This window comes from Meleagris gallopavo, chromosome 28 (assembly GCF_905368555.1).
Source record: "Meleagris gallopavo chromosome 28, MGAL_WU_HG_1.1, whole genome shotgun sequence".
Taxonomy (NCBI): Eukaryota; Metazoa; Chordata; class Aves; order Galliformes; family Phasianidae; genus Meleagris; species Meleagris gallopavo.
Genome location: NC_139431.1, coordinates 4,510,918 through 4,787,483, shown reverse-complemented (window position 1 = coordinate 4,787,483; position 276,566 = coordinate 4,510,918). Strand labels below are relative to the sequence as shown.

Genomic DNA, 276,566 nt, shown 5'->3' with positions numbered 1-276,566 from the left:
GGGATCTGCATGACGCAGGCATGCAAGCATGGCCCAAGCACTATTCCCGTGTGGGCAGCGAGCACACGGCCCTGCAGCACATGCAGCGAGGCACAAGCTGCCTGCTGGACGGAACGTGCACCAGCCATGCTCTGCCATGTGTGTGCAGCGCGCTGCACGGATCCGCACTGCAACCAGCTGCGTTTTCAGAGCACAGATATCACGACCAACCTGGCATCCCCCCCTGCTTCTGCAGGATGTGGTGGCCAATGCACAGCAACAAAACACCACTGATGTCTCCTGGCCTGCAGGACCTGACTGCAGTAACTGGATAAAATGGCACGGAGCACAGCGGGGGCTGGAAGCGGGAGACTAGCGAGCCTAAATCCCCCTTTGTTTGGGTTGGGATCTGAGATAATGTCGCTGATTCTCAAACATGGAGCTTTTTACAGCCCGGGGAGTTTGAGGCCACCCCAAAAATAATAATCTCTCAAAGCTCAAGTGATTGCAGAACACTCACCCTGCAAGGCATGCGATGCTGCGCTGCCTGGCACCAGTTTGGAGATGGCCCACGGCCTCCTGATCCCAGATCTCAGAGCACGTGGCTGCTGTTCTGCTCCGGAAGGGACTAACGAAGAAACAAGAATATTTGTTAATGTACTTTTTTTCCACTGAAAAGCAGTTAAACCTCCTAAGACACTTTTTCCAGACATCTAAATCCTTTAAAAATATTCTCTAGACTCCATAAAACTTACATTTTCCCTGGGTTCTCCCGTGAGTTATTAAAAAACTGAAGTCTCTACCTTAAGAGCTTAGAGTCTGGTCATGATCAGAAAACCAACTACGTAGAATGGCACCTTCTTGTGCATTCAGAGACACGTCTACCAACTGAGCGGGGGATATCAGAGAGAACTGCAGACCCAGAAGAGCCAAAGGAGATCAGCCCAGACACTAAAACGAGATCCATGATTTCTGGGAGTCTGGGCTCTGCTCATCGTATGGGATGATGGCAATGGAAAACCAGTGTCCTTTTGTGGTTCCCCCCGATAGGCACCACAGTATTTGCAGCTATTGGAAAGCAGCATTATGTTATAGAATCATGGAATCGTTAAGGTTGGAAAAGACCTCTGAGATCACGAGGTCCAACCATCAACCCCTCTCAACCAACGACTGACAAAGTCAGCATTTTAATGCCATCATCTTCTGTTTCTTCCAAAGAGGCCCTTAAAAATGAAGATATTCTCAAGGAGCACTTGAAGAAGGAAACTTCTGTATCCAGGCAGCACCCCGGCACAGCCGTACGTCCCATGGAGCTGTGACGGGTGCACGGTGTCCCCTGTACTTCGGCTCCAAGGCCAGTCACAGAGGGGCTCTGGACACTCAGAAGAGCGCTGTCTTTTTTCCGCAGCTGCTTTCCTAGAGCAGAACTGCGCTGCAACGTCGCTGCAATCAAAGGGCTCGTAATACCTTCCCTGCTTCGCGTAACCATCAGTTTGTCTGGGGCACGAACTCTGCCAGCAGCAGCTCCTGCAAAGCGCTCGGCTCCTTCTTTCCCCTTCTCTCCCTTTTTGCAATGCTTTCTCGTTCCCCCGCTCCCTGTCTGCCTCCCCGCAGCCTCCCAGAAGCGCTGGCGTGTTTTTAACCCAGGCATGAAACAATCCCACAGCCACAGATTGTGATGTTTCAGATAACATACGGAGAATGTAAATCCTGTCAGCAAGTGCAACAGCCATAAAAGGCTAAAATGGATTCCTGCGGATTAGAAATAAAACACAGAAAAGGCCCTGTTCTCTCACTTTCCTCATCTCCCCACCTCCCTGAGCCCTCCCTCCCCTCTCCCCTTTAAAAATTGCCTGGAAATGCAAGGGGAGGGTTTTTTCTTTTTTTTTTTCACCAACTTAAAAAGAAAAATAAAATACATTCCAGGAAAAGGACTGCTGCTAAGAAAACTAAAACCAGAAAATGCTTAAAGATGTTTTAATGACTTAAACACAGGGCCGGGATTGTGTCTAAAAGTTTCCACATTAAAAAAAAAAAGAAAAAAGAAAAAAAAAAAAGCAAATTCAATATTAAATGTCCCCCTCCTCAGTGCTGTATTTCTTTCCCCAGCCCTCTGATTTAAGCAGTGTGTTATTAGCACGGCCAGCGCGGACAGACACCAGCCTGCAGCCAGGCACAGTTTACGCTTCTGTTCCAAACTAAAAAGGCACAACTGAAAACGCTCCTAAAAATAATGAAGTCCACGTGAGCGCGGGTCCGAGAGGCTGTTAACAAGCAGCTGACAAGTTTCTGCTCGAGGAATTAGACCCTCATTTAGAGGGAGATTAGCGGAAATCTTCCTTCTAATTGCAGAACAAGCCCGGCCATCGCCGCGCTTGGGATCCGCTGGAGGCGGGCGGTGGGCACGGAGCCCCCCGGCCCGAGGTGCAGCTCAGGGCTGCTGGGAGCGGGGTCAGCGCTCAGCCCCCCCTGAAGCCAGCCCATGTAATTTGTCACGACCGGTAGCTTGTGTTGTGCAGGGGCCTGGCTGCTGATCGGGCATGAAGGGCTGAATCAAATCCTTTCACGGAGCAGACAGCGCGGTTCTGCAGGTCACGGCAGAGGTTAGGGCAGGGCAGGGTGCTCCAGCTGCCTGCAGAGCGTTCGGCCTTCGGAGAGGTTCAAAGCGGGGAAAGCCCTGCTCTAAACTGCTGCCCTGAGAGCAGGAGCAGGAGATAAACCTGGCAACAGCGGCAGCCAAGGAGCTGACACTGAGATGCCTGCACTGGGAGCTTCACTGCAATGCATGTAGAGCATTCTGGGCTGAGCGTGAAAACCCCAGGGCTGAGTTGCTGCTCGGGGGCAACATCGAGGTAAGTGAATAGGTAGAGAGCAGACAGGCTGAGCATCACCTACAGTGCCACCCATCCTGTACACAGACAGGGAGCAGCACACACTGACAGATTACCCATGGAGACAGCGGCTCCCAGAACAGCCCAGTTCCTGCCAACACGGACTAAAGCACTGCAGACGAGCGCTGCCTGGGCAGGAACTGCAGCAGCACCAGAGCTCTGCATCCCCCCTCCTCCCCCTCCCACCTTCACTCTGTCACTCTGGCCTGTGGCAGAGCAGAACCGCCCTCAGGGCAGGTCAGGCAGATCCCAGACCAGGGACTGTGGCTGGAGAGCTGCCCAAAGGTGCACCTGTCCCATGGGACTGGAACCAAGGCTTCTTGTTGTTCATCCCAGCTCTCCGACCACATCCACAGGGCCCAACCCTCTGTTTCTTTCCAACATAACACTGCCTAAATCTCTTGGTGACAAACCACCCTCCCGCCTCCAGCAATCCGGTGGCTGTCTGGTGTCTGAGGTCACCTGGAGGTGTGATGGAGCCTCCAGCAGAGCCCCGCTCATCTGCTCCAGCTGACGACCCGGACCCTTCCTACCTGCAGCCCGGCCATGAAACTGGCTGCAATTGAGCTGCTGCGGAAAGGAAACAAGCAACGTTTAGCTTCTTTATCCCAAAGTCAGACCTGAAGGACTAAGGTTCTTCTATAAGCTTTGAGAGATGGAAAATCCTCCCCTGTGGGAAATAAGCCTGGATGGGAGCAGGGCATCTACCGAGCCAGCTGAGCACGAGCCTCCCCCCGCTGCAGCCCATCTCCCTTCCTACAAGGAGCTGCTGAGGCTTGAGCCCAAACCACGCAGCAGCCACTCCCCCACCCTCCTCCAAAAGCTCATTTCTCTTTCCAATTCAGCACTGGGGAGGGGTTGCTTGCTTGCTTGCTTGATTTTTGTTTTTTTATTGAGAACGTGCAAGCGTGTTTGAAACCCAGATTTCCATCCAAAAGAGTAGGAGGCCGAAGTCAGACTTCCCAGACCACAAAGACGCACGGCTCAATCTCATTCCAGCCAGAGTTTCCATTGTACTCTTCCCAGATGAACTTTAAAAATATATGTGTGTGAATAGGCGTGAGTGTGCACGGCTGCGTGTTTTTTCTTCTCTTAAAAAAAAAAAAAGAATAGAAAAAAAGGCAAGTGAGTGAGTGAGGCTTTTAGGAGGTTAATAAACCAACCTGTTGCCAAGTTGGATATGTGCATGGAAGGGGGGAGTTGAGGGTTTTAATCCCAGCTTTTGATAAATAGAAGACATTCTAGTCATAATAAAATGTGTTTTACACTTGAGGAGGGGAATAAGGGAGAGAAAAAAGGAAAGTTTTGGCCAGGCACTGCAAGCTCCTGAGCCCAAACAATGAGGTTAAGAAACATAACTGTAACGCATTAGTAAATTGACAATGAAATTGCAGTTACTTCACTGGCTCTTTATTAAATAAACACAGCCTGAAATGGACCTGTCTGCCCCGGAGGTATTTGTATAGGGTTCATATTACTAACTCAACACTGCTGCTAACGCACTTTCAGGCACTGCACACCCTGGAGTGCAAACACATTCCAGAGCAGACCCTGCAAGGTGGGGCCGACCTTGCTTTTCCCCTTGTCACTTTTTCCCTTTCGTTTAGACCCCGGATTTTATAGCCACTGGCTGCTGCTGTGACATTTTATCCCCACTCGCAGCTCCTTTCGGGACCAACTGTGTGAGCAGTGTGTGAATACACGTGCTCAGAGCACGCTCGTGGACCAGCGCTCTCCCACCCTGTGCTCCCCTTCCCCACTCTCCCCCTCAGAAAAGACCCCCCGCCCTCAGCTCGCGCCCGCTGCCTGCCCCCAGCTCAGCTCTGCTGCTCCTGACCACCAGCCAGCCCTTCCCACATAACATCACGTCGTGGGTCGGCCCCCACAAACACCACACACCCCCTGACGGCGTGCACAGCTCACGCTCACAGCCGCCGGCCCTTTGCAGCCACATTCCCAGCCAGCAGCTGCCCTGCCTGCTGTCGCAGCGCCGCGATGGGTCTGACACGGCTGCAGTCCTGTCCTCACACGCGCCCATCCAGCCCTGGGACTGCAGCCCTACCTGCAGCCGTCCCCCCGCGGTGACAAGTGGCAGCTGGAGTCCACGTGGAGCCTCTGCACTTGGAGGTGCAGCTGTGGGAAAGCCATCTGACAAACCCCTCGCCATCGATACCCGCGGGCCCAGCAAATCCCAGTCGCACTCACGCAGGCGAAGGGGTAATCCTGCACACACACATGTTGGAGACAGTGGGAACTTGAGCGTGTTCAGCACCTTGCAAGGCCTTGAACAGCTGCCAATGTCCTCTGGAGATGCGCCAAACCAGTTCATAAGATGTGAATGATAGAGATTCTCAGCAGCCCATGGGGTCTGTAGCAGGCTGTGCTACTGTTGGCTTGCACGGCCACGACACGCTTCTTCCCTTGTTCTGAGGCATGCCTCCTGTGGAGTCAGGTTTTCTGAGTGAGGATTCCTATTCCTGCCTGGAACTAGAGTGAAAGAGCTCTGCTCTTCTTTCGCATTTGACCAAAAAAAAAAAAAAAAGGAGAATTGAGAATTGGGTTAAGTGTTCTCATGCTCAGAATGCCATCAAAGGCTTTCAGGGAAAATATCAGACTCTCACAGAGGTAAAATAGAGAGGTAGAACCCCATGAAGCACAGAGACTCTACCTGTCACTGATCCCACCCAACTAGTCTCACCTACACTTGCATTTCCCCCTAGGCACTCAAAGCTTGTGTTTGCAAACCTTCTTGCAGAAGTGAAGTCCGATATGATGAGAAAGTGCACCAAAAATTCAGCTTTTCTGGAGCAATTTCTCCAACATCTTCCCAACAGCCTGGAAACAACCGCAAATGCTGGGCAGCCTTCACGTGTGCTCCAGCAGAGATGCAGCCATTGATGGGAAGTCATATGGAAGGGATGGGCTTTTTGGGAACATGGCTTACAGCTACAGAAGATGAAAAATTATAGTATAGCAACTGGTGACGTGGCTTTAGTAAATCTAAATGCTAACTAAAGACAAGGGCAGGGAAGCTTTGCAGTGCACTTACAGATGGGTACAGGGACCGTTGAATAGTGATGGTTTAAGCTCTTCCTTTTCTTCCCTTCTCCTCAGGTGCCAAATAGCATTAAAACCCATCAGGACTCAGCTCACACTGTTTTCTCAGTCATCCTGCTTTTCCATATGAACAAATGGTGTTGGCACATCTAGCCCTTGGAAGAGCTTACCGAGGTGGGGAGAGGCAGCAAATTCCCCGTTGCTGGGATGGCTCTCACTGAGAGGTGCTGCCCCAGCTCCACAGGGACAGCCTGGAGCTCGCTGCACAGCGGGTGGGAATCCCTGACCGGCCGCAGGCAGGAGGTCAGCCCAGCGCCGAGGGATTCCGTCTGGCCTTGAAGCTGAATGCGAAATCACAGAGGCATCTCCTATTTGCCAAAAGCAGTTTTAATTTTGCAAGGGAGTGAAAGGGAGAGCTTTCCACTTGGTTCTTTCATTCATATAGACCAGTGGATTTTTTTCTTTTTCTTTCCCTCCCCCCCCCCCAACCTGTTGAAGCCTCCAAGTTTCCCTTTGGAAATCTCATCCCGAGATGGTTTTCTCTTTGCCTTTTGCCTCCAGGGGCCAGGATTGAAAAGCTCTGCAAATTTGGTGACTGCAAATAGGATGATGCCTTGCTCATGCATCTGGACTGTATTTGACAGGATTCTCCTGGACCTGAGTCCAGTGTGGCTGGGCTGTGGATGGGAGGAGAGATGGCTCTGCCCTATGGTGATATTTGTTCACGGAGATACTGTTGAAATAAAAACTAAGAGTAAAGCGGTACTGTGGGTATCCAAACACATAAATACTGCCCAGGGGTCCTGAAAGCCTCACCCTCCCTCTCCTATTAACACAGGAACTGACAGAGCCAGGAAGCTGGGGCCAACAGCCCTAGTATTCTTCTCCAGAGGCACGGCCAACTCCAGCAAGTGTCAGCAATACAGCAGCATCAGTCTCAATCCTCTTGTTAGGCTACCTCAGCCAGAGCAACCTCCATCAGTGGCAGCCAACTGTGAGCCTCCAGCAAGACATGAGCAGAGACAGCTCAGGCCTTCTCTCGTCTCCCTTCTCCTCCCGCACACAGACTGCACCAGGGTCCATTGCTCACTTGTGCAGCCTGCAGTGCTGGCAACAGGCACAGCAGGTCCGCAGGGCACGGGGCTCACCTGCTCTTTGAAGGGCTCTAAACTTTTCCCAACTGGGGTAAGTGCAGAGCTCAGCTGTAAGGAGCTCGTAGCCTTTGTGGACTTACCCACAAAGGATAAGTGCTAAGAGAGAGCAGTACTAGTCTTCCCTCTTTCCACATCCATTCGGGTGTTTTTACACGTCCTCAGTGTTTTCTCCCTGCTTTCAGAAAGCCCCCACCTTCCCCTTTCCCATTTTCTAGCCATTCACTTGACATCTGGTACAGAGGGATATAAGCCGCTCTGCAATGAAATCTTACCCTGCCTCTTTTTCCAGCCTGCCTGACAGAGAACAAGTCAGCTGTGGGCCTCACCAACAATTTTAAACAAAAACCCACAATCCAGCAGGTCAGGCCATTTTAGCATATGTACCTTTTATTTGCAGCAGACTGTTAATAATTAAGTGATGCCTTTCATACAGACATTTACAATAATTTAACCTTGCCCTTGCTGTGTAATTTATTCTTTGCAGAAGCCAATAAAAATAAAGGCCCCATATTTCGTCCCTCTCTCTCTCTCATTCTCTGTACATATATATAAATATATATATACACATATATCCAGAATAGTGTAATAGGTTTCACATATTGTTCCATAGGTATCATTAGAGTAACAGAGCCAAGAGTCTCAGTTCATATGACTCTCTTTATAGGTGCCTTATAATCCACATAAAATTGAGTTTATGTTTCCTTTCCATCCACTGATTCTAAAACAAGATGAGGAAGGGTTGTCTCTCTCTTTCTAGTTTTTCCTTCACAATTCCAATCCTTGTTGCACCAAATTCAAAATTTGCCATTGGCAGCAAAGCCTTGTCTTTAAAGAACCCAACAAAACCAGGCACAACCTACGATCCATCTGCTGTAGTGTCCTACCTGTGACCATGGCAAGTATCAAAGCCTACAGGAAAAAGCTTTGAGTAATGCACACAGTAGACAAGAAAGGAATCGCCTGCCCGGAGAGGAAAATCCCTCCTAAGTTGGTGAGTGAGTCATTACTGCTGTTTCCAAAGCCACAGAAGAGAAAACCCAGCAGGTAAGTGGAATAGGAGCAAGAGAAGGGACTAAAAACAGAGATTTATTTCCTCTCCAAAAAAAGAGAGAGAAAAAAAAGCAGAGGACAGGCAAGAAAAGGAGCCAAACCTAGTGCTGTTGGCTTCACTTCCCCAGAAAGTCCTAAAGAGGTTACGCAGAGAAACAAAAGAAAAATATTTTCCCCTAAAGAAACATTAGCAAAAACACATTTATTAAAGCACAAAAAATTCCATAACACTTAAGAGAGCCGATGCTCTGGAAAGCACGGGGCTGACCGCTGTGTGTGAGCCAGCAAGGCTGAGGGGCCACGGCCGCGTGCCCAGCAGTGCTCTGCTCACAGGCTGACACAGGGAGAGCTGCCAGCACTGCCTGAACTGCCTCAGGTGCTGTGGAAAGGGGCCCGGACCTCAGCTGGGCTGCATGCAAGTGTGCCATGCTTAACCGAGACACTCAAGCTATACAGGAGAGGCTGAGATCCATCACTGGCACTATGGATCTCCCGTGACACGAGCTCTAGAACCTAGAGGTGCTATTGGAGACACGTTTCTCCCGTGCTCTATAGTCAGGGCAGTGCTGCAAGAATGTTCAATTCCGTTACAGCCACAGCTTTTGTTCCATCATCCTTCAGAGCAGCACCTGCTCAGGGACACGAAGGCACGTTCATATTGTTATTGTTATTATTGTTCACCAACGTGGCAGGGGGACAACGCAGCTACTGGTCCCCTGTGCATGTTCTGCTCTGCTTGGTCCATATGAGGTGATGGAAAACTTTCCTAGCATCAGGTGTTGCTGCTGAGTGTGAGCTGCTCCAGTTACACTCTCGGCAAGTGTTATAAACACACAGGCACAATCTAAATATTTATGGCACATGAAATCTCCCGTCTGCTGTTCTTCAGCAGAAAGAGAAGAGAAGAGAAGGAGGGGGGGGAGGGAGGGTGAATTAAGAGGTGATTATTGTGCAGGGCCTGTAAAATCAAAATATGAAATCAAGTTGTAGTCGGTCGCCAGGAATGGTCACCACAGAGAGGAGCCAGGTGCGGATCCCTGGCGCTGATGTAAGAGCTCTGCCCACGCTGGCTCAGCCAGCACATCCATGGGGCAGCACTCCGCCGTCCCAGCTGTGCCGCTGCTGGCTCACCCCAAACGTGGTACGGTGTTGTGGTCTCCCTTCTCCTATCAAGCACCTCCTGAGAGATTGTTTCAGCCCATAAAACCTTCCTGGGTTGCGAAGGAGCAGAGCAAGCTGGGAAATCATTTCTCTGCCCTTAACAGAAATTATGATTTAACTTTTGTTTTCTTATAATATTTTTTGCTCAAATCTCCAGGGGTTTTGTTAAATACTTAAAAAGAATAATAGTAACAAACCAGACTACAGAAGTTCAGTGTGTTTCTAGAAAAATGGCCATTTATCCAGCCTGAAAGCCAGTGAGTATTCGAGAGTGATAGCACCATCTCACCAGAAAGGAGAGGTGGAGCCGCTTTAGGAGAAATTATTCACCTAACAGAACTTGAGAAGTTGGTATTGACAGAAATCCTGTCTGCAATTGTCTCTGGTGTTATCTGGACAGCCCATGAAAATCTCTACCAGGTCATGATAGAGACCTGATGGGGAGAACATTGCAAATACACTTCGTGGACCAAAGCACACTGCAGTTCCCAAGGATATGTGTGCCAACAGATGAAGGATCTGAAGAGCAAGAGCCTCACCGTCTGCCAGTGTGGAAGTCTGCCTGCTTAGCAGGGAGATGAGCTCTCAAGCTGCCCAGACTCCTCGCTCAGATTTTGCACAACTATTGTAAGAAAAAGACAGGGCAGCTCTGGTTGTATGGCATGGACAGTGTTGGAACTACACTGGCAGCTCTTACTGAGGGACTGGGGACATAGAGCTGAGAATAAAGCCCTTCCTCTGCGTGTTGGAGTGCCACTTGCTGGTTTCCAACAAATCCACCGATTTCTACACAGAAGGGGACACCACAAAGGCTGATAGTTTCTCTAGGTTCTGATGACTTTTGTTTCTGGCTGCCAGAAATCTAGAAAGAAGGAGCACATGGGAATTTGCAAAGTGCTCTGTTTTCAAGGGAGTGCATTCACTGAAGGTGGGGCCCCCAGCATTATTTTTAGCTCAGCACAAATAACGGAGCAGAAGGCTTTGACGTTTTTCCTGAACAAGTCCCAGGACCAAATTAAAAAATCAAGGCATCCGAACAGGAATTCATACAACCTTTTGCCTCTACTGGTGCTGGTGCTGAGAGTTTGAGCACAGGCTGGTGACAGCTACAGGAGGATCAGCAGGAAGAAGCCCATGGACTACAGTTGAGATGAGTTAGGCCAACTGAGATCTCATTTTTCTGTCCAAAATGCAGGCTCTGCAAAGTTGCTGAGCTGCAAGACTTGATTTCAAGGAAATACTTCGGTGCCTCACAGGGCTGACAGCTTGCTGTTGCCAAATCTGTGTAAACAAACCAATTTCCACGTCCCCCGGAACTGCAAGCACGTCAATAATCACTCAGGAGAAAGTTGAAGTGGAGCTGGGCGCTAGGAATAACAAAGCCAGGGCACGTTCTGGTTGGCACACCCAGCTGGATGTTTACACTCACACCCACCGAGGCGCCAACCCCAATCTCCTTCCATTGCAGTGACAGGTCTGACTTCGCAGGCCTTCCAAAGGCTGAACACCTCCTGCCCTGAGGAGGAATTTTACTCTCAGAAGGCTGAGAACGTTTTCCACTGGAATCTGCTGTTGAGAAAGGCGCTGTTTTCCATGATACAAAACACAGAGTGAGACATCACCTACTGCTTATGTTCGTAGGCCACACACAAAGGTTGGAGCCAAAGAACGTGACTTCAGAAGGCTTCGTCTGGACTCACCAGAGTTGTTTGTCAGTGAGATAGTGGGGAGTTTTTGAACAGAATTCCTCTTACATACTCCCAGGGTGTCTCCTATGAGCCTCTCCTGTGGCTCCCTGCAATCAACCGAGGGAAACACAGTGCTTCCCTTGGGAGATGGCTCAGCTGACTGCACAAAGGCAAAGCTACTGTGGACAATAAGGAAGCCTCCATGCTGCCCAGTGACTGAGCTCAAATCTCAGAAAAGCCAAAAAGTCTTGAGCTCAAACTAATAGACACATCTGCCAACAACTTCTTCTAATTTTTTGGAACTTCTCTGTAGATTATTTCACTGCCAAGAAAAAGAAGAGATATTTATGAAATTCCAAGTCAGATCCTCAGTGGTGTAAACTGGAGCTGCTCCAGTGAGTCTGGGGGACACTGCCAATTTACACAGGTTGAACTGGCTCTGGTGATACCTGCCTGGCTCCCCAGCTCCCATGGACAATTAAAGATAGCTTACAGGGGAGTTCTATGAAAACCTGCCACTCCTGACTCACAGAATCACAGAATCTCAGGGGTTGGATGGGATCTCAAGAGATCACCAAGTCACCTGCTAAAGCAGGTTCTCTACAGCAGGCTGCACAGCTAGATGACCAGACGGGCCTTGAATATATAGAAGGAGATTCCACACCTCCGTGGGCAGCCTGTTCCAGTGCTCCATCACCCTTGCTAAAGTTCTCCCACCTGTTAGTACAGAACTCCCTGGGTTCAAGTTTTAGGCCATTACTCCTTGTTCTATCACTGCACAACACCAAGAAGAGCCTGTCTTCATCCATTTACCTCCCACCTCCCTTTAGGTATTCATAAACATTTATCATATCCCCTCTCAGTTTTCTCCAGGCTGAACAGACACAGGTTAGTCAGCCCTTCCTCATACGGGAGATCCTCTATGCCCTTTAATAATCTTTGCGGCCCTCTGCTGTGCTCCTTCTAGGAGATCCCTGTCTTTGAACTGGGGAGCCCAGAACTGGACACAGTAGTCTAAATGTGGCCTCACCAGGGCAGAGCAGAGGCGAAGGATCACCTCCCTCAGCCTGCTGGCCGTGCTCTTTTGAATGCACACCAGGATACCATTGGCCTTCTTGGCCACAAGGGCACACTGCTGGCTCATGGCCAACCTGTTGTCCTCCAGAACACCCAAGTCCTTCTCCATAGAGCTCCTCGCCTGCAGGTCATCCCCTAACCTGTACTGATGAAATGAAACACAAGGACACAAAGGCAGCAGAGACCAGACATTTGCTCCTACCTTGAATTCAGAGGCAGTTCATGTTGAGCTTTAGAGTGAATATGGGAATGAAAGCTGGATGGACAGAGCATCCTGCATGTATGGACCTAGGTAGTTTTCTTGAAGGCACTGGGTCTGTCCTGCAAATGAAGGGGAAAAACATCTTTAGTTTGTAATAGTGTTGCAAGAAGTAAAAACATGTAGGAGAGGAGAAGGAGGTGTTTCAATACCGAAGCAACAGGAGCATGGGGGAGTTCTAGAGATATAGAAAACATGTGCTTAACATTCAGCAGGTGCTTAGGTTTATATAAAGAGCAGCTCAATGAATTTCCTTATTTTCCTGTCCTGGGGTTCTTCACGAAGAAAGTTTCCCCAGATGGGTCTTACTTAGAATTGGGGCCTTATTTAACATCAGGGAGGTTCTTTTGATCTGTCAGTCTTCTGGTTTTCATTATGACCGAGACATCTTTTCTGGAAGGTTGAGGAAATGTGTATTAAATAATGGCCTGGCCTTTATTCTTAGTTTCTGGAATAAGAAACTGAGGCGTACAGTCAGTAGAAGACGCACATGCATTCTGACAGCACGCAACTGAGGATGTTCCTGCAGGTCTGCACAGAACGAATACCAGACCGTGGTGCTGGCAAACACAAGCACCTACAAATAACTCTGTTTGTGGCAACAGTCCCCACTGTCTTCAACTGGTCACACTGTGAAGTGTGTGACATGGGTGAGTGCAGCAGGACTGGTCCTGTGTACCCACAGAGCATTTGTAAAAATTCCAATGCATCAAAACCCTTAATAATGTAAACCAGTTGCGACCTCTTGGCATCCTGAGTTTAATGGGGAGTTCTGTCCGTGCAAAGAATAATCCTTTTGTTAGATTGCAACACGCTGAATTTAATCTCAGGATGAATTGTTATGGTCAGGAGTTAACCCTCCTCTGAAGGAGGGCTGATAATGGAAAGGCTGACACGGGCTGCATGGCAGCGCTCTCATCTTCGGTCACAACGCCCTGCTGCCAACAAAGGGCTGTGCCATCCGAAGGCGCTGCAGCAGCTGGAAGCATCCTCCCCTGACTTCAGAGCTCTGCAGATCGGGCCCAGATCGTTCATGTAGCTCCTTTATATTCATTTCAACCCCTGCTCAGCTCGAAACTCAAACACGTGCTGAGTGTTTATGGTTTGTGCAACCTGGAACCAATCCCCACCTTCAAATCGGGGTGTAAGGAATTATTGTGCTAATTGGTTCTCAAATGGGCTGGTTTGAGAGGCTCTTTCTTCAGTGTGGTACCATATTACTGACCTTCCTGGTGCTACCCGTTGCTCTGATGCAGTTGTTGCCTTTGGTGAAGCACATGTGAACAAAGCAGTGCAGTGATTTTAATGGCGTGGATTTTTTTGTTCACAAAACCTCTCAATTTATTTGGGGTCTCTTTTTTTTTTTTTTTTTCCCCTACTTCGAGGAAGAAGAAGAGACACACAAGCAAAAAAAAGAAGAGAGAGAAAATGGAAGGTTGAAAATTGTTGGGTTTCGGGAAGAAACATTTTTGGCAATGAAATCAGCAGAAGGGTTTTGAACAGCACGGCTCACCAACTAAGCCAGGGAATAAAACTGCACCAAGCTCTGGAACTTTACCTTCCTTTAATTACACAGGTGACATTTCAGACACTGAGTCTGATTCTTTTTTTTTTGCATCTGCATATTGAAAACACCCTTTTAAAAATACTTTAAAAAAATAGCTGCTACAGAACATTTATTTAGTGAAAAGTAAATCTTATAAAAATTCAATTGCAAAGTAGTTAAGGTATTTGAATTTTTTTTAAAGAAGAAGAATCCCAAGAAAGAAAGTATTTGATGGCTAATAATCTCATTTCAATATAATAGGACCTTTCTTTTGCAAAGAGCAAGACAGGTTAAAAGATATAATTATGACTTTGCAAACTCTCCCAAGTGCTACGAGATCATCTGACAGTTCTGATCCCGGGCTCAGCTCTCAAAGGGGAAAAGTCTTTGTCTAGTTAGAGAGTTAAAGAGACAGGATCCCTATTCCACCCTCTGCCTACATTGCAATTTAACTGTCAAAAAAATCCAAGCCGCAAAATTGTCTTATTCCAACACAGCACAAGAAAAGAGAGAGAGGTTTGAAACTGACCTGTCAAAAGCACCCTGTTTAAAAATGTATCATATATTTTAAATATTTTTTTTCCAGAGGTACTTAAAGGTTAAAGATGTGCCAAAGATGTAGGATGGGTTTTTTTTTTCCCCCCTTCACTGCAGCTTTTTAAAACAATTAAAAAAAAAAAAATCATTTCAAAATTAGGGATCATCAGTATAAAAAAAAATCCCCCGAAGATCAAAAGGAACACATTAGAATCACATTAATTCTGATTAAAAAGAAAGAGAGAGAGAATAAATCCCCTTTTTCAATGGGAAGAGAAACTTTGAGGACATTTAGATGTGTTTTCATTGTCAGAATTTACACGAAGGTGGAGCAGAAGTGCCTGCAAGAGAGGAGGACCAAGGCGAGCTGTGAGCCACGCGGGAGCCGCAGGCTGCTGCTGTCAGACTGTCCTTGATATCCCGGCTCCTTAAAGCTTTGCTTTTTCAGTGTTTCAAAATAGTGAAAGGAGGAGGGGAAAATATTTTTTTCCCAAGTAACCAAACAAAAGAAGCCATTTCTTAAGGGGGGTTTCCAAGGAGCCACAAACAAACAACTCGCAAGCATTTTTTTACCAAATATAGATGGCAGGCAGACAGCTGGACGGGACCGAAGGCTTCTGCACGGTGCCACCGCCTGGCACGAGCACCAGGTGCCACCCCGAGCCACAGCCCAGCACCGTGCTGCAGAGCATCTGCTCCCGAGCACCTGCAGTCAGACTGGGAGCTGCAGCCATGAGAGCCGCTCCCGTCTGAGCAGGGGCTGAATTTCCTGCTAGTCGTCTCGCTGCACGTCTGGAGCAAGTCCTTACAGACAGGAGATGGTTCCTTGCAGTTTCCCCACTGTGTGTTCAGGTCCGTGAACCCACCAGCAAACATCACCACAAACAGGAGCTGCTGAAGCCTTGATTTCCCACAGGGGTTTGTCCTCCGAGGAGCCAGGGGGGTTCCCTGCTCCCACCAGCGATGTGTTGTAACCTGCCCACATGCAGCCTGGCCAGCAGCCCTGCTGGGACACGTGGATACGAGTGCAGGCACCCGGCGTGAGCCCAGAGAAAGGCAGAGCCGGCCTGAATCTACAGCCAGAATCAGCGGGGGTTGTCCTCTAGGAGACCAAGACACAGCCTTCGGGGTGCCTGGCTGCTGGGAATTTCCCGTAGGGAGCAGCCACTTCCACTTGGGCAAAACAGAATGATTTCATTGACTTAAACAAGGAACTTCTGACCAAAAGAGCTCCATCGGGGACCTGCCTGGTTTCCTGCCTTGCAGTAGAGCCTGAGGGCGCAGGACTGCTGTGGTGGGTGAGAGCCTGGGTGAGGAGCACTGCACATCCAGGTTCCCTTTGCCAGGGTTTTGGAGCTGGGGAAGCTCAGAGCCTGAGCCATAGGGCTCTAATCTTTTCTTCATCTTTTGAGATGGAAATATCAAAAGCAGTATTTCCCTTTTCATTTTTTGTTTATTGAGAATTTTAGCATTTCCTACTTCTGTGGAAATTACAGCTCTCCAAGCTGCATTTGGGGTCTTCTCTGGTCATGATTTCATTGCTGCACTGCATCTCTGACACGGACCAGAAGACAGCAACAATGCTAAGAAAAATGTAGGGGGAAGTGCTTTATACAAAACTTTATACATGGTGGCTGCATGTTATGAATTATTTAATAAGATTTACACAAACAGCAGGCCATAGACTCTTGGCATCTGGCATAGCCAATAAATACACCCTAAGTGGTATCAATACAGTCATAACATAGAGCCTGCAAGACAGGTGGCAAAAGAAAGTCAGCCCACCTCCACTGCTCCCTCTGCCAATTTATTCTCCGTTCCATCCCTCTTCAACCTGTCATTTCCACATGGTTGGTGATACAGATGAGTCTTGCAACAGCGCTGAATACTGAAACAGACACAGGGAACCTTGGAATGGGGTAAAGTAGCAGTTGTGTATTGGTACTTATCTTCCATATTTTAATATATATGAAATTCCAGAGTATCATGGTATAATCCAACTAAAAAGAATGAGAGTGGGGAACCTTACTGAAGCATCCTTGCAAATTTTAAGACTTGTGTATCACCTGATGGAGTAGACTGCATTAGGAAATGTGTCAACACAGCCCTGTGTTTCCATAGGACCTGCGGGGTCACCAAGCTTTAAGTATTACTCACTGAAAATTAAGCCAAACTGGACTCCTGCCCTAGGAAACTCGCCAAATTTCTGCTCTTAAAGGAATGATAAGTCTTTGTGATGCTGCTCTTCTGACTGTGCAAAATCGGGGTCAAGTCTGGGATAAGAATGCCTCATTGAATAGCTCCAGTCCTACCTCCCTTAAATCTGGTGGGAGGTCTTCCTCTAAGAGGAGGACCAGGAGCCACCAGCAAGGTGGAGATGTCCTCCTGACAGCTCAAATGGACTATCTGAAGACAAAGGGCTTTTTCAGAGGGTGTTCCTTTCAAACTCGTTGCTCATAAGAAAATAAAGCCTTTCCAGTCCTTACCACCAAGCTGTGGTCCCAAATTCTCTGAAAATTTGCCTCAGCTGATAACGGGTGAGATGGTGATGGAGTGCCTCTGGTGTACCTGTGAGCAGGATCAGGATCTCCTCCTAAGTACTGTATGCAAAGCTGGCTTCCTCACGCCACTGGAAAGCTGCCACAATTCTGTCCACATATGAAGCAAAACTCATCTGCTTTGCACATTTTCCCCTTAACTCAACCTGTTCTCCAATTCATCTTCTCTTGTTTGTGCTCGTTTTTGGAACGATTTGTGACTTTGTGTCAGGCAAAGTCTGGTTGCTTGCTGATGACAGCACCCAGAGTGCCACAGGTGTCCAGAGGGAATTCCTGCAGTGAAAATCGTGGATGTTGTTCTGAGGAGATGCAGATAATGGAGAGGAAGACAGTGTGAGTGTCACCTGGTGAGAAAACAGGCATAAAGCCTCGGCACACACAGATTTGATGTGTGATGTGTAGCAGGAGCAGCAACGTAAGCACAAAAGAAGACAGAAAGTCACCAGGGATAACCAGATGAAATTGCACAGGACCCGTGCCATTTTCTCCACATCACTTTTCCTCCTTCCTATTGCTGCAGAAGCCATTCCCATCTGAACTTAGCCCACCTTCAGCTGTCACACCTCTTACAGGCCAACTGAAACCAAAGGCCATGGTGAGCAGCAAGAGCTTTGCTAGAATTCTTCCTAACACAGGGAAAAATTTGCAGGTGGTGTGAAGCCAGTAGTGCTGGCTTTACACAGCAGAGCACAGCTCCACGGAAGCACAGTGCGTGTCCTCAGAGCAATGGCTCACCATCAAACGAGACGATTTCAGCTGAGCTGCGAGCTGAGCTGCCTTCAGGCTGGGACAGGCTCAGGCGACGTCCCCACTCTGCAGTCGGTCCCCCTCAGTGCACAGCACGCGTTTTGGTTTGATTGATTTTGTAATTGCTCGTTTAATTGAACAGTTACAGCAACACTATCAGGAAAAGGTTTCAGGGCTGGGAAGGGGGGTTGGAGGGTGTGGGGGTGGAAGGGGAATTGGAGCTGGGGAAAGAGCAAAATGGGTTTTTCCTTTTCTCTCAAGATGAAAACAACAAGAGGCGAGGAGTCGAGTTCCCTTTAGCAGGCACTGAGGAGGAGGAGAGCTGAAAACAATAAATTCTGAAAAGAGAAGGAGAAAAATTAGAAGAGGATTGAAAAGTGTGGCAGGGCCAGAGGGTCCCAGGGACTGCTTAGCCTCTAACTGACATCCTCTTCCTGCTAGCTGTGAATGCTGGCATGAGGAAAATGGGCCATAGCAAAGGAAAGCTGGAAAGCTGTGTGGGAGAGCAAGCAGCAGAAGATGCCTGTCTGCCTAAACAAGGCACATGAGTAACATGAGATGGGGAAAGAGACCTGTGTTGGAGAAGGGAGGGTATCAAAGCAAAACAGATACGTACAGGAAGGTTTGCACTTCAAAGGTGCGCGAGGACAGAGGTGTATAAACCCACTGGACAAGGCATATAGAAAGGTATATGGAAAGGTGTCGTAGTGGTGGCATGTCCTTGTAAGAGCAAAACATCCAGGAAATGGGAGAATGCAGTCTATAGGAAAGCTGGGATGCATAAGAGTGAATGTAGAGTGCACATGTAGGAAAGATAAGTGGAAAAATAAGAAAATAGACAGACACCACCATACAAAGTGAGTGTGAAGAAATCAGGGCACATGCTTGCCAGTTTTATCAGCGTGCCTGCTATAGGATTTGCTTTGCAGTGTTTCTGGTTGTGACTTGAGGCTGCCATGTCATTGCACACCTGGTGTCACGCTGCTTTTCACATGTGGAGCTGTGGGGGCACCGCTTGCACATCTGTGCACTTTCCAGTGTCCTCCTGCCTCTGATCTGAGTTCAGTGCCTAGGTGGGTTTCCCAAGGCAATGAACAGCCTCTAGTTGTAGGCATAGCGAGTGTTTGCATCACTTTTAATAGTGTTTTTGCAAACCTATTTGAATGGATGTGTGGACTAGTGTGTAAATCAACCCCATGCCCATCTGTGCTGGGCACCGTGCACCTTTGCTGTGGCAGCGTCACTGTGTGCCCTTCAGTGATGTGTGTGTCTGAGCAAGGAGCATGTGCTTGTTGGGTGTGTGTCAGGAAAAGGACAGGAGAATCCAGACAGGGTCAGGGGGGAAGGTGCACACAGAGGCCATGGTGCAGCTCCAAAGCAAAGGAGATCAGGTTTCAGGAGAGCCTGGAGCTGGGGCTGGAGGGGGACAGGAGGTGGGCTTCGCTGCCTGCATTCCCTGGCAGGCAGCACAAGGCAGGTTTAAAGAATATCCTTCCATTTAGGAGTTTGTTTATTATTCTTAACTAAGCAGCTCAGACAGGCAAGCCAGCAGCACCATATCCACACTGACTTCCCAGGAAGGCAGGGAAGGGAGGGACAGGAAGGCAGATTTCCAGGCTAAGGGACAAAGGGATTTATGTACCGCTGGGCTAGGGAAGGGGGTAACTATTTAGAAAGAGGGTGGAAGACGGTCAGCTTTGGGATGCCGGAGTGGAAGCCAGGTGGTGTACAGCTCGGGTATGGCAAACTGGCTTGGAGCTGAAATGCTGTTCCAAAACCCAGCAGCAGTTCTCAGCTGCTCTTTTTACCTTCAGGAACTTGAGGCAAACTTCCTGAAAACCAGGAGCAGAGACTCAGGTGTATCTCCTAGGGAGAAGAGATCTCTTCTCCAGTTAAAATCCACCTCTTCAAGCAAAAGTCACAAGGCACCACAAATTGGTACTAATAGAAGTTCCCTCACCTTGCAAGCTTGTCCAGAACAGGTTGTTAATGCACATCTCTCAACTGTGTGTTTTGGGTTGTCTGGCCCATCTAGCAATTTTTCAGTTTCTGCAGCGATGACCAAGAACACAGCAACCTAGATAAAAAGGAGATTGGTGTGCATTTCTCACAGGGAGATGCCATATATATCTGAGGGCTCCCTTGACATGCAGATAATGGAAGAGAGAAAACTTCTGGTTGTCTGTACAGTGAGTGAAAATACACGGGAGTATTTTTCTGCATACTGCTTTTGCATGCACACCAGTTCAGCTAAACGTCCATATAAGCAAGGATAGGTAGAGCAGCGTTTTGCAGCTAGCACCTTCCATGTTTCTGGGCTTTAGTACACAAGACAGCACTGCAGATTCAGGCAATGGGCAGCGTGCCTGTGCAGCACACAGCACACAGCACACACCAAACCTACCCCATGTGCGACCTGCAGCACCAGTGTCCTTGCAGCTCAGAGGGCAGGACTGCAAGGGAGGGAGGATCGCTGCCGTTCGCCGGGCGCTGATGTGTGTGCTCACACTGTCATGAAAATGAGGTCAGCGAAGGTCATTCAGTTCAACAGTATAAATCAAGGAGGAAAGTGGAGTGGAAGCCAGTGAATTCTCGGGAGATCTCACTGGGAGGGGTGGTCAGGGGGAGTAGAGGAGCAGCTAATGAGGCCTCAAATGCCACACAGGGGCGAAGCAGAAAATAACGGAGGATGAAAGCAGCCAAATGGCAGCAGCCAGAACAGAAGGCAGGAAAGCCCAGCCTCAGGTCCTTTATCCTGCACTGTAACCAGTGCTTCGTGTTAACTTGCAGGATTACTCTGCCAGAGCAGGCAGAAAGCCTCCACACCCTCCACTCCCAACCCGCTGACAGGAAACCTTTCACTGGAAACTTGCTTGCGTTTGGTGCAAAATGTCTCACTTCTGTTAGCAATTTGTTCCCCATCACAGGCATTCCTGGGAGAAGTTTGGTGGGGGAAGGAAAAGGGCCAGGAGTGCAGGGGCTTTCACCTGGCGACCTGGTTAACAACACAACGGAGCAGACAGCCGGCCTGTCACCACCTCCCTCCTCCATGTCCCTCATCCCGCTTTTCACCACCTCCCCCCCCATCTCTCCTTTCTCCTCCCTTTTGCCAGCCTTCTCTTTCCTCCCCAATTTCTCTATATCCCTTCTCCCCTTCTCCTCTTCTTTCATCCTTTCCTTTTTCTCTCTCTTTCTGCACATTTGGACTTACCTCCTGCCCAAAGGTCTCCTAAACCCACTACCCATGCCCCGCTGCACTCTGAGGTTACAGTGGAGCTTTGCTTTCTCCTTGGGCCGGGTTGGAGGCTCCAAAGTGTTTTTGTGATCTGTTCCCCCCCAGAGCTCTGGACAGAACTCTCCCTCTTCCCTTCCCCCTCGCTTTCTCTCCCTCACATAATATTTTCCATATGAAGAAGCCTTCCTGAAGCCGCACACTGCCCTCTCAGTGAGTCTTAGGCGGGTTAGAGGAGACCCTGGGAGCCTTTAATCCTCTCTCTCTCGCTTGCTTTCATCCTCAGCCACAGCTGGACGCCCCATTGATGTGGAACAGACCAAACACCAGGCCTCTCGCTAAGCTGCTGCTGTGGGGCCTCTTCTCCTTCAGAGCTGCACTGAGCCCACGTCCTGCACACAGAGCGCCCGTCCTGCACCCTGCAGCCCCAGCACACACAGCCATCCTGGCTCTGCCTGGTTCTTCCCCAGCCAGGCTCTGGCTATCGCTGCGGCTTCTGTTTCCCTGGGTCACCCCTAGCAGCCTATCTTCTCCCTTATCCCAGCAGCCTCTTTTCCCAGAATTATTCAGCATCAATCCCTGCTGCCTTGCATCCCTGCAGAGAGTCAGGCTCAGACAAGGATCAAGGACGTGTTTGTGTTTCTCTGCTGGCGACATGTCTCCAGAAAGAGCCCGACAGGTCTCACAGAAATGGCCCTGGAAGAGGAGATTCCTTGGCTATCTTCTTGCAATCTCTTTGATCCTTGTGAGCCTCTTCTAACTACGATTCCATAGTTCTATGACTCCCCAAACTCTCTTTGTGCACAGGCACCTGCCCACTGCCAGCGTTGTGCCCGCCCGGCACAGACCTCTGGCTGAGCGGTGCCGTTCATTTCCATTCCGCTCCCGGCATCGCAGACCGGGTGCGGGCCGATAGCTCGGCTCGGGGCAGCCCGGAGCCCCGTGCCCCATTCCTAATCGCCCTCTGCCCTCTAGCGGCCCCACCGCCTCCGCTGCATCTTCGGGGCTGCCGTGGGTTTCGTCGCAACGGGAGCAAGAAGAGCAGGAAGGGAGTTTGTGCGGAAGGCAACAACTACAAGGCTGCGTCCTCGATCGGATGCAAAAGCTCTGGAGGAACTTCAGGGGGCCCCAGGGATGCCAGGCGGATTGGCAGAGAAGAGGCGGATTGATGGGATTGTTCAGAGAACAAAAATGATCCAAGCTGCCGGAAACACAGCTCAGGAGTGAAAATTAAAGGGACTGGGGATGGTTAGTGCAGAGTGACAGACTGAGGGGAGGCAAGGCAGGAGTCTTTGCACACAGAGCAAAAGAAAGGGAATCATCTGTTCCCTGTGTTCTCCGCAGATACAAAAGGGAGAGAGGCACTCGAATAGCAGGGAGCTTTAGGAAAAGCTTTCAAATCAGGACGGTGCAGCACTGCAATAAATCACCAGAAGAATGCTGCAACCTCAACTAGTTAAACTGATCTCCAGAAATGACACAGGAGGAGTTGATCCTACTGCGTGTGTCGCTGGGGTAGGCTAAGTGGTCTCCAGAGATTGCATTCATCTCATTTACTGCAGTGTTATAATTAAAATCCACATTGATCCTCTGACAGAGATGCAGTAAGGGGACCAACTTCATTACTTCCCAGCTGTTCCTGGAATCCACTAAGTCTTACACAGACACCTCTTCCTGACCTGTCCTGCTCCAGAGAGCTCCTCTGCTCCAGGACTCAGCCTGCAACAGGCACAGCAAACACAGATGTGATGCCTCCTCCTTTCCCGCAGCACTGCAGCACAGTTCTCTGCTCAGTTTGTTGGCAACCAGTTGCAGAAACTGAAGTAATTGCAGACACTTGGGATTTGTTCATAAGAGAGCCACTCCGTTCCCCCCTCTTGTTATTCAGCATCAAGTGCCTGATGAGAGAGGGATTTGGGGAAAAGACAACGTGAAGATATCTTAGCACAAAATGATTAGCTGGAATGTATTGTTAATAAGCTGCTTATTCATATAATTGGAAATTATTTGCAGCCGGGGTGTCAGAACAGTCTTTCTCACTGCTCTGATGGAGCAAAGCAGGTAGGCACTGGCCCAGGGGAGACTGCTGTGAGCACATCTGCTGGCAGCAGGAAGGCAGAGGAATTTACTGCCTCTTTGCTTCTTTATTGTCACTGTCTTGAAGGGCAGAGAAAGGCACAGCAGTTTCAAGGGGAGGTCCCTGGGTTCTGTCTAATGCCTCTGTGTCTTCTGAACTGGCCAAATTCTGTTGACATGGACGATTTAATCACTCGTGCATTAATTTGGTTGTTCAGCTGTAGAGAAGGATTTCTACACTAAGCCAAGCTGTAGCCACAAAGCTCAGCCACTTTCTCCAGCAGTGCCAGTGTGGGACAGAAGGGTGCAAACAGCTGTTCTGATCTTCCTTCTGCATACTTGCCTGTCCAGACAGTTTCACTTTGTTTCCTGTCACCAAAGAAGTTCAATTCTTACTGAATGTATTTTACTTGCAGGTGAATGGCAAACAACCTTCCATTCTCCTTTTCTAAAGACTCGCTTTAACTCCAATGAAACAACCGTCAGTAAGAAGCAGAAATAAAACAGGTGAGCCACCAGGTAAACAGGGCAGTGTGGGCCAGCCAGAGCAGCAAGGGTAGAAAACAGCAGGTCCTGCCAGGCACTGTCTGCTTCTTCCCCAAGGGACAAAAGAATCCCCTTTATTTATCAAGAAGGGAGGAAGAGGGAAACATTATCTGTTGTGAAACATGAGAAAATTCTTCACAAAAAAAGTGACTTCAAAGTTGTGACATTATGTCAAAAGAGAAAGTATTTCTTAAGACTAAGTGGTAAGCAGAGGGAAGGGAAGGGAAAGGAATCATTATTTGACACGTAGGAGGAGAAAGGCTTATAAGGCTGCACGCACAGTCCTGCCCTCACTGCTACCATGTCTTGGAGGGGACATTCTGGCCATGGCTGGGCCAAGGCCAAGGTCATGCTTCATCTCCTATGCCTTGGAACATTCAAAAGTGCTCCATTGCCACCAGTGTGAGAGCAGAGGGGGGACAACAGCACAACAAAGAGCCTCTCTTTTCAGTATGGGCTGAGCTCTGCCCACAGCCACTTCCCCAAACGAACCCTGAAATAATCTTGGTATCAGTTTCATTGCAAAATATGGTGAAAGATTTCTGAGGGAAGGCAAGACGTCAGGGACTTCCTCCAGCAGCGTCAGTGTGAGGACGGAAGGCTCACAAGGCAGACGCTTTGGAACGGGCAGGTGGGGCAGCCCCCAGCAATGCCCCTGCCCTGTGCCTGAGGACGGCATGGAGCTGAGAGTCCTCCTCCTGTTGCTGCTCTGCTGCCCAGGTAAGAGGAGGGCTGGGCACATTAGGGGCGTCCCATGGGACACCCTTCCCGATCCTGCAGTGCTGAGGAAGGGCAGGGGAGGGCAGTGCAGGGCAGGGGCAGCAGCTCCAGCTCTCACCATCCCACCCCAGCCTCCTCAATGCTCCCAGCTGAAGCCATTCTGTGGGTGCAGAGGTGTAACTCACCAGAGCCCATACTTGCAGGTCTCCCAGCCCGAACACCTGAAGCTGAGATGAGCCAACGGGAAGGAAGCACGTTCTCTATCGAGTGCCCTTATGCAACACAGCCTGGCGACAAGCAACCGAAAGCCTGGTGCCGTGTAAGAAATGCACGATGCGAGCTTGCAGTGTGGACACTTGCCTCAACGCAGTACAGATACTCAGACAAGGCCAGGCAGGGCCATATTACAATACAGGATGACAACAGAACCGTGTCCATCACCATGTCTCACCTCCAGGCAGAAGACTCAGGCATATATTCCTGTGTGTACAGCAGCAACTACGTTCCACTAAAGACCATCTCGCTGAATGTTTACAAGGGTGAGTACTATTTTTTCCCACACAAACTCACATCCTGTCAGAGGACAACACTGCTGCTGCCCCGCTCCATCCTCCTGCCTTCCCTCGACCCCCTCAGCCCCCAGCCTCCCACCCTCGCCCACCGCCTGCCCCGTTCAGCGCATGCTGTGAAGGAGCCCCACAAAGCCCACTGCCCTGGGGGCACCCAGCTCTGCCCTGCCCAAAGCCCCCCGCCCTGGCTGATGGCTGGTCCCAGCCCAGCTCGGGCCAGGAGCAGGATGCCCTCATGCCCACCACTGACGCTCACCACCAATATGCTCTTTGCAGAGTTACACAAGTGGGAGCTGGACAGTCTCTCCGTGCAGTGCCCATACGGGGCCCTGGGCTACAGCTGGGGAAGAAAAGCCTGGTGCCGACAACAAGGTCAGGCTGAGTGCTCACTAGTAGTGAGCACAGGTTCCTCTTACACGTGGGGCAGCAGCAGAGTCTGGAACAAAAGCAGCTCAATCCAGGATGATGCCCAGACTGAGACTGTCACCATCACCATGGACAGGCTGCAGGCACAGGACTCTGGTGTGTACTGGTGTGCACTCTACAACCCCTCTCAACGCCCTGCATTCACCCGGATAATGGAGGTCAGGCTCTCTGTGGACAAGAGTGAGTACCTGCTGGCAGGTTTTGACCTCACCTCCCTGGCTCAGTCTCCCTTCTCCCCTGTGCCCACCAAGAAGGAGCCCAGTGCTGCCCATGCACAGCACCTCCCACGACTCTCGGTGTGTCTGTCTGTTTGGTGGACATAGTGGTGGCTACTTTGGAGCACTGTCGAGCCAAAGCCATGGCCTCTCACACTGCAGGGGAGGCTCTCAGAAGCTCTCACAGTCAGGACAATCAGCACAGTTCTTCCAGCAGGGCTGACCCAGGTGCTCCAGAAGCAGCTTTCCCTGTTCCCCACTCGGTCACTCACACTGGGCTTCTGCTGCAGACTTCCCCTACTGCCAAACATTTTTCTTGCTCTGGTCTTGCACTGCATTTTGGTTGAATCCCATACTTACATCCATATCAAAATACATTCCTTCTAGATATTCTATCATTGTCATGTTTAATAAGTGACAATATCCAGGCACGCTGAGATGCTTCCACCTGTTCTTTTCCTAAGATCCAACGTCCTAGTGTACAAACCCCATGGGGAGCCAGGGCAGCCTGCACACAGCAGAGCCTCACATCTCAGAGCCACCAGATGTCCTTGGAGGATGTAGCTCACAGGAGCTGCAGGCTGCTGTGAAAAGCTGGGGGGCTGTTCCTCATTCCCCTGCAATAAGGGGCAGTAACAATGGGCTGTGCTCTGGGCATCTTCCAACACTGCCAAACACGGTTTCATTAGGGCTTGAAAAAAAAAAAAACAACTCCTCCAGCAACTGCACGTAGCAAATTTTAAGTCAAAGACACTAATTTTTATAGCACAGCCACGGCCACAGTTCAAATCTCAGCATTTCCCAACAGAACCCAAGTTTCACATTTCCAAGCACGTCAGTGTGGAAGGGAACTAATCTGTGATTCACGGAGTTCATGAAGCCACAAGCATCCAAGAGGGAAGGAAGCTCAGTGGTCATATGTCTGCATGTCTGGAGGAACCCTGCATCTGCTTCCCTGTAACTCACCAGAGCCCATACTTGCAGGTCTCCCAGCCCGAACACCTGAAGCTGAGATGAGCCAACGGGAAGGAAGCACGTTCTCTATCGATTGCCCTTATGCAACACAGCCTGACAACAAGCAGCTGAAAGCCTGGTGCCGTGTAAGAAATGCACGATGCGAACTTGTAGCGTGGACACTTGCCTCAATGCAGTACATATATTCAGACAGGGCCAGGCAGGGCCATATTACAATACAGGATGACAACAGAACCATGTCCATCACCATGTCTCACCTCCAGGCAGAAGATTCAGGCATATATTCCTGTATGTACAGCAGCAACTACGTTCCACTAAAGACCATCTCGCTGAATGTTTACAAGGGTGAGTACTATTTTTTCCCACACAAACTCACATCCTGTCAGAGGACAACACTGCTGCTGCCCCGCTCCATCCTCCTGCCTTCCCTCGACCCCCTCAGCCCCCAGCCTCCCACCCTCGCCCACCGCCTGCCCCGTTCAGCGCATGCTGTGAAGGAGCCCCACAAAGCCCACTGCCCTGGGGGCACCCAGCTCTGCCCTGCCCAAAGCCCCCCGCCCTGGCTGATGGCTGGTCCCAGCCCAGCTCGGGCCAGGAGCAGGATGCCCTCATGCCCACCACTGACGCTCACCACCAATATGCTCTTTGCAGAGTTACACAAGTGGGAGCTGGACAGTCTCTCCGTGCAGTGCCCATACGGGGCCCTGGGCTACAGCTCGGGAAGAAAAGCCTGGTGCCGACAACAAGGTCAGGCTGAGTGCTCACTAGTAGTGAGCACAGGTTCCTCTTACACGTGGGGCAGCAGAAGAGTCTGGAACAAAAGCAGCTCAATCCAGGATGATGCCCAGACTGAGACTGTCACCATCACCATGGACAGGCTGCAGGCACAGGACTCTGGTGTGTACTGGTGTGCACTCTACAACCCCTCTCAACGCCCTGCATTCACCCGGATAATGGAGGTCAGGCTCTCTGTGGACAAGAGTGAGTACCTGCTGGCAGGTTTTGACCTCACCTCCCTGGCTCAGTCTCCCTTCTCCCCTGTGCCCACCAAGAAGGAGCCCAGTGCTGTCCACGTGCAGCACAGACCCACATCACTCCCTGCAGAGTCAACACTGGGGCTCCCAAAACCACTGAGAACTACTGACCTGTATGAAAACATGGCTGGTTGTAGATTCCAGATTCTTTCTTATTCTCCCCTCTACTTTCTGTGCTGTCCAAATTAGTGCATCTTCCAGTGGGGTAGGTACATTAGGATGATTTTCTATGCCCAAGCCCTATATGATTTTACTTTCTCACAGACATTTTGTTATGGAACAGCAGCAGGAATCTGACCTTACACACACATCTACTGTATTGCTTCTCTCGCATTTTACAGAAGTTTCCGTCATATTCAGAGGTGTTCCTACCACCCATGCTCATGATACTACTTCTGTTCCTTTACAGCAACTCATCCCTTGGATTTCAAAGGCTATTAAGACCTTCACATTTGGTTGCAACACAGATTTAGACTCATATTTTACAGATGTTTTATCTCTTTCAGCATTCTCTTAATAAGTGATAATGTTTAGACACTTGATTCTGGCAAACCAACACCATGCTGTGCTCTGTCAGGAATCTGGCAGAGCATCACTGCAGGAATATAGCAACCCAGATGCCCAGAGGGGACAGCTCAGCACTTCTAACTGCACTTATAGTACTTCTGCTACATACTGTATTGACATGGAAAGCAGGGCTCCTCTTAAGCTCCTTCCCTCTCCCTTCTTCCTTTTCATCCTTACACACTGCTTTGCTTGCTCCCAGCAGGTCCTGATGACACAAGTTATACCCTGGGCACTTTTTATTGGTGCACACAGATTTATATCTGTCTATCTGTGGTAGCAATGGCAGGGAAGTTTAGATGGTAATGGCAAAACAGCCCAGTAATTATTCTCCTATTCATGTTTGTGATTGCAGTACCAGCTGCAACAACTCTGTCAGTTACTACAGGCTCAAGTCAGAAAAATTCTTCTGGCAACAGCACACAACCATGGTAAGGCTTAAAGAAACTTGCTGATTTTATGCACAGACAAGTTATTGATGTCCTGTTCGTGCCTGTCTCCCTGGCGTATACAGGATACTGATGAATAGTTAACAGCAAAATACTCTTTACCTGCTATTTCTTTCTTCTATTTACTGTTTTTTTGTTCTGTTTTTTAAATGTAAAGAATTTTCTTCCCCTTTGGACTTCCTGTCATGAACATTGCAGCAGCACTTAAGAGCACAATATACATCAACTCCCACTGCGTCAGGTGCAGGAAAACTCAGGAGGAAGAAGCAGTACCTGCTCCTGAGAGCCTGGAATTGTGCTCTGAACTTTGAATAGTGTTTTGTTTTAAAAGCATGAAGACTAGAATCATAGAATGGCTTAGGTTGGAAAGGACCTTAAAGATCAGCTAGTTCCACCCGCCTCCTTCCTAGTGTATAAAAGCTATTCCTGCCCCCTTTTTTGGTAATAGGCTCTGCTAGCTATTGGTAACTAGCATTGATAACATCCTTGCTCTTCCTGCAAAGGAACACCATCGTAATCTCTGTGGTTCTGTGCATCCTGCTCATCCTGGCACTGGCCATCACAACAACACTGGGCATCAGGCAGCGCAAGAAGCTGAAGACAGGAGGTATTGGTGATTTTTTTTCTGTGATTCCAGGTGGGTCCTTCTCTAACCATCATTTTTCCTCTTCAAGCAAGATTATTCCCAATTCACAGAACTCTGGGGAAGATAACATAGATTAGGCTGGGAAGCCTCAAAGGCAGGCTCCTTGCTGTGATCTCCCAGTAAATCAAACCCATGTTCCCCGAGACTCTGCACAAAACACCTCCTACCATTTTAGAGAAGTAAACTGGGAGAAGCACATTCACCAGACTCAGGGTGGATGGGTCCCATTGGCATCCATCACTTCCATCACTGGGCAATCCCAAAGCCTCCCCAAAACTCCTTGGAGCACAGCCAATGACCAGGCATTGTTATGGGCTTCTCTGCTTCTAAAAACTCTGACTCTGGCTCTTTCCAAAGGTAACAGACAACCAGAGGACACCTATGACAAACCAGAGAGCGCAGCGCAGGTAAGGAATATGACTGATTTCCATTTGGTACCTGAATCCATTACCTGTGAGGAGCTGGCTGACCCACATGATGAAGACCCATTTTTGGTTTTGAGTGTGAGGGGAAGTTCTATTTAATATCACCACAGAAAGGAACGTGGGGGCAGTGCAAGGAAAATTCCACTGGAAAAAATAAAAATGAACCCAAGGTGGAGAAAATTCTAGTAATCTCTGAGAAACGACTGAAAGACTAGAAAGCAAAGTTAGAAGATTAAACTGTAGCCTGTCTCAAGGAGAGGAGATTAAAGAAAGGGTTTTCTGTTTCTTCTTCCTCTGCCATGACCAGAGGTGACTTCACACAACTTCTCCTGGAAGAATCTTGTTCCCTTGATAACAGCTGTACCTTGGCACCGAATGATGCTGACTACTGTTTGCTCTTCCTTTTTATAGCTTGAGAGCACTGAAAGAATGGGAAGAACCACAGATGACAGCAGAGATCTAAATTACATTACCCTGGACTTTAAACCCCAGCTCAGCTCTGATGAACCTCTCTACTGTAATGTTGAACTGAGTCAGACTCCCAGGAAACCCATAGATGAAAATGTGGAATATGCTATCATTACACACAAGCAGTTACCTAAGAATGATAAAGGATGAAGCACAGAATCCTAAAGCAATCCAGAAATGGGAGAACTGCAATATAAAGCGGGAATGGAGAATAGTACATGAACACTGGGGAAAGAATTAAGGTTTTGCTGCCACATGTACATTGCCTATGCATTTTAAGATCTCTTTCCTTCTAGAAATTTGTCACAAGTGTGAAGATCCTCTTAGGTCAGAGAGGTGCTTGGTAACTCTCAGGATCGACTGCACATTTGCTTTTTTTGATTCTATTAAAATGCAGCCTCTCTGGGAGAGGCAGGTATGGAGGACTCTCACCTTGCTGCCACTGGGTTTGTTTGTGGTGGGTGGCGGATATGAGCACTGGGTTCTAGGAATAAGCAGAACCAGCATCAGCCTGAAGGCAGGTAGCCTGAGTGTACTGCAACAAGCTGAAACAGTGCTCTGCGAGTTGTGCAAGCTGAGGGTTTTGCTATAAGAATCTGAGCATCAGAAGGTCTTCTAAGAACAAAACAGTGGTGCACATCCACAATGCATACAGTTTTTGATACTTTATGCAAATCCCTACGTTTATCAGCCTGCCTCGGTAAGAAATAAGATGGAAAGAGGTTTCCAACTAAGCTAAATACTCACCCATCAATCAAGAAAAAGGGCATGTGTGCTGGATTTGGGTGTAGGACGGAAAGAAGGTGAGGTCACTACTGAGTGCAAGCACAGATGTACCTTAATGGAGCACAGAGTGCCCCATCCTTTAAGACCTCCTAATCAGAGACTTTCATTCTGTTCAAAAGCTTCTGGCTGGCTTGCTCTTACACCTGTTCTTCAAGAAGACAAACTGGCTGCTTGAACCAAAGCAGCATGGAACAGAGACAAACCGAGACAACAAAAAACGAGTGTTTCTGGAGAAAGGAAGGAAGGGAGCATGTGGCACCACACCCAAGGAATGGATAGGGCACTGGGTGTTTTTGAACAGAATTTGCCATCTGCCAACTGCACAAGTGAGCCCTGAGCCAGACATGAGGAAAGTCCATACAGACAGCAGCACAGAGCAAAAAACTGACAGAAGAAATTGACAGCAAGAAATTGGCAATCCTGCCCACGGTCGGGGGTTGGAATTAGATGATCCTTCAGGTCCCCTCCAACCCAAGTTGTTTTATGATTCTATGATAAGCTTAGCAAAGTTTCAGGAAGTATTGCAAAGGCAACAGAAGAAGAAGTATGAGCACAAGTAGGCTGTTTTCAACATCAGGTGATACAAGAGAAAGGAAATGCTGGTAATTCAAGAGCAGATCACTTACAGATATAAATGTCCCAAGTAAATTGGATACACAATATAAGTCCCGGGTGCAGCTGATGCAGGCTTCCAAGAGTTGCCAAAGAACACTGGACTGGGAGGGACCTGACCAGCTCCCTGCTACCTGAATAACCCCACCATAAACTAGGAAACATATTCCCAATGGACTTGCTCTCTAGGTTCCCATCAGACACCTCTGAATCAACTATTAGCCAGACTGAGACGTAGCTCTGTGTCCCTGCAGCTCTGTGCTCTACTCACCCTGGTACCAAATAAAAGCCCTGGCACTTACTCAGCTGCTCCAAGCTCTGCAGACAGGTGGCAGATTAAAGAAGCCTGGACCACCTGTTATTCACAGGCCTGTCACATCCAGCTTTCTGACAGGCCTCTCTTGCTATGGCTGCAGTAGAGATGCTGATTTGTTCTTTGAGACATCAGAGTTTAACTTGAAATGAAAGGAAGAAAAAGAAAATGGAAAAAACCTGGAAAGGATCACCCAGCCTATGACTCCCCTAACTATTCATACAGTCAGTTACACTGGGTCAAACAGTGGAATAGTAATGGTAAAAGATAATAAAATGCAAGAAATACATTTTCAGGATCACAGTTGCTTCTCATGAAAGAGAATCCAGACTTGAGCTTTTTGGTGCAAGAAATAAAAAAATGGAAGTTAGAAAAACCCACAGAGAATTTTTAGGTACCATTTTCTTAAACACTAATTAAAGAAAACAAGGCACATTTACTAACACACAGACCTGCAGATTTATCTGCCTGTTTCTGTAAGACAAGCAAGGTTTTATCAGCATTTGAATGGAACACCTCAAGTAAGCAAATCCAACAAATTAAAAAGGGCAGCCCATCAGTTTGCTAACGATACCAGGGGCCACCACATGACGCTCTCTTTCAGGCTGTCTAGACTAAATTGTGGCTGTGAGCGGGCAAAGCTGATGCCTGAATTTTCAGCCAGTGAGAGAAATGCCCATCCCTGGTGAATTGCTCAACATGCAGGACAAAAAAGATGCCAAGTTCCTGTGCTCATTCCTTCCGGCAGAGCTAGGAGAGGAGAAAAGCAAACTGCTCTTGGGCAACAGCCCTTCTCACTTCTGTCTGGACTCCTCTCTTGCCCCCTTCTCTGCTGGATAGACATGGAGAAACTCATGCACCTCATCTTGGTCTTCTTCTCAGGTAAGAAAGCATACATGGCCTGGGGTTATGATAACAGGTAGGGTAAAGAACTGATGCAAGAACTTAGTCTCTATCTTCAGAGTAATCACTTCTATGAGATAATGATTACAACAAACAAGACTGCACAGGCCTTGAGATGCAGCAGCTCCTTCTGGATGCAACGGTATCTTCATTGTAGCATGCAGATCTTTGGAAAAAACAATACAATCATTTACTATGGATAGCCTTAATGTCTGCACATTGCAAGGTGCAACACAGTACAAGCAGAGGGAACCTGGAGCTTTGCAGTGCATTCTGCACCCTGCTCTTCCTCCCTTGTTACACTGCAGGGATGTCAGGGATGTCAAACTTCTTCCAAGTTTGCTCTATACCTTTAATTTAACAAAGGGGCTGTAAGAAAACAGAGGGCAGACTCTGTAGCAGGGTCTGTGTGATAAGACAAGGGGAAATGGTTTCAAATTAAAAGAGGGAAGATTTAGGATTGGATATAAGAAAAACGTTGACTGTGATGAGGGCGGTGAGGCACTGCACAGGCTGCCCAGAGAGGCAGTGGTGTCCCTTCCTTGGAGACCCCCGCGGGCAGGGGATGGGGCTGTCAGCACTGATAGAGCTGTGGGTGTCCCTGTGCACTGCAGGGGAGTTGGAGTAGATGACTTCTAATGATTCTGAAATGATTCTGTGACCCAAGCACTGAGCTTTCCTCACAGGGATCCTTTTGAGTCAGAAGATGAAACAATGTTTACAGAAGTCCTGTGTGCTTTCTCAGAGTGAAACTGCAAAATTCTATTTGTTTGCATTCGTAGGAGGTTGAATGTAAATCGCAACAGCTGTGGTTCAACAGGAGGAAAATAAAACTCAGTGAAGTAGAGACATCCTTTGGGCATCACAAAGAAATACATAAGCTAGGGAGCACATCTCTGTGGAGAATAACACTCCCAGTCTTTGATTATTTTCAGCTTGGAGAGCAGTGGGAAACAAGGCACAGGATCCAGCTGGTATTCTCAGCTGATAGCCTTCTCTTTCCAGGTAAATTCTAGAGATGCCAGATTCCTGGAACACATGGAGGTGCACATACAGGCTTTGGGAACACAGAATCTCAATTCTGACTGAAGTCTGAATTTGGAAAAAAGTCCACACTGCTTTTTTCAGTAGCAAAAAAGGGAGGAGGAACACTAACAGTAAATGACCTGTCAGCAGAACCAGCCGAAAAGATAATGACACAAAGTTTTCCACTGGGGCATCAGCAAATCTTCAAATGCCATGACTATCAAGGCACTGCTTTGCAACAGTGTTTCTGGTCCGTAAAAGCAAAACCAGGGCCTGCTCCAGGAACTGAAAGCCTAGCTGAACACGGGAGGAAAAGGGTGTGCAGGAGAAATAAGAGGTGGAATTACAACATTTAGTTGGCTCTCCTGGGACTGGACGTGCAGAGAGGTAAAGCCTTCCCTGGGACCACTGAGTGGAACAAAACAGCAGGATGAAAGTTTGTAGGTGATGGATGACTGGAGAGCGTAGATCCATTTTTATGCCATCCTCTAGGAAAGCCTGAAAGACCTTCAGCTTCTTTTTTCTTCTAGCTTACAAAGCACTTAGAATGTTTAAAATTATTTTAAGATGTTTTACGATAAGGCTCTGCCAACACAAAGGCCTCACAACAACCCATTTTTTAATTTACTCCTGTTTTAGCATTATTTATCTTGCCACAGAATCTACATAGATTTCCAGAAATAATACTCTGTACTTCTCTTTCTAAGTATTAATAGACTTTCCCTTCTGCCTTTGCCCACTATAAGGAGGAAATGGAAATTAGAAATAAGGAACTAGAACAAAAAAAGCCAAGCAGCTGCAGACCAGTTATCAACAGGATTAAAATTAATAGGTTATGAAAAAGACAGGATGAAACAATCTGCAAAGACTCTGGAATCAGAAGTCAGGAATGCGAATAACAAGCAACCTGCTAAACAGCCAGCTGGTCACTTGTTTCTATCTCTCTTTGATTTCAGCACCTGCCAAGGCTGTTCTGCTTTCCTTTGGCTCTGTAAAGGGCCCTAAAATTGTGACCAACTTTATAGGCGTTTACTGCATGGGACCTTTTTCACAGCAGAGCAAGCATCAGAGCCAAATCTGCACCTCTGAACATATGTGGAAGGGTTGAGCTCAAGGCTAAAGCCTGAAGCAAGCTGCCTTGCTGCAGCTGTTTGCAAGTAGGCAGGCTGCATGCTTCAAAGAAGGGGTGTTACAGCAAGGAGAAACTAACTAAAGACTGCTGAGAAATGACGAGTTATTACTGGGCCAAGATGACCTGTCTGGATGCCTACCTGTGCAGCCTGCTGTAGGGAGCCTGCTTTGCAGGAGGGTTGGACTCAACGATCTCTAGAGGTCCCTTCCAACCCCTACAATTCTGTGATTCCGTGATGACCTGCCTCATAAAAACACCTTGTAAAACCAAGCCAGTTCACCTAGTGCCAAGTCAACCTGCTTGAATGCCCAGCTTTGTGCCCCTCCAGGTCAGAGGAAAACACAAGTTCCTATTTAAGTCCCCTAGTCATGCTGACAAAGTGTCTCCCCTTACTGGGCAGGAGCACAGTGACCACAAGTGTGACAAACTGAGCTCCAGACTGCAATCCAGAGCAGTCACTGCAGGGCCAGAAGGGGAAGATGCAGACCAAAATTTGCTGAGCTTCAGAAGATCTGCAAACTCCCACAGGAAAAGCTGCTCGGCAAGAGCCAAATGACACACCAGTCAGTAGGATCACTACAGGCCTATTTCAAGGAAGTCTGAACCAAGACTGAACCTGAGCAAACTGTATTTTTCTTGACAGGGCAGGCAGGTGAGCCAGCCCTGCAGTTGGCAGCAGCCATCAACACAGTTGTAGAAGAGGAAAATGACATTTGTTTAGCACAAGCATAGTAGTAAGGGATAGATATGAAAGTTGTGGCTCACCACAACTTTCTCCTCCTTTCCTAGCATCCTGCACTGCAGAGAACATCACTACGGTGTACGGAATGGAGGGGGGAACCATATCTGTGAACTGCACCTATAACCCCCGGCAGCAGCGGTGGAAAGAGAAGAGCTGGTGCAAACAGATCGATGGGAGTAAGTGCCAACACGTGGTGAGCGCCCGCCGCTTCTGGCTGCCATTCCTGAAGAACAGGAACGGCACCACTTCCATCAGCGACAACATCCAGGATGGGGTCCTGACAGTGACCATGAGGCGACTCAGGAAGCAGGACGCCGGGCTGTACCAGTGCAGAACTGACCATCTGGGGGAAACAAACACCTTGCGGAAGGTACAAGTGGATGTGCTGACAGGTAGGTCCTGGGGCTCTGAATTTCATGAGTTCCTGCTCAAATTTCACATCCCTGCAGATGCCAAGACTGTACTTTGGTAAACATTTACTTTTGTCTGTCTCTAAGGAAGTCCCAAGCCTGTTTTTATTTCCCAATTTACACCAACACAAACTCACTGCTACAGGACATCTAACACATGTCACCACCCAGACTAACCTCCTAGCATGCAGCCCAGTGCCCAGCCTCCCTTTGGTTACCTGTGCCTACCTGGAACACTGGTTTTGTGACACATTGAATATCACATGGAAACATTTGCAGACTGAACTGTTCTGTTTCTGTCACCAGCTGTCCTGGAGACCCAAATCCCAGAGGAGCCCAGTGCTGTGCAGAGCATCTCCAGGTAAACCATAATATTCCTTCTTCTAAGACTAAACTAGATTAGCACCTGTAATCCCATTTGAAGCTGAGAAGAATATCACCACAGGCACATTCTCTGCCCCTTCCTAATGCATGACAACTCTTGTAGCCGCTGCCTGGTTTCTGAACAGAAAGCAGTGCTCCAGGGCCAGGCAAGCCAAATCCTGCAGATCGCAATTTATCCATATGTGAGATCTTGCAGTTAAAACCTATTACAGTTGCTCTAACCTCGCAGGCTCTGTTGTGCCCAGGCAGGGAGTACCACTCACAGGAGTTGTTACCGCCTTTGCACTTTTATCCTATCAAAATACAAGAGTTTATTTAAAGGTTGACTCATCCTCTTCCTTGCTAAGCTCATTTTGTTGTGTTTATGTTTCCCCATAGCATCCCTCCTGAAGCTGATTTCACGGTCCTCTACATCATTGCTGGATTACTGGCTACTAAGTTTGTGGTGGCTGTGCTGATCTTTATCATTAGCAACAGCATGAAAAACAGAGAGACAGAGCAGAACAAGCCAAGCTTGAATAAACAGCAGGTCCTCCGTTTCCCTGGTGACCTCGTAGAGCATGCATATGGTGGAAACAGCCCCTCCTGGGAGAGCACTGCTTAGAGCCGAACCAAAGAGAATCAACAGGGAAATGAACATCAAGCTTTTTCTAGCAAAGCTTTGCCACCTGCTGTAAGAAAGAAGAGCACTGACTTCTAAATATAGGTATTGACAAACCTATCACACTGGAGAAGGAATGTCACCATCTACCACCTTCTCTCATTGCTGCTGACCAGCTTTCTCCAACACAACCAAATTGAAATGATGCTGCCAGTAACACCTGAAACTGATGGAAGAGGGTGGGACTGAGGGCTGGGAGGAGGGAGGAAGATGAAATTTTTTTGTCAAGAGATCCAACGCAACTCATGTGGCAGAGATGCTTCCCCAGACGCAGGAATGCACAGATAATGTCTTGTTGTAAGTAAAACCACAGATACAGCAGTAAACATAAACAAGAGTCCAGGTTAACACACCTCAACCACCTTGTGTTTTTGTGCACTCACACACATATCCGCAGTGCAAAAATGGTAAGACATTGTTTCATCTCAAACCCCCAAGGAAGTTTTGATTCGTTGAAGAACAGTGCTGAAGAGTTCTTGGCTTTTATTCAGAATGTCCTACACATGTCTACAGAACCCATGAATGCTTCTCCCAAAAGCACAAAGTATAAATGGACGTATGTGGTTCTACTGAAAGCTAGCATTGTTGTCTAGAAATCAGCTTTGTTAAGACTTGTTTGTAAGATTCCTGTCCGTAAAGACGGACGTTTTTGCCATGCTTATGGCAGTGCAGTGCTCTGCTGTCACCTCCAGTCACTGCCAGTAACTGCACCACGCTATCAGGCAGTTATTCCAAATACTTATCTCCTGCTCAGGTGAGATCTATCAGTGTTGTGCCATCTCACAGTACTGCTAGGTGACACAGTCTCTTTTTCCAAGACACCAAAGATCACTTTGCACAGAGTGGATCCTTAGCAGGCAGTCAGTGTGGAAAGGAATATAGAACTGCAGAACATAACAAAGGGATGTGAAATCTGCACACAGCTCTGAGCTTGTTTCCTCATTTCTCAAATCATTCCATGACCACAAAAATGATCTGTCTCTCTGTACTTACCTGCTCTTTTTCTCAAGGGGATCACTGTTCATCATACCCCAAAAGGAAGCTGCAATTACCTGTCCAAAGAAGAACCCAAACCCGATGCATTCACACTTCTTCCCGCATTGCCTACAAAGCTAAATAAAAACAAACTGGTTATCTTACATAGTGTGGATTCATGATAAAAGGCTGGAGCACACAATTCACAATAAATCACTCAGAACAAGCAGTACTGTTTTACAGTACTCCAAGCTGGCTGGGCAGGTGGGTGCATCCAGCCAGCTCCATTTAGCACATTGTAGTAACAGTAGCTGAGATCCCTAATCCAGACAAGGCAATGCACAGCTGTGCTCTAAACTAATTTCATTTAATTTTGGTATTCCCTCACGACTCTGAAGTGGCTAGCATAGGCACGGGCTATAAAGCAAGGGAACTGTAGCACTGACCAGGAGGCAACCCTGACACCTCATGCAGGGCCACTCACCACCTGTGATGTTGGACACTTCTGAACAAGAATATGGAAGTTGCACACAAGCACAAAACTGGCAGGAAGGATTAACTTATCCTACTGAAAGCTGCACTGCCAAGGTGGCACCAGAGTCTGAAATGCCTATTTCTTTTCCAGCCCCACAGTCTGATTGCTAAATATAGCTATCTACACAGCCAAATATTTAAAGCAAAAAAGCAGCCAGTAAACATGAAGCAGTCTTCCCACCCAAGACAGTTTGTGGTTAATAGATGTTCTTAGCGACTCCAAACTGTCATAATCACTCTAAGCAGCAGAAACTGTAAATGACAAAGCAAGTTTAGCTTCCTCTGTATCAGAGAATTCCTCTGTGGTAACGAAGCTCTAAGATACATTCTCCTCTCTATGCCATATATCACTTTCTACTGCAGGATGGGAAGTTTTCCAGCCCTGCTGCTCCTGCTGGTGCTACCAGGTAAGGCTTTGAATCACTCTGAGGAGCAGGGTGCTCTCAGTGCTGCTGTACACACTGCGCGCTGTTATTTGCTTGAACACTTTTTATTCAGGCAATTTATGGCCAGGCAAAGAATAGGATTGCCAGATGTCAACAAGAGGAGATGTTCAGCCTGAAATGTGTTTATTTTATTTACATAAGCTTAGGTTTTCTCAGTCTGAAATCACCCAGCATATGGGGAGGGAAATCTGTGTTTGTTATTTTCTCCTGAAACATGATGGATGAGGTATTGTGAGCAATGTGAGACAGGCTAGCTGCTGTTTGCTTTCTTACAGCCTGTGAATACTGAGTCCACAGAGAGGAACAATGTGAATAACAATGGAAAAAGGGTAGTGGCACCAAGGCTGGGTATGGATGTTTCTTTATGCAAACCTGCAGAGACAGATAACTCTTCTCACAGTCCCAGAGGTATCAGGAGTGTGATGCAAGAAAAAGTGGCACAGGAAGCTGTGATTACTTCTGGCATCAATTTTCTTCTTCCTTTCAAAGGATCACACATGGCAGGAGAGGACACACAAGTGTTTCTCCAAGTACAAGGAGAGTCCTTCAGAGCTAACTGCTCATATGACGTGCACAAGCACTCACATGAGAAGAAATTCTGGTGCAAGGAACAATCAGAAAAATACTGTCCAGACTTATCCTTGAGCTTCCCTTCAGAAGAAAGGATTGGTCCTAACCGTGCACTGTACCATCCAGCTGAGCTGAGAGACTCTGGAGGCGGCTGGTTTTCTGTAATCATGACAGCACTTCGAAAAGAGGATTCTGGCACATATCAGTGTGGAGTTTGGGTTGAAATGAAGCAAGTTTTGCTGCAAAGAATACAGATGGTGGTTTCACCTAAGGGTGAGCTATGTGGTCAACAGCACACTGGGTGGGAAACAACCAAAATAAATCAAGAATGTTGTGTCATTTCCATTTTTTTTTGTTTCATAGCTAAATGTAGTATACCTAGACATCATAATTTCCCCGGAAGGTTATCAAGGACAGGATAAAACTACATTCTAAAGTTCCATATAAAATCACAACATGCATCTGTAGGTATCTAGAAGCAGAAATGGCCAATAAATGATTTTTTTTTCCATATGAAGAAGTTCCAAAGGGAAAGAAAGCATTATTTTAAAAATCACCACGAAAAACCATAAATACAATTTCGTGGGATTGTACTAATCAAAACCAAATGGATTTGGGATGGAAATATTTCAGACAAGCTGATGAAAACTAAAAGAATACAACTTTCTTTTGCAGAAAATTTTCCATTTTGTTCCAAGTGTTTTCCAGTCATAGAAACCTTTCGTGCAGAAAGGCTCTGATAACTCAAGAAGACTCATGAGAGGGAGCACCACCCTCTTGAAGACAGATATTAGGCATTAGAAATATGCTGAGGTGGCTCCTTGTCACAGCACCTGGGCAATGTGACAGCACTGACAGCCCCAGAATGTGACACAGTACCTGATACAGGCTCCCACCTCTTCTGCAAGTTCTCTTTGTGCTGTTGTTGGCCTCTGCTCCTTTACTGGGTGATACACACACTACCACAGGGACTGTTCTTTCTTGTCTTTTATCCTTCTAATGAATCACCGCTTTATTTTCTTTAGAACCTGTAACAGTATTTGCCAAAAAAGGGAAATCTCTGTTCCTCCACTGCTCCTATTCTGTGACAATCAACATCGGAGAACTTCAGCATTTTATTTGGTGCAAAATGGTGTCCCAAATTACTTGTCAGCCTGTTATCAGAGGTAACGCTGATCAAAGTATTGTTAAAGCAGGGAGGACTGAAATGATGAATGACTTCTCATGGAAAATGATTAGAATGTGGCTGAAAAAGCTAGAACTTAATGACTCAGGAGAGTATCGTCTTGCGAGCCATGTCCAGGGGAGAAACAAACTACTGAGGAGGATTGTGCTGAAAGTTTTGGGTGAGTTAATCAAAGAATTAATGATGGTCTTCTAAAAGTCAGCAATTTCTTAATACTTGACAAGAAAGATTACAGGTCAGTGTTAAAGAGTTCTCTTCTGAGCCCTGAAATTTCCTGAGACACAGATAACTCCTGAATTTCCTTTTTAAAACAGATTTTCTGACACATACTAATGGTATAAATTGCTGCCAGTTCTTGGGAGGAGGGCAGTCTGACTTGGCTTCCTTGACTGATGACATTTCACATTTGCATCAGCAGATGGAACAGACTCCAAGAGATCTGAATGTTTCCATGAATTTCTACCTGAGTTCACCTCTTCATCACTGTCTGTTAATAAACTTTTGAATTTAATACTTCCCTTCTGCTTTCAGCCAGTGCAGAAAGCAGCAAAACAGAACACACTGAGTGGAAACAATCTGATCTTTCTGACCTGACTGAAAAACGCAGGAGGGGAGGCAAATAACGAGATCCCTTTTTTAAGAAAAAGATGTCAAGATTTGTCTTCTAAGAAACTTTCTTTCTAGCAGCGTTCAAATGCAACTCAGCTTTCAGGCTGCTCTCTAAAATGACATGGATTTTCGTGGCTTACCTATTTTGCAACAGTGAAAAAACACCAGAGGACTATAAACTGAAGGAAAGAAAATTAACCTGAAGGAAAGAAAACTGGAATCACAAGATGTCTGTTCCTGTCCCCATAGCTATTTGCTACTGGCTCTCTGGCTGACCCTATACCTGGTGCTTTCATGTACATACACTGCTGATAGTACACTAGTGCTACTAGCCAACAGCCTACACAAAATCCCAGCTCTTTCCTGAGAAAATGGATGATCCTGTAACTGGATGATTCCCACGACTCAGCTGCATTAATAAGCTTTCTTTTGCTGATGAATAGCACAGGATGGATATTCTTGTGCATTCCACAATTTCATGGTTAACAAACAAGCAGTATCTCTCGAGCATGTTAGCATGACAGAAAGTCATCAGGGATGCATCAGTGTGGGAAAATCATTCACTTCTGCTTTTTTTTCCAAGGGGAAAAATGGAATATGGATGCCAGCCCCACAGACAACAGCAGAAAGGACCAGAGGTAAAAAAAACAAAGACACCCAGGCTCTAATCATAGCATTCTGGCTGCACTGCAGGATTTGAACAGTGCTGTGATAAACAGCTGAAACGTGCACACACACACAGGCTTCTCCCTGCGGAGTTTGGGTCAACCTGCTCAAGCCCTATGAAAGCCACACAAGTCTCCTACCCGTTTCAGGAGCTCTAGGTGAGGACTCTACTGAAGATGCTCAGTTTCAGTGTTATTCCTTTCAACCTTTATAAAGGGACAACTATACAACCCGTGCAATGTTACAATGATTCTGCTCTTGTACAAGCACACCAGCCTCAGAGCAACCCATAATGATCCTGATCAAAGGCAGACCATGAGAAGGGCTCCTGCATCCCGATAAGGGATGCCTTTGAACTCTAAGCAGCACTGTAATTGAGTGCAGGAAGAGATTTCAAGCTCCTGAATGTGCCCCAGGCTTGTAAAGAACCAGAGAAAATACAGCTGGGATGGGTCCTCTGTGTACATCAGTACTGACCTCACAGAATCACATTTGTTGAGAGACAACAGGGTTAATAGTTGCTGAACTTAATTTCAGACACACAAAACCTCCTCCCAAACTGGCGTAGTCACCTGTGGTGCTGTAAATTGTGATGGAGACACCATGTTTTCCTTTACAGGACTCCTTATGCTGTCGTGGTGCTGATTTCCTTACTGACTACAGCTGCCCTGATCGCTACTGTTACACTCATCATCAGCTACATGGGGAAGAAAAGGGCAGGTAAAGCTCTCTAATCCTCTTGTCTTTTTCCTGCCCCTGCAGCCCGGTTTCCCAGCACCCTGAAGATAAGGATGGTTTATTCAGAGGTATCATTGTTCAGGAAGGAAGTGCAACTGAGCTGAGAGTGATACACAGCATGTGCTCTACACTTCAGGGAAGGGAGAGTGGAAGCAGTCTTTTTTTAATGAAAAAATAGGTGTGTGGTTTTACACTCAAGAGAGATTCTGTTCTTTGTGGCAGGAAAAGAGATGGACTTTGACAGACATCCTGCTTTCAGAAAGGGAGTGCTACAGGTAAGAGATCATCTGAAATCCCTCATTCTTGGTGCTCTGTTTGATCTCTGCTATGCAGCAATGCTGGCTCTGCGCTCACCACTCAGCCACTGCGCTCACACAAGGGGGTCACAAAGCACACACCGCCACTCATCCTACAGTGAGAATGTGTTCCATCCAGCCAAGCCAGCAGTCTGAAGTTGTCTGTGTTTGTGATCACATCTGGGTGCAAAGCAGACATGGCCCCAGTAACCTGAGCAAGTCATAATCCCTGTTTTTGTTTACAGTACTCAGAAAATAAATTCAATAACAAATAGGTAATTGTGAAAGTTCACTGTCCTTGGAGCTTCAGTAATATCACCAAAGCTTCTCATCAAAGGAAAACTTTGTAATCTCTCAAAATACTGAGTGTGTTATCTCTTGCTGAGCCTTTCTGCCCAGGATTCAGGATTGGAAAGGAGAGTTTTGTGTACAAGAATTTTCCCTTTTTCTCTGCATCCTCTCTCCTCCTCCTCAGTTTCATAATAAGTGGAGAAAGTGTTTGTAATCGTAATCGAACTGAGACTAATATTCAGAATCAAAAAAGTGCTGCATTTCTTTTTAACTTCTCGTTCTGTATGTTTTTAAAGGAAGGAAGAGAAAAATCAAGTAAAATGTCAGATGGGGACCACAATGAGAGTACAATATATGCTGCAATAAGGCACCAACCTCAACCCAAACCTGAAGATGTTATGTATGTCAACATACAGCCTTCACCAAAAGTTTTCTTCCTTCAGGAACCACCAGAGAGCTCACATCCCTCAGGGCCTGTGGAATATGCTACCCTTATCTTCAAGGACACAACTCCACAATCTGAAATTGAAGAGAGAATAACAGGTCCACTGAAAGAAAGCAGCACAAAGCCTTCAGCTTATTGATGGAACGCTGCTGAACTGAGCTCAGAAACAACCCGCTTGTAACCAATTGCTGGAGATGTGTACACACAGGATTGCTGAAAGGATGAGACACATGGATGCACAAATCTTCCCTGAAAAACAACCAAACTTTCCTAACAGCATAGCAGCACAACTCAGCTATCATGAACAAACACTGTGAAAGGCTGTGGCATGTGAGCAACTATAAGCCCAACTTCAGGAAACAGGCTGTCTGCGATAGCAGCAGATCCAGTGCCACAGCCAGCAATGGGAGAGAGATATGGGAGCACAGCACTTCCGTTTGGACTTCTAACTCACTTAAATATCTGCACGTGAAATGTTAATTACTGCCCACTGATTAGGACCAAAACAGCACAGTGGTAAAGTACCTGGTGAATTTTAGCACAGAGTTGTTTTGTGTAGTTCAGAGAGACAAGTAATGCTCTCAGTGTTTCACCAAACCAGGGCTTTGCTGAATAGTATTTGTCCACATAAAATGTCTTCAGTCTGAACATAAAGTTGCAGAATTCAGACTGTATGTATAACTTTGGGCTTCCTTGCCTTTCCTGCTTGTTTATTAGTGCCACACCCACGCTACAGTATAACTCTGTCTTGGCTCTGTTATAAATTTCACTCATTCTGATCAAACTACCGAATCCTGTTATCGTGGTGATAAACACAAACACTCCTAGGAATTACGGATAACTCCTAAAATAAAGCTGACTAAGATTCTCACCTTTACTCTCTGAGTTGGATCCACAGCTGCTGAACATGATACAGAAATGGGTTTTGTTTTTTTTTATACTACAACTAGAAGAAAAGGAACGTGAAAAGGCACAGTCATCAATTAATCATATCACCTGCACAGAAACTCCACTTCGCCTGCGGGTTCTTTTCCATTTCTGAGGAGACGTGGGGAGAGGAGAGGAGAGGGGAGAGAAGATGGAACTTCTCTTCCAGGTCTGATATGGCTACAGGATATCAGGGTCTATAATGTTAAAGCTGAGATGATTTTGTCTCTCTATTGCAAATTCTCTGAAAACAGAACCAGAAAAAAAAACATTAAAATAAGTGCTAACTATATTGGGGGGGAGGGGTTGATTCCTAAAGAGCTGCACTGGCTCACACTGGAAAGAATTAATGACTGAGGCTCATGTCACTTTTCAAACAACAAATGTATTTGCGTGCAGCCATGCCATTAAGGTCTGAAACTATGCACACCTGGAAAGATGAGTAATTGCCATAACAAGCATCAATACACAAATTCTACTTCTTATTTAACCGGTTTGATTCTCTGAAAGCAACTAAACTTTGTATGTCCAAATTTCTCATCTAGCTGCAGTGGCACACAGAGTAAAAGGTCTTAAAAGTAATGTAATGGAAATAACTAAGTCACAATAGAAAGGCTTTCTGGTACACGCTTCCTTTTCTCAACAAAGCTGAAGATAATCTACTATCACATGATGAAGCTGAGGGGGTTTGTAGGGCCAGTTTAGCACTTAGATTGCATCAGTCCTCTCACAAAATGCAGATAAATAACCGCCAGCCTCGGAGCAAAGGCACTCAGAGGGCTGTCTGCATCTCTAGCAGGCAGTACAAGTATATCCAAATGACCCATGGCTGAGCAGCCTGTCTGCTCACTGCAAAGCACTCTGGCCTTAAGTGGACTATAAGAACAGAACAATCACATAATAAACTGTGAATTACACTCCAGAGATTCTACCACAATCATCACAGTACTATGCCATCCTGGGAACTTCCAGCAGCAGCTTTGCAAATTGGGCATGCAAAAAAAGCCATTGAGATCTGAGCAAACGACAGAGATGAAAAGGATAATGTTTCATTAGCTACTATGCAAACCACCCAGTGCTGCTCCATGTCTTGAAAGACCCTCAAAAAAGAAAGCGGCAAAGTAAACTTAATTTTGGATGATACTGCTTGGGAGCAATACTAGATCAAGGAGTCTCCTGTTGGATGAAATACAGTTGGCTCATCCATACCTTCCCTTTTCCTCTGGAAATCACTGAGGCATGAGAATATTTTTGGAACAAATGTTTGTCTCTAGCTCCTTGAAATACAAAGAATCGGCAAGGTGTTACTGCATGAGGAACCAAGGAACAGAGAAAACTCAACACTTACCAACCGTGTCCACTTCACATTTTATCCATTCTGTTCACTTTAGAATATCTGTTCAATTGTCCTCAACTTCCTGCCTTACTTCTCTCATGTTCCCAGCAACTCAGAATATTGATTACCAGAACAGAAAGCTAAGCAATAAAGGACAAGATCCTGGCAACCGTGACTAGCCCAAGATTAGCAGACACAGGAACTTCTCTCCAAAGCGAGGGGTTACTTTAAATTAGTCTGGTCCTGCTCTCGTTAGGGAACTGAAAAGAATTTCAAATTAAGAATAAAGCAAAAAGCTGTGAAAATCAATATCTGAGTGGCTTTGTAATCAGATAACCTATTATGTGCTGTGGGCATTCCCTTCAGGCCTATGATGCCTGCTTATTCCCCTGGGCCACTGCCCTTCATGCTCTTCTGCATTCATGACTCCTCAGCTGTGATGTCCTTGAGGATTTATTCTGCTCTATTTGCCCACAATCACACTTGTAGCATTTCTGCATTTCATGACCATCTCAGAGCTGCCAGCAACACTGTGTCAAGGAGCAGGCCAGCATCTGTCAGGACCCACACTGACTGCCAGCCTGCGGGACTGCAGCACGTACCAGTGTCCAAGCTTGAAGCCTGGTGCAGAGAGAAAAATATTTTTTTCAGAAGATAACCCCCAACAGCAGTACCTAACTGGATGCTCAGAACTGCCTGCTGGAGGCACTCCTAGCCTACCTCATCTACACCGTCCCCCTAATTTGGGCACTGAACACAGGCAGCATGACTGTGCTCTATCAGGACTGGTAGTAGTAGAACTCATCTGTTTTCACTTAGAGCTTTCAGCCAGTATTTCCAAGCTTTTCTACAGATAGCATAAAAATGACACCCATAGGTTCACGTGGAAAGCACTTTAAGGTGTCCCGTGCAGGGGAAAGAAACACAACAGCGCTTGGAGTAAAGCTGCCCTTTTTGTTCTTGTTCTGTTTGTTGGCAGCAGGTGACACTCATGCAAGCTCAACACCTCTGCTAGCAAAGGAGCTGCTTTTGCACCAGCGAGGGCAGAACCAAGCCCCAAGAACTGTAGTGATTCCAGTTATTTCAAGAACTCATTGTGTGGCCACAAGTACCTGCAAAGTTTAGTGTATCCCTTCTAAAATAAAGCATATCCCAAGAACGCAGGAACAAATGAATAGGCTTAACACAGTATTTTGGTTTATATATTTTGGTATGTATATATATATATGGCAGCTATTAATCCAAGGAGCTTTGCAAACAATAAACATACACAAGAACGTAGAGCAATGCAGTAACATACAACTACTTGATACCATACAAAAAGACAGCCTAACAGCAGTCCTGATAAAAGTATTTATGTTATCATTGCTAAAGTTACAATACTGCTGAGAGATCCTGAGCAGCATGCGTGGAAGGAACAGCACACTTGAGAGGGATTAGCAGGCAGACATGGAAGCTGAGCATTTCTAAAACCTTTCAAAGCCTGCCCAATCCTCTTAAGAGGAAAACTTCCTTTTGTACCAAAACACAAAAATAAGCTCTAACAGTCTCCATTCTGTCATATTTGAGCAAATAAAGATAATGACATGATACTAGGGAGTTTGGGGACAAGAATATACCACCCTTCTGGAAGATAACCAGCAATACAAAGGAGGGAAGCACAGCAGTTGGGTAATGTGAAGGTAGTGTCCTATTTATGCTTACACACCCTCAGCAGATTCCAGCACCGCATTCATAGGGCACTCCCTGTGCTCCAGGGCTGTTTCTGTGTCATCATTTGACTCTCCTGGAAGACTTCTCAGGGATAATTACCCAAGGCGTGCAATGACTCCTGCAGCATGCACACAAGAGATGGCCCTCAGGCACGTGGAGCATTATGCCAATGGGTATCCAGGAGCTGGATTGGCAAGGGAAAAGAGACAGCGTGACTTCTGGGCATATTTCCCCAAATAATTATTGTCTGAAACAAAAACCTACCATGCTAATCACTATGCACCTCCTTTAACCACAGCCCAGAGATTCCCCCAACAGCTCCTCCACACTCAAAAGGACGCACAAAAGGAACACTGACCCGGTGAGAACAGCCTTCCTTCCCTCCTTCCCTCCCGCAGCTGAGGCCATTTCCAACTCCAGGGGGGCGACAGCACCTCCCTCAGCCTCTGAGCCGAGCTACGCCCTCCCCCCCCCAAAGCACCCTGCAGCCCCTCAGCCGCCATCTTAGGGCACTGCCCCCTGCCGGGCGGGAAACTAGCAGGCCACCACTAGCCAATTAGAGGCGTCCCACTCCAGCACCCACCAATAAGCACGCGTGGCCAGACGCCACAGCTTCTCTCAGCCAATCGGCTTCCAGCGCTCGCAAGCACCTGGCCTGCACCAGCGGTTCCCTCAGGCACAACAAGGGCAGATGGGGAAGAGGTTTTCTTCCTCTGACTGAAAGGAGGACTTAAAAGCAGAGCCAAAGCCGCTGCTTAGTTTATAAATTTTTATTAGCTGGATAGTGTACACAGTACTTACAATTGCATCTATTAAAGACCAAAATACACTTGAAAAAATGCATTATATAAAAAAAATTATAAACTTTTTAACTATATACAAACTTTGCCTTACATGATGCAAATTTCAGTACCCCCCCCACCCCACACATCCAGTCACAAAGAATTTTTTTTCTTCCCTCCCATTTTTAACATGCAAAGCCTTGAAGCACTCCAGCATCACTCCAGGACCATCCTCCACGTGTCACCTTCCACCAAGCAAATGCTGCTTTTAGAGGCCAACACAAATAACCCAATGCAGGTGAAAAACGTAACAGCTGCACTCAGGTTTTCACACTCTTATTTGAAGTAATAACAGTAAAGCTTCCTAAGTAACACGAATCCAAAGGCCTTAGTACACGTTCTACAACAATAGATCAGAGAACCTATATATGAAGGGCTCATTGGGGAAAAAAAGTTCTAGTCGTTCAGAAGAAGTTTACAACTTCTTTAAGAAAAACAAGAATTACTAGTTTAAAAGAAATAAACAAAAACCTATGTCAGAGCAACAGCCTCTGCTTCCATAACTTCCAACTGAGGGGGTTCTCTGAGACAGAGATTAGCTGTCAGTTGAAGAGCAGAAATGTTATGGAGGCAGTCTTACTCCAGCACAGAAATATTCCTCCAGCACGCGAATATCCTATTGACAAAATGTACAGATGCTTAAAAAAGTATTTACAATAGTGCGGCAAATTCAACTAAGGAAAAGGTTTTGTTATTCCTTCACTAAACAAGAGCTATGGGTTTCCTGAAATGGGTGACCTCACGAGAAATGCCAGGTGAGGATTTTATAGCTACTGACTGAAAAAAAAAAAAAAAAAAAAAAAAAAAAAAAGCAGCACCACGCTCTAACTGGCCAAGTATTTTAAGGCAGAAGCAACCAAAGGCACCAAAAATGCCATCAATGCCTTTTGAATAGCTAGAAAAAACCCTCATGTAAAATTTGTGAGCAGAATACTAGATTATTAATATAATTTCTGACAACTGAAATCCAAAGATCTATTTGGAACTTGGCTTTTACCTTTTTCTGTGGCTGCAGGCCTGCCTTGCAGAACTGTTTGTCAGCTTTGCTTCAGCTCACCGCGTCAGCTGTGTAAGGGTAAGAATACAGAGCTAGAAGTTCAGAAGAGAATAAACTGAACTTCATTCAGAAAATCCAGCTGCCTTACTGTGAATGCCAGATCTGCTCCTCCTCTTTGTACTTATACCGGCTATGTGTCTTTGCAGGTGGCTGATCTGAACACTTGTGTTAGTACCTAGGCAGGCACTCTGTTTCACAAGTTGCTTGTTTATGAATTACAGATTCCATCACATTTCACATCAGTAAAAATGGGACAAGCTTAAAAATCCGTAATGAACAACAAAAAGTTGTGTTGTTAAGGTATGCAGCCAGAAACCAGTTGTAGTAATGAAAAATCCACTACCTTGTTATTATCATTTTTTAAATGCAGCTACTTCTTGAGTGCCATATTTTAAAAACTCTTCTTTTTTAAGTGGATAGTCTGTAAGAAGCCTGAACAGTTAACCAGTACATGCCTTCATTTAACAGTCCTTCAAAAACATCAGTATGCACCTGGTTGAGTGGCCCTGTGCTTCCACCATCATAAAACAGTTCCTCACTCTATGTAGAATGAGAACCGTGGAACTGATTTACGACACACATCGAGAAATACTGTCAAAAAGATGGTCAAGTTATCACTCAGACATTGCAGATTGTATTTCTTTTGGAGAACTACACATCAGACTGGTTAGGTTAGAAATAAAGATTTTAAAAATAATCCTTTGGAAGAGACTCACTTGGAAGCTTCAATACTTTAATATTGGCATCCACTCTTCTTCCAAAGCATTAACTGCTGGCAATAAACATACCAAAAAACACCAACAAATTGTATTTACTAAATCCTTATCCTCACATCAATAACCCTCTCCACTCTTACTTCTTGGAAGAGATACGCAGTAAATCAAGTCCTGTAATAATCTTGAACTATTTTGATCACTTTGACTTGATGGCTGAACTTTTCCCAGAGAAGAGTTTGCTGTTTACATATTTTACAGAGTGGAGCTTAAGAGAACCCCCTTCAGTTTCTGTCAGTTTTGCAAGTGCAAATGCAACAGCAGAGAACAGTTCAGTAGACAGTAAATCCAAAGATGTAAATAGTGGATGTAACTAACAATTCTCTACTGGGAAAACGAAGTACTGTGGTATAGCCACATCAGTGCTGGTTGCTATAAACTGGATTATGTCGCTGCGCAGAAGGGTCGTAACTCCAAGAAGTCTTTCCTTTCCTGGCCCTCCTTCAGCATGCCAGTTATTGCTGGTCAGTCAGTGGTACACTCACCATGGCCAATCTTAATGCAAGAGATGTTAGAAAGGAGAGGGGAAAAAAAAAAAAAAAAAAAAAAAAACCATGAGCTGTCAGACTGAAATCCCTGCACTGAATCAGAAGAGTATACCAAGACAGTCATTAAGTTTCTATAAGTTGAGTCAACTGCAGTTAAAATCTTTACCACACACTGAAAAAGTGGTGTTTGTTTGTAGAAAAGGATAGGCTGTGATGTGGTGATTGTCCCATTGAAAGACTTGCTTGATACACTGGTAAGGTAAGACAGACTTGCAGAAGGGACAGGAATTCAGTTACATTTTTATGTTAGCAGTGATTAGGAGACTCTGATCATCTGTGTCATTGCTTCTTCATTGGTCTGAGATGGATCCTAGAGATGCAAAATAAATGTCATATTGTAATTTCAAAAATTTTCCATAACAGAGAGTCACTCACAACTGCCTTTATCAAGAGAAGATACTCCTGTTCCCCCCTCTGCCCACAATCTTCAAACATATCACATTTCTACTGGGTTTTACAAGCCACTGTAAGATAACTGTGATACACATATATTAATAATTCCTAGCAACATATTGTGTCTGGTATTTGGGAAGACCTATTAATGGAAGGTCTAGGTCTAGTATTTGAAAAGGATTCCACTTTAGAATGAGAAATATTATTCCACTAAAGTCATGGGACTACTTTAAAGTACTGGTCAACAACAGAATTTGCTACTTCTACCCTATGATATTCCCTTCTTTGAAACCTTTCTTGCATTTTATTTACATATCTAAGTAGACAACTAAGAATCAGACAAACATTTTTGAATTTTCCAACACGTGCGAGACAAAGCATGTCCCTTAATACACATCCTACTAAGGAAACTTCTGGTATGCAATCACAACAGCTGCACAGATTGTATTTTTTAGAACAATAAACACAGGCATTCTCTATTTGTAAAACAAACTGAATACATTTCTATCAACATTACTATTAATTAATTACTCAAGGTAAATAAGTGCTTGCTCTCTAAACAAAGTGAAGAGAGTAAAAGGGAGGATTTCTTTACAAAGCTTGAAACAAAAACCTAAAGGCAGGGAGAGACAAAGGTCAGTAGCCTACCCCAAAAAAACAGAAAACAGCAGCAACACTCTTCTACAATGTAACCTGGAGAACTCAAAGCGTGAGCTGCTCAAAGAATAGACAAAATTCTACTTACCTGCATATGGGGACTGTCTTTTTCCTTCGGTGAGAAGAAACGTCCACCTTCTCCTCGCTTCCTGGCCATGGCGTGACGATGCCGAGATTCATGCAAGTATTTCTGTCACAACACGGAAGAGAAGAGCAATGAGAGCAGCCTATTCCTCCTTAGCTCAGTACTTACAGTAATTGAGAACTCGGCAGAAAAACCCGATGCGGGCTCCGTTCTTTCCCCCACCCCTGAGATAAAATGTTTATGGTAAAGACCTGTTTGAAGGAGAGACATTAGATGAGCTATTGAACATATGGAAAGGAAGGACTTACTACCACCAAGGGACTTAGAGATTACTCAGAAGTAGTTTATGAACAAGAAAAAAAAAGGAAAAAATACTAAGACTCCAATCATCATTGTTCTTTCAGAGATGATTTTCTGTGCCTTTCTCATGCAGCAGCCCTGTATTGGATCGGTGTTACATTCTCACCCTTCTTTCTTTAGGAATTTTCCCCTCTGCTTCAAGCTTTGCACGTGCCTGCCTCCTCTTCAGGATTCGATGATACTGCTTAGCATTTACATAGAGGGGCTCTTCTTCAAGCATCTCTGCTCCAGGCAAAGGTATTCGCTGGATAGCTGGTACTGATCCCGCTCCAGGTACCATCTGTACAGAGAAGAATGGTTTCAGAACTGTTAGTTTAGAATGAAAAGGGAATGCAGAAATACACTTTTTGAAGTGTTTGCGATGGAATGGGCTTGTTTTTCCTTCAGTTAATGCACCAATTAAAATGAAAGGAGTAATAAAGTTGTTCTCAAACTGCAGGACAAATTTAAATAAATCAATGACACACCATTTGTACTTCCTTTCCTTGTGATAATGGTTAAAATTTCAATACAATACACAATTCTATGACTATGTTATTGCATCTTGTCTAATTTGCATGCAGGACATGACCATCACTTCCCCTTCTTTTAGGCTATGACTTACTTAATTTATATGATAATTTCAGAGCATTTCTTAAGCAATTATTACTCATAGAGCTGCTGACATCTAGTGGAGACGAACAATAAAGTTCAAGTTGAAAGGCATCAAACTACAAAGACATAAGAACTGGCAGAAAAAAATCCTAAGAATCAGAAAAGCAAATACTAAGGAATCCTCAAGAAATGCAGTAGTCGGTTCAATCTTTTAAAATGTCTGCTTATCAACTAACAGCTTATTTTGAATTTCAGCTCCTAGATTTTTAACTCAATCTGCTGTAGCTGAAAGCAAATAGAGAGTACACAGATCACAACAGGACAGTGGCCATTAAAATCGAAAGCTTTCATCCCTTGAACTTCCAACTCCTGTTAGCTGCTGAGAAGACTGACCACATTAAGCTGACACGGATCTCAGACAACAACTTCAGCACTGACACCTTACAGCTCTACCTTCAAGTTAAACAGAGTTAAACACGTACCATAACCATTCCACCTGAATTGACAACATTTCCAGCAACTGGCAGTGTCACTGTAACAGTCCCTTGTCCGCTGCTGGTGGTATTGGTGTTGGCTCCTGCTTGCACAATTTGTGCTCCAGCCAAACTGGCTGCTGGAATGGTGATCATGCCTGTAACAGGGACTGTAACTTTAAGAAAATAAAACACAAAAGAAAACAAAACAAACAAAAACACGCACACAGAAAGAAGGGAACACCATTAGTCCCACTTCTGCTTTTCACTCATTCACCCTTCCGTAAGATTTAGAAATGCATTACAAGGTATCAACTAAAACATACTTCGTATTTTTTGTGCCTGCACTGTAATCCCAGCCTCAGGTAAGAGAGCAGGTATTTGAAAGTGCAGAAGGAAACAAGCATTCCTATTCTAACAGTTCTTACCATAGAAAAAAAAAGCATTTTTCAGTTTTCCTGTGTAAGGATACAAACATCTCTTCTTCCATTTGCTGTGCCATCACATCACAACAGTCACAGCACTGCAACTCACAGTTTGCACTGACAGCCATTACAAGGCAATGAAAACCTATAAAATGGACTTTGTGAAGTCCCAATTTTTTGCTCATACCTTGTTGGAGAATGGTTCCATCAGCGTTAACGGGCTGATAGACTATGGTCTGCCCTTCAGCCGTTTGTGCTACTTGTTGTCCTTGAACTGCTATTTGTTGCTGAGTCTAAACAAAACAGAGAACAAAGGAACTTCAAAAACTGCTTCTTTCTCAAATTTCACAGCTCCTGAATTAATACACAGTGCTTACAGCATTTCAGGCATGTATTTCTTTTGCTTTATTACTAGCATAAAGAAATAGAATGGAGTACAAACCAACTGAACTGAAGGTAAAGCACCTGAAGCACGTATAATAAACTCTCTCTAATACTGTAGTATTTAACATTCAGAGAAACAAGTTCCAATTTCCTATCTCTATCAGTGCATTAAATTCTGGTCCTAACAACAACAACAAAAAAACAGCAGAAAACCCAGGTATGACTGGACTACTGCACGAAATGGCGCAAGGATGACATTAGCAGTACTTATGTTTTCAAATTGCAACAGATAGACAAAAACAGCCATGAACCAATATACAGAAACACGATGGATAAGAACATGCAGTCTATTTATGCTGTCCCAGGGTTACATATGAAACACTACAACGATATTAATTTTATTCTCAAGTTCTCCTCCACATTAATATTTTTTTCCCTTTTTACTTAACCGTATCTTAAGTCATTTGCCAAGTTTCTCTTCCTGTTCCTCTCAAGAAAACCCTTTCATGCTGGTGCAGTTACCTGTGTCTGGCCAGCAGTAACTGCAGTCTGTGGCTGCTGTATAATGATCTGCTGGGTCTGGCCCTGCTGCCCCTGTACCTGTACAGCCTGCCCACCTTGAATCTGAATCTGACCTGGCTGGACCAACTGAATCTGTGGAAGAAAGAGTCAGAAAGGAACATTAACTATGCCTCTTATTTCTCCCTCCTTGGCCTCAGCATTACCAGATCATCTGAGGATGATTCATTGCTGCAAAGAAAAAAACAAAAACAAAAAAAAACCCACTGATACTTCTCTTTTTCTATTTTATAGTGAAGAGTTTTAAATTACTCTTCCTCGTGACGCAGCAGTCACCGATAGAACAACAGTCAGGAACGTACAGAATAGAGGAAATGTAACATGGAACATGCCAGTGTCGTCATGTTCTACCAGATCTCCACTGCTTACACAGTAAAACAATCAGAAGAAATAAATTCACACAGAACTAGGAATACTACTCAGGTGAAAGAAATGAGGAGTAAGATTTAAGATATCTGCAGAGCATTAATCATCCAGCATACAGAAGTACTCAGGACACAAAAATGTCATCAGCTTTGTGAAATCTTTCCACCAATTCGGAACATTTTTTTGAGATTAAAAAAAGAAACTGGGATATGGTTTGCAGCTTCTGCTTTAGAACCCAGTTACAGACCTTCCTCAACAACCTCAGCATAAAGAACCTAAGACAAAAAATATTGTCTTTCAGCCAAGGAGTTTGAATTCAGTAACTAAATAAACCTCTCAAGACACCACCACCACCACATGCCTTCCTGGGCTGTGCAGAACTTCATTCCCAAATCTCATTCTCTAATCACTACACTTCCAACAGGCTGCTCTCAGCAGTTCTTCCCTTATTTCTGAGGAAAACGCTTTGAGCGCCTGCTGAAATTTAAAAACTGTCTTTTAAATAATTCAAAGCAATCGCTTCCAATAAAATCATCACATATCCTTCCACAATATTACTTTATTTGCAGCGGAGATGTTGAAATCCACCTTCTGCCATCACATGTAAGATGAACTCAAGCACAAGAATTATTTTCAAGATTTCTTTTTTTAAAGAATTCAAGTATATTCTATGAACTTGGAAGTTCACTACCCCTTAAAATACCACAGCCCGATGTGAAGTATATTTTAGATCCACACAGTTCACTGTGGCAGATCCACAGCCATCACTGCCCAGGCCGTTCTAACAGCGCTGAGGCGAAGACGCTCTATCTGACAAGGCAGGAACACAGCAGTTCATTCTCTGCAATTAATCTCTAATGAAATCAAGGTTATCTCACCTGCTGCAGTCCTTGTGTTCCAGAAACAGGCACTTGCATGATTGTCTGGCCCTGGCCCCCAGGCACAGCCTGCACCATGATGGGCTGGCCAGTCGATGTGATCAGCTGCCCTCCGCTCACCTGCACCATTAACGGCTGCCCCTGGACCTGAGGAACAGGAGGAAAAACAAACAGAACAATGAAAAAGTCTGGTGGTGTGAAACCAGGAACTGAAGTGGACACCACACGTGGCTAACTGCTTACCTATCTTAATGCAATGACCAGCCAGAGAACTGAGTCACTTCAGGTACAGCAAGAGTCACAGTGCTGGGCTCATAACCAGTATCAAATACCTTTAGTTTCTGCAACTCTCTCCATGCTGCTCAGCTGAATTTTGTAAATTATCTTTTCCTGCTGCACTCTAACCAATAAAGCATAAAAGCTGGATAAGTTTTCTAGGCACTATAACTATGTTCACGCACAGCCCAAGAGCAAAGTGTAGTAAAAGAAACTTCATTAACTACATCACTACTAATCTTTTACTGAGGCTTCTAATGAGAAAAAGCTCAAAGTAAGCCATTCTGGCAGAGAGATTCTGCAGCAGCTTCGCTCTCTCCAATTACATGCTTACAGCATTTCCATTTCCTAACCAATATACAGCATGTGATATTCTCAGAGAATTTTTTCACAGCTATTAAGTGAAGTTATTAATGTAACAGCACAAAATGCAGCTCAGTAAGGAGGAGTGACAGCAAATGAGCTGCAGACATTTCTTGGACAAAAACTTATAGCAGATTTCAAAATTGCACATAAAGGTCACTGCAATCCGTCACTAGGAAAAAGCCTGATGAAGAAAAAGCAAGGAGAGAAACTCCCCATTTAAACTTTATTACCTTCTAAGTCCCCAAACTCTCCCAAATGTGTCTTTGAGAAGACTACAGAAAGCCACACCTCCGCTGGAACGTGAGATGAGTCTTTTGAGCTGGGTAATTACTCCTAAGCATGCTCTCAGTTGTTTACAAACCAGATCAACGTGACAAAAAAAAAAAAAAATCAGTGTTCATGGGTTTTCTAGCAGTAAAATTCAAGACTACGCAGCACCAAACATTCACTCTTCAAGCACTTTCACTGTAGAACACCAGACTAAGCATCAGCACAGATTTTCATCACATTTCACTTAAAAAACCCAACAACTTCCCTTTACATAGTTCAAATACCCTAGCGAACTACATGTTAACACACAAACAGACTCAACCACAGTTGTATCCCAGGGATCAACACCTTAAATAGAACACAGTAGCTCTAGGGGTCACCTGATCCCCTTGCCACATTGATCCATTCATTCCTCAACCTTGTAGCTATCACACAGAAGTCACTGACAAAATGGGCAGTGTGTGTTTTGAGTTACCAGAGATAAAAGCATGCTCATGTCAGCCAGAGAAGCACAGGCAGCAGTACTACATCCAACAGGCAGAAAGTAAAATGTACATTCCAGGATTCTTGTTAATGCATTAAGGCAAGCAAAGGAAAAAAAAAAAAAAGAAAAGAAAAGAAAGTAGGGAGAAGTAGGAGGTCACAGTGATCCAAGCAATTCAAGTCAGCCAGCTTTTCATACTTGAACTCCAAACATAAAAAATGCTGTGTTCAACTTGACACCTGGCAAGACCATTCAGACCTGAAGCAAAACCAAACTACTAAGTGAGCAATGCACTGCTAAACTGCTACAGCTGCCCAGGGCTCATCAGCTCCTTCACAAATTTCCTACATGAGCTGATGAGATGACAAATGTATTTGCACGGCCCAGAGTACTTCACACTGAAGTAAATCAAGGCTTGAAATGACCACGTGTTTCTTTCCAATTTCTGTTGTGTGTGCTGTTAGGCAACACACATTTGAGCCTCCCTGCAATGTATATATACAGGCAAGAAATGAGCTATCTCAGTCCTGCAGGAGCTAATACTGTTCCCAGGTAGCTTTTCCAATTTCAGATAAAAAAAAAACTTTCTCTCTTCATGCTGGTGGGTCACCCCCTACCTCTGTGTCTCTCTTTCATGTAGGAAAAAAACCTGCAAAACTACTCACAGTGAGTATCAGAAATGTAATCTTGGAAGTACAGAAAATCTTTAAGCTTTGTTTCTTTTAAGTTGTGTGTCTTGACTTCATTATCTTGGTGTGCTTCTTCCCTTTTGACTCCCATTTCATCCACTACTTGCTTTCTGAATTACAACAGCTGGAGTTCATGAATACACCTGTGATCCAATGAAAAGCTATAACCTCTCTCTCTTCATGGGAACCTCACATAAAGCACACAGTGTCGGCCAACACTGCTCCTGTCCCTATTTCAAATCCTGTAAAAAACACAGCATTAGATATGTGGCGATGGGGAGAGTCATGCAGTGCTCACAAACACAATTAGAGAGGTCACCACTACCTGGAGGGTCTGGACTTGCTGGCCTGAGGCGGATGCCACCTGGGCCTCAGTCTGCAGCTGGACAGCAGTGACACCACCCTGCTGCTGGGAACAGGAACAGGAAGAGCTTGAAACACGGAAATGCACAGCTCACACAAGAGACAACCACACTTTGCTGAAGAGGATGAATTTTAAAATTCATATATGCTGCTCTTGGAACATATGGAACATGATTTAACAAATCTAAGAACAGAATACTGGCAAACCTGTGCATCATACTGGTAAGCTTCAACATTCCAAACAAGTCAGTTACAAAGAATGTGAGAGGTCATTTTACAGAAATTAAAATCTCTGCTTCGCTGCTTTAGGCTGCTGCCTATCTGCTAAATGTTTCCTTTCACTACTCAAACTTCTTGTGAAAGGCTTCCAAAATTATGATTTGTTAGCTACAATAAAGGCCATACATTCCTTTCTGCACAGAAGAGCAGCACAGCAGACTAAGAGTTCATCTGTGTCATCCCTGCATCAGCGTCTTCCCACCACTGACCTTGAAGGATGATCTCGAGATGTTGCAAGAGCAGTTAAATCTAAAAGCCTCATCTATCTTTAGCCTCCTTAGTAAGAGTCTCAAAATAATCAATGTTAACTGTGTTAGCATTTTGAGAGACGAAAGGACAGTCTCTCTCCTGAAAGCTGTACAACTGGCTTCTTCAAAAGAAAAAATCACTTAGAAGAACATTTCATGTGCAGCAAATCACTGTGTTTGAGAGCATGTACTAAAAATGGAAGAGGTCAGTGAATGTTTTTACCTCTATTACTTAGAAGATACCAATCAAATCAAATACACCTTTGGTTACCTGCTGGAATCAGGTATTTTTGATAATTCTTAATTTGTCATCTTCTAACTCCAATTCCAATCTTATTCTTACTGAAAAAAAAAATCAAACTCAACTCAATTCAGTGGAAGGAGCTGCTCCCAGCCATCAAGCACTCCAGCAGGCTGATGGCACAGCAGTGTCCCATTGAAAACATAATCCAGCATCTCAATCCTGCACATGACAAACTAAGACACACTTCTTGCCTTGAACAAAGACGCAACCAAAGTAGTTCAGCAGCAGCACAGCTCCCCTGTAAGTGCATTACTCAATGTGAGTGGCTGAAACTTAACACTGAAAACCTACAATCTTAAAACCAAATCAAAACCAGCCCAAGAGCCTGCATGTTCTAATCCATAAACTAGAATCTTTTTTCTGGAATGGATGAACTCAACCAAAGTTACATGGTTGCTTGGTTTGTTGTTTTTTTTTTTTTCCCCCCCACTCATTTTGATGCATCTGAGGTAAAAACCTAAAGGATTTCAATACATATTTCCTTTGTATTGTTTCCTCCATTTCAAGAGGATGTTAGTTTCCTCAAATCACCACCAGACTGTAAACTCCCTATTCCACTGGAATTAAAACTAGTATTCCATTAATAAAGGTATTTTTTATAAACCTATTTACTGTGATTTCAACAAGATGACACCACAGCTGTAGTAACAGAGCTCAGGTAAACTCAGGGGATCACAAAGCATCTCGCTGGTTCTGTGCAAGGTGAAGGTCTGTAAGCCACCAACACCAGCTCACCCACTGCAACTCCCCATACCTGCTGCTGAATCTGCCCCGCCTGCACAACGATCTGCTCCGTGGAACTGTTACTGTTGGCTGTGTACTGCTCCATGGCGCTTCAGTTCAACGCTGACCAAGGCACAGCACAGTCTGTATAACTGGCAAGACAAGAGAAAAAAAACGTGTGATTATTGTCCCAAAGTTTGAAGGTGGTTGTATCCTACAGCAGCTGAACAGCAAAGCACCCGCTAATATGGAGGTGGTGCCTTGTGCACACTCGGACTAACGGCCATGGTTTAACTGCAGACCTTCCTCTTTCATAATGTTACCTCCCTTTAGAACAGAAAACAAGGTTTGGGTGTAAAACTGAACTAGACATTGAGACTTAAAACCAGGTGAAACAGTCTCTCCTTCCCCAACTACACAACAGTCCCTCCTTATCTCTACTCCTTCCTTACATATATTTTGAAAAGACAGCAGATCTCATTTCTTGGACCCTTGCCTAGACATATGAAGAACATGCTATTCAAAGAAAATACTTTGTTCCATTACCTCCTCTTCCCTCACATCATCCACAAAGGAATTCTTACTCTTACTTTTAATGAGATATCCGATTTACCCCGTGAAAAGGCAGCACATAACTTTCATCTTCCAAGTCTAAAACAGCAACAAAAAGAAAAGCAACAATTTTCAAGAAAAAACATATACAGACTGTAGTCCCAATTTCCACTACCTGGAAGAGTTGCTGTGCTTACGGCTGTAACACTGCTCAAACTTCCTGCCCTTTCACTTTACAACATCCTTTCTGCTTCAGTGTCATTTATCCAACAGCTCTCCCTACATCACCTTATCCCTGTAAGCTAAGAAAACACACAATTATTTATCACATTTATCGCTAACTTCTTTTAGCATTAACATCACTGTGCACCAAGATGGACCACAAGCAAGTCTTATTACAAGAGACTTGATACCCAGCCATAATAATGTAAGGACTGGGACTTTGGTTCAGAATTTTGATGCAATGATACTAACCCTGGAGATCACAACGGTAACCTGAGTCACAGCAAAGGAAGGCCCTGCACTCTGATGCAATATAAGCTCCATCTGTGCCTCATTTAGCAGTAGCTCCTCACTGCCTTCCAGAAGAAAAGATGCTTTTTTTTTTTTCCTGCAGATGACGCTGCCTATCAAAGTTTCCATTTGAATTCTGCACAACGTATTTAATTTCTGCCCTCGCTGCCTGTGGGCCTACCAGGAAGCAGCTCATTCAGCAGGGAAGCTGCTCAGTAACAAGCACAGGACACCACTAAGTTCTATTTGCAAGAAGACTTCAGGCTTTCTTAACACCAAATCAGAAATTAAAGGATACTTGTATTTAAAATTGCTTTCTCTCAGCTCCCTTGTGTCAGCCCTGTCTCTGTAACATACGACAGCACTGCAGTCCAAATTCAGGTGCACAGGCTGTGGCTGTGAGCTGAAGTTCCACATGTGCAGGATCACAGCCCTCCAAGGGATTACTTCAGTTCCTTCATTGAAACAAAACAGCACCAGTGTTACTATATCAAAACTGAATTTTAAAGCTCAGCCTTCACCTTCAGTAGGTGCTCCTCCCACAGCTGATCTCACTTATCAGCTCCTGCTCAGCAACTGCCTGTACTGAAAATGATTTAAGAGCTCTGTGTTAACGTGCACTCATGTATAGAATCACTATAGGGCTGAGTTGAAAAGGACCACAATGATCATCAAGTTTCAACTCCCTGCTATGTGCAGGGTCACCAACCACCAGACCGCCCAGAGCCACATCCAGCCTGACCGTGAATGCCTCCAGGCACGTGTGCACACATATACGAGCATACTGAACCTACAGCAACTGTTCCCTCAGCCAATTACCTGCACCAAGAACCACTTAGCACCAAAGCACCATTTTAAAGCGCGCTGCACGCCGACGTTCAACCCGAGCCGGCAGCTCCCTGGGGCAGCCAGCCCTCGGGGCACAGGCAGAGCACGGAGCCCCAGGCGGGACGCACCGACATCACCCGGCCACGTGTCGGGGGAGCTCGGCGAGGAACGGCGCTCCAGCAGCGGCCTCAGCGGCGCTCAAAGTGCAGCACAGCGGCGCGAGGCCGCCGCCATTTGGCGTCCAGGTGCGTTGTGGCCCCGCTGCCCGAGGCCGGCGGGGGGGCGGCGGCGGAGGAGGGGGGGAGGAGGAGGAGCAGCAGCGCTGCCCGCGGCCCATCTGTCAGCGGGGCGGCGGGGAGGCGGCAAGAGGTTCGCTTGCTCGCTCGCTCGCCCGCCCCGCTCCCCCCGCTCGAGGGCGGGGCGCTGCCGGCCGCCGTCCTCGCAGCCCCGCACCGGCAGCGCCGCGTCCCCGCCGAGTTCGGGCCTGCGCAGCTTCCCGTCCATCGCTGCCGCCCTCGGCCTCGCGCTTCCCAGCGCCCCTCCGAAGCTTCTCTCCTCTCGCGGCCCGCTCGCCCCCGGCCCTCTCTCCGCTCGAGGCGGCGGCCACTGCCGCCGTCCCCCGGCCCTTCGGCTCCCCATCCCCTCAGCTCCCCGGGCTGCGGCCGGCCGGCCCCGGCCCTGCGATCGGCCTCCTGACTGGTCACTCGGCCCCGCCAATCCCGGCGCTGGGGCCGGCGCTCGGGGGCTCCATATTGGCTGCTCGCACTCACCGTGCCTCGCTCCCCCGGTTCGGGTCCCGCGCTGATTGGCTCCGCTACCGGCCCCCGAAACCCAATCAGCGCCTCCACTCAGCCGCCGCGCAAAATGGCGCCCAACCCCGAACAAAGACAGGAGAGTGGGCGGGCTCAGGCGGCGCGTGCGCACGGCGGCTCTCGCTCCGGAAGTCCCCGCCTGCCTCGTTGCGGCCCTCGGCGCCAGGCACCGCCCACCCGCGGCCTGCCCGGCTGAGGCGACTGCGCCTGCGCCTTAAGGAACGCGCGCGTCTAGCGGGGCCGCCGATGCCGGCGATGCGCACGCGCAGCCGCTGTTCCGCCCTCGTCCCGTCACGTGTTCTGTAGGTCCCGCCTCTGAGCGTCTCGCGCACGCGCTTTCGCGGCGGTAGGTCGGCCTTCGGAATGTTCTCGGTGGGTATCATAGAGGCGGCGTTCCTCCAGCCTGCCTAGAGGGGCTGGCCAGCGAGCGGGTGGCGGCGGCCATTTTCACGTGACGCTGGGAGTGCCGTAGTGGAGGTGACGGAGCGATGCGGGCTGTGCTGGGCAGGCTCGCCAGACTCGCAGCGGTGCCGGCCCAGGCCCGGCAGTCCGTTCTTCACGTCGTGCCCGCGGGTGGGCTCTGCTGAGGGGTGTCCTGAAGCGGGCAGGGGTGGCCTGGAGGAGAACACGAGGCCTGTGGGATCTGGCTCCCCTCGGGCTGGCCCAGTTCGTGGGCTCTTGCTGCGGACCGCCCCGCTCTGCTCAGGGGCACTGCTGCCCCTCATGGTTCTTTCCCCCGTAGCGGGTGCTTTGTCCTCCAGAAGCATGCTGGGTGAAGGCTCAGCCTTGCGCCCTCAGCCACGCTGCCCCGTTCCCTTCTGAGGTTCCTATTAACGCTGTTCTTCTTTCTGTCATCTTTCCAGCTACTGAAGCCTTCACTGCAGCCCGCCTTACCATGGCCACCCACGGCCCGGAGCTGGGCGAGCGAGTGCGTAGGAAATGGGTTCTATGGGCTGCTGCTGTGCAGTGTGCACTGGGAATTCCTGCCTGATAATAGCACCATACAGCTTGTGGGACTTTATTGGCTGATAATAAAGCTGCTTCTTGCTACTTCTTCTGTGCTGGTATCAGTGATGCAGTTATTTTGCATCAGCACAGAGTTCGGGTGTCTGGGAGTGTGGAGCTCTGGCACACGGTGTGCTCTAGATGTGCACTGGTCTGAAGGTGCTCTGTGTTACATATTTTACCTTTCTCAGTTTTGGTTGTGTAAAATGAACGGGTGAGCTGGTGTGTGTTTCTCATATCTGATCCTATAGAAAATATATTACTGTCATATTGACTTTATAATCTACATCTTAAACAAGCTACCATATAGGTACTGTTGTACAGACTTGTACAGAGTGTTCTGTTATCATGGCCAGCATTCCGAGATTTCACACTTGTGCTTGCTTTCTAGATCAAGTGTGTTAAGGGAGACCTGTTTTCCTGCCCCCCAACCGACGCTTTGGCTCATTGCATCAGTGAGGACTGTCGCATGGGTGCAGGGATAGCTGTTCTTTTTAAGAAAAAGTTTGGAGGCGTCCAAGAGCTGTTAGATCAACGTGAGTAATTTTGTATGGTCATGGGAATTTAAGGAGTAACAGATTCCATATTGAAGGTTGCTACTAGGGGTTCAGGGTCAATTGCATAGTAGACTGTAACTGTTCCTAAAATACCACCTTCTTCCCTTTAGAAAAGAAGACTGGGGAGGTGGCAGTTCTCCAACGAGATGACCGGTATATTTACTACCTGGTAAGAGTAGAGAATGACTCAAGTGTTCCCCTGTAACAAAGCTGTGTTAGATATTACAATGATAGCTTTAATAATTTTGAGTACTTTCTCCTAAGTGAGATGTATTACTCAAGTCTTCCTACTGAGGAGAAGCCAAGCTCTCTTGTGTGTTTATTTATACTTACAAGTTCACAGAACTAGCTGCCAAATTATACTATTTCAAGCTATGAAACACAGTTCTTTTTCCAAGTCTCTTTCCCTTCACAGTGGTGACTCTGAGTGTAGCGACTCGGGGTGTAAAGGAGTGTGTTTGAGGGAGGAGGGGGGGAGTTTACAGTGATAATGACAAAGTTATAATTGTTTTTTTTACTTTTATACTTAGATTACAAAGAAGAAAGTTTCTCACAAACCAACATACGAAGACATGCGGAAGAGTTTAGAAGCCATGAAAACTCACTGTCTAAACAATGGAGTTACTGATATTTCCATGCCTAAGTAAGAAAATTAGTGCTGTGTAAATAACTCAGTGTTACGTGGTTAGGAGGATGTTTTTGAGAGATGATTTCCTACTCTGAGAGTTCAACATCATCTTCTGATCTGTTGTATAAATGAAGCTTGTTCCCCTGTGGGTTTAAGTGATAAAAGTACATTCAGGTTTGGTTACTTCTGTATTTTAACTGTATTATATTGATTTATGATGAGTTGGGTTAGTGCCTGAAGGGCTTGTTATTCATTGCATACTCCAAAAGAGCTCATTATAGTTATTTTGATGTTTTATTTTCCAGAATTGGGTGTGGACTGGACCGTCTGGATTGGGATAAAGTTTCAGCAATACTTGGGGAAGTGTTTGAAGACACAGATATAAAGATCACTGTTTATACTCTCTGAGCAAAAGAGTCTCATTTCCCTGGCTTTCAACAGTGGCAACTTCTTTACTGATGAGGGGGAAAACTGCATGCTGAACACATTGTTCTGAGCATAGCTCACTCGTGTGTTGGTGGTGGCCATGGCTCTAAAAGAAAATACAAAGATCAAAAGTCTCAGAGCAGCTAATTTGGGATGTAGTATTCAGGGAACCTGTGTTGAAAGCAGGGATATTGTAACTCTCAGGGAGTTCCTAGTCTGTCCCAGCAAGCCACCAGATGTCACTAGTCCTCCACAGAGCACCTACCTGCACTGGAGCTTCTTACAGCTGGCAGTTCCTGTGCAGTGAAATTGGAGCTGTCTAATGCTTAGATATTTGTTGTTCTGGTTCATAATGATGACCTGTGGAGCCCTGTCTATTTTTATTTTCCAGGATTTGCAGTGTTCATATATAGCATACATATTCTCTGCAGGATTAAAAATTAGTTTTTGTATCGTTTGGACACAAGCACTTTTTAAAAATGGATTGTACACAAGAAGAATTGTGCTGTCAACATACAGTTAATAGTTCTTCAATACTCTGCTGTCAGATCAGAGTACAGTCCTTGCAAACAATGTCTGTATGTGTCGTGGCTGTAGACAGTAGGAGGAAAGCAGAGTCTTGGAAGGGAATGCTGGAGACTTACAAAGACACCTAGTGGGTGCGTTCTGTATGATGTGGTTGGTATCATATGCAGTCCTCAGTTTTCTGAGAAACCTCACATATGAATGACTGACATGGTGTTAAAAAAATACTATGGAAGCTAAGATTTTTTTGTGTGTTTGTTTTGCTTTACTGTGTTTGTAGGTTGGCTGGTACACGTTGTTTGATGTCACCAAATGTAAATGCTGTGACAGCTTGTTAGGCCATTGCTGAACACTTGATTTTGGGAAGTTTGGTTCCAGTACTGAACAACTAACACAGAGTATTTCCTTTATGTTTGATTTTTACCCTCTGCCCTGTAATACCAAATCTTTTTACTTCTGTCTCACTGAATGCTCACAGAAATGCCAGAAATACTGAATAAACTGAATAGATGGGACAACTGAGAAGTTGTTATTGTGAAATAAGGTTTTTAGTTACTCCTTGCTACTTATGAAATGTATGGAACCATTCCTGTTCTGAGCTTTATGGGTGAATCTGTATTGTGTGTTTTCTTTGCTGATGGAGATCTGCAAATTCTGTTTGTGTCTTTACGAACTGCGTGGTGTTTTCCCTCCCAGTTTGGCTATCCTCTGCTTCTTGGTTTTGGTGGATAATTGCTGTAGCCAAATACACAGCTGTGAGAAATAAACTGGAGTGAGACAAAGGAACTTGGAGTATTGAGCTAATCAAGAGTGAACATCAGGACTGTTCGTGGATTTAGCCCTTGGGCTTATATTTGTTTTCTAGATCTAGTGGCAAAGAAATGAAAGCCAAAGAAGCCACAGTGTCTACCCAAAGGTGTTCTTATTGCTGCTTGGGGTTTTTGTTGGTATGGTTTTTTTTTGCTTTGGAAGGTGATACCAGATTTTTTTTTTTGTGTATTTGTGCCTGTTCAGTGCCTTTCAAATCTGACAATGCAGCAACCAACATCCAGAAGTAGTTGGAAGAAGGAGCCCCTTCTGACAGATTCTTGGTGTGCTGCTCTGTAACCTCCGTTTGTTCTGTGCCTTGTTTTATACGGAAAGTATAACCCCATATTTTCTCTATATCTCTGCAATTGTGCATTCTCTTGAAACTCTCTGGTATCTGGTAACTCTCCCTTCTGATCGTGCCGTACTCCAGATATGAATTTCATATCTCACGTGTGGGTGTCTCACAGTGTCTCACCTGTCAGATTAATTTTAGGACCTCTTTGAAATAGAGAACAGATAACACTGCTTTACTCTTTTCAGTGGGCTCCAATTTTATTTCGTTTGCTTAGCCCAGGTTATCACAGACATACTGAACAAGGGGAAAATTGATGCATTTAAAATCAAGTATTAAGGCCTCCATCATAACTGTAGTATTAAGAAATTAACTGTAACTTAAATTGCAGTTACTATTATTGAGGAGGACAGAGGAATAGAACTTTATTTATCTTTTTAATATTGATGAAGCATACTTTTTGTGAGTAAGTTTATCAAATCAGCAGCTTTGTCCTACAGTCTTTTATGTTCAAGTAATCCTGGTATGTGGGGTCTACGCTCATTCCTGTTGCTCCATCCCATGCATTTCATTCAAGGCTTTAACCACACAGCTCAGTGCCTTCTCCTGTCAGCAGTTACAACACAGTTTTGTTTCGGGGGAGTGGGGTGAGTGGAGAGGAACAGCAACAAAAAGTACCATAAGATTCCAAACACTAAACATCTGTTGTCCATCAGGGCCTAAAATTCCAGAAGCTGGCACTGCATCTGCTGGATTCAAAGCTTTGGGAAGCAGGTGTGTCCCAGATGTCCAAGTCTGTTGTGTCTCTGTGTAGATCTTTCCTGAGGTTGGCCTGGAGGGAAGGGAGAGGAACATGTTAGAAGCTTCAAATGCTTTTGTGTTCTACTGCTTAAATAGGTGAGTTTTCAGTACCCCGTAGAAAGGATCACGCTGTCATAACTGGTTGCTTGTGGTGGTGGTGGTTTGTTTTTTTTCTGGGTGTGGGGGGAAACTCCATTTTCTTTATGTTCTTTGGTTCTTTCACATGTGTTCTAAATATCACACGTGCAGGGAATAGCGAGGTATTCTTGTTACATCTTGTGATCCTACCTTTTAATTCTTTTTCCCCTGGGAGGTGTTCACTGCGAGGAAAAAAAGATCTCTAAGTCCCTTCAGCATCTGCTGTGAAGGAGCCAACTGTATCATTACTGCCTTTGAAGGGGGAAGGTACTGTCTGGGATAATATTCAGGTACTGCCAGGTGCAGCTGGGTACACAGGGAGTAGTAGTAAATGAAAATGATGGCATGTTATGCCTGTAACAACAATCTGAAGAAAAAGAGAAGTCTAATACTAATACAGGGAACCAGGTGAGCAAATAGAAGTCCTCACTCACGTGAGCTTCACTGCAGAATCTCAGCCAACTTTTCCTCATAGTACTGGAAGTTCTCTTGAATGTCCTCCCATGGCACGAAAGCCTTTGCTTCCTCTCCTTCTTCCTGTTCCACAAAGTTCTGCCAGACGTACTCAAAGTCTTGAGGCTTCATAATCCTCAGCTTGCAGCCGGCAGACTTCATTTTTTTCAGGGCAGCCTGCATTTCTGGCTCTTCCCACATGAAGAGGCGTCCTACCATGATGGTCAGACGCAGGTTCTTGTTCTTCCTTAGGGTCTCACTGATCCGGTCGGCGCAGGTCACGCAGGGGCTGGAGGAGACGTACCAGGTGATGTTGTAGCGGAGGCTCGATTCACACTTGGGCAAAATGGTGTTAAAGAAAGCAATTTCTGCATGGGAGGCTGCATGCTCATCTTCCAAGTAACCCCGGGAAGTCGTCGACTCTTTGCCTTGGGTCTCCACAACATAACACAGGAAGGTTTTGTTCCTGCCTGAGCTGTATTCCACGTTCCTGAACTGGAACTTGAAAAATATGGCTGGGAGGCGTTCCCTGTGGAAAGTAGAGAGAAGCATCTCAGAAAGCAGATGGTAAAGGTTATAGCACTGGCTTCGGTCCTGTGTGATCGTGGACCAGTTGCACTATCCACCATGATTCTCTTTTGCTATCTATTAAAGGGAGATCCCTGCCAAAAAAGGCTAAAAATGCATTAAACATCACTGGATGTTCAATTACTTGTGGGGAGGCTTCCAGACCCATTTTCAACACTTAGTCTTTTTCACTTTGATACATGGCAGTACAGAGCTTTCCTGGTTGCTCCCTGTAGCACCTAACTGGAGCATGTAGTACAAGAATTAGTGCTTGAAGAGAGTTGAAAAGATGAAGGATACCGCTGACAACGTGCCCTGCGACCTGCTAAGTACCACTAAGGGTGGGAGTGATGGCTGCACAGAGCAGCCAAAGCAAAATAACAAAAAGCAGCACAACATGTTATTTCTTAGGTGCTACTAATCTTCCGGAGTCTTGTACTCCTCTCATCTGAGCTTTAAGTGGACCTATAACCTTGCTATTCCCACTGAAGCTATAATCAATCTTTGTAAAACACTAAGTGTCTTATTCATCTCTTGTCTACAGTTACGTTATAATGTCAGGTCTCTCCAGGGGGTGCAATGAGCAAAGGTCAGGACAGCTTCTCAAACTCCTAGAAATATTAATTGGGAAGAGCAGAGAGGCTGCAGGAGCAGGTGACAGAGTGTTGTTCTGCTGAGAGGAAAGAATTTGTGATGCAACGTGGCACGAGATATCTCCAGAGATGGTGGAAATAAATGGCGTGGAAAAGAATGAATGGACTCAAAATCAGTATGCTGTGCTCAGTTTGTAGAAAGCGAATCGCTGTCAGGTTGCTAGTGGGGAATCCTGGCCTGGGCCGTGCTGAGAATGTGGGATGGTTGCAAGCCAGGAATAAGGACTGTTCTGTGAAGGGATTGAATTTGATATATATATAATCAGCGGGTGTCTTCCTATAGACTGTAATGGAAAGGGCCTCACTTTGAGGGTAGGACTGCACGAAATGCCCGAAGTAGCATGGTCCTCTGCTTGTCAGATTGGAATGGGAACAGCTCAACAGAAAGTGCGGCGTAGCAAACAGTCCATCGTGTAATACCTGGATGCCAGAGCTGCAGCATGGGCTGCAGGACTTCTGCATGGACAAGGATTGCAATTGGTGTGCTGTCTAAATACATAACACAGTAAATTATAGCTGCAATCAAGCTTTAGCCACGTTACCCTTAGTGTTTAAATACGTTTTTCTGTCTCTGTTTAATTCCACTTAGAAACTTCTCATTGCTATGCACGTATCCACACTTGTCCTCACACAGCCAGAGGTTTCCCTGTGCCAAAGTCCTGTGGTGTTTCTGGCTTTTGAGAAAATGGGAACATAAAAGAACGCTGTCCCTGCAGAATGTCTGCTGGTACTCCAGCAGGATGAAGGGTCTGGTTGGTCCTGCAGTGCACATTTGCAGTGAAAGGCTGGAGTTGCAGCTCACACTTCTGGTTTGGGTTTCCCAACTGTGTGATTTTACAGATGAGCGACTTCTCTTGGAATCGCAGTGTGCTGCAGGAGCCAAATAGTGCGAGAGTTGATACGGGTAGGTTGGCACAGTTGTGCTTTGTGCTCGGAGAAGAAGATTGTTATTCTTCAGAATGCAGTGAGATGGATGAGTCGAAACAGCGTTGTGTATAGAACAGCTACACCAGGAATGTCTGTTGGTGCTGTCAGTCAAAGAGCACCCTAATTCTCTTTGCATGTCATTGATTTATATAACAATGCACGTTTAGAGTGCGAGTCTGGCTTCAGAAGTTTTATTAGAAGCAGATTTTCTGCTGCTTTCTAAACTATATTATTAAACGCTTACGCTATTCGGTCCTGTTTAGATGAGGTCTATCCAAGCTGGGATTTAATAGCAAAGCCTGTCTGGGGCCTTCTGTGTTAGCACTGTCTTAGCTGGAGGTGTGTTCATGAGGGATGGTCAGCAGTAGTGTGGATACAGGCTTTTGTTTTGGTTACTGAGCAAACAGATCATGCTGCTCTGGTGTGATTTGGTCTGTGGTTCTCTGGGTTGTGCACAAGTTCTAAACTACCCAGAAACGCTTCTGTGAGTCCTCTAAATTAAGGGAACAGAGGGAAAACATTAAGAAATGGAAGCTAAGGTTACCTGTTAGAGCTAGTCTCATTTTCTTTATGTTATAAGACCTCCTCTGGTGTCACTAAACAGCATCATCAGGCTATTTCAGCAAAGCACCGTTTATTGCACAAACTCCATTTGTTGTCTTTGAGCTAAGAAAAGTTTACATACTTCTGAGAACAGTACTTTTCCTGCTTTCTGTCCTAATAATAATAAATGACTCCTCAGATAATGGTTTAATGATTCCTTAACTCAGGATTTCTTTGAAAGCCCAGCCATGCTGAGCGCAGCGAGCTGCTGGCTGCCTTGTGTCAAAGGTTGTGTGGGTACAAGAAGTTGTTCTGAAGTAACGTCATGCGTTTAAATGTGTCAGATCAGAGCCGCAGGTGTTAGTTAATTCCTGATTTAACTCTCTTGACTGCAAAGTGGTGACATCAGAGATGAAATTAAGCACGTATGTTTTGATGAGCAGTTTAAACAGCAGTGATCTGTTCCAGGATGCGTTGACTCACTGCGTGTTTAATCAGACCTTCTAGACAGATCTCTGTGCTGATCATCCTGGCATCCATCTGAGATTATCTGGGATGTTCACCTCAATCTGTCCTAGCAGCATGGAATGTGCATTGGCTTAATGAATAGGTTTCCAATAAAGAATGTAAACAAAGCTAAGGGCTTTTTCCAAGTCTAAGTAATTGGCTGAGAGCTTGGAAAATTTGCTGATCATGGATTCGGAGGCAACCAGTAGAGTGTTTGCTAGTTAGCAAGAATCTCCTTAATCCCATGTAAACCATGGAACGAGGGCACTTCAGCCAAGTGTGAATTGTAAACAGCGGTCCTTAGGAGGCTCAGCTGCGTCCTTGCTGTGACTTCCCAGCAGCTGGGACTTGGGCAAGGTGTCTCTGGTCCCCTGAGTAACTGGGAAGTCCCACAGCAAGGGGTGCAGCAGAGAAAGAACAGGAAGAGCACCCACGTGTGCCATAGGATTGCAAGCATGCTTGGATGCTGTCTGCTGCCTTCCCTCCCCTCTGAGTTACAGCGTGTTTGGCAGATGACCCAAGATGAAGCAAGGTATCAGGATTGTGTTGTTTATTTGGGTAGGTTACAACACTCCACAAGTGACTGATAATCAAAATACATCCCTAAGAAAGCTCTGTCATCTGCTATGGAAACAAAGCCTACTTCCTTGGACACTGAGGTCTAGCTTTGTGTCTGTTCCTGAGTAAATCACCAAGTCCTGGCAAGCCTGTTTTCCCGTGATTAAATGGCAGGTGATGTACAAATGCTAACATTATCCCTATTGTGCCCTTTTTGGTTTTCTAAGATTAGGAAAACAGAATACCAGCAAAATGTACCAAGACGAGTTCCATTCTCTTATTTCTTACACCGGAACCTGTATTGCTGTAGGTGCTAAATACAAAAATTGTGGTCTCTTGCATATAACTGTGAATTAATTAAAATACACAAGAACCAACTATTTTGGTGACTAGGCTGACAGCTTTTCTGCTTTCTTTTGTTTTGCAAATGGAGAAGCCATTTTCTCACCATTTCCCTCTCCAATAAAGGCACAACCTTTAGGACTTGCATGTGAGCTTTGTGTGCATGGAAGGGGTGGGTATGGGGGGGCTTTGAGGTCTGAAGTTTTTGCTGCTTTTTGCCAACTATTCCCAAATAAACACTCGTGCTGTGCTCATTGATGATAGAAGGTCTGTAATGATCAGCTGTAACAGAAACCAAGGGTTTGTCACCTCCTGATAGAAGGAGCCTCATTTACACTCTAGGTAATGTGTAAATAAATATATCCACTTCAGTGTCTTGAAAAATACACGGCAGGAGCTTACATTTATCCAGGGCTGTATTGAGCCAAATGCTGACAAAAAGTGAGGGTGGGGGGAAGTTAATATTCTTAAACAGATTGATCAGTTTTGTGTATGCTGGGCTCTGTATGAGCCTCAGCTTGAAAACTTGGCTGTGTGTCAGAAGATGCCCCTAATCCAAGGGCTGAAACTGAAATTTTTGAATAGTAGGCAGTGTAATTGAATTTAAGTGCTTGCACTGTGGCAGTCGCTTTCTCGTAATTCGCATAGCTGGCTTTATTGGCTGAAAAACTGTAAGTAATTACAAAATCTGAGCAGTGATGAGAGCAGGTTGAGGCACAGCCTGCAGTGACAGGGTCCTTCCCAAAATGAGAGCAAAGATTGCTGGATGTTTTTGTACATCGTTCTGGGTCCTCTGGGATTTCTGCTTCGCTTCCTCATTCTCACCTTTAGCACCCAGTATATCAGTCATAAACTAATAATCAGGGATACCAGGCCATGAGCATGCAGGAATTCTCCAGATAGCTTTAAACAGTTTCCAAATAGCATCGTAATGAGCACGGTATAAATACCCATAGTGACAGCTCTGTGGTCCCTCACCAAGTAGCTGAGTACTTTCACGTCAGGGATTTCTGCTCTTGTCTTGCTTGGTATCAAGTACAGAAAGAAAATGGGCTGCTACCAGCTTTGTGTATGCAGATAGCAGAGCATGGATTTTAACTCATTCCCAAAAAAGGCTTTACCCAAGGTAATCCAATCTATGATTTTCAGAGCATATGCATTCATCTTAACCCAGTTGTGTGAGATGAAACCTCATACATGGCTTTCAGAAGTGCCAACCAAATTCAGTTTGCAGCATCTCTCTTACTGGTGGCCACGTCCCAGGCACAACCTTCCCAGTGGGGTTCTGCAGTCTGCTCTGAGGTTTGCATTGCAGCAGCTGGAAGAAATCACGGGTTTGGCTTTTGCACTGGGAACACTGCCTTGGTGACTTCAGGGGAGACCAGAGGGAAGAACTACACAGGGCATCTTTATACAGAGCTCTGACCATTTCTACGTGCTTAGAGAGCACAGGTTACACTTTTTTTAGCGGTTGTCAGCAATGTCTGATGTCCTAGATCTGTTGTATCTCCTCTTTCAAGGGCCAGGCTCCCTGCAACAAAAGGAGCTGCGTGCTGCTTTGCTGGCTTGAAAACCACCTCTTTTTTGGTGCCCATCCATGAGCACGGCTTCTCCGAGTGCCCAATTCCAGATGTGAGCATGGAGCTCTTGAAAGATCTGTCCCTTAGGTATGTAAAGCAAATCAGCCATAGCAGGGCTATTTTTCCTAACACACAGACAGAGAAACTTTCAGACAGGAGCCATTGATTAGCCAAGAAATCGATACTCTGTTCACCAAGGGCCGTGCCTCCCACGGGCAGCGATCCCAGTGCACTCAGCAGGACTCCTTGCAATGCAAAAGGACTGCTGAATTCTATGGAAACAGCCCTTCTTGTATAAAAACAAACGGATTTCACTGTCTGCCTGCCCGGGGTGAGTCTGTCTGCTCCAAAACACGTTGAAACTTAACAAAATCCCACAGCAATGAAAGCCATACTTAAACCCTTTCAGAGCACCGAGAAGTGCAGGACTTAAGATGCTGCCTTCAGTTTCCCAACATCAGAGCTGAGGCAGAAAGCTCTGAAGATGCCCATGTCAGTCTCCTGCACCCACTGTGTGGTGAACCCCCTTACCCTGTCACGATTTCAAACGGAGGCAGGTCTTCCCTCTTCACCTTCTTCTTCTTTTTCCCCTCGCCCTCCTCTGCGTTGTCGGGTTCACCATTCTGGGTGTTGCTGGGCTCCTCCTGCTTTTCTGCCATCTTCTCAGCTATGGGGGCAGTCAGTTACAGCCACTGGGAAAAAGAGCAGTTTCAGAAAGCTCGGGGAGTGCAGGGGGGAGGGAAAAAACAGAGCGGGGAGTTCCTGCGCTAGAGACAGTTGTCGGGGGCTAAATATGGAACAAAGCAGTGATAGAGGCTGGATGGGGTTGGGTGTCCCAGGCTCTCAGCTTTCCTTCCCAGCTTTTGCCACGTCTTTTTAACAATCCCCCGCGCTCCTTTTTAATTTAAAATTAAGTGACGACTTCGTGGTGGGCGGGTTAAGCAATGGGTGGAAAATCCTGGAAGCGTAAGGATCTGTTTATCCGTGACTGTGACAGATAGCTGGCAAGGTGCAGAGCTGGCAGGTTCTCCATTTACCTTCCATTTGCCAGTTTATAATTTTGCTGACCTTGAAGGACCACTGTTTTGGCTCAGAGGGGAGAGGGGCAATCCCCAGTTGGTGTGCTGGAAAATCCCCATTGCTGTGGGTTTGGCTTTGTGAGCTACCTGGAGTGCCCAGAGCAAGAAATTGCCTTTCCTTCCCCCCTGCTCTTCCAGGAGAATGAAATCCCAAATTTGAGCTTGTTGAAGTTAGTGTTACAGATGGTGTTGGTGGAAATTCGAGCCAGAAGTTTATTCCAGATGTTTTGAAGTCAGGCTGATAATTCACAGTGGGTATTTCGGGTGCAGGACAGTTCCAATCCCACGTGCTGAGCACACTGTTCTCTATTTCTTCTCTTCTTTGACTGAATATTTAAAAAACTCTTAGCACACCAGGAGTGATAACATTGCTAGATAAGAGTACGGATTTTAGAAATCTATTGCCTTAGAGATTCTTGCAGTGTTCCTTTGTTTCTTTCCCCTTTGCTTCTGCAGAGGATGCAGATGGCGGATGAGTGATTGCACAGGAGCCAAAGAATCAGACAGACTGTCTGTGGAGCTGTGATGATAAACGTGTGTGCAGACCTGGAGGTGAGGCAGCACTGAGTGGGACTGGTGTGAGCTGCGTGCCAAGGACAGAGCACTTGGAGGCATTCTGGAGAAGTACTTATTGTGATTGCACTGGACTATTGTGGGAGTGGAGTCTGTCCTTCATAAAAGAAATGAGAAGGACTATAAAGATTTTATTGACACAAGCTTAAGGTGTTTGCTTTGCTCAGCAGTACGTCAAGCAGATCTCTCAAAGAGGCTGTGGTGGCTTGGAAGGATACTCAGGGTTTGTCTGGGCTTCACATGAGCTCTAAAAAGGGGTTTGTATGTTCGGTTTGGGAGGATTCTCTCTTCAGAAGTGCAGAATGAGTAAAATTCTTCTCACAGTTTAATCAAAATTTGTATCAATCCCATATGAGCCAAGCCTGATGAAAACCCGAGCATGCCTTTCTCAGGGAAACTTTTCTGTGACATGAAGGTGAATGGGAGGTGTGTAGTGATGCAGAACTCAAGTTTTAGCCAAAGCACATTGGAAATCAAACCTCCAGTATCCTGGGTTCTGCGCCCAGGAGCCCACTGTCATGATTTAGATGAAGATGAAATGTTATGCTGTATCTGATCGAACTTTCAGGCTGTGTTAGTGGGAAACCACTTTGAGGAAGACAGGCTGTTCTGCGTTGGAATCAGAGATGTGTGAGTACCTGCTTTCAGGTCACACTCGTGGTACTCCGTAGCCAGCTCTGCTACAGCTTTAGAGGGCTGTGCACCACCACAAAGTGATAAACTTATGCTGCTAGGCAGATCATTTGCCTTCTGGCTGCTTTATCAAGCCCCTTGCTAGCTTGGCTTTCTGCACTGTGAGAATCACAATACCTTTTGTTGTTCCTCATTAATAGCATCACTGAAATGTGTTCTGGGGACAGGGCACACCACCCAACTCTTCACTCCTTCTCTGTTTGCTAGTGATGAGAAAGTTGTTTATGTGGTGGCGCAGTGAAGGATTTGAGACGTTCCAAGACATCCTATCCGTGGAACATATATTTTCCTGGTGCAAAATTTTATTTATTTTTAAGCTGGAAATACTTTCCTGGAGAGCAGGTGTAGTGTTTTTCCTCTTGCCTGGTAACTATGCTCAGATTCCAACTCCCCTGTCCAGTTACTCTCACCTCTGACATTTTGGGAGTGTTTTTGGGGATGGGGATCCTCTCTTAATGAGTGACAGCTTGTCTCTGTCTTCCCCCTGTATGTTAAACAGCTCCCTTCTTCACTCTGACCCACTTTTTTTTTTTATTTTTGGAAACTCTTGACTGTTAAGGTCCCATCTTTCCTGCAGCCTTAGCTTTCACTGGCCTGGGCCCTCCGCAGAGTTCAGGGCTGAGCTCCTATCTAATCTCTGGAATGTGGCACCGAGACTCTACCTCCATCCAGCCCTTCCCCAGCTGCTTCACAGCTCCATCTAGGGCAGTGCACTAAATAGTCATGATCCACCCCCCTGCAGTCTGCCTGTGCCAAAAATATAAAGGGACACCACCGAGTTGCTGTCAGGCTGACATTTTGCATTAGAGCCTTAGGAATGAAAGCTTTGATCGGTTGTGTTCAGTTGTTTTTAAATGACCCTAATTCCCCTGAAGTGTGTGCGTGTGTACAGGAGCATCCGTGCATGGGGCTAATGGCTGGAGCCAGTAATGGAATTCTTTCCCCATCAGGCAGTACGGAGTAGGAATGAGGGCACAGCGCTGGGGGCCCGGGATGCAGCCATCCTCGCGCCAGGACCTCCCAGCAGCACTTAGCCAAAATCACTGCACTTCCCACAGGCGTTGTTATTGAGGCTTCCTTCACCCTTCCCTCTCCTCACTGATTTCATGCTTTATTTAGTTGCCTGTGAAGTTCGTGCTGCTCTGAGAACCCTGCACAGAGGCTGGCTATTTGGCAGGAGATCTGCACGCACCTCAAAGCTCACGCAGCAGCATTGAGAGCAGAGGCAAAATCCTGCTCCCCTCCAGCAGAACCCTGTGGCCTCTCCCTGCTGGATGCAGCCGGTAGGTGAGGGCTGTCCCCACTTCAGTAGATCTTCAGCAGCTGCACTTCACTCGTGGGGAAACAACCTCCCACGGAGGGACTCGACCCTGCGCTGCAGAACTGGATGGGCCCTTCGGCTGCTTCCCTCTCAGCGGCACAACCCAACCCCAAGCTGTGGTTTGTGCCCAAGCCCATTCTCCATCCTGCCACAGATGTGTCCTGCAGCATCTGGCAGCCTGTCCCCCTGTGTTTTAAAAGGTCTGGCTTCACCACGTTGGGGCATCGAGACCAGAATGTCTGATCAGAGCTATGAATAAAGAGGAGGAATAGACCTCAAAGGCACCAACCCTGCAGCAGGACTTGAAGAGCTGGGAAAGCTGCTGGCAGGGGACAGCCTGCAAGGGAAGGCTGGGCTCTGTTCCGGAGGCTGCACTCTGGCTTGGCTCACGTCTCAGGTATTAAGATCTGATCGTGGGTCCCTCCAAATACAGAGCACTTTTTCCACTGATTTTGGAGACATGTGGGAACAATCTGATGGTTTTTTTTTTTCCTTTCTCATCTTGAATGAGTATCTGACAAGGAGAGCATTGTAATCCCTTGACCTGTCTGCCCAGCAGGTTATCTGCTTGTCCTCTAATTGCAGCCCGAGCTGCTTTACTGCTGTGCAAATGGCTGCTCTGTGCTGATCACAAAGGGGCAGTGGAAGAGACCTGGCACTGGAAGTCCTTGCCAGGAAAAGAGGGCTTTTATTGCATTCTTGGGCTGGAGGAACATTTCTGGATAGATGTGAGAGTGAAATAAGACACTGGCTGTGTGAGTCATGGCTGAGATGTGCTCTCTATTCCAAAGGGACAGCTGGTGGCAGTAACAAAACATCTCCCTAGATACATTGTCTGGCAGCCATCCCCCTCCTGCTTTTTCCGGCTGTAACTACCGTTACGTGATAAATAAATAAACACTCACTGACAGTGATGTGCGGAGGCAGCTTTCCTTCCTTCAGCCCCTGGAGGCCCCCACCTGTCCCTTTCATTGCACTGCAGGACTACACTGCCAAGTTTGAAGAGAAGGGGTAGGAAAACACAGGCGTCAGCTGCTGCAGAATCCCACAAGGTTCAACCTGGGCAGTGCCCCTCTGGGCAGGACATTAGTTTGCTGTGAAAACAGCAATACCTCAGCTGAAATGAGCCGTGGTGCAAGCAGAGAGGAGAGATGCTCTCACCTCCTTGCCCGCCTTATCTTCACATCTGAACCCCGGACATCCCTGGCCTGTGATCCCCAGCACACAACCCATTACTGCTCTCCTGTAGAGCTGAGAGCTGTTATTTGGCAGGCGCTGCTGGCTGCCCAATTAATTCCAAGTCCAACTGGAAGTTCATGCCAACTCCAGGCAGCACAACCTCCTGCTGCTGGGTGCAGTTTCCCTGAGAGCAGCCCCAGCTGTGGGGGCTCAGACCCTGGGAATTGATGCTCTGCTCCTCCCAGCGCTAACGAGAGGGCTCTGGGAGGGCTGCTGGCCTGTCATCAGCTCACTGAAGTTTATACACAGCAGCAAATTCTTTCTAACATTTCACCCTCTATTTTAACATAGCTCCAGACACCAGCAAGTCAATTTAAGTTCCTCACTGCTGAAGCCAGAGTGTTTTCTGGAAGAGCTAGTAAATTATTGAATGAGGAAGGGTTGGAGAAAGGGGCTGGATGGAAAGGAGCAGAAAGATTTTATTTATGGACAAATATTGCGTATCCAGCAGGCAGAGGATGTGCCCTTGGGGGTAAGATCAAGTGTACAATTGGTTTCGTATTGAATATGCCTTTCTGGACAGACTGTCTGAAGCTTGGAGAGAGGGATCATCCCTGGACATGGAGATCTGAGAGGTGGCTCTTCTCTAAATGCCACGACCCTATGAAAACTGCCACGAATGCATGGCCTTTGTCTGAGTCACTGCTTGAGCCATGTAGACCATGACATGTCCTGCGGTGTGTTATGAATGTTCCCTGACACTGGGCTGGGATATGGTATCCATTCCATAGGCTAATTTAAGGGGCTGGACGAGCACCTTGCATACCCACCAAGGCGATATGGATCCAGCCTGCCGGCTGCCTTTGTTTGTTTTGGCTCAAGCGAAATTCCTCCGTGCTCCTTGCAGATGGGCTGGGGAAAAAAAGCCCCTCGGACAGAATATGGCAGGGAGGAGGGCCCTGAGCTCACCCATGTGGCACCTCCAGTGAAATCCCCTCTTAGAGGCAAAATTTCACAAGTTTTGGCAGGCCAGGTTCCAAGGCATGGTTTGGATTTCTTGCATCTTTCTGGGTTCTCTGTCCTCTTCCCTTTGATTTGACTGTAGCCCAGGGAAAGGTCTGCAGGAGGATGCTGTGTTGCCACGTGCTTCTTCCAGCCGCCGTGTGGTTGGCAGCACGAGATCCACTGGGTAGCAATGATAGAAAACTAGACCATGAGGACAGGCTGGTTTTGCTCTGCACTGCACAGAAGAGATTTTCTGGATGGCTGACTTTGAAACATCATAAACATTATTCTAATGCAAAGGGTTTTAGCATAGTTGTTTAGATGGTAAATACACTAAACGATGCTTTAAATATTAATACAAGAGGGTGCTTTGCTGAATTTAAGTTTGTCAATTGATTTCTAGCAATTGTATGTATTACACATAGGAGCACTTGCTGGCTTTGCTGCCTGCAAGAAACTGCAAGCATGAGAGAAGCTATCGGTGCATGTAGAGGTGCACTGGAAGGGAGAACTGCGACAAAGAGAAGTCAGCTGCTCACACCAGCTGTGAGAATGGGGAAGGCAAATATGAAAAGTTCATAAAAGTCAATTAGATTTAATTCAAGATATTACTTTACCTTAGCAGGAAAAAAAAAATCGGGAGAAGGGAAAAGAGGAGTAATTCTGCAGAATGCTCAAATAGGTGTCCAGGTATTTAATTTGGATGTGTTCTTAAACATTGCGGTTTTGTACCAATTCAAGAGCAATTTACCAACTTACGTGTAATTTAAATAATATTCTTCCTCTTTTCAGAAGCACAGAGCACTGCGAGGACTTGCCTTACCCCCCCGGCTGCACTAGATGGCTCTGCTCTGCTCCTCGTGCGGCTCTGTGCTAACGAGGAGAGGATGGGCATCGTGGTGTTCAGATGCCCTAAATCATCCCTAACTCCACTGAATTGAATCTCCAGCCCAGATATTACTTTCTTTTGAGGGAGAAATAATTTATGTCCTCCTCTCCTTTGGCATGTGGAGGATGCATTGCTGTAAATAAGATGAGTAACGTGCAGTTACATAAAGCCCAGAAATACATAGTTGTTGTTGTTGTTGTTTTTGTTTTTAATTAGCTCATGATCTTTCTACTGCTGCTTGCACTGTTCGGTGCTTTATAGCCCTACTTTTGCTTACAATCACATCTGCTCAATGCCCTGCTCTCACGCAGCTTTTACTCAAGAGATTCTGAAAGCAGAGTGCTTGCAGCAGCAGTCCTGGATGAAGGAGTCCTTCAGCTATGATGGTAAAAATGGATGGGATCAAATTGACAGAACAAGATACACGGCCAGATTTTCAAAAAGTACCACAAATGTCTGTGCTCAGCTACTGCTGTTTGTTTCTCTTGGGCTTATCTTCCTGCCTTGCTGAGCACCCAGCTCTTCCATTTACAGATGCTGGGCACAAGAACATGCAGCCCATTTGCCCTTAAAACACACTCAGGAATGAGGCTGGCTTCAGCTCTGCTGCTGATCCCCTTCTTAACCTAATGCCAAACCAGTGAAACAAGAATAACTTGCATTTATTTATTCTCCATTTTATTGCAAGCAAACACAATTTATTTTACATTCCCAAACCTTTGCAAATAAACCCACACACCTTAATCTACAGTCAGCTGCCAGAAAGAAGATTCCCTTACACTTTCCTTCCCATAAATTACTTCTATTGATTTAAAAAAAAATATATATATATATTTTGTGTAGAATGCAACATTTTTAGGTTCAGATTGAAGAAGATCTATCAGTGCAAGAGCCAGAATAAAGGATGGACAAGGGCTTGTCCATTCTCCTTTCATGCCTGGCTCTGTGGCATGGCTTGGTGCTGCTTCTCTAGGGATGCTCTTATTTTAGCCTTTCCTGAGGAATAATATTCAGGGAATGGAAATACTGTGAGATGAGATACCTGTAATTACAACATTCAGAGCAGTGCCAGCAAGTTTTTACGTTTTAAAGAAAAATCTTGTGTTTCTGTACTTGAACAAACCAACATTTTAAGGGCTTTCTGTCTGTTTTCGTGTCCTCTCACCCACCCAAGGCATTGATGTCAGCCTTCTGGTAAGGAACAGCACACAAAGGTGGAATAGAGATATTTTCTCTTGGGACGAGCACTTGCATTCTAATCGTTGCTGCTTTATCTTGGAGCAACACACTCAGCAACGCAGTGCTCCACAAATAGAAGTCAAAGTGCCCAGTTTCTTTCTGCAGCAGAGCAAGACAGATTACTGCCTGCCCAAGAACTGAGATATAAGAAGTTAATGGTATAAAGCACAAACCAGGTGATACATGAAAATGAAGCAACAGCAAGAATAGCAAAAATACAAATTCTTAAAAGTGGGTGTGCATCAGTGGCGGGCATTTTTATTTGGTCCAAAAGAGATGGGATTTACCACGTGTGAACAGTTTTTGTTCTGAGGGAACGGTAGCAGGTCAGAAGGAGGCCCTGGGCTGCTACTCTGAACTTCACTGGTATCATGAGATCCTACTGTGGCTCGTGCAGTTTGACCTGATAGCAGTAAGATCACCGTACAGCTGTACCCCAAAACCTCAGCAGTGTTGGAAAGAAAGTTCCCAAAGATGCATGACTGCTGTACAAAAGCACACAGGTATCTGGTGGAAACCTCTCCCTTATACAACCACGATGAAGGTGCGAGGAGGAGGTGTGTTCTGTCTATCCAAAAATAAGCCCCAGAAATTATTAGATCTCGGCGTAGTTTAGTTTCACAAAATGCCTTCATTTCGCTCCTGCTCTTATTCGCTCTTCCCTGCCTTTTGCTCAGGGTTGTCCTTCCAGATGCGGATGGTCAGGCAGGTTGCCATGGCCAGCCAGCCCAGGTAGGGCAGCATCAGCAGCGCTGCCACCTTGTTGATGCGGTACCAGGAGCACACGGTGCCGATGGCCAGGCTGTCCAAGCACAGAATGTCAATCAGCGCCTGCAGAGCAGAGAGAAGAAAATTATTTTTGTTCTTCCTCTTGGGAACATACAGCAAGACTAAAAACCCTCCTGCTAAAGGTCATCATAGAATGGCCCGGGTTGGAAGGAACCTCAAGGATCACAAAGCTCCAACCCCCCGCCACAGGCAGGGCCACCAACCTCCACATTTCATAGCAGCTCAGGCTGCCCAGGGCCCCCATCCAACCTGGCCTTGAACACCTCCAGGGATGGACGGGGCATCCACAGCCGTGGAGGTTGTGAGAAGGAATAGAAATCAGGGAGAATTCACACTGAGGATTCAGCTAGGCTGATCCTGAGCCCTAAGACCTGAGCTCTGGACTCAAATGAGTGAACCAAACCAGGAGTGAAGAGCAGTGCTGTTGTTTTGTTTGTTATCAAGTTTCACAGATTAATACACTGCTCAATGGCCCCTCTACTGGTAATGCCAATGTAGGTGCATCAGAAACGTGCTCATCAGTACCAGTGGCTGCTATCACTTAAACTTTCTAAACATACATTTCACCAACAGGGTGACAAAGCTGAGATGGAAACATGCATCCCACTCTGTGCCTCTGATCTTCAGATAAATGCTTCTTGAGTACAGCACATGCCCAGCTCTGCCACGCTGTCATACCTTCGTGCATATCCTCCTAAAGGCTCTGCTGTGCGCATTGTGTTGTGTTGTACTGCTTGATAAGCACAGCTACTGTTCCTCCCCCCAGGAATGCAGCTTTGCTGTTTGCTTGGGCAGGGTGTGTCACTCAGAAGGACTTATCTGTCACCCCGGGTCCTTAACAGGGCTGGGCTGACTTTTGAATCTCCCGCCACGCTCTGGTAGGACTGGCTATCAGAGGGACAGGAGCCGGGTGAGGAGTGGAAGGGGCTGATACCGTTGTCTAGAGCCAGGTGCAGCATTAATTATATCAGAGCAAAAACTCTTCCTGCAGCTCTCTTTGCAGCTGCATGATGCTAGGTAGAAACTCTCCAAACAGGCCCAAAACACCCAGCAGGGTCTCCAGGATACGTTACCATCTTCAGGTTACGTGCACCAAAGAAGAAGGGAGGCCAAGCCCAGTTCAAGGCCAGCTGAGCCCCATAGAGGCCAAGCGGGATGATAGCTTTGCTGCTGCAGCCACCCAGGTCATTCCAAATCAGGTAGGAGGCATAGCTGTGAAGAGGGAAACTCGTTAGAGCTTTGCTGTCCCACAGTGAGTAAATCCATAACGTAGACAAACTCCTCACGTGGGAGATTGTCCTGCAGCAGAGGTTTGCATGACTGCTGTATCTGCACAGCTGCTGCACCTGTGCCCCTCGCTGCTCTCAGTTCTCTCATCTCCCACACCTGCGTGGCTCACAGGATTTCCCCAGAGCAGCAGTTGTTACTGGTGTCCTACCACAGTGCTGAGGGTGTGCTGTGCACAGCCAGAAGCACAGCCTGCAGCATAAAGCTGAGGAACTCAGCTCAGAAGGCAGCTCAGCTTCATAGAATCACAGAATGGCCTGGGTTGCAAAGGCCCACGGTGCTCATCAGCTCCAACCCCCTGCTGTGTGCAGGGTCACCAACCAGCAGACCAGGCTGCCCAGAGCCACATCCAGCCTGGCCTTGAATGCCTGCAGGGATGGGGCATCCACAGCCTGCTTGGGCAACCTGGTGCAGCCTGGGCTCACACAGACCCCAGCATGAGTGCAAGGCTGATAGCTGGGAATTCCCATAGCGGGGAATCAGCATTCCTGCCCTGCCCTGCCCTGCTGACCCAGGGAAAGGGAATATTAAGGCAAACTGAAGAGTTTGAAACGATTGCACCAGAAAAAGCATGATGAGATGGGGGGGCTGTGCAGAACTTACCCCATGCCGGTGTACAGGACGGTCCACGCAACGGGGAACATTTTGCGGGGTGGGCACCATGAGGGCTTTTTCAGCTTCTCGTACCAAACAGGAGTTTCTTTCCTATTGATGAACCAGCCGAGGAAACCCCCGACGTGAGGCAGGACAGTAAAACCTACGGTGTAAGCCCACATCCTTCCCTGGTGACGTGACGCGGTCTTTTGCCTATTGCAGCTTAAAAACAGCAATTGATCATCAGTTTGGAAATCATTTTTTCTTGCTTTGATCTTTTTCGCTTATTGCCTACATTCCGCTTTAGTGGGTAAGTGTTTAATTTGTATTCAGCACTGCTACTGACTTCCGTCTGCCCAGTCAATGAAGGAGGGGTAATTATTTCTGCCGTGGTTACATTTTCTCCTTGATCTACTAAGTAAAGTGGCTCCCGCATTATTTTCTAGGCTCTTACAAGCTGTGTGTAGCAGGGTTCACCTGAGGTGGTTATATTCTTAGCAGACAAGGCTTCAGTTACTTTTATCATTCCTGCTCTGAATGCTGAAGTCAGACAGCACACAACTGTCTGCTCGCAAAGCCTACGCGTCCCAGCAGAGCTGCTATCTCTCCTCTGCATGCTATTCTGAGTATGAACCCAGACAGATCGTGCCTAGAAAACCCCATCCATTCTGACTTCCTCTAATTTTTCGCCATGGATCTGTGTTTTAATTGAGGTCTGCAAAAGACAATGTCCTTACAGTAAATTAAATTATCAATGAACCTTGTTTAATCCTCCCTACAGTCCTAGCAGACAGGAGGCCTTGCCTCCATTCTTGCCTCCATTAACAGGTAAGCTGAGGCACAGGTTTCTTAGTTTGCTGGCAGTCTAACCACGACCAGGTTGCATGAAAGGAACACATATTTAACAATTACATTTCGAACACAAAACAGCTCTGGGAAGGATGGCATCCAGCATTTCATTCCCCTGCTGTTATCCTCAGGAGGGCTGTGAACCTGACAGCCTCGTGCCCTTCCTCCATCTGTCTGTGTTCGCCCTCACTTTGCTCCATTAAGGAATTAAAGCTGAATTAGCATTCGTTGGAGATACCAGGATTCTCCAGGAGCACAGCAGCTCGGTGCTGTCAGCAGAAGCACATAATGCACCTGAGCAGATGCACTTGGGGAGATTGCTTTTAGCAGTGCAAGGAGAGAGAAGGAGGCACACAGACATCCCTGCTGCTCAGAGCACAGGTTGGGATGCAGGGAGCAGAAGGGCAGGACCGATCTGCACGCTCATCTGTGCAGCATTCTAACTCACAATCAACGCTTTGCTATCGCCTGTGCTAATGGTTATTATCATCACCATCACGCTGCAGAGCTTTCCTCTTTAGAAGCTCACAGCAGCCAGTCTGTATGTCAATAAGGAACAAATGCCCCCGACGCCGTCTGTCACCAACAATTCCTTCACCAGACAATTTTCAGCACTATTAATGTGTCTGTGGAAGGAGAGAACCGAGCAGGCAGAAGCAAGCTGTTGCTCCTGCTTTTAAGGTGTGAACCAGCACCAGCCAGGCTGCCCCGAGACGCTGCAGAAGGGCTGTGGGCAGCACGGCGTTGTTTGGGTATCTCACTTTGCTTCCGTAGGGCTGGAGCCATAAAGCCATAAAGCCTTACCGTCTCTCACCGCCCGTCTGTGCCGTGCAGAGGAGAACGGGCGGACATCCGCGGCCAGCTTCTGCCTGTGCTGCTGCTGCTGCTCCCGTGCAGGGAGGGGAACGGCCGTTGAGTTTTGCCCAAACAGCAGAGAAAAGGGGTGTGTGCGCATGGCTGCGTGGGTCAGATTACACAGTGCCCATGTCGGGGCCCTGCGTGCACAGCCTGGCCCTGGGGCTGACACTGCAATGGTGCTCGGGGTGATGTGTGGGGCAGAGAACGGTGCCCGCGCCAAAGCATAGAGCGTGTTGTGCAAATGAGCTGCCAGAGAGGCATGGATGAGGATCAGGCCTGTGGCAGCACGAGGTCTGGGGCTGTTGCAGGGAGATGAGCGACAGCGGTGTATCCCAACTGGGGGTCTCAGGTTGGGCTCCTGTGGGCAGGAGGAGCTGCTGTGCCTGCAGGGAACCTCTGCCTTTGCTATTGCTGGGTGCTGCTGCACAGCTCGCTGGTCACCCTTGGGCTGAAAGTCACCGGGAAGCACTTGGATCTGAAATAAAGACGTGAGAGGAGTATGTTAAATGGAAAAGGAAAAAGCTAGAAATCAATTTCCATTAGTAAGCTGTCTGCTAGGGATGGGGAATTAAACACTAATTTACTTCAGTTATGGGTCATTACCTGAATTCCATGGCCAGGAGCAGCATTGCTGGTTCCTGGCAGAATGCAGTATTACTGCTGTAGCAAAACCACTGAGAGCTGCTGTTTTATTGGGCTCCAAAGAAAATTTTTCAGGGGGAGGGGAAGAGAAAAGAAAAAAAAACCAACAACCCACCCGGTAGGGGGATAGATAGATTTTCAGCCAGCATAAATCAACATGGTGCTATTGAGGCAGTGTTTGTACAGCATCATTACTGCTCTGAAATAGCAGACGCAACACGCGTTCATCAGGCAGCAGTCTGCTGCACATCCCAACTGGCTGCTGCTACTTGCATGGGGGAGCTCATGCCATGCTGCAAGGCAGGTATGCCACAGCACAGCACTGAGCAGCCCCAGTGCTCCCAGTGCTCCCAGCGCTGGTGTGGGGTGGTGACAGCACAGTCACAGCAAACACTGGAGCAGTTGGTAGCTGGAAGCATCTCCTTCCCTGGGCTGGAGCACAGATCTCCTTTCTGCTTGGCACAAGGCAGTGGAATCCACTGGCTATTTTGGAGTATATTATGCTGAAAGCATTATTAAAAGCTAGGTGTCAAATCATGAAGGTCTTGGTAATTCTGTGAGGTTGGGGATGATAGGTGATGACAGTAGAAGAGCAAATGCAAAGAGGGAAAAAATAGCCCTGTGAGTGATGTATCAGCCTTACCTGAGCTTCAGAGCAAAGAAGAGGGTAATAGTAATGAACAGATTTGCCCTGGATCACAGCAGACTGGCTCATGGCAGAGATGTTACAGCCTGGGGTGGGGGTACCCACTGCTCTGGGCTTCTAAAAGTCTGCTATGGAGTGAATCAGCTGATGATTAAGTCAGTGGTTTCAGATCATAGAATCCTAGAATGGCCTGGGTTGCAAAGGAGCACAGCGCTCATCCAGTTCCAACCCCTGCTGTGTGCAGGTCACCAACCAGCAGCCCAGGCTGCCCAGAGCCACATCCAGCCTGGCCCTGAATGCCTGCAGGGATGGGGCATCCACGGCCTCCTTGGGCAACCTGATGCAGCTTGGGCTCACACAGCACTGCAGGAGGAACAAGCCTGGCTGTGAACTGGGCAGCCTTCCTTCCTTTGGCACAGAAGTGTTTCTCCTTTCTTACCCAGATTTATGTCCCAGTAATTCTACTTGGAATCACATTACCTCATCCTGTATTACTGTAAAATTACCTCTTACTAAAATCACTGCTATATTACATCTCGCTATGCTTCTGTATATTAAAGTAATATTATTATTGGATTTTAGATCACTGTTTGTATCACTGCAATATGTTTTCATGAGAGAGGGGACATAGGAAAGCAGTTACACAACGATGTTTGTTTTCCTCTTCTTAGCAACCTTCTCACATTGTCCCAAGAGGTTTCCATTCTATGCAAGATTAATTGCTCAAATATAAAAGCCCCGTTAACCTGAATATATTATTGAAAAACAGCATATTTCAATCTGCTCTAGTTTTGAAAATAGAGATGCCAGGTCAGCTCCTGGCATAAATCTGCAATGCTCCACCAGGTCGGCAGAGCTCCTCTGATTTACACCAGCAATAAAGCTGGGCTGCTGTGTCTGCTGTGCTGAGACTGAGAGCTGCTGTGGGGATGGAGTGGCGGCCGGGGAGGGACATTTGTGACAACTGCCACACTGTGAGCAGCTCAGAGCTGCTGGCTTTGGCGCTGCAGAGTAAAACATGGGAGTTGGAACGTGATGATGCTCGAGGTCCCTTCCAACCCAAGCCATTCTCTGACTCCGTGCCCGTTTGGACATTGAAATGATATTCTATTAAAAATAGCAACGGTAATAATGATAATCCACTAGCTTTCTTTCTTAGCATTAAAGCATGGTTTTCAGTGTGCTATAAAGCACTGCGTGCCCACGGGCACTGCCTGCTCCTCCTACGGGTGCCTGCCCGTAGCTCATCCTGGGAGCAGCTTTGTGCAGTGTAAAATCCCAATGGCTCTCAGCTTGTGGGCCAGAAGGCCAGAGCAAGTTTCAGGGTAAGTTCTCCATGGTGGGGGGCTCAGCACTGCTCACCCATCAGCAGTGGTGGTAGTGAACCGCTGGTCGGGGCTGCATCACAGCGATAACCCCTGGGGAACGGCTCTGCCTTATCTGCGTGCAGAAGTTGCACCTGGCAGTCAAAAAAGCAAACACAGCTCAGCCCCCGTCTGTTTTACGAGGAGCTTAACGTGGGGATAGGCACAGGACTGCAAGCAATTAAGCTATGCAGCTTAACAAATTATCGCGCTCTAGCTGAGCCTTGTTAATTAACCACGTGGCACAGACGGAGCCCAGCACCAGTGCGACGTACAGCATTCTGCCTTCACCTCCCATGAGCTGCCATTCCTGCTTGGCAGAGCACTGAGACCTGCACAGCTCTGCCCCGGACCCCTGGTGCCACCCCAGTGAGTGGGGGTGGGGTGGGGTGCAGACCCCCAGGGCTCAGCCTCAAGAATAAAGCTGCAGGAGTGGCACAAAGTCACTGCAGGCTGTTGTGTGGTGCTGGGTTACAGTTCCCACAACTCAGCTGCTTCCTTCTGTCTCACTAAGCCATGATCTCAGCCCTGGGATTAGAATCAGATCGGGGATATCGGGTTTGAAGCCCATCCAGAGGGGTTTGTAACGCCCCAGGAGTGCACTTGGACACCCATCTCAAGGTCTTTCCTACACGTGGAGTCAATTGAGAAAACCTACTGCAGCTGGGAGCAATGCTCTCACTTAAATCAAATTCACCTCCACGTGCTGCCGTGCCCCACATTGCTGCCTGCCCTGAGAAGTATGGGGAGGGGGTTCCCTTGGGGGACCTTCCTGAGGGCTGGGAGCAGCAGCAGTGAGCTGGGGGAGGGCAGTGCCCTCTGGGAGCAGCACCAGCTCGGCTCACCCAGGGCCCAGAAACACCAACCCAGGGGCAGCGTCTGCTGAGCTGCTGGGGGCATTAATCAGCCTGCAGAGTTTTTATTGCTGGTGGTTAGGCATAAAGAGGAAGGGCAACAGCTGCCTGGAATTTTCAGTTGAAGCCATTTTCCATCCTGATTTATTAATTTGAGGCTTCCACATGACCTGGGAAGAAGCGCTGCCTCTAAATCTGCATTTATTGGCTTTGTGTTTTTTTTTTTCACTTAAGGCCAAGATCCAGCTGGCTGAGTCGTTGCATCCAAGCATCTCTTGTTTTAACAGAAGTGCCATTTCCAGCCAGAAAACTTCAGCAACTGCTTCTTCTTGATCAAAATGATTTGGCTGAGCATTATGAACCCGTCAAAATGCATCCAAACAGTGCTTTCAGAAGACTTTTGTTTGGGAGAACAACTGCTTTATTCTCTTTATTACTTCGGTCTTTTACGGAAATAGGAAGTGAAAAGGTGAAAGAACACAGAGACCCAAGGGAACTCATAGCAAAGGGAAAAGAGAGAGACGGATTCTGCAGCAAGTAAAGAAAGAGAAGACTTTGTTAAGAAAGAGAAATCAAAACATTTCGAAGATAGGAGGGATGGCAGCTGGAGAGTGGGAGAAAGGCAGAACCTCTCCTGAGTCGCTCCTCTGATGGCTGTTCAGTGGCTTTCTGAGCAGCTGGGGCATTTCTTCCTGGGGTTCCCCTTGCCACCATGGCTCCTCCTAACCTGCAGCATCAGCCATGGTTATCCCAGGCGGCAGTGGAGGTGCCGGCTGGGCTGAGATGGAGCACAGTGCTTTGGCTGGGGGCAACGCTCCGTGTGTGCCACATAACCACAGAATGGTAGGAGCAGCACGGAACCCCTGGAGATCACCAGGACCTGATCATCTCTGCAGGCTCCCTGCAGCAGCTCCATGTCTGCCCGTTGCTGGGGAGCCCAGGGCAGAGCAGAAGGGAGCAGCACCTCCTCGCCCTGCTGGCTGCCCCAGGGAAGCACCAGGGCAGGCTGATGGCTCGTGGTTACCCTGCTGGCTACCAGGACCCCCAGGTGCTTCTCTGCAGAGCTCAGCCCCGTACCTGCACTGATATGTGAGGCTGTTCCTCCCCAGTGTGTAATTCTTGCAAGATGATTGCAAAGAAGAGGGGTTTATCAGTTTCTTGTGCTACTCATGTGCTGCTGCACAGCTCAAAGGCCGTTATCTGGGCCAGCAGGCTCTGTTCTCTCTCAGCTTTCTGACTTCTGTCCCCCTCTGGCAATAACTAAGCCCACCAACCCCTCGGGTGTAAATCCCCCCAGCCAGGTGCAATCAGCACACAGTCCATGCCAGGGTCCTTCCCCTGACAATCTGGGAGGCCAAAATGATGCAGAGACATGGTTTGAGCACACGTAAGAGTGTTTGAGGGTAGAGAGAGCTCTGAATTTGGGAAGTGACCTGTATGAACACAGTGCTGTGGTATGCTCTCCTTCAATGACTGGAATAAGTAAAAACTGAAATCACTGCTCCCTTTGTGCTGAACAAAGGTTATTCTAACTTTTACAGAAGAGGTTCCTCCTTTTGCAGCAGATATCCATCCCAGAGAGCTGAGTTACTGGAGAATCCCCATGACGACAAGGGTAAGTCTCGGTGGTATATCACAGATGTGAGTCACCGTGCCAGATTTCCAGCTCTGAGCCTGTGAGTGCCAGCAGAGCAGAGCACATCCATACCAGAACCATCCTACCTCTGCCCTGCCAGCAGCACTGCCATGCTCTCGAGGTGTCCTCACTTCAGGTCACCCACAGGGAAAGTTGGGAGGATTTGGGAACAAGGAGTGAGCAGGAGAAGAGCCCGGCTCTCTTGCTGCCAATTGATAGCATGGAAAAATAGATACTGGCTTAGCAGTTTGCACTGCTGCTGTCGGAGCTGCCTGTGCCAGTTCTCCTCAATCACTGCGTTTTGGTGCATCGCCTGCTCTCATTCCACCTGGGAGCTCCAAGCTGCTTTCTTCCCTCTGTGTGCAATGCCAGAGATGGGTGATGAACCAACACAGGAGGTGAGCAGATGGGGACAAGCCCCAGGGGAAGGAGTGCATCCCTGACAGCACAGTGACACAGCTCAGGGCCGCCCAGAGCCTGACCTGATTCTAGAGGCAAGGACTGCCTCAAATGCCAGATCTGGGTTTAGGTTGCCACCAGTGCTCAAATTCTGGCCAATTCTATTTCAATGGCCAAAGGCAAATACCTCAATAATATTGTGGCCTTATTATTTTTTTCTGCTAAATTAATTAGGAGCTTGATCTGGTTTTAGGGCAGGACACAAAGTGGATTACGGGAGCAGTTTACTCTTTAATTAGGGTCATTTACCCTTTGTTAAAGTTTAACCTTTGCCTGCAAGGCAGCCAGGTCCTGCTGCGTGGCTGGGGATGCTCCAGCCCTGCTTGAATCCCACTGCAAAGCACCAACCAGCAACTGTGTGATATGGCTATATACAGAGAGCAGGAACTGGAGGGTAAATGTTTGTTTACACTGCGGTGCTTCACCTGCTGCTGGCTGGCTGTGCAGCGAGGCTGAGCCCCCGTTCCTTCTGCAGCAATGCATGACCAAAGCCCTTATCTCCTCCCTATACTCACATATGCATTCCCCAGGATTAATTCTGCAGAAATGAGCATGGCTGTGGCTCAGGCCCTGCAGCTCCTTCTCGTCCCATGTCCTCTTGGCAGATGTCCTGTCCCCATCCCCAGCTCTCAGTGTAACTCACCGCCGGTCAGAGGCACAGATTGCAAAGCCAGGCGTGCCAGGGGTAATGGAACTATCACTGCTCTGCCTGTTGGACAGACTCATTCACAGCAATGTGGGATGGGGCAGAGCAGCGGATGGGAGCTCTTGAGCCTCTTGGATCCATTGCTAAGCTGGCTGGAAGACAACAGCCACGCTGCTCTGCTTGCTGACACAGCAAAGCCATCCCCGTGCAGTGCTACAGCAGCCATGCATCCCATCACCACGAGCAGTGTGGTTTCTCCACGCACCAGCAGCAGGCAGTGCTGCCTGCCAGCGCTCCCAGCACAGGGCAGGGGCAGCACCTCCGTCCTCTTGGATGTTTCTGGTAAGAACACACGTCTCCTCTTTGCTTGCTGGAGTGTGTTACAGACCTGTTATAACTGGCAGCTGAGAACCCTGCCACCCTCCTTTGTAACAGATCTTTCTTTTGTGATTTCCAGCCCTCCTTGCTTCCTGAGGTGTGGACAGGACCTAAATTTTGCGGTAGGACAAGAGCTGCAGATCAGAGAACAGCATGCTGCACCCTGCATCCCTACAGCACCAGCTCTCAGGGATGGTAAAGCGGGGTTCAGCAGCAGATCCTTTTTCTCTCGTGCTGGCAAAGCTGTGAGGAGGCAGCTTTGCTCTCCCTAAACCAGTGGGGAAGCTGAGCCTGGGGCTGAGCATCTCACGCAGATCTGTGCAAGGGAACCTGTAATGCACCCACTGGTACCTTGAGCACCCAGCAAAGGACACTAGAAGGAGTTTGCACTGTGTGTACCATTTTATTTTCAAATATATATATATATATTACATCACTTTAAAACGGAATATTTGTGAAAGGATTTTGTGGTAAAAGCAAACCCGCCGTGTCCCTGTGTCTGCAGGCAGCTCCTTCCCCAACTCACCACAGACCCTGCCTGCTCCTTCCTCCCCTCCTGCTGCCAGAGGGGATGCCTCCAGTGCAAGGCACGCTTCGTTGGTCCACGGTGTGCCCTGCTGTGCTGGGAGAGAGCAGGGCTTTCTGCAGGGATAGGGAAAGGAACTGGGGAGCGAGCTGTGAGGAGCACTGTGTGCTTCAAGTATGTGGCATGCTCTGCAGGAGGCTGAACTGGGCACGAGCACCAAGGATGCTCTCTGGGGTGGGAGGGCTGGGTGGGGGTTGTGGCTCAGTGCAGGGCAGGGGGGTGCTGACCAGCAAAGCTGAAAGCAGCCTCCACCATCCAGCAGGGAAAGCCAGGGTGGTGGGCAGCCTGCCATGCCTGCAGGTGCTCAAAGAGATGCTGTTCCTTCAGCCTCTCACCCCCTTGTTACGGACCCGTTATAACCTGGATGAAATCCCAGCCCCTAACACACACTTCTGCTTGAATCCAGTTTTCTGTCTGGGCTGTGCTCCCTTGGCACCTCTTCTAGGCACAAAGAACCCCTCACCAGAAGAAGCCCTTTTCCTCCCTAAATCCTCCCCATGCAGGGACTCAGCACCCCCCTCTGCAAGCCCTGGGGCGCAGCTCCTCCTGCAGTGACTGCAGCCATCCCACCCCACAGATTGGGGTCTGTCTGCAGAGGCGATGCAGCACTTGGCTTCCCTCCCTGCACAGTGCAGGGCAAACAAACCAGGCATTGGCACTGCTGTGTGCTGAGTGCTGAGCATCAGAGCTGCTCCTTCCTGAAATGCAGGCCCAGCTTGGGCTGCTGACAGCAGCATCCCTGCCCACCAAACCCCAAAGTGATTCAGTCACTTTGCTCACACTCTTTCCTTCCAACTGCTGTGCCCATGTGAACAACCCTCTCCTTATGAAAGGCCACAGCAGAGCCTTCTCACCTTCTGCTTTCATTTCCCAGCTGAGGGTTTCCCACCAGGGGAGGAAGGCAAAACGTGGCAGCCATACCCCATAGCACCACAGCAGCTGGGAAGGTGACAGGAGGAGCATCCACTATCCACAGTGCAAACTGCCACCTCTGGCTGGTTAAACAAAGCTTATGCTGCTTAAAACCATGATTCCCCAGCACTAAACGTGCTGACCCAGCCCTTCGGGGAGCACCTGGACTTATCCTGAGAACCTGCAGGAGCCCAGCAGTGCCTTCACTGCATGCCAGACTCCCAGCTCAGCACCCAGCACTGCTGTCACCCAGCAATAGGACACAGTGCTACAGAGCAGCACCCAGCAGTGCTCCCACTCCAAGCCTTTCCCTGCTGGGTGCCAGGGGTGAGGAAGGCAAGGAGAGATGAGAGCAGAGGGAGGCAACGTGCTGACATCGTGAGGCAGTCCCCCCTTTAATCCCCTGAGAAAAGAATATATGGCTAAGAATGGAAACTTCCCTTTGTTCAGCACCAAGGTTAAAAACTCCCTTCTCAGTTCTGGTATCACAGACTGCATCAAGGCTTGATCATCTACCATAGAGCTGAAAAGTCTCCTTTATTTAAAGTCCCCTGGCCTTACATCTGAATTGGGTTCAGAAGGTGAAGCACCTCAGGAAGATGAGGATAACCTCGGGCTGTTTGTATGAGCACAGTGCTCCCTTAGAGTTCCTAGAGCGTGTTGGTAAAGTAGTGAACAACGTAATGAGCAGACCATGTACTGTTTTCTTCCCGAGGTCCTCTGCAAAAAGTCCTGCTGGAACCAAAGCAAAGCAGCCAGCGAGAGCAGCGGGGTATGCAGATAACGGAGTTGATTGAGAGAAAAGGAAAATAGCAATTAGTAGTTCACAGTGACAGAGAAGCTCCATCTGGTGGTGTTCTCACCCAGAAATGAAGGTGGGGATGGGGACCTGCAGGCTGTCTGTGCTCCCACCAGTCAGGGAATGTCAAGCTCTGCTCGAGGCAGTGGAGCAATGAGAGGATGGCAGATGAAGCTGCGTGGTTAAATGCAAAGAAGTGCACTTGCAAAGGGGATAAATGGACTACAGAGCATCTGCACAGCTGCAAAATCTGGGCACAGTGCACCGCAGACACTCAGCACTTCAGGATTACAAGGAAAGCAACCAAGACAGATAGATAAAGAGGAATATAGCAAATATTTTAATGTCCTTCCAGTGAGTGCAGTTCAGGGCACTCCGCCAGGGGCAGGGATACTGCAGACACAGGGTTGGAGTGATGAGCATGGGAAGACCCTGGTACAGAAAGAGGCTGAAAAGTTTCATTAAAACCCAGGAACCTGAGGAATATCAGTGGTATAAAATTAAGGCCGGTCCTGCAAGGCTACCAGGTGTCCTCTGTGCAGGGGCAGAGCAGTCCCAAGACATTGAGGACAAATCTGAAGACAAGGGTAGGAATCGATGCAGGGAGGTGATAGTGGAAGGTTTTACAAACAGGACAGAGAGGCATCCATTAGGAAATACCTCTGTTGGGGGGACAGGAGGGCTGCCCTGGGCCCACCATTCGCCCCCTGGCTCCCATGAAGGCTGCTCAGGGTTGTGCTGCTGCTGTCTGTCAGGGTGCAGCTCCACAGGGATCCCCCTGCAGTAGGAGCCCCAGCACAGCCCCACTGCTTATGGTAGGGCTTCTGCTGAGCTGCCCTGGAAGTGTGTGATGCTGGTACGGGATGGGTTTGGCTCAGAGAAGGCCATCACAGCTTCAGACCTTAAAGAGTTGCCTGGAGTAAAAGGAACAGAGCTGAGCCAAGCAGTCTGTGCTGGGATGTGCTGGGATGCTTTCCCTATTTTGCAGAAGTCAGAAAGATCTGAGATGGGCGAGAGGAGCCAGCTGCCCTCCCCCCACTAAAGCTCATCTTCAAGCACCAGCCATGAACAGAACAAGGTCGGGCCACTCGCCAAAGAAGCCATGTGTGCACAGGGCTGCGTGCCGTGCCCAGCTCAGACGTGCCCTGGGCTCTCTGCACCTCCAGCCCAGCTCCTACAGTGGGAGCAGGGACACGGTGGTGCAACCCCAGTGCCTCCTTCTGGCAGTGAGGGACACCCACTGGTCCCAATGGGCAGCATGCAAGTGTGCTGGATAGAAGCAGCCGGCGGAACGGGAGGAGGGCAGGCTGCCTGCACCCACTGCAAGCTGCCCCACAGCTTTTTAGTGTTTGGAAAACCACTGATGCTTCCCAGGCCTGCTGGCACAAAGCTCTGGGGCTCACAGTGGGACTGGGGAGCAGGCAATGAGGTACAGCTGCACCCCAGGACCTGTGCCAGCCCTGGGGAGCTACAATGTCAGTTGAGCATGGGCAGCCTGCCGTGTTCCCACCGACTGTCAGGTAGCCAGTGTGGTTCTTAAAGAAGGCAGGGGATGCTTGTCATAAAGAAAGAGAAGGCTCAAGTACTTGGGCTCAGGAGCAGGGGGAAGACGAAAGCAAACCCCACACTTCCTAATGCTGGCTTGCCCCTGCAGTGACTTACAGACAACACAACCGAGGTTGGAATCCCTCTTCAAATACAGGCACAGCAGTGGGATGGAGCCATCAGCCACGAGGAGCTTTGCACCCACCCCAGGAGCACCTTAAGAACAGCGCAGAGCAGACACAACACACACAGACAGGTGCTCTCACGGCAAGGCGTTGGTTCCTGCAGAGCAGCCTGATCTGCTGCCTCACTGCTGTGAGCCACGAGGTCACAGCGCTGCTCTGCCCTCAGCAGCCCAGCAAGGCACAAAGCAGACAGCAGAGCCGATCCCTCTCCTTCCCCCTGCCTCTCTCTGTAGCTCCCAGTGCATCTCCTGGGCGGCACGGGCCCCGTGTCCTGCAGTGGGAGGCTCAAGGGTCCGTGCTGCTCTCTCTCTCAGAGGTCCCTTGAATGCCCCTCTCCTGGGAGACGTCACCACGGAGCAGAGGTTTGAGAGAGAGCTCGGCGGGACCCCCGCCTCCACCCCACGGCGGTCAGGGCCTGAAGAAGCGTCGTACCACTAAATGCCCCACCATCACCAGGGCCAGCACCGCCAGCATGTACTTCATGTAAACATTGTCCAGATCGAGTGCAGCCACCTGACGGGAAACAGAGGGAGCAGAGCGCGTTAGAAGTGCCCGCGTCCTGCCTGGACCACACTCTGCTCTGCTCCCATCTCCTGCTGGATCCCACCGACCCCCTCTCGGCCCCGTCCCCCTGGGCGCAGTGCCCTCGGCTCACCCATCCTCCCTGCTGGGCGATCCACCGCGCAATGCGGTTGCACAGCATGAACTCGGTGACGTAGCGGGCGATGCGGCGCAGGAAACCCGTGATGCCGTGCTGGTAGACGTGGATGGCCATGCAGTAACCGAAGTCCAGCAGTGCGATCACCCGGCCCCAGTTAATGCCGCTCTCGAACAAGCTGAAATGAAGCCAATGGTTGGGTTACAATCGCTCCTTGGGAGAGGACGCCCTGCTTGGCTCCATCCCTGCGCTGCCCAGGGCTCTCAATTAGCGTGGGCTGCAGGGCAGAGCTGGGAATGCTGCGCTGCTCGAGGAGCATCCCAACAGCACAGGGAAAGCAGTGGTTTTGTGGCTATGTATTGCATGGCCACTGATCACCCCGCGTGCTTAAGGAGCACAGCCACCACAGTCTGGGCCAGCACTGCTTGGCTTGGCCAGGTCTCTGAAACGCTCGGGTGAAAACCTGGGGATGGCTCTGGGGTTCTGCACACCCCACACACACATCCTGCCCTTTCCCACAGGGCTGCATCCCAGCACAGGGCAGAGCTGTGGAGCTGCTTGGGATTGCATGAGCCAGGGCATTACACAGGGTGAGCTGCACCCAGTGCCAGTTTAAGCCATCAGTCTGTAGGCTGCAGCGTGCTACACATGCAATCAGGATCAGGATTGCAACCCATGTGCACACAGCATCCCTTGCTTGTGCAGCCATACTCAGAAGCAAGAATGTTCATATAGATCTGGGGCAGAGGTGTATTAGAGCAGGACTTTCCTTTTTCCTGCACAGACAAATCCCTCCAAGAGCAACTGAACTCGCCTTCAGCGATGCTCCCACGGGCTGAGGGTTCAAAATACACTCAGTGCCTATTGCTCCTGCTCCCAGTGTCAGCTGCCATGCACAAACTGCATCACTAGTGTGCAGGTTTGGCACTGACTTGGGAGTTCCAGCAAGGTTAGCAAGAAGGAAAAGAAAAGAAAAATAAAAGGGAAAGAAGAAGAAAAGTAATATGAGGCTCCGGCCCTGTGTTGTAAGCCGGTGCTGTCACGGCTGTCCCTGCAGGGCTGTGCTGGTTGCAGAGGGAAAAGGAGTTCAGAGCCTGGGATGGAGCACGAGGACACAGGGAGCACCAAGAGACAGAGGTTAATTTACCTGTTTGCGGTGCGTTAACCGCCTCAGGGTGGCAAACAGCGCAGCATGGCTTCCCAGGGAGAGGGGAGCAGGAAAAGGACAGAAGAGAGGCAGTTAGACAACACACAACGAGCGGAGGGGCGCGGGGACGGGGCTGCACCAGACCCAGGGACCCCTCCAGGGGTCTTCTGCAGGACCCTGGGAGAGCCAGGTGGCCCTATGGGCAAAATGCAGGGAGAAGGGTGAGGGCTGAGCCCCTCAAAGCACAACTGGAGCTTCCACGGGCCCCGTGATGGGGCCAGCGTGACGCCTTTGGAGCTCAGAGCAAAGCAGCCCAGGACACAGACTGAGGCTGTGCCTCGTGCAATATGGGCAAAACGTCGTCTGGGTGTTGCCTCCAGTCTTCGCACTGTTGCTGGGACATCCACTTGGCCACGCTTCCCAACCCAAAGCTTCTGCCCCCAGACAGCTCGTGCAAGGGCTGCCAAGGGGACGGTGAGTGAAGAAAATGCAATAGGAACAAGAGCAGACAGGCAGAGAACACGGGAGCTCAAGTAACGGTGAGCTCAGTCAGAGCTCAGGGCGGGGGTGTGGATGAAGCTGGAACAGATGGAGCCCACGCACTGCGGGGGGCAGCTGCTCCGGGCTGGCTTTAAGGTTTTAATGAGCTGCAGTGCATCAGTGCCACCTTCCCTCCCGAGGCGTGCTGCCTGCTGCCTCACCTGGAGGCTATGGTGGTGAAGTACTCGTAGGCATTCTCCTTGGTGGGCTGCAATGACTTCAGCATATGGCGGAACTCCGCGTCGTACCGCTTGTTGATGTCGTCCCCGATGATGGCCAGGCGCCTGCCCACCTGGCTCCCGATGCTGCCGGAGAGAAGACGGGCTGTCATGGGCACGGACTGCTGAGCAGCCGGGCTCAGGTCGGGGCAGAGGATGCAGCTTTTACCTGCCCAGCTCCTGCTGGATCTCCATGATCTCCGGGTCCATGGGCACCTCTTCCCCTCCCTCCTCTCTCTCCTGCTGGTAGCGGTAGAAGGTGTAGCTCCGGAACACCTCCTCGGTCTGCTGGGCCACCTGGTCCTCTGAGAGAGGCAAGGGGGAGAGAAGTAGAGGGGCAGCTTGGCTGCTGCTTTCCCCAGGTTGGAAAGAGGCCACGCAGGCTTTTCCAGCCTAAATTTGTGCTGGTGTGTCTAAATCTCTCTCTTTGTGTGCACTGTTGGTGGCCGTCCCATTCAGCCCACACTTCAGAAGCCCAAGGACAAGTGACAAGAGCACCTACGTGCCTCTGCCTCAGTACTTCCAACTCAAACAGTTCTGTTTTACAACCCTATGAGTTTATGGGATGTAGTGGTGCCCCATCCCTAGAGACACCCAACTCAGGGCTGGACGGCGCTCTGAGCACCCAATCGAGCTGTGGGTGTCTCTGTTTGTTGTAGGGAGTGGGACCAGATGGCCTTTCATGGTCCCTCCCAACTCCAAACCACCCCACGATTCACTTCTACTTCTACCCTTGGCAGTTGCAGGAAATGGTTTGGGTTCATGGCTGTAAATGTTTGGACAGCAGAAGGTAAAACAAAAGCAATCTGACACATATTCATTCTCAGAAAGGTGATTTTGAAGTCACCCTTGAGGACATGTACCCACATTTTGAATGCTTTTTTTGGCAAGACAACAGGACTTTTACCACAAAAAGCTGACCTTCAGTGCTGTGCTTGGAGCTCTGTCCACATGCCAGCATTTCTCAGTGCAGAACGGCTCAGCACAGTGCAGGAATCCCAGATCCAACCCCAACCAGGAGCCAGAGCTTCATGCAGCATCCCTCAGCAAACAGCACGGGGCTGCTTCTTTTTAAATGCCACCATTTAAAAGTACCCCTGCATGGCATCAGCAGTGACACAGTGACCGAAAGCTGAGCTGCTGCTGGTGATGCCAGCAAGCTGGGGGGCACTCAATTCCCATAGGGGTGGGAAGGAGCTGAAGCTCCAAGGGGTGTCTGAGTCCAGAGGGATGTGGTGCTCACACAGCACACAGAAAGCTCCTGGGTAAGCACCTGGAGTCATGGCACGGCTCTGATCGGAGCCATGTGCTCTGAACTGAGAAACAAAGCGCTCGCAGCACTGCATCCCTGGCAGCCAGCAGCCCAGGGTTCGGAGGAATCGGCTCTCAGGTCTCATGAACATGCTTTTCCCATTTTCTTTCTCCAGGAGCACACAGCAGACCAGCACCAGCATTGCTGCTCAGCAGCAAACCCAGTAGAACCCTGCCCCAGCACCCCAGCACAGCCACCTGCCATGCTGCACACACAATTCTCTGTCTGCTTACACTTCCAGCACAGAGATGCTCCATCCTGAGCCACATCCCAGCACTGGGGCACAGCATCCTGGCAGCACTGCCCCATCAAACCCTGCAGCCTGCCCACACCACGCTGGTCACTGCAGTGTGACATTGCCCTGCCCCATGTGCAGCTCCATGGTGACAGACCTACCTGAAGGGGTGCAGGGATAAGAGAGGACTGACGTGCAAAGCTTGGGTTGCACAAGTTTAGGCTGTGTAAATAAAGGTGAAGGGAAATGACGAGCACTGGTGGTTGTGTTTTCAGAGAGGGTTTGTTTGGCGATAAACGAATCCCACCTTATGGAGGAGTGCAGCACAGAGCAGCGAGCAGAAAATGAAACCGACTGAGTCACAGTTTCATGAGAGGCAGAGCAAACAGCCTGCAGGAGCAAAAGAGGAAATAAGCGTACCCAAAAATCCCTGCTCTAACTACCCCGGGCACTATTTTTAGTGGTACAAGGACACCTTGGATACATGACTGCAGCAAGAGGTGCGGCTGTTTGCAGTGATTGGTACCCCAACCTGGAAACATCAGCTCCGAGGACAGCTCTTCACCTACTGGTGCTGGAGATGGGCACTGCAGTGGTTTAAGCCACTCTATGGAATCTGAGAGCACCAACCGAAGCAGCCAGGACCCTCCTTCCCCCGCTCCATTTTCAGGTGGCTTTGGAGACGAAGATACGGATTACTCACAGATGTGTGACTAACACCCCCTGAGCAACGATTTATCAACTGCTGACTGACTTCACAAGCAGTGCCAAGTCCACAGCAAAGATAAACAGCGAGGGACCAAGCCTTACAGCCCTCCAGCTATGTATGTGAGCGTCAGACACGGGCAATGAGACAGCCCAGGTTAATGTCAGGAAGAGAACCGCCACCAGCTGAGCACTGCAGGCTGTGTTGGATGGATGGGCTTTCCAAGCACAGCCCTGCCAGCCCTGCAGAGACGTGCAGTGCATCTTTCTCCATCTTGCAGCACTAAAAGCAGACACGGCAACACATCCCCCTCTCTTAACACAGTGCTGCACCATTCTGGCTGAGGTGGTCCATACAGAGATAAATGAGACCACGTGGACTCAATTCCTCCTCCCTGCAGGGAGGCACACTGCGTTGCATGGCTGGGGTAGCCATGCCCATGGGCTGTCCCATTGGTCTGAGCCTCAGCATTGGTACACAAAGCATTCCCAGAGCTGTGCTGAACAGGGAAGCACTGCCAGCCCCAGCTCACAGCTGGGAAATGAAGCAGGGGGAGGTTAATGAGTGCTTCTCGGAAACAGGACCCCACCTCCCCAGCTCAGCTCAGCACTGTTGCTGGATCCCCTTCTGCTGAGTTCCCTTCCCTTGACCGAGCTGCCCATGAGTCGAGTTCCTCCTCTCCATCACATCCTGCTGGGAGCACAGAAACCCTGCCTTCACCTGCAGCACCCACAGCCCCAAGAAGTGCAGATTGCCACCCAGCCTGGAAACAGCAGCACCTCATCCTGCTGCCAGCAACACCCAGCACAGCAAGGGCTCAGGATAACACTCACACAGCATACAGACAAAACCCCGTGCATCCACAGGCAAACAAAACAAGGCAGGCAGGCGAGCCCAAAGGCATCACCCAGGTGACAAAATCTTTCTTGCACCCAAAGCCCACAGCACTGGTGGGAGCTGCACGTTCCCAGTGCACGGCAGCCCAAGCACAGGATCCCACCGCAGGTCCTGGCAGCCCCGTTTTGGGCAGTGGGCTGTACAGGAAGCACAGCTCACAGCAGTGTGGTTAGAGTTCAGGGCCCGATCCTCTCACTGGTTTTAACAACAGCATCTCATTGGCCTCAAACAGGAAATCAGCATACGTAAACAGCTCTGCTCATTTATTTGTTTTTGTGCCTCGAAGACCTTGGAGCTTTTTCTCCTGCACTGTGTTCATGTGGGATCCAGAGCTAACGATGGAGAGGGCCATGCCAGGGTACAAACAGCCCCATCGGGCAATAAAGCAGCTCGGAGCCGGTCTGAGCTCAGATACATAAACAGTGAGGGAGGGCTTCTAATCTCTGCTATTGACAGAGCTGCGGTGACTCACGCTTATTTACAGGTCCACCTGCAGAACAGGTTAAGAAGTCACCCGTGTCTAAAATTGCTCTGTGCAGCAGCATTTTATCACCGGGGGACGAAAAAGGAGCTGAGGTTTGTGCCTGGTTTCTTTCAGCCCCGCTCCCAGTTTCACCCATTGGCGGGCAGCAGCACTGCAGTGCTTCCCAAGGCACAGCACACCTCCTGCACCCTGCAGCCAATGCAACACGACTGAAAGCAGCTGCTGGAGGCACTGCTCAGCACCACACATCCTCTGCCTGCTCAAAGCCTCAGACACCTTTCCTTCACTTGTGTTCATGGAAGGGAAAGTAAATTGCAGCTGGCATCTGTGGCAGAGCGAGCCCTGTGTGGCTGCACTGAGCTCCCAGCACAGCACAGCGCAGCTCCCAGCAGCTCCCCATGCTGTTTGCTCCATGCTCTGTGCTCCCCACTGCACAAATCCACGACACCCAGCATCTCCTACCAGCGTGTGAGCTCAGCGTTCCATTCCGCAGACCTTTATAAGCTGATTGATCACCCAGCCTTACAAAAAGCCCTGGAGGTACGGAATGCTGCCTTTTACAAAGAAGCACGTGCAAGAAGAGTTTCAGTGTGCTCCGTCCCCATGAATATCACATCACCCTTTTTTACCTGAATTGGTCTCTCGTGACGGCCTGCGCCCATTGCTGCCCCGGCGTCCGTGGGCCCTGGGTGGGTCCCCCTCATTCCCTTCCATTGCAGAGATGCTGTGGGACTCAGCGGGACCTGCAGGGGTAGAGGCAGACATGAGGAGGGCTGGGATGAAGGCACAGCCCAGCACAGAGGGCAGCAGCTCTGCAGGCACCCGGAGCTCAGCAGTGGAGCTCTGCTCCTCCGTAGCAAACCAACCCACGGCTGCAGCAGTCGCTCCTCGCAGGCAGCTCTGCCCGCCTTCCCACAGCTCCTACAAAGAACGAGGTCTCTCCTTCCCTACATCCAGAGGCTCCAACTTCCCATTTCATTATGCCTTCCGAGCTCCCCTCTGAATGAGAAAATTAAACTGAGTGCACGGCTCCGGCTGCCCCCACACCTCCCAAACCCGTACCTATGCTGAGGGCTCTGCAAACCGCTCATCTGCTGCTCTGCAGCCCGCTGCTCGCTCTGACGTCAGCCCTGCTTTCTGCAGGGAAGGAAGTGGGGCCACCTGCCTAAGTCAGGGCTGGATCCCTGCGGCTGCTCGCCTTTTGTTCAGCATGCCAGTACATGTTCTGAGGCCAGAGCTCAGGCAGGGCCGAGCTGGTGGGTTTTCTGCTCTGCACCAGCTTGAAATACACAGAGACCCATTGGCACCCAGTTTAAAACAAACCCTGGCAAAATTTAAGTGCTGGTTACAGGAAAACAACCACCTATGGCAAGGTCAGAGGTGCAGCAGTCCAAGCTCGCAGATAAAGATTATGCAGAAGGAAAAAAAAAAAAAAAATTGAGATCGTAAACCAGAGTGTGAAGTGCATCCAGGGTGGGGATGGGGGCCTGGAAATGCAAACCGGCTCAGCAAGCTCTCACATATTGCTGCACTCAGGGACTCTGAGCCCCGCTGACACACAGATGGAGGGGCTGTTTTTTCCTACACGCCTACAAGGACAGGATTTCCCTTTTCCTCCCCAACCTCAAACATCCCCATCCAAGGAAAAGTTGAGAGCACGCTGAGGATCAGCAGTGGGGTCCGTGGGGTGGGAGCAGAGCTGGGTCCTGGGGCCGCTCCTCTCCTGCTGCTCCCTGTTCAGGGAAGGGCTGTGTAGGGCAGCTCCATGAGATGCAATACCCAGTAAGGCTAAAATCGCAGCTCACCTTTCATCTGAAGGCTCCAAGGAACAGCCTGGGAGCAGTTCTGTTAGCTCGTGGATAACCGAAGTGGGATGAATTCCTTCTGTGCCTCACACTGCCGCAGCCAGAGGCTGCACGGAGCACATCCAGCATAGAGACCAACTGCTCCAGCACACCTACAGCACAGCCTATTGATGCAGCTGGGTGTGTTTCACCTCAGCCCGCTGCCCCCGGCCCAGAGCTCAGCACCAACGTGGGGAATTCCCCAGCATGGAATTTCTGGGGTGACTCTGACAGCTCAACCTGCAGGAGGTCTGGTGAGCACTGGCATGCAGTGCCTGTGAGCAGCTGACTCATGTGATTCCTCACTTGCTGTCTGCCAAACCCTTAGGAAGCAAATGTGGCAAGCTGCAACTAGGCCATCACTTCAGAGGAACTTTCATTTTCAGTTTCCTTCTCAAGATAGGTCCTTGTAGCACTTTCCTCTCTTGCACCGTGGGGACCCTTCTGCACGTATCTGTGTGTCTCCACGCACTGTGCATAGTGCAACCCATCCCCAAAAGTCATCCCCAACACTCTCGCAAAGCACAGGAATGCCCATGGCAGTTCACTGTGTGTCTGCTGGGGGCACAGCTCAGCCCCTCCAGTACCAAAGGCACTGCAGCTTTCATCTCGCCTGCATCCTGGTCCAACATCCCTTTGGTTTGCCCCATTCTCTTTTTTGTTACGGGAATGCCATGCCAGAAGGGGTGTATAGGAGGATACGACACTCACATACTCAAAGACAGCCCAAGGCTGCCCAAAATGAAGGCAGTGCAGGGCTGGGAGCTGTGGGTCACTACCAGCAGTGTAAAAGTCAGCAGCTGCTCAAAGACTCATCTCCACTCCAGCTTTTTGCACTTCTAGGATTAAAAGGGTTAAAAGATGCAGCTAGCACCTAGGCTGTGGATTTAGCAACCCTTCTGCCATAGCACGGGAATCTTATCTTTATTAACAAGCACATAGAAGGCAAAGAATCAGCCTTCCTGCAGGCTTCCCTCATAAAAAAGACCTTTGCCTCAACTGTTTCTCATTTTACCCTCGTCCCCTTTGCTTAAAGGTCTCTGACACACATCCTGCGTGCCCCCATGACATACTCATCACTCAACTTCTCCCAGCTTTTCTCCAAAGGAGAATTCCTGGGCGCCAGGAAGATGCTGGGAACAACCTGGGGGGGTGGGGGGGGGGGGGGGGGGGGAGAGGGAGTGGGGATAACAGGCTGGGCCCTGTGGACAGGCCTGGTTATGGGGCACAGCACTCCCCCCCCTGCCCTGATGTGCTAGGAAGATCCTCTTCTGGGGAACACACGGAGCATCCTCTGGGAGAAGCATTTCACAGGCCTGGTCCCCAGCCCACGCGCAGAGCCACACAGGGGCTGCAAAGCGTGCACACATGGGACCCCTGTGCCCCACCAACGGGCCCTGCACGGTCAGAGCTGGCCCTGCTGCTCCCAGCCTGACCCGGACGAGCAAAACAGATGAGTCTGTCCCGATTTGTGCCCCCACCTCGGCTCAGGGTTCGGCCCTCGAGCCCCCCCGCCCGCCCCCCCACGTCCCAGCACTGCCGTCAGGAAGCGCGCAGCCCCACGTGCGATGTCCGCGCTGAGGTCACGGCCCGGAGCGGGGACAGACGTGTGGACAGACAGACGGACATCGCCTCGGTGCTCAGTCCGGCTGTGCCCTTCTCCCCACCGGGCCGCCCGGCCCCAACCGCGCAGAGCGGGGATGCCGTGAGGAGGGGGGGAGGGGGGAGAGGAGGGATGTCACCTCCGCGGCCTCACGAGGGAAGGGGAAAAAACAACGACGACCCCCCAAAACCTGGAGGAAATATCACGGAAAGGGGCAATATTTGCTTTTCGGGGCAAAACTCAGCGCGGAGCGATACCCCCAGCCCCGGCCCGGCTCTCGCTGCGGAGCTGTGTGCGCTGTAACCCCCCCGCGGCTCTGCTCATCCTCTCCCCTCCCCCGATCCCGCTGTACCCCCGGACCCCCTCCGCACCTCCCCTTCCTCCGGCTCACCGAGCGATCGGCACCGCCCGGCCCGGCCCTGCGGCGTGGAAAAGCGCATCACCTCGGGGTGGGGGGCACCGGGGGGTTCCTCTGTACTCACCGTGTCCCGGCGGGGACCAGGCGGGCCGGGGGGGGTCCCGGGGAGCTACTGCATCCCCCCGGGAAGCTGCTCCATCCCCGCCGCCTCCCTTCCTGCCTCCTCCCGGCGCGGCGCGAGGGAAGGAAGCGAGCAGGGCCGGGGAGGAGGAGGGAAAAGGAGAGAGAAAAAAAAAAAAATAGAAACCCAACCCCAGACCATAGATGTAGAAGGGAGCCGGGCGGGGCTCAGCTCCCTCTAGAGGCGCCTTGCACGACCCGAGCGTGGGAAAGGGGCTGCGGGGCTGCGCGTCGCGGCTCGAGAGCGTGGGATGCTCGGGGGGTGTCCGAGGGATCGAGGTCCCCCGGGCTGAGCGACACAGGGGACACGCTGCTCTGCAGAGTCTGCATGGGCGAAGGAAGAGCAACGCACCTCTACACCCCGATTCTGCGTGTCCCCGAGAGCTGCCCTGCCTCTTTGTGGGGCGTCCTGAGCTGCTGCAGTCTGGGAAGGCTGCAGCTTTTGAGCACGGTTGGTTTCCTCTCTGCCAGGCATCCCCGGGAGGGCAAAGTGCCCTCGTGGAGTCACTGGACCATTTCCAGAGGGGAACATTCCCGTGGGGCCGCCAGGTAAAGAAGGATTGGCGGCGGTGATGATTCACAGATGATTGAGGAGATCCGAAATCCACCAAGACTGGGGAAAAACCCGGGTGGCTGGAGGAGGAGAGGGTGTGATTCATGCTGGAGAACGAGATAGCTCAGCAGGGCTGGCGTTGGCTCAGCACCAATCTGCCCCAGCTGCCCTCCTCCACGACGCTGCCAGAGCCTTTGCTGGCAAACGCCAGAGAAGAAGTTTGGGGCCTCTATGAATGCTTGACTGCTTGTGATCAATTCAGCTGTCTGCCCCATGCCCTGGGACGGCGTGCCCTGTGGGATACTCGGGAAGCTGAGCTGGAAGATTCGTTGAATCCTGGAATGTGTCTGGCCAGGCTTTGCTGGCAGAATGACTGCAGAGGGCTCAGCCCTGGCTCCAGGGATGCCCTGGACAGCAGAGGAGAGCTGTGAAGGGCAAAGCAGTGGATGCCTGCAGTGATGGAGAGGGGTAGGGGACAGGACATCTCCTTTGTGTCCACAGCAAAGAGAGGGCTAAGCTCAGGCTGTGGGATGCAGGAACTGCCACGTGTCTGCCAATGGCTGCTGGAGAGTGTTCAAGAGAAGGCCCATAATGGGGAGGAGAGGGGAACTGGGTGGAAAGCTCCAGCCCTTGGATAGCAGTGGCAAATGTGACTTAGAGAAATGGTGATGGTAAGCATTTGGGAAACCCTACACATGGCTGTGCTGCTGCAGGGACAGCCTGGTTTATATTGCTGTGTTTTTAAGATCTTGAGGCAATGAGGAAGAAATTCCAATCCAGCTTTGCAGTTGTGGATATGGATATGAAACATTCCCAGCCTCTCCCAGCTGCCCCTGTTGTTGGTGTGGGTGCCGTAGAACAGCAGCCGCAGAAGGGAGCCCCTGGTGTCAGGATTCACTGGCATTTTAGGAAGTGGTTTCACCCTTGTTTGATGTAGTCTAACCCCATGCTGCTGCTGGTAGGGGCTGAGCCAGCTTTGCACTCCCAGCCCTCCTCCTACAAGAGCAAAGAGCTGCTGCTTCTATGGCACAAAGATGCTTTTTTTTGGCAAGGAGGGGTGCAGCTGTGCTTTGGGAACAGTGTCCTGTGCTGCCTGCCCAGGCAATGAGAAGGAAGGAAGCAGGAGGATGCAGCTGGGGGTGGGAGGGCCTCACTTTCAACATGTCACAATGACATGGCAGCTTTAGATGAGTTTTCTGGGGGGAAAAAACCGTTCTTGCAGCCAGCAGCTTATGGGCTATAGCCAAGCAGACACTGACTGAGCCAGCCAGGAGAAACTCCAAGTGCAGAAGCAAAAATGAGCTGCTACCAGTTTGTCTCCACAAGAGCAGCTTTGTACCAGCAGCAGTGCAGCAGCAGCACGGCCCTGCTGGGCACAGGGACATGGTAGGGATGCCATGCCCTGCCTCAGATGGCAGCCCCAGGAAAACACCCATCAGAACCACATCCTGCTGCCCCACAGGTGGGCTGGACAAGGTGAGGTGGGCAGTTGGGTTTGCTGCAGTTTGCTGCCATCGTTGTCATGGATGTGTGGCACTGCGATGGCAAACACAGCTGCTGCTTTCAAAGCCTTTCACCCTGCTGCTGCCTGCAGGAGCGTTGCAGCTTTCTGGTGTTGGCCACGGAGCTGGAAGGTGTGTGGGCCTTTCATGAGCCTTCCTCCCAGCTCCATGAGCAGTGCAAGCATTCAGGGCTAGGCCAAACCACAGCGGAGCTGAGGATGCTGCAGAGATGAGTGGCTGTGGGTTGAGGGGAGCCCTCCCTTTTAGGGCCCCTCTCTGCCCTTGGTGTGCAGGTTTCATCCCACTGGGTGAAAGAGCCCCTGGCCCTGGGCTCTGTGCTCTGAGCCGTTGGGGACCGTTGAGTTTGAACCTATTTTGAGCCGTTGGGCCACTGGCTGCCCTGCAGCCCCACTCACAGCACCAATGGATGCCCCTCAGGCTGCCCGGCCCTCCAGCCATCCCTCCCTGCTCCAGTTTTTCAGAAGCCTCCTTGGGTACCCACGGAGCTTGCTGGGGGCACAGGAGCCCAGAGCAGAGAAGCAGGAGCAGGGTGCTGCTGTAGGGCCCCACAGCTGGCAGACAGAGCAGGTTGAACCCACCCATGGGGGGATCCAGGAGCACTGCGAGGATGAGGAGGGGGACAGCATGGAGCTGCTGCTGGGGGAGCTGCGGGAGGTCAGCCTGCAGGGATCGCTGGGCAGCAGCACCAGCAGGAGCTGCCTGACCACCAGCACCAGTGATGTGGAAGTGGCAGTGGAGCGCAATGGGATGGAGGCTCCTGGTGGCACCGTGACCCTGCAGAGCGATGGGGCGGCCGGCGAGGAGAGAGGGGCTGCAGATGAAGCCGTTGGCAGAGCTCTGGTGATGTAAGAGTGGGGGGATGGCATGGGGTTACACTCATTTCAGTGCCATACAGGTGGTGCTCTGCAGAAGGCTGCCTGTTTGGGTACTGTGAACAGCCAGCAGCACATTTCACTCAGCAGTGTTGAAATGAGTCCAGCATTCCCAGTAAACCTATGCAGCATTTCAGCTGTCCCCAGCAGGCAGCTGTTCCCTGGAGCTCCCCAGGTTGCTCCATGCAGACTGCGGCATCGAGCAGCAACCTGTGCAGCACCAAGGAACCTGTGCTGCAGCCCTTTGCAGTCCTTAGCCTCTCCAGGCTGCTGACAAGGGATGAAGTTGGATTCCGAGTCACAGATAGCAGTGCTGCTCCTGCCTTCCTTCAATCTTGCCTAATTGCTTTGCCTCCAGGGATGAGTTCCTTCAAGGTCTGAGTGCTGCTGATGAAGACACCTGCTCTGCAAGCCCTGAGCCGATGTTTTCAATGGATCTTGACACTGAATGGGAGAAAGGGCATCTCCTGAAAGGTGAGAGGCTCAAAGGAGAGAGGACTCCTTTCTCCCTCACCCCTGGCTGCTGGGATTGCCCAGGCAATGGTACCTCTCTCCTGCCTGTGTGTTGCTTTCGGGGGTCTGAGCCTTGGGGCTGCTGGCTGAATGCTGCATTGAGGCTGTGTGTCAGAGAACATCAGCCAGGGGGTTGCCCTGGGAGTCAGCTCACTGGGGTGGTACCCACAGGCCATGGCAGAGAGCACAGAGCATCCCTCACATCCAGCAATGGGAGGGATGGGGCACTGAGACTGTTTCCCACCAGTCCCAGAGCCAGGTGTGCCTGGCTGCTCTCCCATCTCTGGAGGACCTGGACCTGGCACTGTGTCCTCTGTCAGAGGTTTGCTTGCTGTGCCACAGACAGCATGAAGGAAGGGAGGTGGCAGCCCTGGAGAGTCACTGCTTTCTTTGGATTTATTTCAAACAGCAAAGCAGGGCGCAGGATCCCCGAAAGCAGAGCTGTCCCTGTGGAACAGGTTCATCAGTGTGAACAGACACCAATGGACTTTGCGTAAGGTTGGTGAGAAGACAGAGTGTGGGGCTAAGGAAAGGACTGCTGTACAATGCCCTCGGGACTGAGAAAAGGTGTAGGGATGGATCGGTGTAGGGGATGCTAACGATGATCACTAGTATTGCCAAGGCACAAATGCATCAGAGGTGGGGGCTTTCGGTGTTGGTTCTGAGGTTCTTCTCTACCCCTATATCCTTCCTGGCTGAGCAAGCAATGATCTCAGGGCTGTGATGGGCAACACATGGAGGGGTGTTGGGATATTTGCTGAGAAGAGATGGATGAGTGGGAAATAGGGACAGTGGCAAAAGCCAGGCCTTTGGGATTCTCTTCTTGGTCTTACAGACCTTACTGTGACCATGGCTGTTTAACTGAGGCCGGTGGTCACCCAGCAGCTCTGGAGGAAGCTGCATGTGCAAAATGAGCTTGCTGTCTGCCAATCCCACTGCAATAGCTCTTGGGCTTCCCTGACACATTGATCCAAAGTAAAGCAAGAGACGACCCCACAGAGTGGATCCTCGTGTGAGATGGGGTCTGAGCAGGGATGCTAATGATTACCCCTAAAATCTGCACAAGAGCAGGAGCAAGCCCAGAGGAGGCCATAGCAGTAGGAGGATGGGTGTCTGCAATCCAGACAACAAAGCCTGGGCGAGTTTGCAGCAGAGCAATGAACCTGAAGCAGAGCAGAGCCTTCAGCTGCTCTGCCAGGGCTCTGCAAGGTGCTGAGAAAGCAGCAGGACCTGGTAGGGATGCAGGAAGGAGCCGGGGTGCTGGGAGGGTTCGTGGTTTAATGCAGCTGGAGGATGGGTGTGGGGTGTGAGCAGCACCGCGTGGATACCAGGCAAATCAGGCCCCCTCCCTGCTAGCGGGTGCAGTGCAGTAAATCAGCTCCTGGAGAAACGGTCGATATTTCCTTCCAGACAGCAGAGATGGACTCTGGGACAGTGTTTTAACAGCAGTTCGAGGAGTTGCCTGAGCCTGTTAGTAAATTTTTAAAGCAGATCAACAACCAGCGTAACTGTACAGCACAGCCCACCTCTGCCTGGGAAAACCTAGGGGATGAGAACTAAGGGAACAGTTATGGAGTCCAGAGACCACAGTCCTGCTGGGCTTTGTCATTCACTCCCTGCGTGAGCAGGCCCAGCCTCTGCCCTGCCTGCCTCAGCTTCCCATCCAGACCAGAAGACATCCACTGCATTGCACAAAGCACTTCTGAGACCTATGGATGGCAAACTGGGTTGGTGGCAGAAGGCAGACGTAGCATTGTTTTGTCAAGATCAGCCACTGGAAATAGCATTACATCAGAATCCCATTGCACGGAGACGTTTTTCTCACTCGAATGTCTTTTTTATTTAATCCTTTTGCTGCAGGCTCGTGCCTCGAGGAGTTCGATGGAGCTGGAAAGCGAGGAGCAGCCGCTCCTGCGGGCAGATGAGAGCAGCCCCACGAGCCCTCAGCTCCCCGTCCTGCCCGCAGAACCCTCTGCAGCACTGCCGGTGTACAGGTGGGCTCCTCCCCCTGCGATGGGAGCATCCCCTCCGCCGGGGCCGCGTCCGTCCGTCCCGTCTGGGTCTGCCGGTCCTCAGAGCCGTGCAGAGGGATCCCCTCGCAGCACCAGGTGGCACTCTCGGACTTCAAACCGAGCCAGGTTTGAAACCAACGCAGCCGAACGCCGCAGACGCGCGTGGGAGCGTGCGGGGCCGCGCCGGGTCTCCGTGCCCGGCTGGGGGGCAGCGGGGATGGAAGGATGGGAACAGCAACAGCAGGGGGATATGGAGCCGTGATGCTCATGCAGCACACAGCCGATGTGCTGACGTCGGGTCCGGCACAGCTGGGCTGGCTCTGCACTCTGGATGGAGAGAATTGGAGGATCCAGGCAAAGCACTTGTCGTGTGCATCAGATTTATCCAGGTTTTTGTTGTTGTTGTTGTGGTGGTGGTTTTTTTTTTGTTTTTGTTTTTTTTTTTGTTTTTTTGTTTTTTTTACAAAGAACCCAGCAGATCCAGGCTGCAGTGTGTGGGCAGGCACACGTTTTCAGTGTGTAGGAAGGTACCCGGAGTTTTATGGGGTGCCGGATTCTCTGTGTCCCTCTCCTATCCCCTGGGAGCTCTGGGGTGTGAGGCTGATCCCAAAGCCCTCAGCAGCTCTAAGGGAGTGTCTGCAGACATGTCCCCATCCACAAACACGATAGCAGCTATTATAGCAGCTATTGGAGCTGTTGAGTGCTCGTCAATCAGCCGGGTCCAGAGAGCCTGGCATATGCCAGCTTGTCTCTTTCAGGAGTTGGAAAGGCTGTCAAGCTGTGATCTGTTTAGGACAAAACAGCTGAAAAGTACACCTTCTGGTTTACACACCTCCTGGTGTATAAATACGGAAGGGCAGTTCTGCATGTCCCTACTAGAGGGCTGATGGTGGGGTGTGCAGGCTGAGCATCACCTTGGACCCCTGCTTATGGGGAGTGAAACCCAAACCGTTCTCCTCCTCATCTTTGTCCCCAGTGCAGAATTGTTGCTCACAGAACATTCCCTCCAAATTTTCCCTGTAGATCCAGAATATTTCAGTACACAGAGTTGCTATACTTTCCCACACTGTGGTCTCCTGTCTTTTTCCTAACCTCCCAGGAAAGCCAACCCATCACCTCCTGAGCAGGAGGGCTTTGCGGGCACAGCTACCACCTCTTTGACACATTTCTTTCTTCTGCCAAGGTTTTCCAAAAGCAGAGCAGCCGCTGGTGGCTTTGGGAGAAGCCAGGCAGAGCTGGGAGCAAACAGAGCAGGAATGCCTGGAGAAGGCTGAGGTCAGTCTGGAAGGGAAAAACACGATTGGTGCACTGACGTGGGAGCACTGTGGTGCTCTGTGCTCATTCCTGGTTGTCACCTGGTCAGAGTGGGTCAGGGCTGTGTGCCACCTCCTCCGACAAATCAGGGCCAGTGTGCTGAAAGCTGCACAGTGCCAGCAGCACAAATCTGTTTAGATAAAGCTGTTCATTTCTGCACAAACAGCAGCGCCTTTCAGTGAGGTTTTGTATTAGATGGGCCTGGTTTTAAGGCTGTGCCTCTGAGCAGTCTGGCTCTGCACTCCCTGCCTCAGTTTCTTCTCTCCACGAGGGGTTGCATAGCACCTCCTGCTCCCTACAGCCCTGCAGGGACCAATGCCACGTTTCTAAATACCCCTGACACAGAGGCTGACGAGGGCTCAGGGCAGTACCAGCGCTCCAACCTCAGGTGCACTTGCTGCTTTTGCTCCCATCACCCAAGTGTTGGTGCCAATGGGACAGGCAGAGAGAGAGAGAAAAATGCAGCTTCCTTCACTCCGTTCTTGGGCAGCCACCCCCACCCCCCCCAAAGCACCGTCCTTGTCCTCAGCAGCCGCAATGGGGGGATGGGAAATCCCGAATATTGTTGGAGATCTGAGTGCGGAGGCGGATTCTTTGTCTCATGCCGTGCAGGCTGTGAGTTTTATCGAGTTGTTTGCTCTGCTTTTTTTTTTTTTTCCTTCCTCTCTTCGCTGCAGTGTGTGGGCAGGCACAAGTTTTCAGTGTGTAGGAAGGCACCCGGAGTTTTATGGGGTTCCGGGTTCTCTGTGTCCCTCTCCTATCCCCTGGGAGCTCTGGGGTGTGAGGCTGATCCCAAAGCCCTCAGCAGCTCTAAGGGAGTGTCTGCAGACAGGTCCCCATCCACAAACACGATCCATGGATAGGTGAGGTGGGGGATGCCTGGAGGCCTGAGGTCAGCTGGGATGCTTCTGGTGTCTCCAAATGGGGTTTGAGGCTTCAAGAGGCTTGGTTTCATGCTGATGATTGCAGCACAGCTCCAGCACCCCATGGCTCTCAGTGGGAGATGCTGGAGGTTCTCAGAGCCGCTCAGCTGTGTCCTCCCTCTGTCCCCAGATGCAGCACCTGCAGAGGTGGGAGCAGCCCCACGGAGCCACACCGCCACTGCAGGAGACATCAGTGCTTCCCCTCTGCTGTTCCCAACCTGTCCAGGAGCCCCGTGCTTCATCTTCCTCCTCTTCTTTCCTTTGTGTTTATCATTCATGTGCACACCACGTTTCCTTGCTGCTTTTTCCCTTTCCTTTTCCTTGGAGAAGGCCCTGCGTGTCTCACCACACCCATGGGGTAGACAAGTTTGGTCTGAGGTGGTTTCAATTGAACATTTTGTGTGAATGAGCTCTTCTTGCTTCTCCGTCTTTGCTCTCAAGTTCCCTCATTAAACACAGAATTCTCTGCTGAATTCGTTTTTCTCCTTTCTTTCTTTCCTTCCACCTCCCAGTTTTTTTCACGTCTTCCACTTTCCTCTCTGTGGTTTTTAAGGTGTTTATGGATTAATTTTTTAATTTGGGGGTTAGAAAAGGCAAAGGAGAGGTGTGATCCTCCGATCCATGATGGTCCCCTGATTGTTAAAGGTGACAATCTTGTATGCAGTGTTGGAGAGGAGTTGGAGGACCCCGACCCTGTAGAGGAGAAGACCCTCGGCTCTTCATCTTCTGTTTGAGTACATGGGAGAAACCATGCGAGCAGGGCTGGAGGAGCTGCTGGCAGCCCGGCTCCTGCTAATCTGGGAATTGTATGCCAGGAAGCACACACCCAGCCGACCTGCCCCAGACAAAGCCTGCCGTGTCCGCACCGGCTCTCCAGGCGTTCCCCGCGCGCCTTGGGTTATTTCAGAGTTATCCCAGCATGGGTTCCCTCCCCAGACTTCCACCTGCGCTGGCTGCGGGGTTGGAGCGCATTGCTCCCGGCATGGCTCACATGCTCTCCTTCTGCAAAATGGGGCTGTGCCATCTAAACTCTCCTGGCCAATCTGAAATACCAGTGGTGAGAGTGGGATCCCCTCCCTGCTTGTCTTGCAGGTGTTCACTTTGGACCCTAACGATGGCAAATTAACCAGGGCCATTGTTACTTTTTCTGGGTTGAGCAGAGCTATTGCGTCAATAGAAACATCCCACATCACCTCTCTGGTAGCAGAACTCTGCGTCCTTGATGTGTCCTTAGAAACCTTCAGCTCCAAATAAACTTCTGCGGGATTTCCTGTAGAAAAGCACTATATAAAATGTGGGTATTCTTAGCAGTGCCCCTCCGCCAGGTCGTGTGTCACACACCAGCACCGGGCGAGGAGATGCCAGGAGGAAGGGTTTGCCTCTGCTGAGTCACTTGGGTTACACACTGCCTTGGGAAGCAGCTGCTGTCATCTGCTAAACGAGGGTTGCCAGAGCTGACCAAGTCATTTCCACAGCATTCAAGCATCCCTGGGTAGGGCAGCCCTCATCCCTGCACCATTCCCACTGTGTGGGTGGGAATTGGAGGGGTCTGCACGGAGCCACGCTTGGCACTGCATGTGGTGGGTGGTGGGAGTGGGCAGGGTGTGTTCTGCTCTCCTTTATCAGGGCAGAGCTGGGCCCACCGCCACGGTGAGCAGCTGCACGCTCACGTGGTGCTCCCACATCCTGCACAACGTATTTCAAGAGGTGCTATTTACAAACACCAACACGGTGCTAGAGCAAGTGCTGCAACCTGCACGGCGTGGAGGAGCCTCTGCAAGCCTCTCTGCTTTGCTTTCCTCACACTGATGGGAGCTGCTGCAACGCCACGGTTCCGTCACTGCTGCAGACATGGATGTGCCATGGGAGCACTCCGGCACTCCGTCCAATTTCCTGCTCCTTCCCCTGTGTCGGTGCAGCCCTGCTGTGAGCTGCGTGCTCTCACTGCTTATTCCCCAGCCCTGCTCTGCTTTGCATGGGATGCTGCACCGACACGAGGTGAATTAGACGGCCCTGTGCCCGAAATAACTTTCCATCTGAGGTTCCCAGGTCTCACAAAGCTGTTGTAAAGTTGAGCTACGAACGAGAGATGTGCAGATATTCCAACGATATGAGCCAACATAATAGGATATTTTCAATGAAATATTCATCTGGATCCTCAGCCTGAGGAAGGAATGGAGCTCTGCTGGCAGCTGTGGACTCACACTAATTTATTTTTTATTACGACCCATTTGTATGATGATGGCAGCTGAGAGGTTCTAGAGATCGCCTCCAGCCTAAGATCCCATTATTTCAGGTGCTCTAAAATTGCAGAGCAAGTAGACAATCTGTGCCCCAAATCTGAAACCACTAAGGATGTAGCCTGGTATTTTTCAAAAACAAAGCTGCTCCAGCATGCACAGCGCTTCCTCTGCACGGGGCATCTGCTGAGCTCTTTCCTCCCTGTTCAGATGAGCCTCAAAAGTCCCCTCTCAGCCACTGGAATCACTGTGAAAGCAATTGTCATTTAGCCAACAAAGAGGGCTCAGAGCCCTGGCCCAGAGGGGAGAAATGTTGGAGAAACAAAGAGCCCATTTTCGAGGACATCGTCCATCTTGTGGGTCGGATGAGAGAAGTGATTCAAGCCCTGGGGGTGAGCACCCGTGGGCAGGAATTTCTCATGGCTGAATCCTCCCCTCCCCTCCCTCCTCTGGGACGGAGCAATGCCCACTTTTATATGCAGATATAATTGCTGCTTTACACGCAGACTTGAATCCCTTTGTAAATGTAGGATGTTGGGGCATCTATCCCTGCTTGCCCCACCACAGCCCTCCAACAGGGACACGTTGGCTTTGTGCAATGGGACACACGAACTGGAGATGTCCCAGTATGGAAAGCTGAGCTGGAGATGCACCTGGCTGGGATAAGGAACAAGAAGTGGCCCCATCAGAGGAACCCATGGCTTGTGCTGCTCGGCTGGGCTGGGCCGTTCCCTCCCAGAGCATTGGAGCATTTTGCTCACTGAGAGCCGTGATTTTGATCAGAGGAAATGTTCATTACTGGTGAGCCAAACATTTGGTGTTGAAACAAAATGCCAGATGGGAAGTGTTCTTGATCCACAATAAATAACGCTCTGCTTCACCAACACAAACACATGTTGTGTTCCAGTTTGGGAGTCCAATGAGGCAATCATGTCCTGCCTCTGGATGGGCTTCCGATGATCCACACGGAGCCAGCTGTGCTGCTGGGACAGCATGTTTTCAAGCCATCAGCTCCCCAGGCACTGTGTGCCCACTGTGAGCCCCACTGAGGGGCCGGCGCTCTCAAAAATCCCAGCCTAGATGCTGCTATGAGCCAGGAAGGCAGGAACTGCATTGCTGCAGTGTGTGAAATAGCTTTTGGGGCTCTCAGTGCTATATAAAACCCAATATAATGTTACCTATAATTTTTAAAGCCAGTTCCAGTCTTGCAAATAAAGCACCTCTATGGTTCCCTTTTCTTTCCGTTAGCAGCTATAAACTATTGCCAGCTATTCCTCTTCCCTCTCAGCTTGCCACTGACTTGCTTTGCAGCCCCGATTGATTCACATGGAGAGGCAGCAAACAGCCTCTCCCATCCCATATCCCACAGCTCAGTGCCTGCGGGTGACTCAGCTGCACTCAGCACGGTGTGACTAACTCTTCCCTTCTGCAAACAGGGGTGGCGGGTCTTTGTTCAGTGCATTCTCTGCTGTTGGTGGAAGTTGCTTCTGGACTCTTTTTGACCCACCCCAGTGTGACGAGGTGGATTTGGGAGTGAGCGTGGAAACGTGTCCAATAGGGCACAGTTTCTGTACACCTGAATCTCCCCTCTCTCTTTGCTGAGGGAGCTTTGGGTGGGAAGAAGCTGAGAACTTCTTTGGTCCAGCAACCTCTGGGTGTGGGGAGAGAGAATCCACTCCAAGCCCTCTGATTGCAGCAATGGGTGGGGTGCCTTGAAAGGGGAGTGAGCTGGTGGGGACATTTCCTATGGGGCTGCAGAGGATGCAGGAAGTTCTTTACTATGAAAGTGGTGAGGTGCTGGAACAGCTGCCCAGAGAGGCTGTGGATGCCCCGTCCATCCCTGGAGGTGTTCAAGGCCAGGTTGGATGGGGCCCTGGGCAGCCTGGGCTGCTGTGAAATGTGGAGGTCGGTGACCCTGCCTGTGGCAGGGCATTGGAGCTTCGTGATCCTTGAGGTCCCTTCCAACCCGGGCCATTCTGTGATTCTGTGATTCTGTGATTCTGTGATGTGATCCACGGTGCCTGACCCCAAACAAAGATATTATGGGTCCCAAACTGTGAGCATCCACCCTATGGGGTCTGCTCTTCCCTAAGCAGTTCGTGCCCTTGGGATCTGCTGTACTATGGCACACGAGGGTGGAATATGAGCCTGAAAATCTTCCCCACCTCTGTGCAGGTGGTCTGAGAACAGACTGAGCTGCAGCCATGGGAACAGCTGGGCTCCTGAGTCAGTGCAAGGTGCTGGTGGGTGCAGCACCGCTCCACACAGCTGCCCTCTGCTCCCAAATTTGCATCCCAACCCTGACGCACCCGGGGATGTAGTCCTGCTGGAACAAAAGCAAAAATGCATTCTACTGCCCAGGATGGTAAGTGGTGTGCTGGACACCTCTTGGGGTGCCTCTGCTCCCAGCATCCCAATTGCTAAGGGATTTCTGCTGCCCAGGGATGAGTTAGCTATGACTGCATGCTGCGCTTGAGGCAGAGCAGATCCTTTCTCCTTGTGAATTCTTTTGTCTGCTGTCCCTCTGCCGATGAGTGTGAAACTTTGGGAGACGTGTATGGGTCCTCACCCCATCGAGCACCCATGTCCCCATGTGTTGGGATAGAGGCACAGCCCCGAGCATCGCCCTCCATCTGGAGCTGTGCCACCAGCATGGCTGTGTGCCCTCACAGCACACTTCCTTCCAGCACTGCAGGGCTGCCCGCGTGCTCCCCTGTTCAGTGTGCCTCACTGTAAGGGAGCAGTGTCTGCCTGTCGCCTGTCCCTTGGTGGGATGGAGCAGAGCACAGGGAGGTGGTGGCACAGCTGGGTTCGGCTGGCTCTGGCCCCATGCCTGCTGTAACCCAACCTCTCCTTCAGCAGCGAAGCGTGCAGTTATCTCAGCAAAGACTGTAATTAGGCTTCTCGGCACCAACTTGTCTCAAAAAGCCAAGCAGGAGGGAAGAACCTCAGATCAGCCATTTCACATGAAACCTCACAGGGGGAAATGGAGGCTGGGGGAGGACTGGCCATGCCAGGTCTTTCTGTGCTGTGTCCCTGTCCCCTGTGACTTCTCAGCGTCCCTCAGCGGGGCCGGGTGCTGCAGTGCATCCCAAGTGGGCTGTGCATCCCCGTCCCAGTGGGGATGGAGCTGCAGTCTGTCCCACCTCCGGTGCTGCGCATGGGTGGCACTGTGCCCGCAGAGCGCATTTCCCCACTCCGATAAGATGTTGTTCATTCATTGTTGTGTGCTGACCATGGTCTAGGCATGGCCTGCTTGGAGGCAGAGGAAATGCTGCTTGGCGTGGTAATCCATCTCCAAAAGAGCTATTGAAAGGGGAGGCTGTGCTGCAGCAGCCGCTGGGCTGGAGCAGCTTGCAGCAGATCCCTCCAGGCTTCTGCATTGGATGGCACACACTGGTGTGAGGAAGGAGAGGCAGAAAGGCTGCCCAGCTCGTGCGAGCAGAGCTGATGTGGTTTCACATATTCCTGGGGCTGCTCTTGAAAATGCGCCTGTCGCTGGGACCACATGAGGCCACGGGGAGCAGGGAGGAGAGGTCAGGAGGTAAAGCAGCGTGTGCCCTTGGGGATGAGCCTGCAGAGCTGCTAGTGCTGTTCTCACATGGGCATGACTGGAGTGGGCAACAAGTCAGCTTATGTGCAGCAAAAAACTGCTGTGCAACCGTGCAGAAGTTTGCATGGAAGCCACAAAAAGGTGACAAGCACCATGCAGGGCAGTGACCAGGCAGCACCGCAAGGGAGGGTTGTGCAACGCTGTGGGTCTTGGGCAACAAATGGGTCAGAATGGGGAACAAGGAGGAGGGCTCTTGCCTCGCCTGCTCTGTCCCTGCTGCCCTCTGCCCTCCGTGCCCACAGCAAGGGTACAGCCCCAGCCCCAGCCCCTGCTCCACCCACTATTAACCCGTATTTGCTTATTAGGGAAGTTGCAAGCCTGTGCAAACACTTCCATTTGTTCTTGATAAAGTGAAGGCAGAAAAATCGTGCCCACAAGGTGTGGCCGGTGCCAGCGGGCTGCTGCGTGCTCGGGGTCAGGCTGCTGGGGTTCAGCTCAGCCCTGGGTGTCCCCAGCCCCAGTGTCACCATCCCTGCTGCTCTCCAGACAACAGCAGCATTTGTCCCAAACTCGGCCTGGTGTCGCTAATGGCAACTACTAATTGTTCTCTAGCTCCGTACTATATTTAATTCCCCGCTATTATTTTTTCCCCTTTTAATCATAAGAAGCCTAAATTTCCCTTGGGGAAGGTTATTGGCTCAGCGGTGGAAATATACCTGCGACTTGCATGGCGCTGTGCCACGGGGGGATTGGCTGTATTTTTAAAACCAAGTACAAAGTGTCTTCAATACCAGCTTGGCTTAACCCTTCCTGGGGAGGCTGGGGGGCTGTGGGGGCTCCTTCCCCTCCCCTCCGCTCAGCTCTTGCTGCTCCCCCTGGCGCAGAGTGTGCCCATCTGTGAGCTCAGACATGGGGAACAGAGGATGGGCAAGGAGCAAAGGTGCTGGGAGGTATGGCTCAGCTTTGTCCTATTTTCCGACGGCTTCTCTATTCCTTGCTGGTGTAAACCCAGCGTGCACAGGGTTGTGTGAGGGGCATGGCATCTGCAGTGTGTGGCATTTGTGAGCATAACCTAAAGCCTTGACACCTTTGAGGATGTGGGCCAAAGTCATGCTGTCTGAGAGCTATTTTGGGGGAGCGTGGCTGCTCCTGTGGGGCTGCTGGGGAGGTACAGATGGGACGGGCGGGAGGGGGCTGTCTTTCATCTGCTCCCATTAATTAAGTCACCCACGGGGGGCTCATCCCAGCCCTGAAGACCTTGGGTTGCCTTTCAGACAGCTGCTGGTGGGGAGGTTTGGGATTTGGGTTTGGGATTTGAGTAGTCAGTGCTGTCCTGCCTGCTCACTGCAGGGTGCTGGATCAGGAGGAGCACACAGGGGTGTGGAGGGCACGCAGAGCCCAAGCAGCCTCTGCTCTGCATCCATGGGCAGCACTGGGGTCAGAGTGTGCCCAGAACACACTGACATGGGGAGCAAACCCTCCTCGTAGCCAAAGAGTCCCCCTGTTCTGTATGGCTGCCAGCAGAGCCTTCCCGCAATGCACACAAGGGCCCAAGTGTCTCCCTTCCTCCTCCACGAACAAAGGAGGCTACAGTTATTTTTCTCCTCCCGTCTGCATGCAGCTTCACCCTTGCACTCCCAACCTTGATCTGGGACTCCCAGTGCCAACACTAGCTGGGGACCCAACAGGGTGGGAATTCTGTTTGGATACCACAACCCATCAGACTCCCCAGCCCCAGAGTGCCCAGCATCCCCATCCCGCTCTTAGTGCTGTATCTACTCCCTCAGCCCCTGCCCAACCAAGAGCTCCAGTTGGGCTCTGGAGGGCTTTTTGGAGGTTTGTGTAGCCAATCCCACCCCACAGTGCAGCTGCAGTGTTGGGAGCACTCACTGCGGAGCCCGGCAGCCCAGGGCCATCACGGGGAGAGTGTGCAGGAGATACAGTTGGAGGGGAACCTCTGCCAAAGGAGCATCATGTGGACAGGACAGGGGGGGCCGGGGGAGGGATGTGGCCCCTCAGTTGGAGCAGCTGCCTGCAAAAGGAGCAATTTCAGCATGGGAAAGGAATGTGGTTCCGGCCCCGCCAGGGATGAAGGCTGTGCCTGGGAGAGGGGTGGCTGCTGCGGCACTGACTCACCGGCCGCCTCTCCGCAGCCGCTTCCTCTCCGGGAGGCAGAAACTCCCAGTTTTTATTTATCGCTTGGCCTAAAGTAGGGGGTAAGGAAGGAAACGCTCTTATTTTTAACTCCTCTATCTTCCCGGGACCTGGGCTGTGTGGGGAGCGAGGCGGCCACCCAGAGTGTGTGCCTGCGAGCATCCCCAAGGCCGGGGCTGTGCCGCTCACCTGGGGCTGTGCTGTGCACAGAGCATCCCACGGGCTGGGAGCCGCCCAGGGACCGAGCTGTGGGGACACAGGAGGTTGGCAACGTTGTGGTTGTGGCTGCGTGGTGGGGCAGGGATGCACCACTAAAATGCTTTCTATTCCCTGTCCTCGGTGGAGTTGGTTGGGATGTTTGGTCCAGAGCGGGAGATGCAAAGGAGAACGCAAGAGGCTGCGACTCGCTGCTCGTGTTCTTCTGGACAGGAGAAAGCAGGCCAGGCACAACTTGTGTTCAGCGCAACGGAGCTTTTGGCCTCTCCTAGTGATTTCATTGCTTGCTGCTCAACAAACACGAGCAGCCCCCTGGGAAGGATGAGTGCACTGGGAGCCTGCAGAGGAGGTGCCCAGCGAGGATGTGGTGCTCACGGATGGGTGCACAGCACTGCTGGCCGAGATGCTGTGTGTGCCTTTGATCAGAGCGGCTGATCTGTGCACAAAGTTTTGGTCTCTGATTCCACTGGGGCTTTCTTTGAGCTCCTGTTTTGAAACCTTCATTTGCTTTTAGCAGCGGCATTTTTTTTTCTTATGATCTTCTTTTTTCCCCCTCTGTTGCCCTGAGATAAAGGCTTCTAAATTTGTCCTGTGCTGAAAACGCAGCTAATCCTGATGGACCTGAATTCACATCTCCCCCAGAGGAATTGCACTAATTTTTTTTCCCCTTTGTTCTGCCAGGGGACCTGTCCGTTTCCTTGTGGAAAAAAATAAAATCCACTATTTAGGGCAAGGTTTAGGCTCCTGAAACCTGTGTGCTTGTTTGTGAAAAAAAAAAAGAGGACAGAAGAGAAATAAACGAGGAAAATGCATCATGTTGTTTTTTTTTCCTTCCCCTTCCGATATTGTTTTTACAGCAGTCAAGTTTTAATTAAAGTGTAGAACTAGGGCAGCTGTGCTGTCCAGAAGATGTTCTGAGGACGTGCTCCTTTTCCACTGGTGTTATATTGGGAGCCCAGAGCTGCTCGCCCAGCCTGGTGCATTGGGTGATGGGCTGCAGGCACCAAGAGGGGCTTTGGGGATTGGGGGGAGGGGTGGTCCTTCCTGCTTGCAGCTACCGGTGGCGATGAGGGGGGTGGGCATAATGAACGGGGCTGGTAGTCGGGGGTGAAGGGGGCGAGCTCGTGCATTGCACAAGAAGAGGTTTTGTTGATGGTGGAAGGGGGACGGAGAGGTGGCAGGAGGTGCAGCTGTTCCAGCACGGGGCTGGCTTGCTGGCAGCTGGGCTTCAGGGATTTTCCTGCCACAAGTACTTGCCTGGGGGAGAAAAATCCAGCCAGAGCCGGCCTGTCCTCACCTGGGGCTTTCGCCGGCTCTGCCGGTGTTGTGGGATAGCTGTGCTGCACCTCGGGGGGAGCGCTGCCCCAAGGGCGGCTGTTGTGCCTTAGGAGGGAGGCTGGAGGGCTGAGGGCCGCGTGTGCTGGTCCTGGGGGGGCAGAGATGGGGCTGGAGGGGGAGGGGGCGGGGCGGTCACAGCAGCGGGGCAGGAGGGCACAGATGGGTTGGGGGGCAGCGGGCGCATCCCAGCTACACCAGGCGCTTAGTTCGACGGTGGATGCAAAGCGCAGCCGCCTGCTCCCCTGTGCTTTGCAGCCTTTCTCCGCTTTTATGCAACACCCCGCGGGCCCCCATCTCCAAACTGCCCCCCAGCCCGGCCCGGAGAACCGGAGCCCGTAGAGGAGCTGGGCGGGGGCGGAGGGGGAGGGGAACTCGGCACCCCGGGAGCAGCACCTCGGGGTGAGCCCAGGGTGGGTGCGGGCAACGCTCAGAGCGCTTCCGCCTGGCTGCCGAGAGCCCCACGTCCCCAGCTCGGCGACACGAGGACCGACGGCAGTGGGGTGCCGACCCCCTCCCTCCCCTCCAAGCCCACGATCCCCTAAGCCGGGAGGCGGGGAGCAGAGGGTGGGGCCTCATTTTGGGTACCAACCCCCCCCCCCCCCTCGCCGTGCCGCTCCGGTTCTCCTCCCAGGCCAAAAATATTTGCATGCTTTTTCGAGCAGGACTTCCTGATTGCTCTCTATTGGCTGCAGGTAGAAAGCTGTGGGGAGACGGAGGCACGGACAGCCGGACAGATCTCATGCATGCTCTTCTTGAGCCTCTTCTTCCCGCTCTCCTCTTCCTCCTCCTCCTCCCTCCGCTGCCCGGCTCCTTTGGCTCGAGTCCTGCGCGGCACATGTAAAAGTTGAGCGAGAGCGTCCCGCTCCCCTCCGCTGCTCGCAGGGAACGGGCGAGGGGCAGAGGGCGAGAGCCGGGCTGCGAGAGCCCCCGGGCACGATCCTGAGCCCCGCTTGCTCCATGGTGCATTCGTGCCCGGGGAGGTGACGTCGGGAAGAAGAGAGCAGTGCCGACTCGAGGGCAACCATGAATGAGATGTCGAGTTTCCTGCACATCGGGGACATCGTCTCCCTGTACGCCGAGGGCTCCGTCAATGGTTTCATCAGCACTTTGGGGTGAGTGAGCCCTGTCCCGGCACTGCGGGTTTGCTTCTGGGGAAACGGGGGAGGGAAGGCAGTGCCGAGGCTGAACTGGGTGGGAAGAAGGGATTGAAACCCTTTTACAGGTGTTGGGCGTGGGGAGGACAGGATATGGAATCCCCTTTGCCTCTGTTGGTTGCTGTTAGGGCGTGATTTGGCCCTGCAGCCCACAGCAGCCGTTGGCAGAAGTTATTTTCCCATCTTTAGAGGGTTAAGGTTGGCTCAAACAGCAGGAGGGTCCGTGGGGCTGTGCATAGGGCTGGCTGGGATGGCTTGTTGGGGATGGCAGCAGGAGGGTTCCCAGGCTGGCCTTATGTGGCCGCAGGCTGCTTTCCTGGCACCAGGCAGTGATGGCTTTTGCTGCTCACCTCGAGGGCTGGGGGCTGAGGGGAGCAGGGCATGGCAGGTCCCAGCTGAGCTGTCTCCTTGCAGCCCCCAGGCACACTAGAACAGAAGGGGATCTTGCAGCCCGACCTCAGGGACCTGTCCCTTCTCCCTGCTGCTTTCTGTTAAAATAACATTGGGGCAAACCCCTGGGCTGCACATAGCAGGGACCCAAACCTCCTGCATCCCTGAGCACCAAGCCTGATGCTGCTTCTAGGACGTGAGTCTGTGCTAGTACTTGCCCCACAGTACATGTAGGAGAGGCTGAGATCAGGCAGGAATGCTGACTTGGATGGGATTCCTGGGGCAGGAGCTGCCCGGCTCTATAATCTGTGCTGAATGCACTTGCTCCCACATGCCTGTGTAGAACTGGAGACGTTCGTACGTCGCCTACACGTGTACACACACCCACTGTGGGGCACACACAGCCTCTCGGATGATGCCCGTTGGAGCCATGCCCTGGCCAGCAGCAGGAGGCTGCCCAAAGCTGTGCTGGTGGGCGCAGGCACAAAACCCCGTGCGTGCAGCTGTGTACGGTGCTGACGTCGGGTCCCGCATGTGTGGGATGCAGCAGTGTGGTGCTCAGCCCTCAGCCCGGGTTCCTGTTGGGATTGGTCTCCGTGGTGGGGTCTGTGTGCTCGGTGCTCAGCACCTTCCCATCCTGGTGGTGAGATTGGAGGTGGAGGAGCTCCAGCAGAGCCAGCACTGGTTGTTAGCCCACGCAGCATGTCCCAATGGCTTGCAAGGAGCCAAACAAAGAGATGTTCAGATACTTTCAGGCTCCAATCCCTTTGTAGCTCTGGCTCACTTTTCTGCAGAGTGCTTCTCTAGTCCTGCTTACACACATTTGGAAGGCAGGCTGTGCTCCCAGTCCCCTCTGTGGCTTTTGCTGGGCCCGCTTTTCCCAGGGCTCTGTTTTCTCTGGGTTATTTCCCACCCTCTGTTTTCCTGTTTGCCCCATGACCTGGGAGACCCAACCGCACCTTAAATCACTCCTGCGATAATGGACTGGGTGACTCACTGAGAGTGAGGCTTCTCCCCAACCCTGCTGCTGCCTGTTTGGGACCTTATTTGGTTCATTTGCAAGGCAAATAGCTCTGCCAGCCCCGACTGGGTGCTGCGTGCCCGGCTGAGCATCCTGCTGGAAGGGCTCCCTCCGTCTTTCCTACCCTGTGTCAGAGGTTTTGGGGTGCGGGATTCTGTAGTGGGATCTTTATGGGATGATATAGAGTTTCCAGGTGCTCTGTTAGGGCATGCGCCCAATGTTCTGGTGCTGGGGCTTCCCTGTGCCAGCATCCTGGTGGGGAGGTGAGCTCTTCCCAAGTGCATTTCTATAATCTTTAGGGTTTCCTGGATGATGTGGGTCTAAATGTCACCTAAATACAAACCCAGTGGTGCTTGCAGGTGCTGCTACAGGATGCACAGGGCTCTGTCTGCGTTTGGGATGCAGCAGTGTTTGGAGCCACCACAAGCTGTTCTTGGATGGATATGGCTGCAAAGTACTCGGACTGAAACAATGTCTATCTCTGCAGCCTGTGCCTTGCATTAAGGCCAGTAAGCCCAGTGTTTTGCTTGTTCTGGTCAAAAGCAGTGAGTGGGAGAGTTTTTTGTCAGCAGCTCAGGGCGATGCCCTGCAGCAGAATGGGACCCAGCCAGTACATGGGGCTGCTCACTACTCAGTCCCACCATCTGTGGGATCTCACCAGGCTCTTAGCAGCCCCTTTGAGCCGTGGGGGTACCTGGGCAGGGGGGGATGTTGGGAGCCAGCAGCCCTGCTTCTCACTGTCAGTGGGATGCTCTGGATAGCAACAGGGAAGCAAAACCAGGCTGCTTATCAACACTAAGCCTTAAGTTTTGTTTAAAGTGGTCTCTTTTCTCCATGCATCCAGGGGGACTTGCTGCAGGGGTTGGGGCAGGAGCAGCCCCCTGGCTGACCTCCACCTCTGCTCCCAGCCCAAGTCGCAGTGGGGGCACAAAGCACTCCTCCCGCACCCGCAGCGGGTGTTTGCTCTGAAGGAGGAAAAACATCACACTGCAGGGTGGGGAGTGCTTGTGTGCTCACAGCAAGATGGGGGAAGGCCGAGCCAAAATACCCAAATGTGCTCAGATGTTGAAGACGGAACAAATAGGAGGAGGTTATTTGAGAAGCATGGGGCAGGAGCTGATCGAGGTCGCATCCCTTGGTTCAGTGCCCTGGGAGCAATGTGTTCCCTTTGCAGAGCTGGGGGCAGTGGGACATCTGAGCTGCAAGTCTGGGGCATGGGAAGCTGCCCAGGAGGTGCAGGGAGATGTGGGATCCCAGAGTTGGCTCATCTGCCCTCTGAGCTTGCTTTGAAGCAGGGAAGGGCTCTGCAGGGCTGCCCAGGCTTTGCTGCTGCAGGTTGAGGGTGTCTGAGGAAAAGACAGCTTTGTGCTCAGAGGAAATCATGGGTACCTCCTGGGGGCTTTGTGCTAAGGGAGCAGGAACTTTTGGAACTGGGTCTGGGATGGGGAAGCAGCTGCTGTGGCAGAGTGCTCTGTGGGCATCATCTATACCAAGCAAACCAGTGCCAGGCAGGGAGGAAGTGATGCTGTGTGCCCTGGGAAAACCGCAGCCAGGGATGTCCCCATCTTGGCTTGTGTCCTTGCTGGGCCAGCACCGAATGGCAGGAGCCAGCCAGGAGCAGTGAGATGCTGCTCGGGGTTGAGCTGCCCTGTCCCTGCCATCCGAGGAGCTCATGGACTGGCACTGGGGGCTGGCAGAGGTGGCAAACCCGCCCGGATGGCAGTTGGCTGTTTAGCATGAAATAACACCTTTGATAGCTGTAATTGCGATTGCAGGTGGATGTACAGGGTGGAGCAGCTGAGGGAAACACAGCTGGTGAAAGGGCAACTGCAGCCACACTGGGTCAGGACATGGGGAGGAGACACTCGCCAGGCCAACAGCGGCATCCTCACGGTGCTGGGACAGCGGGGGCAAGGCTGCATTTTTGTGGCTCACTTGCTTTATTTTTGCTTCATTTGCCCTGCCAGGGCGGCCGCCCCCAGGGCATCGTGCCCATCCCAAGGCTGGGAGGCTGACCAGCCCCGTGCCTGGTGGCAAGCTCTGCTCTCCTCCTCCTCCTCTCCTCCAGGACAGCCCCAGCCGGCCGCTGTCCCCGGGGGGGCCGGGGGTGTCCAGCGGCCGCGGATTGCAGTGCTAGAAGAGCTGCTTCCCCTGACCTCCGGCAAAGGCTCTGCCTCGTGCTGGCTGGAGGCCAGGGAATCACTTTGTGCTCGGTTTGGAAGCATGCAGAAAGCCCTGCTGGAACTGCTGCAGGGCTTAAAGCTAACCAGATGCTCGCACGGGCTGCGGGCAGCAGCATGCAGGGCTGCAGGATCACACCCCAGAGTGCCTCGAAGCTGCAAAGCACAAGGTTTAGGCCCTCAGCCTACAGTGTCTTCCTCCAGGTGATCAGACACCGATGGCATTCTCTCATTAGCACCTGGGAAATGAAAGCCAGCAGCCCCACTGCTCTGATAGCACAGGGAGCTCTGCGTGGTGTTGGGGGAAGCACGTCCCAGCCCCAGCAGCAGCCCAGGTGACTCATGTCCACCGTGTCAGGATCCTTTCTGCTTTCAGCAATTCTTAACTGAATAATGCTAGTCCGGAGTATCACTTAAAGAAAAATAATACTTTGCATTCCTGCAGAGTGTGTAATTGGAGCATTAAAGACACAGAAACTGCTCTGAGGTGATTAACTAATTAAGACTTGCAGCTTGGCAGGTCGCTGTCTGCAGTGCTGCGTGGCACAGTGGCGGCACTGGGTGCAGAAGCTGCAGGAGACGGAGCTGGCAGCTGTAGGAGGCTCCTGTGCTGAAAATGGGCTGCCTGGGTCAGACGCTTCCTTGGAGACCTTTAGTCACGGTGGAGAACTTACATATTGAACACTGTTTTAAAGAGCAAAAATGAAGGCACCCTTCTGCTCCTGTAGGGGGTGGTGGAATTGAATCAGGCTCTCACCGAGGGCTGTCGCTGCACTACGTAGCTCTCATTTGACTCAGGCAATATGTGTGCCAGGCAGCACTGCAGAGTAATAGAAACCAAAAGAGCCTACAGCTGGCATCGGGCTGGGCTGAGGCTTTGCATATCTCCTGAACAGTGAGATACATGCGGTGGAGCCCCTGCTCTCCTCCCTGCTGTGGTTTGTCCCCTCTTTACCACCCTTCTTGCTGTCCCAAATGCCCACAGGAGCATGGGGACAGTCCCAGCTCCTTCCCAGCTGTTGTGGAAGCACTGGGCCAGCTGGGGATCCCAGCACCCAACCACAAATGTGAGCCAAACCCTGCCTAGCAAAACGCCCTATGTCTGCTTATCAAAACCTCATGAGTTTTGATGGTCTAAAATCTGGATCTTTGCTCACAGTTATTAAACTGCTGCTGCCACCAAAAATATTCGAGAGATTGATTTTCTTTCTTTACTTGAAAGCTAAATTGTGTCCCCCATGAGCCCCAGGAGCTGCAGCTTCAGCAAACCTCTCTCCTGGCAGCGCCACGACGCCCAGTGCTGCAGCACAAAGCCTGGCTGCATTTTGGGGTCCTAATAGAAGGTGAAAGCAGAGGTCCCGCTGTGCTGCGGGCTGTGCACTGGGACATTGGCTGCTGCTCCAGCTCCACTGCCAAGGACGCAGCAGCACCAGGGTCCCTGGGGTCCCAATTCATCAGCGCTGAGGCCAAATTCCTCTCTGTCGAGCGAAGGAGAGGAATTTTCCCCTCCTCCAGAGAGCAGCTGGAGCTGCAAGTGGGATTTTTCTTGTTGCAAGCCCTCTGCAGCACGGCATGCTCAGCTCTAGCTGCACTTTGCTGTGTTTGTCGGCTGCATCGAGTCCCCAGGGCAGTGCAGTGCCACGTGCCCACTGCACCTGTCCCGTCCCCAGCTCTGCATTCCCCTCACATTGCGTAGTTGCTGCATTCCTGCACCACTTCCCAGCAGCCCAGACTCAGGTGGGGACACGCTCCTCATTTCCTCGCCCGGAGCACAGCTCGGTTTCTCTCTTTGCCTTACTTCCCAGGGGTTGGCAGAAAGCAGGCGAGCGGGTCCAGCCTGTCCCACCACTGCAGTGTGTTCCCTTGAAAGCCTCAAACTCCTGCAGAACCTGACGCCTGCTGGCCTTCGGGGCTCTGGGGCCAAGCAGAGGGATGCCTGGTGTCTGCCCGGGTTTTGCTGTTCTCAGTGACATTGCAGCGATGTTCTGAAGTTGCAGGGAAGGTCCTCAGTGTGCAAAGCTGAGCCTGCAGGAATCTGGGGAAGCGAGGAGGGTGGCAGGGAGGAAGCACAGAGCTCTTTGTGTCTGATATGTAGAGCCCGCACCTCCAATCAGATAATAATAATTTCAGGGGCCGTGCTACCTCCTGCAGCAGTTTACACCCTGTGCATCCATAGGGTTAGCTCCCAGCTGGGGAAGGAGAACCATTATGTGAAAGCTGAACTCATCACAGATTTCCAGACTGATGGCAGCACGAGGCTGTGGCAGCATCCCCACCCTGGCTCAGGCAGCAGCCTGCCTGTGCACAGTGCCCTCACCCCAAGGCAGATTTGGCTCTGCTGGGCACAGCAGGACCTACTCCTGAAGGGTGAGGGTGTCAGAGCCTCCAGTATGGATCGCTGAGCAAAGGCCCCAGGACACAGCTCAGTGCTGTGCTGCTGTGTTTGCCCAAAGGGGCCGTAAGGAAAAACCCATCATTATCACCTGGGTGGCAGTGGTGAACAAGGAGCAATGAGATGCATTCAAGGCAGGTGCCGGGGAATAGCTGCTGGAGCTGAGCATCGTGCTGAATATTGATAGAGTGCAAAGGGATAGAAAACAGAAGACATGAGTTCTGATGCTTTGGAGCCAATGTGTGTTTGCTGCTTTGCTTGCTCGAGCCTTGCTGCTGTCTCTTCTCAAGCTCTGCTCCTGCTCTGTCCTGCAGGCTGGTGGATGACCGGTGTGTGGTGGAGCCGGCAGCTGGGGACCTGGACAACCCTCCCAAGAAGTTTCGAGGTGAGATGGGGCCAGGTTGGGGCAGTCCTGTCACTGCTTGGGGACAACTGAGCATCCATGCCAGGGCTGGGGACTGCAGCACCAGCTTGAGGCTGGGAGGTGCTGCTTGCAAAGGACTTCAGGCAGCTTCTGTAGGCATCACTTGGCCAAACCACTGAACATCCTCTCTCTGCTTCTGGGAGCATTTATGCTTCTCCTGGAACTGCTCCCAAGTCGAATGGTCCTTGGGATCCCATAGCACAGCCCTAAGGAGCAGAGGTGGCTGGAGGCAGTCCTCTGCAAAGGTGGGTCTGACTGTGCCTAAACACATCCTTAAGGATGCTGGCAGCATCACCTGGCTGCGAGCAGGGGACAGGGAGGGAAGAAAGGGCCCAGGAGGGATCAGAGAGAGTTGCAGTTGCGACAGACAAACTATTGCAAAGCAAGTCTGTTCTCACTCGGTGCTAATTATGTCTGCTGTGCTTGGCTGCACCTCAGAGTGAGCCAAGGGATTAAGCCGCTCTTTTACGAGGCATGCAGGGTAACTTGGTAAATCCCTCCCCATCCTCAGTGGTCACGTTTTGGGCTGTGCTGTCTCCTCGGGGCTGTGCTCACTGCTTCCTGTGCTGGCAACCCTGAGCAGGAGTGGGCCGTGATGGCCAGTCCAGGTGGAAAGGGAATGAGTCAGTGGAGGGCTGGGACAGATGGGAAGCTAAGACAGGCTGCTGGAGGGAGCAGCTCCTGCCTCCCCAGCTTTGCAAGCCCTGGGGCTGAGTGGTGATGCAGTGTGACCCTGGGGCTGTGCAGGAGCAAAGTGCTGCACCAAGTGCTGCATCTACCTGGGAAATGCTGTATTTGTGTCTGGCTGCCGCATATGAAACACAGGAGAAAGGTTGTGTCCCAAAGAGCATCTTGGATGGGCTGAGTGCCCAGAGCGCCCTGTGGATGGCGTGGCAGACAGGATGAAACATTGCTGTGCACTGAGAAACCCCCCAATCCAGTGGTCGCGCTGCTGGATTTGGGGTTTGGTTTATGGCAACCATTCCTTTTACACCAGGTACCGTAATTTCAGACCCCCTTTTTGAAAAAAAGAAGCTCTTTAAATATTGGTTACCCACCCTGCATCCTGCCCCAGCCCCTTCCATGGGGCAGCTTTACCTTCCTACAGCGGAGCACCCTGCCGGTGCTGTCCCCTCTGCTGAGCAGTGACCTCGCTCTCCATGGGACCGTTTGCCCTCCTTTGGGCATGGAGCTGGCTCCCAGGACATCAGCCAGCCCCTCGGCCCTGACACACCCCACAGCTTCTCTGTTCTTGATGGACTTTCACCTGGGAACAGCTGGGAGACATGGCAAACCCCCAGCTCTTCCCCTGGTCCCAGCAGCCACAGCGTCTCCTTTCCTGGATATGGGTGGGTGCTGAATCTCTTTTCCAGACTCAGGTCTGCTCTGCGTTCAGCCCTGCTCCATGCAAACCCTATCAGGATATCCAGCTGCTTGTTTTAATGGCCGGAAAGCGAGCGGTTTGCCTTCTCAATAGCTATCACTGCAAGCGAGGTAAAAACAACTGGCTGGTGCTGTTTCCCTGCCGCAGCAGCAAGAGGCTTAAGAGGGTTGTAATGGGCTGTGCCATCCCCATATCCTGCGGCTGGACCCTGCCCTTCCCAGCTCAGCTCCCACGCTGCTCAGTGGGTTTGGGGCACGGTGAAGGGAATGGGGCCTTTCTCCTACAGACCTGCACGGGTTTTGAAATGCCCAGCCTTTCATTGCTATTTTCTTCCCCTGAACCCTTCCCCAGCTGTACGTTCTGGTACATCAGGAAGAAACAAATGGGATGTCTCAGTCCTGCACTCAGCAGGATTTAAGCCCACTATCCATCTTGAAAAAGATCCTTGGTACTCAGTTTCAGGGTCCCAAAACTCCAGATTCCAACAAGAATTTCTTTGGAGCTTTCTCCTGTGCAGCCAACTCCGTGCCTCAGTTTCCCTCCTTGCAACACATTGCTAAGCTACAGGGAGGTCGAGGAGCTCCACAGGCAGGGAGTGCATGCAGCCAGGGGTTTGATTTGCATCTATCTCTTAATAGCTATGTTAAATCTCTTCCCTCCCTGCTCAGTTTCTCTTTTGCACCAGGTCCTTTTGCAACCTAATTAGCAATTTAATGAAAACAACTCAAGGTGCTCCAGGTGGCCCTGTGGTGCTGCTGGGAGGCAGTGGGAGAATGCAGCCAGGCATTGCAGCAGCTGCGCTGAGTCCCCGATTAGAAGCCCAGCATCACAAAGCCTCCTTGGCACGGGACATGCCATTAGCAAATAGACCTGTAAAACGAAATGTGAAACTTGGCCTCTCACCAGCATCCCGAGCCGGTGAGAACTGTGCTCTGGGCTTGTTTGTTCGTCACTCCCAGGTAAATAAATACGTGCTTGCCAGCGAGCTGGGAGCAGGGCCAGAGATGGAAGTGATTTTTCCTTTTGTGTCTGAAGTTTCTGCGCTGCTATTTCAGGCTTAATTCGGATGACCCAGGCTGAGGGTCCCTTCCTGCCCCCATCCCCACACAGCTTCCAACCCGGAGCTGAATCAGAGCTCACACAGCAGCTGCAGTCTCCTGATTTCCAGAGAGCTGTTCTGTGCTTTGATTCACAAAGCCTGGTCCTGGGCATCTGTCCTGACCGCAGCATGGTGGGGAAAAGCATCCAAACTGGAGCATTCTGCAGGTTCCATCCACACTGCCACCGTTTGGGAGGACCCAAACCCATGTCATCTGCATCAACCAACCGTCTCTTTTAGGTTGGGCATGCAGCTGTTTGCAGCACTTGCTTGGAGCTTCCAGCACTGCCCACTGAGCTGTGAGCAGTCACAGGACTGCTGTGGAGCTGCTGTGTCCTGGTGGCACTGCCACCATGGGGACAGCATCCTGCAGGGACATGGGACATCAGGGCTGTGGGACCTCCTGCTCCTATCCCAGTCCTGCAGCCTACACTCCTCCCAGCAGGATCTGCTCCTTGTGCAGCCCAGCTGTGCCTCATCAATACATTTTCTCCCCATGAAGCTTTCCTCCCCGAATTACAAGGCTGTTTCCGATGGGAATGCTTTTATCGCTTCTCCAAGAAATGGAGTCACTCTGAACTCCTCTTTTCTCTGATCTGCAGCTCACGTGCTGACAGCGGGCAGTGTGACCCTCTGCCAGCCTGCCTTGTTGCTGGGGGAATGGAGAGCACTGCAGGGATGGGAGCGGTGCCTGGAGCAGTGCTGCTCCTCCCTGGTCCCATGGAGGACCCTGTGAGGTCATGCAGCTGATGCTCGCCTTCCTCTCCTCCCAGATTGCCTCTTCAAAGTGTGCCCCATGAACCGCTACTCCGCCCAGAAGCAGTACTGGAAGGCCAAGCAGACCAAGCAGGACAAGGAGAAGATCGCAGACGTGGTGCTGCTGCAGAAGCTCCAGGTGAGCTGAGTTCATAGCTGCCAGCATTGGGAACCAATTGTGAGCAGTCCCTGGGCAGAAGTTGGCCTCCACACCTCTCACTGTGCAAACCCTCCCGTGTTTTGCTTCCTGAAAGACAGCTGCACGGCCAGCCAGGACCGTCTGGGTTTTGCTGTATTCGGATGTCCTTCTGCTGTCCCACTGCCCTCTTCTTGCTGTGGGTCTTTGTCCTGAGGCAGAACTGCACAGAGAGACTGAGCTGTGGGGAGGAGGAGATGCTGGGGTGAGGGATGGCATCTGTCTGGCCATGCCCAGCCCTGTGCTGTCTCAGCCCCATAGCAGAGGTGCAGGGGGAGCTGCTACAAGCAGGACCTGCTCCAAAGGGCTGGGGAAGCGAAAGGCTCCTGTTGACTTCCATAAGATTTGGAAAAGGCCCATTTTAAACATTGCATAATCTCCTCAGACAGCTGGCGAGGCCCTGAGGATGATTCATAGAAGTGAAGCTCAGGCAGGATTCATTAAGTCATCTCGTCGGGCTCCGAGCCGGGCCCCACTGCTCCCCCAGTTTTGCCTTTGCTGAGTGAGGGCTGAGGCAGCATCCAGCCAGGTTGGAGGCACCAAGACAGGGTCAGCACTGCCATGAGCATGCACAGAGCCACACAGATCCCTGCTCTGCTGGAGTGGTGACCTGTCATGTTGGCAGCTGCACTGGCCATGGCTGGACGGAGAGGCTCATTTCCGAGTTTGATTGATTGAACCTTGCTTTGGATTTGTCTTCAAGAGGTCCTGTGATTTCCTCACTCCATCCCGCTGCTCCTGGTGCTGCACTTTGAGCTCAGCAAGGTGCTCCCCGTGCTGCTGTGCAGCCCTGAGCTCCGTGGAGACTTTTGTCCTGCTCCTGATGCCTCTGGGGCTGCCCACCCCAGCGTGCATCCCTGATGCCCGTGTCCCCACATGGACAGACTGGAGCTCTACAGGCTCAGGGCAGCCCATTCCCACTCAGTGAGGGAGGAATTTGGCCTTGCAGACCACCCGCCCCATCCTGCTGCAGAGTGCAGACCGCAACAGGATGGGCAGGGATGGATGCTCCCCCAGCCCCGTCCCTCACTGTGGTTTCCCATCCCAGCTCCATAGGGCTGATGCCGCACCTTCGTGTCCCCAGGAGCAGATTCCTGCCTTGCTGTGTGCGTGTTGACAGCTCCCCTTCCACTGCCAGAGCTGCCATGGAAAATATCTGTGGTTTGGAGAGGGGCTGGTGGGCCCAGCCTGCTGCAAGCAGGGCCAAGCAATTACAATAGTTCTTGGGATGTTTTGGCCAGCGTGGACCCATCCACATCCACCATGACAGGCACAGACCAGCTCCGGGCATGGCTCTGCCCACTTTCTGCATGCTGGTTGGGGTGCTGCCAGGAGCCTCTGGCACCAGCAACCCTGCTGAGTGGAAGCATCGCTTGTCCCCAGGTCCCTTTGGGATGCTGCCCCATATTGGGGAATTCTGGAGAAGCTTGTCCAAATTTTAAAGCTTGCATAGACTTCATGTGGCTGTGCAGGGCCACAGCAAGGTGCTGGGCTCAGCCTTCAGATGCTGAGAACCATCTTATGGCTCTGGATGGTGATCCTGGGGGACAGAAGGAGGTGTCCCCTGCACTTCCTATATCTCAGGGTGCAGGTGGCTCCCCAGAGTTCACACCAGGGGCAGGAGGCTGTGACCATGCTGAGCTCTTCTCCTTTTGGCATTCAGCATGCAGCCCAGATGGAGCAGAAGCAGAACGAGACAGAGAACAAGAAGGTGCACGGAGACGTGGTGAAATATGGCAGCGTCATACAGGTATGGGCACCCCTGGGCTGTGCTGGTTGGTGGTTTGGTGGGAAAACACTCAGATCCAGCGACTGCAAGTTGGGCAGCTGCTGGGAAGGGGCTCACCGTGTCCCTACTGGAGGACCAGCCCTGGGATCTCACCCCGGTGGTTGCCTCCTCAGCTCTTGCACATGAAGAGCAACAAATACCTGACGGTGAACAAGCGGCTGCCAGCCCTGCTGGAGAAGAACGCCATGCGGGTGACGCTGGATGCCACCGGCAATGAGGGCTCCTGGCTCTTCATCCAACCCTTCTGGAAGCTGAGGAGCAACGGAGATAATGTGAGCACAGGGCTGGAAGTTCCCCCAAAGCAGATTTGTTTTTGGTGTTGGCCCTGCCAGGGCTCACCTCCCTGCTGGGTGCCCATCTCATTCCCTGTGCCCTGTTCCCATTTTGCTCCCCAGGTAGTTGTGGGAGACAAAGTCATCCTGAACCCCGTGAATGCCGGGCAGCCACTACACGCCAGCAACTATGAGCTCGCTGATAATGCAGGCTGCAAGGAGGTACGGGGCTGCCTGCAAAGGGCCTGGCTTAGAGAGCTTGCCTGCTTTTTCCTTTTCCCTTTTCTTCTTTCTTTTTCATTTCCCTCTCTGGGATCGTGACCTCATTCTTTTGCTCCTTAGGTGAACTCGGTCAATTGTAACACCAGCTGGAAGATCAACCTCTTCATGCAGTTCCGTGACCACATGGAGGAAGTGCTGAAGGGGGTAAGGAAGGAGGGTTGGCCACCAGCCATGGGGACACCATAGGGACAGGGGACCCCACACTGGTTCCTTGTCAGGCAGGACATGTGAATAGCTGCTTGGCTGTGAGACAAGGGCAGGATGGATCAAGGATCTTGATTTGTAGGAGAATTCATCACTTGGAGAACCTAACAGCGTGCTGGAATTGGGGATTTTAGTACCTGCTGTCAGCAGGTACCCCAGAGGGCATCAGGTTTCCCTCTGCCTTCTTGTATTAATTTGTCTCTTGAGGACAATTTGAGGCACACATGGTGCCAGCAGTGTTTCTAGCCACAGGGACAGCTTTCAGCTGTTAAGCCATGCAGCAGGGCTGGCTGCTGCCTGGGAAAGGAATTTTCCCTGCAGAGCTATTGTTCAGGTTGGAGGTCCTCCAGGAAGCAGCTGGATGGATATTGATTGTGAGGACCTTGCAGATCCCCGTCCCCAGGCGCCTGCTTATCCCTGGCTTCCTCTGCATCCTCCTGCTGGGGCATGAATGCCATGACAGCATTGGTGAGCGGAGCCTCTGCCCGCTCCAGAGATGAAAAGTGGGAATAGGAACAGAGAGAAGCAGCTTACACAAGTAAACAGAGTGATGGCATTGCAGAGTAAGGGTACCGCATGTCCCCCCCACTCTGTACATGTGCAAGGTGCTTTCCCTCGGTTCGGAGGGTATAGGATGGGTAGGACTGCAAGAGCTGGCAGTGCCCTGCAGCCAGGAGCTGCACCCTGCTCTGGGCAACGTGTGGGTGATCCCAGCCCACTTGCAGGGCTGTGGGGCCGGAGGAGGAGCTGCACTGGCTTGCAGGAGGTGAACCACAGCCATGGGCACAGAGTGAATGCTCTTTGTCCTCACTGTCACATCCCGGTGCCAGGGGGACGTGGTGAGGCTCTTCCATGCCGAACAGGAGAAGTTCCTGACCTGTGATGAGTACAAGGGCAAGCTGCATGTCTTCCTGCGCACCACCCTGCGGCAGTCGGCCACCTCGGCCACCAGCTCCAATGCCCTCTGGGAGGTGGAGGTGAGTGGGGCTGAGGGATCTGGGGAGATTTCATAGTGCAGGCTGCCCAGGAGACGAACATCCCTCCAGCCCCTCGCTGACTGTCTCTTGTCCGTGCCCAAATCTATTGACTTGTGGGCACTTTTGAGGTAGGATGGGTCTTTGTCGCTGGGGTGTTTGCTTGGGCAGCCCCACTCTGAACCCTCTTCTGCTCCTTCCAGGTGGTTCACCACGACCCGTGCCGAGGAGGGGCTGGGCACTGGAATGGCTTGTACCGCTTCAAGCACCTCGCCACGGGCAACTACCTGGCAGCAGAGGTAAGGGGGCAAGCAGAGGGGTGCAGAAACATGCCCTGTATTGAGAGGCTGCAAAAGCACCTTCACTTAGAGCAGTGATGTCCTGTCTTGCTTTGTCCCCTCATGCCATGACATGGGGGCATTTGCAGGACAGCACCTGGCTCTGCTCCTGTTTGCCTTTGCAGCGTTCTCTTCTTGCAGGTAGAGTTGCTGACACTGAGGCCATGAACGATGTTGGGATTTGCCCATTTGTTAGGGACTGTTCCCTCCAGAATCCCCTCCCCTGCAGTGCTACATGCACTGCCAACATCACCGCTCCCGCTGCCTCCCTCTGGCCCTGGCACACAGAGCTGGGAGGTGGGGGGGTGGCCGGGGCTTTCTTCTGTTTGCTCACCCTGGGCCAAGCTGTCCCAGCACAACCGCATGAGATGGAAGCAGGAGATAACTCATCCGGCTGTGTTTAACTCTTCCTGACCAAGTTTTACCCTTCCTCATCCTCTTGTCTCCTAGCCGGGATGCTAGGGGAGGCATGGGCAAAATCTGAGTCCGGAAACACCATCTACCAGGTGGCTTTTGCTCCCATTTAATTGGCTCAGGGCTTCCTGATAAAGACACAAAGGGGTTTCTGCACTTAAAGAATGTGGTTTATATGACTGCTGCCAGAGGAGCAAGGCTGTTCCTGGGGGTGCTGGGTGCATCCCATGCCAAAGGTGTTCCAGCATTGCAAAAGATGACCTAAGGTGACTGCCCCTTCTGCTGCTGGCTGGTCTGCCTCCAAAATGGCTGCTGAACTGATGTACTTTCAACCAAAGGGCATGCAGGTGGCATCTGAGGAGGAAAGATCTCCTCTCAGGCTGCTGCTGCCTGGCTTGCATTGCTCAGCGAGACCCCAGCCTGGGGCCTTGAGGGATTCCCAGCAGGAACTCATCCTGCTGCAGTGCAGAGCCCCAGCTCTGAACCAGTGCTCAGCCTCTCCCTCTCCTCTCTTGTGGGGCCAGAGCACTCTGCGCTGGGATGGGTCCTGGGTCCTGTCCTCCAGCCCCATCTGGGCAGGTTTCCTCTCCGCACTGCGATGAAGCAAGACAGGAACAGAGCCTACCCCCACACTCGGGGCTTTGGAGGGGCCGAGGGGGAGGGCTGATAGCTGTCTTTCATCTCCCTCTTTAACTTTTCAGGAAAACCCAAGTTATAAAGGAGACGTGGCTGAGCCCAAAGCAGCGCCCACGGTGAGCTGTGTGCAGCCTCGCTAGCAGAAATGCTGCTGCCGCTGCCTGAAACCACGCTGCCTCTTAGATTCTGCCTAAAAACAGGGAAATGCTCCAAAAGAGCGCCCGTGCCACGCTGCCGGGTCCTGCTTGGTGGCTGCCCCACCGCAGGGCTGCCCAGCAGAGCACCCTGCATCCTGCACCATAGAGTAGCATCCCCATGTCCCGCTTGCGAGGGGACCCCACCCACATCTGTTGGAAGGGTCCCAGTGCATGTTGGATCACCAGGCCTCGGGGGTGTGCAAATGAAGCGCTGGTAGAAGAGTGATTTGGACTTGCAGGGGGTTTTTCTCATTGCCCTTAGTGAGGTTTGGAGAAGGGGTGGCATCGCGCCGTGCTTGTGCTCCTGCAGCCCCTCCTTCGTCTCTGCGCTGCAAGGCTCAGCCCAGCATCTGAGCAAAAGCTTCTGCTCTGAGCATTGCCGCTGTGTCCTCCGATGCCATGTGTGCAGGGAGGCCGGGCTCAGCGGGGTGATCACCCCACGCCTGGCTCAGAGCCGCTTTCCGTGCTGCAGGGGGGGAGCAGCCGCTCCAGCCGCAGGAACACGGGGGAGAAGATCAAGTACCGGCTGGTGGCCGTGCCCCATGGGAACGACATCGCCTCCCTCTTCGAGCTGGACCCCACCACGCTGCAGAAGACAGATTCCTTCGTCCCACGGTACGTCAGCATGTGCCAGCGTGGAGGGGTTGAAATAGAGAGGGAGGGTTAATTGTGTGCTGCGCTGGGGCCCAGTCTGCTCCTGGAGGGGCTTTGCTGGGTGTGCTCACCGAGGCGTGGTGCCGTTTGCAGGAACTCTTATGTGAGGCTTCGCCACCTCTGCACCAACACCTGGATCCAGAGCACCAACGTGCCCATTGACATTGACGAGGAGAGACCCATCCGCCTCATGGTGCGGCCCTGTGCCCTCCTTCCTTGCACAGATTTATCCCCCTGCTCCATCCTCCTTCCCTCCTGGCTTTCCCCAGTGGTTCCCCTGGCTTCACCTGGGGACTGAAGTACCCTGATGGGCACCAAGTCCACAGCCTCCCCCAGTACCTAGAGCCCATCCTACTCCTTTCAGGAGGGACAAACTGTGTTCCCGATGTCATCTGTGTGGTTGGCAGCTGATGGAGACACTCGGCACAGCCCTACCTGTGTGACACTGCTTCTCTGTTCTTTCCCAGCTGGGCACATGTCCTACCAAAGAAGACAAAGAAGCATTTGCCATCGTCTCTGTGCCTGTGTCTGAGATCCGGGACCTGGACTTTGCCAACGACGCCAGCTCAATGCTGGCCAACGTGGTGGAGAAGATGAACGAAGGTTTTCTTAGCCAGAACGACCGGAGGTAAAAAAAAAAAAAAAAAAAAAAAAAAAAGTCATTTTCCCGTGGAAATGGGGCCATGCCAGGGTCTTCCAGTGTTGCTGTGGGACGGGGCCCCTGACTGGGTCTTGGTGCCAGTGCTGCTTTGCTTTCCTGCCTGCAACCCAAATCCACGCCTGCTTCTCCCAGGGGTCTGGCGAGGAAATCAGATAACACCACAGACCCACTCCGGCCCCTCCTTTGCTGCTAGAAAAATAAGCGAGGGGCTGGGAGATGGCCTCGTGATAGGGGCAGCCCAGTTAGTCACGGTGTTATTTTTAGGTGGGTGGGTTCTTGGTGTTTCCTGCACAAACAGAGATACTCTGTGGGACGGAGCGAGCTGCTGCCGCCCTGCCAGCCCACTGCTTTGCAGTGCTTGCTGTGGTTGTGACTCAAGGGGCAGAAGACTTCCACACAAAACTCCAGCCGTGAATCACAAGCAGAAGCCTGTAGTGTTTAGCCTGGCACCTGACTCACAACAATAATTTCCTTAGGAAGCACAGGGACTGCAAAATCTCACGGTTGAGGACAGCTGCTGGCCTTTAGCAGATAGGGAGGATCAACCAGCGGTGTCCTGAGCCCTGAGCTTTTTGGTCCTACACAGTGTGCCAGCGGCATTGCGGGGAGCTGAGTGTGGGTGGGGTGTGCAATTAGCTCCCCTGACTGGAGGGTCCCATCACCACGCTGTGCCCCTTTGCAGGTTTGTGATCCAGCTGCTGGAGGACTTGGTGTTTTTCGTCAGTGACGTCCCAAACAACGGCCAGAATGTTCTGGACATTGTGGTGACCAAACCCAACCGGGAAAGGCAAAAGCTCATGCGGGAGCAGAACATCCTGAAGCAGGTGAGTGACCCTGGGGCTGTGCACCCAAGCAAGGCTGAGATCCTCAGAGGGCCACTGCCCTGCCCTGGTCCACAATAGAGGCTGTGTTTCCAAAAAAGCCCATGGAGGAAGTAGCACTGATCTCCAGTTCACGCCCATGAGTTCTGCCAAGCCCTCTTGGGAAGGCATGGGAGGTAGTGTGGAAGGCATGCAGCACTTATCTCTACTTTTGGACAGATCTTTGGGATCCTGAAAGCCCCCTTCAAGGACAAAGGTGGGGAAGGGCCCCTGGTGCGGCTGGAGGAGCTGTCGGACCAGAAGAATGCTCCCTACCAGTACATGTTCCGGCTGTGCTACCGTGTGCTCCGGCACTCCCAGGAGGACTACCGCAAGAACCAGGTGGGTTGGGAGTGACAGGAAGAGCCCCCATCCCCCCTATGTGTTGCACAGCTCCAGGGTGCTGAAGAGGTCTTGTTGGGGCGGTGAGGGCATGGACAGACCCTGATGTACAGCCTTGAGTGCTCACCGCTCCTCTGCTCACTCCAGGAGCACATAGCCAAGCAGTTCGGCATGATGCAGTCCCAGATTGGCTACGACATCCTGGCTGAGGACACCATCACAGCTCTGCTGCACAACAACCGCAAGCTGCTGGAGAAGCACATCACCAAGACCGAGGTGGAAACCTTCGTCAGCCTGGTGCGCAAGAACCGTGAGCCACGGTGCGTGTCCTGCACCCCAGCCCAGAGGGCTTTGTGCAGCGTGGTGGTGGGGTGTGCTGGAGCAGGATGGAAGCGGACCCCCCTTTCACAGCGAGCTGTCTCTGCCCTGCTCTCACTCCCAGGTTTTTGGACTACCTCTCAGACCTGTGCGTGTCCAACCACATCGCCATCCCCGTCACCCAGGAGCTGATCTGCAAGTGTGTGCTGGACCCGAAGAACAGTGACATCCTCATCAAAACAGAGTGAGTAGCCCAGCAGAGAGATTTCCTTGGCTGAGGCTCAGCGCCTGCCCTGCCTGCTGCCAGCTCTCACAGTGACCCCGTAAATCCCACAGTACCCCCGTCACCTCTTGAGGTGCTGCATCCATAGGAACACCTCCAGGTTTACTCCTTTCCTACCATAGGCTGAGGCCGGTGAAGGAGATGTCCCAGACCCACGAGTACCTGAGCATCGAGTACTCAGAGGAGGAGGTCTGGCTCACCTGGACAGACAAAAACAATGATCACCATGAGAAAAGCATCCGGCAGCTGGCGCAGGAGGCCCGGGCTGGCAATGCCCATGATGAGAATGTCCTCAGCTACTACAGGTGGCAATCCCATGGTATCTTCTCCCCAGCCAGGGTGAGGACATAAGGGTTGCATAGCCTCACTCTCTCCTCCTCGTCCCCATGCAGGTACCAGCTGAAGCTCTTTGCTCGCATGTGTCTGGACCGCCAATACTTGGCCATCAAGGAGATCTCCCAGCAGCTGGGCGTGGACCTGATCTTCCTCTGCATGGCAGATGAAATGCTGCCCTTCGATCTCCGAGCATCCTTCTGCCACCTCATGCTGCACGTGCACGTGGACAGAGACCCTCAGGAGCTGGTGATGCCCGTGAAGTTTGCACGGCTCTGGACTGAGATCCCCACCGCCATCACTATCAAAGAGTGAGACACGCCGGGTCTCGCTGCAGCTTTGAGGGATATGGGATGGCAGGTGCCATCCTCCGTAGGGACTGGATAGGCACCGGCAGGGACTGGGAGGGGGGCACCTTCCCGACTGCTCGCTGCCCTGTGCTCACCTGCTGTCTCCCCACGCAGCTACGACTCCAACCTCAACGCCTCGCGTGACGACAAGAAAAACAAGTTTGCCAGCACCATGGAGTTTGTGGAGGACTACCTCAACAACGTGGTGAGCGAGGCAGTGCCCTTTGCCAACGAGGAGAAGAACAAGCTCACCTTCGAGGTGCGAGAGCTGCCGGTGTCACGGCGTGTTGTGGGATGTGGCGTTGGCCGTGGCAGCCATCGGCCTCATCCAGACCTTGTGGCTGCTTCTGTGGCATCCCATGTTTGTTCTTCCTGCTCCTCTGTGAGCACAGCAAGGTCTGGAGTTGCCTTGTCCTCCCCCAGGTCGTCAGCCTTGCCCACAACCTCATCTACTTTGGCTTCTACAGCTTCAGTGAGCTGCTGCGCCTGACGCGCACGCTGTTGGGCATCATCGACTGTGTCCAAAACCCCCAGCTGATGATGCAGGCGGTCTACAGTGATGAGGTGACGGGTGAGTCCATGCTCTGTAGGCAGGCATGGTCCCAGGGCAAATAGGTTTCCAGTTTGGGCTGCAGGAAAACAAGCCACCCATTTGATCACATGGAAACTTGGGCTGGGGCTGAAATGAGTCTTTGTCACCCACTGGCAAGTCCTGTCAAGCCCTTGGCCATGGCAGAGAAATAGCGAATCCTTCCTGCTCATTCTCTGGTTAACACCCATAGTGTTTTCCAGTCTAAGTGGGTCTTTCTGTTGGTCCTCTCCCGCCTCTCTTTCTGTCTGCCTTAACTCTACAGGGAAGAATGTGAGGAGATCAATCCAGGGTGTTGGACAGATGATGTCCACGATGGTGCTGAGCAGGAAACAGTCTATCTTCAGCCCTCCAAGCCTCAGTGCTGGCTCTACCCCAGAGCCTGTGGACAGGGGGAGGAGCGTCGAAAATGAGAACATTGTGGTGATGGAGACCAAGCTGAAGATCCTGGAGATCTTGCAGGTGGGAGAAGCATCGTGAAGTTGCGAGGGGATCAGGGAGACGTGGTTTTCTGATGCAAATAAGCAGGTGGCGTGATGAGAGGACTCACTTTTGCTTTCTTCTCTCTCTGCTGCTGCCAGTTCATCCTGAATGTGCGGCTGGACTACAGGATTTCCTACCTGCTTTCTGTCTTCAAGAAAGAGTTTGTGGAAGTCTACCCCATGCAGGACAGCGCGGCTGATGGGACGGCTCCAGCCTTTGACTCCACAAGTAACTCTTCCAACTCTTCCCTTTGCTCCTGGCACACCCAGGGACGTGGAGGGAACAGCTCCAGCAGCAATCCATATGCTGGCAGGGAGTTGGGGAATTGGAGCTTGTGCAGGGTGGATGAGGGGCCTTGTGTCCATCATGGGTGCTTGGACCGTGGTCTGCAGGGAGCTGGGCTGTCTCCTGCAGGAATTCTGTTGGTAGGGTCATGTTGGTCTCCCCATTTATCTCCTTTTCCTCTCCCTTCAGCTGCAGCAATGAACTTGGACCGGATCGGCGAGCACGCAGAGGCCATGTTTGGTGTGGGGTGAGTCCCTGCCCTTGGTGCACAGTTAGCCTGGCTGGAGGGCTCTTCCCTCTCCTGCCCATACTTGCTGCTGGGGCTCAGAGCTGCAGGTGATGAGGAAGATGAAACTCTGAAGGCCCATGCAGCTGTCCCATCTGTCCTGAACTGACAGAGTGCATGCCAGCTCCCACATGGCTGCTAACACAAGCACTTTTGTCCTGGCTCCAGGAAGACGAGCAGCATGCTGGAGGTGGATGACGAGGGAGGGAGGATGTTCCTGCGGGTGCTGATCCACCTGACAATGCACGACTACCCACCACTCATCTCCGGCTCCTTGCAGCTCCTCTTCAAGCATTTCAGCCAGAGGCAGGAGGTCTTGCACACCTTCAAGCAGGTAACCCTGGAGAGGCTGCATCTGATGGCCCCTTTGCTTTGGGAGGACATCTGGGTGAGGAGGGGAGTGGGGTTTATGCTGCAAACCAGCTGCACAGGAAAGTCCCTATGAATATCACTGTAGGTTCAGCTCCTGATCTCAGCCCAGGATGTGGAGAACTACAAGGTGATCAAGTCAGAGCTGGACAAACTGCGCACCATGGTGGAGAAATCAGAGCTGTGGGTGGACAAGAAAGGCAGCGTCAAAGGAGACAGCAATGTGGATGGGAACAAGAAGGAGAAGAAAGAGGTGAGAGCTGTGAGCAATATGTGGAACCAGGGTGGGTGAGGAGCTGAGGACAGACCTCTCGATGGAGCATGCCCAGTGCTCTGGGAAGAGAAGGGCAGAGAGAGTCCTGTCACTCTCCAGGCTTTGGGGAGATGTGGTGGGACCCTGAAGCCATTTCTGTCCCCTTGCAGCACACTGCTGATGAAGAGGTCATTGCTCCAGGAGAGAAGAGCAGCGAGAACTATCAGATAGTCAAGGGGGTAAGAAAGACCACACGCTAACCCCAGAGCTGACTGGTGCACCAGTGAGAAGGGAGAGAGGGAAACTGAGGGGAACTTCAGATCTCCTCAGCGGTTCAGTAGAAATGAGTCCAAGCCAGGGCTCTTTCCTGCCAGCTCAGCACACAAGGAACCCATTAAGTCCCTGGATTTGCAAATGAGACTCACCCTGGAGACAGTGGAGGGTAGGGGGCTGGTGATGAGTACAAACACTCTCTGCTTTACACTTTAAGAAAGATTTCTGAGTGGAATGCTGCAATCTGTGAGCGATACCCAAAGCTGGGCATGAAGGAATCATCTGGGCTTGTGATGGGCACATCTGGGTTTCAAGCAGGTCCCCAGAGCTGGTGGCCTGGGATCTCAGGCTCAGTTCCCCTTTGGCCACTGTCCTTCTGTCCCCAGATCCTAGAGCGGCTGAATAAGATGTGCGGAGTTGGAGAGCAAGTGCGCAAGAAGCAGCAGCGCCTGCTGAAGAACATGGATGCCCACAAAGTGATGCTGGATCTGCTGCAGATCCCTTATGAGAAGGTGGGGGGACAGAAGCCAGCTGGTTTCAAAGTGCATGGAGCAAAGTGCATGTTCCCCATGGGAACATGGGGACATCTTACATAGCTGGGTCCTGTTCTCCATCTCTTACCAATCCCAAGTGTTTGTCCTCTCTGCCCTTCCTCAGGGTGATGCCAAGATGATGGAGATCCTCAAGTTCACCCATCAGTTCCTGCAGAAGTTTTGTGCTGGTAATCAGGAAAACCAGGCTCTGCTGCACAAACACCTCAACCTGTTCCTGACCCCAGGGGTAAGGAGAGGAGACTGAAGGACTTAAGTATCAGTCCTGGGATTGAGAGCAGGAGATAGAAAAACCAGAAGAAGACACCCGGAGGAGGCAGGATCAGGACAGGAGGGGAGGCTGTGCCTCGCAGCCCCCAGCCTCACTCTATCTCCCTGGTCCCACAGCTCCTGGAGGCTGAGACAATGCAGCACATCTTCCTCAACAACTACCAACTCTGCTCAGAGATCAACGAGACGGTGCCACAGCACTTCATCCACTGCGTGGCCACCCATGGCCGCCATGTGCAGTACCTGGACTTCCTGCACACCATCATCAAGGCCGAGGGCAAGTACGTCAAGAAGTGTCAGGACATGATCATGACCGAGGTGAGCACCTCTTCTCCTGCCCGTGGGTTGTAAGCACAGGGCTCCTGGGAGGAGCGTGGTTATTTTCTCCTTTGGGCAAGAGTCTTCCCAACCACATGTTGATTTCTCCCTGGAGTTGGAAGAAATATCTCTAAGAGATGCAAGGTCTGAGAGCCAATAAACACTTTGGCATCCTACAGGTTGTGATTTTTGATGGCACTGCAAACACCCGATTTTCCCCATGAGTACACAACCCTTTTACCTCACCCTGGGTGCTCCATCTCATCGCCCCAGTGCAGAAGATGTCATTGTGAGGTTTTTCATCCTTCTCTGGAGCAGTGACTGGTGACTCTTCCCAACAGCTCACCAATGCTGGGGACGATGTGGTTGTTTTCTACAATGACAAAGCATCGCTGGCCACCTTGCTGGAGATGATGACAGCAGCCAGGGATGGGGTGGAGGAGAACAGCCCGCTGATGTACCACATCTCGTTGGTGGACCTGCTGGCCGCGTGCGCTGAGGGCAAGAACGTCTACACTGAGATCAAGTGTACGTCCCTGCTGCCCTTAGAGGACGTGGTGAGGGTGGTGACCCACGAGGACTGCATCACGGAGGTACGGGCTGCCCAGTGAGGAGGGTGTTGGTGGCTTTGTTCTGTTTTCTATCCCTCTGATGTGCCTGCACCCCACTCCCTCCCTCCCTGGCAGGTGAAGATGGCCTATGTGAACTTTGTTAACCACTGCTACGTGGACACAGAGGTGGAGATGAAAGAGATCTACACCAGCAACCACATCTGGACTCTGTTTGAGAACTTCACCCTGGACATGGCCCAGGTGCGTGGCTCGGGCTGGGAGGAGGGACATGGCAGCAGTGGCTGCTGCGTTCTATGGGGACAGCTTGATGTCACCAAAGCTCCCTTGGCAAACAAGGGGCATGGGCACAACAGGGACTTCTGCAGCCGCACTATGGACAGCACTCTGGCATAGACCCAGAAGCTGTGTCACCACCCATGTCCCCTAGTTCAGCAGGGTGCCAGCAGTGTCCAGCTGTGCTTGTTCACCTGGTCCCGATGCCATCAGCATCCTCCCTTCTCCTCACAGATGTGCAAAAAGCGAGAAAAGCGCCTGCCAGACCCCACTCTGGAGAAGTACGTGCTGACAGTGGTGCTGGACACCATCAATGCATTCTTCAGCTCTCCCTTCTCGGAGAACAGCACCTCACTGCAGGTAACGGGGTGTTGCACAGCCAGGCCATGCATGGAGTGAGCAAAGGGCTCATTCTTTGGGAAAAGGAGTCTGCGAGCACCTTGTACTGATACAGAGCTGCCCATTCTCTCCTTCAGACCCACCAGACCATTGTGGTGCAGCTTCTCCAGTCCACCATGAGGCTGCTGGAGTGCCCCTGGCTGCAGCAGCAGCACAAGAGCTCAGTGGAGGCCTGCATCCGAACACTGGCGATGGTCGGTAAGGAGCTGTGCTGGAGGGATGCTCTGCTCCCTGCCTGCTAGAGGGATGCAGCTGTTCCAGCTGCTTATGCCCCAGCAGCAGGCAAGAGCCATCATCCCTACTGTAGCCATGGCAGGGTGCCCTGGGGAGGCTGTCTGCTGGGAGCAGGGAGCTTTGGCTCTGGGATGTGCCTTTTGAGCTCCATGTTTTGTGTCTGGTGTGGCCAGAGGAGAGCTGAAGCTTGGGCTTGGTTGGGGAATTCCTGGTGTGTCCTTGCTGGTGCAGAGCCCAGAAAGAAAGCTGGCGTTTGTGGCAGCTTTCCCTCGCCAGGACTTTGCCCTCAGCCTGCCTGCAGCTGCCTGACTCAGGACAAGGATTGTTAGCACTGAGTCACCACGTGGAAAGCATTGCTTAGATGCTGGGTGGAGACACTGGCCGGAGATGTAGGATTCCCCTTTGTAATTGCAGCCTCTCTGCACTGGGCTTTTCCAACTGGAAACCAGAGGCGGTGCCTCCTCCCACCCCGTGCTGGGCAGTGGAGGCTGTAGGCAATGGGTGCTGCACTGGGGAGGGATGGGTGGAAGTACCACAGCCCCCAGCAGCTTGGAGGGCTTTTCTCTTGTATTTTATTCATATCTTCTTTACTGCGAATGAAGAGCAGGTGAAAGGGTGCCCAGCCTGGGGCTGTGTGGTAGCCGATGTGGCAGCTGACGGCTCATGGCTGTCCCCAACCCTTCCTCCTGTCCTGCAGCCAAGAGCCGCTCCATCGCGCTGCCCATGGACCTGGATGCCCACGTCAGCTCCCTGCTCAACAGCAGCTCCACCAGCACCGTGCAGAGGAACACGTCCAGCTACAAGACGGCCACGCGGACCTTCCCCCGCGTCTCCACCACCCCCAACCAGTGGGATTACAAGAACATCATAGAGAAGCTGCAGGTATGGGGCTGTGTGATAGCAGGAAGGTGTGGGCATTGCAAAGTCCCTGTCGCGCACCGACCTAAAGGCGTGCGCTGTGGTTTATAGGACATCATTAATGCTCTGGAGGACCGCTTGAAACCGCTTGTGGAGGCTGAGCTATCTGTGCTGGTGGATGTCCTCCACCGGCCAGAGCTGCTCTTCATGGAGGGCACGGAGGCGTATCAGCGATGCGAGAGTGGAGGTTTCCTGTCCAAGTGAGGATGCTTTGCAGTTGCCATGGGGTTTTTTGGGACGGGTTGGAGACATGCATCCTCTGTGGGTTGTGCGTCCCGGTGGGCTGTGCATCCTGGTGTGCATCTACAGAGTGGAGGGGCGGTGGGATGGTGCCCCTGGGGACCTCCTTGTCCTTTTGGCTGTGTGGTGGTGACTCTGCTGTGCGTGGCCAGGTTGGTGCAGCACACCAAAGACCTGATGGAGACGGAGGAGAAGCTGTGCATCAAGGTGTTACGGACGCTGCAGCAGATGCTGGTGAAGAGGAACAAGTATGGTGAGAGGGTGAGCATCGCGGCCCTATGGCACATCCCCAGCCCCACTGCTCAGCTGGTGGCTTCCTGCCCACTGCAGTTCTGTTCCAGTGCTGGCGCTGGGAGCCTTGTGACGTTTATTTGTCTTGGCAGGGCAACCTGCTGCGGAAAATGCTCCTGAACAATTACCTGCAGAACAAGAAGTCCAGCTCCAAAGGGGAAATCGTGGATGCTGCTGGGGGAGGTGAGTGCCCCTATCCTATACCTTCTGTGTCTTTCTGTGCTGCTCATGCACGCCTTCAATGCCTGCTTCCAAACCATGGTAGGATCACACCCGTGTATGATCTCTGTGCTCCCACCTCCATGGGAGAGAGAAGAAAGGATGGGTCTGGTAGTGAGTTAGCTGTGCTTATTTTCCTTCATCACTGCAGCATCACATCCGTCTATGTCCTCTCCTGTAGGCCAGGACCAGGACTGGTCTGCTATTGCTGCTGTCCAGTGCCGGCTGGACCGAGAAGGAGCCACCAAGCTGGTGGCTGACCTCATCATGAACACCAAGAACGAGAAGATCTTCCAGGAGAGCATCCTGCTTGCCATTCGGCTGCTGGATGGGGGCAACACCGAGATCCAGGTGCCTGTGGTGGCCACGAGACCATGGGATGGTTTACGTGTGCATTGTGAAGATCCCAGTATGGGATGGGTGCAGAGCAGTCCTTGGTCCCTGATTGGCCTCTGGGTAGCAGACTTTGCCAACATTTGGACTGCACATGTTTGCTCATCATCTGGGGGAGGAACTACAGACGTTTCCCTGTTTCGGAGTTTTCCAGCTTGGTGACTGGCTAGAGCTCAGGGCTGGATGCTGAAAGGGGAAGGTTGTTGCTGTTTCTGGAGTAATGCTGATGCCCTCTGCTGGGTATCACAGAAATGACTCAGAGTTGCAGCTCTCTGTTGATAACTTGTAGGTTATCTTGGATTCTTTATCACAGGGAAGCCAACAAATTGCACGTGCAAAAACCTGTGGGGTTCCAAGATTGCAGCTGCTGTAACTGCTGCTTGCTCTGTCCCTAGCTCTGCTGTGGGTAAAGGAGAAGAATAGGCACAGGGCATGCTGCACCCCTGTAAATCCAAAAGATTGCAATGCCAAAGGCGTAGAAAGTAAAAGATTTAGGGAGAGGAAGGGAAGAGTCTGAAAACAAACTTGCCTGCTAGGCTATCCCAAGGTCTGGAGTGCCACAGGCTACCAAACCAGAGGGGCTGGCTGGAGTGGAGACTCCAACTGCTTTGTGCTTCCTCCACCCAGAAATCCTTTTACAACCTGATGACGAGCGACAAGAAGTCCGAGAAATTCTTCAAAGTTTTACACGACCGGATGAAGAAAGCTCAGCAAGAGACCAAGTCGACGGTGTCTGTGAACATGAGTGACATTGGGAACAAACCTCGTGAGGACAAAGACGAGCCTGACCCTGGCACCAAAGGTATGGGGCCGTGTCCTCCCAGCAAGGCCAATGCCTGCCTCGTTGGACAGCCTGATCTAATGGGGTTGGCTTGCCCGTAGGACGAGGAGAGACCTTCATGATGCCTGGCACCCCCTCCCGATACCCGCTGGCCTTAGGGTTTCGGAAGGGCCACGACACTGGGGAGCAGGGGCAGAACAATGAGATGGGGGTGACGGTCCTGATTATGGAGCCTATCCTGCGATTCCTCCAACTGCTGTGTGAGAACCACAACCGAGACCTTCAGGTTGGTGCTGGGGGCTGCGAGGGGCTGGGGCAGAAGCCATATGGCTGGGGTGCAGGATGGATGGGTTCTGCCTCCATTGGGTCCAAACAGGCACTGGCCACTCTGTGCCTCAGCTTCCTACAGATATAACCACCACTCCCTTTGCTCGATATCTTGGAAGGAGCCAACCAGGGCACTCCTGTGTCCATGGGAGCAGGTGCTGCCCTTGAGGGGTCTGCACACACTATAGGAACGGCCCTGGGCCTGATTCTCTATCTCTGGACAGGATGCTGGGAGGGGGGTCAGGACCTGCTTCAGGCTCATAACTGCAGGCTTTGCACAACAGAATTTCCTGCGGTGCCAAAACAACAAGACCAACTACAACCTGGTGTGTGAGACACTGCAGTTCCTTGACATCATGTGTGGCAGCACCACGGGGGGGCTGGGGCTGCTGGGCCTCTACATCAACGAGTACAATGTGGCCCTCATCACCCAGACCCTGGAGACCCTGACTGAGTACTGCCAAGGGCCCTGCCATGAGAACCAGGTCTGTGGTGTTGCTGTGGGTCTGCATTGTTTCTCCAGCATTTCACCATCCATCGGGATGCCCAAGGGGGGTTTTTGGGGGAATGCATGGACAGCAGCAGGGATAGGGCCAGTTTTGGAATTCACGGCATGAAGGAGAGCAGAGTGTGGGGAGAAAGGGTACCATGGTGCACAGGGATGGTGCATGGGTTTTCAGCTACTGCTGGACAATATAATATTGCATATAATGTTTAAATAATGCTATGATGGAAACAGTGTCATTGCCAGGGAGAGAAGGGGTTTAGGGCTCCTGGTAGGCAAGGCACCATTTTGGAGCTGGATTGTGTTGGATGGTGAAGCTGGAAAGGATGGCAGTATCCATAGGACAAAGCATTGCATTGCTTCCTTAGAGCTGCATCGTGACCCATGAGTCCAATGGGATTGACATCATCACAGCCCTCATCCTCAACGACATCAGTCCCCTCTGCAAGTACCGGATGGACCTGGTCCTGCAGCTGAAGGTGGGCAGAGCCTGGGGCTGGGGTGGGTGGCACATGTGTGAGCTCCCTGCTTGCTGGGCTGAGCTGTGGAGTGAGGCGGGCACTGGGCATGCATTGGGTCTTACATATATGAGCTGGGACAGGGCTGATGCATCCCCACCACAGAAGGTTTGGATGCCTTTAGCACAGGGGCATTTTGACCGACTGCAGTGCAGGGGATTTCTGCCCATCCTGAGGTCCTGGGCAGAGAAATGCATAGCTCCTCTCATCAAGGACTTCTCCCCACCAGGACAACGCCTCCAAGCTCCTCTTGGCCCTCATGGAGAGCAGGCATGACAGTGAGAACGCTGAGCGGATCCTCATCAGCCTCCGCCCACAGGAACTGGTAAGGGCTGAGCGGGGTGGAAGGGTGAAGGACCCCCGTGAACTTGCTGCTGGACCCCTGCGCTTTCAGGTCCTGGTGGAGTTTCAACCCAAACCCACATTGGCTGCTGCCCTACCAGCAGTCACACACCGCTCTGCACCAGCATCCCTCCTGAGGAGGAAAACAGGGTGAGGGGACCAGGACAAGCTCACCCACCCTCTGCTGCCTTCCAGGTCGACGTGATTAAGAAGGCCTATCTGCAGGAGGAAGAGTGTGAAAACGCTGAGGTCTCCCCTCGGGAAGTTGGCCACAACATTTATATACTGGCACTGCAGGTACTGATGCTGCAATCTGCTGTGACAGCGGTGACCCACCAGGCTGGGCTCCCACTCATCCATTTGCGCATCTTATTTATCCACATTTCCTCCAGCCAGGCTGGGAGATGTGCTTTTTGCCTTCCATGAAAACCCAGCATTGTGGCTTACTGGCCATCCCACTCCAGTGCTGCAGAGGCTGCTCCATCCCATGTTAACGCAGCTCTTGTTCCTTTCCAGCTGTCCCGACACAACAAGTCTCTGCAGCAGCTCCTGAAGCCGGTGAAGCGAATCCAGGAGGAAGAGGAGGAGGGCATCTCATCCATGGTACAGAAAGTCCTCGGGCATGGAGGCTGCCCTGCTGCTCATCAGCCAAGATTTGGTGGCTTTTGGTATTCCCAGGGTGAACTGGAGAAATAGAGGTTTATAAATGCCCATGTAGCTAAATCAGCAAGCCCAATGGCATGTGCATCTGTTTAGCTCAGCTGCATTTGTACAGCTCCCTGGGGAAGGCTCAGCCCTAGATGACATCCTGTGTGCTGCAGGGACGGGCTGTGCCCTGCTAGGTTTCCCCCTGCTCCCCTTCTCCTGCCCTTCCCTTCAGAAAAGGAAGGGCTGAGTCCTCTGCTGCCATTTCTTCCCGCTGTACCTCAGCTCCTGAACGAGATTCAGCAGTAATATGATTTCCCTGGGGTTTAGGGGCATTGATTTGTAATTTGTGGATTAGCAGCTTTTGGATGTAATTATTGCAGGGAATCGAATGTCTGTCACCTCAGGGAGTGCTCGTACCCCTTTGGGAAGCTTTAATTCATTTGCTTTCCCCTGAAACCTCATCAGGTTCGGTACAATTTGAGGAACGATGTTGTCAGTGCAGTTAGGCTTGAATCCCCCCGGCTGTCCCTGCTCTCACCCTCTCTCCTCTCCCAGCTCAGCCTCAATAACAAGCAGCTGACGCAGATGCTGAAGTCGACGGCCCCAGTCCAGGAGGAGGAGGAGGACCCGCTGGCGTACTACGAGAAGCACACGTCCCAGATTGAGGCAAGACCTGTTTGGGTTGCTAATTCACATAGCTGATGGATCCCACGTGTGCTCTGGCTGCCTCGTGCCCCATTATTCTGCACCAGGAACCTTCCCAGCCCGGTGCCCATGGGAAGCAGCTGCAAAGAGCTGGAGACATTAGCAGAGCCCATAGGGAGATGGGGGTACGCACGGACCCCCCAGGCCCTTCCTCCCTCTCCCCAGAGCAGATGGGATGCAGGCAGTGGGGCAGCCCTGCCCTTGGTTGTTCCTCCCAGCATAACCATGCAAGGATGTGTTTGCTGGGTTGGGTCGTAGCATTAGATGAGTGGTGGTGATATTTGGATTTGGGGAGGTATGGCTGGGTGTAGAAAAGCAGGAAGCCCAGCACGATACAGGCAGGATGTAAAGGCACCTTCCTCCTGCAGATTGTGCGCCTGGACCGCAGCATGGAGCAGATAATCTTCCCAGTGCCTGGCATCTGCGAGTTCCTCACCAAGGAGACCAAGTACCGACTCTTCACCACGACAGAGCAGGACGAGCAGGGCAGCAAAGTCAGTGATTTCTTCGACCAGTCGTCCTTCCTCCACAATGAGATGGAGTGGCAGAAGAAACTGCGCAGTAAGAGCGAGCCAGACCTTCCCTTTGCAGCAGAGCAGCTGTGAGCCGGGGGGCAGCCGTGCTTTGAGGGGGCTGTGACCCCCGGTGGCAGACTGGGAACCTCCTTGGGAGGTGCATTTCCTCCACACCTGTTAGTCTAATTCCTCATAGCCTGAGAGCATCTTCCAACACATTCCACACCTGCAGCCGTGCTCACCTAGAGAGCCCTCTCTTTGTTTGCTTTCAATTGGCTTCTCCCAAGCCAGCATCTAGCAGCTACATTTCGTTGATAAAGCTGCTTTCTTTGCACCATGTAGATCTCCTTAAGTGCTTTCAGGGCTGCACCAGGATGGACTTCCTGGCTTAAAATAACAGCAGTCAACAGTAAGAACGCACACTAAATATTGAGCTGTGGCTCAGAGGTAGCATGGCAGCACTGAAAACACTTGCAGATCCAGTCAAAACTATCTTAGGAATTCAGCAGGAAACAAGTTTCCAGTATGGATGGGAAATTGCTGGCTGTGTCTCCTCTGGGACAGAGAATCAGGTTGCAAACACAAAGGCACTGTTGTTTGGAAAGGCGTGAGGATATAAGATGTGGGAGACAGGGAGGAGGGTGAGGCGACAAGTGAAGCCAATCTGATTCCAAGGTGCCAGGGGAGGTCAAAGGGCCCAGAAACCACAAAATGTGAGCAGAGACATTTTGAACTTGTGTTCCTGTTACAAGAGATGAGGAGGAAGCTTTTATCAATGGCGTGAAGCGAGGGCCTCACTGGCTGTGCTGAGCTCAGTTTGGGTGTCTGGAGGTCACAGCCTTCCCTGCTGGCACGAGGTTGGCTGAGATGTGTGTCTGCCTCCTCTCCCCGCAGGCATGCCGCTGATGTACTGGTTCTCCCGCAGAATGACTCTCTGGGGAAGCATTTCCTTCAACCTGGCTGTCTTCATCAACATAATCATTGCTTTCTTCTACCCTTATGTTGAAGCCACTTCCATGGGTAAGTGCCCCAGTAGCTTCTGCTCCTTGAAGTAGAGGAAAAAGGGGATCCTGGTGTGCAGGGAGCACTGTCCCCTTGCTTGTGTTTCCTTGCCTTTGTCTCCTCTTGACTCCTAAAGCCTTTTCTGTTGGTCCTGGCAAGGAACTGAATCGAAGTTTCAGTTGCCAGCCCTCCCACGACTTCCTTCTTAGGGAACAGGCTCTTCTCCCTGGGCTGTACTTTCCCTGTTTGGAAAATAGGGGAAGTAAGGACAGAATACGTACCAGCTGTCTGGAAGTCTTAATGATCTGCAGTGGTTTTGAGATCTCAGATAAAAGATGTTAGAAAAGCATATCAGTAAGGACCATCTCTCTGCAGTCAAGCACAATTTCTGTCTTCCTTCCCTCAGATAATCAGCATATTGGGTTTCTGGATGCTTTGGACAGTGACATGGTGTCTGATTGGCAACATGCATTTAGCCTCATGCCATTAAATTGCTGTGGGTCGTCTCTTCCCAGGAGTGCTGGATTCCCCATTGATCTCACTGCTCTTCTGGATTCTGATCTGCTTCTCCATCATGGCCCTGTTCACCAAGCGGTACGGTGTCAGACCGCTGCTGGTGGCCCTGATCTTGCGATCAATTTATTACTTAGGGATTGGACTCACACTGAACATCCTGGGAGCTCTCAATGTAAGTTCTCAGAGCGCTGCCAGAAAAATAGCGTAGCGTCCCATAGCACAGGAGGCTGTCTGCACTCACAAAGCACAGCAAACCTCACTCCCTCCCGTTTCTGCTTGCTCTCCAGCTGACCAACAAGATTGTGTTTGTGGTGAGCTTCGTGGGTAACCGTGGGACCTTCATCCGAGGCTACAAGGCCATGATCATGGACGTGGAGTTCCTTTACCACGTTGGCTACATCCTGACGAGCGTCCTGGGGCTCTTTGTGCACGAACTCTTCTACAGCATCCTGGTACAGTAAATGTTTGGGGCGCAGACATAGCCAGGCTGAGCTGTTAGGAGCTAGAAGTTTCCTGTGACACCTTGATCGATAACAGCAGTGAGAACAATGCCCGTGCTTCAATATTTGCGTAGGCTGATCTTTCTGCCTTCCGACAGCATCTATTACTGTCTCTCTCCCAGCCTTTTGCTATCGCTCTTTTTCTAATCTCTGCTGCGTACTTTATCTGGGTCAGCTGGGAGACAACGTGAGGGCAGAGGCAGGGGGCATGCGTCCTATTCTTGGCTCTCCTGCTGTGCTTAAGTTCACTTCATTCTTCTGCAGTAAGAAGGAAAACTTGAGTGCTTTGTGTGAAAGTTAGTCCGTGTCTACTGAGCGATCCTAGATCTCGGGATAAAAGGGACATAGGTAGGCCAGGCATTGTTACAGAAAAGCACCCTGCAGCATGTCTTTGCTCCTGGGTCCTTTCAGCTGTTTGACTTGATCTACCGCGAGGAGACCTTGTTTAATGTCATCAAGAGCGTGACGCGCAACGGGCGCTCCATCCTGCTGACTGCCCTCCTGGCGCTCATCCTTGTCTACCTCTTCTCCATCGTGGGCTTCTTGTTCCTGAAGGATGACTTCATCCTGGAGGTGGACCGGCTGCCGGATAGCAAAGCCCAAGGTGAGCCAAACCATGGACGGACAAACCATGGTCCGTGGTGCTTGGGCTGGTGGGGACCGGCAGAGCACGGGTCCTTCGTTGTGGCTGCATCACTGTGTGCAGTCGTCGATGTGTGGTCCCACACTCTTGGGAGAGCTGGTTTTGGAGCTGGCAGGGAAGAGTCTGCCTGCACTGACATAGAGACCTCATGCTGTAGAAAACAAGGCCTGGGGGTTGGAGGGACTGCGGAGAAGCAAGTGGGCAGATAGGAATGAATTCTGTAGCACTGTAGAAGTCTTACTGATACTCGAGCAAAAGATGGATGACACTGATGAAACTGTTGCTCTGGATGTTAAAAAAAAAACAAGCAGCTTGGGTGTCAATCATAACACAGGGTTTTGGGTTAGACTTTTACTCCTCTTTGCATCTAAAGTCTTTTTGGTATGCTTTTACAATCACAGAGATAAGTTAGCGTGGAAGAAATATGCTCAGGTTATTTGAATAAAGTAGTTTTTTAATATACTTGGACATATACAGTAGTTTGGAGATTAAAGTAAAAAAATCTGGATGTTTTAAAGAGAGAATAGCCTTGCAAAAGCAGCTGGTTAGTGATTGCATCCAAGGCTCTCTTAACTTCAAAGGATGAGAATATGGTTTTTATGCATCTTAGCCTGGAAAACTGGCAGCTATCTGAACAAAGTTGGGATATCAGTGTGATGATTACCCAGCCCATGACAGGGGAGTTGGAACTAAATAATCTTTAAGGTCCCTTCCAATCCAAGCCATTCTATGATTCAAAACCTAGAAAAGGCTATGAGAATGTGGATCAAGATATTTTTTTCAAGTTGTTTGAAAGCTGCAATGAGATGCAGGTGAAGAACACTTGTGACAGGAGCAAAGAGCTGACGCTCTGACAAGGCTGTGGGCTCTTTTACTTGCAGATGACCCCTTGGGGATGCATAGGAACATGGAGACCTTCATGGAGTCCTGCAGTGGTGACAAAATTAGCTGCTCCGCTGAGCCCACTGCCTTGCAAGGTAAGAGAGCTCATCAGAAAGGTCAATGCTGTTAGCAGCAGGGTAGCCTTACAGCCTTGTTTGTCAGCGAGCTCAGAAAAATCCTACAAAGGACTGAAAGATGGAAAAAATAGCCCACTTTTTGGCACTTATCAAGCAAAATTCTGCACTCCCTACGTAAAATGTTGAAATATTGATTTAATTTGGTCATAAGGAAATCAAGTGCTTTGAGGATGCTCAGCCAAACACCTCCATTGCAAGGAGGAAGATGGAGGAGATGCTGGGATACTTGGGAGCTCCCATCTGGGGCACTGCATCACTGCAGCTCATCCTGGAGCTCCGGATTCTTTGTGATGGGCTGGTTCTTCTGCCCTTCTGTGCTCTGGCTTTGTGCTTTTATTCTTCCCTCTGGTGTTGTAGAAGCAGACACTGACCAGTGGGAACGAGCCTGTGACACGCTGCTCATGTGCATTGTCACTGTCCTGAACCACGGCCTGAGGAATGGAGGGGGTGTAGGGGACATTCTGCGCAAGCCATCGAAGGATGTGAGTGGGGTCCCTTCCTTCTGCCACTACAGAGCTGCCCTTCCTCCCTGGAAATCACTTCCAGCTCTTTCCCCCTCTGCCGTCCTTCAGTGCTTTCCCCATCACACCCCCACGACTCTCCTCACCTTGTACCTCAGCCTATGGTCCTTGCAGCGAGGCAGCACGGATGGAGGGGAGGTTTGCAAGACGAGTTTTTTCCTTTCGTCCATCTCAGGAGTCCTTGTTTCCTGCTCGGGTTGTCTACGACCTCCTCTTTTTCTTCATTGTCATTATCATCGTCCTGAACCTCATCTTCGGGGTCATTATTGACACCTTTGCTGATCTGAGGAGCGAGAAGCAAAAGAAAGAAGAAATACTGAAGACCACTTGTTTCATATGTGGTGAGTGCAGGTCCTTGGCTCTGCGTGTGCAGGAATTGCCCCCCACTGTTCCTCTCTTTAAGGTCAGCCTGTGACACGAGGGAAGAAGCAAAGCTTCAACTGGTTTTTAGTTTTCATTTGGTTCACAGCACAACTTAAATCTGTTCACCAGTGGGTCAGTACAGTGTGAGGAGGCTTTAAACAAGGACACAGACCGAGAGGAGAAATGCTCCCTATTCCTACTGGCCTTCTGTTAATGAGGTGTTACACTGGATGCTGCATTGTGGTGTTCTTGTCGCCGCGCATCACTCCTGGGACCAGCATTTATCAACTGGAAAAAAAGCATATTGCTAAGGAAATGGAATAGAGGAAAATGTTCCAGAATGCTTTCGGTCATAGGAAGGCATCCAAAAAACCAACCCAACCATAAATATAGCTTTTTTTTTTCTGGTAAGATCCAGTGGGTGCATTTTGTTCTTTTAGATTATATAGGCAGGAAGCATAGCTAGTGGAACTTTAAATAGAAGCCTCCTGAATACACAACTGGGTTATTTTCCCTCTGCTTTGGATTCTTGTTGTGTGCTAAATGCCAACTAATTATTAAAAGCACTTCTTGAAAGTCACACCTGGGACAGGAGGCAATTATCTGTACTTCCTTTCACATTTGTTTGCTTGCTCACTTCTTACCTTGGCCTCCCCTCCTTTTCTCCTCTCTCCACCTTCTCCGCACTTGACTGCCTTTCCCAGGACTCGAGCGGGACAAGTTTGACAACAAGACAGTGTCCTTTGAGGAGCATATTAAGTACGAGCACAACATGTGGAACTACTTGTACTTCATAGTGCTGGTGCGAGTGAAAAACAAGACAGACTACACAGGTCCTGAGAGCTACGTGGCTCAGATGATAAAGGTACGTGTCCTTTCCGAGCAGCCTATTGCACCCTGCCGCCCCAGAGGGATGTTTGAGAACAGAGGGCTTGCCAAAAAAACCCAACAGCTTTTGAGAAGGAACTTTTGGAAAACATTTAAGAAAGTAGCTGTTCCATAGTTCGTTCTTAGCTGGTTTATTCCACTTTGCAATCTCGGCCAACAACGTGCTGTCTATCTGATCTTGTGTGCTGTGGATAGAAGGATTGTACCAGGCAGTATAGACTGTGACTGCAAGGTGATTTCAAGGCAAAAAGGGAAGGCAAGGAAATTTAGGAAAAAAGCTTTCTGAACCTGGACCCAGACAGGGGGGAAGAAGGGTTAAATGAGTAGGAGGTGGGAAATGTGCAAAGATGCAGACAAGCCTTTGAGAATTCCGTTAGTCCCTAAGCATAGGCAGACCTCCATGGAAATCCCACTGGGTCTTTTGTCTCCTTCTCACCCTCTCCCATTCTCCACGGTCACCTTCCCAGAACAAGAACCTAGACTGGTTCCCCCGGATGCGAGCCATGTCGCTGGTCAGCAATGAAGGGGAAGGGGAACAGAACGAGATCCGAAATCTTCAAGACAAACTCAACTCAACGATGAAGCTGGTGTCCCATCTCACCTCCCAGCTGAATGAGCTGAAGGAACAGGTACTAAATGTTATAAAAAACAGGAACGCTTGAGTAACACCCCATTGTATTAAAAAACCCTCTGTCCTTACCAAAATAGACACCCGTTCCAAGAGCAGGAGGCAGAACCAGCCCATTCCTATTTAAGTATGGATACAAATCAGAGGGCTCTTCTAGCTCTTCTGCAGGGAGTTAAGAATACTCAGGTCATGTGCTTTCTGATACCTCCTCATCAGCTAGAGCCCGACTCATGGGGTGTTCTGGCAGATGCTTAGAGCAGCACAGTCAGTCACACACCTGAGAAGCACACTAATGAACAGAATAACAGCCTGGTTTCCTACCTCACTTGTGTCCTTGTTTGAACTCCAGATGACAGAGCAAAGGAAGCGCAGACAAAGGATGGGGTTTGTGGATGTCCAGAATACCATGAACCACTAAGACACAGAAAAAGGATCAGCTTCACCCCCTGAAGGACTAAACATACCTATCAGATGATGAGGCTGCTTATCCCTGGGTCCCATGCATGGACATCACTGTCAGAGAAAGCAGGACCACGTGGAAGGGCTTCCAAGTCAATATTTTCCTTAGATTGCTTGTAAGCAATTCAGGAGCCAAAGGCTGGCGAGGATTCCTCACAATTCCTGGACCCACATGTTACTCCAATGCCCTTAGAGGAAGATAAATTATACAAGACTTTTATTCCTCATTGCAATAACTCTTTATTTTGCAAATGTGGGGGGTTGTATCTTTATCTCCATGTGCTACATCTGGTGGCCTCCACCTCAGGTGTAGTGCAACTAGCTGTAGGGCTGCAGTATTTAACGTATTCCAGGAGCATCACTAGTAAACATGGAACTTTGCAGACCAGCCATTGTATTTGCTGTACCTGCTCCATGCTGCTTTCTGTCCATTTAAAGAATTCTGTTCATCACTTTGGTGCAGTAAAAGAGGAGCTAACCTCAAGGAGATGGATTTGATAATTTAGCTCACCAAATGAGGATTAGTATCTAAGCTAGTACTATGAGAACTGGTCTTTTGCCTTCTGTGGACAAAGAATATCTGGGCAGTCGTAGTAGGAAACTGCAGGTTTACAGGAGTTTACTGTGAAGGGGTGTCCTGTGATTTAGTTTCATCTCTGGTGTAATGTTTTACTTTTTTGTTGTTGTTGTTACTTAAGAACTAAAGTGTAAATTGCCTTAACTAAATTAAAGACAAAATGAAGTTATAATAAAAACTTAAATGTGGTAAAGAAACCTCCCTTCCTCTGGGACGCAGGGGGGCTGTTATAAATAGAAATACAGAGCAATTCAAATACATGAACCAATCCAGGGCTATCTTACTAAAGGTACTCCACAACCCACTGCCAATAACGTTACTATGAAGGACTACCTGGAACACCAGCCTTGCATTCTGAAGCGTTGGATCACAGCATCCAGCAAAGTTTCGAATTCTTTCACTACTTGAAAGGAAAACAGAGTTTGAACACACAGAAAGGAACAGCTGTTCGTGCTGCCTGGAGCCAAGCAGAGTCCTGGCATAGCTGTGTTCTAGACACTCATCGTTCTCCAGCCAAGCAGTGCTGTGGCCATCCCAGCTATAATCCTGCACCTCTGCCTCCCAAGAATAGAGGCTGAGGCAAGCATCAAAGATTTAAAAAGCAATAAAAATAGACCACAGCGATGGACTGATCGCACTTGAAATTAGTTTACGGCCCTATATAGCAGCACATCATGACAACCTATCTTCATCCCTCAGATATGCAGTAACCGACACAGAACCTTCTCTTCCCGCTGGGGGCAATCTGCATAGTTAGCTGAGCCAGCATCACAACAGTGCAGCATTGCAGACAAGGTATGCAGCTCAGATCTCATCTGTACTCTTATTACACTGCTCTGCTGTCACCATGGTAAACAGTCATCTCTCATGCTTTCCTGTGTCTTCCCAGGCTACTTCTCAAAAGAAACAAACATGATCATTAAAAGTTCTCTCTCCCTCAATTTCACTGTTAACAGTGCAAACACAGATAAGCACAGCTACGTTTCCCTGCCATCACTACTGGGTGCTGTCTTCACAAGCAAATTTAAAGCTTACATGGTTGTACCTACTTGCTGTGCACTTCCTGATGGTCTGTTTCTTATAATACAAATGATCTGGTCTAACAACACAAAGCTCTTTTCTTTTAAACTTTTACACTGATCCAATATGCCTTCATTACAGATGTGTTAAGGTAGGTCCTACATTTCCAAAAAGAAAAGAGCAGACATTACAAATGAAGGGTATAAAGTGTGAGTATGAACAAAAAAAAAACCAGCGCTGTTGCTAAGAGGAATGAATGGTTTTATTCATCATGGCAACACAGAGCTTTAGGAATATATACAGAGGAGAATCTGGGAGTCAGCCTATCACTTCGAGTCCTCTTCAGATTTCTTGGCGTAAAACCTTTCTCGCAATTTTCTCCACGTCCCTTTTTTCATGTCTTCCATCTGTTTCAGAATGTCTGCAAAAGAGAAGGGAGAGAGAGAGAGATGGGGAAAGAGGAAGAAAAGCAGGAAAGCAAAGGGCTGAAAGCCCTCTTATAAGAGCTTTGCCTTACAAATGTTTTCTTTTTTTGACTTTTTGTCTTAATGAATTTCTATTTCAGGGCCTGAGGCAAGTTTGTTTTCCCTTTCAATCAATTGTGCAGGGAGTCCCTTATCTCTAACAACTAATATTCAGTTGCCACGCACTACAGTCAAAGTTAGGAACTGGTGCAGAACAAAATGGCATTGGCTTCCTGCACCGTGCTTAATAAATGATTTGGCTGAGAGTCTTTCTGCATTGTGGCACCCTGTTTTCTCTAAGTCTAATACAAGATAAGAAGTACTGAAGGGAATTTGAACATGATGAAATGGAAGCCAAGTATTTTTTGAGCCACGTAGGAAATGTGGATTGCTTTCATATAGCTCCTGCCATTCTATCTCAAAGAGCCCTTACAAACCCTCTGCCATTCCTGCCCACTGCAAAAAACACAATTGACTTTTTGTCCCAATAGATTACTGAGACTCTCCTCAATTATGCCTGAACTTACACCTTTTTAACCATCCTAATATACCTGCATGGCAGTCCCAATCAGTCCTTTAGTCACAAGTGTTTAGTAGAAGTGATGAAGTGAACACCACAAAGAATAGAATGTAATTTATCTCCTGCATTGATTTACTCCCAAGTCACAGTATTAGTACCTGTTGCTAGGATCATCTTGCAATCTTGCACTGTCACTCCAGTGAAGCTTGTGTCTTTCAGGCGTGGATACTTCACAAACAAGCAAGTAGGTGAGAGAAGGAGAGACAGAACAAGGTGTTACTTGCAGTGCACAGAAGAGGTAATACGCCACCAAATAATAGAGCTCTACTCATTTTCGGTCAAGAAGTAAGAATTATGTTCATCCATAGCAAAAAGTATCATCTGCATTGTTCAGACACGCCATGAAGGCCAGCAGCAAAACCAGGGAGACCAAAGGCACAGGCAGTGCAGCATCCACCTGACTTCTCATTTGCCTGCTGTATGCTCAGAGCCCCTGCTGGGAAGAGGCAATGCACTGCAGCAGGTGGTGACTGGCCCACTAAAGGGCTGGCAATGGCTAACAATAAACCTCACCTTGTTTTTGTAGTAGTTGTTGTGGATTCTGACTAAGCTCTCATACATTTGGTCACAGGTCTCAGGATCGGCAATCTGGAAAGCGACAGAAATATCACACAAGTTTTATTTTAAAGCCTGCATAGCAGAAGATTTCATTTGAGCTGAAAGCATGTGAGAAGGACAGTAGAATAGTTTCTTAGCGAGTTCTCAGTGCAACGCAGGATGCTGGTGACCCCTGAATGCTGCTCCTGAATGCAGAGCATTTTCTTTCTCCTCCACTTCTGGCCAGCTTGGCCTACAAGAATAATGAGGCACGTAAGTTCTAGAAGGGACCTTGAGTTCTGCTCACAAAGATATGACAGCTCAACTGTGAATGCACAGTGAATGTGAAGATAGCTGGATGGTTTTCTTCTCATGCTTATTGGCCAGCACTGTGAAATCTGAGCTTTCTCTGCTCAGAGGCAGGTTTTGCCTCCTGTTTCATTCTAAAGGATCAAACAGGATGAGGTACCAGGATGGAAAGTAGAGAAAATCCTGGTGCAAGCTAAAAATAGTTTATAATTGATTAGGGAAAAGCAGCATGAAAAGCACTGAGCAGCTTGCATAGGGTAAATGGATTTCTATTTTGGTCCAGTAAGTTGGAAAGATTTTGCTAATACCTAAAACACTCCTCGGTGCATCCGACAGGTGCCTCTGCCTTGCAGAGTCTGTTCAGCACTGTGAATGGCATGTCATCTTGTTTTTCTAATTTATAGTGAGGACCAACTTGACCAGAACTCTGCACTGCTGGCCAATGACATCGAACGTCAACGATTAAAATGGATACATGAATAAGAATAGTATCAGCCATAACAAGGCAGGATAAAATGACACAGCTCGTCTGTCCTTGGGGTGCTGGCATGGGTTCAGCACAAGCAGGGTAATGGTAATGCCTCCTCTGTACCAGCTTGGAACCCAGGAAAAGGCTCTCCTGCTACAGCACACAATGGCTACTGCAGAAGAGGGGATAAGGGCCAGACAGGCTGTCAAGCACCACCAAACTGCAGGTGATTTTCAGCTTCGCATATTTTACAGCCACTTTTCAAGTGACCCTGCTGATGTTTTAGTAATGACAGCAGAAATAGCTATTAAATAGCACTGCCTGAAAAAAAAATCAGCAAGTCTTCCTCCACGTGAATAAAACAGACATTTGGCTGACAGAGTATCCTTTAAGGCTCGAGCGCTTCTCTCATACATTCCTCCTGCTGACTGCCAGTACATTTCCTTTCGCTGTATTAAGCCTTTATACATACAAATTGACATCAGTGCTGCAGGCATCAATTTAGGTTTTCAAGACCGGTGGCAGCTTGGGGATCTTGTGACCAATCGGTGCAGCACATTCAGCTGTCCTGAGCGTGTGGAAAAGCAACAAGCACTTCCTGCAACGTCTGCTGCAGATTATCCTGGTGACCAATATGGAATTAGGAGCTGTAATGGCACACTGCAGTAGAAAGAGCACATCTGGTTTTTATGCTAAGAAAGGGCACGTTAGGTATGTGAGGGGAAGGTTCTGTTTAACTAACCTCATTTCCTTTTATGACAAGGTCACCCATCTAGTAGAGGAAGGAAAGCCAGCTGATGCTGTCTTTTTGGATTTTTGTAAAGCTTTTGATACTGCTTCTCACAGTATCCTTCTGGACAAAATGTCCAGCATAAAGCTGGACAAGAACAACCTATGGTGGGTGAGCATTTGGCTGATGGGTTGGGCCCAGAGGGGACAGATCAGGCTGGTTGGTCTCTGGCACTTCCCCAGGGCTCCGTTTTTGAGCTAGGTCTCTTCAGTGCCTTCATAAATGATTTGGATGTAGGACTAGAAGGTATTTTGAATAAATTTGCTGATGATACTGAACTGGGAAGAGCTGATGACACAGCTGAAGATGACTTCCAGAGAGATCCAGGCAAATTAGAGGTGGGCAATCACCAACCAAATGAAGTCCACCGAGAGCAAGTGCTGGATTCTGCACCCGGGAAGGGGCAACCCTGGCTGTACATACGGACTGGGGGATGAGACACTGGAGAGCAGCCCTACTGAAAGGGATGTGGGAGTCTTGGTTGAAAGCAGGTTAAATGTGAGCCAGAAGTGTGGCCAGATGGCCAGGAAGGTCAACTCTACTCTGGGGTGCACTGAGCCCAGCACTGCTAGCTGGTTGAGGGAAGGGACTGCCCCACCATACACTGCATCAATATGGCCTCACCTTGAGTACTGAGGGCTTCTTGTGCAAAGTACAAAAAAAGACATAAAACTACTAGAGAGCATTCAAAGGAGGTCTACAAAATGGTGAAGAATCTGGAAGGAAAGATGTACGAGGAGCAACTGAGGTCCCCTTGGTTATCCAGCAGAGGAGCTGAGGGGGGGAGGCCTCACAGCCCTGCAGCTCCTCAGAGAGAGCAGATGGGCAGTGCTGAGCTCTGCTGATCTACCACAGAATGTGAGGGAATGGCTTGGAGCTGTGATGGGGGAGGTCAGGAGGTGTGAGGTGAAGGTTTTGCACCAGAGGGTGGTGGGCATGGCACAGGTTCCCCAGGACAGCGTTCATGGTTCTGAGCCTGCCAGTGCTCAAGTAGCATCTGGACAACGTGCACAGCCACATGCTCTGATTTTTGGTTGGACTTGGACTCAATGTTATGAGGATGGACTGAAAGAGCTGAGGCTGTTCAGCCTGGAGGAGTGATGGCTTAGTGGGAGATGTGATAACAGCCTTTCAGAAACTAAAGCAGGGCTGTAAGAATGGGACAGACTCTTTAGCAGACAGTGATGATAAGACAAAGGGAAATGACTTCAAACTCAAAGAGGGGAGATTTAGTATGGATATAAAGAAAAAGTCTTTTACAATGAATGAAGGTGGTGAAGCACTGGCACAGATTGCCCAGAGAGGTGGTGGAAGATCATTCCTGGAGACATTCACCATCAGGACGGACCTGGCAAAGAGCAGCTTGATCAAGGTGTAGATGCCCCCGTTCAGTGTAAGGTGATAGAATCACAGAATGGCACGGCTTGGAAGGGACCTTGAGGATCATGAAGCTCCAATGCCCTGCCACACTCAGGGTCACCAAACTCCCCATTTCATACCAGCCCAGGCTGCCCAGGGCCCCGTCCAACCTGGCCTTGAACACCTCCAGGGATGGACGGGGCATCCACAGCCTCTCTGGGCAGCTGTTCCAGCACCTCACCACTCTCACAGCAAACAACTTCCCCCTGACATCCAACCTCAATCTTCCCTCCTTCAACTTCAAACCATTTCCCCTTGTCCTGCTGTTACCTGCCCTTTCCAAGAGCTGACTCCCCTCCTGTCTGTAGGCTCCCTTTAGGTACTGCAGGCTGTAATGAGGTCACCCCACAGCCTTCTTTTCTCCAGGCTGAACAAGCCTAGCTCCCTCAGCCTGTCTTTATAGGGAGGTGCTGCAGCCCCCAATCATCTTTGTGGCTCCTCTGGACCCTCTCCAACAGCTCCCTGTCCTTCTTGTACTGGGGGCTCCAGCCCTGGATGCAGTACTGCAGATGGGCATCACAAGAGTAGTGCTCATTAAAAGCCCTTTCCATCACTGAGGACTCTGTGATTCCTCGCGGCTCCCTTCCAATTCAGGATGCCCTACGATGCTGCAGTTCCTCAGCACCGCCTCCCATGCTGTAAAGCACTGCAGCCCGCCTCTCCATTTCCATTCATTTCAGTTCCAATTCAGCACCACGCCCCGCCCCGCCCCCACCGCGAGGAGCGCCGCAGCACGCATGCGCAGCCCCGCCTTTCTGCTTCTCCCCCACTCCCCCGTTACCGTTCCCGCTTAGGCCTCTGCCGCCCTCCCGGCGCATCTCCCCGCTCTCACCTGCGTGTTCTCCCCCTCGCGGAAGGCCTGAGCCACGCGTTGCCGAATGAAGACGCCCAAATCGCGCTGCCGCTTCGTCTCCTCCACCGGCCACTCCTCGCAGAGCCTCAGGAAGCGCCGGTACCTGGTGGCCGCCATGACGGTCACGTGACCGGGCCGGCGGGGCGGGGCCGTGCATGCGCAGTGCCGTCCAAGGAGGGGTGCGCACAGTGCCGCGCGGCGTGGTTGGTTTACTGGGTGTTGTGCAGTTCGGCGGGGTCCCTCCGTGTTGACATTGCGGCCATTGCCGGCAGCGTGGCGTTAGATGGCTGCTTTGATGCTTGGTTTTGTAGGAATGGAATGTTGTTTCTGCGTTAGATATAAAACAAAAAAAAAAAGGGGAAATTGATTGAAGAAGTAGAGCACAGTTTGTATTTTGTAACTTGTCCTTAGAAGCAGTTGATGTGAAAAGGTAGAAATACCATCTATGTTAGTATCATGCTTTAGAAATATTGTTGCTGAAGAACGTGATTAATTCTTGCTTGCAAAATGCAATAGTTTTTAAGTGCAAATAGTATAGGTGCAGTATTATGGACTAGAAGGCATGTTGTAGAGCTGTTCTGTTTGGACAAGAGACCCTCAGCAAAAGAAAAACAGACTTAACAAACATCAAAGCAGGCAGGCCTGCACACAAGGCTGGGTTGCCTTGCTCTGAGGGTAGGTTGGGATGCAACAGGCAGGCATCAGGATACTGCCCTCTGTCCTCCTTCCCAGCTTATCTGTAAGCAAGGACGAGCAGATGTCCAGAAACAACAACCGAGTGTTGAGTGAGCAAATGTGAGAAGTTAACTAATTAGCAATACATGTTTAGCTAGCAAAAATGGATGTTTAGCCAGTATCCATATGTTTAGTTGAGCGTCGGGAAGATTGTGAACCTGAAGCACTCAGCCAGTGAGGAACCAGGGGAGAAGGAGATCAGCACTGAGTAATAGTGCATAAAAGATGTAAGGCTGTTTTCTGGGTGCTCTCCTGCTTGCAGGAAGCCCGCCATTACAATTGTGAATAAAATCTGCTTCATCAGAGATACCGTCCTGATACATTATTTGGATATTTCCAACAGTTTCTGTCTGCTTCACAACCTAGGGAGTCCTGGCCTGTGTTCGTAGAGCCATGGGATGGTTGGAGTTGGAAGGGACCTTTAAGATTCCATTCCTTGTTATAGGCAGGGATGTTTTCCTCCTCCCCAGGCTGCCCACAGCCCCACCCAGCCTGGTCCTGAGTGACCCACAGGCTCCCTGGGCAGTGTGTGCAGTGTCCCAACACCTCATGGTAAGGAATTCCTTTTTCTGCCATCTCCACATGGAGCACATGAGGTTATGCTCACAGTAAATACTCAGTAACTGTGCTGGTGTATAAGGAGAGGAAAAAGGGAGCGGGGTGATGCCTGTGCAAGCAGCTGGGATGCCTCCATTTCTGCAGGAGAAACGAGGGGATCACATACAGCCCAGCTGCTGGCACCTTGCTTAGAGCCTTCCTCATCCTTCCCTGCTTGCAGGTCCCATGTCCTGCTCACCAGAGGCTCAGCAGCAGTGAGGGCTGAGGTAGGTCTGCATGAGCACAGAAGCTGTGAGGTGTGGACCACAATCAGCACTGACCACAGCATGCGACTGTGAGCCAAGGCAGTGGGTGATTCAGGCCTTTCACTGCTGAAGCAGTGTTTGTGGCTTTTTTAATAGTCAGCAGTGCTTGCGGGCAAGAAATATGCAATACTATGAACAATATTCAGTAAATAATGAGATATTCCCAGATGCACTTCAGGCCAAGTAAAATATGCAGCTGGGCCAGATGACTTAAATTTTCCAGCTATAAATTGCAGCAATTCTCCAGCTGTATGCAGTAAAATACAAGTGAAGGGCTCTCCCTTCAGATCTGGTATTTAAACTTGTGGGAATAATGGCTCTTTTGAAAACATACAGCCCTAAAGAAAAGATAGCATGATTTGAGGATGCTCTGGGAGTGAAAACGAGATGGACAACAGGTGAGAGTTGCTTAGACAACTTTATTTGTATTCCCACTCCCCAGTAACTGGGTTCTGTACCCCTGTTCCTTGTGTAAGGACTTCCCTTCCACCATGCAGGAAGGAATTATGTTTGTTCCATAATAAAGTCTGTCAACAAAAGCTGTAAACATTGAATCAGGTTGTTTTTTTTTTTTGTTACCGTTTCCTCCAAACACACACATTATATTTGTACCAAAGAATTTTTAGGTAACCTTTAATATCCAGTCCCTGACATTTTTTTTCTTTAATCCGAAGCATAAATACCTTGATGTGAATGACTTTTTGACTACTGTCTGACAGAATCATCATACTTCAGCCCCTGAGGAGCTTCTTGCTTAGAAAGTTCTGGAAACATGCTCTGTTATGTAACCCACAGTGGGTATAAAGCCCTTTGCAAGGTCCACTTTTTGGTCTGAGATCTACCTGCTTGTACACCTTCAGCAGTACAGAACCAGGAGCTCTGCAGCGTCTGGCATATCTGTGCCTTAACAAAGCACCGTGCACCTGCGCGCTGTGGAGAAATGCTTGCAAGAACAGCTCTGTGCAGGTGGAGCGTGAATGTCAGGGTGTGCATTTTTCTTCCACTTCTGTCTTTGTGTTCAGCCTATAGCGCTGAGCATGAGTTGAAAGTAATGCTGCAATCTGTTAAGACCTGCCAGCTCATTTTAATAGTCTCACTTAAATGCACAATATCTGCTCAGCTCGCTTGGCTTGGTGAGCGTGGTGGAGGTGAGCAGGTCCTATTTTATCATTAAGACTCTTTCAAGTAATGCTTTCTTTTGGCTTACAAATAAATCAAGGACAGCAGTAAAACAAGAAAGGAAAATAAATCTTCTGATTGATTGCAGACAGAACAGATTCTTTCAGCTCCTTGCTTTTTATGGTTGAGTTCAGTAATGGCACGTAGCAGTTTTTGCACTTTCCTAGCAAGCTGTCCGTGCTCTCATTCCAAACCATGCACGTGACATTCTGCAGCTGGGAGGATCCTACGGACCCGATGCGGTACTTCTCAGGGATATCACGAGCAAACCCAGGCCAACTCACAGAACGTGTCATTTCCCTTCTGAAATGTTCTGAAGGATTTTGATGAGGTTCTCTAAGCCGAAAATATAGCCGTGGTCCGGCCCGTCGTAAGTGGTGTGATTGCATTTGGAGCCTTTAAAAGTGGTGTGGGCAAAGTCTATCATGCGGACGTCGACTCTGGAGTGCGACGTGGTGCAGTTTGTTTTTTGGAAGTGCCCCTGGAGGTGATTATCCAAAGGCGCTGTGCTCTCCTTGTGCTCCAGTCCATCGTAAATGATGAGAAGTGAGCTGGAGTAGAACCTGTAAGAGCTCTGCTTCTTAATGACGGAGAGCAGAGCTTTCAGCTTCTGAATGATGGGCTCCAGGACGTCCGTTCTCAGGTGGTTGCCATTGCACAGGAACTGCTGCAGGGTTTGCCTGAATCCCTCGGGTGAGAGTTTCCTTCCGTAATATTTATCCTTGCAGAGAAAATGGCCAGCATCCGCTTGGTAAACCTTGGGGAAAGAGAGCAACAATGCAGATTCAGTGGCTGCCTTGCCGTTCAGTTTTTTCACATGCTCTGATTTCATCCTAATTTAAACATTTCGGATCCAGGCTGAGAAATGGGACACGGATCCCCTGCAGTGGAGCAATGCTGGCAGTGCACTGCAGGCTCCTTCCTCACTGAATCCCACTTCCTGCCTTTTCTGGAGATTTAAACTATTCAATTTAAGCCACTGGTGCAGATTCTTTTTGCATTCCAATAAATTACCCCTCTGTGAAACCTGTAGAGCTGTAAGTCATTGCATGTCATTACTGATTTATAGCATTTTCCCTCTGGCTACGTTAAGAGTCTGCAGTAGTACAGCAATGCCCCAGCTGTGTTCCTGCTCTCAGTACAAGCAGCAATAATGCTGTTTTCTTAAACAGAGAGACAAGAAGATGTAGACAGAAATTTGTATGTATGTGAGGCATTGGTAATCCTGAGTAAGAACTGGAAGAGTGAATTCAGAATTAGCTCACACACCAGTTGTATTTTAAAGGATAATCTGCTCAACAGAAGGATGGCAGAGACCAGGAAGGGACACAGCATTCGATGCTGTTTACATTGCTGTGCATGTTCCTTGTAATCATCATTGTCTTAATTATCCTTCAGGCGCAGCGGAACATTGTGACACCCGCTTGAAAACCGTGAATGGAAAAAATGTGTGGTTTCAGTTTCTGGTTTCGGTTTCTGGGAAGGAGGGCAGTGATTTTAATCAAGAGGAACCATAATATTTAGCAGGAAAGAAACCCTTCCTTCTTGCAGCAATGGGATGAGGCAGCTCAGTGAAGGCATGTGTGGGGCAAGGGATGCCTGCTGCTTTTCCCTGTGTCACGAGCTGAGCACACAATAGCAGATGCTGCTGCTGATCCTCAGCTGCTCCTATGGACAACCACCACCTGTGTAAGTAATCCCATCTCCAGAAGTCAAACAGAGCACGGGGAAAGGTTTGCCCTCCCTGTGTCATATCCTATGCTGTCCCTGAGGCATCCTGATTAAGGATGGGATGCACAATCACATGGGTGGCTCTCGCAGTCTGTACTTGTTGGCAGAAACCAATGGAATGAGTTCAATTTACACCAACAAAGGGAGAATCCCTTCAGACCTGCAGTGTGGTTTCAAGCTGTGCATTGGGCGAACACCCAGAGGAGCAGGGCTGCCCTCACCTGCATCCCACAGATGCGGACGCCCAGCGATGCGGAGGTGCTTTGTTCACACTTCTTGATGTGCCGTGCTTTCTTCTCCTCCGAGGCATCGTCCCCATGCTGCCGGGTTCCCATCTTTAAGTCCAGGATGCAGGGGTAGCTGTATTTCGACACCACGTTTTCAAGCAATAGAAACTCTGAACATGAGTTAAGGGAAACCCAATACTTTTAAATTCTAATTGAAAGAGGTCTTAAATCAGAGCAACTGCTGACGCTCTCCATAATAGCTCACAACTATAATGAGACTTTCTGAGCCAATTTTACCAACATGTCATTGCTATGGGCCCCTTGCTGCTGATTGCAGTTAATTTACTGTAGTACAGTCCTACCAATTAAAGCAGCAACAGCTCCATTCTCCAGTGACACTGTAGCCCAGGGCTGTGGATCCAGCACCTTTCCTCAGCACTGCGCTTACTCCAATGGGTGTGGGGGAAGTTGTTAAACTATTACTCACATGACTGGTGGGTAATGAAGTGTAATAGGAAAATAAAAGGCGAGGCAGCTGCTAATTCCCATATAGTTGTGTTTTTTAAATGTGTGCCAAGGGGATCTTTGACTTAAGCTTGGATGTTCTCTTATGGGAAATGTTTTTTTTCCTTCTTATTCAGACAGTGGGAAAGAAGGGTGCGTGCTGCTGCAATAAACCATACCTCGATTATGAGCTCTTATCTGCAGCCAAGACAGTGCTGGAGGAGAGAGGGGAAAAAGGATACGATGCAGTTTGTTCTCGTTATACTTGGAGGACATGCGGTTCAGGTGCTGTCTGTGACAGTGCAGTCCCCAGGGGTTGGAGCTGTTTTTTTCTGTCTGGTTTCTGTTTGCATCTTCCAAAAGTGAATCTGTGCAGTACTGAAGGTCTGTCCTCAGTCGCATCCTGCCCGGGCAGCTAGGCAGAGCACACAAAGGAATGTGTTTGCTTTATGAGCTCCAGAAGAGAATACTCCCTCTCTTCCCCCTCCTCCCTTTTGTAGAACCTCAAACTTGATAAGGTAAATTTTCTGGGGCTCTCAAAGGGAACTTATTCATCATGTCCAACCTGCAGAGATCTTTTGTTACTCCGTAAAAGTAATTTTCAGAAAGGCAGCTATTGCTGGATGCCAATGTTTTCTTTCATTATAATTTCAAAGTGTGCTTGGCTCCTATGAAAAGCACCATTCATAGCATCAATGCCCAGGGATCTCTATCTACCAAACAGGCACAACACAGGCAATTGTCCAACAATGGGAATGCTTCCCAGTTTAGAGGGGCTGGCTTTGGGGAAGGAAGGGGGGGGAGCAAGCAGGATATTTGCTCTCCTTGCAGGGTCATCTGTCAATCTTGCCCATCCACAATCCCTAAGAGCTCACACCGGGGGCTGTGCTTTCACAGGAGCAATACTGCACCCTTCAGTCACAGCTGACCCAAGCCTTTTCTGAACCAATTTGAGATGAAAGATGTCTGGTGGAAAGCCTCTGCAGGGCCTGAGGTCGGGCCGTGCTTGCGAGCACTGCGATGCCCATCAGAGCCAGCCAGGGATGGGGACAGGATGGAATCCCCCTCGATGTGCAGTTGCTGCGTGGCTGCAGCTCTGTCTGCTTAGTAGCAATGTGCCCACTGTGCTCAGCATCTCATCTCGTGGGGCCTCCTCTCATTTTGGAGCTTGCTGTGTTTGGAGGCAGCAGCTTTAAAGCAACAGCATCTCAGCCATAGCTAAATCTTCTTTGCTCTGCCCACAGGGAGGAGGTGAGCCACAAAGCCACCGTGCTGGATGCAACTTTTGCTCTCCGAGGCTGGACTTTGCTTTAAACCAGTTGTGCCACCAAACCCCTCCTGCTCACACCCCACCGGGACCGGGATGGTTCCAGGCAGGGACTGGGAGAACATCAGCAGGGAGCATCCTGCCCTCGGCACACCCTCACCTGTCCTTGAAGGTCTTGGTGAGCTGCGTGTGGCACCTCTTGACGAGCTCGGTGCCACTGCTGGTGCCGGCAGCCCACTTGTATTTGTGCCATATGTCACTGCTGGTGTTGTCCAGGCGGCCGCAGCCCTCGGGCTGTAGGTTGGGGCTGGCGAGCAGGGTCAGGTTGCCAAAGCTGTCCTTCTTGAGGTGCACCGAAATGACTCCTGCAGGGAAGGAGGCAAAGCAAACCAGAATGGGGTTAACCCCTGTGATACCATGGGTGCTATGAGTCCTCCTGGGCTCAGCTGCTGCCTCGTACTTAGGTGGCCTCATGCTGAGCCCAGGCTGATTTGAGACCCAATAAACACCATTAGTCTGAGGCTCTGCAAAACGGCCATGGGCTTTTCTAATATTCCCTCCCCTCCTTCTGTGAAACCTGCCTGCTCTGAACACCGTATTCCTTCATTCTCTGTTCCTTCAGGCTCCATTATGCAGCAGCTGACCCAGCACAGACCCCCTGCCTTGGACCAAGAGCTCCTGCCTTATTTATGACGAGGGATTTAGGTTGCACCTTTGAGCACAGGGCAAGGTTGGAAATGCTTTGCATTAGTAGAAAGCAAAGGGAGAGTTGGGGAACAGGAATTTTACAAAGACAACCAGCATGCCAACTGCTTCATTTAATGGCAGAGCCCACAGGAACAAGGGCAGAGGCATGCACGTGGGCTGGCAAAGCTGCAAATGTAGGCGATGCCCATATATTGTCATGGATGCGTCCTTCCCCCAGCACCAAAGACCAGGATGATGGCAGGGACTGGATCCACACGTGGAAGAACAAGACTGGTGATTATTAATTTCCACTCTCTGTGCTCAAAAACACCATTGTGTATTTTAGCCATGCAGTTTTCCCTGACTCTAATGAGGATCACAGGGCACAAATGCCACTCAGCCCATCACATATTTAGCCCATCTCAGCCCATCCCTGGCATCAGGAGCACTGCCTCCGCGTGTCAAATGACAGCACAGGAATGGCCGTGCCTGGCGCAGCAGACGGCTCTGACCTTTCTGGGAAAGGCTGATAACAGCAGTCCTTTGCTCAGGGCAGCGCTGCTCCCGCAGCCTCTGTCAGGGCTGTCTGAGCCTCTCAAGGCAGCGCAGGCACTTTTAGAGCATCGCCCTTTCGCTCTCGGAGGGGATGCAGCCACGTGAATCATCCCGCCCCAATGCTTTCAGGTCTGGCTGCAGCAAGGCAGATCCAAACAGGATGGTCAGGGATGTTGGACCAACAGAACTCAGCTCTGGAAGGAGGCCCCGTTTGCAGCACATGGAGCTGGGTTGGGTCCAGCTGTCCCCAGGGTATCCTCGTGCAGTCTGTTAGTCATGGAAATGCGTCTCTGCAGCGTACAAACAAGGCAGCTCTCTTTGCCTGAGCCAATTTGCCAAAGCAAATAAATACACAAACTGCCTTCTCTCCATTTGAAGCGAGATTACAGTGAGCAAACACAGATGGGAGGATTTGCAGGGCCATGGCTGCTGGGTTTTGCTGACCGAGGGAAGATTCCCTTCCATGAGATTTGGGGCGCCCATTCCTTCCCTGGTCCCACACCTCACAGACCTGCAGGTCCCTCTGCCCCGCAGCCCACAGCCATTCCTTCCCCTCACTGTAAAAATCAGCATCACTCCAACTGGCACGCCATAGAGGTTGGGTCAGATCCATTTGCCTTGAGCTGAAATGAGTGCGGAATACACGCAGGCTGCTCTGCCCCTGAGCTATAGGGCTGGAAAGCTTAATTAGGGGGTGAGTAATATTTTCAGCTCTCTTGGTCCTTTGCTCGCAGTTATCACAAGTTCAGGAGCTGTGCTCCCAACTCCCAGCATCACCCACATGATCTCTAGCAACATCCCACTTGTAGGAATCCATATTACAGATTTCCAAGAGCAAGCAGAAGTCCTGCCTGCTCCGACGTTGCTTTGGGATTTCAGGGGAGGTGGACATGAAGAAAAGAAATGTATTTTTTGCCTGAATAAAAGCGAACGGAGTCCTCAATTCCAAACGCAGCACTGTGCACTACAGCAGTGGGTAACCTTAAAATCCGCCCCAGTTCCATGCCTGCAAATCAACAGAACTGTGCTCATTTACACAGTGCTGACAGTCTGGCCCTAAAAGCATTTATATAGCATGAAACGATGAGTTCTTAAATACCTCACATTAACATGAAAATTAATGGGGATATTTTCAAAGGCAAGGGAACGTGATCATCTCCTTCCACCTGAGAACTGCTTTTGTAAACCCACATCTCTGCCTTAAAATGACCTTTGTTTCCCCATGTGCTTCTTTTTGGGGTGAGCAGTTTTGCATATGAACACTCATCATTTTCTCTTCTGTTGCAAGGAGAAAACACCTATCTGGGAGCAAAGATGTCCGTAGGTCCTTGGCTTGCATTGTCACTCACAGTGCAATCCCATTGGGTTGGAAGGGGTCAAAGGCACCCTTGCTTTTTAAGCATTCACCCAGGTGTGAGGTTTGAATGGTGACATTTGATCAACGCCGTGCGTCACATCAGCATCACACAATGAGCCCTGAGCAATCCCCCAGCCTAAGAATAGAGGTGAGGAGTGTGGATGCCTATGGGTGGGGGTGGAGACCTCGGGGTTGTTCCCACTGATGCTCATCACCCCCATGGGAAAATGTTGGCCCTTGGCAAACGTTCCACCTCTTTAATGTGCTGGGTGTTTGGGGCTGGGGCAGCTGGAAGCAGGGAATAAAGTGTGTCTCCCTGATGCCAAATTGAAGGAGAATTGCTGTTAAATTACCCCTATTGTGCTGGGACTTGCACTAGAAAGAAGAGAGGATAAAAAGGTATTAATAACCCCTGAATTGATAAGCTGGGAGTGCTTAATGTCTTTATAACAGGAACGGAGCAGGGCTCAGCTCTCTGGCACTGAACCCCGGCACCTGCTAAAGGAAATCGCTCCGAGGAAGCCTGGTTTTTTCTTTCTTAAGCATCTTTTTAATATTGCCCCATAAATCTAGAGAGGCCCCTGACTTTGTGGGGAAGGGAGAGATTGGATGGGAGACCTCAGCCAAACTCGAAGCTCCTTTTTGTACCGCTGAAGGACCAAGAGATATTTTAAGCTTTTATGTGACAGCTGAGCTTCTCGACTCTCAACAAACCCAGGGTCAGGAGCAGCAATACGGAGGGAGGAAGGAAGGGGGGCATCTTAAAAGAAAAAGAATTAGGAGGAATGCACTTGGACCATCTTGCACATCAAGCGCTGCATTTCAACAGCTAAATCTGAGACACATGGACTTGAGTTTTGTCTCTGCTTTTCCGGGATCAGTGCCTCCAGGAGCACCACGAGCAGCGCCTGGTGGAGCAGCCGTCAAAGAGATGCTCCGTCCCCCCGGGCTATTTTTGCCTCGGTATGTCATGCTGGCTCTGAGGAGCGTCTCTACCCGGCTCACGCTGGTGCCAGCCCTGCCCCTTCCCTTGCTCTCCTCCTTTCTGATGCAAACCTTCACCTCCTCTAACACCGAAGGCCACGGGGCAAAGGCACCCCTGAGCCCCGCTCCTGCTGCCGGCCCTTCCTTCTCACACCGCGATTTCAGAGCAGCTCTGCTCTGTACTGTGTGGTCCCAAGTGCACGGGCAGCTCCTGAGCTGGAACCTGCAGCATCTCCTTAGCAAAAGGTCAGCACAGTGCTTCCTAATTGGGGTTAATGAAACGTTAACGGCATGGAAAAAGAGGTCTATTTGAGGACTAGCACCCACAAAGGAATGAAAGGTATCCTGCACACGCAGCCTGCTTTGACTCGCCGTTACAGAAATAGGCAGCACGTCTGCCTGGCTGCAGCCCTTGGAGTTGGCATGGCAGCACGGGGCAGTTTGGCGTTGGCCACGCTCTGTGTCACTGCTTTTCAGCCTTCCCACACCCGTGGCATCATCCAGCAGGTCCCCAAAGCAAGCCATGGGGGAGGAGGCAGCCACTGCGCACCCAGCCAGCAGCCTCGCCAAGCACAACCTGCTCTGCACAACACGAGGGGCTCCCAGCTCAGACCCAGCCCAACCAAGCTGTTCCCCCGTGCCATCCCAGCCATACCTTTGTACTGAGGGGTGAACTGCCTCATGGCCAGGGGCAGCGACTCGTAGAAGCTCAGCTCCTGTGAGACCAGGGGTTTGCAGACCGTGTGCTCGTCGTACTTCATCATGCTCATGTGGCCGCCCACCTGGTGCACGAAGGGCTCCAGGAGCACTGCCCTCCTGCCCTCGCTCTGCCCCACCATGCTGCTCGGCGAAGGCTGTGGGTCAGCAGCGTGGGGACGTCGCAGTGTGGGTCATTTCGTGCCCATGCAGCTCCTCGACGTGGTGTCTGCAAGCAGAGGATATGGGAGAGCGTGAAGGCGGGGGTGGGGGATGTACCACTGCAAAGCCACCGCCTGCAGTGGGCTGGGAGCAACCTGGCCTCGTGTACAGCACGGTGCTGGCGGGGAGCCCTGGTGTGACATGTCCCCAAAAGCCCTGATTTAGACCCGTTGGGGGCAAAGGAAACAGAAGGGGATGACTGAGAAGAGCTATCAAATTAACGCGGCAGCCTTGTGAAACCAGCTGGATCAGGGCGTTCCTTGGCCCAGCAATGCTGGGATATTAATATGCTGTATTAATAACTGCCCTGCTGTGAAACAGCCTCAGTTTGCCCGATGAGACAGTGCTAATGATGGTCTTAGCCTTTCCCCAAGCCAGAACATTCCCTGTGAATGAGGTTTCTTAATAAAGCCTCTGCAAAACCCCCATCCTTGCACAGCTCCCCACCTCCCTACGCTACCAGGGGCGTCAGCAACATTCTCTACACCTCTGAGAGCACCATCAGGAGGGGATGTTCCCAACCGGTTAACACCGTGGCACTGGAAATGCTTCCTGCACAAGCATGGTGTGAGGATGCATCACAGCAGCACCCACAGCTCCCACCTGAGCACATGGATTTGGGTCCCCATTCCATCCCCAGGGAAGAATCCTCCCATGGCTGTGGCAGGAGAAAGGAGCTGGTATAAGGGGGGGAGCAGTAAGGTGGGAAAGGCACAGATGCAGAGCAGCAGCACCTCAGCTTTGCTCTGTACCCAGCAAACACTCTCCCCTCTTTGCTTTACTCTTTGCAAGGGGCTGTGGATGCTCTTGCTCTGCAGAGGGCTCCTGTAGCCACTGAGACAGACAGAAAGATGGCAAAGCTAACATTTGTGAGGGTTCCATGCCATCAGTGTTCTAAAATCAGAATAAGACATTCCAGACCCCAAAATGTAACTGATGGGGAAAAAAAAAGACTGCATTATCCTTCCTTTGAGGGCAGCTCTGCTTTCCTGCAGCCCTCCCAAGGCAAAGTGCTGACATGGGAGGCTTTCCCCATACTCCTCCAGCCTGGGGAGCTTGGCATCCTATTTGTTCTTGAAGGAACCCAGTGCAGTAAATGTGACACCTCTAAGGTTTGTTTCCACGCACCAAAGCTCACAGGGCTGTCCGTGAGCACCACCACCTTCCACAGCCAAGTTCAGTAGCCAACAGACAGCAAAGCTTCTGCACCTGGAGGAGTCGGATGCAGTGGGCTGGTGGCACAAGGGGAGAAGGAACGCTCCTCCCCGCACAGCTCACTCCTTCAACATCCCCCAAGGTGGTTTTTCCCCCTCTCTTCTCTATTCTTTCATCACTGCACATCTCAGAGAGAAATCTCTGCTCTACAATTAGCAGCACCAGCTCAGGGGACAAAGCCGACCCGCTCAGATGAATGCTTTGCAGCCCAGGAAGAAAGCAGCACTTCATAGACTTTCTAGAAGTAAATAAAAGCATTTAGCATTGCGTTCAGTTGAAGCAGCTTTTAAAGAGGATTTCTCCCTTCAAAGATGAAGGTTTGCTGGATTTTGTATTGTTGTTGTTGAGAAAAGCAGAAAGCAAAGCAGCTCACTCCACACAGACTTCGAGCTCCTCTGAAATGGGACACTGGGAGTAGCTCTCATCTGACAGCTCGAGTGGTCGTGAATGCCAACAGATATCCACGGCACTAAAAATATACTGAATTGCTGATTAATCTGTGTCCCTGACAATAAAACCCCAAACCCTGGGTAATTTTGTCCTCCAGCAAAAGCGAGACAGCCGCGCAAGCGCTGTGGGTGGAGATGGGTCTGAATATTGGGGGGGTCTGCAGTGCTCACTGGGCAGAGCTCCTGGGGACACAGCCTGCCAGGCTCCGTTTGGGGCCCAGCATCAGAAGGCGCAGTGCAACGAGCTCTATTTACAGCACAGCCTTAATGCAGCCCGATGGAACCAAGCAGATGGCGTTCTCCAAGCGCCCACCCCATCCCACCCCACTCACACTGGGGTGAAGCACAGCCTGGTCCTGGGAGCAGCTCTGCCCGAGGGTCCCATTGCCAGGAAGGCTTTGGAATATTAAAAAAGAAGAAGAAAATCACCACGAAAACAAGTGCCCGTCAGCACAGCCCCAGCTCAGTGCCAGCACTCCGGGGCACCTCGAGGCGCTGTGCTGCGCAGTCAGGCTCTGTGCACTGCATGGTGCTGCTGGGTTGGGTTGATGGTTTTTATTTTATTTTATTTTATTTTGCTTTAATTAAAAGGCAAGAAATGAACTTGGCTGTTAATTTGTGGAGATCCTCATGCCTGCAGCTCTCATGTTGACTGGGATTCCTGGCCAGCTCCCACACCCAACACCAGCACAGCCTGCAGGAGCGCTTTGCGAAGCCCAGTTACCCCATTTCTGTCCAGTTTTTGGCCTTGTGCCTCCAAGCACCTCAAAGCATTGGCCACAAGGAACATCCGAGTGCTCCCAGCTCTGTGTGCTCCCGAACGGGGCTCACAGCAATGGGCCCCTCAACCACAGCCAAAGTCAGCACTGTGCCGGCAGCAAAATGTTCGGCTCTCGCAACGAAACCCTGCTCTAAGCACCCCATAAATCCTGATGTGCAGAAACCCTGAGCTCTTTTATCTTGTATTTCCTTCCTTGAAAGAAAATGACGTTCATAAACTTTACAGCCAGTCCCTGTGTCCCTCATGAATAAGATGCAAAGATGCAGTTTGCTGCACCAAAGGATTTATTTGGCGGCTCTGCCAAGCGCAGGGTCGTGGGTAGGGGGGAGGAGAGCAGAATTATCCTGGATGGAATGGCTGCAAAAGCATCCAACCCCATGCTGGGATCTGAGCATGGAGATGCACAGTACCCACGGTCTGCAGCACCCAATGTACCCACAAATGGGCAGTGGGATGGGGACGTCACCTCCCCATATCCGCACGGCTCTGGGATGCACGCACTGAGCTGCTCCTGAGCCCTGAAAATAATCAGCTTTTCCACCACCACTATCAGTTGTTTCCAAGAAACAATTCTGCACCGATCAATTGCTTGGGCACAGATCAGAGCAACGTAAGCACCCAAACTCTATCCTCGCTCTGGGCTCTGACCTGCCTGTGCCCCCCTGACCTTCCAGCCATTAATTCTGGGATCTGTGCACAGAGACCTGGCTCAGAACCTCCCTCCACTCCCCCATGCTCCTTAGCCCCACAATACTGTTGAGCCCACTCCAGCACAGCCCCGTCCAGCCTCAGCCTTGCACTCAACCCCCTTCTGCCCCCCACCAACCCACCCTGTGCTTTCCAGCAATGCCATAAAGCCTTTGGAGAACTGAAAGCCAACCTTAAACCCTAACTCAACCCTATAGCTAACCCAATGCAAAGCAATGCAATGCAGCCAAACCCAAAGCCACGATTCTCACTTTGCACACACCCCGGCTCGCTGCCGTCCCCTCGCTCCCATCCCTTCCCACAAGCCATGGCCATGCTTGGAGCACTTCTAACACCACTCCTGGTGCCTCCAAGTGTTCAGCCATCCCCTGTCCCCATCCCTCACCTGCTGATCCAGCCGCTGGCTCTGGGAGCTCAGTGCTGCTCAGTGTCGCTCGAGGATGGGAAATGAAGGAGCGGAGGGAGCCTGCAGACATTTGGGCCATCAGCTGACACTGCAACATTTCTGGCAGCACTCCGGTATGTCCAGCTGACAGCTGAGGTTGGGAGGGGGAGAAAACAGCCCCTGGTGTTAAAGGAAAACAAAGTCGTGGGGTGAGGTTCGGGCTGAGGGAGTCACGTGTGGGGCTGTGCAAAGCATGGCCACACTGCCTCCATTGTGCAATGTCTCCAGAGGGAAATAACTGCAGCTTTATTCTGGTGCATGCAAAGAAGTGATGGTGGTGTAGGGAGCAGGCTGGAGCCTGCTGTGCAGCTGGGATGGGGACAGGTGCAAACCAACCCTGCAGCTGCTTGCTGTGGGAAATGGCTTGGGATGATGCAGGGAAAGATGGGGCGAAGGAGCTGTGAGCTCAGGGAAGAGGCAGCAGAATGAGCGGGGATGCTGAGGATCAAATGAGTCGATGAGCTAATGGGGCTGAGAATGGAAGAGGTATTTTTGGGAAGGGGTGAGCCGTGCTGTGCCCAATGCAATGCAGCAGCTGAGGGAATCGGGGCACAGCGCCCGGCCCCACCAGGAGCTTCATGCAGGAAACCAAGACAGGGAGCAGAGTGGAAAAGTCCCAGAGCATTTCCTGCCAGCGCTGTGGGGACAGCGTGTGCCCCACGCTGGGCACCTGCCAGGACCCAAACAGCCCTGCAGGAACCTCGCATGCTGCAGCCAACCTGGCACATCCCGATGAGACCCACTGCTATTTTGGGGTACATGCAGTCTGGGCACCCCATGCTCACCCCATCAGTCCCAGTTCAAGGGCAGCAACAAATCAGTGCCTGCAATAGGGATGGCACTGGGAAGGGTGGGAAGGAACTCTGCTGCTGAGGAACCAATCAGTGGATGCAGTAATTGCCGCTAATTGGAGGGGAGCAGACAGGGCCGAGCCCAACTTCGCCCTGGGAGCCCTGCACAGTGCTGGCACACACACCTCCCCTGTGCAGAGCCTGCCCTGCTGGATGCCATATGTATTTTTAATGGTTATATTAATTGCAGTGATCTCATTTTGATGTCAGGAGCACTGCAGCGGTTGCTCCGTTCAAACCAGCACAACTCGAGGCTGCTGCATCCCAGGAGGTGCCCCCACCACAGCTGCAGAGGCAATTACTCAGCCCCTTGTACAACACAGAGCACTCTAAGGGGAGGGCAAGCCCACCTCATATTAAAACTATGCTAATTAGGAACTAATTACAGGCACACAAGGATATTATTACCCCAGCCAGCTTGAAAGCTGCAGCCTCCATCAGATGGAGATGCGACCCCATCCATCAGATGGATATGTGACCCCAAGAGCAAATGCCCCCCCCTCTCAGACTGGGATGCCACTATCAGCTGAGCCTCATGCATTCCAGGCTTAACGTAGGAGTGGGTTCCTTAGTAATGTCCACACTGCAGAAGGACCTCGGCCCAATGTGACCTGGCCACCCGCTGAGTGTTTTTCTGTGTTGCTTCAGCGTGGACACTTGGAACTGTTTTGGAGCAGCGACGTAAACAGCATGAGCCCAGCCTTAAAGGAGTGCTGTGAAGAAATGCAGGGCAGGTGCTCTTCTCCATCAGATGGGAGGTCACAGAGACCGGGGGCTCTGCCCGCAGGAGCCAGGGAACACAGGGGCAGCAGAGGTGCAGAGCCCACGCCCACCTGGTTCCAGCCCAAGCACAAGGGCTGTTCTTGAGAAGTTGAACAAAATCACGTTGGAGATTCCAGCACAAGCCCTGGGAGAGATTGCCTGAGATGGGGGCAGTGCTGGAGGGAGGCACCCTGGGGCAGAGCTGTCCGTGCTTCTGCTTCTCCAGTTCACGCTGATCTTTCCAGGAGAACTGGCACAGCGCCCCGACTCCGCGTCCCATAAATAAGGCTCAGCATCAGCTGTCATGTCAGCAGGAGACAAAACATTTAATGTGAAAGGCTTTAAATGGAAGCAGGAAATGAAAAGATAAAGGGCAAATTTTATTTTAGATTCCTTGTTGGTACATATTTTCCTTCCTGACAGTGAGGGGATGCGATGGCTTTATCAGCCCACTGCTCGAGAGCCTATTTATAGAACCCTCGTGCTTTGCGGGAAAGTGGGAACAAATGCAGGTTGAAGCAGAGCAGGGAAGGCATGAACCCACTGTCCCCTCTTTTCTGAGTGGATTGGGAGTCTGGAAAAATTGCTGGTGCCATAGAAACTATCAGCACAGGCTGCAGGGAGCGAGCAGGAACTTGGCAGCAAGAGCAGCATGAAACCACCTTCCTTGCTGCCAATGGATATGAGTGGGGTGCCACAGCAAACGTCCCCCAGCACGTGCCATCACACCAAACAGAAGATTCTTTCCTAACCTCAAATACGTTCTGGTTGTAACTAAGCAACCCGCGTCGGGTGAAAGCACCAAGGAGGAAGGCAGGTAATGAGGAGAGATGGAGCCTCACACTCCTTTAGTTCCATACCTTAGCAACAGCTCAGTACCAGCAAGGAGGGAGGACAAGCACGGCTGCCGCAGAGCCAGCACCTCTCACTGATGGGAAACTGCCCCTCTGTAATCCAGACCTACACAGTGAGATTAATTAACATTTCTTCCACCCAACAGCAGTGAGTCAGCCCTGCCCGTTACACAATGATGATTCAGAGCTCTGTCGCTGTCTCACGAGCAGACTTTGAAGAAGTGAAGGCTCACGGCGCACGTATTGTGAGTCAGTGACACTCAGGTGAGAGAGGAATCGAAAGCAGAGCCCAAGGACAACTCCCAAGGACTTGCCAAGATTTGTCCACGTGTGCTCTACTCATCAGGCAACCTTGGAAACCTTGGGTATTTGGTAAATTATCTGAAGTGACTTCTAGCCTTCATCCTCGATATCAAAATCCTCCCTTTCATAGCACTGTGATGGCTTTGCTTGAAGAGCCTTAACCCTTAGGACACCAGGAGGGAAATGCTGTGCCCAGGGACAGGCAGCAGCCCGGGGCTGAGGGCAGGAAGGGATGTGTGCCCACCCCCAAGCACCCCATCTCTCCTGTACTGACACCTGCTACTTCACATCACATCCCAGTAAAGGACCTCAGGATCCTCAGGACCACAGCCCGAGGATGCAGCAGTGCTCAGGATCTGCAGCAACTTGGAGAACCAAGACTTCATGCAGAAGCTGCTGATGTTGGACACCCAATGCATGAGATCTGCCCGCAAAAAACATGGGAAACTCATGATGCTCGAGGCTCCCCCAGTTACCACAGCCTTACTGCTCTGTGCCATCGCCCATTTTGAACAGACACTTCACGAAGGACCACAGGAATACCCATCAACCCACTAAGCTAATAATTACAGCACCTCCATCCTCGAAACTGTCAATCTCTTCAAAGTGCAGCTAAACAAGACAACTGCCTTCCACGCACTCCTTAATGCCACCTATTCCCCGAACACAGATTGAATTTGCAACTCAACACTTGAGCCTGCTGGCTATTGAGGTCACCGAGCGTCACAAGGATCCATGCTGTCTCATTAGGCTGTCATGCAGTCCCATGCCATTTTCAGGGTTATACTTACAACCCACCATCTCCCTGGAGCAGGATCTATTCGATCTGCGTGAGCAAAAGCAATTGGAGCAGCCTGTAACTCTTCAACAGAAATAAAAGGTAACAAATCATTCGTAATAAATTTATTTTATATATTGGTTTACAGAGCTAAACTGAACGGATAATAAACAGCACCAAGCCAGTGAGATTTGTTCTACAAAACAAGTTTAATACAAAAAACATGACTGCAATGCTTAACTCCTCACTCTGTATTTGGATGGTTAAAAAAAAAACATAACTCAAAACCTGCAAACAGTTAAAAAAGGCTTAATTACATAGGCACTGGTGTTTGTAAAAGCTTCTGTAACAACAGTGGAGATCTCATCGCAATGTTTTAGAAGAATCAAGGCTGCCTTCAGCTGATTCCCTGTTTAGTGGCAAATGACTAGAAGGCCATTCCTGAGTCTCCTCTCTCGTTCAAACACCTTACACGTGCGACCAAAAGCAAAACATGGGGTAGGAGTTAACTCCCCACAGAACACCTCTCGTGTGACTCATAAGGCCTCCCTGTGTTGTGCTCCTGCAGAAAGCTGCTCTCCCCACTCACCCTGGCTGATGAGCAGCACCAGGTATGCCAGGAGCCTCTGCCACCCTTCTGCAGCAGGAGGCATAGGTGGAACACCCCACCAAAACATCCTTTGGGGGGGAGGGAGGGAAGAGATGCAGACTTCATCCTGGGATGTGGGCGGGGAGCCCACCTTGTGGGTGGCATCGCCAACTGCAAACCTTGCAGGAGGGCTCTGGCTGCCATCCTAAGCCCAGCTGCCCAGCAGAGCCTGGAGGGGAAGCTCTCCGTGCAGCCAGCATCAGAGCTGAATGCAAAAATCCACATTCTACTCATGAAGCTACTAAACCCACCAGTTACACACACTGCCACTGGCTTCTCTCTGCAGGTTTCGTTAGCTTAGGCCAGAAATGAATTTGGTCCTCGCTGTCCCAGCAGTGTCCTGGTCAGCGGTTTGATGACACAGGGAAGAACAGATTAACAGTATTTTTGCCCAGTCTAAGCTGCCACACTCTGGAGATATTTTCTTTGAAGAAAACAAAACAACACCCCCAAAAACAACAACAGTCCTATGCAGGACATAAAAACAAACTTAACTAACTAGATGACTGTAGATACAAAATACAATGCCTGCAGCACGAACAGAGGACGGATTGCTGCTCCTTCTACCTGTAGTGAGGCTGCAGGAACATGGATTTGGCACCCCCTGACAATGCATGACCCCATGCATTGCACACCTCTGCTCTGACCCACAGCACACACATTGCAGCTGCCCAAGATAAACAAGTACATTCAGCCCCAATAGACATTCCAAAGCTGCTATTTAATAGCCCATGAAGCAACCCCTTCGGCTGTGGCCACAAGAAAGCGCTTTCTGAAGCTTCCTATATCCTTCACTTCCCACCCAAACTCCCCCCGCCCCCCAAGAAAACATAAAGCACAGAATTTGCAGACTTAAAAAGTGGAACAGGATCACAGATGTTTCCCTCCACACCCCCAACCCAGCCCAAACCACCAAGGCACGTCAGACTGCCCTCCCTCTATGACTACCTTCGCCTCATTTTATTTTTTTTCCTATTATTTTTTCCCTCATTTTTGAAGGGTGAAACAGACACAAATATTCTCCCTGCTGGGAAGCAGCAAGTGCTCTCATCGCTATCTTTGTACTGCTAAAAAACAAACGCTAACAAAACGCATCTCAACTGCCACCCTAAAGTTTCCATGGGAAATGTCAATCTCCTTTAAACACGTTCCATGCTGGATGTTGCCTCCAGTTGGCTTTTGCAGAATTGAGGTCAAATTTTAAGAACCATTGTCAGAGAGATCTCAGGTCCTTCAATATTTAAGTTCGTGGTGTTTTTAACGTGTTGCTTTAGGCTTGCTTGCCTACAGAAGCCAGATATCTGCTGGAAGGTTAACTTTGGTGTGATTCTAGCTTCCCACCAGCTCAAGCCCATCTTCTTTCTAAGCCAACATTATTGCTCTGACGTGTTTTTTTTTTGTTTGTTTGTTTGTATGTGAAGATTTTAAGAAAGAAGAGCAAACAGATACGTGCAATCCCCAACCCAAGGAGGTTAGGACCGTGCCCTGCTCTTTCCCACCACCAGAGAAGGGACTGTTCCCTTGCAGAGGTCCTTTTCAACAGTTGTTCTGCTTCCGCTCCTCTTTAGTGTTCTGAATCTGAGACATAAGATGGCTGAGTCCATCTCCATACGAGCATATCCTCTCCTGCTACTCTGTGCGACTCTGTCTGAATCCGTGACTCATTTGAGGCCAGAAACTCCACAGCTCTGTTCCAGATCCGCTTCATTTTTTTCCTGCAAAAAAACAGCAATGAAAATGAAAATATAATTATTTTTCTAAGTGCCTTCCTGCTTACAGTAATTGTAGCTGTTGATCAAGCCAGTGCCAGCTTCCCGTGCAGACAGTAAAGGAGATTAAACCAGAATTCAAGTTGAGAGGTGATTTCAAGCCCAGGACATGAAAGCACAAATTCTACCAGTGGGGAAGAGGAGACCCTCTGGCAGCACAAACAATTGATGACTGCCCTGAATTTCAAGCCCAATTCACATCGCAGAGGGATTCCATCAACAAACTGCCCCCACCTTCAAAGCATAGGGATCCCTCAGACAAGGGAGCACAAACTGAAGTTCCACTGAGTTTTGCACCAGTCTAGTAATTCTAGGTACTACATGCGGGTACCAAACAAAAACAGCTGAAATAACACCTGGTATTGTTATTGTGACTGACAAAGAGGGAGGATGTTTAAGACTTTGCAGCATGTGCAGTGTTCTGTGCTGTCTGGAGAACAAAGCAGCTGAGTCTAAGCAAAATGTTAAAAAAAACATTTTGCAAAGATGAAGCATCACAACCCAGGCTGCTCCTCCTGCCCCACCAACTGTGGAGTAACTTCTCAACTGTGCTTTCGTTCTGAAAAAGCATCAGAATCAGACAGCTCGCCCTAACTCCCATTCAGAACTGCCTCATCTGAATGGGAAACTTTGCAGGCAGACAGTGTACAAAATCACTTCAGAAGAGCTTCCCCAAAACCCCATTCAGCTCATGGGAACGTTTGTTCTGTGAGAAGTGCAGCACCTGCCTGGAGAAGAAGGCACGATGGCTGAGAAACAGGATGGCATCCTACATAGATTAGACAAAGGAGGGGAAAAAAAAAAAAAGAAAAAAAAAAAAAGATGCTCCAGGCCCAGGAAAAACAAAATCCAATTACTGTGTGATAGAACAATGACAATACACCAGTGTGACAGCAAAAAATATCAGCCCCAGGACTGCCACATTAATCTGCAGCAGGTTAATATATAGCCTGGGTTTTATCAACATCCTTTATGAAGTGAAAGGCCAGACGGACTCTTCTTGCTTCCCATCAATTGTCTGCTCGTGCTCTGTCATCCAGTAACTATGGTTTTGAGTTGAGTTGAGTCATGCCATGCTGACAACCCTCCTTAAAGAACAAAGCTCACCTGCTCTGAGGAGGGATGAGGCTGTCCCGAACGTGGAGAATGCCCACATAGGGGTAACGCTCCAAGTTCCGTTCCCATTCCTTATAGTGGTCCTGGACAACAGCTGGAGGGCAGAAGGGAAAAACAAGGAGAGATTTCAACACTGCAGAGAGGAGAAGAGTGTTAATTGGGTTTACAGAGATATTGGACTCTACCTATGATCTTCTTCACCATATCATACATGGCTTGCTCCTCTTCCTCCATCTTCCGCCAGCGATACCGAAGAAAGATTAGGATCCCCCACAGAGTTACCAGACCTAGAGGAATAAAAACAAACAGAATTCAATAGTGACATACATGTACTTCCTCAGTGCTAGCAGGTTTTTTTTTGTTTTTAACAACACTCTGGAGGCAGCTTTCCTTCTCCCTGCTTCCCAGGCCTGCTTGGAACTGCATCCAAGCAGTACATTTTGTTCCTGCAGCAGAAGAGCACGTGTGCATGTGAGGAGAGGTGGTCAGAAGGCCTCATCACAGATCTCCCCCCCCTCCCCCCCCCAAAACATCAGCATGACCACGGGGCTCTAATTCTCTAAATCCCAGAGCTATCTCTTTGCTAGAGGCCTCCCCTACAATAATCACTTAGGAAGACTGTCAAGCTTCACTGCTCTGCAGATAGCTACTTGATAAGGAGATAAAGCCCGGGGCTCCAGTGCCAGCCTAAAATTCAGGAGATCCAAAATGAAGGTTCAGCACTGACAAATGTCCCTGTTACGACATGAGCTAACTTTAACATCTCAGTTTCTACAATAAACATAACTATCCCCTTTCACCCTCACCTCGTCTGGCTAGATTATAAACTCCTCCAGCCAGCACTCATCTCTCGTTATCACCTCGCTCAGTAAGACCTCTGTCTCAGCTGGGGCATGACAGACTCTTCCCATAAAACCTATAATACTTGAAATGCTACAAGTCATTATAGGAGAGTCCAGAAGACTTTGTAGTTTAGTGCAAGAAAAGAAAGAATAAATGAATCTTTTAGGTAGGTTAACATACTTATTTTGCAGACCGCAGTAATGGGTACTTGAGGAATACTCAGGGAGCTAATCAGCTTGCTGATTTAAAGTAAGTGTTAAGCACTCAGCACAAGAGCAGGTCTACAGGTCTCTTTCTGCTGCCAGAAAAAGGTTAATTAGAAATTAACTTGTTCGCAGATTTATTTCACCTCTGCTAGTAGTTTCATATGGCTGGAAAAATACGTGGGTGCACGCATGTTCATCTCTACAGCCAGCAAGGGGAGAAGTCAATTAGAAACACTGACAACTTACACCAGAAAAACAGGAACAGGTTCATGACAGCAGTGATCACTGCTCGACGGAAACGGCAGCTGAGCCCCATCTGAGGATGGGCCGATTCGAGACAGACCACCTCTTCCACTCTGGTAACCGGTTCGGAGAGGTCTTTGCCTTTCATCCTGATGGGAAGAGGCAGAAAATCTTCACTGAAGAATGCAAACACTCCAACTGCAGTCTTTAATCAAGAGAGGGAGAGGAAGCAGACTGCAGATGCAGTAACTCGTTCTATATGCCACATAGAAAATACACCAACATCTTTGCACCTCCTCTTTCCAGAACATTTTGGGACCGGCTGCTTAGCAAGGACTGGATATGGCTTTAGAAAAGGCAGCAGGGCTGGAACTCCCACTGGTAAACTGAAATCTCCCTCTGCAGACTCTTCGACAGTACCTCTCAGCGAGCAGAAGATTAAACTTCAAATTGGATTCCCACCTCCCAGCACAGAGAAATGGAAATGTTTACTGAGTCACTCATCAGCAATTGCAGAGAGAGCAGTTGAGGGAGACTGCAAATGTCCATAGAGGTTGTGCTGTTTTCCTCAGTACTGATGAGCACAAACAGTTTAGCTAGAAAAGTGACAACACATCCACTGTATCTGCAGTGAGAAATGGACACACCCTCAGAAAGCATTCACAGCAAAATCAATAACACATCCTCCTGCAAAATCACTTGTACACACCTGCTGTGCTAGCCGAGATGCTTTAACTCACTTCTTTCTACACAGATCTACACTGATGTGGTTTCCTTATTAGATCCTCTAAGCCAACAGGCATCAAGCAATCCTAGCGAGAGCCATCAGATTCAGTGCAATTAGACCAAAGGGGATTTCATTTTTTTAAGCTAATTCACGCCAGGTTTGCAATGAATGACTTATTAGACAACGACATTTTCTCAATTTATTAGCGCAGATCTCACCAAGTGCTGACAGCCTGTATTTAGTTCCTGGATTCTACAGCAGCAGCAGACACAGCTGTTTCCCACCCCTCATCTTATTGACAATCCACACTTCATACTTTAAACATGCAGCAGAATCACTGAGCACAGAGCTCATTTCCAGTTCTGCCTCTCAGATTGGCACCCAGAACGCCAATCTCACGTAGCATTTGCTGGAAATGCCACCCTCAGGTTGGTAAGCACACTGAACACTCATTCTGCACACCATGCAGACTTGGTGAAAGTAGATCCATTTGGCAAACAGCCCAAGAAACTGCTAATTATGATAATTAAAAGAGAATATATTACATTGCAAGGCTCCTGACACAAGCGCTGCTCCTGTACAAAAATACAGATTTGAAAACCCTGGACCCCAGCCCAAAAGCAAATCCAAACCTGCCAGTAAGAAAACAATGTCTTGTCCTGGGAATTTGCCACACACCAAGAATCAAAGTAGTAGGCACTGTCTGATCATTCAGCCACAGCAGCAGCTGCAGAATTCTTTTTAGAACAAGAAATCAAGCAGTAGCAATCCGCACAAACTATACCCATGAAGCTCTCGTATTACTACTGTTGCAGTTCGTTTAATCAGAGATACATTTTATTTATGCAGTATTATGCAACATTATACAATTTATGCAATATTAAAATGCAAACAAATGTTAGGCTTCAGAGTTAACATGGAGTGGAGGCAGCTGACACTTCCCAGAGGCAGACAATTATGTCTGTGGAAACTGCATAACAGCCTCTCATTAGATTATGGCCTGAACATTGTATTTTTCAGCTGAAGAAACCAGCACTTGTGCCATTCCACATGCACAGAAACAACTGGCAGCCAAGAAACCCAAGACAAAAAGCCCCACTGGTGACTGACCAAGCTGCTACGCAGTCACAGTCTGTTGGTTTTGACATCTACTGTGCATTCTGCTGGAAAGAGAACTGACACTAAAGAAAAGATACCATTCAACAGTGTTTTCCTCTCCTCCTCGCAGACTTATTTGCTCCAAGAGATCCCAGGGCACGTGGGTTGTTACCTACTGAAGAGAACACTCTGCTGACCTGTATAACCCAACCCCTTTGCTGAAAGGGTGCCCACACAATACCAAAGCTGTTTTTGCTAAGAGTACTGAATAAAAGAGTCATCTGGGGAACAGCCAATACATGGCAAGTTTAACAAGTGAACTGTCCTCCCAAGACACCAGAACCACCACTTCTAGGCCCTGCAGTCAGCACAACGTAACAGTGAACAGGCACAACATCAGACTTTTACTTCATCTGCAAAGCAGTGTGTTCATGAACACGATGTCCCCCACTGAAGGGTTGGGAAACACACTGAGAAGGAATGCCTGCAGTTGCCAATCTGTTTTAGGACCATACGTTTGATTTGGAAGCTCGCCTAGGAAGCACTGACAAAGCGAGTCTCTGATTATCTTCTGAAATCTAATGAAGCTTTTTGTGCACACCACACAGTTTGTCAAATTACACATCAGCCGACGCCGAGAAGGATCATTTTGGAACAGCAGGCTTCCACTTACCATATTCCTAAATCCTTGTTACTGTTCAGTATCCACTTCAGGGCAGCTTCAAACTTCTGTGGGGAACCACCAGTTATATTCTGTAAGAAGAATCCATTAGAATGTCAGTCTCCCATTCATTTAAAATACTGAATAATGTTATTTCATAACAGTTATGAGAGAACTTATTCTAAGCAGTCTGTTCCTAGGTTAATTCTTATCATAATTCTGCAAACCGGAGGGAGGAAAACTAAATCTGAAAGTCGGCCTGAACTGAAATCTTCTGACTATGGTAGATGATGCATGAAGCACTCTGTAAAATAACACTCTCCCAGACTGTTAAGACTAACCACTAAATACAACATAATCTTACTGACAGTTTACCATGAAAGAAATGGAATGTTAGATCAAAGCAGTCTGTCTTCTGACACTTTGGGGCATAGAAAGATTTTTCTTCTGCCCAGGCCTCAATCCTGGGAAATTTCTAGTTTCACAAGACTGATGACCATGGCACAACAACAAACCATTAAGTTAGATTTACAGGGCTTGAATCAGAGATGTAGGGGAAGATTATTTTCAAACAAACTGCTGAGAACCAAAGGGGAAAACAGAGGTATGGGAAAGAATCAGAACAGGATGGGGAAGTAAAACAAAAGGCAAATTGCTTTAGTATCTATTATTTATTGCCTTGCAAGAGACTAAGCACTACGTTACAACAGTAGCTGCTCACAGCCTACTCACCACCACGTGGTCCCTTGCTTCACTAACCCAAATGCATTTGCTTTTTAGATTCTCAGGGTTTCCGCATTCAAAATTACCTGGTTAAAAAAAAAAAAGAAAAAGTCAAACAGAAATAATGTTTAGAAAAAAAAAACCCTTGACAGTTCAAAAATACACTCAACTGTCTAGAAATGCTATCCTTTAAACGCAGCTACAGCTCTGGGCAAAACGACTGCAAGGTGAGATTTATATGGTAGGCAGGTTAAGATTATGACTACTAATAAAGTGCTCAGCCACTGGATATAGGTTGGGAAAGGGCAAGAAAATCTCATGCTTCAGAGTGTGAGCTACTCAACAAAGAAAGAGGGAGGGAAAAATACTGTTCCACTTTCACAGAATCCATAACCACCTCTCTGACATAATGGCAGGCAGAGGGGCTTTCCACTATGCAACAGAGACTGCAGTGTTGAAGAGTGATCAACACAAGATGCTTCTTAGAAGCCTATATCCCAGCTCTACCCTCTGCCCAGGCAGAGCAATACTGGCCAGGAACTTGGGCTTCTAAATCATCTTTCACAAAGCTGACTACACAAAATGTGCTGAGAGACCATGCAAAATTGGTACTGAAGCTTTAGAAATACTGTGAAACTCAAGAATCCAAAGGATTCAAAAGTGTTGAGGTCTGAAACCTAGAAAATGGAACTTAGGCACTTTTATGATTAACATTATTATGCATCTTGCAGAAAGAAAAGTTCTCACTTGTCTGCTGAACTGCTGCTAGAGCAGCTTTCTCTGTCAAAAAACACTTGTTATGGATCGGACTGGCACACATGTAGTGCAGAGTGTCCAACTCCTGTACTGGGTTGGCTCCTTAGCTAAGTAAGCCTGCCTTGCTCAGCACAGAAAACTTAAAAGAAATCCCATAATCCGCTGTCACGTTTCAGCAGGGAGATGACAATTTCTTAAGTCACTCCGACTCCATTTGTAAGAACGCACTGGTTTATGCTTAACCGGCTCTGAGCATCTTGAAGACAATTTCAAGATGCTGTTACAAAAGAACCACAAAGCTGAAGATTTGCACCTCGAGTTCCCAATATATCAAGTGCAAAGAAGGACCACTCCACAAGAGCACGGTGATACGAGCGCATTAGCTAAGCACTACTGAGCTCAAAAATAAACACACCTTGTTCTGTTTTTCTGTTACCTGACTTTCTCAGAGCTCTATGAGTGGAACTGACTGTTCCATAAACCCCTCTCTTCAAATTAAAGTTAAAAATGTCCATATAGCTGAGTGAGTGTTTTACAATGACAGATGGAACTTACCAGCTTGTACAGACAAGTAGTTATACAACTCATGCAGCATGTTCATCACAACGTCCTTCTCTTTGGCTTTGCAGAACTGAAAGTCAGAAACAGGTAACACACATGAACAGACTGGCAGCTATGGGGCAGCAGTCAGACTAGCCAGAAACGTCACAACAAAATGCCAGCAGAGGGGTTTGAGCTCAGCTATGCATCACTAGTTCAAACTGAACACACCTGCAGCAAAGCTGCAACACAGCTACGGTTTCTGAGCTGGCACATCTTGTGAAAGTGCCACTGAGTCCCCCAGCTCACACTGCACCACCAGACATCCCCTCAGACAGGCTGCAGCCATCAGCTCTGTGCCCCAGGTGTCACAAGGAACCAGCCATAACTCCAAATCCAACATGAAATTTTCTTTTCCCAAGTAATGCACCATGATAAAACAAAACAAAACAAACAAACAAAAAAAGCAGGACTATGCAAACACTTTACAATGGAGCTGAGGGAATGAAATCCTGCATTGCTAAAGCTGAACGCAGGTACAGCTTTTTCAGCAAATCCTTATCACTTCTGTTACAACTATTAAAGAAATTGATTCCCGTAACTGGGAATTTAAAGTTTTATCTTTTGGAGTCTTACACACAATCCTAACTTAATCGAGCTCATTAATTCCAACTCATCAAATCACAAAGATAAAACTAATAACTTCACAGTGATGTGATACTGGTGAAAGCTTCCCAGAATAATTTCTCTTCTATGAGAATCCCATCCACAATATTTAAAGATAAATAAATACATGCTTACATCATCTGTTCTTTTGTCACAATCCACAGGCAAGAGATTAACTATGGGAGAGAAAGAGAGTTAGCTGGCTGCAAAACAAGAGCTCTGATCAAGAAAATAACTTTTTTTTTTTTTTTTAAAGACTCTACTTTCAAGTCTGATTCTGCTGTTTTTAATCTTAGTCTACACGGTACCTTGCTACACAAACAGCACATTCAAAGCACTGCCTTGGAAGGCAGCACTGGAAGCAAAAGAAACAAAACTAGTTTTGTACCAGGCTGCAAATGATGAATTCTGTTCAGCTGGAAAGTAAAAATTGTGGCCCGCATGTTTTAAAAGCATAAGTAGATGGCAGGAGATGGAAATTTCCACTGATCTTTCTCAAGTATACCAGTGCTGCATGCCATAGTCACCTGGAATACCATGGCAATAACAAGAATTTAAATCAAGTCTCTGCAAGGCAAACACAGGGGATATACTTCAGCATGAACTGTTAGTTCCAAAGATTGTGGCCTCTGGTTTAACAGCTGCCTCCTGTCCCAACAATTTGATATGGGCTGGCCATATCAAAGGTCGTAGGTATACATCTCTGTGCAGTGTGCCCAAACTAAGAACCAGTACCTTCCAACCCAAACCTCTTCTTTCAGTTCCAAGTCCAGAAGTGGCATTATTTCCATCTGCTTTAGCTGGGATATCTGCTTTAAATGCAACACGTTGATGGGGAAGCCCTTTTCCATTTGCCAATGAGGCTTTGCCACATTTGATGCACAGAAGTACCAATTCAAACTCCGTACTTCTGCAGCCAGCACAGAGGCCATCAAAGGGCTGTGCTTTGCAGAGGCTAATGTTAAAGCACACGACAACTACACAGGTGTTATATTACACAACCAATAACCATAAAACACCTCCTTGGCCTGGCCTCCTTTTACGAGCAAAACCCAACAGGGTTTTGAAGAACTGAAGGCAAAAGTAAAAATAAAGAAGAGCACACACTTGTCTTATTTTCAGTGATGAATGAGACTTCCCAAAGGCAACGGGAGAGGGAAACAGATGTCAAGTGAGAGGATGATATATCTAATAGTGATGGAACTAATAAAGGGAAGTCAGAAAATAAAAGCAAATAAAGTTAAAAAAAAAACACAATTAAGCTGGTACACGTACAGTTCTCCTCTGTCTGGTCAAGCCAGCCTGACCCAATCATCTTCACCATGAGGATACCCAGAAAAATCAGCAGTAGCACCAAGCTGGCGAGGAAAAGGAACTGAGAGAGGTAGAACTCGAGGCCTTTGCGCTTTCCTTCCACTTGCTGCCTGGGGGCTGACCGCAGGAGCTGAGTGCGGGGTGTCACCATTGCAGCAGATGCATCCCACTGGCTGCCTGAGCCCAGCCCTGTGCCACTCACAGCCCTCCATGGCAGCCGCCGGCTCAATCCCTCTCCCCAGCTGCTGGTTTTTGGCTCTCTGTCTGCCTCCCTTCGAACGCTGGATGCCAGGCTCTCCTCTCCCCTCTCGAATGGGTAACTCAACCCACTACGTCCTGCTGTGGTTCCCCAATGGGTGCTGGGTGCCACCTTGCTCTCCCGTCCCCACCAGCTGTTGGAGAAAAGCCCCTTCCTTTCTGTCTTCCTTTCCCCTACTGTCTCCCACTGTGCTGGGGAGTTCTGCCCTGCAGTCCGCCCTACTGACGTGTCCCAATGGCTCCTGGCTGTCAGGCCCTTGCTTTCATCACTGGAAAACGGCATGGAGCTGAGCCTTCCACTTTTGCCTGCAGACATACCCCAGGAGGACACAGAGCTCAGCCCTCCCACCCCATCCACGGACGTCCCTATCCCAGCCCTAGCACTGAGCCCCTCACCTCTATCTATAGACGTGTTCCACTGGGATGTGCTTGGCCCCCCAAACCCATCCAGGGATGCCCTCAGACCACCGCTAAGCCCTTCGCTCCCCTCCGCAGATGTGCTCCACTGAAAGGAGCTCGAGGCCCGAAAGCCATCATCCAGCGACGGGCCCATCCCAGCCCTTAGCCCCCCACTCCTCTCCAGGGATGAGCTCCACGAGGAGGTTGCGCTCAGCCCCCGGAGCCCATCCCGGGACGTCCCACCCTCGTTCCTACCGCCGAGCCCCCCGCTGCGCCCAGGTGGTGACCCCCGTGGGTCTCCCCAGGAGAGCCTGCCTCCCTCAGCGGCCTCCCAGCGGGACACGGGCGCTCGTCCTCTTTCCTCCTCCTCCTCGTCCTCCTCCATCCCCTCCTCCTCCACGTCCTCCTCATCCTCCTCCTCTCTGTCGCGGCCGGCCCTGCCGGGGCTGAGGCTGAAGCCGAGGCGCGTCCTCGAGGGTGAGGCCTGCTGCGGCCTGCCGGAGCTGCGGCCCGGGCTGGGCGGAGCGCCGCGGCCCCTGCGCTTCGCCGCCGCCACTTCAGCCCGCAGGCAGCTTAGCTTCTTGATGTAAACCTTGCGGGTGGTCTCGGTGATGGGCCCGGGTCGGTAGCCCAGGGCCAGCAGCTCCTTCCGGAGCTCCGCGTCTGTCAGCTCCGCCATGGCCGCGGCGCTGACGCCAGGCCTAACCGGAAGCACTCTGTCAGCAGGGAAGGGCGGCCGCCATCTTGAGGAGGGCCGGCAGCACCCTTTGGTGGCCATCTTGAGAAGGGCGCACGCTGCCCCCCCGGCTGGTGCCATGTTTATACGGGAAGTGAGGGGTGGGCGCCATATTGGGAAGGTCGAGTGAATGCGCAGACATCTTGTGAAGGCAGGGTCGGTGGCTTCGCCATGTTGGGGAGGTCGAGAACCCTCTCAGAGCTGGTAGGGCTCTGAGCACAAGCTGCTGCCCACCTCAGGAGAGAGAAATGCAGAAAGCGAAGTGCAAAAGTAGCCTCAGCAGGGAGCCACACAGCTCAGAAGCAAGCAGGGAGCCGAGCTGCTCTCCTCATTCCAAGCTAAAGTGATTTTTGACGCTTCTAGGGACATTTTTGAGGAGAAAGAAGTGTCTTTCCCTGCCTGCTGCCAGCCCTCGCAGGCGTTTTTCTCATCCCCCCCCGCTGCCCAGTGAATGGCACTGCGGGCTGGGCAGGATTGGAGCTGGGCCTGGGGAGATCTGTGTGAAGGATCTTCCTTACAGACCTGCAGCTTAAAAAGGCAAAACCAAATGTCAACTAGAAAATTTATTTTGGCACGGCCGTGATGTACAGTAATTGCTTTCCCCCCCCCCCCCCCTTCTCCCACCTGTAAAGAAAGTAATGAAAGCGGCTGGAATACTGTGGCTTAATATCAGACTTTAATTAAAGATAATTGAAAAAGTGGTGATGGATGCATGCCGGCTGCCCGCGCATCGCCATCTCTGGACGGACGATACCGACCCTGTGGGGCTGTGTGGTCACCCAGAACAGCAGCGAGGGCATCCTTAGGGACTGACTGCCTTCAACACAAGGCAAATCACCCAGGCTTCGTTCCGCCTTTCCTTCTTTTCATGCTCGCTTTGCTGTCACGGCCTTTTCACTCAGGGCAGCAGACAGGGCTCGCCTTGCTCTTTCTGATTTATGCCAGAAAGCAGCAACAAGATGCTGAGATTCGTTAATCTGGTTAGAGATTACAAATGTACACTTAGGAGAGGCCAGACATGCTCAGTTCCAATGGAGGTGTGAATGTGCGAAGCTGAGCCTGCCCTCCTTGCTATCTAGGAAGCACAACTGACTAATAGTTGGTATTAGTAGCTAATAGTTTGGAGTGGGTTGAATGTAAATACAGACATAGAATATGCTCTTAGTAGAAGTTTCTGTAAACTCACAGCTTTCAGATAGTTTGGAGAAGCTCTGCCTAGGCTCTTCTTGCTTAGGAGAAAATGAGTAACAACAAAAAGGAAAAAAAGAAAGAAAGAAAAAGGAATGAATAAATAAAAAGGACGCTTTTCAACTTCTTGTGCTTGTGGAGGTCAGAGAAGCTGCACCAAGACAGAATTTGTCCTAGCAGCACCATTGCATGACCTTTATTGCGAAGAACATGGGAGTGGGGTTTGAGGGATGGAGGATTGCAGAAAAGCTGTGATTCTTTTGCAGGAGGGATGTTGGCAGCTGGAACAGATTGTGGAGAGAAATCTACTGCCTCTCTCACTTCCTCCCTAGCAAGACAAGCTTAGGAGCATCACTGCCTTCCCTGAAGGAAACTGATTATCATGGAGAAGAAAGCAGAAAGCCTCTCAGAGATGACAGAGCCCAGTAACCCGATGGAAAAGCATCTTTTTGTTCCCATTAGCTTGCCAACAGTGCTGATGTTGAAGCTGATGGCAGAGCTTCTGCTTTGTGCAGAAGAAGGGGCATCATCCACGCTGCCCTGGGCAGCAGCAAAGGCTGCCAGGCGAGCACAGCCCTGACGATGCCACAGATGGGCTGTGACGCTCAGAGATCCTTGGCTGTGGAAAGCCAGTTTCCAGCCCACGGCTGGAATATCTTGGCTGTAAATAACCTGAGATGGCTGTGGGAAGATGGGACAGCGAAGAGGGGACAGCCTCCACCTTTTCTGCTAGCCCGGAAGCTGCCTTAGGCCTGCTGGCAGTGACTCAGCTGTCATATGGGAAGAGCAGGCGTGCAGTGCCGCCTGCTTCTCCCTCCTAAAGTACTAAGGCAGGACTGGTGTAAGCAGAGGAGTAGAAATAGCTCTGCACAAGGTGCCTGAAGAGGGGAGCATGCTGCGTCCTCCAAAAAGCATGGCAGCAGATGCACCTTCCCATCCCTGACGGAGGGGCTGCTAGAGAAACCGCCATCCCACGCCCATTGCTTACCCCCTGGCATTTGGCCGACAGTCCTGCATATGTCACTGGGGGAAGTGTCAAATCTTTCTTGAGAGCCGACTGTGCTGATTTAACACCCTGTCACTCACAGCCGCTGCACAGGTGTGACCCAAGAACACCAATTCTTATCCCTTGATCATATGTCATATCCTCAGCCTGCTGAGCCTCTTATTAGGTTAGAAAGTTGGTGCCACTTTCAGTCTTTTCTATCTTCTTCCTCTTCCTCCTCCTTTCCTGCCTCTCTCCCTCAGTTATTCAGTAGCTCATCCTACCATGAAACTATTTCTCTGTTTTTGGAGCAAGCAAGATCTTCCTCACCTACTTGCAGGCATGGACTTCAGTATTGCTGAACAAGCTGCACCAAAGCAGCCTGCTAGAGCACTGGGTGTACACATGCATCCTATAACTCAGAGCCCTTTCTGCTTGTTAACCAAAGAAGTTGCCCTGACTGCAGCAGTCATGCCTGAGATGAGATGATTGAGTGAATATCTGCTTCATTCCCTTTACTCAAACCTCTGAGCTTGGAGAGCATTTTCTTCCAAAAGCTGAAGGTTGACTTGTACTTGGTGCATATTTGGACTGTTCAGTTATTGTTGCAGAAAAAGGCAAAAAGAAGTTTCTGTCACAACCAGCCATGCATCCCACGGTTCATTTATAGCTGGGCCAACTGGGAAGAGCACACAACCAAGGACTGAGTTGAAAGCAGACATTGCTGCTGCAGTCCAGAAGTGGCTCATCTGGGTCAGAGTGAAGGAGCAAAGGCAGAAATCTCAATAAAGTCACATTAATGGATTTGCTTATAGAAGTTTCTTGTGGCATCATTCTTGTGGGAAATGGTCCAAGAAGCAAATCCCAAAGGCTCATGTTTACTTTCCTATTTACTGTCACTAGGCAGTACTCATTCCTCGATGCCACAGGTCAGCCAAGAAACCTCTTCAGTGAAAGAGAAGGGCAAAATGGGATGCAGTAGAGAAGGCTCTGACTTGTAGCGAAGCTTCTGCAGTTTGCACTGCAGGTGGAAACTCTTCTTGTTTTCCTATGGCAAGGTAAAATTAAGCCTGGGGTAAGGATCTGGGTCTTTCAGAAATACTAAGTGCCCCTTCAAAGCCAGCAGCGTGCTCTCTGATCTTGCTGGGCAAGGTAAGCATGGTGCAGCTCTGCCTGCGCTTTCCCTGCCAGACCTCCCTTGGGTATCAGTCTACCACAGATTGATTTGCACTGGCTGAGCTCCTAGCCCAGCAAGACATGCAGTTGCTTTCATTTTTACCCTAATGGAATGTATTATTTTCCACCCGCTCAGACTCTTTTACAGTGATTTCATAGCTCCACCTGCCTCAGCAATAATCCCTGCAAACTTCCAGTTACACTGAGCTGATCCGTCTGTGCAATAGGAGTATGCCTTCGAATCAAATATTAAAACTGGAATCCATTCTGTGCTGGATGTTGCATTATACATTGAGAAATTTCATTTCTCCAAGGGATGGCTTGCAGCAGAGAGCACACTGAGGAAGTAGAAGTGTGTCTGTGTTGTTCTAGCACAAACACAGCTATTTGAATGAGCCGCAGTAAGAACAGAATTTGTGTTAGATCAGGAGGATAAAATTGGATTGAAATTGGATATATTCAAGTACATGCCATTGATCTCATCAGTCCTTACTTTACATATGTTAGATTTCCTGCTGTCAGTATAGAGAAGCAGCTCTAAAATAAGCCAGAGGTATGTTAAATGGAGAGCAATATGTTCAAGCAGAATTACGATGTCACATCTAGATTTGTTTGAGAGCCAGAAATCACGTTGGAGCTCCGTGTTGCTTCACACTGTGTCCTGTTCACATCATAGCTATGGGTGTTCCCAGCGATGTTGTTCAGGTTCATGTAGCCTGGATGAGCAAGATGGGGTTAAGACTGCAGGCAGGAAGAGCACAGCTGCTTTCTGCTGGCTGTGTGGGGGTGACCTCCTGTGAGCGGAGCTGGGTAAGGACTCCCACCAGGCTCCCAGCACTCCCAGTCCTATCCTTCTGGCACCAGTGTGGCTTAGTAGCCCTGTAACTGTGCCTCAGTTTCTCTCCTTGCCAAAAGGGAGGCCTAAAACCTATTAGTTTGCAAAGATTAATTACTCAGGCTCCTCAGCATGCTCTGCACTTGTCAGAAGGACGATGATTTCTCTAGAACTGGAAACCCTCCTTCTTATCTTTCCCACACTTGCTGCTTGCCATCTGGCTGAAAAAAGGCACAAATCCTTCATTTAATTATACTGCGCATTTTATTATCTCACCTCAGATTTTGTTGTTAATCTCTTTTACAGATTTCGTGTACATAAGTGGAGTCTTTTAGTTTCAGCAAGCTGTATCGCTTTCTCTTCTGATGCTGCTGGTATCAGTCAGCTAAAAGAGAAGAGAGGAAAGAACAAGTGTCCTTAAAATTTGTCATTATGCTTTATATATCATTTCCTCCTCCTCAGCTCCTCACCTAAAGAGCAAGGAGGCAAACTGAAATCAGCACAAAGCAGAACAGCAGCTCCCACAGAGATAAAGGACCCTCTGGTTGGGGTGTTTAAGCCCAGATCAGACAAAGGTCCGGAGAGAACACAGCTTCCATTGCCCTCCAAATCTGGAATAGCTGCATCCATCATGCCCCTGGACTTTTCTTTTTGCGATTCCCATGTGCTAGGAGCAGATTCAGGGCTGGATTTGTTAGCACCCAACACCTTTAGTTGCAGCTAATTCACTCACTATAAGTCCCTGTGTAGGGACCAAGGTGCTCATATACAGCTGCAGGTGCTGAGGTGCCTCACCTGTGCAGGTTTCCTTATAAGCTCAGCTGGAAATTGTACCCTAAAAACTGAGGACTTTTGAGAAGGAGGAGTGGGGAGGTAGGAAGCGGTGCTGCTGGAAATTGTTGCAATGCTGCCAACAGTCAACATCAGCTCTAGGACACAGACAGCTCTCTAAGAGAGCATATAACCTTCCCAGAAGAAAAGTGTGTACATGAGAGAGAGTGGGGTATCTGAGGACTCTGTAAAGTGAGCAAACATGACACAAAAGCCCTTCTAAGGAATATAAATATCTCCACGATGATGAGCTGGTGAGAGGAGAAAGGCAGAATTCCCAAGGCAGAAATCAACCCCCTGCCAGTACCGTTTGGGGTGTCCTGTAACACCTCCGTGAGCAGTTTCTCCAGGACACCTTGGTATTTTTCCAGCTGCCTCAGTATGAGCCACGTCCCAGCTCTGACAGGAACAGCTAGCTGCGGAGGAAGGAAGAACATCAGAAGGAGGAGCAGAGCAGAGCATGGGCAGGCAGGTCAGGGTGCTTCAACCCCACTTTGCTCACGTCAGTAGAGGGTCTGGGGTTGGTGTGAGAGGAAGAGGATGATCATTATATCAGGGAAAAAAACCAGTGTTTTGGATTCAGCCCCATCTACTGCCGATGCAATTGTGTACTGTTCAAAGTGCCAGAGTTTTCGTATATTGGATCATCTCTAGTCTGACTCAGAAATACAGATAAAGGCACCTACTGGCAACAGAGACTGTAAAGAAGAAAAATCATTTCTACACCTTATAATCCTCCACTATCTCATACCTTGACCCTTCAAAACATCAGCTTTACTGATGCTGGTGAAGCATCCTGCATAAGAAAAGGTGTAGGATGAAACATCTCCCTGCCTGCAGCCCAACCAGCTGTGAGCCATGGCTCAGATGTACCCACAGTAAATAGAGTTGTTCCAGTCATGGCTGGAGGCACAGGAGGGTTTGTGGCCGCATGAGCATTGGTACTGGGAAGTGCCAGTTATTTAATGCTTTGAGCTGTGAATCCTTGCCGTTTAAATCCTATTATTGACTGCTGGTGCACCATGTTTGGGAGAGCAGTTGCACATTGACCTGCATGTTGGCCGAATTCCATGGCCTCTCTGCCTGTCCTGTGGTTTGGGCTGGACCTTCACCCTCCTTTTTTTGGCAGAGGCCAGTTGTGCTGCCCACAGGAGCGGCTGCACTGACCGGACAAAGAGCTCCCTGCATTCAAGTGGAAAAGCACAATTTTTAGACTTAGCTAACCAAGTAAGCATGCCTTTGAGGGCTTAGACTGGCACTTAAATCCCTAAAATTGGCAATTTTCTGCTCTGTATACAGCCTTTGGGGGGTGCAGCTGCACGAGCCCCGGTTTATAAGCAAGATCCTGCCAGTGCAGAGGGCTGTGAGATAGGAGGTGAGCGACACCAGACAGCTGATGCAGAGCTGCCTGCAAGAGTGACAAGTTAAAATCAGACCTGCTGAGCTACAAATTACTGCCTTGCAGTTGGCTGGCATTCCCTGAATGGCAAAGAAAGACCTCATGTTGTTTCCATCTTCCTGTGTGAAGGTGGAGGCTAGGTGGGTCTGAGGGGTGTCCAGGCTGCTCAGTGTCTAAGATAATTTATGGCATGGAGGTAAAGCTGTTCTTTGATGAAATCTTGCTGGGTTGCCTGGCAGAACTGGTAGGAGATGGGTGATATTGCTTTACATGACTGTGAGCTCCATAACACCACCCACTGTCTTCTCATGTGGCATCTCCAAGTGCTCGTCTGCAGCCAGGACATCTCTTGGGCTGTTTGTCCCCACTGCATGTCCTCATAGGATCCTTAGAGCCACACGGTTCAACGTACCTGGATAGTCTTCATTCCTTCGATATCTGCACCAGATTGCTCAGAGAAGCCTTCCTCTTCCAGCTGCTGCAGAGAGGTCAGGGATTTCTTCTGCCCTTTGATCCTCTCCTTTTCCTGCAACCCCACAGCAGAGAGCAAACAAGGCAGTGATACACAGCATCATGTGGGCACCAAACACGCTCTGTGGCATCTCAGTGATGCCGTGTGCCTTGGAACAGGACACAAAACCCAAGCAGCTGGTTGTCTAACTGCTGCCTGGAGCCAATGCAGAGTGGTTCCCTGGGTGGGTGTTTGGGAACAGACCCATCAGCTGCGGTCATCACAGCATTGGGGACTGTAATTCTGATATGCGGGAAGGGCTGCAGTGCTCAGTGTAAGACTGAGTTACAGGATTGCAGGCAGCGATCTGTAGCAAACATGACACTACTGGACGACTGCTTTGATCTGTGCAGGACAACGCTGTCAGCAGGAAGAGATTTACTGATCTTACAGAGCTATTCCACTGGCCCACTTCTGGTTCTCTTCTGTCACAGTGGCACTGAAGTTTAATGAAGGCCTGCACACCCTCATTGCAAATGGAGAGTTCTGTGGATACATTACATATTGCCAGCCTTTCTTGGAAGTCTGCAAGGTCATTCTATCACATTTATGGGGCTAAGCTTTGCTCCAGGATCCTCCCTTTCTTCCTAACCCGAACAGAACAAAATAAAGTTGCTCTGGGATAAGACCAGCACGACAGGACACGAAAAATGCATCATTGTTTGTGCTCAGTGCCATGCTGACTGCTTGCTATGCTCTTGCTTTGTTTTGAACGTGTGCTCAGAAAGCTAAGACTGATTTCACCCACGTACCTCTGGAAGCCCCTCAATCACCAGCAGACGCATAGCTAAAAGGGTAACGATGTATGAACCATCTGGGGACTGTGCGTGGGTCCGGGTCCTCTCCTTCAAGGAGGCTGAAGGATGTCTGCGCTTCCCACAAGAAGAAATCACTATCCAGCAAGCAAGTAGGTATTGGAAAAAAGATTTCACCCCTGTATCAATGGATTGCAGTGTGCGGGGGAAGCTCCCTTTGGCTGTGTTTAAGGAGAAGATGCAGTCTCTGAGGCTGCCTGCCTGATACCTTTCAACAGTATTAGTTTCACATCAAAAGGAAAACATTCTCTCTGCACATCCCAGAGGTGACAACCATCTGGAGGATGGTTAATTATTTGTTACAACAAAAAGACCCATCAATGTGGTGATGGGAGGCTGCAGCTCCTTTACAGAAATTACAGCCAGTAGCACAGAAGAAAGAAAAACGAGACCTGCTACCAGCAGATGATATCCTACATAGGTTTTCTGTTTCTTATGTAAAGGAGTCCCGGATTTTCCTTCCTAGTCTCACACCTTACAAATTGTCTCTGCCATCTCCCATAGCCCTCAGCTTTGGAACAAGCGAGGGACTGCCAAAGTCACATCTCCTGTTCTAACAGAAGGGGTGGATGATGGCAATGACAGTGCAAGGTGTGCACTGGCAGAGCTCAGGAGGAAGAAACCTCTGTGTTATTCACCAGTGCCTGTCTCATGGATTACCTGCATTTTCTGGATGTCGCTCTGGGTGAAGAAGGGTACAAAGCCTTCAGCCTGGTCTGCCAGCACTGCCATCACGTACACCAGGAGCAAACCGGCCGCCGCCTTCTTCGAAACCATCGCAAGAGTCTGAACAACACAGGAAGGAGGATGCCAGGGTAATAATAGAGGGGGCCATTTAATGAGAAATCCCTTTGGCTTTTCATCAGTTGCAATCTAATTTAGCCACCAGCTAACTAAAGGTATATTTACTCTTCCAGATGCTCCTAAGCTGAGAATAGAAGCATCTTGACTGACAATTCTCTCTCAAACTGTTTCTTGTAAACAGATTTGTTCTTGAGCAATATCTCCAGAGACTGAAAGCCCAGCCCTTCAGTACTGTTAAAGACTCCTCTGTTCTGCAAGCTTTAGCCCTCCAGCTGTAGTGGTTTAAGACCTGCATACATCCAGAGCAAAACACTCTCGTCAATCCCTCTGACAGCAAGGGAGAGCGTGATGCTGCAGGAGAGAAAGAATGTACTACGGCTGCTTTGTTAAATTTTGTTTTCATATCTCTCACCCCTGAAAACCTGCACTGATGGGCTCAATCTTTTAATAAGCCTCATTGGGTCCAGGAGAGCTGCGAAGGGCGTTTGCCAGCCTTGCTCCATAAAAGACAAGTATAAAAGGCTTTAAAAGCTACCTTCTGAAGTGATTTAACAGTGACTTCAGATGGGAAGAGAACTTATATAAACATTAAATGCTCTCTTTAAATATTAAAATATTCTCTCTGGATGCATTTAATGAAGTCTGGTCCCACAGCTTAACCACTCTACCTGATTGGAACCTGCTCCTTAATTAGTTTCAAAAACCTCTCTGTTTGGACACCATTAAAAAGACATCGTTAGGTCAAATTTGACCCCTAAATTAGATTTCACATAAATATCAGCTAGTATTGAACTGAAGGCAGTGGAAGTTAATAAGTATTCCCCTCTGCCTCACTTCCCAGTCCCATCCATCGCTGCGTGCCAGGCCAGGGAGGCTGATGGGAGTGGGTTTGGATGCGGCACCCAGACAAGGGCAGCTCCTCCCTGCCTGCCCACACCACAACATCCAAGCTGTCAAACCAGGAGTTGCTGCAGTGATCAAAAGGGGATTTTCTCAGGCTCTCCCCCTTGTAATACAACGTGTTGATATGCATATGTGCTGATAACACAGTGTTATCTCAGTGTCATCAATCTCTTGTGTGGCTTCATTTATTCTAAGATTGCAATAAAGTACTGCCATATACAAAGAGATAAACTCAGTCACCTCCTTCATCTCTTATTGACTAGCCCTCTGCGAATTGATTCTCACTCTTCCCCCAGAGAAACACCCCCGCACATTACTCTAGTCAAAAAAATATCTTTTATGCATGTCCCTTCCTTAGTTTGTAAGCAGGACATGTTTTCCAGACCTGAGATCATCAGCTCAGTGCCTCTCCAGGCGGATACGTACCTTGTTGTTTGTGAATTTGCTTCACAGCTACAAAGAGAAAGCACAAAGCAGAAGGATCCCAAGTTCAGAATCAGCACAACAAAGTGCTGCGGTCACATGAGGCCAGGTGAACCAGTGCCCAGCCCTCCTTATGGCTGCATAACTTGGGGTGAAATGCCTATTTGGAGGCAGGATGGTGAACATCCACCTGGTTTCTGGTATGAGAACAGCGACAAGATGGAGCTCAGCTGATGCACTGTCTTCCAAAAATTCAAACTGTTACTGTCGGTAGGAACTCTGTGACTTCAGTTCTAACTGTTCAAAGCAGCTTCCCAAGTGCAGAGGGCACCCAGGGCTCACCGTGCCTGATGGGTGCTCACAGTGAGCAGGAGTTGATGGAATCAATGCTCCCACTGTGGGAGAAGAGCAGAAAGCACCTTTCCTCTTGCTTAAACATTGATTTTGTTTCCTCTTCTTGTCAGAGCTCTCGTGTTCAGCAGCAGCTGCTGAAGCCAACACACACCAGCACCTATGTGAGAGCACACAGCTCACCCCACTGAGCTGGGAAATGGAAGCACAAACACAGACACACCCACCTGGAGAGCACTGCCTGGGCCAGACCTCTTCTTGTTCCTTGTCACACCCGGCTGGGATCCTGCCCTTATATACCCACACACAATCACATGCCTGCACAGTGCCCACACTCCCGAGCACCACAAAGCAGCTGCCTGGCATGCATGGAAACGTGTGCACCAGATGGGCAGCACCTTTATCTGCATCAGGTTTTTAAGAGTTTCTAGTTTCCAGGGTGATCCCCATCCCTGCTTCCCCGGGCTGCTGTCTTTTGGTGGCAGCTATCCTCTGTGTGGCCCACAGCCACAAAGGGCCCTGAGAGCAGATCACACTCTGCCTCGGTTTCCCCATCCATAAGCTGGAGAACTTCCCCTCTCCTAACTTGTCTGTTTAGATTGTGAGCCCCCCAGGATAAAGATTTTGTGATGTGGGTGTGTCAGCAGTCAAATGATGTCATTCTTAATTGTCTTTGTCCTGTAATGTTAATAAATCGCGGTAACAACAAAGCCACTAAAATCAGCACAAGGCAGAATGATGTCTGACTCTCTGGCATTGTGAAAGCGCTGATTTAAGGCAACGAATACCCTGGTAGGATCTAAATATTAATATAATAAAGAAAGCTATCCATGCTAAAGCTATACCAAAAGGTTTATAAAATGAGTGGAGCAGTGGGGAGATGCCAAGGCAGTATGAGGGATTTATCTGTCCATTCTGAGTCCTCCTGTGGCCCATTCCCTTAATAACAGCATCTCACAGTCCTGAACACACCAACATCCCTCAGGGACAAAACTGTACACCAATACCTCTCTCAATACAGATAAGGCACAGAAATTTGTCTAAGATCTCATAGGGTTGCCTTTGGTCCCACAAAACCTTCAGGCAGATGCTGATGCTGGAGGATTTGGGATCAAGTCCAGGTGCTGCTCGCAAATCAGCAGATCTGCATGAGGAATCCCAACAGTGAGCAGCCTCAAGCTGGGGAGATGCAAGAGGAAGAAATGAGCTGGGGAAGCAATGAAAGCCTCCTGCATCAAAAGCTCCATGGGGCGTTGTGGCAGGGGAGCACGGCGGTGCTCTGCCTGGATGCTTGAGCACTGAGCAACGTTTGCTGGAGACAAGAGGAAAAGAGCTATGGCCCAGGCCTCTAAAGTGTCTTTTCTCACCTATTTCAGTTGCAGCTGGTAGATACGATGTGTACACACACACCAAGCTCTGAGCCTCACAATGGCCTCATTGCTGCCACTGCAATCAATACTGCTCAATTTGGGCCAAATTCTTCCTTAAGAGACACGGCAGTCGCTAAGATCCCCATGCATTTATTGCAGCTTATCGCTGGGCAGCAAAGCAGGCTTGGAGATAAAACTTCTGGAATGGTGAGCATAGTTTTTCTCCCTGGGACCGTGGCTATGTGTGCTGATGAAAAGGGGATGACCAATAGTTGTTGACTTGGTTTGTTTCTCACCCACCTTTGCTACAGATTTTGTGCAAAGCCCGTTTGACACCAGTCCCTGTTTTAATTGACTTTTTTCAGTATCTCTTTTATAGTTATGATGGATGCAGCTGACGAGTCAGCAGATGGTGTTGGGAAGTGACAAATCACCAGGAAAGGTCACTTCTGCAAAGCACTAAACTTTCCCGTGTCTTTTCCCCTTTTACCTCAAAAATGTGTCTGGCTGGCAGCTTTCCCGTCCATCTGTGATGAAGCTCTCCACTTCATCGGAGAGAGCAACCTTTAAAATAAAAAGAGAAAATGGGAATTAATCATATCTGAATTAGCTGGGTGCTGTCGGCCAGGTTTGCCTCTTCATTATGCAAGCGTGCTCAAAAGGGAAAGGAAACAGAACTGAAAATAAGGGGCCTGACTCCCACCCTCCACATTTTCCCTTTACATTTGCCCATAAGGACAGGCTTGGCACACCTCATTGCAGACACAGAACGAGGATACACGAAAATAAAAGTCACAGCTGGAATTCTGACCCCCAGCATCGTAATAGAAGTCTGTCCTGCTGCAGTCCCATTAACAACTTGCAGTCTTCAGGCTCCTGGAAGCTCTCTTGGTTTTCTGAAGCAAAATTGCAGCAGAGGTGAGAAGCTTCACAAAAAACAGATGTGCAAAATGGAGTTGCTCGCAGTTCTGTGAAGTTAAACGTTTGCCATAATTGGGAGTAATTTAACAGGAACCGGGCAGTGGCAGCAAAGCCTGTAAAGCCATGTATCAGTGGCAATGTCAAGGAATCAGGAGAAAGTGAGTTCCCTGTGCCAGCAGCACTGAGCATTTGTCTCCATGTCCTGCACTTTTCCCTCCAAGTCGCAGTGTGCTCGGGGTTTTTTGGCAAAGAGGCTGCATGAAAAGCAGCTCTAGGAGCCAGCATTGAGCTCCAGTCCCAGGCAACAGCAGCGGGCGCAGAGCAGGAAGAGTGTGAGCAGCTGAAATCCCATATTCTGCTCTGCCCTGCACATGGGCAGGGATTTTGGTGCCCCCCAGTGAAGGCTGTAATGTTGGATATCAAGCCATAGCAATAGCCCCGATAGCTGCTATGGGGTGGACCACCCCCTGTTCCCCATTATAAAACCTCTGTGCACGGGGCTGGCATATACAAGAAGGAACATCTTGCCTTTGTGCTTGGCAGAGCCTGGTTTGCTCCCACAGTTCCATCAGACCCACAGCAGCCACCAGGATTGCATGGGTCTGCCTCCCCCAGTCCCTAACTCCCCTTTCCCAGTGCCTATGGGAGCACTGGTCTCACCCACTCCCATCAGATTATTTTTGCTTGGGTCAAAACCAGGTGCTTGTGCTGCTGAATGTGACATCTGCAGTCACAACTGAAGTCGATGTGGGTAAGGAACTCATTCCAGGCTCCCCGCTTTGGAAGCAGGAGCAGAAAGCTCTTTCTCACAGCTCAGGCAACATCCTCCAGATGCTGTCTCTGCATGGATGCATTACAGATTTAGCAAGCAGTACTGTCTGTGGCTGCTGAACACCCCTAATGAATAAAGCACCAGTGGCAAATTTTAATGCAGTTTTCAAAATATTCATGCTGGATAAATATTTGAAGAATCGCAGGCTTAAAACACATGTTAATTTGCGGCATAAATATTTTAAGCATGCAAACATTCCCCTCCCGTCCCCACTTTTGCTTCACGTCCACTTCCATTTCTCCTCGGTGGTGTAAGTCATGGTAATGCATGGCCGTGCAGGGAGAGAATCAATAGCAAGGATTTAACTCCTGCTGACGCCCCGAAACAGCTCACCCTCCTGGTTTTAGCAGCTAATAATGATCTCTTGAATTAATGGGGAATTTGTCTCGTGTTGTTCCTCTCTCCTCTCACTCTGCTGCCTGGTTCCTATGGCCAGAGGTTCCTTGTGCTGAGGGCAGGGAGCTGCCAAGTGCAGATATGGGGGAGGAAGTGGAGGCTTTGGATGTGTGGCAGAGATGAGGAGCATCTCAACAGCACCTTCCAGAGGTGAGAAACTGATGTACCTGCAAGCACAAAGCTGAGCACCAGCATCTCCAGATGGAGCAGCAGCACCACAGCAAAGCCATGGATGGCCCTGAGTTACATCCCAGCACCTTGCTGAGTTCCTCTGGGCACGCAGAGCACCCTGAGGGCCTCCATCCATCGTTTGGAGCCTGGCACATCTGTGCCGCAAAGCCTCTCTGCAAACCAAGCCTAAGCTGACCAGGGATGGACATCCCAGAAGTGGAGGCACCTGGAAGCTCTGCCTGCTGCCTCTGCTTCTCCAGGCCTGAAAAGGTTATAACATGAAATGCTTCTGGACGCAGCCTGGATGGATTTCACTTCTCCATGAGAGGCAGAGGAGAATCAGGGGCCAAAGTATCCCATTTCCTAATCCTTTAAGGAAAAGAAATGAAGCACACCCAGATTTCTATGCTTATAAAAACATTATAGCCTCTCAAACGGGGGGGAGGGGGGAAGAAAAAAAAAGGGAAAAAATGATTCCTTGTTTTGTTTTTCTTCATTTTTGGTCATTCCTTTGCCATTCTCTCCCCAGTCTGGAACCAGTGAAGAGAGAAAAGAGAGGAGGTGAGAAAACAAGATGAGATGCAGCTCATCTGTTTCCATTTTGGTTTCCAAATCCAAACCACCAGTTTTGCACTTAGAGGCTCAGGAATATTTTTAGGAACATTGGAAAATGCAGCCTCATGCGCAGTGGGGGCTGAGCCTGGCTCTTCCCTTGGCTGTCACTGCAGTCCCCTTGCACTGAGCAGCCCCATCCTGGATTCATCCAACAGCCCTGGGCTGAGGCTCTGGAGGAAGGGACACCGTTCAGCATTTCAGGAAAGGAATTTCCCACCCCACTCACAAGGCATATTTATTAGATTTGATGAAAGACCAATTTAGCCTTTACATGCACCTGGCACCCGCTGACCTTTTATTTTCATGCTACCTCTTTGTACCTGCCCCTACTGTTCTGCATCAAATAACAATATATCAGGTTAAGCATAGCAAGACGAAAAGCTCAAGCACTGAGAAGTGCATTAAATCGCTGCTTTGCAGGGCTGCTTGCACTGCCAGATCAGCAGGAAGATGATGTATGATATTCTTGCTCACGCAGATACAGAATGCAGCCCTGTGATCCCCTTTGCAGGCAAAGTTTGCAGGTACACCCTGTCTTCCTGCAGAAGGCAGCAGTGGTTTTGCTGAGGAGGAAGGGGAGTAAAAGCCGAGGTAATAGCACTCAGGATCCAACCTCCAGCATTTGCAGTTGTTGGCCATGGAGATTATCCATCCACGGGAGAACTGTAGCATGAAAAGACCTTGCTGCTCTCAGTGCTGCCAGCTCCCATGAGATTTCCCGATACGGTGGACTGGATTATGCAGGATGGCCAGGATTTATCGCTGCTTTCAATGGAGAGTCACCCTTTTCATTCCAGAAAGCCTCGGCCGTTAATAGTGGTTTATCTGCAACAGGGGAGAAGAGTTTGCTGCTGCTTTATCTCCTTTCAGACGTTCAGGACAGCAATTCATTCTGCAAGGCAGCAAGGAAACAGGGTCAGATGTCTTCAGGGTGAAAAAGGCTGCACATGGCAAGATAATGTGCACACTGAGCACACTGGGAGAAACCCAGAGCCTAGCAAAACACTGCAGGACATGGGAACACCCCCTGCAAAAGTCAGACAGAAGCAGAATGATCTGCAGGGACAGGTGGGTCCGTACGGGCAGGTGATGGTTCCAGCACAGGACTCAGATTTGACAAACCGCCTGCTTAATCTGTGCATGTTTTGCTTAGGTGATGAATAGCAACCTCAGTGAAAGCCTCTCAACCACAAAAGCTTTAGAGAGCTGAACAGTAAAGATTGAGAATTAAGGAGAATAAATATTAATGAAAGGAGTGGGAAATTAATCATTTTTTCCAGGTGATCTTGCCATTACATTGCTCAGATGTGCAGGGCTGCTGCATTCACCTTCTTTCTTGAGCACGTGCCCTGGGTCCTGGTGGGAGCACTGGGATGTGCCACGGATTGCATGTGGGAAGGAAAATGAGGCAATAAATGGGAAGGGAATAGGAACTGTAAAAGAAAAGAGTCGCTTTACTAGCACAGGATTCAGCCTGCAACAGGAATTGGTGCAAACCCTCCGCTGGTTTTGATGGCCTGAGGCCAAGCACAGCACCAGGCTTAGCTCAGCCAGGCACAGCCCGGAGCCAGCACTGTTATGTAAAGGGATGGGGAGAGCTGGGCTGGGCTGGATGGAAGCGATGAATCCAATTATGGGATGAAGGGCAAAGGGAGGGAAGGGACACATTTGGACTGGAGCAAATCTCTAGGAGGTTTTAAAGAGGACAAAAATGAATTCCAGTGCGGGGTGCCCAGCCTCAACTGCAGCCAAGAGAAATAAGAGCCCCAAAGTAGGGCATAAGGCAGGGAACAGGGCTCTGCTGGTGGCCAAGGCAGCCATGTGAGGGCTTCTCGTCAGAAGATCCAAAAGTGTCTTTGCTGGGAGCACCCACCTGGCTGCCCATGGACCCATAGAACTGGTGGAGCACAGAGGTAGCCCCACCAGGCACCAGGAACGGCTCCTCCAAAAGCAGAAAGTAAGCCATCCGCACATGTTTCCTCCATGCTTTTCCCCAAAAAGATTACTCCCATCTGGCCCTCTCACAGCAGTCTTCAAGTTTCTGCAGAGAGAACCAAGGGCTGCGCACTGGAAATGAAAAAAAAAAAAAAAATAAAATGACCCAGTTATGACAAAACGAAACAGCATGTATAAAGCATCGCTGAAGAGGGCTGCAAACATCCACAATAAGGCCCCGAGGAATAACAGAGTTCAACTTCGAATGGGATTTACAAATTAAAAAAAAAAAGATTATTCCTGTTTGCCTAAACCCCATTTTCCGACTGCTCAGCCCTTCTCAAAGCTGTGGAAAAGTGCTACAGAACAGAGATGGTGGAGCTGCACTCCTGCAAACCTTTGGTGTTAAATGGAAAACCTACCTTTTGCCTCTCAGACATTGCAGTTCAGTGTCTGCCCCTGGAAGAGCCTGAAGAGCAGAGCCCTAGATTTCCCTGCAACCCCTCTCTAACTCCTGCTTGTGGTGAAGAGCCCATAAAACAGAACAAAACCAAGCAAGGATTTGATTTTTATTTTTCAGTTTGCAAGGCAAGGATCTCACAGCAGCAGGCGGCATCTTCTCACCTGCATTGCCCATCACCCTTAGCAGTGTGTGCCTTGCTCCCTGCCACAGCTGCTGACATACAGAGCTGTGATGGTGCTTTGGTTTGCTGGGCAGTGCTGGCTGCCCATCCTGGTGCTGCAGTGAGGGCCAGTGAGGCTGTCTTGCAAACCTGCCCACTCTGCTACAGCCCTTGTTTAGCACTTAGTTAAAGGTGTTGGCAGCATCATGCTGAGTAGTGCAGGTTTGCAATTGAACCAGGATTGCTCAGCTCCTTGGCAAGGAAATGACAGGACCCAAGGAATTCCCATCTCTCCAAGGAAATCCTGTGGTTCTTGCAGGGATGTTACCTGGATCAGCAGCAGGAGGAAAAGCAGGGGAGGTGATGAGGCCCCGCTCGCTTGCCAGCACTGCACACATGAGGTGTGGGTGGCTGTGGTGAAGCTCTCCCTACTTTCCAGCTGTCTTCTAGCCCTGGTGCATCCATCCCCTGTACAGCTGTACTGGTGAGAGCCTGGAGATGGGGTGTGAAAGGAACCTGCATGGAACCCTGGAGATGGGATCCTTCTGCACAAAGCTCCTGGTGCAGAAAGCAAAGCAAGAGACAGGCTTCTGCGCATTCTTATTTTTGAGAAGCGAGGGCATGGCACAGAGCCTCTCTGCACCATTAGGTCCTTGTCCTGGGTGGATGCAGCTGTGCCAGCCCAGAGGAACAGCAAACAGCCACAGCTGAGTTAACCTATGCTGGGCAAGGAGCAGCCAACCAAACCAAACTGCAGATGCATCTCTTTCCTCCTCTCTGCCACACATTTAAACCTATTTGATCTCCTGGATTGATCTCCAAGTTTGTGTGCACACATCCTGCTTTGGACGGGGCAGCTGGCAGCGCCTCACCCATCACGTCCTGTCAGCTCCACTCAGCCTCACCTCCACCAGGAGCTGCTGGGAATGAATCCAATTACAGGATAAAGGGTTTTCTTCCCCTCCATATGGTCTCCATAACACTCCGGCTTTATCTCGCTTTAACCCCTTTCCTGGTAAGGGAGCTCACAGCCTGGCGTAAGCAGCTCAGTGCAGCGGCCGCACGCGGCTGCTATCTGATATGGGGAGGTGAGGTCTTCCAGGGTCAAATGCCCATGAGGAGGAAGGAGCCCCTCCAGAGGAGCAGTGCAGAGCAGTGCACTGCAGAACCATGCAAAAGCACAGAAGCAAACGCAACATCATTTTGTATTCAGTGTTTGTATCTGGTGCTCGTGGCCGAGGTTTAAAGTCCCGTGCATTAGTCTATCAATGGAATTTCAGCCCAACCGCTTGCCTCAGGACTGACTTCTGTTGCTTTCACATTCCCTTGCTCTGCGGATCATTCCATGTTTCCCTGGGCAAGTTGCTCCTTCGCTTTTGCCCAAGCAGCAGTGAGCAGCATGCTGCCTTGCACAAGGACAGGGGCAGCAGAGGGCTCCCAGCCACCCCCTCCCACGGCTGTGTTACTGAAGCCCGATGAACCAACCGTATCAGCTCGGTTATTTGATTATAATTATCATTTCTTGCTTTACACGGGACATGAAAGCCTAGAGAAGCTCAGGGCTCCTTCACGCAATGTGCTGACAAACAATGAATAAGAGAATCTCATCTCAAAGAGCTTAGCAAAGCAGAAAAGCCTGCATGAGGGAAGAAAGCCTTCCTTTTCTTAAGGACAAACACAAAGAAACAAGCCTCTCCTCCTGCATTAAACAGGGCCTGGATTTTGCTGTTGCTTTCTTTGTCATAGATTCGGCACAGAAAGCAATTGAGAGCTCTCTGGGAGACAGCCCGTAAAGTTTCCCTGCTAAGAGACACCAAATTAAAGCCATCACTTTCCATTTCTGTGACAGGGACACCGAAGGAAGCGAGGTTGCATTCAGGACACGTCCTGGAGGAACCAGCTAACCTCCCCGGTATCATTTTCTTCTGCAGAGTTGATTCGAGGCCTTCAGCATTGCTCTGCTGGCTGCTGACCTGCAGAGAGCTCTAAATCCACATCGACTCCGACCTTGGAGGATCAGCCAAAACACCAACCTCAGCTTGTGAGGGAGAAAGCTGGGTTCTCGAGGACAGCTGGGAAGGGACAGAGCCACGTTCAGACCCTCCAGCAGGACACGTGTGGCTCGGGCTTACCTGCCTCGTGTTCAGCTCCCCAGAGTGGGAGAAGTCCAAGAGAAAGTCCTCTTGGTCCCACTGTTGGCAATCCTGCATGTGAAAGGTGTCTGGGTGCCAAGCATAAAGCCAAAGTCGTACCATGCATTAGCTGGAATGCAGAGAGAAGAAGGTTTGCTCTGGTCAAAGGAAAACTTAAAACGAAAAATAAAGAAATCAATAAATGATGGTGACGGCGATTATACCAATAATGATCCTACTGATCCTTTCCCACAGCATCCGTGCACTATCCAAAGTAGACTTTCATTTTACCTCCTCCTCCCTCAGACCCGCTTCCTTTGTACAACTATATTACGCTTTAGAAGAATATGAGACACTATGAAATGTGGCAGAAAGTCTCACAGGGAAACATGGGGAGGTGAAAACGAACTCTCCCGTGAAATAACCATGTTTTTATATAAAGCCTTGGAGAAAAAAACAGATCTTTCATATGCTCCTGGCACAGCCAGCAAAGTCCACGTCTTTTGAAGATGAACAATCAGTGATATTTTCTATCTGAAGAGTTGCCTTCTAGCATAGAAATTGGGAGTGGCACACTGGAATTGAGATTCACATCTGCACGTGCTTTTTTATATGCAAAAACATGCTCAACTGAGTCAGAATCCTGACTGGAGTCAGGAAAGGCATGAAACAGGTGAAAGCTTTGAGAAGTAGAGCCATAGGACTGCTCCACACAAACCTCTTTCCCTCGGGGATGATCTCATGGAAAATCTAAAAGAGACCCAGACTGGAAATTTCACGGCTGGCAGTGTCATGGGATGTGCAGGGAAATATTCCTGAGAGGCACGGACATCCCATGGGGATCACTTGTCTCAGGGCACCTGAGGCTGCTGTGACCCATTTACTCTTGCCATGTCCTACTTCTGCTCCTCTGACCTGTGCAGATGGATCAGTGGGCCAGCGATTAGGGCATCATCCATCCTACCCACACCCCTCAGCCTTCTGCTCCTGCCCTCTAGTTCCAAGCCATTCCAGTCTTGCAGATCTCATTCCTCCAGCAAGACACGGTTGACTTTTTCCATCTATGTTGCCTTGGTGGAGGGCAGCAGTGGGAAGGAGGCTAGCAGCTTACTGCATTAACAGATCAGGGCCATTAACGCCACCAGATGTCAGAGATTAATGGCAGAGCTTCACTAAGTCGTCTTAGGCAGGTCTCATGGAGAAGGAGCACCCATGACCCAGAAGGAAGAAATGGGGAAGAGCTTGGGCAGGATGGAGCATTGGTGCTCTAAGCTATGGCTGACCCTGCTGAGAAGGTTTCATGATCTTGTGTGCTCTGGGATGGGAATCCCACACTATAAGATGAGTGCTTAGAGACCAGGAGAAGTTTATTTCCACCCCAACGCACCTACAAGCTGGTGCTGCTCTCTCTGCACCATCTCTGGAAGGAATTCAGGACCTCACCAACATTTCCTTTCCTTCCTCCACTGCATTCATACTCTGCTTCTCCAGCAAACTGCAGTACCTTGCCAGGCTACTTCTAGTGTTGTGGGCAAGGACCCTTCCCAAGCCCTGCCAATCCTAGCAACACTGCAACCAAGACAGCAGCCCAGATACCTGGGACGGGGAGGAGGTGCAGGTGGGAGATGATCATCACCACCTCCTCGGAAGACCAGGAGGAAGACAGAAGAGGATATCCAGCCCTTTGCACTCTAGTGCAATCAGGGTGCAGCACAGCCCAACTGCCCCCCAGACGTTCTGTTAACCAAGATGGCAGCCTTTGGGCTGGCAGCAACTTCCCCTCCTGCCTTTGCCCAGTGCTGTACATGTAGGGGCCCTTACTCACACAGGCAGAGCCCAGTTGTGATGGAAACACGAACCCAAACCACGTGGTGCTCACACTGAACCAGGCACCTGAAGCACAGTGTGGCCGATCTCTCTCTGCTCTTCCCCCCAGCAACTTTCCCAAGGGCAGTGAAGCAGAGCTGGGTACCCCTCAGGCCCCAAACACAGGTTGACCCAGGGATGCCCCACAGGCTGTGATCCAACATGGACTCAAGCAGAGACCCATTTCTCCCATCAGTCATCCAAAGGACCCGCTCCCCAACTCACCACCTCTCCTCCTGCCATTGCCCCTTTTCCAAAGGTCTTCCCTTCCTCCCACAACTCCTTAAACAACGTTAAACACTTATTGCCAATTAATACGCTTTAATGCAGGTTTTGGGGCCAACTGGCTACTTAGAGGGTGCTTAAACCATCAGCCCCTCTCAATCCCGTTGCCCTTGTCATACAAACTTAGCCTAGCCCCTAATCCGGCCTCCCCCCGCACTCCCTCGACAAGGCCCAAAGGTATAAAACCTCCCTGGGCACACGGCACCAACACCCTCAGCACGGCGCGGGGCCAACGCACCACCTCTCCTTCCCCTGGGATTTACTGGTGTTCTTAGTCATTAATTAAATTTCGGAGCTGGGGGAGGGATCTTTTGGTGGGGTGTTTATTTATTTATTTATTACCATTGGGTTGGGGATTCCCTCCCTTTTTTTTTTTTTTTTTTTTTTTTTGGTAATTGGGGTTGAAACAAAATTCATTACAATAGAGCACTTGATTGAAAAAATACCCTTAAACGCAAAGCAGCTGCCATAATACTGGCAGGATGAATGGGACAGAAGGTATCAATTTTTATGTGCCTATGTCCAACAAGACAGGGGTGGTGCGAAGCCCCTTTGAGTACCCCCAGTATTACCTAGCCGAGCCCTGGAAATACCGCCTTGTGTGTTGCTACATCTTCTTCCTCATCTCCACTGGTCTGCCCATCAACCTCCTCACCCTCCTGGTCACCTTCAAACACAAGAAGCTCCGGCAGCCGCTCAACTACATCCTGGTCAACCTGGCGGTGGCTGACCTCTTCATGGCCTGCTTCGGCTTCACCGTCACTTTCTACACAGCCTGGAATGGATATTTCGTCTTCGGTCCCATTGGCTGTGCCGTGGAAGGCTTCTTCGCCACTCTGGGAGGTAATGGCTGCAGAGTGGGATGTGGGAGTGAGGCTGGGCAAAGGGTGGTCTTGCTTCTTTATAGGGCTTTAGAAACCCAATCCCGTATTCATGGGGCTGATGAGATGGCCTTGGCTGCATGGGGCAGAGCTCCTCATGCAAGGTGCTTCTTCCCTATGGCTAGAAGATGGAAAGGAAAAAAGACTTATGCAAGCTTAATCTTGATGCCAAGAAGCACCCATCTCACCGCTACAGCATGATCACTGCAAGGAAATGGGAGGGGGTCCTGGTTTGCAGAATTAAACCTGGGGTTGTTTGGCCAAGCTGCCCAGCATGAATCCAGGGGTCTTGGATCTAAGTTGCACAGCTAGCAAAGTCTTTCTGGGGATGGCCACCCAATGTCCTGGAGTCAACATCGTGCATCTTTGCCACCTTGTTCCAAGGTGAAGCATTTGGGAGGATTCCAAGGGGAAAGAGACATCCCAAAGTGGGAAAGGGACCACACAGAAAGGGTATGGTGTGGAGAGGAGGACTGCAAGACAAGGGGAGTGGTGACAGCTCATCTCAGGGCAAAAAGAAGCTGAGGTAGCCCCTACCAGAAAAGGAGAGCAGCAGCACAGAGGGGAAGGAGGATTCCAGGTTTAGCAACAACTGCTCAACTCAGCTCCACTTGCATTTGATTTAGTTGCACATGGGAGCTTCCTTATTTCTTCTCTCAGGGACACGAGTGTAGCTAACGCTTCACCCTTCAGAAAGCCCCTCTGCAAAACAGAAAAAATTCACTTTGCACCCCCAGCCCACACAGCCATCCAGGCCCACACAACACCTTCTAATTTATCTGACAGCTGCAAATCTTTGTGCAGAGACTCACAGCCTTTCTTCACTTTTTTCCCCCTAAATGGGATATTTCCTGCAGTGAAGCTGGTCTGAACAAAAGATGGATATTCTGTTAAGCAAAACAAAGTAAGACATCCTGATCAAAGCCAAGGACCAGGGAGTGGTTGTCTTGGATGCAGAAGACCATATGGGTCTGCACCATCTCCCGTTGTGAAAGCATGCATTACTAACACTTCCAATTTTCCTAGCTAGTAAAGAGAAGGAGGCTCCTGAGCACAAGGAGGAAGGCTTGATAGCAAGCAGTCACTGAGCAGCAGGTCTCCAGCGAATCCTAGCACAGGGTGTAGTTATCAGCAGATTATCACAGCTGGGGGCATTAGCAGGCTTACAGCACTGACTAAATGCTCCCAATCCCCTGAAGTTTTAATTATCCTTTATAAATACATGTGCATGCATGTCCACCCACACAACCACCCCCCGATCCAGCAGTGGTGGAAGACTCATGAAATACACATCGAAAGGCACCAACAGGTTTGGACACATCTGGTGTCTTTACCGGAAATTACACATCCTTACACCCAGGTGGAATTCTCTCTGTTGATTTTTTAAATGATTAAAACACCACAATGATCCCCTCCTCCATCACCAGCATCCCACTGAGGAACAGATACTCCTCTCAGCTCCCAGCCTTCTGCACATTTGCAATAGATTCTCAATTATCTAATAGGATGCTGGTTATCTGATCCCAATCTCCTCTGCTCGTTGCTGTGCCTGTGAAGGGAAGACCAAGGCTGGAGGAGCTCTCACCATCACCACAATCTTTCTCTTTCCATCCCTCCTGCAGGCCAGGTTGCCCTCTGGTCCCTGGTGGTCTTGGCCATAGAGCGTTACATCGTTGTCTGCAAGCCCATGGGAAACTTCCGCTTCTCTGCCACCCATGCCATGATGGGAATCGCTTTCACCTGGGTCATGGCCTTCTCCTGTGCTGCTCCACCCCTCTTTGGCTGGTCCAGGTGAGTCGGGGTACACAAGCACTTTGGTGGGACAGGAGATGTGCTTATGGCTATGGCACTTCCCGGGCTTCACCCAAGAGGCAATGGAGTGTGACAGGGAAGTGTGAGCTCAGATGTAAGACTCACGAGTGCTCAGAATCTCCAGCTGCAGCAGCCCTCCATGCCCTGCAGAGAAAGAAGGGCTTCTCTAGGCACTGCTCATCCCACCCATGCTATGAAGTGCCCATTTCTCCGTGCAGATCCTAAAGGGTATTTGAATGACCAGCCCAGTGGACAAGAGAGCTCTGAGCAAACCTGACTCATGCTGCTGCCCCAGCATTGCTGCTGGGAGCTCCACAGGACTTTTCTCATTATTTCTGCCATGCTTTCCCTGCATCCCATCTATCCTTTTTCCAGCATTGCAGTAAATTTCACTCACGCTTGCACACACCTGGCTCCTTCAGGCACCCACATCCTCTGCCAGGATGCATCACTCAGTGCACAGGGGAGGAATAAGTTAGAGGTGATTTCTCTAATGCAGCTCCAGCCCCAACTAGTACTCTACTGCAGAGCTCCCTGCGGGACATCGTGAGCCCCTTCCACTTCCTTGGGCATGGCAGGAGGTAGCTTTGGGGCAGCAAAGTTCCGCCACCACAACCCTATGATGGGACAGAGGCAGACAACCCCCATCCAGCCTTGTGTCAGAATCCCTGGCCAGGCAGGTCCTTGGTTGAATTGCAGTGTACTCTTAAGCCAGGGCTACGATGACATGAGCCCAACACAACTGCAGGGATTAAGCTTCTGAGAGCTCAGCCCACCGAGCCAACAGCTCCCATCTCTGTTCAGCATCCCTCCATCTGCAGAGGGAGCGAGCAGGTGGCTCCCGGCAGGCAAGTGCTCAGCCACGTAGGAAGGAAATAAATAGCCTGCTGCCCGTGGGAGGAAGCAGTGTCACAACAAAACGATGCTGCGCACCCAAGCGCAGTGTGTCAGTGTGGTTCAAGCCATGGGAGCTGTGCTGCAAAGCCAGCGAGAGCAGGAGCATGGGGCAACGAGCAGGGTGCAGAGGAGAAGCCAGAGAGCAGCTCCGACATGCGCCATTCTGGGAGCAACTTCATCCCTGGGGGAGGTGGTCCCAAGGTAGAAACCCTTTGTTGTCCCCAGGGAGGATCCTGGTGATGGTCTGAACATTTCTTGCTGGCAGGTACATGCCGGAGGGGATGCAGTGCTCCTGTGGCCCCGACTATTACACCCACAACCCTGACTACCACAACGAGTCGTACGTCCTCTACATGTTTGTCATCCACTTCATCATCCCAGTCGTGGTCATCTTCTTCTCCTATGGGCGCCTCATTTGCAAAGTCCGAGAGGTAACGCCCGGAGCTGGGGGGCAGAGAGGTGGATGGGGAAAGGATGGGCAGTGCGAACAGGGGTGGTTGTGTGGTGCCATGGGGGAGTAAACCTGAGGGCTGCCCCTCACTGCCCCATACCTGCAGGCAGCCGCGCAGCAGCAGGAGTCAGCCACCACCCAGAAGGCAGAGAAGGAGGTGACGCGGATGGTGATCCTGATGGTGCTGGGCTTCATGCTGGCCTGGACGCCCTATGCTGTAGTGGCATTTTGGATCTTCACCAACAAGGGAGCAGACTTCACAGCCACGCTGATGGCAGTGCCTGCCTTCTTCTCCAAGAGCTCCTCTCTCTACAACCCCATCATCTACGTCCTCATGAACAAGCAGGTGAGATGTGCTGGGGCACGGCCCCTCCCCTGCCCTGGGCTCTTGTGTCCATGGGCACCTCGATCCCCACCAGCTGCATCTCAGCCTGGGGAGCAGCAGAGCTCAGGGTCGCTGGCAGTTCTCAGTCCCACAGCACACCCTCACAATCCTCGAGTGCTGAAATTCTCCTTCTATCTTCCCAGTTCCGTAATTGCATGATCACCACCATCTGCTGTGGCAAGAACCCTTTTGGTGATGAAGATGTCTCCTCCACCGTATCCCAGAGCAAGACTGAAGTCTCCTCCGTCTCCTCCAGCCAAGTTTCACCTGCATAGACCATGGACAGTTTGAACTGGGTGACGGCCGAGCTCGGGGACCGAGACATCCCCACACCCACAACCACGTTCCACTCAGTCACTCCTCTATACGCTGCAGCCCTCCCCTGCTGTCCTGCATGCTCCTGCCTGGCAAAGCAGCTGTGCATGTGCTGCTGCTGCTACATCTCTTTTCCCCAGCTGTGTTGTCCCCCTGGTGCCAACATGGCCCTTTGAGCTCTCCCACAGCCCTTCCCCTGAGCACTGCACACCCTGCTCACTGACATCATGCTAAACCCATCCTGGCACAAGAACATGGGAAGAGGGGAAAGAGAAACCCCAGGTTGTTATGGGGAGGGGGAGGAGTCCCTTTGTAGCACCTACTGGTCCAGAAGGGAGAACTGACTCTCTGACCCAGGCATTGTATGCAAACACCTTTCCCAGGGTTCCCAAACGCACATGCAGAGCTGCAGGGTGGGCAGCAAGGAGGGTAGATACTTCTCCCACCAGGGCACCACATCCATCCCATGTTCTTCACCCTCTATAGCACTTCTACAGCACCAAAATCCAGTCAGATCCCTTCTCCAGCTCCTGGGAGCTGCTCAGCATTTGGGGATATTCCCTACCCACCCCAAGTGCCAGCAGAGATCCCTTCTTGCTTCACATCACACTGCAACAGCAGTGGGAAAACCTGAACTTGAATATTCTCCTCCCTGCTCCCCTGTTAGCATCCCCCTCCCCCTGGTGCCCAAGGGAGAGTCTATTTCCAAAAAATAAGCATTCAAAGACAGCACCACCGCAAACCCCGGCAGCACGAGTCTGTGCCCACAGTGCTCCCAGCTGCCCCATCCCAGCACCAGAGGATCCATCCCTGCAGGGCTGCACACCCCACTGACGGCACCGCCGGCAGCGATCGATACCCGCGGTCTTTATAAATCAATATAACAAATGGAGCTGTGAGAGGGCTCTCCTTCAAGACCGACTCCCTGTATCCCCAAGACAACACTGTAGATATATATATTTTTGTCTTGGAACCTGTAAATATTTGCTCGCATCCTTTGAAATCTCTATCTTTCTTGGCCCTTTCCTTCTCCCAGCTCTGAGGCACAGAAACTGTCTCTCACCTTGGCTGCAGCTGGACACGCACCACCAGCCTTGGAGGGTGGCACCAATCCCCAACCGCTTTCCTGTACATATTTTATAAATAAATAACATCGTGTCAGCACAAGGACTTCTACGGCTGAGAAGTAGGGATTGAAAAAAATAGGAAATAAACAGAAGCAGCACGGAGAAAAATAAAGATGCTCAGTCCTCGTCTTTTCTCTTTGGGCTGCACTGATGAGATGTTGTCTGGCCAGCAAGACACTGTGCTGCAGCTGGAGATGAGCCTGGAGCTCTCCCTGAAGCCAGGAAATGGGGATCTGTGAGTACTGAGCCCAGGTCACAGAGCTGAGACCAGTGGTCATCCCCAGTAATGTAGTAGTTCTATTAGCACCAAAAGGGTTGGAGGCAACGAGAGGTGTGGGGAGGGCAAAGAGCAGCTGTATCACGGCTGGAGGCAGAGCTGCTCACTGCCCAGTCCAGCAACAGCCATTATTTTTTTCCCTTTCATGTTTAAGCATCCCCACATAGCCTTTAAATAAAGCTTCATTGGGGTGCTTTCTGCAGAGCTCGAGTTCCCCTCTCCTCAGGGCTCTAAGAGTCAGCAGCATTAACAAATTGGCAGACAGGGAGAAAGTGTTCCCTTTGTCAGGGAATTTGTAACCAAAGGTGATGCCAACTGCACCGCTGCCCACATCCACCCCCTCCTTTCATCACACACATGCCCCTTCCCACACATTTTTCCCATTCCTTTGGTCCAAATTAAACCAAACCCATGGGAAGCCCAAAGCTTGTGCCCTGGGCAGGGACACAGGAATAGAAGCTCTAAGCGCAGCTGTGCCCTGGGGAGGGGCCCCAGCCCCAGCTCCCCCTGCACACAGCGGGACCCCGTCTGCACCAGCCCAGCTTCAGGGCTCCCATCCAGGATCCAGCACAGGGAAGCTGCAGCAGTGGGTCTCGGCACTGATGGCTGTGCTGAATGGCTCATCCCTCTGTGCTGGGTGTTGAGACCCTCTTTCATTGCATCACCACAGCACCGTTTTCTTCTGTGAGGTGAGGGAGGAGGGGTGAAAGCACGGCAACTGTTTTACATGCAAAGGAAGCCCACTTGGCATCATCCCACCTGTGGACTTCTGCAAGCAACGTGCTTGGGAACACAGCCTCTGTAACCACACAGCCCTTTGCTCCTGGGCTCTCATGTCTTGCTTTGTATAAAATATTGCATCTATCTGTGACCGTTGCTTTGTGCAGTGATGCTGGGAGGATGGAAACTGTGGAGGGAGAGCAGCCCATGGAGCAGGGACACTGCGGTGGTGGTCTTAGGGTGTGCAGAAGGGGAAGAACGGATCACCCTGCAGTGGCTCTGCTCACGGTGCTGCAGCTGGCCGGGCAGCAGCAGATGCTTGTAGCAATGCCTCCTCCCGCCAGCTGCTTTGCCAGATGGGCAAAAGCTTTGCAAAAAGTTAAGTTTTCATTTCGTAGTTCTGTTTTGTTTTCAAATTCTGCAAAGCCAGCAGAGGTCACGAGCATGTGTCCCATCCCTGCAACCCCTGAGATGCTTTGCAGTGGGAGATCTCCTTAGCAATAGCTGTACCTCCTTAGTGCACCCGGCCCACTGCTCAGCTTTCCCTCAGAAAATCCCTGCAAACACTGCAAGCATCCAACCTGTAGCTCTGCTTTCCCCAGGGTATGGCAATTTGGCTCTCAGAGTGCAGCAACCGCAGAGCCTGCCCCAAGAAATCAAGGCCTCCCCTATAGCCCTCGTGGATCCAGTCTCTCAGTGTCTGAAAGCATCCAAATGAGAGCAGCTCTCCATTTTTCCTTCCCCACACTTTGTTTTAAACACCATTGGAGATGTGAACTCGTAATTTTCCCGCAGCCACGCTCCCCTCATTCATCAGATTCAGGGGCTTTTACAGATGTTCTTTATCGATCCAGAACTTATTTATATGTGAACAATAGGAGAAGATGGTTAGTTCACTTATTAAATTTAGAGAGCTGACAAAAGCAATCAGAAGATGTAACACTTAAGAGGAGATTACAAAGAGAAGCAGCAGTAGCCCACATTCCTGACCCCGTGTTTCAGATTGGTTCGGATGCATATCTATGTATTTTTGCTGCTCAGAAGGCAGCATGACAAAAAGGTACACTTGCATGCATTGCCCCGAGGGGGTTGTCACTAAATGATGGTGCAGCAGCTCACCCAGCCTGAATTCCAGAGGTTGTGCATGGGTTGCGTGGATGGGGACCATCCTGGGGTCTGAGAGTCCAGCAAAAGCCCCACAGAACTGGGGGCAGCTCCAAGCATGGGGCAGAGCAGCAGTGCAGGGTGGGCCTGGCCCCATTCCTATGGGATGGGACCTTCCTCATGCTGGAACTGTGGTTTGCTGATGTAAGTACATGAGTATTTCTGAGGATTTGGGAAGGCAGACAAATGGGAAGCTGATTTCAAGATTCCTTAACTCATTTTCACGCAGCTCAGCTTAATTCATCTTCATTAGATTTCCTTTTCACGAAAGTGTCTCCAATTGCAAGGACAAGGCATCCAGTGGCAGATTTTTTGTCCTTTGAAGTCTGATGAAGCTCATGTGCAGATCGTATCTGAAAGCAGCACACTGGGCTGGCGTAGCCATGAAATCAGCACGTGGTTAAACAGCTGGGGCAGGAGCTGCCCCTCCCAACATGTCCCAGGGAGCTGCCAGCCCCAGACCCCCAAAAAGTCACTCAAAATTTATTTCTTTCTCCTTTTCCATATATGCATCTATACTTTCAGGCCCTGCTTGCTTGCGAACAGCAAGGATTGTTGTAGTCTCCCTCATTGACAGCAAATAATTGCTTGCAGAGCAGACACCTTCTGCAGCCCACGGTGGCTCAGCCCCTGACTGCTGCCTGAATCCACACGCAATTGAGAAAAGCAGCCAGACATAGACCAGAAAACTGTGACAGCTGGAAATTTGGGCCCAAAGGGCATTTCAGCATCTTAACTCTTATCCATGCTGCAGCTGGGATTGCTCCTCCTTACTGGAATATTGCCGTCATCTGTTTTAGGAAAACTGCAGTAATTGGCTCAATTCATTTGAAATCAGTTATCGTTTGTGCAAGCAGCAGCCAGGGGAAAAGCAGCTTGTAGTTAATAACATCCCTAATTTGGAGGCATCCTCATGGCTGAGGGAGGTTCCAGCAGCAGTGAGGACAGACGTGAGGCTGTGGGGTGTGAGAGCAGGACCCATCCGGGTTTCATCCTGCACCAGGGCTGGCTCGGGCTCCTCCCAGGATGGATTTATCACATCGGAGTGCAGAAGCAGAAGCTGGGATGTCAGAGGGTACAGCCTCATCCATTTGTCTCTGCCAGAGGAAAGCACCTCCTTGTCCTGATGAGCCAGCAGCTCTGGGGGCTGGAAGAATAAAAATCCCTTCTTCCCTCTGCACTGTCCCATTTAGAGGGGGTTCAGATCCCACCCCAACCCCACTCCTGGTGTCACAGACCCCGATCCCCATGGGGAGAAGTTGCTGCCACACCACTTCAAACAGCATTTTTGGAATAGCTGCAGATAGTGGAGCTTGGTTAAGTCCTGATTCCCCCCCTGCTTGTGTACGGCCTTGCAGCCTCTCCTTCCCAAGGCTGAGCCCAAAGGAGGTGCATGAGCACCCACATTGCTGCTGCACGCCTGCATGGACATCCCCGCCTGCACGAAGCCTCTCCAGATCCATCGCTGCTGCATGTGTCACGTTAGCAGCAATAAAAGGATTCGAACAGCAATTCCTTACTTTTATGAACAAATGGCCCTGGATGGATGATTCAGGCAGCATTCAATTGCCAGCAAGAAAGTGTCAGCAAAAATCCAGCCTCTTTCATGTAGGTGGATAACCGCAAATAAAAGCAGGGAATTATTAGCACTTAATACTTGGTGGGTTTTTTACTCCCTAGTGCTTTTCTCTGGTAGATGCCAGGCACTTCAGATAAGCTACCAGGCAGGGAGGGCTGGCTCAGCTCTGCAAAGAGGCAGTGGCAGCTTCACGGTGACAGCTCCAGGCACCAACACAATCCCCATCACCATCATCATCCTCATCCCTATCCCTATCCCCATTGCCCTCACCATCCCCATCCCTATCCCCTTTCTCATCCCCATCCCTGTCCTCATCCTCATTGTCATCCCCAATCTCAACCCCATCCCTATCCCATTCCCATCTCCATCTTCATCCCCTTCTTCATCCCCTTCTTCATCCCTTTCCTCATCTCCATCCCCATCCCCATCTCCATCTCCATCTCCATCTCCATCTCCATCTCCATCTCCATCTCCATCTCCATCTCCATCTTCATCCCCTTCTTCATTCCCATCCCCATCCCCTTCCTCATCTCCATCCTCATCCTCATCGTCATCCCCATCCCCACCCTGGGCTCTCCTTCTGCCTGTCCCCATGGGATGGCATCAGTCCCTCTGCAGAATGCCTTCCCAATGGATCCAGGTCTTTTCGCAGCTCTGAGCAGCCCTGCAGACACACTCCAGCCTCCTCCAGACTCTTTATTTCCCCTTTATCAAGGCCGCCTATATTTTTCTTGTTCATCAGACTGACAAATGGGCAGAAAACAGACTCCTGGCTATTTCCTGCGCAGGCTGCCCACTCCTCCTCTCCCCTCGGCAATGACTGAGAGCTGAAGAAGCAAAAATGGCATATAAATTTCCTCCCTCCTTTAATAAATACCTCTATTACTTCATGTTTTTCCCAGCTCTCTGCTGGCTGCTGTGGGCTCACTGCCCGCCAGGCAGACGTGATGCACTGAAACTCAAATTTCTATGGTGGGAAGCAGGAAGGATGCAAAAGGCTCAGGGCTGGAGGAAATCCTTCCCTTGGGTGTCTGCAGCGTGGGAAGCCCAGTGGTTCAATTCATAGGGAAAAGTGGGACTGGGGTTTGTCCTTTCTCCAGAAATCCACCTTGGTCTGAGGGTGTCCTGATGCTGTAGGGCTTGTCCCAAGCACCCCATACACCTTATTGTTGGTATGAGAGCTAATGGAGGGAATCAAACCATGCACAGCCTCACAAGATGTTGCAGTGGGAGCAGAAGGGTTGGGCTGCAGTGGGAAACCCCTCACTGAAGTGATTTGCTCTTCGGTCAGCAGCGAGCAGCAGGCTTCTGGTGCTGCCTCTCTGCTCAGGAACAGACGTGGTGTGGGTGGCTCCTGCTGGAAAAAGGGCCGATGGCAGAAAATCATGGTGTATTGGGAAAGATGGAATCCTCTGCCACCCCTGCAGAAGGGTTCCAGCATGGGGAAAAACTGGGGTACCCAAAGGAGAAGCATTCTTGGCATAGGGGCTACAAATGATGAACTGGATCTGCACTGGAGCAGTCATGTCCAGCTCCACTGGATTGTGCAGGGCAGAGGGATTTGTCACTCTGCAGCCCTCCTCCCATGCTGGGCTGCCTCGAGCTCCAACAGATCCCACTTCTGCAGGGGGAGAAGTCAGGAGAGCTGCTGCCATCGCAGGCTTGAGCACTACAGCAGGACAGAGACCTCCCCTCACCTCATCCCTGTCCCTGCTGGTCTGTAGGGAACAGGCAAACATGGTCAGAGCAGCAAACATGGTCAGAGCAGCAAACACCAGGCAAATCTGCTGCTGCTGCCCACGGGTTGCAGAGGGGATTTTAGTAAAGCACTGCTTCTGGCTGGCTGTGACCTCAGAGATCAATACACATCCTCAGTACTGGCATTGCTCCTTGTGCCACCCTAATGCAGATGAAAAGTGCAAGCAGGCAATGGTGCTTCGAGTTCCCTCTGAAGAAAACTTGCTGCTTTAATTCTGGTCTTCTCAGCATAAGTAGAGCCTCCTTTGGGAACATCAGGAGAGCATCATCACCTGCTTTGCACTTTTCTTCGCCCATGCACTGGAAAAGGAGCAGGAGAGCTCACCATCACCTCTGGTCCCAGCTGTGGTTTGGGTGCTGCAGGAGCAAGCACCGACCTCCAGATCCACTCAGACCCACGTACGTTGCAGCCAGGAATGCTGCTGTCCCCTTGTCCCACAGCACAGCCACCCACAAGCTGCTCTCAGCTGCTGTCACCCTCAGACTGAATCAATGTCAGTGCTTTGCAAAGCCTGAAAACCCTCACTATGAGCAGCAGCGTTACAGGGTGGCAGCCACCCAATTCCAGGCCTTGGCGTATTGCATCCTTTTCCTGGAGTGTATTTAACTTCTAAATCTAACAAGCTCCCAAACAAGTAACAGCAGCAAGTGGCAGCGCCCAGCTCCCAACCTGCAAGTGGCATTTCGGGGGCCAGGTTGCCATCAGCACGAGCAATGGGAAATTTCTCAAATGTCTCTTTGATTTATGGCTCTCGTTAATTCTCCAGGAGCCCTGCGAGCCGCCCCGGGTGCATGGAACCTCGGAGGGATAAATAATTTAACAGGTGGTTAAATATTCCTTAAGGTGCAGAGAACATCGGTGGGAGCACGGATTTCAGGGGATAACACAAAACTGTAAATTGAGTGGATGAGGTGGGAGGGAGGTGGTCTGAACTCGGCGTTGCCGTCAGCTGGTAGCTGCAAAACAGCAGTAGGGTAGGGGCAGCAGGAGGGCAGAGCCATGGGAGGGGAAGGACAGGGCCACCCCACTGCTGCTGCATTGCCACCCAGCAGGGACTGGAAATGGCTTGGGTTGGAAGGGATCTTAAAGGACTTCTACCCCCTGTGCCATGGGCAGGATTGAGAGCTGGGAGCTAGTTTTGTTGCGGGTATAGAAGAAAAACCATCCCAGATGTGCTCTGCCAGATGTGCCAGCCAAAAAACAGTGAAATGGGGAGCACAGAGGGAACAACCTGCTGCCCTTGGAGGCCCTGCTGGAACAACACCTGGTTTGGTGGCAGATGCTGGGTAAAGCAGGATGTCTGAGGGATGGTTTACCCCCCTAAGGCACAGAGGTTAGAATGCATCAACCCCATGCACTGGAGAGGAGCAGGCAGCCTTTGGGGTGGTGCTGCCTGAGAACCATGGCGCAAGAGCCACCACCAGGTGACCAAAGCAGAGCAGAAGAACAGAAACAGAGGGGAGGACCGAGAAACCCAAGTGCTGCCATTACAAGGCTCCATCCAGACTTCTGTCTCCAGTCTGGAGGTGCTGGGGCTCCCAGGAGCTGTGGGGCAGCCCCCAGAGCACAGCATCCCCACGGAGCTGAGCCTGCTGCGGGGGAGCCCAGCAGAGGTAGATGGCAGCAAAGCCTATTTCTTGCGGCAGCCAGGATGTGACAGCCCCGTCGCTGCTCCATCACCGTCGAGCCACGCACTGCAGCGGTATTTAACGGCAGTCCAGTCCTTCGTTCTGCCCACGGTCTGGTGAGTTTTCCATCTCGTGGCTCCTTTCCCCCAGGGTTCACTCCATCAGCATGACTCAGAGATCAGGATGGATCTCAGCCAGGGAGAAATTTGGTGTCTGTGTCTGCTGAGAGCCAGAAAGGAGAGCCCACGTGCTGCCCCTGGCCCCAGAGGGTTTATCATAGCCACCTCTGATAAATAGATAATGAATAATTCACTGTTGGCTTTGGCTTTATGAAGTATTCATTGCATTCTAGCTTCCCAAGGTAATTAACTATCCTACGAGCCCCATGTAACACAACCCAGCCACGATCCACCTTTGAGACTTCATTAGCAGGTCCCTGTGCCACTTCAATAAATTAATGAGGGAAAAACACACAAACAAAGCTTTCTCCTCTCTGGGTGCTCAGCCATCAGGGCACTTCCACTATGGGGATGGGAAAGCCAATGAGGTAGGTGGCAGAGTGGCACTATGGGGCAGGGGACAAGCCCCATCTCCCCAGTGGTACCTCCAAGAACTGGGCAGCTCCAAAGCAAGTCATGCAGGGTGCTCCAGCAGAGCACCCTGTGCATACAGATAAATTCTTGTTTAGATAACACGTTTATCAATAACTCCAGCTCACCATCCCATCACTGCTGGTAGCCCATGGCACAGCAGGGGACCACCACCTGCCCAGATCCATCACACCCAGCGTCCTACACAGCACATTGGGATCTGGCACCTGATACCAGCTCTGTGCCATGCTCACGGTCTGTTTTGAGCAGGTGGGACAGGCACAAGGCACGTGGCCCACCACCAGTGCCAGCCCAAAGGCGAGCGTGCCGCAAGGTGACACGGCTCACGCTGAGCACAGACGGGAGTGGGACTCGTCACTTTGATAGATGGGTAGAAATTTCCTCCAGTCTCCGTTGCTGAGTCAGCCTTTCTGACTTCAATAATTTACAGTAATAAACAGGGAGATAAGAGCCAGAGCAAGAGGGGGACACAGCGAACCTGGGCGAGATGAGCGATGGCTCTGCCGACAGCGCTGTGCGCAGGGATGGCACTGAGCAGGGTGTGTAATTAAGCTGACTTCTGGAGCAGAGCTGAGCTCCAAAATACCACCCCAAAACCTTGCGTCAGAACATCCAACACAACGGCCTTTCCCAATGCTGGCTTTGCAAATTTTGATGGTGGCTTTTAAGCTGAGAGCACTCCTCATCGCTGCTGTTCAGAGGGACAGGTGCCTACCCCGGCTCAGAGATCTGCACAGATACCAAACAGGCTCTGCCAAAGCCCAAAGTACATCCCACCAGCCACAGGGCTCCTCCAAAGCCTTCCCGTGGCCCAAGCAGCCCTTTATTAGAGGGAAGGACGATGCACATGACCCCAGCTGGGTCTCATTTCAGCTCTCTTTCCCACCACCTGGCAGCTTCACGCTGCATTTCTGTGCAGTTTTGGAGGCATGTCACTCCACTGTCACTTACCAATGCTCAAGATGCCCATTCCCAGGATTTGGGTTCCATTGTGAGAGGCTCTGCCTCTCTGAAAGTGTCCCTGGTGCAGCCTCAGCCTGTCAAGTAGAAATACTTGCCTTGTTGGACACCTGATTGAATTTCTCCCTGGATGCCTTTGACTTCTCCATGCGCAGCATGGTGACTCGTGATGCTCTGTCCCTGCGGTACCCAGGTTGGCTTCTGGCATCATTCCTGGGCACTCTGCCGGGCTTCTCAAGCATGGGGACAAGGCACAGGTGCTGAGCTGTGGCAAGAGGCACGCTGCTAAAAGGCGTGATGAAAGAAACTGATAGCCCTAAGCTGGAAAAATGCTATCTGCCCTGCTGATGGATGGGGATTTATCAAAACTGAGCAGCTTGATTGAGAGTATCCTCTGTGCTGGAGAAAGCAGCTCAGCCCCTCTCCATCCTGAGGGGCAGAGGGGCTGTCCCTGGGGAGCCACTTCCACCTGAAATCACCCCAGTGGCGAGAGTATGTGCACTGGAGCCATGTAACCCGGCCCTGGACATAATAGATTTTCCTAGACCTATAAAAGTGTTCTGTTGTGTTATAGGCCGTGTTAAGGATAAAGAAAAGAGTTAATATAACTACTATACGAGAGAGAGAAAAGGCAGCAGCGTCTGGCATGGCCACAGCCAGATCCTGCACTGAGTGGGGCTGGGGTAGCATGAGAGCACGGGTTGGGGTTTCCAGCCACCCTGTGCCATGGCCACACACCGTGTGGGCTGCAGGGTAACCTGAAGGTGCCGTGCAGGGTGCAGGCTGCTTGCTTCAGTGCACCACATTGATGAAGCAGAGCCAACGCGTGCGATGTTCATTATGTAGCATCAACATTGAGCTCCAGCTTTGGCAGTATCAATGCTTATTGTTTTCAAGAAGTCTTGATGGCTGTGGGGATAAATCAATACAAACAACATGCTCGCAAGCTGAATCACGTCCCTAGCAACATTATGACTTAATTTGAATATGCAAAAGAAGGGGTTTGGGTCTGGTGTCCCCCTCCCGTTTTCTTCCACTTGGCAGCATTTGCTCTCTGCTTGTCCTCACCACCCACCTCCCATGAAGGATGCTGCAGGGCTGGGAGCTAGGGCAGTTCCATGGTCCAACCATCACCCATGGGCATGGCTCCATGCTTCTCTGAGCTCCTCTCCTCCATCTGTCCCACCCCCAAACCCAGTGCATGTCATCCTCCTCCTCCAGGCTCAGTGCCTGCTCCATCATTCGCCCCGCCGGCTCCACAGATGGCCGTACAGATGGGCAGCCGCCCTTTGCACGTGGATCCTGTCAGGTTTAAAGTAGAAAAGCTTAATTAAGCAGTTGCCTGTGTACAATTACATTCTTAATTATCCCCGCATTTCGTTTCTTTGTTGTTCTGTGCTTGCAAAAAGTTTTGTAACCATTAGAGGCAACCCCTGCCTGAAACAGGGTTTTTTCTTTTTCTCTTCCTCTCTCCTGCTTCGTGTTAGGGATTTCTTCTGAGCGCTTTCAGCAACACCCCATGAGCCTCAAACCAAACTGCTGGGGCCACATTTGGAGGACTCAACTCCCACTGCGGTACCAAAAGCTGAGGCAGGTCTCCCTCTGTCACCTCCAAGAGCCAACATGCCCAAAACCAGAGGGAAAATGACCCAGTGGAACCGGCCACCAGCCCTGGGGACATCACTCCTTGCCACCACCCCATGGACACGGGTCCTGGACACCCACTGTGGAGTTAATGCTGTAATTTGTGGTGGTGCTCTTGTGATAGGCGAGGAGCGCTCAGCAGCTCTAAAGCTCCGGAGGCAGAGCTGGAGATGGGGGTGGTTTTATTGTTTGTAAGGCATTGAAATTTTGCCATGTTTATGAAGGTTTTAATAATAATAAAAAAAAATCACCAAACATCTCTCACTTCTCTAATTGAGCGAATTTCAAAGATGCGTTCCCGTTTCTAATATGCAGGTATATTTATACCAACATCGGTTAATTTTTATTTACCTCGTAGTGAAACTCATCTTCATTCTTAATTCCCAGAGCCATATTTGCCTTGGAGTCAGAATTGGACCTAACAATCAGCCATATATTTAACGTGCCATTAAATCTTCCGTTCTGCTTTCACAGCTTTCAAACCAGGCGGCTTAAAATACAGCAGCAGCCCTGTTCTTCCCAATGTACCTGCAGGCCAGGCAGCAAAATGAATCTTCATGAGGCTGAAAGATGTCAAGTGCTTGGAAAGAGCCCAGAGAGAGCAAGAGAAGTGGTTAGGGGCTGCGAAGAGAGAGGGGAGGAAAGAAATAGCAAAGCTGTGGACGTTGAGGGTGGGTAGAGGGACTGAGCATGATGAGATGGATGCTCCCTCCTAACTCTGATCTTGGGTTGAGAGAGGAGGAAAGAGGAAAGGTTAGAAGGGGGGAAGCGGAAGGGGAAGGGGAAGGGGAAGGGAGGAGGGAAGGGGAAGGAGGGAGGGAAGGGGAAGGTGTGGGAAGGGAAGAGAGAAGGGAAGAGGGGAGGGAAGGGGGGAGAGAAGGGGGAACGGAAGGGAAGGGAAGGGAAGGGAAGGGAAGGGAAGGGAAGGGAAGGGAAGGGAAGGGAAGGGAAGGGAAGGGAAGGGAAGGGAAGGGAAGGGAAGGGAAGGGAAGGGAAGGGAAGGGAAGGGAAGGGAAGGGAAGGGAAGGGAAGGGAAGGGAAGGGAAGGGAAGGGAAGGGAAGGGAAGGGAAGGGAAGGGAAGGGAAGGGAAGGGAAGGGAAGGGAAGGGAAGGGAGGAGGAGGGAGGGAGGAGGGAGGGAGGGAGGGGGAGGAAGAGGGAGGAAGAGGGAGAGGAAAAGGAAAAAGAAATGGGAAAGGGAAAGGGAGAAACTTCATTCCCAACAATGAGCCTGGAGAGGGCAGTGATATCTCTCCATGGAAATAGCCCCATCCATGGGGATCAGTGGTGCCTTGATGTGAGCGAAGAGAAGATTAGGAGACAAGTGGATTACAGCCTGTAATTAAACACCCAGGGAGGAGGTCTGTGATGCCACAGAAGCCTTTAATCTTGCAGTCAAAGCTTCCCAAGGGACACGGGCAAGGCTGTGTTGCTGAAGCCTCACCTGTTCGTGCGTCTGGTTCTGGGGGACAAACATGGGCTCAGTGCAGGCATCCAGCAGCACCAACTGCTCCCTCCTGCTTTCAGCACAACACCAATGCAGGGTGATGCTCCCATTCTGAGCATGTGGTGGAGAAATGCACCCCAAAATGCTGTCCCCATGGATGCTGAGGAGCTGGAGTGAGGGCAGCCAGGCTTTGTGCAGCCCTGTGGCTTGACTCCTTTTGTGCTCTTTGGCTGAGCATCCTGCAGAAATTAAACTGGGCAGCATCAACAGCAACAAGCAAATGTAATATTTCAAGGCACTTCCAAGTGTAACAATCTTGGGTACTATTAATAACACTTGTGAGGAGTTTTCCTTGAATAGATATGATTTTTATCTTGACAGTGCCTCTTTAAATCATTTTTATCCCCACAAAGTTTGCAAGGAGCATATTTTCTGGGTGCCGTTTATCTTGCCAAATACACACCACCTCTGTTTGCTATTCACTCCCCCTTTAACCATCACTGATAGGACCTGTCCCCACTCTCCTTTTCACTCCTGTTCCCATCCCGAGATGATCCCCTCCCTCCCTCCATCCCTTTGACACCAGTTCTATTGGTGGCAGCAAAATGAAATCATGTGCTCACATCCCCGTGGCCGCAAAGCCATCAGGAGGTGGGAAGGGGTGGGCGCTCAGCTGCCAAGCATCCTCACTGCCTGCCCTCCTCTCATTCCTTAAGTTAACATTCAATTTTGTAAAACCATAGAATTTTTCCCTAAATTCTCTGAGGTTTCGTTGTGTTTGTTTTTAGATAGCAGCCACATCCCTTTTATTGCTGCCCAGGACCGCATAGTTGCAGAAATGCAACCTGTTCCCCAAACCAACCAGTGCAGCATGAAATCCTCCCCCTTCTCCCTCCCTCTGCTGTTGTGCTGCCATAAACATGGATTTCAGCTGCTCTCCATGCACCTGAGGTCCTCCACAGCCCTTGGAAGGGGGCACCCAAAGCTGGGGCAGGCACCGGCTGGTGTGCTGCAGGAGATGCGTGGATTTGGGCAACTTCTTCATAACTTCCATAGCTTCCAGACCCGTGGTTTTTAAATCAGCCCCCGTGGGTTGCACCCCAGGGCAGCAAAGGGAGGAAGGGGATTGCAGAGGTGCTCACAAGGGCTCCTCCAGCATCAGCTGCATGGGAACACTGCGCTCCTTGCAGCTGGAGCGAGCAGGGCTGCGAGTGATGCACGGCCGTCAATAAATCGATGGTACATCGACATGCACGTAAACAAAGAGAGAAGCCAAGTGGAAACAAAGCTGAGCTGAGAGCAATGGGGCTGGCAGGGGATGGGAGGGGGCAGCTCCCATGGGTCCGGCACAGCCCCAAATGGCTCAGGGCACAGCTCAGTTCCACCAGCTCTTTGCAGAGGGATGAATCCCTCAAATCTGCCCAAGCAACTCACTTCCTTCTCCACCTGCTCTTCCTAAACCTGTCTTCACAGCATTGATTTCTCAGGCATTTCTGCAATGTGCATTCGGTGCCGGCACAGCTCGGCCCACGGTGCTCTGTGTGCCACAGTCCTGAGCGCCCGATGGACAGCCAAGGCCCAGCACTGCAGCATCATGGGCTGTCCCAGCAGTGTCCTCGGGAGAACAGATGGACGAAAGGCAAACAAAAACCTTGGGGCAGGGAAGGCAGAACTGGGCAGGGAGGAGGGGGATCCTGCTGTCACATCCATCACTTGCCTGGAAATTAAGACTTCTTCAGTGGAAAACACAAAGAAAGAGCAGATCCTCTTAGAAAACATCAATTCTACTCTTGGAATCCCAAATCTCTCCTTTGGCAGGGCTGAGCTCAGGCACAGGGAGCACAGAGGTTTGTGCAGGCACCCAGCAGAGCAGGCACTGGGATGCAGGGATGCATGCGCAGCATCACAGCACTCCTGGCTTTCAATGCATGCAAAAAGCATCCCTGTAAGGGACCACGGCCCGGAGGGAACAGCACTGCCTCTTGTTCTGAGCACTCAGCCACACCGCCCAGCATCGCGTGCCGAGACGGCAAACAGCGGAGCAGAAGGTGGAGCAGCCCTGGGTGAAAGCAATCGGCAGCGCATAATTTAATTGGAGCAAGAAGGGAGGAGGCAACGAGGAGCGCCGCGCCGAACAAAAAGCAGATGAGAGCCGGGAGTAATAAAATATTCCAAACCAGATTAAGAAATTACAAGTGGGGAAGGCAGCGCTGGGCATGATGCGGTCCCCCTGCAGCTGGGGCTGCGCGCCCCTCCCGGCGGCACCGCGTGCTTTTATCGGACGCGGCAGCCTGCCATCCTGCTGCGAAAATAAATCTGCTTTTGGTGCGTGATGAAAGCCAAGCACTCCCGCTTCCCTTGTTTCTGAAGGCTTCAGAGGGCTTTTTAAAGGAACACCTGTTACCAGGACCTGGTTAATGACTCATTTGGGGAATACTTGAGGCTTGTCTGTGCTTAATAGGTTTTGTATATGCAGAGCAGGGGACTGGGCAGGGAGCAGGTGCTGGGAAGCAGCCGGTTCCCTGTAGGATTTGCTGCTTGGAGCAGATGCCTCAGCCTGTGAGGATGGGACCACAGCAGCAGCACAACTGGAGCTGGAGCTCCCAGGAGAGTTTACTGTGCTGGAAGCATCCAGGCACCACCAACACCCACCTTGCTGCCCATCCAATGGGTGCAGTTGGCTGGCTGGCAGCTCGCAGCTCGTGCCCTTTGCAGCACTTGGCTGAAGTAACAAAATTCAGGCTTGTTATCTCATTCTTAATGCAAATATTGGTGAAAGATGGGAGTCCCCAAGCTCTGATATATTCACTGCCATGCACAACTCACTGTTCCCTAAGCTGGGCATTGGGAGCATTGGGGTGATGCAATCCCAGGGTGCAGGCTCCATCACACTTCATCCTGCCCCAAAATCAGCCACGGAGATGCAGGAAGCAATGCAGCACAAAGGTAAGCATCCCTCCCTGGGAGCAAATCCTGCACTCTGCCCATGGGCTGGAGGAGCACACAAACAGGGAGCGGCTGTTCCTGCAGGAAGCTTTTCCTTCCCGAGGTGTGGGCAGGAGGCATCTCCCTGTTGTCAGCAGCACTGCCGTGCTTGGCAGTGGGTAATTAAAGCCTTTTATTTGCTGCCTGGAGGCACGGAGGCATCAAGGGCTCTCATCAAAGAAGAAACCCAGCGGGCTGGCTTTGTGCAGAGGGGAGGGAAAAGATGCCAAGGCTCTGTGCAGGTTTAAAGAAAGTTTTGGCACCATTCTCCTTTCCTAACTCTTCAAATCCACCTTGTGAACAACTAATCCCCATTTATTCAGCGCTCCGCAGCACTCAGCTGGGTGAAGCCCAGCTCCTCCAGCAGTGCCAGCACGAGGGGTCAGCCCAGCATGCACCCAAGAAATTCCATCCCTAAAGGAATTTCTCCCATTCCACTGAACCACACACCCTGCATGGAATTGCAATCCAGGGGTTCATTTCTCCAGCTCTGCGGCAGCATCCTGAGGTGCTCAGGCACCATGCAGAGGACAAAGCTGCTTGAGATGGGCAGGAGGATCTGTGTCTGCAGAGCAGAGCCAAGATGATGCTGAGTTCCTGCAGCGTCGCATGGTGGGGGCTAACGTGTGCTGCTGGGGGACGTGGACAGGGCTGAATGTTCCAGCCCTCACAGATACCAACAAGACACATAATGCCATTTATCATCTTTAAAAATACGTGGAGTTGGCGAGAGAATGAATTATTCTTCATAACCCAGTTCCTAGGATATTTTTACTGTGCATCATAAATTATAATACCTTTTTATTTTTGTTTTATAGCCTGTCCCCGGCCAATTCTGGTGATCTACATCCTCATTTCCCCCCAGTGCCTTAGGAGCCATCTCTGACTGACTCTCTCCTCCTCCCATCAGCTCCCCAACCTCTTTCCTCCCTCATCCACTCATGCACTGCACTGAGAAAAGGGCTGGGGAGCAGAAACCATTGCCGTCCTGGCAAGGAGCAGGGAACGGGGGCATCCCTGCAGCAATTACAGTGGGAACTCAGACATAAAGCAAAAGACAGAGGGAGGAGAGGTGAGTGTTTATCCCTGAGAAATATGGAGATTTGCCATGATGAGGCTGGCTAAGAACATTACATTCAGCATGCTAAGCCAGAGAGTTTCAGCAGGTTTATTCAGGGCTCAGCGTTAGGCTCCCTATCAGCAGAAAGGCTTTAAGCGTGTCGGGGATTTACAGGCAACAAGAGAAGAAAACAGGCAGCTCCTTGGGAATAGCCCTGCAAGGCTGGCGTCTTTATAGGACGATAGGACCGTATTTCACTGCTGCTAGAAGGTGCTGAGGGGCAGACTGCCTTCCCAAGGCTGACACAGGGCTGCTGGGATGAATGCAAAACCCCCCAGTTACAGTCATTCACATTTTTAGCCTGTTTTCCTGCAGATCTGTAGCCCTTCCCCAATCCCCCTGTCCCCGTTTCCCTATCTAGCCCCCTATGCCTTTCCCTGCAACCATTCCTACAGCTGCCCTGACTTAAATCCCAAACTTCCTACAGCCATGAAATGCCACTTCTCCAAGCTAACTGCCAAAAGACAGATAAGCACCCAGCAGGGGAAGGCTTGAACCATAAGAGTGCATCCTCCATTCACTTAAACCAGCACAGGGGGCAAGCAGGAGAGGTTGGGAGAGGCACAATGCCCTGCAAGTGTGGGGCTGAGGGTGGTAGGGTTGGTGCTGCTGTCCTTCCCCACCACAACTGGGGCTACTCAGTGAAAAATGAGAGTACAGGAGCAGGTTAACAGCCTGAATGATTGCTAACAGCTCAACCAGGGGCTTGTTCCTTCTTTCTTTATTGGAGGCTGAGCGATTACTTGTAGGTAGTTAAAAAGCAGGAGCTGTGTGTTATTGCAGGGGATGCTCAGGAGGAACAGGAGGCTAATTAATGAGCAGTTCCTGCTTGCTGCCAGGGGAATGATCCCAGGGGCTGTGCTGGCAGCCAGAGCGGGTTTTAGGAAGCGTGTCGAGGCAGTGCAGCACTGGGGATGGAGGAGGGCTGGGATGAACCTGTTGCTCTACCAGCAGTGTTCCTGGTGCTGCAAGGAGCTGAGCTGCTCAGAGCAACTCAGCCAAATTGCTGCTGGTCATTGGGGGAAAGGGAGGATGGTAGATGCTTTGCTTTTTGGTGGAGTAAATGGGAGAACCCCAATGGGGACATTTCTCTGGGGCTCTGGTACCATCGAGCCCCACCTGCAGCCATGTCAGAGGGGTCCCAACTTGTGATGGGGCTGCAGAGAGGTGGGCCAGAGGGTTCACCCAGGCACACCTGGGATCTTTGTGAACTGATGGAGACACAACCAGCCCTGCGGTGCCCGAGGCCATGGAAGCACAGTCTTAGGGCAGCCACGAGCTGCCAGCTCTGCAAGGCAAGAGCGGTAGGATAGAGGTGGGTGGGAACAGAGCAGCAATGACAAATGGATTTAATTCCTCAGCAGACACCAATCGGAGGGGGTGATTAATGGGAAGAGCACCTCGGCGTGGCCTCGGGTGCACAGTGAGCTGTTTTGGCAGAGGATAAAGCGGCAGGGAGCGGTGCTCGCAGGTGCAGACTTGGAGCTGAGTTAGGGTCCATCCTTGCAGCTGGGGACACAAGATGACAACCATACACATCCAAACCCCTCCTGTCCTCACAGTCCCTCTGACCACCTCCCTGACAAAGCTGCAGCAGGATGGATTGTGCCAGACACCTCATCACTGCCCTCCCATGCACGACTCCTCACCTGGGCTGATGCTCTGCTATTTAACAGTGTGCTTTTGCAGCTGGGAAAGCAAATGGGATCCTGGGCTCCATCAGCAGAGGGGTGGCCAGCAGGGACAGGGAGGTGATCGTCCCCCTCTGCTCTGCTCTTGTGAGGCCCCACCTGCAGTCCTGTGTCCAGGCCTGGAGCCCCCAGTACAAGAAAGACAGGGAGCTGTTGGAGAGGGTCCAGAGGAGCCACAAAGATGATCAGGGGGCTGCAGCACCTCCCTGCAAAGACAGGCTGAGGGAGCTGGGCTTGTTCAGCCTGGAGAAAAGAAGGCTGCGGGGTGACCTCAGTGCAGCCTTCAGTACCTAAAGGGAGCCTACAGACAGGAGGGGAGTCAGCTCTTGGAAAGGGTAGGTAACAGCAGGACAAGGGGAAATGGTTTGAGGGAGGGAAGATTGAGGTTGGATGTCAGGGGAAGTTGTTTGCTGTGAGAGCGGTGAGGTGGTGGAACAGCTGCCCAGAGAGGCTGTGGATGCCCCGTCCATCCCTGGAGGCGTTCAAAGCCAGGTTGGATGGGGCCCTGGGCAGCCTGGGCTGGTATGAAATGGGGAGGTTGGTGGCCCTGTTATGGCAGGGGGTTGGAGATTCATGATCCTTATGGTCCCTTCCAACCCTTGATTCAGACAGAGTGATGCTGCTGGAGGACCGCAAGCAGCCTGGCTGGGTACCTGCAGACACATCCCTTGTCCCCATTCCCCGCCCAGAGCTGCTGGGTGGCCCCCATGTCCCCATGGCTCATTACTCACCCTCAGCTTTGGTCTGACTCCAGCTGGCTCTGGCATCTGAGCAGGGAGAAAATCCTGGGCTTCATGGCTCAATACAAGTGCCAGAAGCAGCCCCTCGTGGATTGGGCACAGCAGCTGTTAGCACTGATTAAAAAAGGAGAAACCCAACAATTATCAGCCTGTGACAGCCAGATCTGCTGCCTGAGCCCGGGCTGTGCACCCAGCTCCATCCTCCTGCTTCCTCCCTGGGATGCCAATACACAGAACGCATACATGTGCATGGATGGCACTGAACCCTTCATGCATGCGATCACAGTGCAGCAAATGCAACAGGTTCTATTGCATAGTGCCTGCAAGTGGCCATGGTGTGTATGCAGCAAATGCAACATATTCTGTTGCATAGTGTTTGCATGTGGTCACAGCGTGCATGCAGCAAATGCAACAGGTTCTACTGCATAATGTTTGCATGTGACCACAATGTGCGTACACCAAATGCAATAGGTCCCACTGCATAGTGCCTGCATGTGACCACAATGTGCATGCAGCAAATGCAACAGGTTCCATAGTGTAATGGCTGTGTGGCTGTACATGCAGTCAAACTTATGGGAACACAGCAAGGCTGCAGGTTCCACCATGCACAGGGTGTGAGCACGCAGCCGGATAGTGCACACCCCTTGCATGCACGTCATTTTGAAGCTTCTCCACTGTGCGGTGGTCTGTGTGCAGGAGTGGGCACAACGTAACTGCCATGCTTCTCCATCTCTTGCTTCTTGGCAGGCTGCATCTCTGCAGAGCTTCTGAGCAGCCTCCCCTCCCAGCGTGCCTGGCCTCCTCATTAATACCTACCGCCTGAATTATTTATTACAAACAGATGTTAGAGTTTAAAGAGTGTTAAGAGGATATCCTTGGCTAATCAATTTATTTTTAACTGGTTCATGTATTTATTACAAACAGAATTTGGACGGCGGGTGCCATTTTAAGTTATCCCTCATTCATCATCGCGCCGCACGTGCCTGTGCTGTGTCCTTGGGGACCACAACCAAGCCACAAATCTGTCATTGCCGGCCAAGGAGAGGACTTATGCATTCTCTCATGTTTTCATGAGACATGGAAATAAAATTCAGCATGAAATACGCCACAGAGCTCTCCTGGAAAGGGAGAGAGAGGAAGGAGACATTGTAAGGATGGAATAAACCAAGCCAGGTGGAGGTGGGCTTTGAACATCCCTCTCCATTTCCCCCATTCTTGTGGTCCTCTGAGAGCCTCTCAGAGCCATTTGTGGGACCACACTTGGGTACCAGGCACCTCTCTGGGAGCACAACACCCTGCTTGTGATTCACAGCACTGATAACATAACTCAGAAATGCTAACTCTGGGATGAGGCCAAGCAAAAGACAAGAGAAGTGAGGTGGGAGTAAGGTTTGCACCACAGTTGCCATATGCGATGATCACAAAGCCAGTGTGATCTCCAACCCTATGGAAATGAGAAGCAGGAACAGGAATAAGGGAGCATCCTCCAGGCTTTGAGCTTTGGCTTGTCACTGTTTCCAAAAGAGACTGGGGGAAAATTAATGGGAGATGTTGTAGGAAGGGGAAGATAAATGGTGCTAGGAAAAACAAGGAGGAGGAGGAAAGGAGGAAGGCTGGAGCCAAAAATTCAGAGGAGGGAGTGAAGCTGTGCATTGCACACGGCAATTAAAGCCACCCTGAGCTCACCCATTAAGCAGAGCGGAGAGAAGAGGAAACCCAGAGGATAATTTCTTGGCAAATTGCTCATCTGTCTCTTTCAGTCTCCAATGCTGAGAAGTTTTCATGGCAGTCAAGGCACGGATCTGATCTCTGGGGTGAGCAGAAAGAGCAGTGCTGGTAATTTAGTGGACAGAAGGCATCTCTTCCTAGAAACCTCCTCAGAAGCACCTTAAATCTGAGTAAACCTAATTCATAACCACAAAGCGAGGAGAAGGGAAAGAGCCAGGAGGGAGGAGATGGACGGGGCACCTCATCACACCTCACTCTGCATTGCCACTGCCATCAGCTGGGTGCTGGTGCAGGGTGTTACAACCTATAGGTGCTACAGCCCACATAAGGTGTTACAACCCATGGGCTGCTACACCCTGTGCAGGTGCTACTGCCTGTACAGGGACTCTGCTCTCACCTGGGGAAGAGCATGGATTGCTGATGTGTAAAGGCACAAAACAGGGCATCAAGAGGATTACTGCCAAGGGAATCAACAAATCAGGAGCCTGACCAGCCATGATGAAAGCCTGCTCCTCAATTCTGCTCATCCATAACTCACAACAGCTCCCAGCGGTCAGCGTGACAGTGGCTGGGAGCAGCCTGCTGCGTTCTCCTTTGGCAGCGATCAGCCCTTAAACTGCAAATCCAAACCCAGACCACCCATCTGTGTTCCAGGGCTGAGTGAAGCCTTCCTCCTGCAGCTGTGGTCCAGAGGCAAAAGCCATTCCCTTCTGAGGAGGGTGTCCCATGGAGCAGCAAAGCACGCTCTGATGCACAGAGCTCCTCAAACACCTTCAGCCCTTGCACCTGGTCAGTAGGCACTCAAGGACCTGCAGATTTAGTGCAGCTCAGTGCTTAGGGCCACGCTGGGTGCTCAAGCCTTGGAGGAGTGGACAGGCTTCAGCCCCTTTGCCAGCACTGACTCTCAGGCAGTCAATCAAAGCATCAGCTTGAACGTGTTAAAGGCCCATGTCTGTCTTTATTATAATCACAGCACTACACCTTGTCGCCACGCGTGCCCTAACGCTGCAATGTTCTGCGCATGATTTCACCAGCTGCTGCTACAGGCATTAAGGAGCTGATGCTCCTTCTCTGCTCCAGGTGTTTGTGTGCTCGCTTGCAGTTAAGCCTCTCTTTACACTTGCTTCTCTTTATTTTATTTCCTTTTGCTTTACAGAGAGGCTGTCCCCCCCTCCCTCCATGCCTGGGAGCGCCTTTACCAACGCTCAACCAAAAAGTGCACAGAGCATCAGACAAGAAAAGCTTGTGCCCAGGGAGAGGATGACTCAGGGTTATGCTGAGTTAACGTGCACAGGCGTAGTGAGAGTTTTCAGCCTCGTTATTAGCACTGTCCATAATCCCCTCCCCAGCCTTGGTATGCAGGGGTTTTTCCCATCCCTGCTACATTAACTCAGTGTGGGAAGCAGAGGGGGTCTTCATCTCCCCAGATCTTCTGCTCTCCCTCTGGTCCCAAAAAGTGCACAGCCCAGAGCCCTTCCCACTTTCTGCCCTCTTTTTGTCATGGGGGAGGAAAAAGCCCTGTTCAATGGGCAGCCCAGCCTGGACGTGCTCAAAGAGCTTGAGAAATAATAATAAATCTAGGGATAGAATCATGGAATATCCCAGGTAGCAATAAGGATTGTCGGATGAATGATGAAAACTTGATTAAAGTAAATGCAGGGTTTTTACGTGACAGTGAGCATGCCCTTGGATGGGAGTCCATGGGATGTGCATCCATAGACTGGGGGCACAATGGAAAGGATCTCACCTCACTCGCCTTCCCTAAGAGGTACCACCATCCCTCCCATGGGCTGTCCCTCCAAACTGCCCCACTGCAGCCACTGGGCACACAGCTGTAGATTGCAGGAGATAAATGACCTTAGAAAAATGTAATTACACAACAGGGCTCTGCTCTTAATAACTGCGTATTTTACTTGTCAATGTGCCTTAATTGAAAATGAGTAGGCGATACAAGTTGCAGTGGAGTTGGCTGGCAAGCCTTTAACGCTATATTAATTGTAGTAATTAGCAGTCACTTTATGTTGAAGTCATCTATAAATAGGGGGTCCATTAGTTTAGCCGAAGAATGTGATTTAAAATGCAAATAAAATCCCAACTATACATATAAATCACTCCTTCCCCAGCCCCCCAAATTTACAGCCATTGACAGCTGTGGTGATGCTCTATACGAGTTTCAGTGACTTGCCCTCAGGAAGGGAAGCACTTTGGTTGTTTTCCATTGTAGGAGCAGCTGGGAGATCTCAGCACCCCAGGGAGAGCCCACCAGAGGGGTTTGCTCGTGGCAGTGGCTTTGCTGGGTGCTCCTCTGCCTTTGTCCTAATTGTCCTAATGCTATGGGGCTCCCTTCCCCTGCCCCATGCACCCCATTGCACCCAGGCACACCCTGATGCTCACAGCCCATTAATGACATGCACCACTTATTCAATTGCAACTCAAGGAGGAACGAGAGAGAAAAGAAGGAATATTCCTTTATTAAGACCACATTAAATTACAGCTTGTACTACCAGGGGCAAAGGATCGCGCGGAACTGAAATATTGTCTCCGAAACTCAAAGAGCAGTGCTATTAAAAATTTAAAAACAAACAAACAAAAATTCCCTTTCATTGTTGACCAGCTTTTGGACTAAAGGAGATCACAAGATCCCTCCTGCTGACACGACCCTGCTGCTGGGCTGCACACCCTTTCCAGCACAGCCAACCTTGGGCAGGGAAGAAACAGCGACCTCAGGTTAAAAAAGCAAAGAAAAAGAGGTGAGAGGTCTCTGTCTGCCGCAGAAGCAGCCCCCATTCAGGTGCTGTAAAAAAAAGCCTCAGCCCATTCTAATTGAAGATTCATTTTTATTACCCTGCACAGAATATTTCACCCATTCAATAATTTATTCTCCTTAAAAGCGACTGCATCACAAAGATGAGAGAGGGGAAAGGAGCCTCTGGCTTCTGTTCTTCTCTGTCACTCCCAATGGATTTCATGGGCTGAGAGAGGAGGTGGGTCAGGACCTCCCAAGGCCCCCACTCCCAAAATCTGTGAAAGGGGCTGCAATCCTCCTCCCTCCCACCATCCCTGGCTTTGGCTCCTAAGGCACTGGGCCGAACAACTGCAAACTGAACAAACCCCTCCAGCTCTCCCCCACCCCACGATTCCTCTCATCCCTTCCTCCTGTCCCCCTCCCCAAGCAGATCCAGCCCCTTTTCCCAGCTAAACCCAGGGCACCCCCACCTCCAGCACATCCCAGCCCTCCCACCAGCACAGCCTACATGGGAGAGGAACTCCCTTGCTGTGCAAAGTGAAAGAGGAATAAAGCTTCTCCATCCACATAATGACAGGCTTCTTGAGATGTAACAGGCAGGGAAAGCCCTCAGCCTCAGCCTTTGCAATGATCTCCTGCTAATTATTGCTGTAACTCCAAGCACGTTGCCTCCTGCCTGCTGCTGTGAGAAGAGGCTGCCTGCTGCAGTGACTCAGCAGTGATGCCAGGCCAGGATGTGGGCTCCGTGTTGAGGCAGGAGATGCACAAAGCCACGTTGTTCCATGAAGCAGCAGCAAGAAGGGATGCCTGAGGTTGGAGGGACAGAAGGAGGTGGCTAAGCATTGGGCAGGAGTTCTTCTCCATGTGCCCCAAAATGGATCTTACACCCACAAGGACAACAAGAGAGAAGGGGAGATGGAAGAGCTCACACGGGTGTTTTTGAGCCCGTATTCCACAAGCATAGCAGAATAGGAGTTCTTCACCTCAGCAAAACCTCATTTTATCCCTTGGAGGAGGTGAAGGGGATTTGGTTGTTGTTTAGAAGATGCTGAATGAGGAGAAAATCAAGGAGTTGGATCCAGTTGTGCATACTCAAGAGCACAGAATCCCCAGTGTCTCTGCTGTGGTGTCACGTTGGCTCCTTGTGGAAAGACCTGGTGGGTCTGCACCAGAGGTGTGTATGGCATCTCCATCTCACTGGCTCTGTGGCTGAGCTGCCTGAGGCTGTGAAATGACATCGAGTCATTGAATCATAGAAACATTCAGGCTGGAAAAGACCTCTGAGATCCTCAAGTCCAACCCCAATCCAACTCACCATGCCCACTGCCCATGGTCCCTCAGTGCCACATCTCCACTGTTTTGAACACCTCCAGGGACAGTGACCCCACCACCTCCCTGGGCAGACTGTGCCGACACATTACTTAGCTCAGCCCTCCCCCTTAGCTCAGCAGCCTGTCTCTGCACTCTTCTCCAGTCACTGCAAACCATGAGTGACCCCTTTAATGAATAGGGTGAAGCCACCTACGTCTGGCTTCAGAGAGACTGGGAGGGAAGCCTCTAAGCCAGTAGAGCTGGGCTAGCAGCCTTCAGACACCAGAATTCCTTACCAGGATTCTTTTTATTTCTAAAGAAAAATGAAGAAGGAAAAAAAAAAAAAAAAAAAAAAAAAGAAGGAAAACAGTGTTTCATGCAGTTTGCTCACAAGCAGAACAAGCAGAACAAGCAGACACAGAGTAGTGATTTGCCTTCAAATGCTTTCCTCTGGCTCATTTCTCAGCCATTTTCATGGGTCTGCATCTGTAAGAAAATCTAGAGCAAAGCTAAACAGCTGCAGGCCCATCATGGCTGCTTTATCACCTGGAGTTATCATCATGGAGCCAGAAAAGAGGATGTTTTATTCCTCCAAATCTTCCCCAAGCTTGGAAGTGCAACCCAAGGCTCAACAGACGCATGGAACTTCAGTGCAGAACCCAGGAATTGCACTGCTAAAAGCACCCTCAGATGTGGGTTCACTGAGATGACATGGCTTTCCCCAGCCCTCCTGGGAAGGTGTGCTCTCCAAGGCCTGCAGGAAAGGAGTGATGGCCGTGAGCGCGCTGAGCTGTGCTCTGGGTGCCGCCTCTCAACAACATGCTCATCTTAAGAGGGACCAAAAACCCCCAAGATGGAATAATGTAAAAATAAATACACAAGCAACTTTGGCATAGGAGGCAAAACAGGATTGATCTTTTGCTTGACTTACTCCGAAAATTGCTTCTTCACTGCCCGTTTATGCACATTAATTGAGCGTCTGGCCCGGCTGCGCGTCTGTTTAAGTCCTCAATCAATCCCCTTTCGGATGACTGCTAGATCAATAGGGTGGTAATTTAATAAAGGACATTTTCAGTTGGCTTTTAAAAGCCACTGATGGGATATAATTCCTTCCTATTCTTTAAGAAGAAAAGGGGCAGTGGGAGAGGAAAACCATGGGTCCAAGCCATGACCCAGCGCATTCCCCTCCCAGCAGCATCCCTTTTTGGATAAGGCTCATGGAGAGCTTCTTAACATCGGTGCATTTGACAGCAGCACTGGGACATCTATTCCCAGAGCCTGGTCTTGCCCTCAGTGCTTGCACCACAAGGATTGTTCTCCAGTATCTTCAAAGGCCAATGCACCAAAATCCCAGGGACAACACGTCCATCTGCCATGGCACCTCCCAGAAGAAGCCACCAAGCTCAACCTCTGGTTGTCTGCCCCTTGCAAGGAACAAGAGAAGGGCCGTCCCCATGCTGACCATTTGACCACTAGATTGATAAAAGCAAAGACAGAATTCTACCAAAAGCTCCTTTGGGTTCACAAACTTTGCATTAGGGATTCACTGGGTGGGAATGAACATCTTCCTGCCACATCCAACCCTCCTGTTTTGTGCTGCTTGGTTGCAGCCCAGAACTAGCCCTGGCAGCAGGACTGCCTGGCTGGCCATCGATGCACATAAACCTCCTGCTGTGGTTGAGGCCACTCTTTCTTCCCCTCTCCAGCACTGCTCAGTGCTGAGCACAATTTCCCTGCTCTGCAAAGTACCCTCACACCAGCAGTACCAGATGCTCCCTCTCTCCCCAGCCTCCATCTCCAGCCTGCCTGTGTTTAATTTCCTCTAATCGCCTTCTTCACAGCTATCCTCTCTAAAACCTTTATCTTACTCCAGACTGCAATTCCATCCCTTTGCTGCTCCTCTGTTTCCTTTCTGTGATGCTTTGCCCAAAGCTATCTGCGTTACAAGTGATTTAACCAGCCCTGCGCTGGGACGAAGAATTATGTCCCTGTCCTTCAGTTTGGTCACACATCCCAGGACTGCACTTACCTGCAAACAGGAGTTCATCCTGGAGGTCACGTCACTGCATTCTTTCTACCCAGCACCACTCACTCAATCCTGGGTCATACCCTTGTTCATGCAATGCGTGGCTGCACCGTGCCATGGGGCAGAGCTTCCTCCCAACCCTGCCTGCTCCAACCCTGGGGCACGGTGGGCACGGTGGGGCTGGGGACAAGCAACATGCAGACATAGCTCCCTCCCCCCCTACCCTGCCAGGCTGATCTCTTGCAGTAGCTTGCTTGATGCTGATACCACTGGAAAACCCTTGATGTGACGGCAGGCGGGTGGGCAGTGAGCTGCAGCTGCTCTGAAAACATCCATCCATGTGCTCTGACTGCAAAACTTCCTTTTTTTTTTTTTTTTTTCTTTTTCCCTCGATTTTTTTTTTATTTTTTTTCCCAAGCCCTCATCAGCGTGAATGGAGCTGACACAGCGGCTGAGCCCAGTGCTGCTGCAGCGCAGTCCTGTCGGCTGTTCCTGGAGAGAGCACAGCTCAGGACAGCAACCAGAGGAGCCCCAAACCTATAAATAAAAGACATGAATTAAACATGACTCTTGCATTTTCAAGGGTCAAGTGAGTGTTCGGTCACTTAGCAATAGCATCTACTCCCACAGAGGGGGGAGAAAAAAAAATAGGAGAATAACAATAAGTGTTTATCATTACTTGTTGTTTAGCAAATGACATTTCGAAGGACCAAATCTCGCTCCTGCTGAGAGCGTGGGAGCCAGAGCTCAGTCCCACGCATGGTTCCTCCCAGGCACATGCACAGGCAGGTGATGGCTGCCCCATTGTCAGAGCCAGGCAGATGTGCTTTGTGGGAAAGATGCTGGATAAGTGGATGAGCACAACACATTTTGGCAGAGGCAGGAACACAGCCCAGCCTCGTGGCTTTCCAAGAGCGAGAGAAGATCTCCAGGGACAATATTGGGCCTTCTGCCCCAACAGAGCCAGGCTAGCTGGAGGGATCACCCTGATAAGGCAGGAGCCCACGTGGATATTTGGTGTCATTGTGCTTTTTCCAGTGGAACACCTTTGAAATTCCCCAATTTTCCTTCAGGCTGCACAAAGTCCTTGCAAACGTCATGGAACGCCACGGCGCGAGTGCTGCTGGGGAGCTGGGAGTGACACCAGCACCGCTCTCTCCCCAAGCACCAACTGCATGGAGCACAGAAAAAAAGAGATTTTGATCGATCTGAAGCATCAACAGCTTTTCTGCACCCCTGCAATTGCTACAAATCTCAGCCAGATTTCTCATTTCCAGGTTGGTAATGGATAAGAGGGACGCAAGCTCCTGCCGCCCCAGACTCCACATCAAACCAATTTCCCGCAGCCACATCCAAGCTCATCAGTGCAGAGTGACACCATGCAAGTCAGAATCTCCCACCCAGCCCCGTGTTCCCCATATTTGCATTTCAGGATCGACTCAAGTACCAGAAACTCCTCCTTATGACACCTTTTCGCTTTGTCTTTGCACGACGAGCGGAGTTAGGGACTCCTGAAACCTGTCAGTGCTTCCAGCCCCCGTGCCATCACCATCAGCTCCGGCAGCACGGATGATGTGCCCTAATTGGTTTTAGCACACAGGCAAGGTTGTATAACAAAGGGAAGCACCTCTTTGTCTGTTCACAGGGCTGCTTCCTCCGTATGTCACTCCCCGTGTAGCAGAAATTCGTCTACCAGCGCACTGCCTTTGGGTTAATTTACTTACAGGTGTCAGATGTCATTAATTCCTGGCGTCCTTAATTGGCCCCACTGTTAATATCAGATCGCATCCCTCTCCTTCTCCGTGGCCTCTGTTGCTCTCATTGCAGCAGCCGCCGCTTCGCTCTCCTCCGCAGTGCCGAAAATATCGCAACACTGGAGGTTTCCTCTGGAAGATGGGAGCCCTGGGGTGCCCGCGGGACATGAGAGCTGCAACGAGGAGCAGCCGAGGATTGAGGTGTCCATCTCATATCACAACGTGGTGTGGGGAGAGCCAGGCACCCGGGGCACTCAGAGGGTACACACACCCAACAGCTTGCAGGTGTTCCAAACCTGCTGCTCAAGGGGGTATGACCAAGAGCAGGGTGCACAGCCTTTGGCACTGGGAAACCCTCACCCAGGGGCTGTGAATGCCCATAGTGCTCCCAGCCCAGACCTCCCTGCAGCAGCCTCAGTGTTTCCATCGTTCACACCATCCCCTCCCAGCTACCAGCGGCCTCACCAAGCTGTGAGCACACAATGCACCCATCTCCAGCTCCAAAAAGGACCTTTGGAGTGAGCAGTGTTGTCAAGAAGCGTGTTTAAATTACACAAGGAAATATGCCCAGTGTGCTTTTAAATTGGAAAATAAATGAATCGCACAGGAGACAGAACAAAAAAAAATATTAAACCCTTCGTAGTCTTTCATATTTTCTTTCCAAAATTAGGAGGCTGGATTCTCAGCTTGTGTAAATCTCCTTTAAATGGCATTCATGCTAATGATGCTATGCTGATTTACATCAGTGGAGAAATTAGTTTCCTCTATGCTGGGTCTCTGTGCACATCTGTCCTTTGAGAATCAATAAATAAAACTTGAAAATAATATTCATCCACCATTTATTCTGCTTAATTATTTAAACTTCAGATTCTGGAAATAATAAAGGAGTAATAAAAAAGAGATTTAACATCCACCACAATTGCTGGGAGCATCTTGCATTATTCCCTCCTTTACTTTTTAATCTCTCCCTCTTATTTTTATCTTTTTATGCTTGCCAAATTGAATCAATTTATTAAAGTCGTTGCAAAAGTGATCTGCAAAAGTGATCCATTGGCAGTGATGAAGAGCAATGGGCTCTCTGCTCCTCTGTGCCCCCCAAGTCCTGCTCATTATGAAGGATAATGCTTTGCTGTCGAGGGAGCTGCAGCATACCTGAATGGTGGAGGCTGATTAAAAGCAAAACATGACGTTGGAGGGTGATACTCGTGATGATGAATTGCCAGGAGAATCCAACCAGGAGAACTCAGAGCCCAGAAGACAAATCTCTGCAGAAATCTGGCTTTGAAAAAGTGGGATGGGCAAAGCTAGCTTGCTTTTAAAAAGAAACTCTTCTTGATTTCCAACTTCCATAGAGCACCTGGAGGTGAATCATGTTTTGCATTGTACTACAGGTGGCTGGGGATGGACTCAGGATTCTTGGAGCTCTCAGTGGGTTTTGGACCAACCTGTCCATATGGGCTCCATCAACAAGACCAAACATCATGTGCAAGATCACACCATGCTTCAGGTGCTGATGCCCTTGCCCATCAAGGTTCATTAAGCCCTCCACATTCTCCTTGCATGGTGCAGCTCCCCCCAAACCCCGTTCCAAGTGCAGTTGTGCCCCAGATCCACACCACCCACTTCTCATGATCCTGCACAGAGCACTGTCCCCTCCCACATTGCACCAGAGACCACAGTGCTATGGGATGCAAAGGGAGACCACAAAGCCAACACAACGGTTGCACCGTGCTCTGCCAAACCCTGGGAGAGTTTCACTATTGCTCCCCTTGTTGTCACGCAGCTCCCACCAGACCAGCACAGCCCACATCAGCATTCTACCCAGATGCAGCCCGCTGTTCCGCTGCTCCCACACCAACCTCACGCTGCAGGTTGCTCCTCTCTCCCAGTAGTTACTTCCAGCTGCCCGCACTCAGCACACACAGCCCCGGCTCCCACCGGCAGCTGCTGTGCCAGATGGGCCGGCAGATGTGTCCCCGCCAACTCAGCACGGACCCGCTGGTGTCCCCGTCCTGCTGGGCTCCCTCAGCACCAAACCTCAGCACCACTGCAGCTACAGCTCCTGCAGAGATGGCTGCTCAGAGCCCATAGGGCTTGGAGGCACAGGGGTGCCCAGCTCTGGCTTTTTTGGCTTTCGGTTGCATGTACACCGCTCCGCTTGCAATGTCAGCTCACACTGGGGCAGGATGTGCAGACTCATCCTCAACCCCGGGTGCCAACCCCAGAGCCCCACCAGCATCAGGATGGCACCCAGTGTGCATTCCCACACCTGAAGCTCACAGAACAGCACAGACAGACTGTTCCACCCTGCAGGACAGCCCCACTAAGCAGCTCCCCACAGCCTCCCCATGCAGCCGGATCATCGCTACGCTCACTTTGAGGCAGCTGCCAGCAGGATGGCTCCTCGACGGCAGCGCTTCCTCCCTCCCACTCTCCCCGACCCATTTCCCGCTCCTGTTTTCGCTGGGTGAGCTCAGAGCGACTCAGACCATATGCCACCCATCTGAGCACCCACCCGGTTCTGACGGGTTTCGAGAAACAGGCAGCGAAGTGTCAGGACGAACACATTGCACCGAGTGCTTCGACAGCAGAGAGTGGGCGAAGCCGGCGCGCGTCTCCTTGGGAAGCACGGTGCCGGCTTCCTGCATGCACATGGCCACGCTCTCCTTCCTCCCCTCCTCCTCCTCATCTGCTCTGCTCGCTGGGTTCACACTTTGACAGGCAGGAGGAGATCAGCTCACATTTCTGAGGCTGCAATGTGCTGTACTTCTCACCCAGGGGAAGGCGGATGGGGATAACTTCATTTCAGGCACTCAGCGCTGCTGGAATGAGGGCAGGGATGTGTCTCCATTGCATTGCCCAAGGGTTTGTAGGGCAGCGGTGAGGAAAAGGAAAATATTTCACCATGGGTTTTCCCCCGAGCTATTTGATGGCTGCTAGAATGCTCAGCACAGCCTTGCACATTTTGCAAAGGGAACAGTCATCTCTCTGTTCTTCCATAAGAAAACCAGTTCAGCCCCTTTCGGTTGCAAAGGGAGATGTAATACTGGGAGAAGGGTGAACTTCCCAGAGCAGGAAAGTTTGAAGTTTAGGTTTGTGGTCTCTGTGTCTTGGAGACATTCACTTAAGGGAAAAGCAGAGATGGTTTTCTTCTTGTGAGACATCAGGAGTCCATAAATCCCACCCATGGGTCAGTTTTGCTGTGTTGAAGGAATTAGCACAAGCACCGCATCCCTCTTTTAGAAACATTTTTCACCAAGCATCGGCCAAATGCTCAGCTCCAAAGAGCAGCAAGGTGCCCCCAGGTGACAGATACAAGCCAAAAAAGAGAACAGAACCTACAAATGTGATCACAGACACCAACCCACAGAAGCAGTAGTGTTTAAAAACAAAGATCAAACACCAAAGCTACAGCCAAGGATGCACCAGAGCCTCTCCCTCCTGACCAGGTCACCGCCCTTTCTCTCCCAAAGCCACAGAAATGGATGAAAAAATGGAAAAGATGGGAAATTATTCACCATGGAGGTTTTGAGAGCCAGCAATTAATAAATAAAAATAAGTATTGCTAATACCAGGCTTTCATACAGCACTTTAAATTGCAAATTACTCTTGAAGGGCATATTATTAATTATATCATTTGCATCCACCACGCTCCTAACCTACCATTATTTATCCCGATAAATAACCTGGGGAGGAACACAAGGTCTCTGACTGACGTGTGATGCTGAAGCACTCGGTCCCTCATGCCCCCCAAAAGGGACATGTGAGCACAGGGAGCTTGGAATGTTAGCACAGCTCTCCTTCATTGGTTCATCTGGGGTTGGGTGAGCTGCTAGGTGTAGCACTGCCGTACCCACCACGAAGCTCCATGGCCACGAGAGCTTTCTAGGTGCTTTCAGCAGATGCTTCTGCAGTGCCCATGCAATGAGGCAGTTTCATGGCTCAGAGCATCTGATGTCCAGCACAACACAAACCATTTCTCACCCAACACAGCATGCTGTCCTTCCAGAGGTGCCAAGGCCCAGACGCGTTAAGAGGGCTGTGTGACAACGTTGAGCTCACAGCCAGATGCATGTTGGCCTCTGTCATCCCAAGCCTCACGGGAGGCCCCAAATCCACGTTGTCATCCCCAAACCCTGTGAGGTTATAAAGCGGCAGAGGAAGGCTGACATCCCCATGAGGTGAGCTGGCAGGCTCAGGGGGGTCTGCAGCCCCTGGGTGGTCCCAGGAGGCCAAGAAGGAATCCCCTCCATCAGCTATTGTTGGTGTGGGGCTCCAGCAGGAGCTGCAGTGCTTGGCTCCAATAAATAACTCCTTTCTGCAGCTCCATCCCCCGTGCAGAGGTTAATTTATTAGCGGGGAGGGAGGAGCCCCGTTGTTTTAATGAAACGTTTTGGCTGGGTGCACGGCAAATGTATTCACCTAATAGACCTATTATTCCTCCCATAGAGGAGACCAGCTTCCCCAGTGTGCTTTCTCTTTTGCTGCACTAGAAAGCAAGTCCTTTATTCTTCCTTCAAAGCAGAGGCTGCCGGGGAAACGAGCATCCAGGAAGGCTTCAATGGACATAAAGCACACAGCATTGCTGCGTGCAGCAGGCAGCCCAGGGAGGCACGAGGGATGCATTCTTTCTGCTGCTCCCAAAAAAACCATCTCTCAGCCTCCCTCCTCATGCACCATTCCCCAGAAGCAGATCCACGTGATGGCTGCAGTGAATGCTTTCCTGCCACGAGACGTTCCAGAGTGCTGTCTGTCCCCTTGGTGTGTAAATTACAATTATTTTCGGTGCGAGGGGAAGGAAGATGAAGTTAGATCAGTTTGGAGGGCTGGGCTGGGAAATTACATTGTGTTTTCACAGCTGTTCCTTGTCTGCTAATCTTATCTTCTTGAAGCTTTCCTCCCTAGAAATGAAAGGGGTATTTCTTCCAGCTTCTGCCCTGCTGTGCTGGGTGCTGAGCTCAGGTTCTGCTCCTGGAGAATGAACTGCTGCACAGCTCCTTGCCTCAGTTTCCCCATCTGAAAAATGAGGCAACCAACCCCAAATCCAGCTGGGCTCGGAGGAGAAGGCAGCACTGAGAGCACAGACAGCTCTCTCAGAACTGCAGGAAGCAGAATAAGGAGACAGCACTCAGCCCTCTATTTCCTAACCCCACTGCAGCCTCCTCCCAGCGAGGGCTGAAATCCACCCAGAGCCTCACAGCACTACAAACCACACTCAGACTGGGGAGTGTTTTCCCTGTGAGAAACCTCCACTACAAATCAATAGGTTCTTAACTTCCCCCTGCCTGGAATAAATAGAAAAAAAAGCAAACCTACAACCAACCCAACAACCAACAGATTAATCCTGTCAAAGGAAAGGGGAAAAGCCACGGAACAGAGCCACAGCCTGAGAAGTTACAAACTAGCAGCAGGAGACAAGTAATTATAGAACAGGGAAATGTACAGGGAACTCATTTGGGTGAGCAGCCGCTGATTAACAACACGACATTTGTTTTCTTTATTTATGGCCTGGCATTGCAGAAAATTGATACGAAACTCCCCGCATACTACATGGCTGGTGACACGTTCAGCAAATGAGGAGTCTGGGAAGAAATCAACCTGAATTATTCCCACTGTTACTCAGCCTCGTCCCTCTCATTCCCCAAAGGAGCAGTGGTGGCACAGCACTGTGTTGGCATCTGGGTGTCCAAACGCTCAGCAGTGGGTTGGGGACAGCCAGGTGGTGGCTTTGGGACAGAGATCTGCAGCTCCTTGGGCTCCTGAAAGGATGCAGGGCTGTGTATGGCTGTTAATTGGGATGGGATTTAGTCCCAGGCAGGCTTGACCCTGAAGTGAGATGTGTGTGCAGCCCATCTTCATCTGCTATGGAGAAGGGATGGGATCCTGCAGGCAGAGCAGGCACCAGCTGGTCATCCCAGCCCCAATGCCTGGAGAACCCAGCAAAAAGCCCCATTAAAGCAAAGGTTTTTCCCTTGGAAAATATCCTTTCTTACAGGAAGTTCTCAATAGCAATAAATGTTCATTGCACAGGGAAGGGGAGGAGCTTATCGGCATGCTGCTCAGAATATAGCATCTTGTTGGTGGCATTTCTCTTCAAGGTTCTGCACTTTGTGCTGGAGCATGAATGGTTTTAGGACAAAAAGGAGTCAAAAGCAGAAAAGCTTCATATTTGTTTAAATTAAAAAAAAAAAAAAAAAAAAAAAACACCAAAAAAGCACATGCAAAAAAGCAGCACTCGAGTTCATCCAAAACAGTTTGAAAATGTATAATTGCCTTGTACTCTCTGCACTTACAGATGTTTACCCCCTCCCTTATGCCTGTGCACATCTCCGCCTGCTGCCTCCCCTCTGCCTGCTGGTGCCATGCACCGTGCAAGGCTCAGGGATGCTCCAGCAGCTAACCCAGGGGACAGCAGGAACCACCTGTGAGCAAAGCATGGCACCATCTGCCCCAGGAGCAGAGCAGAGCCTCCCCTGACCTCCTCAGGTTCAGCCAAAGCACTGAGCACGCGTTTAAGAGGGACGCTCAGTTATGAAACACTCTTGATTTAAATGCAAATGATGGAAAAATACGACTTTCTTGATTAAAATGCAAATTGCACGTCAAGCCGGCTGCCTCCCGCACGTCGTCGGCTGCATTGCAGCCCTGAGAATTCCAGGTTCTGATGGCCTTATGCCATCACCCCACTGCTGGGGGGGCAAAGGGGGGGAAGCACCCAGAGGAGCCTCGGGGTGCAGCCACAGCAGAGTGATATTTGAAAAGATGATTTTTTTTCTTCCTATAGGAGCAAAACAATGAAATTCAAGAGAAAAATGACCAAGGCAGGTGCCATGGAATAGTAGACACACTCATGTGCCACAGCAGGGTTGCAACAAAGCCTTCAGGACCAGGGCCTTGTGGAATTGGCTCACTGGTGCTGTAAAGCAGTGGGAGAGCCCAGAACCCATCGCTCTCCCCAAGGTCTTGCAGGGTCAGGGGGTTGGGGCACTTCAGAACCAGAGCAGAGGACCATAAGGGACTCCTCCCATGCAGCACCACAGCACTGCAGAGCAATGCAACCAAACTGCTCGGCTGCAGCCCCACACTTCACCCCTCGGCCCACCTCCCCTACAGACTCCTGGCTGTTGCCTTTAGCCACCAGCTGGCTCGAGTTGCTGGAAGATTATTAAAGATAGCAGGGACTGGAGAAGGTCCAAGCTGTCTCCTTCTTTCCCATAAGCTGGTTCCCCCAGGAAAGCATTTAATTGCTTTTTGAATGATCCCACAGCCTCTGCAGGAGCCGTGCCTGCCCACCCAACCATCTTGGTGTTTACTCCTCCACGGGGCCTGATTTGGACTTTGTTTTCCTTTCACTTCCTATTACTGCAGCCCTAATCCTCTCCTCCAGCCCTTCGCTGTCCTTCATTCTGCATCTCTCGCTCTGCCCTTCCTCGCTCTGGCTTTCAGATATCCTCATTCTGATATTTAGCAAGTGAAATGTCACCACAAGGCACGGCGAGGGTTCGAGATGGACCTGAAATCAAATCCCTGCACACAAACAGCCCAGAGCTTTGGAGAAGCTCAGCTAAGCAAACAAAGCCTGGCAGATCACTACAGGACACAAGCAAACCTCTCATTAACATTGCCAAGAAGGGACAACCCTGGGAGCTGGGCACAGCTCAGTCCGTGCTGGGGGTGATCATCAGCCCCCAGCCCCTCTCACAGCTCTGCCTCTGACAGCAGCTATTTCTCTTCCCACATCCCACCCCATCCTTCCCTGCTGCTGAGGTGCTGGCTCACCCTTTCCAGCCCGATTTCCCAAGGAAATGGGACCGACTGCAGTTATGCAGCTCTCTTTGCTGCCTGCTCATCTGTTGGGTCCCCGTCTCCCGGGGGACTCCAGGAGCTGTGGGCTGATTTTAAGCATGTGTGGCAAGAGGCTCCGAGATACTCCATGATTGTGTTGTGTAGAAGCAGAAGCAGTTTTTGGAGAAAGAAGGCAGATGCAAGCTGATATCCACACCACGGGCAGGAATCTGTGCCAGATGTGCTACGGGATGCAAAGGAAACCAAACCTGTGAGAGCTCAGCAGGGGAGCACATCACTTACTAGTGGGAACACCTGGTTTGGGGTAGCAGTGGGGGAGGGGGCAGTTCAAAAATATGCTTATAGAAAAACCAAGGAACAAACTGACCCCAAGAAGCCCCCACACCTCTGCGTAACTCTGGAGGAAGTTTTGCTGAGCAAAACCTCAGGAGCAGACAGGTCGAACTCTCCACCCTCCAGCCTACCGCACCACCACCGTTTAATCTCCATTTGGTTTTAACATCCAGCACGACATGCCAGCTTGGTGAAGCATTACTTCATCTATCACTGTCCTGTGGGCTGTCTCACCTCCCGGCATCTTCCCCAAACCTCCAGAAGCACTTTGTGCAAAGCCACTGATCGGGCTGTGAGCCAGCACGGAGCTACAGCTCCTGAAGAATGAGCCAGACTCGCTGTCCCCTGAACAGGGCCCCGTCTGCTGCCAGCGGAGCTGATGTATTTATTTTCATTATATTTAATCCAGGGATCTTCTCCTCCTCCTGTCTCCCCCACTCGGGTTGCTGAAGCAGCAGTGCTTGGGAAAGGAGCCACCTTCCAGTTGATTTCTTGTTCAGAGAAGCCAGGTCCGTGTTCCTGTCCTGTTTAATTAACATAGAGGGAGAACTGGGTTGCACTGGAAATCACAGCTCTCTGCCTCACAACACAGCACGGAAAACAGCCTTGGGTTTCCTGCAAGGATAGGGGCAGAGGCTCCTCCTGCTGGACCCACAGCTGTGGGGCCCTCAGCTTCCTCCCACCCAAACTCCTTGTGCAGCACATCATCCCCAATGCCTTGGAGATGGTCCAAACCCTGCCATGAGATTTGCTGTCGGCTCCTCCCAGCCCAGGAGATGGATGGAAGCAGCTCTCCCTACCTGTCTCCCAGCCTCTCCCAGGTGGCAGGGGCTGATGCACGAATGAAATATGTCTCCATTCCTGCTCCCTTGCACCTGCTTTTAAAACAATAGCTAAATAACCTCCCTGCTGCCGGCTGCATAAATCACTCGTATGGGTTTCTGTGACACAGGCAAACGGTGGAGGTTTGAGGCAGTTTTTCTGGCCAGGGGAAAAAATAATTAAAATAAGAGCTAGAGAAACTCTGTGATCAACTTCAGAATTCCAATGAGGCTACCAGGCTGGGATTTGGCTGGGGGAACATGAGCTCAGGGTTTCCATGCAGGTGGGTCACAGCACAGAGACACAGTAGGAGCATCCCAGGTTTGCTACCAGCATTTAGGAACCAGAATGTAGGGGACACTATGTTGCTCTCTGCCCTGCCATGGAGATAGCCCTGAGCAGACCCCCAGATGGAATCTGCAGCACTTCCAGCCTGCAGAGATCCTCAGCACGAGGAGAGCTGCAGCTTAGCGTGAGAAGGAGGGAGAGTCTTTGGGCTAGACAGCATAAAACTCTTGTGTAATCAATGATCAATTATTTATGTAGCGTAAGTTACAGGGAAAGCATCCTTTAAGTCTAAGTTTCCCATTGAGAAGAATTGCTCCCTGTTTAGAAATACACTAATTATTCTCTTAAACAAGGATGAGCTATAAGTAATTTAAGGGTTTTATCACTCACAATTTGCAATAATGTAATTGAGTGAGCGGCAACAAATAAATCCCAGAATGAAAGAAAGGTGGCAGATTCGACTCAGAGCAAGAGCCTGGATGCAAGACTGCACTGCCTGCAGCTGTCACAGCCCCGGGTACAGGAGAAGGGGTGACCGGGGGGACTTACAGCCCAGGGAGTGCTACTCCAGCTCTGCTGCACAGCCGAGATGCCAACATCCCCTCCTTCCCAGTGCTGGTGTCTCCTTGCTTGGTCTACTGCTTTCCAAACCTAGCATAACAGAGAGCCCCACAGCTTGTTGCAAAGACTCCAGATGGGTGAAAAGTCCACTTTTTCTCACTCTTTTTTCTTTATTTTTCCTTTTTCCAGCATAGCTCCCAGCACCTCCCTGCCTGGCTGTCTGTGTCCTGCAGTCAGCCAGGGCTCTGCTATCTCCCAGCAGCAGAGAGGGAACAGAATACTCAGCGCTGCCTGGGTAAGGAACAAAGCAGCCCCTTGCCTCCCGACCTGCCAGTTCCCCACACTGGTGATTATTATATTTCTCCTAAAGCTGTGTTTAGGGTGATGGCTAGATTTCAGCTGCTGAATGATCCAGCTGCTCTGGAAGTCGATGCAAGGAGGTCCCTCTGTTCAGCTGAGCTCCAGGTCAGGCAGTGGATCTGTCAAGAACAAAAGCCTAATCCCGATTTTCTCACCCTGCTTTGCAAACCCATTTCAGAGCAGTTTCTCCATTGACTTTCAGAGCCTTTGAATCCAGCTCTCCTACACCAGGGACCTAGGCTGGGCCACGCGTTTAACAAGAGCGCAATGAAATGCAGCTCTCTCTCCCACAGTTGTTAATTCTCACTCAATGCATTCTTAATATTCAATTACTATTTATGCTACATGCAGAAAAGGATTATCCTATTAAACCTAAATTAAGTGCTTCGTTCATTAATTAATACGTCTTATTTCAAGTGTTGCCAACGTTTATCCCTGGAAACGTAATATTTAAAACCAAAACGCGCAGATGAAGGAAAGGGATCTTGTTTGCTTGTTGCTCTTATATTTGCTCAGAGATGTTAATGAGTTCTGGAGCCCATAAGGTATTCACTACCAGCTCTTCGAGGAGGGGAGGGGCGAACTGCCTCAGAAGGGAGCAAAGCAAAAAAAGGTGATAGGATGGAGATGATGGGATGGAGGTGATGGGACAGAGAAGATGGGACAGAGATGATGGGACAGAGATGATGGGACTGATGTGGTAGAATGGAGATGGTGGGATGGAGTGATGGGATTGAGATGATGGGATGGAGATGATGGGATGGAGGTGATAGGATGGAGGTGATGGGATTGAGATGATGGGACAGAGGTGATGGGATGGAGGTAATAGGATGGAGGTGATGGGATTGAGATGATGGGACGGAGGTGATGGGATGGAGGTAATAGGATGGAGGTGATGGGATTGAGATGACGTGACGGAGGTGATGGGATGGAGGTAATGAGATGGATGAGTTGGGATAGGGGTGGTGAGATGGAGATGTTGGGATGCATGTGATGGTATGGAGATGTTGAGATGGTGGTGATGGGACAGAGATAATGGGACTGATGTGGTAGGATGAAGGTGATGAGATAGAGTCTTCCACCCCTATATTTCTCCCATGAACCTCAGAATTAGCCCAACAGGGATGGTTCTGCCCTTCCCTAGCCCTATGTCTGTCATGCAGAACAGCCCCAGGGCTGTTGCTGTGCGGTGTTTGCAGCAGATCACCAAGGTCCTGGCACTTGGCAGGGTCAGAGCCCAGCGTACTGCTGCTCGGGGCTGATGCCATCTCCACTTGTATCATCCGCAGCACTGTGATTGCTGCACAGGGAGCACTTCTGGATATTAAAGCTCCTCAGAGAGCCACATCCCAGCCCAGCACCACTCAACATGCCCGAAATTACCCCAGGGACAAATTGGCCCACCAGACCTACAGAGCTGACAGCAACAGCTCAGAAACAGCGTGAAATCTAAATTAAGTTAAGAGTCTTTTTTCTAAACAAATTCCTTCTTGAAGAACCAAACCCAGACTTCATTATAACAACTCAATTATACACGAGGCTGAGCTCCAGTGCGCTCACAGAGACAAGAAGTTTGCCGTGAGTATTTCACGCTTCGCTCAAATTATGACTTCCTTCAATGCAAATGGGAGGTTCGGCGGGCAACGCACATTTCCCCAATGCTGCTCAGAAAACAAATTACATCGATGTCTATTAGGAAGCAGAAGCAGGGCTTCTGTAGGAACAGAGGCTGCCCCAGGGTGGATTTCTTTGATGTCTCTCCAGGGCTGCGTTTGAGGTAAGAAAGCAAAAAGTGACCCAAAGAGTCTCCAGGACAGCAGAGCCAACCCTGCTGCTCCGCACAGAACTCAGCCCACTGCACCGTGGGTTTGATGGATGCTATTGAAGCAGCAGCAGCAGGAGCAGATCTCAGCACGTGGGCAGTTCTTGGCGGGCTGGCCCCTCTTGCCCCCCTCTGGGAAGGACCAGGGGGCAAAGCCCTCTCCTGTGGCCCCCTCTCTCTCCCCATCAATGAAACAAAGAGCAAATACGCAGCAGGAGAGCAGTAAATAAACTTCTATAGCCCCCAGGTGTCCCTCTGCCAAATAAACTCAGTAGGGATATATTTTTCTCGAGCCATCTTTCACTCCAAATAAAGTCTTGAGGAATAAAGTGACACTTCTGGCAGGCGCTGAAGCCGTGCTTGCAGGGGCAGTCAGTGTGTCCTCCTCCTGTCGCTCATCGTCCCCACAGCTGCAGAACATCCATTTGCAAGGACAGACCCAAAATCAACACTGGTGAGAGGCAGAAGCTCAGAGCAGCATCATAGTTTCAACCTTTGCTCTGAACACAGTACACAACAGCTTAGGAAACACAAATGTGTGTCTTCCATCCCTGCTTGGAGGCACTGAGGAACGCTGCTGCTCTCCCTCCTGAATTTCCATCCAACGTTATCTCGCTTTCTATCAGAGCAGCAGCTTCCCCCGGGCTCAGAGTGAGGTCACGAGATTTTGTGTTCTTCACAGAAATCCATCAAACTGCCTTGGGAAGAAAAAAAAAAATAAAACCCGCAGTAAGTCTTACCGCTGGTTATTTGCTGGGATGGATGGATGGATGGATGAATAAAAAAATAAATAAAAGAAGAAGAATTTACAGGTAATTTCCTTGTCAAAAGTTCTTGGCTATAAATACAATCAAGATAAGACTGACATAGCAAATAGCTCTTTTTCTCTTCTGAATGAATTATTCAATTCACCACTGATCCTCTCTAACTGCTTTATATTGCCTTCTGCTTTCTGTATTTATTTTACTTTATTTAGTGCTGTAGAGAAGCACCGACAATAATTGAAATGAATTCAGGCAATTGCAGGATCCCACAAATCCCTCCTGGGGCCCCAGCTCAGCCCGAGCCCCCCTGCCCTTTCCTCACTCTTCTCTCCAAGCCGTCACAAACCATCTGTGTGTCCCAGCACATCACATGGATCTTGGCTTCCTTCTTACACAGAGGCAGTCCCAACAGCAGGAGCGTTGGTGTTGGCATCACCCAGTCCTGGACAAGCCCTGCTTTGGGTTGCAGCTGTGTTTTACCAGAGGTTTATGGGAGCCACAGGGGTGGGAATCGTAGAATCATGGAATGGTTTAGGTTGGAAGGGACCTCTACAACCATTGAGTTTCAACCCCCTGCTGGATGCCCCTCACAAGATCAGCCCAGGGATGCCCTTGGGCACTTCCAGGGATGGGAAACCCACAGCTTCTCTGGGCAGCAGTGCCAGCACCTCAACCCCTCTGAGTAAAGAATTTTTTTCCTAGCACCTAAAGACATCTGGGATTGCCCCAACCCAGGTGCAACACCTTGGCCTTGTTGAGTCTCATTTGGCTCTTTTGGACTCACTTCTCATCCAGTTCCCTCTGGATGGCGTCCCTTCCCTCTGTTGTATCAACTGCACCACTCAGCCTGGTGTCATCAGAAAGTTGCTGTGGGTGGACTTGATCCCACTGTCTGTGTCACTGAAGAGCACAAGTCCCAGGATGGACCTCTGGGTGACATCGCTCCTCACCAACCCACACACAGAACCATTGACAACAACTCTCTGATTATGACCACCCAACCAACTCCTTCTCCAATCAAGAGTCCAGCCTTCAAATCCATCTCTCTCCAACTTAGGGTGAGGTGTCAGACCACGTCGAAGACCTTTCACAAGAGAGCAGCCACGTGTTCTCCTTCCCATCACGGAGGGATGGAGTGAAGCTCAAGGAATGGTCATCGACCAGCTGAACTGCAAATGTGTGGTTGAAGAGATTGAGAACAGCCAAGCCCAAGAAAATTCCCCTTGGTCGTGTTCCTTAATTGTCCGTCCTTGGAGAGACAGCAACCTCTGCTCTGTACGCCTGTGCTGGATTTTTCGTTTTCTTTTTTAAAGTGAGACAGAAATCCTCGTAACATATCAATAAAGAGCCACGCTGTAGACAGCATTTGAAAGCAAGAAAATAATATTACTACAGAAAAGAAAAAAAAGAACCAACAACACAACAGCACCAAAAGCTAATAAAAGCATTACTCGAGAAACAGAACTGTTTCGAAGCAGCCAAATAATATCCACAATGATGATTCAATTACACAGAAGATTAGTGTTGGTCTGTCTGCGGAGCCAAAAGTTTCTCATGGAGGTTTTGAACCGAGGAATGGGTGATGACTTCATAAAACCAGAGCATAATGGGGTAGAGGGACAAGAAAAACAAACAAACAAGGAAAAAAAAAAAGAAGAAGAAAAAGAAAAAAAAAAAACAAAACAGCTGAAACCAGACAAATAAAATCTCATTCCAATCACGGAACAAATCGTGTAGATTTTTTTTTTCCTGGGAGCAGGTTTCAGCTAGGGCAACATTTCTTTAAGGTATTGATTAGCAATTAGAGAGGTGTTTTAGCTGCTTCTCTGCTGTGTCCCTGTCATTCCCTCCAGAATTTCAATTCCACGAGTACTATTTCCATCCTGCAGCGGAGCCAGGTGAGAATCGTTGCCCAACCCCACAGCTCCAAACACTCCCTGCTGCTAAAAACTTGGGGGTGGAGTGGGGGTCCAGCTTTGGAAAAAATAGAAAACCCTGAAAAGGATGAAAAATAATCCTGATTTGAGCCAGGAGGAGGTGGATGGCTTGGAATACGTTGGGCACAGGGCTGGGGTGCAGGAGTCTGCTCAACTCACAGTTTTATCAGCCAGAGCTTTGGTTTGCCCCATAAGTGCCCGCTGATATGTTGATAAGCCGTCCCACGCAACATGGAGAGCAGCAACCAGGAGAGGAGCCTGTGGAACAGATTACCCAGAGAAGCTGAGGGTGTCCCATCCCTGGAGGTACCCAAGGCCAGGCTGGGTGGGACCCTGGACAGCCTGATTGGTTGGGGGGGCACCCATTTTACAGCAGAGGTGGGGCTGGTTGGACTTTAAGGTTCTGTGATCTTTAAGATCCCTTCCAACCCAACCATCCCATGGTTCTGTGATCTCTAAGGTCCTTTCCAACCCAACCACTCCATGGAGTTATGATTTTTAAGAACCCTTCCAACCCAAACATTCTATGATTCTATGATTTTACAAAGATACCAATGGAGACTTGCACTGAAAACCATCGAACTCAAAGCACATTACCTCCAATAATCAACAGGGGAAAACTGCCATCACCTCCCACAAAGGAGTGGCCAATCTTTTCCTTTAGCAGTAATTTTCCAGCCTTTTTATTTGGTTCCCCTTAAAATGGGGATTCTTTAGAGGAAGAAAAATAACAAACGGATCTCTCTTCAGATAATTCACAAGGGCTCCGAGTGCATTGTAAATGCATGCCTTTATCCAACAGGCAATTTGATGAATTTCATAGACTGCTTTTGTATTGCTGTTTGCTGCACAATATCCTCTATGGAAATTGTGGCTGGCTTAATGCTCTCTTTAGCAAACAGTGTAATTGCCCCCTGCGATTTGTTGCCTGGAAAGGTTACCAGAAAAAAAAAAGAAAAAAAAAGGGAGGGGAGAGAAGATCAACTCCGGTGGCTGGAGAACGAAGGAGGAGAGAGAGAATTTCAGCAGCATTCGAGATGCAATTTATTCTGGGCCAAGGAATGCAATTGCAAAATGGCACAACCCAGTCCCACCCCACCCCACTGCTGGCAAGGGGTGCTCCCCAGCATGACCCAAATCACAGTGAACACACGCACAGGAATTGAGCTGCGTGGATGAGATGCACAGAGCATTGATCCCACAGCAGTGGAAGGGCAGGTGACAAAACTGAGGGAGGAGACGGCAGTGGGATGGAAAGAGGAAACCCCAACAGAGAGGGATGGGAGCAGAGGGGTGGCGGCAGCAGGAGAGGAAGAGGGAGGATGGAGAGGGGAGCGCGGGAGGCGCGGAGACGGCAGGCAGTGTTTATTAATTTTCTGCTTGGCTGCCTTTGGTGCCATAGCTCCGAGATCATGGAGCCGCTCCACACTCTATTAAATAATTCAATCTGCGAAGAATCCAAGTGTGTAAGCGAACACTCTTATGCGTCTTAAAATTTAATTGCAGAGCTAAACAAGATTAAGTGCAAGGAAGACATAAAAGATATGAAAATAGATGCCGGGGCTTTTGTTTCTCTTGCTGCCCGAGCCCTGCACAGGAACCTTTCCCCATTTTTCACACTGCTTCGCTAAAGAGCCTGAGCCTCTTTCATCTGCTACCCCCTCCCTTTGTTCTATTTACAGCTGTGTTTGCAAGCAGCGGGCTCGCAAATCACTTAATATCCATTAGAGCAGCTCCATTCACTCTGCTCTAGGCTCCTGCTCCAGCAGCCTTTCTGCTACAAATCTTCACGGTCAAGGCTTTGGGCAACCAGCCCCAGATGGAGCCCCCAGTTTGGAGCCCACCACCACCTCTCTCTCACCAGGTGACCATTGCTCAGATGCAAGAGCTGCAGATTTGCTTTGAACACCAGCAGTGCACAAAGCACCTGATCCTGCCCCAAAGCTGCACGTCTACACTTAGGGCCCACCCAGCACCTCCCAGGGCAATGCTCTGATCCCAGCTGCCCAGCTTACAAGGGCAGTGTTGGGGTGCAGAGTGGGAACATGGGGCTGAGCTCTCGTGGGGTCTGTTCCCAGCACTGCTGCTTCTTTTGCTCACAGCTGTGATGGTGTTTGGAGCTGAGCATCACTTGGGATGGTTGACAGGGAAGTGAGGAGGAGGGATTATGGGGGAGGAACGGGGGAGTGGAGAGCTGCCTACGTGCTTGTGGTTTAAAAGGAAGAGCCCTGTTCCTGCTCACTGAGCATGCTGCCCATTAGCTCCTGATGTGGGCCAGCACCTTTGAGCACTTCTACAGGGAGGAGAACAAAAGCCAAGCGGGGCCAGAGGAGCAAGCACAGCCTCAGCACATGGGAGGAAAATGTCACTCCATTTTGCAGACGTGGAATCTGGGATCCATTGAGGCCAAAATCACACACACAGGTTGGTGGAGGAAGGAGAGCACCTGCTGGTTCCCAAAGCTCAGGACCCAAAGAGATCCCATCCCTTCACCTGCACAGAGAGCAATGCAGACACAGCTTTGGGGCCATAAGTATTTCATGAGCATCTCAGCTTTTAACTAGAGTTGCCATCAACTCCATGCAGGGAGCATCTAAAACACTTTCCGTGTTGAAGTCACGAGGAGCAGACGCAGGGGGGTACCTGCCATGCTGTGCTCTGACGCATGCTTTGACCCATCTCCAGCAGCTCATCTGCCATCACCCACAGCCAGGTCCATCCCTGCCCCGGCATCCATTGGGGATCTGCCCTCCAGCACGGCTGGTGCTGCAGGAGATGCTGAGCTGCACACAGCTGTTGGTAATGTCACCCCGACCGTGGGAATGGCTGCGTGCCATTCGCTCCTTCCTGCAAAATGTCACAGCGAAATGTGGCACCGAGTCGGAGCGTTTTCATATCTTAGCTGAGAGATCAATCAAAATGCTGTTTCTTCACAGGAAAAGCAATCTCAGACATCTCCCGCAAGCCCGCCTTCACCCAAACAGGGCGTCGCGGAGATCTCATCTCTGTTATTACATGAGCTCGCAGGTGAATTAATATAATTACTTGCAAAGGGCAACAAGTGAGACCTGAGGCTACTTTGTCTTCATCTGCTTTGCTGCCAGGCTCATAGCTGTTGATGGCTGCTGTTACACGGGCTGTTGGGAATGCAAACTGCCACTAAGCCATGCTGACTTTCACCGTCTGAAATCTCATACAAAGCCTCTGCCCCCAAAAGAAGGGGGACAGCTTGCTGGGTGAGCGGACAAGCAGCAGAACGAGCTGCAAGAGCTCCGTGCTGCGGCACAAACCCACTGCCCCAGCACTGGGGCAGACGGCACACAGCATTGCTCCGATCCAGGCAACTCCCCCCCAGTAAATGGAAGGGTCACTCATTTCCCAAGCCCCATCCAGTGCGCCTCTCACACCTCCCCACGCGTGCCCCCCCGGTGACAGATTGCTGTTATAACATTTATGGTGATTGATGGATGGCACAGCAACAAGTGAATTAAACAGGCGCGTGTGCTGACATGAGTGGCGGTAAATGTCATAAAAGATCAACCATTATATTCCAAGCATGGCTTTCCGACCGCTGAGCGAAACCAATTGAGGTGATTTAGTGGAAATGAAGACTGCAGAGAGCAGGCGGAGTAGAAGGGGAAGTTTGGAGCAGAGCTGAACTCTGCACAGAGCCTCGCACAGAGCTGCAGCATCGCCACCCATCAGATTATCTCTACTGGGGTCAGTTCTGAGGTCAGCCCATGTGCCACAGCCCAGCACATCCCAATGAACCCGACCCACCAAGACGTGGAGTGAACCCAGCTCTTCCAACAGGACAAATCCAACCAATCTGTATTCCGAAGACACCCGCCCGAAAAAATAACATTATTTTGCTGCAGTGGCATTTTAAATCTCGAGCAATTGTAAAACCAATTTGCACTTAGGAACACTCAATTTGTTTGCAGGTGTTTTCCCCTTAAGTTACACTGGGTAATGGGTGCTGCAAAGTGGGTCCAGCACTGTGCTGATCTGAGTATGAATTGAAAGACATGACAGCATGATGCTGAGCTTCTCCATCAGGGAAATTAATTTGAAGGAACTGGGTGAGATGTGGTCAGGACAGAGCTGGGTCACCTGTGTGCACACACTGCTTTCCCAATGGAAAAAGGGACCACGGCCCTTTGGAGGCTGCAAGGAGGAGACTCACAATGGCAAAGTCAGGGCTGGATGTCATCAGGGACCAGAGAGGACAAAGCTCCAATGACAGAGAGGGCCAAAGGAGCTGGCAGCAAGGCTGTCCAGGAGCTGAGTGTGCAGGGTTAACAAGAATCGGTGGATGTTTTAATTAACTAAATTAATTTTCTTAATTAAATGCAGTTACTAGAAAGTCCCGCGTGTCACATGTCACTGGTTAGAGCTGAGGTGCCAACAAGTGCAGCAACCTCAGCTCTTCACACAAGGAGTGCAAATCAATGAGTCTGCAAGAAAATCCCCAATTTCATCTTTGGTCTGAGGCATTCCGATGTTCTTTCCTGACCCACCCCACCTCAATCACCCAAATTGCTGTGATTGCCCCACATTTTTCAAAGGTGCTCATATAGCACGTAGCAAGGGCAGATTTGCCCAGAGCAGAGCATCTCCATCCCACGCAATGTCAGTGAGAACCCACAGAAGGGCCCCAAATCCCTTCCCATACCAACAGCAGTGCAGCACCGTCAGAGCCTCCGTGTGTGCTGTCAGAGGGAGCTCAGCCTGCAGACACCTGCGTCACAGCGGCTTTCTCCTCCCAAAACCTATTTGCTGTCAGCACGGAGTGACGTGGCTGGGGCCGAGAGTGGGATTACTGGTAAAGCTGGGAAGTGCTCTGCTGCATAATGAGGGTCACGGAGGATCCGCAATCAAACTGCACCATCAGCACGGAGTGAAGATGCAGAGTCTGCCCGTGAGATTTCCTTTTTGCAGCAGGGCAGAACAAGACCCAGCAGGAGGAGGAGAGACCAAACCCAAACCCAACTCATCCATCATCTTAACCGGCCGCGCTGACGCCCGGAGCTGCTCTCCCTCACCTTGCAGCCAGCTGCCACGCGGTGCTCAGCTATTGATCCTCCGGATGCCCGTGTGATTGGAGTCTGAAATCTAATGCCTACGAAGTCCAGCCGAACCCAAACCTCTCAAATCATGTTGACACGTTTAGGAGGTGCCGGGCGCTTCATCCTCGCCGGTCCGATATGTAATTATGTGAGTGTCACCATGATGTAGGTGTTTGGCAGGGCAATAAAGCCCCCGGAGCCCTGACAGCCGCTGCTGCCGTTCCACGCTGCCCGTGAGAGCGCTTGCTGCCAATTTCTTTCTGTAGTTAGACTGGAGGAAATAGAGCTCAATAAAGCTGCGTGTGGATCACAGAGGAAAGTTTGTCTTGAAAAATGGGTGGAGGAGACGTCGGAGCACTGCTGTCACCCCAGGCCTGCATGGGTTTAAGTGTTATTCACTTTCTGTGCTGCTTGCCAGGCAATGGGGTTGCCTGGAGATGCAGGATCCAACCCCATGCCTTTCATTTCTCCACTCTGCAGCTTCAGTACACTTCACGTGGCAGTAGATAGGTCCCACCTGAGCTCCCATTGCCTTCCTCTGCACGTAGGGCTGTGATGTCTGGGAGCATGGCACAATTCCCAGCAGCTCTGGGGCTCCTCAGTGCCATCAGGTCAGAGTTGATGCCCTTCGTTGCCAGCCATAGCCCACTGGTGGCTGCTGGTTGTCAGACCCACATCAGCCCTTTGGCCAGCAGGGCTGCAGCAACCATGGCAAATTCTGGATCCCATCCAGAGAGACATAGACAGGCACAGCAGTGAGGAGAACCTTATGAAGTTCACCAAAGTCAAGTGCAAGGTCTGCACCTGGATCGTGGCAATCACAGTCAGTACAAGCTGGGGGTGTAAGGATGGAGCACAGCCCTGCTGAAAAGGACCTGGGGATACCCGGGGACATGAGCCAGCACTGTGCCCTCACAGCACAGAAAGCCAACTGTAATCTGAGTGCATCCCTCCTGGATTCCCTAATTCCTCCAAAGTCCTCACAGCTTTACTGCTGCCTGGGACGCCCCCAGCCAGCTGCAGCCATGAGCGGGGTGCTGGGAGGCAGTGGGGCTGCTCCTCCTGAGCTGATGTTCCCCTAAAGAGCACAAACAACTCCCAGCAGTTCCATTCCTCCCATCAGGGCTCAGGAAGCATGACTTCTTTTCACTAATACATCTTTTGCTTGATGAGCTGTCGATGGCAGGAGGATTTAATCTTCCATACCCTTTCTCTCTCCCAAA

At 50.2% G+C, this 276,566-nt stretch overlaps 15 protein-coding genes and 3 long non-coding RNA genes across 72 annotated transcripts in view; 9 read left to right on the top strand and 9 right to left on the bottom strand.

Moving 5' to 3' along the window:
- Nucleotides 1-2,041, top strand: part of LOC146542638 (uncharacterized) — a 7,057-nt gene extending 5,016 nt beyond the window's left edge. The window contains exon 2 of the long non-coding RNA XR_014879905.1: nt 1-2,041. This exon is cut by the window's left edge and continues 66 nt beyond it. This is a non-coding gene — a long non-coding RNA (uncharacterized LOC146542638).
- The window catches only part of LOC109371077 (uncharacterized), a 28,479-nt gene extending 12,945 nt beyond the window's left edge, over nt 1-15,534 (bottom strand). For 10 of the 15 annotated variants that reach the window (XR_014879893.1, XR_014879894.1, XR_014879890.1 and 7 more), the window contains exons 1-2: nt 4,933-5,135; nt 500-607 (exon numbers count right to left, since the gene is read on the bottom strand). This is a non-coding gene — a long non-coding RNA (uncharacterized LOC109371077). The other 5 variants (XR_014879896.1, XR_014879895.1, XR_014879897.1 and 2 more) reach the window with 5 other exon arrangements.
- Nucleotides 14,954-32,427, top strand: LOC100540282 (polymeric immunoglobulin receptor-like). 5 transcript variants are annotated; one of them, XM_085210264.1, is made up of 10 exons: nt 14,954-17,552; nt 23,429-23,519; nt 24,482-24,817; nt 25,124-25,453; nt 26,473-26,808; nt 27,115-27,444; nt 28,417-28,492; nt 29,014-29,147; nt 29,514-29,563; nt 29,993-32,427. In XM_085210264.1, the coding sequence occupies exons 2-10, from the start codon at nt 23,483-23,485 to the stop codon at nt 30,197-30,199; spliced, it is 1,836 nt and encodes a 611-aa protein (XP_085066390.1). In that variant the 5' UTR covers nt 14,954-17,552; nt 23,429-23,482; the 3' UTR covers nt 30,200-32,427. The 5 variants fall into 5 exon arrangements, with proteins under 5 accessions (XP_085066390.1, XP_085066389.1, XP_085066393.1 ...); XM_085210263.1 differs by lacking the exons at nt 14,954-17,552; nt 23,429-23,519 and adding an exon at nt 23,645-24,278; XM_085210267.1 differs by lacking the exons at nt 14,954-17,552; nt 23,429-23,519 and adding an exon at nt 23,667-24,278 and having other exon boundaries at nt 29,014-29,117.
- Nucleotides 32,428-32,587: 160 nt separating this feature from the next.
- Nucleotides 32,588-38,157, top strand: LOC100538736 (triggering receptor expressed on myeloid cells 2-like). The gene is made up of 4 exons (XM_003207550.5): nt 32,588-32,642; nt 35,611-35,955; nt 36,280-36,334; nt 36,736-38,157. The coding sequence occupies exons 1-4, from the start codon at nt 32,603-32,605 to the stop codon at nt 36,959-36,961; spliced, it is 666 nt and encodes a 221-aa protein (XP_003207598.1). The 5' UTR covers nt 32,588-32,602; the 3' UTR covers nt 36,962-38,157.
- A 119-nt stretch (nt 38,158-38,276) lies between these two features.
- Nucleotides 38,277-44,996, top strand: LOC100540438 (uncharacterized). The gene is made up of 8 exons (XM_019623289.2): nt 38,277-38,934; nt 39,463-39,816; nt 40,569-40,889; nt 41,261-41,344; nt 41,922-41,976; nt 42,624-42,724; nt 42,965-43,017; nt 43,626-44,996. Exons 1-8 carry the CDS (start codon nt 38,865-38,867, stop codon nt 43,911-43,913), a joined length of 1,326 nt encoding a protein of 441 aa, XP_019478834.2. The 5' UTR covers nt 38,277-38,864; the 3' UTR covers nt 43,914-44,996.
- Nucleotides 44,997-48,505: 3,509 nt separating this feature from the next.
- NFYA (nuclear transcription factor Y subunit alpha) lies at nt 48,506-62,989 on the bottom strand. 21 transcript variants are annotated; one of them, XM_085210233.1, is made up of 10 exons: nt 62,830-62,989; nt 60,198-60,318; nt 58,572-58,658; nt 56,165-56,311; nt 54,864-54,995; nt 54,145-54,250; nt 53,542-53,708; nt 52,572-52,745; nt 52,109-52,210; nt 48,506-51,280 (listed from the first exon to the last, which is right to left on the bottom strand). In XM_085210233.1, exons 2-10 carry the CDS (start codon nt 60,270-60,272, stop codon nt 51,227-51,229), a joined length of 1,044 nt encoding a protein of 347 aa, XP_085066359.1. In that variant the 5' UTR covers nt 60,273-60,318; nt 62,830-62,989; the 3' UTR covers nt 48,506-51,226. The 21 variants fall into 21 exon arrangements, with proteins under 21 accessions (XP_085066359.1, XP_085066365.1, XP_085066361.1 ...); XM_085210239.1 differs by having other exon boundaries at nt 53,542-53,690; XM_085210235.1 differs by having other exon boundaries at nt 58,575-58,658.
- Nucleotides 62,990-63,171: 182 nt separating this feature from the next.
- Nucleotides 63,172-66,798, top strand: OARD1 (O-acyl-ADP-ribose deacylase 1). 3 transcript variants are annotated; one of them, XM_019623294.3, is made up of 6 exons: nt 63,172-63,243; nt 63,735-63,799; nt 64,268-64,412; nt 64,544-64,602; nt 64,964-65,076; nt 65,367-66,798. In XM_019623294.3, the coding sequence occupies exons 2-6, from the start codon at nt 63,767-63,769 to the stop codon at nt 65,467-65,469; spliced, it is 453 nt and encodes a 150-aa protein (XP_019478839.1). In that variant the 5' UTR covers nt 63,172-63,243; nt 63,735-63,766; the 3' UTR covers nt 65,470-66,798. The 3 variants fall into 3 exon arrangements, with proteins under 3 accessions (XP_019478839.1, XP_019478838.1, XP_003207600.1); XM_019623293.2 differs by having other exon boundaries at nt 63,212-63,348; XM_003207552.5 differs by lacking the exon at nt 63,172-63,243 and adding an exon at nt 63,285-63,444.
- A 550-nt stretch (nt 66,799-67,348) lies between these two features.
- APOBEC2 (apolipoprotein B mRNA editing enzyme catalytic subunit 2) lies at nt 67,349-75,066 on the bottom strand. The gene is made up of 3 exons (XM_003207554.4): nt 74,715-75,066; nt 68,488-69,035; nt 67,349-67,946 (listed from the first exon to the last, which is right to left on the bottom strand). The coding sequence occupies exons 1-2, from the start codon at nt 74,840-74,842 to the stop codon at nt 68,495-68,497; spliced, it is 669 nt and encodes a 222-aa protein (XP_003207602.1). The 5' UTR covers nt 74,843-75,066; the 3' UTR covers nt 67,349-67,946; nt 68,488-68,494.
- A 6,508-nt stretch (nt 75,067-81,574) lies between these two features.
- Nucleotides 81,575-86,998, bottom strand: TSPO2 (translocator protein 2). Of its 2 annotated transcripts, none has more exons than XM_010724331.4 (4): nt 86,485-86,998; nt 84,841-85,044; nt 84,024-84,162; nt 81,575-82,992 (listed from the first exon to the last, which is right to left on the bottom strand). In XM_010724331.4, the coding sequence occupies exons 2-4, from the start codon at nt 85,011-85,013 to the stop codon at nt 82,810-82,812; spliced, it is 495 nt and encodes a 164-aa protein (XP_010722633.1). In that variant the 5' UTR covers nt 85,014-85,044; nt 86,485-86,998; the 3' UTR covers nt 81,575-82,809. The 2 variants fall into 2 exon arrangements, with proteins under 2 accessions (XP_010722633.1, XP_010722632.1); XM_010724330.4 differs by having other exon boundaries at nt 84,841-85,053; nt 86,485-86,993.
- A 6,548-nt stretch (nt 86,999-93,546) lies between these two features.
- BAK1 (BCL2 antagonist/killer 1) lies at nt 93,547-107,767 on the bottom strand. Of its 5 annotated transcripts, none has more exons than XM_085210260.1 (6): nt 107,725-107,767; nt 104,017-104,130; nt 99,923-100,058; nt 99,697-99,840; nt 97,846-98,026; nt 93,547-97,703 (listed from the first exon to the last, which is right to left on the bottom strand). In XM_085210260.1, exons 2-6 carry the CDS (start codon nt 104,099-104,101, stop codon nt 97,599-97,601), a joined length of 651 nt encoding a protein of 216 aa, XP_085066386.1. In that variant the 5' UTR covers nt 104,102-104,130; nt 107,725-107,767; the 3' UTR covers nt 93,547-97,598. The 5 variants fall into 5 exon arrangements, with proteins under 5 accessions (XP_085066386.1, XP_085066384.1, XP_085066382.1 ...); XM_085210258.1 differs by lacking the exon at nt 107,725-107,767 and adding an exon at nt 107,317-107,450; XM_085210256.1 differs by lacking the exon at nt 107,725-107,767 and adding an exon at nt 105,193-105,450.
- A 120-nt stretch (nt 107,768-107,887) lies between these two features.
- LOC109371080 (uncharacterized) lies at nt 107,888-122,034 on the top strand. 6 transcript variants are annotated; one of them, XM_019623297.3, is made up of 6 exons: nt 107,888-110,293; nt 110,679-110,794; nt 111,243-111,331; nt 112,694-112,827; nt 114,029-114,120; nt 115,213-122,034. In XM_019623297.3, exons 1-5 carry the CDS (start codon nt 109,851-109,853, stop codon nt 114,117-114,119), a joined length of 873 nt encoding a protein of 290 aa, XP_019478842.2. In that variant the 5' UTR covers nt 107,888-109,850; the 3' UTR covers nt 114,120; nt 115,213-122,034. The 6 variants fall into 6 exon arrangements, 5 of the variants coding, with proteins under 5 accessions (XP_019478842.2, XP_019478841.2, XP_085066381.1 ...); XM_019623296.3 differs by having other exon boundaries at nt 112,694-112,971; XR_014879889.1 differs by having other exon boundaries at nt 112,694-114,120.
- A 3,198-nt stretch (nt 122,035-125,232) lies between these two features.
- Nucleotides 125,233-165,171, top strand: ITPR3 (inositol 1,4,5-trisphosphate receptor type 3). 4 transcript variants are annotated; one of them, XM_085210718.1, is made up of 58 exons: nt 125,233-125,695; nt 132,035-132,105; nt 135,401-135,522; nt 137,243-137,329; nt 137,482-137,640; nt 137,764-137,862; nt 137,983-138,066; nt 138,957-139,103; nt 139,304-139,399; nt 140,554-140,604; nt 141,158-141,300; nt 141,433-141,532; nt 141,807-141,967; nt 142,683-142,824; nt 143,041-143,202; nt 143,350-143,522; nt 143,645-143,764; nt 143,926-144,108; nt 144,196-144,447; nt 144,601-144,745; nt 144,910-145,057; nt 145,341-145,537; nt 145,657-145,786; nt 146,033-146,090; nt 146,298-146,463; nt 146,587-146,751; nt 146,922-146,990; nt 147,411-147,536; nt 147,682-147,804; nt 147,963-148,163; nt 148,505-148,756; nt 148,850-148,975; nt 149,243-149,368; nt 149,485-149,605; nt 150,339-150,523; nt 150,611-150,759; nt 150,952-151,060; nt 151,183-151,273; nt 151,461-151,660; nt 152,330-152,504; nt 152,585-152,769; nt 153,095-153,295; nt 153,684-153,794; nt 154,063-154,158; nt 154,371-154,472; nt 154,692-154,778; nt 155,379-155,489; nt 155,897-156,089; nt 156,938-157,063; nt 157,561-157,733; nt 157,849-158,013; nt 158,473-158,665; nt 159,586-159,681; nt 160,081-160,205; nt 160,420-160,585; nt 161,312-161,472; nt 161,963-162,124; nt 163,859-165,171. In XM_085210718.1, exons 1-58 carry the CDS (start codon nt 125,607-125,609, stop codon nt 163,910-163,912), a joined length of 8,010 nt encoding a protein of 2,669 aa, XP_085066844.1. In that variant the 5' UTR covers nt 125,233-125,606; the 3' UTR covers nt 163,913-165,171. The 4 variants fall into 4 exon arrangements, with proteins under 4 accessions (XP_085066844.1, XP_085066845.1, XP_085066843.1 ...); XM_085210719.1 differs by lacking the exon at nt 163,859-165,171 and adding an exon at nt 162,473-163,356 and having other exon boundaries at nt 125,234-125,695; nt 151,491-151,660; XM_085210717.1 differs by lacking the exon at nt 163,859-165,171 and adding an exon at nt 162,473-163,356 and having other exon boundaries at nt 125,234-125,695.
- Nucleotides 164,424-169,765, bottom strand: UQCC2 (ubiquinol-cytochrome c reductase complex assembly factor 2). The gene is made up of 4 exons (XM_010724333.4): nt 169,580-169,765; nt 165,737-165,811; nt 165,322-165,391; nt 164,424-164,600 (listed from the first exon to the last, which is right to left on the bottom strand). The coding sequence occupies exons 1-4, from the start codon at nt 169,715-169,717 to the stop codon at nt 164,506-164,508; spliced, it is 378 nt and encodes a 125-aa protein (XP_010722635.1). The 5' UTR covers nt 169,718-169,765; the 3' UTR covers nt 164,424-164,505.
- Nucleotides 169,766-171,597: 1,832 nt separating this feature from the next.
- IP6K3 (inositol hexakisphosphate kinase 3) lies at nt 171,598-184,282 on the bottom strand. The gene is made up of 6 exons (XM_003214176.4): nt 184,146-184,282; nt 180,345-180,614; nt 176,267-176,471; nt 175,082-175,254; nt 174,330-174,505; nt 171,598-173,134 (listed from the first exon to the last, which is right to left on the bottom strand). Exons 2-6 carry the CDS (start codon nt 180,526-180,528, stop codon nt 172,670-172,672), a joined length of 1,203 nt encoding a protein of 400 aa, XP_003214224.2. The 5' UTR covers nt 180,529-180,614; nt 184,146-184,282; the 3' UTR covers nt 171,598-172,669.
- On the top strand, nt 184,139-189,851 carry LOC109371081 (uncharacterized). The gene is made up of 2 exons (XR_002121756.3): nt 184,139-184,279; nt 186,819-189,851. It is a non-coding gene; the product is annotated as an uncharacterized LOC109371081 (long non-coding RNA).
- LEMD2 (LEM domain nuclear envelope protein 2) lies at nt 187,944-200,449 on the bottom strand. The gene is made up of 9 exons (XM_010724332.4): nt 199,026-200,449; nt 197,886-197,926; nt 197,100-197,175; nt 195,798-195,874; nt 195,078-195,157; nt 192,583-192,728; nt 191,473-191,574; nt 191,279-191,381; nt 187,944-190,117 (listed from the first exon to the last, which is right to left on the bottom strand). Exons 1-9 carry the CDS (start codon nt 200,398-200,400, stop codon nt 189,967-189,969), a joined length of 2,151 nt encoding a protein of 716 aa, XP_010722634.2. The 5' UTR covers nt 200,401-200,449; the 3' UTR covers nt 187,944-189,966.
- A 4,437-nt stretch (nt 200,450-204,886) lies between these two features.
- MLN (motilin) lies at nt 204,887-210,962 on the bottom strand. Of its 2 annotated transcripts, none has more exons than XM_010724334.4 (5): nt 210,906-210,962; nt 208,858-208,983; nt 207,284-207,397; nt 205,780-205,888; nt 204,887-205,026 (listed from the first exon to the last, which is right to left on the bottom strand). In XM_010724334.4, exons 2-5 carry the CDS (start codon nt 208,972-208,974, stop codon nt 205,019-205,021), a joined length of 348 nt encoding a protein of 115 aa, XP_010722636.2. In that variant the 5' UTR covers nt 208,975-208,983; nt 210,906-210,962; the 3' UTR covers nt 204,887-205,018. The 2 variants fall into 2 exon arrangements, with proteins under 2 accessions (XP_010722636.2, XP_085066609.1); XM_085210483.1 differs by lacking the exon at nt 210,906-210,962 and adding an exon at nt 210,331-210,470.
- An 11,132-nt stretch (nt 210,963-222,094) lies between these two features.
- Nucleotides 222,095-226,525, top strand: LOC100545607 (green-sensitive opsin). Its single transcript, XM_003212975.5, has 5 exons — nt 222,095-222,667; nt 224,328-224,496; nt 225,680-225,845; nt 225,972-226,211; nt 226,394-226,525. The coding sequence occupies exons 1-5, from the start codon at nt 222,307-222,309 to the stop codon at nt 226,523-226,525; spliced, it is 1,068 nt and encodes a 355-aa protein (XP_003213023.1). The 5' UTR covers nt 222,095-222,306.
- Nucleotides 226,526-276,566: the final 50,041 nt, after the last annotated feature.

Coding starts and splice junctions, on each gene's coding strand:
- LOC100540282 (XM_085210262.1), top strand. CDS start 24,418: ATGCTCCCAGCTGAAGCCATTCTGTGGGTGCAGAGGTGTAACTCACCA. Junction 24,818..25,123: donor CTCGCTGAATGTTTACAAGG/GTGAGTACTATT, acceptor TGCTCTTTGCAG/AGTTACACAAGTGGGAGCTG. Junction 25,454..26,472: donor CAGGCTCTCTGTGGACAAGA/GTGAGTACCTGC, acceptor CCATACTTGCAG/GTCTCCCAGCCCGAACACCT.
- LOC100538736 (XM_003207550.5), top strand. CDS start 32,603: ATGGAGAAACTCATGCACCTCATCTTGGTCTTCTTCTCAG. Junction 32,643..35,610: donor CATCTTGGTCTTCTTCTCAG/GTAAGAAAGCAT, acceptor CTCCTTTCCTAG/CATCCTGCACTGCAGAGAAC. Junction 36,335..36,735: donor GCTGTGCAGAGCATCTCCAG/GTAAACCATAAT, acceptor GTTTCCCCATAG/CATCCCTCCTGAAGCTGATT.
- LOC100540438 (XM_019623289.2), top strand. CDS start 38,865: ATGCCATATATCACTTTCTACTGCAGGATGGGAAGTTTTCCAGCCCTG. Junction 40,890..41,260: donor GATTGTGCTGAAAGTTTTGG/GTGAGTTAATCA, acceptor TTCTGCTTTCAG/CCAGTGCAGAAAGCAGCAAA. Junction 42,725..42,964: donor CATGGGGAAGAAAAGGGCAG/GTAAAGCTCTCT, acceptor TCTTTGTGGCAG/GAAAAGAGATGGACTTTGAC.
- NFYA (XM_085210233.1), bottom strand. CDS start 60,272: ATGGAGCAGTACACAGCCAACAGTAACAGTTCCACGGAGCAGATCGTT. Junction 58,659..60,197: donor CGGGGCAGATTCAGCAGCAG/GTATGGGGAGTT, acceptor TCCTGTTCCCAG/CAGCAGGGTGGTGTCACTGC. Junction 54,996..56,164: donor GAACACAAGGACTGCAGCAG/GTGAGATAACCT, acceptor TTTCTTCCACAG/ATTCAGTTGGTCCAGCCAGG.
- OARD1 (XM_003207552.5), top strand. CDS start 63,360: ATGCGGGCTGTGCTGGGCAGGCTCGCCAGACTCGCAGCGGTGCCGGCC. Junction 64,413..64,543: donor CCAAGAGCTGTTAGATCAAC/GTGAGTAATTTT, acceptor TCTTCCCTTTAG/AAAAGAAGACTGGGGAGGTG. Junction 64,603..64,963: donor ACCGGTATATTTACTACCTG/GTAAGAGTAGAG, acceptor TTTTATACTTAG/ATTACAAAGAAGAAAGTTTC.
- APOBEC2 (XM_003207554.4), bottom strand. CDS start 74,842: ATGGCAGAAAAGCAGGAGGAGCCCAGCAACACCCAGAATGGTGAACCC. Junction 69,036..74,714: donor CCGTTTGAAATCGTGACAGG/GTAAGGGGGTTC, acceptor TACTTTCCACAG/GGAACGCCTCCCAGCCATAT.
- TSPO2 (XM_010724331.4), bottom strand. CDS start 85,013: ATGTGGGCTTACACCGTAGGTTTTACTGTCCTGCCTCACGTCGGGGGT. Junction 84,163..84,840: donor GTCCTGTACACCGGCATGGG/GTAAGTTCTGCA, acceptor CCCTCTTCACAG/CTATGCCTCCTACCTGATTT. Junction 82,993..84,023: donor GTGCACGTAACCTGAAGATG/GTAACGTATCCT, acceptor TCTGCTCTGCAG/GCGCTGATTGACATTCTGTG.
- BAK1 (XM_085210256.1), bottom strand. Junction 100,059..104,016: donor GTCACGAGAGACCAATTCAG/GTAAAAAAGGGT, acceptor TGCCTCTCTCAG/AGGACCAGGTGGCCCAGCAG. Junction 99,841..99,922: donor ATCCAGCAGGAGCTGGGCAG/GTAAAAGCTGCA, acceptor TCTCTCCGGCAG/CATCGGGAGCCAGGTGGGCA.
- LOC109371080 (XM_085210253.1), top strand. CDS start 109,851: ATGGATGCCCCTCAGGCTGCCCGGCCCTCCAGCCATCCCTCCCTGCTC. Junction 110,294..110,678: donor GTTGGCAGAGCTCTGGTGAT/GTAAGAGTGGGG, acceptor CTTTGCCTCCAG/GGATGAGTTCCTTCAAGGTC. Junction 110,795..111,242: donor GAAAGGGCATCTCCTGAAAG/GTGAGAGGCTCA, acceptor TATTTCAAACAG/CAAAGCAGGGCGCAGGATCC.
- ITPR3 (XM_085210717.1), top strand. CDS start 125,607: ATGAATGAGATGTCGAGTTTCCTGCACATCGGGGACATCGTCTCCCTG. Junction 141,301..141,432: donor ACAGATTCCTTCGTCCCACG/GTACGTCAGCAT, acceptor TGCCGTTTGCAG/GAACTCTTATGTGAGGCTTC. Junction 143,523..143,644: donor CGCAAGAACCGTGAGCCACG/GTGCGTGTCCTG, acceptor TCTCACTCCCAG/GTTTTTGGACTACCTCTCAG.
- UQCC2 (XM_010724333.4), bottom strand. CDS start 169,717: ATGGCGGCCACCAGGTACCGGCGCTTCCTGAGGCTCTGCGAGGAGTGG. Junction 165,812..169,579: donor GCGAGGGGGAGAACACGCAG/GTGAGAGCGGGG, acceptor GTCGCTTTCCAG/ATTGCCGATCCTGAGACCTG. Junction 164,601..165,321: donor CAAGATGATCCTAGCAACAG/GTACTAATACTG, acceptor TCTCTTTTGCAG/ACATTCTGAAACAGATGGAA.
- IP6K3 (XM_003214176.4), bottom strand. CDS start 180,528: ATGGTGGGGCAGAGCGAGGGCAGGAGGGCAGTGCTCCTGGAGCCCTTC. Junction 176,472..180,344: donor GTTCACCCCTCAGTACAAAG/GTATGGCTGGGA, acceptor CCTTCCCTGCAG/GAGTCATTTCGGTGCACCTC. Junction 175,255..176,266: donor ACCAAGACCTTCAAGGACAG/GTGAGGGTGTGC, acceptor TGCTCTGCCTAG/CTGCCCGGGCAGGATGCGAC.
- LEMD2 (XM_010724332.4), bottom strand. CDS start 200,400: ATGGCGGAGCTGACAGACGCGGAGCTCCGGAAGGAGCTGCTGGCCCTG. Junction 197,176..197,885: donor GTGACAAAAGAACAGATGAT/GTAAGCATGTAT, acceptor TCTGACTTTCAG/TTCTGCAAAGCCAAAGAGAA. Junction 191,575..192,582: donor CCTGTTCCTGTTTTTCTGGT/GTAAGTTGTCAG, acceptor TTATTCCTCTAG/GTCTGGTAACTCTGTGGGGG.
- MLN (XM_010724334.4), bottom strand. CDS start 208,974: ATGGTTTCGAAGAAGGCGGCGGCCGGTTTGCTCCTGGTGTACGTGATG. Junction 207,398..208,857: donor GCGACATCCAGAAAATGCAG/GTAATCCATGAG, acceptor GTGGGGTTGCAG/GAAAAGGAGAGGATCAAAGG. Junction 205,889..207,283: donor AAGGAATGAAGACTATCCAG/GTACGTTGAACC, acceptor CTTCCTCCGCAG/CTAGCTGTTCCTGTCAGAGC.
- LOC100545607 (XM_003212975.5), top strand. CDS start 222,307: ATGAATGGGACAGAAGGTATCAATTTTTATGTGCCTATGTCCAACAAG. Junction 225,846..225,971: donor TCATTTGCAAAGTCCGAGAG/GTAACGCCCGGA, acceptor CCATACCTGCAG/GCAGCCGCGCAGCAGCAGGA. Junction 226,212..226,393: donor ACGTCCTCATGAACAAGCAG/GTGAGATGTGCT, acceptor CTATCTTCCCAG/TTCCGTAATTGCATGATCAC.